Raw genomic sequence first — 288358 nt, 5'->3', positions numbered from 1 at the left:
GATAGTGATTGCTTGCAACTTTGGCCACACTCTCTCCCTGCTTGCACTCCCTACTGGACTTGCACCAGAGGAGGACCAAGAGGGGTTTAGACCAAGTGGGTTTAGAGGGGCTGAAGCTGTCAGTGCTACGTTTGACCTTGTATCTTAGAATGGCTATGCTGGCTCAGGTGTAGTGTAACTGGTAGTGCAGGTAGGGAGCCTGCCCCCAAACCTTCCAGGTGGAAGGTAAATCCCTATATGCTACAGTGTGTTTCCAAATGTGGGAACTCTGGTGGGGAGTAGTTTTATGTGGGTCCATTTTGGTCCATTTTTACTATTATTGTCATTAAGTATCTTTCTCTAAGTAGGAATTAAAGTTAACATTGCTGCAAATGGAGTGGTGTTTGTGCTATGACATGAGTGTAAGCTATGGGAGGACAGTAGGATGTAGGTTACCTCCTGGGGTTAAATTAGGCTTGAAAACATAACTAGAGAAGAAATCTTGGGAGAATAATGAAGAGGTTCCTGCTTTTAATTATCCTCAAATGGATCCTACCTCTAGGGGTCTTGAACTGCTGCAAGAAGAGCCTCTGCTGGTAGGACGCTTTGAAGGTCAGCCTTCCCCAGTGAAGGCTATCAAGAGGTAATTATTGGCCTCTGAGGCAGCTATAGAAGATACTTCAGGACTGCTGAGCAGCAGAATAGCAAGTCCCCCTGTTGGTATCAAGAACAAGTGAACAAAAATATTCTTATTTTTCCTATCATAATTTGATCAGTAAAAAGCAGGGTTTTGAGATGTTGACAACTTTTCATTGCTAGAATATTATTTTGATCAAATAAGCAGTATGAAATAAGGGGGGGGGGGTTGTCTTCTCTGTTCAGGAAATAGGAAACAAAAAGGTAGTGAGGGAGAGAAAGCATATAGACTTGCATTGTAAAACACTGAAAACACCTGGAACATAAGCTTTCTGTCTCCCCATGACTTCTTGCTATAATTCTTTTCCAGTTTAGTGGTTTACCTACAAACATGCATCCTGCAGGACTGTGCAGCTCCATAGGCAGGAGAGCTGGCACCAATTGTGTGTAGAGAAATCTGATTTTGTGTGGAAGAACTGATGGGACATGCTGTGCCATGAAAAGTTAAAGTGGAAAATCAAAACCTGACTTTCTTTAAACAGAAATATAATCAATTTGCTCTCGGCAAGAGCTCACTGGATTTCACAGGTGGACAGTGGTATTTCTTTGCTCATGTTCATTGCTGTAGTCTGCCATCCAACAAGAGCTGATCTAGTCCACACTAAACTTGGTATCACTGCAGCTTTCTAATAAACTACAGTGAAAATAAGCATATTATAAATCTCTTGAGTATCTCTTGCACTTGCTGCTGTATATAGACTTAAACTGTGTTCTTGATAGCTTCAGTCTACAGCAGATACTAGGCCAGAAAAGTTTAGAAGACAGCAACCTTCTCACCCACGTCAGTACCCATGATTATTTTTTGCTACAAACAAAATTTATTGTAAAATTAACATTTAACCAAATAACCAATAACATCTGGCTTCTCTTCTCACATAGGATCACAGAATTAGTTGCCTTAAAAAAGATCTCTGTAGGTCACCTGGTCCAATCTCCTGCCTAGAGCAGGGTAAACTCATGGAATCACATGATGCTCTGAATTGGAAGGGACCCAAAAGGATCATGACATCCAACTCTTAAGTGAACGGCCTGTACGTGGATTAAATCTACAACCTTGGTGTTACTAGCACTATGCACTATCCAACTGAGCTAGATGAGGCTACTAGCACATCATGAAAAGGCATAATTCACTCTCTGACCAGAAATTTTGAGTTTCCAGCTCTCAGCTGCTTTAGTGACAGTGTGCTAAATTAGTCACTGAATAGTAGCAGCAAGAAGCTGCTTTATAAAGTTGCAGGTAATATTTAAAAATAAAATACTCAAACAAAAGCCCTGGAAAATACTTTTGCTTTGTTTCCATGAATATGTGCTTTCCCTGAGGTGACAAAATACACAAGTGCAAGTAGTGCTGTGTAAGTAGAGCACTGTGGCAGCGCCTAACTGGCTGAGCTCTCTCTTGGACAAGAACGATGCCCCTACTGAATATGATGAACTATTTTCAAGCTCTTTCTGAAGCCAGTGTATGGAAAAAATTGCAGGCTTTATGTTGGAAAGCTTTTGATTTTTTTCCTTCTTGAATATGGGATCTTATTGTGAGTTTGGAAAGACATGCCTCTGCCACTAATTCCGATGGTCTGAAAGAAGGGAGACGCTGCCAATCTCTGTAAAGATGCTTTTCACTATGCCGAGTAGATGGCAGGGCATGGTACATTAAAAAAAAAACCAGAAAACCAAAAGAAAAAAAAACAAAAGGGCAAGCTTAGGAAATTGTTTAATTGAAGTAAGAGTTCCACTAATTATGTCTGAGGCTACACAGAAGGAGCCCAACACTGGATACATTTTTCAAACTGTTGGAAGGCAAAACCAGTAATTGCAGGCCCAGTCACCAGCTGAGGTCATTTATTTAAGGAGAACCTGTGCTATGGTGCTTCACAGTTTATATGGCTGGGTAACTTGTAACATGATATTTTTTATGTTCTTAAAAGAAGACTATACTCCAAAGAGTTAAAATTAAAATGCTCTTCTGGGAGGTGGTGGTGCTCTTCACTGAAAGCAAGTAATCTGGTTTCTTTTGCTGCTGTGCATCCTTTTGACACTTTGAAAGCTGTTCAGCTCAATAATATGGGTACTGCATGTAAGTTCCTCTTTTGGTCTAATGTGAAAGGCAGAACAAAATGTGGTTTGCTAGAAGTGCTGCAACTTGTGGAACAGTATAGACAGAAAGTTGAGCTGCTCTTTTTTTTGTGCAACACTGGCAAATTCTTCTTGTAATGACCGCAAGCAGAGAGGGAACCTGCCTTAACGTGGGGGTTAATGATCCATGCTGTCTTTTCTTGTTTAGGTCTCTCAGTCTTGGGGTGAATTGTAACACAGATGAAGCAACCAGCCATAGTTACACTGATCTTTGGTGAAGAAAGCAGCTTGTTTGAGGCAAACCATGTTTTTTGCTTGCCATATTCCACAGTTATAAAGCTTAGGCAGCACTTTATGTAAACTGGTGCAAAGTTTTTGGAATATAATGAAAATCAATTTTTGGTGTGCTGGTGTGAGAAGTCTTCATGGAAGGGACTACTTAAAACTCACCACTTGTACTGGAGTTGGAATGAATCAGGATTGTAGGTTATAAATTTGAACTGCAAACAGTAAATACAGACACTGTTACTGTGACCTCAACTGCTGGAGTCAGAGAGCTGTCAGGACTCTTTAGGGAAAGCCCTAAGACTCTTTATGGAAAGACAGGAGCAGGGCAGGAGTATCCTGTCCACTGTCAGAGCTTCCCTTCAGCAATGAGGTCACAGTCAGAATATATGTTTGTCACTATGTCTAGGGCTAGTGGATACTGGCTATTACAAAATCTTTACTGAAGTTGAGAAAGGAAAGAAGGATCCTGCAAAGTAGGGTATCACTTAAGTAGTACACCTTAAATAAGCATCTGGGAATGTGATGTGGCTATGTATTGAAGTTGGCTTCAAGTTTCTCATCTCTCATTCTGCAAACTGAATTTTGAAATAGAGAAGTTGCTGACAGCAATAAAATTTAGTTTTTATCTATGGTGTTTGGAGGATATATGGAGATGTTCTGACTTCTCAGCAGCTCAGAGGTGTGTATTTTATGGTAACAATTTGCTTACAGTATTCTGTGGCGGTGCAATGACAGAAACTGGTTGGTCCATCACTACAAGCCTTTTAGGACTGAGATCATATTCCACCTACTGACTTGCATGAAATTCAAATGTTAATGTATGTTTTTTGGAAAAGCACATGAAGCCAAAATTGCTATTTGCAATATCTGGAGAGAATATTTACTGCCCTTGGTTCAATCCATTCATCTGTTGGGACAGAGCACATTGAGCGGAAGGGAGAAGAAGGTGGAGGACAGCACAGGAACATTTCTTTTCCCCTCTGAACTTCATCTTCTCTGTTAAAGAAATTTCATATTTCAGTGTAGAGCTGATTAAATTATTCCCAGAGATTTAACATCTGTATCACTGAACCAACTCAAGTGACTGGAGCAAAGAGGCTGAACAAAAAACCCTAATGTAACTCTCTAGGGTTTATTTCACACAATCTGTTACTGGTAGACTGGGGAGAAAGTTATAGAAAGCTCTGTTGTCTGTTGTCTAATATTGTGAATATTGGACAATGTTTGTGCATAGAGAAATAGACAGTATTATGAGAAACTAATTAAAAAATTGTTTACTGATTGTTGTCCAGTGCAGGTGCTTTAAAATTACTGTGGGAAATGAGGGAGAAAAACTAAAATGTTCCTGTTCTGTTAAAAAAGGGTTTTTCAATACTTCATATTTTTATTTTCAAAGCAGTTATTGCCATTAATTTTCAAAATAAATAGTTTAACAAAAGGCTTTTTTCTGCGAACAGGAACTGAGATGGGCTGTTAATGATTGTTGAAAAATACATTTTCATAGAAGTCAAACAATAGACAAATTAAAAGCTTGGACTTAAAGAAACAAGCCTTGAAGCTACCAACCCTTTTATAAAAATTCAGACTATCTTATTTGAATGTTCCTGTATAATGAATGACTTTCCTGTTGTAAAATGCAACTGTAGAAGCATAGCTGGAAAGAAGGAGGTAATATATACAGACAGTTATCCAGATGGAATGGCAAAATTTGTTTATCACTTCATAAATGTATCAGATTTTAAACATATATTTTATGTTATCTACACCTGTGATGGCTCTGTGCTGATGTATCTGGGGAATGGAAACTCCTAATCCATCACAGTTGTTTGAGAGGTCCTCAACTACCATGGCAGGTATGAGACTCCAGGGAAAATGAAGATTTTTCTTTCCTCATTGATTCTGTATACTTTAGGGAGTAGAAAGCATTTCCTTTCCCTTTGATAAATCTCTTTAAGTATGACAAAGTAAGAAAATGAAACCTGAAAAGCAGAAATGAACAGAACATCAGGATAAATTATTTGTAACTGGATATTAAAATTCATAGATTTTGTGGTGGGTGTATGGCCGGTTTGGGTGTTCTTTGGTCTGGGAGTGGGTTTGTTCTCCTACTACAGAACTGGACACACTATTCTAGATGTGCTGTCACAAATAGGATATAGAAGGGAACAAACAATTCCATTATCCTGCTAGCATGCATTGTGGTGTGTAGGTGATTTCTTCCACTGCAAGAAAGGGCACACTGCTGACTGTTTTTGCTCTCTATCTCACCCAGACTTTCTATGTATAGATACTTTCTAGCTTATCAGCCTGTACTGTTGTGTAGGGTTATTTCATCCCATGTGCAGGGCTTGATACATCCATCTATTGGACTTCTCAAGCTTTCTTTCCAGCCCACTTTTCAGACCCACTTTTACAGGCTCCTGAGTAGAAACTTTCTCCAGTGTACTGAGTGACTCCAGTCTGGTATCTTATGTGCTGAGAGTGAACTCTGCCTCCCTCCTGGTCATTAATAATGACATCAATCACCGCTGACCATGTCATCCTTCTTTGAGGGATAGCGTTGCTATGTGGCTGCCCACTGGACTTTAGTTAAGGAGTCCTGTCAGGGAGTGGAGTTTGATTGACTGACCCATGGCTCTCAAGAGTCTTTAGATACCCACCTTTAAGGTGAATTCATAATTTGTCTTTTTATATTGAGAATATCCTCTGATCGCCATGACCTTCCTTTGAGTATCTATAAAGAATCATTGCATCAATACAAAGGTTTTAGGGTCCCCCTTGTCTGCAGAAATATAAATCAGCTTCTGCTACTGTTACACTGCTGAAGGGCGAAAAAAAAGATGGAGCAACTATTATTGGGTTGCCATTTCAATCAGGAAGAGATATCTGGCAGAAGTAGAAAATTCCAAAGGACTTTCTGGGTGGAAATACCAGTACAGAAAAGCCTAGCAGTCTAGCTCTGGTGTCATGGATAGTTAAAACAGAGTGTGCATGCCTGTGAAGAAAGATGAAGAAAACATTGTATGCTGATGAGATTCTTTGTGGGTGGGGTTTTTTAAAATTTTATTTTCTTTTTATTTTATTATTATTTGTTTATAAGCCCCTCAGTAGTTGCACTGAGTGTTTAAATAACTGACCAAGCACTTAAAAGCTGTTTTGGTTCCTTGAAATTCTAAGTGTGAAGGAGCCAAAGAATCTGTAGGATGCTTCTCTGTGCTCCTCTGCATAGAATGGCTGGATTGTAAAAGGTTCTGGGTGGCTTTTGGAGAATTTGCCTTGGAAAAATGTTGTGCACTGTCCTGTCTAGAAAAAGAGCATGTGGAGCTTTTAAACTACAGTAGGAACTGCACATTCCCCATGTGTGAATGTGGCTTAGCTTGGTTTGGCTTTGAAGGGTGTTTGATGCAATTTGATACTCCATTAACTTTCAGTAGCATATACTAGCTGTATTTCTCTCTGCCTTTGGATTCAGAACACATACAAAGAGACTTAACTCTGTATGTGTTGTAATGTTAAGTATTCAAGCAGTTATTTTACAAATGATGCTTGAACCATGCTATAGAGAGGTTGTGAGGACAGAAAAAGTAATTGTTAATATCTAAGTGCATTTTACTCTAGTTGATTTTACAAGAGGCAGCCATATTATGTTTCCATTGAAGTTTGAGAACTGAAAAGGCTTGCAAATAGATTTGGTTCTGCAAGGTACTAGAAAAATGTGGGGCATTGAACGCTTTAAGGAAAAACACAGGCAAGATTTTATTGCAGGCTGTCACTGTGGCTTACTAACGTCCTTCCTCAGAAGGGAAGTGTCTGAACTACACCAGCTGGCCATTGTGCTGGCATTTGTGAAGAAGATGCATTGAGTTAGAACAACTAACAAGTTGATAGACACTTTACTGATCAGCTTAAATTATGCTGCAGCCGAAATAACCTGTCCTTGAATATGTGAATCTAGGGAATGATTCTGTCCTGAATTGCTACAAGTGATCCAGTCCATCTCTTCAATTTTTAACTCCTGTGAGAAAAGATAAGCTAAAATGTGGCACGGAGCTGACTAAATCAACATACTGTGACATTATAATCAGTTGAAAATCTGATGTCACTCTGCTGGTAAATTTAAGCCAGCAGGATCTGGGCATGGTTTGTTGACAAATAGTATCATTTAGCCAAGGTGTATATCATGTTACAACATGGGATCTAGGTGCCTTGTGCCAAAATCAAAACTTTCAGGTACACAAAGCTACAAAACTGCTGCTTCCAAAGCACATGCTGGGAAGGCTCTCTGTAAGGATTAGGCATGTAATGAGGTGTTTATTCTCTTCATGGCTGGGGCAAAAATGTAGGACATGTACTTACCTTGAATAGAGCCAACTGGCTGCACATTTGTAGTGGGGTCTATCATGGCCCTTGTCACTGCCATAGAAAAACTCATGGAGCCTGTGCTTCTGCTCCTTTCATGCAGGTAACAGCAGTGAATCTCCTGCCTCTGTTTATTGTTCTTTTGGTGTTGTTTCTTGGCTTAAGCAACAGCAGAGGTTATGGTCCAGCCAGTTGATACAAGTAACACAAAGCTATGCTAGGACATTGTCCTTGCTATTCAAGGACAAGAGGAGCTGGCATAAGACTCCTCAGAGCCAGGAGCCACTAGTCTAATCATTAGGTATAGAATACATTTCTGATGTTTTTATTTCCCTTCCTAGGGAAGGCCTAAGGTATTTAGCTTTTAGATATGTCAGGAATACATCAGGTACTGTTTTACTCCTGATACATACACATGCTGTGCTCTTTGAGAAACTGCTCAGCCTTTTTGGCTGAGCTCTCTTGTTTTTGAGAAGGCCTAATTTCTGTTGTGAAGTCTTCTTGACTTGCACTGATGTCATCGAAGAAGATGAGCAATGCTGTTATGCATATGGTTTAGTTTTAGGCAGTCATGGGAGGAGCTGGGATTTGGATGATCGTGATCCTTAGAGTGCCTTCCAACTTGCAATTCTCTGATTCTAAATTCTATTGAATTCACTAAGGATACTTAATTTTGCTGTTACCAGTGTTTTTGTGCTTGCATCTTTTGTAGAGATATACATAACTCTGGCTGGTTTTGGGGTTGGAAAAGTAGATAAATCCTTAAATCCATTGTGCTGTATATAGCAATTGTACATGAAAAGACATTGCTTCTTGTATAAATTTTTTCTTAATATGTTTTGAAACTCCTTCTGTTTTGGGTGTCTGTCTTTATATTTTGGAGGGGCATGGGGGGAAAGTGAAATTCTTCAAGTGTTAATAAACATAAAAATGAATATTATTCCATTTTTTTAGGCTTTTGCTTTAAAAAAATTCCATGGAGCTGCCAAGGGAGACTGTCCCTGTGATGGAGACGTGGCTTGCCATCCCTATGTTTTGTGGGCATTCCTGTCATCTTGGTTAAATCCATAAGTTTATGTCCACTGGGCATGGCTCCAGTCTAGAATTTGTTAAGAATTTTTCCTTGTGCTTAGCTCCTGTAATAGTCCCATAAAGTGTGGCCTGTCCTGAGTTTACTTCTTCATTTGGTACTGCTCTCATATGGTCAAGGTTTTTTCTAAAATTATCATTCACTCTGGTTGCCAAAGACTGTGTGATGCTGAAAAAACCCCAGTGAGAAAAAGCCCAGGTGTTGCAGTACAGAAGTGTGTGTGTTGTCAGGAGCTGGAAGGCTTGGCTGCATCTGCTCTGAAATCTGCAGAACAAGCCAAAGACAGTGGCCTTTCAGTCCAGGAGATGCTGAGCTGTCTCAGGGGTTGAATGCAAAATCAGCCAGAGGACCAGTGTGGGTACCAATACTGAACAGCAACGAATATGATCGCTGATATTCTGAGCTGGAAGGAACCCACAAGGATCATTGAGTCCAACCCCTGGCCCTGCACAGAAGACTCACATCATGTGCCTGAGAGCACTGTCCAAACACTTCTTGAACTCTGCCAGGCTGGTGCTGTGACCACTTCCCTGAGGAGCCTGTTCTACTGCCCAACCACCCTCTGGGTAAAAAATCTTTTTCTAACATTCAACCTAAACCTCTCCTGACAGTTTCAGGCCATTCCCTCAGGTGATGTCACTGGACACCACAGAGAAGACATCAGTGCCTGCTCCCCCTCTTCCCCTCAAGAGGAAGTTGTAGGTGAGGTCTCCACTCAGTCTCCTGCTTACAGAGCGCTAGAATGGGATAATGTAATCTGCCTGTTTTTGGAGGGGCTGGGCCACCCAGGATCATCAGCTTTACCTAGGACACAGCTTCACTTGGATGATCCTTGTATTGCAATCCTTCATGCTCCTATGCCAGGGAAGCTAGTTATCTTCCAAGAAAGCCACCTCAGGACTACTGGAACTTCAGCTACCAAAATTATTTGGATCGCTTCAGCTGAAAAGATTAGATATGAGCTGACCTTTGGATTTGGGTAGCTGCTCACACGTGAGCTCACACAGCTAATGAGCTTGTAGGAACTCAAATTTGCTTTTCAGAGCACCAGTTTTGAATGGGCAGCTTCCAGGGAGAGTTGACAAGCAATGTCTGGTCACTGAACCTCTCTGCTTCCATGACGTTGCCTCACAAAACAGTTGATGCTTGGCCAACTTGTGTTTCTAAATTTAAAGTACTTAAATCACACAATTAGAACATTCTGTTGCATTTTACAGTCTTACAATGTCTAATGAAAATGGAGGTGGTGTGGATACCACACCATACAATACTGTTGGGATACATCTTAATTTTGTTTCAGTTAGAGGGTGCAAAAAGTGTTGAAAGTAATGAGTTGTTGTCACTGCTTGATGGAGTGCAAAGGTAAAGATGTAAAACCAAAAAAGCCCCAAAGCACGAAGTATCCCCTTTGGTGTTCAAAAATATGGAAGTTTTATCTTGTGATTGTATAACATGCAAAAAATGTATGGCTCAGTGTAATGGTTTTCTTTAAACTTGTTGAGAACTTGCTTTGATCGTCAAAGAATGGAGTCAAAAGGCATTTATGAAAAACTGAATGGTCCTTCTGTATTTGATTTGAGATTGTAGGTACATCTTCTCATGTCATGTATAAAGACAAGCTATCTTTGCAGAATGCAGCTGCTAAAGATTTACTGAACTGGACAATGGATGCCAATATTGCTCTGCAGAAACCAGCAGTGGAAAGTTGTTTGTCTGTTGGGTTTTTTTTAATTAATATTGCTATGGCTGCTCCAATGCCAGAAGTGTTTTATTAGTTGTTTTCTAAACTGTGATAAAGTGTGGGTAAAATACTAGAATGAAACATATGCTTGATTTTACTTACTTGAGAGGCTGAGTACAGAACAGTTGTTGATTTATATTTGACCTGTATTAAAGTACATGAGATTTTAGAATCACCCATAGCAGCATATTTTGTAATGGAAATAACATCATCATTCCAGCTGGCCCTTTTAAAAATTCATTAATCTGTTCTGCTGGTCTTTGTTACTTTGAAATATATCGCAGAAGGGAATTTTCTTTGCTAACTCTATATACTCAAAATCAGAACTGAAAATCCTGATACTGACTGAACAAATCCATGACATCTGTGGCAATTTTAAAAATCCTGTAGCTGTGGGCAGAATTCCAGGATGAGTAGGGCTGAATTTGAAGACAGTGGTTTATGTCCTCTGTCCTTTTGTCTAGGAGTTCATGACACAGTGGGGAGAGAACTTTATTCACTGTTAAAATACTTGTCAATGAGATGCTTCTAATCTTCAAAGGGCCGTCAGAGGCTTAATTGAGGGTTTGCATTCTTTGTTGTTTTGTTGAGTTTTTTGTTTTGTTTTGGTTTTTTTTTTTTTTTTCAAGAGGTATCTTGTTCTTCTGAAGGCCTAGAAATTATGAAGTTGCCAACTTGGTCACTAATACCACAAAAATTAGTGTGCAGAATTCTCAAGGAAACACACTATTGTTGAACCTCATGATTCATTCAACATGGAAACGCTGGATTTGGCAAACCTAACTTCCATACTGAAACACTTGAGTGGGAAAATATACTTTCTCTGTTTCATGTCAGTACAACATGCCATCTCATGTGCTGGAGCTAGCATGAGAAATCATTACACCCCAAAGATGCAGCCTCTGGGTAAAAGTAATCAATGGATGAAATGGTAATGTCACTGACTTAACTATTCAGCCTTAGCCTTTCCCCTTAAGTATGCCTTACAGATAATACTAACCTGGAAGGAGCTGATTTTAGTACTGTGAGAGAAGAAAATGACTTTTTCAAAGTTTTATTAGCTGATATGGAAAAATGTATGAGTTTCTCTAAGATTCATCAGTTGTAATGGAAGTGAGAAGTTGTTTGATAGTAGGGTCCATTTGATGTATTTTAAAGGAAGAGTTATAAAAAGAAGCTTGTGAGGCACTAGTCTGACTTTAATTAGGATTACTATGCTACTTAGCTGCCTGTGTGTATATTACAGATGGCTGGCAGGGATTCAGAGGTTAAAGAAACTGGGTGTCTCAAACATTGTCCTTCATCAGCCCCGTACTCTGACTTCTGTTCCTGTTAGTCTAAATGTGCAATGCTCATCATAACTCACTCACTCTGATGGGTCCTGAGGATGTTCCGCTCTGGAATGTGTAGTGGCTGAGGTTCATGGCAGCTCAGAGATTACTCCCTGGACATGATCCCCCCTTGTTCTTAACTGCAGCCCCGGCAGAAGGAGCCACAAGTTCCCACCAGCTGGGCTGTGGTCGCAGACTCCTGCTCACAACAAGAAGCTGAGCCCAGAGTTTGCAGGAACTGGGAGTGGTGCAGGCACAGTCCTGCCAGGGGAAAAGCAGTAGGAGAGCTCTAGAAACAGGATTTGAGGAGCAGTATTGATTATCCTAAGATAAATTACTTGTCAGTAGAATTGCCTTGTTTAAAGTCTGGGGCTTGGCACGCATCAAAGATCCCAGACCCAAGGGAAGATTAACAAAGCTCAGGAATAAGAGTGCTACTGATAGTGAACACAAGGACTTAGAGCAGAACTTAGAGCTTGGCAAGAACACCCAAAATAGGAAGGTGCTAACTCCACTAATTCATCAACTGTGTCAAACTCTGTTCCCACTGGACAAAGGGGGAGATCACAACCACTGAATGACCTGTGACTCAAATGAAAGACCCTGATCATGCATGGTAGCTAATAATGAATTAAGTAATATCTTTCACAATCAGCTTTTTTTATGAGCAACCAATAATAGAGCAATAAACATTGAATTTTTATTAGATAGGTGGAACACATTAGATTAACAGTGTATAAATAATAGTCATCTCTGCTCAGGGTGCCAGCTTCATGGATTTACCACCTGGTACGCATCTGTGCACAAATATAAAATAAGTATATATAAATAAACCTGGTGTTTTACTGCACACTGGGTGATGAATCCTGATTTTGGAAGAACAGTTTTCTGGTGGCCCAGATGGGACAACCCTAAAAGGCTTTTCCCAGTTCATCTGTGTACCTGAAGGGGTGTGGTTAAACAGATTCCAGGGCACACCAACTTTTGGTTTGGGGACACTGGACAACCTATCCTGTATACCATGTATAACCTATCATCATGCTAGGCCTGGACTAAAAAATGAGGGTTGTTTTCCCCTGTGGAACACAGAACATGGGCCTGATGTGTACAAGATAAATAGTAAGCTCTTGGTGTCCAGAAACATAAATTCTGTAAAAGCATTGTAATGATTTTCTGAAACCATATAAAATTCAGATTGGTTCCTAACCAATAACCATGAATTTGAGGCAAGGAGAATTCTCTAAGCAATGTATATCTCAGAAATTTGTGGCATTTTTACACATTTGCTTTCAAGTTTTAAGTTTTAGCAGTTTTCCTTGTTGTGTGTGATTTATTTATTTTAAGAGAACAGAGCAGTTAAAAATCTATTAAACAGAATGGAATGCATTGGAGAATACAGATATTCTTTTTTTTATTTTTTTCTCACTGTCATTTAAGACATAGGCAAAGCTAAACAACTGAAAGAAATATTACTTTAAACAAAATGCAGTCTCTTAGTTCTTGGTGTGTTTATTTTTCAAACAATTTCTGTTAAAATAATTCTGTCCTTGTCTGGCAACAGACAGAAATATACTCTTCTGAAGGAGCAGTCAAGAGCTAATCCATCCAGCCATCTCTGCTAAAACCAGAAACCCTTCAAATATGTCCCAGGTCCCCACAGTTAGCTCACAGAAACTAAAGACTCTCCTTGACCCTGTACCAGACTTCTTTTCCTTTGCAAGCATTTCCCCAGAGAATTGAGGCTCTGAGCAGACATTGCTGCTCAGCATCAGGATTTTTTGGCTGGGTTGACCACCACTTAAGCTAAAAATTTGTTCTGGCATCAGTCAAAACTTAGACAGTAACTAAACAAGCCATGGCAATCTTGCTTGGACAGTATATTCAGTCATATTCATTCTTTTGAAATGCTGGATGCAAAGACTGCTATATATGATCCTCTAAGCATCAGAGAGATTGGGAAATTTTGCAGCACTTAAAGGGCTTGGAGGTGGTGAACTGGTGGACAAAATGTATTCAAGGACTAGAGTTCACATGTATGACTGTTAGGTTTTGTGATACAATGATCATACTTGCACAGAGGGACAATGGCAATGTGGGCTTTCTCTCCAGAGAAGGTGACACCCTGCCAAGGCCCCTCCTAGGGCTGTCCCAGGAAAGTATTTTCCCCACTGGTCTGCTGTGAAACCCATCAAGAAAAGTCAGCAAGAGCTACTCTCCAGAGCACTGTTTTGATGGGCTGTTTATAACTTCCCAAAAGGAAGAAACCCAGGAAAGTCTTTTGTTGCCTTCTGTGGCAGCTTAACAGCACAGAGGCTGCTGCAGCTCCCAGCCCTGAGGTCCTGTCACTAGTGAGGCTGAGCGTGTATTCCCAATATGTGCACACACTCATGCACATGGCTGGCTGCACAGATCAGCACTAACACACACCCAGCACACACAGAAACATGAACAGCACTAATGTCCTCATCCTGCCTCTTTCTCTGGCAGCTCAGGGTGAAGGTCTATTAGTGGGATGTACATACCACCACCTGGGAGCTGTGTTTGCAGCACTCAAGCAGCTGTTGCCCACAGCTGCCCCGTGAGATGGACCATGTGAAAGGGAGGGACAGTGTAGGGGACACGTGCTCTCATGGCACAGCTGAGCACTCTGAGGAGGAACAGGAGGGCTAGGCTGAGTTAGTAATACACTATTGTCATGTCCAGTGTCTGACCACCAGTAAAAGCCCCAGCAGTGACCAGTAGTGGTGATTTCTTTGTTATGGTGCTAAAATGGTGCTAGATTTCCTGGTGAAAAGGAACAAGGACTGCTGGGCCAGCAGCTCCTGTTCCACTCAGGAGAAAATTAAAGCAAAATGTTGCTCTTTGCTTTCCTTGAAGGTCCTTCAGGGAATCCAAAGTACTTGTCAGTGGGTGGGTACTTCATTCTTGTGGCTGTGGGGTCCTGAAATCACAGAACTTGTAGTAAAAGCTGTAGAGAACAGGTGAAAGAGCAGTGAAGGTGGAAGAACAAAAAGGCAGGGGATGAAAATGTCTGCAAAGAAAACACACCGGTATACCTTGGATGCTGGCTGACAACATGAAAAGGTTACCAAGTCTGGCTTTAAAGTTACTAGAAAGAGACATCTCATCATGCTCAAGAGAAGCCTGTTTAATGGCCTCCACTTCAGCAAAGAAAATATGAAGAAAGAAAACAGGTTTCTTTTCAATAAATTCCCTCTTTCTATGTTTTTGTAGAAGTACTGTGTGTAACTATTGTTTTGTTGTCCATCTGTAGTGATTAGAACTCAGCCAGCAAAACTTTCAATTGTTCATCCTTTCTTAACACAGATGGTCTAGGTTTTGTTGCACCTGTGCAGTAAAATAAAACAGATTTCTTGGGAAGTTAGTTTGAATTTTCACTACAGTCATCTGAGATGTTTGGTTTTCCTTTAGAGGTTTGAGTACCTTTCTTCTTTTTGTACAAATCACTTTGTACAATTTTTTAAGAAATGAAAGCTAACTTGTATTACATTTCAGTAGGAGCACTTAGCTTTGTTTACACTTAAATGCTGAATGTTTTGTTCTTTTAAGCTTAAGGAAATTAAGTAGGCTGTATATTTGTGAGAAAACTGATGAACAGGTATGCTGATAAATTGCTTTATGATTAATTCCTAGATAATGTGCACCTATTACATATCTTTACTAGAGATCTTGGGTCTGTTTGTAGAATGCTCCAAAGGAGCCCTGGCAAGGCAGCAGAGGAAGGCACAACCACCCTGAGGCATTTTCTGGTCCATCATGTGGGTAAAAAAGCCTTCCTTCCCTCAGCTGCAGAGCACAAGAGGTGTCTTTGTGGCACATGAGCATTAGGCAGAAATGTTGCCAAAATGGATCAGAGGAGCCCTAAAAAGTGGTCATGCTCCATGCTGCCGAGGAAAGCAGAAAACATCTGGAGTTCAGTGTCAATCTGCCTCAGGGGAAAGTTCCTTCCTGACTCCAGGACTGGTGATCAGCATGTGAGCAAGACATGCCTCCTCATTCCACAGCCTTCTGGCCTTACCTCCCAGGAATACCCAAACCCTATTCTCTCTCAAGCTGAAGCTATCTCAGGGCCTTCCAATAGAGGCCAAATGCCATGGTCCTGATCAGCCTTAGGGAAAAGAATCCTTCCCAAGCATAGTGGGTTCTGCAAGGTGCTGAGACCCCTGGACAACACTTCTGGACTGCATTTCTTATGGCTACCGCCTGTGATTCCACGGGGGATAAGGACAACAAGCTCTGCAGAGCTCCTCAGGAAGAAGCATCCAAGAAGAGACATTCAAGAAGACATTTTCTTGGTCTTGCCATTGCTACCTAGCTGAAAAGGTGCCACAGCCCCAGGCAAATCCAGGGTTTGGTGGTTCTAATCTCTGTAAGGGCTTGCATCTGTTCTGTAAGGCTGAAGCAGGATTTCCATCCACCAGATGGGCCTTGAAATGGCCTCTCCAGGAGCTCGCTTTGCAGTGGAGAACCTCCAGCAGCCCCCTCTAGCCTCCTGTCTTCCTCCTTCAGCCCCCATCAAGTAATTCCACTAGCTCCTGAAGGACTTCTCTGATGTTTTTACAGTGCCCTCTGGCCTGCTGTGGCAGCATTGCATAGGAGAATGCTCCTTTTTATCCTCTCCCTATGGTTTAATAAGAGCTGCATCAATTGCCTCCTATTTTTTTGGATACTTAAATATTTATTCTTTTAGGAACAATAGACAATGCTTTTCTTTGTCTTTCAATGTCTTTCTTCTTTTTCTACATCAATTTAATTGCATATGTTTTCCAGGCAGTACCACTGCTAATTCAGCAGGGCATATGTGCATGTTACAAAAGCTCTTGTAAAAGAAAAATTATTGCAGTTTCACATTTCTACAGAAGACAAAGAAAATCAAATCTCTGCAATTGCCCTATGTTGCTCTCAAACTATAAGTGTTTTATGGAAACACTGGGATTTATATGTACATTCATCCTTTGAGGAGAAGAATAGGTCTCAATCTCCTGGGGATTTGGTTTACTAAAGATCTGAAGCCTCTGGCGTTTTTTGCTCCTGCAGTACATTGCTTTCTGCAGCATAGGACAACACCCACACCAGAGCTCCACTGAGCTCTGAGGCAGATGGACAGCTGATGGGTATTGTTTTGTCACTAAGTATTTTTATTTAAAAAATATCCATTCCTCATTCCAAAACCACATTCAGTAATGCCAAAGTAATGCCAAAAGAAGCAAAGAAGTGATCTTCCTAACATAGCAAAACCACAAGAAAACCTACTAGTGTTGAAAAATTAGTGTCCAAATTTTTGATACATATAAACTAATACAAATCTCCTCATTATGAGAAGACTGACCTATATGTCAAAGAATCCATTGGTAAGAATGAAATCCATACCATCTTTTAAGTGGCCTGATCATATTGTGCCTTCTGCTTAGGAAATATTGCAGTGGTTTGCCTTTTGGAGAGATTGTTTCCTTTTGCTTTTTGCAATTTTTTTCTCTCTTTGTTGAAAAGCCCTTGAAACAATTATTAAATGCAGGCAAACAGCTAACAGTCCTTTCATTCCATCAAAGCATGGAAAACCATATCCATCTGCCTTTCTGTGAATTGTAGGGGAAGGAGGTGAAAGCTATGCTAAATATCTGAGGAATGATGGTGTAGGGCAAACTGCACTCTGATTTTCTCTATCAGCTGGATAACTCATTCATCACTATTACAGTTTGCAGCTGGGGATATTGCAGGGCACTGACATGAACTGTACTGGGAGAGGGAAACCTATGTCTGCATAGTGTAGTTAAGAGGCCTCTGCTGTTGCTTCAAGTTGTAAATGCTTCTCTGTTGCTGTTCAGAAAACCAGTACTGTTTTAAACAAAAAGCTTGAGTCACTTCTGACTCTTTGAAAGGTCTAGACTGATGACCTGCAGTTTCGAATTTGGTTAGGTTTGATTTTTTAAAAGTTTTTGTAAGTGGCACATGCACTGTAACTCCGTTGCATCTTCCTAACCAATTTTTTTCAGCACACACACAGTGGGCTGTAAGTAGAATCTGAATTTTAGGAGAAAGGGATAATGCCTATTTGCTCTCCCTCACTAAAACTGTCACCAGCAGTTCAAATATTCCAGCACTTTAAGTTCTTCCTTGTTTTCCCCTTTTCTTCCCTTCTCTTTTGCATGTACTCACTGCTTTGACTGTTTGGTTTGGTTTTTTTTTTCCTGTTTGCTTTTGTTTCCTAAATATTTGCTTTTTGCTTAGTTTTATGCCCTGTCTGAACATTTAACTTTCCGTTTTGAATTCCAGCCTCTTCTGGTTTGTCCTGTCAGTATCCTCACCATACTGTCAGAAGAGCCTAGCTATTGTCAGCTGTGGATCTAGGAAGTGGTATGACCACATTGGAGGTAAGCCCCATCTCTTCAGAGAAAAGTGGAATGACTGGAATGTGGTGATGCCCCTTCAGGCCGCTAGTGTGCAGTAGCTTCATTGCAATCCCCCAGCAGTGTTTAGAATACATGATGTACGGTTTCAGTAGAGGGGGATACCCTGAAAGGAGGGATCTTGGAAGCCTTTCAAGTTAAGTTTTGAATTTCAGGTGTTTAGAAAAGTTTATAAATTCATTCCCTAAAATTCAGAGATTTAACATTGTAGTTTCAGATTGCATCATATATATTATGTTCCAGTAGCTGAGTTTTACTGAGAAAACTGCTACAATGGCTTTTCTATCCATGTGCTACAGCAAATAATTGCTGTCTGAATCAGACTGCTGTGTTTTCTCATGACTATCAAAGGATTCTAAGTAGGCTTCAGTGCAGTAATTTTATGATCTATAAGACAAGTTATTAATGCTGTTTTTAGTGTAACAGGTCCCTATTTTAATTGTAGGACTGACATGCCTTTAAGGGTCCTATTTTTTTTTTAACTTTTGGAATACAGACAGCATAGTATGTGTAGCTTTTGTCAATCAAATACAGGAAGTGTTTATTGCGATGGTCTCGCTGTACTAGCTAGTGAGTGGGAAAGGAAGAGAATTTTTTTCTGTCTTGGACATGGGGTGTGTGCTGTACTAAACAAACTGTGTATATTAAGTGGTTTGATATCTTTCAACTAAACCTTCTTCTAAGCCAATCTAGCAGTTGCATTACCAAGAGTATCCACTTTCCCCTTTTCCCAAGTCTTACAAGTAACCACAAATAGGCTGTTTGCTAGGGTGGTAAGTTCTTGAATTTGTCTTAGTTACTAGTGATAAATTATCTTTCCCATAAAGACATGAGGAGGAGGAGGTCAGTGTAAGTACTTCTGTGCTGTGCTTATGACCCTTGAGTGAGTTAGGTAGAAAGAAGGACCTGAAGGCTAAGAAGCCTCAGAGAAGGGCAGGTGGCAAACTTTACTATCAGCCATGATTTCTCGTTGCATGACATGACTTCCCCTTGACCAGGAAAGCCCAATTAATTTTAGAAATTTTTATTTTGCTCTCTTTTCTGTGAGTGTAAGAACAATGTTCCTTTTTTAGAAAGCTTTTAGTTTTATTTTTCTGGCTTAAATTAGAGGTTAGATTTACAAAAACAATAAGCTTCTCTGTTTTTACAATTGTTATAAATATAGAAATGACTATTCATAAATCTAAATAAGGTTGTAAAATTCAACCTGATTGTAAAAAAGAATGGAAGGGATTTTTAGTTTAGGCACATGAAATTTGTTCATACCCTAGTCCATAAAAAAGCTCATCTGAACCATTATAAATGATTTGAGTCCATAATTCCACATTTTTGCTTTAGATACCCTCAGTGTGACACACAGTGAAAAGCTCCCTACTTGGCAGTTACTGGGGATCAGGGTGTTCATGAGGAAGGCCCTGGTTTTGATTTAATGACTGCTGGCAGAAGGCATTATTAATACTTTTAGAAGTTTCCTGGTAGCTACTGAATGCATGCAAACAGGTTGAGATGGGTTCATTCAAGTCTGGTACTGGTGACATATCTATACCCACCACCATTCTGCTGAAGATAATTGGAAAGATAACTCATTGGCTGTGAAGTCTAAAGTGAGGGTTTCATACTTCTGCCTGCCTGCCTGAGAAAGGTGTTCTGTTGCCTTCTACTATTCCCAAAACACACTTTTCTCTAGCAAAAATGGGAAATAATAGACTTTATTTCCTTTGACAGTATTTGGTATATGGCATCTTATATGTTGCGGCCTGCCACCTCTCAAATGTATGACTTAATGCATTGCAATATTTTTTAATGATTTTAGAATACATCATTGGATATTAGTACATTATAGGTATAGAGTACATTATGGATACTAATAGTCAGTCTAGAGTTAAAGTTGCAAGTTGCTTTTCTTCGTTATAAAGTTCCATTTCATTGTCCCTGAAATACTAGTATGCTTTTAAAAAGAGCCTGAACTTGCTTGATGAATTCCACCCTGATTATTTGAGCAGCTACATAAAGCAGCTTCACAGACAGGGTGAGAAGAGTCTTTCAGGGCTGCAGCAGGTCTCACTAAATCCAGCTGCCTCCAAAAGAAAACAGACTGGAGGCTGCATACCCGGTTGTGTCTGTGTTTAAAGAGGATATTACCCCAACAGTTTAAAGATCAGATAGATAAGTTTCTCTCTTCTATTTATTATGATTACTTCATTCCTTTTAATGCACTTTTGTGATTCTGTGACTACCCAACCTTGGCAAAAGGCCATAGTGATGAGCCTTTGCTTACTGGCTGATAGACAGTGTGGAATTCCTAACTTAACACAATGGGATGCCTGCACCAAAACTTTTATCCCAGGTTTTTGTATCAACCTCTAAAAACACTTACATCCCAAAAGAAGACTGGTGTGGCTGACTCCTCTGTGTCAGAATTAGGCAGTGGGGGTGTTCACTCTGTAAAGAGATGCCTGAATAATGCCTCCTCCTGACTGTGTCCTCAACCCAAATCCAACATTGTGCTTTTATATTCAGGCTCTGCCTCTCTTCCAAGCACCCTAATTCTGAGTGTCTTGGATTTTCTAAGGTATGATGGCACAGTCACAAGAGGATACATGAAGTTTTATCTATGACCTGGTGGTCTGAACCTCTTTTTTGTGAAAACAAGTGTTGAAGTTGTCTATTTTGAGTGCACTGAGCTCAAGTCCTCCATCTAATGGAGGGTGCCTTATTCCACTCCTCATTTTTGTAGATGTCTGCTTATGAGACCATAGTGCAAGGAAAGGGACTTAACCTGTTGTTACAGGTCTTTGACACAGAAATAGTTTTGGGTGTGTGAACATATGGCATATACGAGCACATGATTTTGGGTTACAAGAGATTTTGCATGTAAAGCAGTCAACTAAAAATGTGAAGCATGCTGAGAAATCCCTTGACTTCCATTGCCATGTGCTTTTTTCCTGTGAATTTCTTTCCAAGGCATGTGAGGCATGACTGTTTTTCTGCTCTGGGAATCAGTCGTTTCAGAGGCATGATGAGTCCCTCCCTCTATTTTAAATCTTAGAACTGACTATACTGGCACATTGTTCTAGCATATACCTTGCCTCATATCCAGAAAATGTGCTTTTCTCTTTCACAAAAATATGTATTATTATTTTGGAGATATTCTCTGTACATTCCAAATCATACCATAAAGACTAAAGCAAAAACCTGTCAGCTTGAAACTCACTAAACCAGGACAATTTCTCTGTCAGGAAAGGACACGATAGTTTATGTACATCTCATAAAGATGATTTTACTAATCATTAATTTACTGTTGCTATAAAATATTTAAAACTTACTCCCCTTCATGTAGCATCAGCCCTTGGCTACAGGTTAATGCCAGGTAATACCTACAGTAATTATAAATTGTCCTGGAATTGGGTTTTTTACCTTTCACTGCAAAGTTTCCCCTAGTCTGCAATGCCCACCCACACATTCACATACTCATTTGGGGAGCTCAGCTGCAGGAACTGGGCCAAAACCTGTTTTTTTTTTTAATATGCACATGCAAACACACACATGGAGAATAATGAATATTTTGGTGAAGAAATGTTTAACAGTTAAAAATGTGGTTTGAATTACATAGTTTTCTGTTTCATATGAATGTGCATCATTCCCATCAGAATGGGCTCTTCTGTAAGCTGGTAAATTTGGAGTTTACAATTACTGCATTCATATAGCCAGAAATGCTGTTGTATGGTAAGGGAGAAAGATACCACAAATCTCCAATGTTCCAGAAAGGTTGTGGTGTTGCACTCAAAAGGCCTAAGATGGAGATGGTGAGAATCCCCAGCCCATCCCCAAAACTGGATCTCATCAGTACTGCTGAAAAAATTTGGCAGCAAACTCCTTTTTTTCAGGTTACTTTCCAGCCTTCTGGCAGCTGTGTACTCTGCTCATCAAAACCATGAAAAAGACTTGTAATTCATTGGCAAGGTTTAAAATCACATTTATATATGTAACTTTGAGTGTTTGAAAAGTAATGTTGTACACATGTCATTAGCCTAGGTGATAACATAATCCATAATGCTCAGTATTTCTCGTTGTAGGTTTTTTTCTAAATTTTATGTGCTATTTTTGCTAAGCTTTAACAGTTTGAACTGCAATTTTCCATTTTGGATATCTATCTCAAGCGGACCTGGGGGTGGGGAAATGAGCTAAAACTTCTTCAATGAAGACTAAACAATGTCAAAGAACAGAAGAGATTATATCCTCTCTTTTCTTAAAATTTAGCAGGTTCTTAGTGTGAAGAAATTACTTGATATTTAATAGGAGGCTACCTTCATGCTGCTCATCTAGGGAGGCTAAAAAAACCCAATTTGGCTAAGATATAAGACGTTTAAGAGTACTATGAACATGGCATCTGAATCAAGAGAAGAAACTTGCAAAATTTGAATGATGGTATTTCATATATTCACAACAATAGTTCACTAGGCTTTGAATTATTACACTGTATGAAGTACAATGGTGAGAATATGAGCCCTGAGAGTTAACTGCTGCTTACAATGTTGATATGGTTATATCTCATCTTCACCTGTGGAAGGTGGGGATAATTCCACTGTAGGGTATGGATACAATTTAGTTTTCATGAGCCACTTATATTCTAGTAATAGTATTAGTATTTGTTCTATTTCTCTTTTCTAGTAATACTATTTTATCCTGTTATTGAAAAAAAAATTAAATAATCTTACCCTGCAGTAAATATGCCCAAGGCAGTACACAGAGCAACAAGAAAAAGGCAAAATATTGAATAATTGTTTTGTAAAGAAATTCTGTTCACCCATGGCTGGTCTGGTGAGCATCCTGTGGAAAATACTTAGAGGACATAATTCAATGTAGTATCATATATATATATATGTATATATGTGTGTGTGTGTGTGTGTGTGTGTACGTGTGGAAAGACAGGAAAAAATAAAATTAAGATCAACTTTTCAACTACTTTGCCAAATGGAAGTATTTTTGCCTATGCCTATTTACTGTAGAAATGTAGGCACATAATGTTTTAAAGAGAAAGTAGAATATATTTTTTAAGCAATAGTAATGTTGTTTATATTTGCCTCTAAAACTACTGTGTTAAACTTGTAACAAAAGTCAACTGCAGGTTTATTTTGTTGTGGAAGTAAAACATGAATCAATTGTGCAGCTTCTGGTAGGGTTTGAATTTCCACTACTTGCCAACTGATTCTGGGACAGATGCTTCTGATAACAGTGAAGCGAGTGCTACGTTAACTAAACCACACACATGTGCCCTCAGTAGACAAGCAGTGCTCAAAACATTGCCACTGCTTTACTTAGTCATGCCTGTATGCTGGCTGCCAGCATTCATTAGCAATCTGCGTTAGAAGTAGGGCTCTGCTTTGGCTGTAAGAAATCTGAGCTGCTATTCCTGTGGTTTCTCTTCTGCCCAAGAATCATTCCAAGCCTAAATTTAGCAATTTTTTTTTTTTTTTAAATCTCATTTTAGTGTAACATTCAAACTGATAACACTAACCAAGAACATGTCTGATTTTAGAGCTGCAGCCTTGAAAATGTTTGTACTGGAAGAAAGCTTCTGTTACTATTTGCAGTGCTGGTCTCTGTTTTTCTCTTGGGGCTGGAACAAAAAATTCATGATCATAGTAAAGCTTGGGATCACCTGACTACTATCTATTTTTAAGAAAGAAACATTTTTAGATCAAGAAGTGTTGTTTTTATTTACACTGCTAATAACTCATCTAAAAATTTTAATTTTATCTTGTAGTTTCAATTTAAATTAATAGACATTTGTTAATGTTGCTTTGATCTTTGGGGGGAGTTATTTTTAGTGAGTAAAATAAACTGTAAAATGGTATTATAATTTTAGATACAACAGTGCATGTTCTCTTAATGAGAATTTTTTCTGTCTTGTAACATTGCTCAACCTTCAGTGTTTTACTAAAACAGCCTAACAGCAGGCACAGTTGGAACAGAAACTGATACCGGCCCTAATGCACTGATTTTAGTGTTTATCTACATAAGTATGCATACTAAATATAGCAGAACTTTTACGTATGTTTTCATTCAGACTTGAAATTTGAATTCTCAATAGGCAGCCCAACAGACACGGTAAACAGAGGATGAAGCATGGAATGTACCAGTGGGGCTCTAAATCTAGACAGGAAGCAGCTGTATGTCTCATTGTATCAAACTTTGCTGTAGTCAAAACACTTGACAATATGAGTCGTAGTTGTCAACATCTTCAAAATGTTTAAATGCTTCTCCTCTTTCTAAATCAGACTTTTCAAGGAAAAATAGGCAGCATATTAAGTTTCACGTACCTTGTCTCCCACCTTGGCACATTTGAACCATCTGCATGTCTGATAAGGTTTCAGATAACATATCAAGGTTTTATAATTTCTATGTAAGGAAGAGTTGAAGAATGTAAGAGCCTATTATGCAACTTGGAAACAAAGCAAATAGCAAATTTCTTCTTTCATAGATTTTTGTCCATGTCAAAATATTTTAAGGATAATTGTACTTCAGACAAGTCAATTGAGCCTGGCTGTATTAGAGAATAATAGGAAAGAGATATCAAAAATCTCAGAAGAACATTTCCCTATTGTGGCTGCAACTACAAGTTCCTTTACCCACTCACAGCTCTTGAATAACCCATCAAAGGAGGATAAAACCCCAAATAAAATAGTAGAGAGGATTTGCATTATTTAGGTTCAAAGTACTTATTTTACTTTTTCAAAAGCAGTTCCAATTGCACATGTATGTTGTTTTTTTTTCCTACAAGTTGGTCTTTCAATTCCTGTTTTCAGTTTATCTTTACCTCTTTACTCTTTTTTCACTTCTTTTGTTCTCTTGCTTCACCTCCAGGGGTCACAGCCCCTTGCTTAACTTTTCATCATCTGTCTTTCCCTAATGCAGAGAGTACTTCATATAGTCTGTACTTCATATAGTCTCTTCAAAGAAAAATAAAAAGTGAATTTTTATGTATTGTAATCTATAGGATCTCTTTCTTTGTTAACAAGTGAAGAGTTACCCAAATAAATCTGTGATTGATTTGAATATCTCCTGTTAAGCAGCTGGACATCTTGACAGGACCACCAGTTTTCCAGCCAGGTTATCCTTGTGCAGATGACTCCTGATATGCACAGTAAGATACTGCTCCAGTGCTTTTCTTGGCTGAAGAAAATATAGTTGTATGAAACAAAAAGCAGTAGTCCTTTTCAGGGCCTGTGTAGAGTAAGGAAGCATGAATTTTATTGTTTAATTAAATTTGGAATTCTTCTCAGTAAGTGCTTGGTCTGCTTTGATTTGTATGATAAAATGGAGGGATTCAATGTGTGCTTCCTGGTGCATTGTTTGAACAGCTAGTGCTTTTTTTTGTAAAGTCATGGCAAAAACAGCTTGTCTAATCTCATCCCATTAATACAAACAAAATGAACAATACCTCTGTCTGTTCTGCTGCTCATGCTCAGAGTGAGGTTTCTGTTGGAATTTCTTGATTCCTAAATTCAGTTGTAGGTGGAGATCTTGATATTAAATGGATTTATTTTTAAAAGTACCAGGATGTGGTGTGTCCAAAACTAATGAATGTTTGCCATCATCAGCAGTAGTGCAGATACCTTGCAAGACAGATGTTACGGTTCAGTGTGAAACGTGGGGTATTTCAAAGGCTGCAGCACACTGCCAGCTAACTGGATAAGAACCTGGAATTGTCCATTAGGTTAATATTAGGTTAATACTTGCTAAGACTTGCAGGGGTTTGCTGGAAAAGGGAGATTTGGGGAGGTGCATCTCCAAGATTCTGGCAAAACCCACTCGGAATTGGTAAATGAGAAGTGTGTGGAACCTTACTTAAGCTGGTGATGCTCAGTTAAAAACCAAATTGGCAGTGAAAAATATGGGGATTGTGTGTGTGGACACCACAAAGGTGGTGGCAAAGGTGCAAAGGGTAGAGAGCTATTAGAACAGCACGTTTAGATAAGAGGTTTGTCTTGCTCTTGTCTCAGCATTACTCTCTGCTCCCTCAGGACCATTCTCAGGGCTTTATCCCAGTACCTCCGGTGTCATCAGTGGAGGCCAGTGCCCTCATTGCAGTGATCTTGATATTATGCCTATAGATTTTTCTCCTATTAGACTGCTGTCCCTTCATCTTCCTGCAGTGTGCTGGAATATTTCTTATCTATGATATTTTCTACTTTTCTACTGTTGTCACTAATGTCTGTTTGGTCTAGTACCAGGACAGCTAAGCACCTGTAGCCATATAGTCATAAACCCTGTATTCACAAAATGGTTATTTTATTCTACACAGCAGCTGGTGGGAATTGATGTATCTCTGTTTCTTAGCTACCAGGAGCATTTTTTTCCTCCTCTATTTTAGTGCTGAGGAGCTGAGATTCCCATGCATAACCTTGTCATGGAATTCTGTGAAGGAGCAGTTTCTGGTTCCGGATGTCCGCAGACCTTAACTGAACTAAAAGTTCACAACAGAGTAAGTCAAGTTAAAAAACTGCACATCACAGATCTAAGTCTGCACTAGATTCAGAGTTTTGCATAATCTCGTCCTAACCTTTTCCTTCTGTTTTGGTTTTTTTTTTTTATTTTAACAGTCCAGGAAAAATGACATTTTAAGAGTTTAAAGTTCAAGAAATAGGTTGCTAATACGTAGCTTCCTGTTAATTAGTTGGGAATTTTTTGGAAATGCTGCAGTTTTAATATACTTTGATAGATCTCCTTTAAAACTTTTTACAAATCTTATAAACAGTGATGAGAAATTAATATTATTTGGTATCTTCTGGGAATGTGGTCAGTATCTGAATGAAAAAGGGAGGATTGAGAAAAGTTTCAATCAAAAGACTATTATCTGCCTTGAACGTAGCTTTCTACCACTGATCTGCTATACATAATTTGATAATAAAAAGTGAAAAGCTAGACTGACAATAAGATACACTGAAGAAAAAAAAATAGCTATGGGGTGAGGACAGAGTAAATGCTTAACTTCAGTGACAGGTTTCATGCTTTTATTGAATAGTTAGTTGAGGGTTTTTTTCTGAGATCAGTTTTGATTGAACTAAACCTACTATATTTAGATCAATTATTAATTTCTTGAGTGCACCAAAACACAGAGTCAATTTTATGTGTATTAGTACATACCTGTCCCATGAAAATTATTCAGAGGTACTCAAATAGTGGCAAGATCATTATAATTTTCGTTATTCTATGTTCTGGAGTTCTCCACAAAGATGGACACAAAAATCAGCACAAGGGTTCACTAGTCTTTCAACAGAAGAGTTTTGGTACTTAAATGATGCTGACCTCAGTATATTGGAAAGGAAATCAACCCTGCTGCTTTCTTCCAATAAAAGGAAGAACATAGGGGACATGCACATTCTGTGTGTTTCTTCTGCTAATTAGATGTTTGAAGGAACTGTGTATGAAAAACTCCCCACTGAGCTTATTGACTTTTATGTAACAGCCCTATTATCTGGTATTAGTGTTAAATGTCCATTTTCTCTCATGTCCCCATGCTGGTAGGTGAAAAATTACTGTTTGAGCTTTTTATGTTGGCTTGATTACACACAGTGCTAAGTGAACACAAAAGTCCTTTTAAATGAGCTCAGAGCAAGTCAAATCTGTTCCAGTAGGAAAAGTGGTTGTGGCTTTAGCAATAGTTAAGAAAAACTATCGTGTAATATTTTAGCTGCCTAAGGGACTCTTCAAGAAGCAAAATATATGATGTCATTCTTCCCATCATCCCTTTTGTTTTGGGGAAGGGAGGAAAGAAGTATGGAGTAAAATTATGAGAATAGCCTCCAAGATACAGTTTTATTAAAATTACAACTTGAAAATACTTGAGAATATCTTTGCTTGAATAAATAAGTCTATTTCTTTGTCTGTAACTTTTCACATGCTTGATGTTCCCCATTTATTTACATTGCTTTTGGTGGTTTTGTCTGTGGAAGTTGGTTGCTTTACCTATTTAATTGTCACAAAGCAGATAGTTTTCTTGGATTGTGATTTGCTAATTGAAATGTATGACCAGAATATGTAGCATGAGGTAATATAAATAGTCAGTGAAAGATGTGTGTAGCAATACGGTAGTGTCATGGGGTGGCTTTACCTTTAAGATAGCTTTGGGAGCTAGGGAAGTTGAAACTGCTGGTGGCTGATGGGAGTCTCCTCCTGACCAATTATCAGTCATTTCTAAGAATTGACAGCAGTTTTAACCATTAAAAAGTTAGATCAACTTGTAAACACCTCCTTAAGATGTAAAGTCAGGGCACTTTTGTGCTCTTTGTTTTCCTGGCTGTGAAAGGTAACAGAGCTCCAGCTGGCCTCCCGTTCCCTGCCCAGCCCGTGTGGCCCGGGCAGGGGCTGGGCTGGGCCTGCTGTGGCTCCCGGCTGGGAGATGGGGCCTGCGGGGCTTCCCCCGGGCTCTGGCCGGGCCAGGCCGGTTCCTGTCTCGGCTGCAGTTTTTGCTGTGACTGAATTCACCAGAGACTGCCGAGTAAAGAAAGGAAAAAAAGCTCTTGACCTGCGGCGGGCTGAGACAGTGACCACACTCTCCAGAGCAGCCATGAAGAATCTTCCATCGCAGACAACTTCAGCCGCTGCTCCGGCAGAGATCACAGAACCATCTACAAAGCCTGGGCAAGATTTTAACCTTTTCATTACCCAGATGAGACTTGCAGATTAATCCTTTTATCCAGAGAAAGAAAAAGAGAATAACCAACATGTAAAGAGACTTTATAAACTATCAGAGACAGTAAAGAAAAGAAGCTTCAGAAAAGGTAGAGAATAAGGAGATGCTTTATAAGCTGAAATATTTTTCTGTTAAAGCTATGGAGATGGACAATAGGGTTCTGAAAAAACTCCTTTAATTCATGATAGAGTATATAGGGAGGAGTGGAGTGTTCAAAGTGTGGATTTTGAGTAAAAAGTAGAGTGATTGTGATACAGTGAAGCGAAGATTTGAAGCCTTGAGGGGCAATGAGAAAACTCTTTTCTAGTGGAGCTCACAGAGACAGATGAAGACTTTTGCCTTTGAATAACTCCTTAAAATGACATCCCTAGACTCATTGGCCCATACACACCTCAGAGTGATGTGAAATGGGAGGAGTGAGCTCTGATGACAGGATTTTTGGGCAGCTGGCAGCAGGGAAATAGAGAACTATAACAGAAATAGTTTTCTTGTGAGACACTCCATAGATTAACAGAAAGAGTTTCTGTTTCTCTACAAAGACTGATGAAAAGACTGTAGCAGGAATTGGGACTGTTTTAACCACCAAAGTTCCAAAGTTTTTGTCTCTGTTGTCATGTGAACAAGGGAATGGTGGGTAGTAGGGGATACAAAGGGTTTTCTGGAAGTTTATTCTGGTGTTCTTATTCTTGTGGTTCGTTAATAAACTTTCTTTATTCCTTTTTAAGTTCTATGCTTGTTTTGCTCTTGCTCTAATCCATATATCACAGCAGGAAATAAGTAATTTTTTAGCTACTGGTCTAAAACCACAACAGATAGAAAGCCTGAAAAAGCTGTTGTTTCTCTTTCCGTACTTCCTCTGGATTCTAGTGGATTTTTTGGCATAAGTTTTTTTGTGTAACAGAAGATACAAACTATATCTCATAAATGGACCACAGAAAGCTAACTCTGACATCCTGCTGTGTTACTGCATTGTTGGCATATTTGTAATACAAAAAGTTAGTGTTTAGATACTACCTTTAAAGGAGAACCTGTGCTTGTTGTGAGCCCTTGCTTTGTTTTGCTAGCACTTATAATAAATATGGGATTTCTTACTATAGGAAAGTCAGGACCATTTTGCACTGTTCAGCTTTTACTACTTTTATTCCCAAAAATGGTTACAAGTTTTTTATTTGCCCCTAGGAATTGCCAGACTGGTTTGCTTGTGTACCACTGGCCATGAGATCTCCTGCAGAAGCACATATGTGTTCATCTTGGACTCATTTATTCTCTAAGCAGGCACTGTGTTGTACCTTAAGATTTTAATTGATTCAGGGTGTGAGTATAAGGCTGCATAGCATCAGTGCTTCCTAATGGCCTGAAAAAGTACAAATATATTTCTTTGTTCACTTGCCATCTATCTGTGTCTTGTCAAAGGCTTTTGACTGCCTTTGTGGCCCATAAAGACAACACTTCACACAGGCAATTCAGAGCCACTTCCTGCCAATGCTTCTCAGGCCTTTTCTGTTACATCTGCTGCTGCTGCTACTTTCTGAGGGAAATCTAAGACCCTAACAGGTTGGAAAGATTTTTAATTTCACTTTGAATCACTAGAAAGATGTTGCCGCCTGTTCGTTTGATGTTTGTTTGATGTTGTTAAGTTTAAGTTGGTTTGCCCCAGTTGCTCCCCTGTTTTCCCTGAATGGTTTGTCCCCAGTTCTCAATTATTGTAAGCCCTTCCCCTTTTTCCAGAGTGTTCCCCATCCATCACCTTTATCCTGCCCCCGAGCCCTATCAGTCAATGTAAACCCCACCTTTTGTTCTAGTCCCTTCCCTGCTCATCAGCCTTTCCTCGATGCCCCCTTGCTTGTACAATTGCCGCCCCTCCCCTGCGTCCCCACCATTGGTCCTTGATATTGTATTCCACTCCCCCCAACTTCTCCCTCGCGATCTTCCCATTGGTTGATGTTCTGACCGCCCATTGTCCTTATAACCCGACGCACAGAGGTGCTCGGGGAGTCTCGGCTCAGACCTCTTCCCTGCAGTCCAAGCCCTGTCCCTTGTCATCGCTCCCTTGCCCTTGTAATAAACTCGTTCCTGGGAATTTGGAAGAAACTGAGTCCCCTCAGATTCTTTCGCCACGACCGCTGACACCCTGAGAGCTACAGAGCCCGGTGTACGTAGAGCTATCTCTCTCGTAGGAGGTTCCGCACTGGGAGACATGGTCCCCACGTGGTTCCCCACTCCTGGCACTGCCATCGGCCAAGAGCTAGCCGGAACACCAGTGGCCGGAGAGCGGGCCACTGACACTTGCGGTGTCAGCAAGATTTCACCCATTTTGAGAGGTGGCATCCACTTCTAAAATATTTTCTCCCTATGTCTCATACAAGGCCTATATTGCCATCAATTGGTGTTTACTGCTGCATGCACTCAGCCTCTAGGTAAAGGAGTTAAAGCTATTCTTGATAATTTTCACTACTTGCTTCTACAAGTATTCCTTCAAATTGTCTCCATCTTTCTTCAAAAGCCTTTCTTTAATCTCACCAACTGTGATTACTTAGTCTCTTCACCTCTTCTTCTTTGACAGGTGAATTGCTTCACATATAGGATGTTTGCTTGTACGAACAGTTTTGTAAAATCATTCAGAGAAAGAAAGAAAATCAGTTAAACTGGTGAGGTAAGGTTGGGCAGAGCAATACCTCTGATGACAAACAGTGGAAAAGGTCCGTCTTTCCAGGTTATCCTAAATGCTGAGGGAAGGCTGTACTGCTGTTGTCAAGCTTGTGACATCTTTCAAAATTGTAACGAGTAGTTTAAACCCCTACTGGTATCCTTTGGAAGGAAAACTGTTCATGAAATATGAGCTACCAACCGAAAATAATAGTGTATTTTGAGCCTGGGAGTCAAGTTAAATTAATGTCACAACTAAAAGAAAAATATGATGATCTTTCCTGTTGCTCTTTTTTTCCCAGTTGAGGCATTTGTTGCTTAATTGTGACTGACTTTGTTCATATATAGCTTTGCAGGGTTAATACACTGCTTTGTAGCAAGTATCTGGATCCTTTCCCACTTAAGACTGGTCAGTGCTCTCCTGGTGCCTGTTTCCTCTCTCCCTTCTTCCCCCGTTCAAAATGCCCTAGGTTGTGTTCAAATGGAAAGGCATCAGTGTATCCACAGGCATCCACATTAAGCACAGAGCTCCCAGATTTAGAGCCCTGCAGTGGTGGTTCTTGAATGGTAAAGACAAAACTTCCAGTTTGGTATTTCAGCCCGGATGCAGGAGACACAGCTTTGCCTCGGTACAGTGTTATTGCAGCTTCTAACAGCTGTAATGGAGGAGCACTAATTTTAAAGATAGTCAGGATTTGGCACAGGGCCCAGCTGAGCCCCTCAGCCATGGGCGGGCGGGCGAGAGCCCCAGGGAAGGCCTGGCCAAGGGAGGGCAAAACGCTGCCCGGCAGCCAGGGCTGAGCCAGGGGAACCGAGCCACAAACAGCCCTGCGAGCCCCGGGGGGACAGCGGGAGCATGAGAAATTTCTGCTCCCCACTGTGTGTTTCTGTCTGTGTTTGGGGAAATATAATAAATAATTCACTTTTTTTTTTTTTTTAAGATCCACATAAGATCTCCTCAGCTGTAAACTCCACAGGTCCTTATTTTCTCTCTTCAGTGGCTATTTTGTCTAGAATATTGAATATTTAGCCTAAATATTACAGCTCAGGAGTAAGCTATGCCACTTGAATAGCTACAGCCAGTAATTCCCAGTTTTACCCTGTGGCCTATATTCCTATGCAGAAATGCATAGGAATGTCAGTGATTTATGTTCCGGGATGGCTGATCAGGCCAACCACACGATTTCTCATTGTTGTTTTAAATGATGGCTGTTTACATTTATACCATGCTGTTTGATTCTTTGCCTTTCCTGAGAAGTTAGCTGAAAACTGGAAACAATGGTAGCAGGTAACCTGTGGAGGTCAAAGGGCTTTTTGTTTAAAGATAGAGAATGTGAATGCTAATTTTGATCCCAAGATATGTTTCTGGAAGAGTAGATTAGCCCAAATGCTGTTTTGTTTTTCCTTAGTAAGGGTACCTAGACATCATAATTCTATCCTTCATACTGTCAGACAATATCTGGAAGAAGTCTAGTAAACATGGAAATGTTTCGATTTTTTTTTTATTTTTTTTTTAAATAACAGCATTAATTTCAGAAAACACTTTGGGCAAACTCTAGAGCAGGCACAGTTGTGACGAAATCAATATAATTTTTGTTCTGCAAGGGAAAAGAGACAAGAACATGAATTAGTTTATTTTTTAGTATGTATTGTCACTTCCAGATCACCTTTAACTGTTACAGATTAAAGAAAGAAGATAGCTGATTACTGCCAAAGCCTCTGTGAAAAAAGTCATTGGTTTCAGAAGGCTGTATTTCCACGATTTAATTGGGCATTTTGCACTTAAGTCATTGTGACGACTGTGTTTTTGTCAGTGCCCCATCTCCTGAACTTTAAGTATGTGAACTGAGCTGAGGCTGCCTTTCACATGGCTGTGATGTGGAAGCAGCTCCCTTTCTCCAGCTGCTGTGGCATGGAGCTGCAGTCAGGAGAATCACACCCTGGTTGGCTCCTGGGCAAATGTGCCATTTTTCTCCTGCAGCAAGGCTCACAGACAAAGTTGGCTGGTGGCCTGATCAGCTGCATTCAGCCTGTGTCTTTGAGGAGCTGAAGAGAATGTGTGCACTGTATTTTTTGGCATGAAATGCAACAGGTAAAGAATAATTTTTACAAAAAATGCTTAATTTCTTTTTTTTTGTTTTTGGGAATACTTGTATATATGACTTCTGCATCAAGTGGTTGGGGTCCTAGCCACCTGAGTGCTGGCACAGCGCCGACATCTCTGAACAAACAAACCCTTCCTAGCTTGACACCTACTTAGTGTAGCTCCTGCAGGTCCAGCCAGCTCTGTCTTGTGTCAGTGCAGGATTCATGACCAGAAGTCTAAAGTAAAACCTTGTAAAGATCACAAGACTTCTGCCCTGCTTTTTTAACTGTAATAGCCACACCAGCTTCCCACCGACGCAGACTCAGTGAACTGATAGAAACGGCTGAGTTTCAAAAATATGAACCCGCATACAATACTAAAAACAATAAAAGCTTTCAAAACAGAGTATTTCCAAAATCCTTCTCTTGGGGTGAGGTGGATGTGTGAAGTCCTTGGCACAGGGTTGGTGTTTTTGTGTCATGTCTCACATGACTTGATAGGCTCACTCAAGCAGTAAGGTAGGTGTAATCTAATAGCAGAGGTTGATTTCACTCCACATGATTCAAGCCCCTGATTAAAGACCTGAGAAAAACTGCATCCCATTCATGAGCTGAAATTCATGTCCTGCATTGCTTTTTGCTCAAGGGAAAGAACCTTTATAGTTTTCTAGTTGGTTCAAGTCTAATCCAGCTGCTACAGTCAAAAAATATCAGCATCTGGGTAAAGTAGAGGTAAATCTATCTCATGGTGACAGTCAAAGAAGATGAAATGAGAAGTTACTTTCTCCAATTGTTTTGGTTTTGGTTTTTCTTGTTTTTGTTTTTTTTTGTTTTGTTTTGTTTGTTTTTGTTTTCTACTAGTGAAAGATTCATTCTTTATTTTTCCCAAGAAAATTTCTTTGTAAATTGCTTTCCCCCATCTTTTGTTTTGTGAACTTGGCTGTGAGAGAGATGTAATTTTATGCTTGTCTCACTATCACTAATTTTTGCTGATAGTTTTGCTAATTCAAATGTTAGACTGTGTGATTACAAACAAGAAAATATCTCTTCAATACCTGTTTTATATCTCATGGAATCTGATGACCAGGTGTCTTCAGGTGTCTTCTTTCTGATGTTGTGGGGAAAGGACCCTGATCCTGCAGCTCTGCAGCAGTGTTGTATGACTACATAGCCTGACCTTGTGGCTCTGCTGAATCCTTTCTATTGGGAAGATTGAATAAGTTTTTTTGCCATTTCCTTCACTCCATTACAACATTGATGCTTTTGCCTGTGCTTACACCTTCTTGCCACTTTCCTCCTGCCAATTCCTTTTCGCCCTATTATCCCATTGCTCAACTCAGGTATTGTCCTTCTCTGTAGCCCTACCTCAAATGTCAGGCCTTTGTCCAGTTGTCTTCCAGCTCCTAACCATGAGCCTCACATATGTCAAATGGATTAGGTCTTATCCTTTTTTAAAAAAATAAAGGCTTTTTTAAAAAAAATTAAAACAACAAAGAAAAAGGCAGAAAAAGTGCCCGTTCTCAAACCAGATCACTTCTTTCCATTGCTATTCCCTTACTTCCAATGCTTACCCACCAAATATACTGCTGTTTTTATAGGTTCCCCCTCACTTCCCCCTCTCCTGCTGCCCTTTCCCATGCAGGATGCCAAGCACACAGTAAGGAAGGAGAAGAGGTAGTAGTAGTAATAACTATGATCCAAACAGAATAAGTCTCTGAGTAATGCTCTTTCAGTATCCTCAAGTGAGTCGGGCGAATGCTTTGCATAAGTGATCAAAGAAAAATCAAAGAGCATTAGATACATACATCTGAATTAACAAAATATCTTATTCTGTCTCAATTTTGCACCTGTAAAAAGTTGCAGAAAAGTTACAGGAACTGTTCATATGCACAAAACTTGGGTAAAGTTCACTTGCTGGATTAAAGGTCCAAGTTCTCTTCCCTGTTGTATAGTAGTTTTGAAGTAAAACAATACTCCCTTTAAATGATAAAATGAAAAAAACCCAAGAAGGAAACTCAGCAGGAACAATGAACACTTTATATCTTCCCCCTTTCTCCCCTCTCTTAGATTTGGCAGGATCCTTCAGGAATGGAAAACATACTTTAACATTAACCAGCATACAGAAATTTCTCAAAATTTCTGCTCTTATTTGAGCCAAAATTTGAAAGGGCCTTAAACCCGCTTCTGCATATGATGTTCACGTATGCCTTCCTGATGGTTATCTTTTAGTGTTTTAATGAGTCCCTAGCACAGACAAGATGCTGCTAGGAGAAGAAATAGTTGTACACAGGAATGGCTTGGATAACCACATGGTTGCAAAGCTTATTCTTTCTTATGTGCTTTTACCATGTTAAACTGAAGAACTTTAAAAATGTAGCTTAAAGGATCTTTTTAAAGCAGGTATTCAACTTGGATCCAGTTTTGTGTGCCTAATTTTTTGCATACAGGGCCTGATGGTTATCTGAACCAGGTTTTATAGCCAAGGGACACATTCCATTATTTGTAATACACACCAGTATAAGTCTACTATGCTTACCCTTGGATTTATGTTGCTGCAGTGCTTGAAAGCCCTTGTCATGGATGAGGAGTTTGTTGTGTTAGGCTCTGCACAAATGGAGGACAACTAGGTGTCCCCTGCTCCCAAGGGCAACCCTCCACAATCTATTTGGATGCTTGACAGGATTTTTTTTCTCAGCTACACCTCAGATTTTTCTAAACATCAGCAAAAGATAATGCTGTCATTTTACATTGATAACAGTACAGTGTTTAAGAAGGCTTCCTGATATTGTAACCCCAAACCTTGATCTCATTTGTAAAAGTCTTTCATAATATTTTAATCCCCATCATCAAGAAAACATTCAGGAAAATTCCAGCTGTGTGACATTGTTAAGTGGTGTTGCTGTTGTTTGTGTTAGTATGTGTAATAGTGTTGAATAAAGTATGGAGTGAATTTGTTTTTCTCTTGTGATTAGATTGTTAGAGCTTAAACTTGGTGGTTTCATGAAGCTTAAATTTGTTACAGGTGAGCATATGGATAGCAAAAAAGTGTTGCTGTTCATATTTAAAGTAAAAACGAGGAGTGAAGAGGCACTGTGACAATACTGGAAGTAAGGAAAGAAGGAAGGTGCATACAGGGACAGTAACTTACTTCTCTGACATGGTGAAGTTGGTGTCTTCACAGCCTCTACTACTCCTCCACTGTTGCCATAGAGAGGTCTCAGGTCTCATCTTTCAGTTTACTCCCATTGCTTTCCATCCTCCCCCTGTGCATCACTGTGAATGATGACATAAGATGCCCTTGTCCCCATCATCTCAGTGATCTCCTTGGATGTATTGGAAAAATGCCATGAGGTCTCTCCAGTGCCTTCAGTTCCCCAGGCCAGAAAAAGCCCTCGTTCCTCAGCCCTTCTCAGAGGACAATGTTCCAACCCCCAAACCCTGAACTCACTTCATTTTGTTGATGTCCATCCTGTATCAGGGGTCCAAAATTAGACACAGATGGTTGAAAATGAAATCTCACAAGTGCTGAGCAGATAGAATTCCTCCCCTCCATGTTCTGGCTGTGACCCTGTTCACAGTGCCTAGGACACTGTTGGCTGTCCCTGCTATATTTGAAGCTACAGACATGTTTTGGTGCCATAGTACTTAAGTGGTCATACTACTTATGTAAGTACTCACAGTACTTAAGTAGCACTATATTGTGCTATATAAGTAACATTGATCAGTCCTTAAAAGCTAAAAAATCAGATCCAAAGCTTAAAAAACCTCAGGTAGGAGGTGGGAAAGTGAGATAGTAGGGTGAGATTGAATTTTGAAATGCAGAATCATATTTGCAGCTGACTGTACCTGAGGTCCAGACAAATGCAAGCAACATATCTGAAAATGCTAAAGCAGGTGGGATTGCATTCTTGGCTCAGGTTCTCTTCTTCTTCATGTATTTTCAGGTGTTTTATTGAAGAGGCTGTCTCTGAACATCATCTATCAGTATGTATCAGTTTAATACTGTAGCCTAAGGTGTGTCAAACCACAGAAGAGCAATGGGCAGAGAGGGTGGAATTCCATAAAACCTGCTGTAGACATAAATCTAGCTTTTCCTCCTTGAAAACCTTGCCTGGGACTTTTTCTTTGACTTTTTTTTGTGGTTTTTTTTTTTTTGTGGGTTTTTTTTTCTCCTGCTTTAATCGTTCTCCAGACCCTATTAAACAGGAACAAAAAGAGGAAGAGGAAGCACACATTATCTGCTTTCTACAAAGCAGACTGTATTTATTTAAGTGAGAAAGAATCTCAATGTCTTCAGTGTTTCTTAAAAGCAGATTTAAGCAAATGAGCCAGGCAGCCAGCCAGGCAGAATGCATTTTTAGGCGCTGGCTCAAAGGCAGTGTCAAATCCTATTAAGCTGGGTGCCTAGAAATTATATATGTGAGATTAAAAAAGAGAATATTGGAAGATCATCTTGCCACAGTTGTGGATGATTATTTGATACAGGTTGAAGAGAAATTGCATTGTAAATCATAAAAGGGTGATGAAAAATGTTTTGAAATATTAAGCTAATAGAGTATCTAAGGCTGAATGCCACCTGGTTGCTACTTCTCAGACATTTAACTATGAATCACCTGAATATAGACAACAAAATAGCTGGTTCAAACCAGTCCTCTGGGTTTGACCACCTTCCCAGAAAAAAAATTGAGATATCTTAATTGTATACTTGTGTGAAAAACTTGCTTAAATGATTGTTTATTTCATTAGGAGATTTTTTTATATTACCAGGTTGAAACAGCTATGTTGATTCCCCCTTTTGTTTTTATATATTCAGCAGTACAAATTAAGCATCTCACCTACTAAGTATCATTTATATGATGAATAACCAATTTCGTTCTTAACCCTGGGTGCTGAATTGGGAACAGAGTTTTCCTCACCTTTGAGGACCGCAGAACCATTAGGGTTGGAAGGGACCTCTGGAGATCATCTCGTCCAACCCTCCTGCCAAGGTAGGGTCACCTAGAACAGGTTACACAGGAATGTGTCCAGTTGGGGTTTTCCCTTCAACAAGGGAATATCCATGAACTACCCCAGCGCCTGTTCCAGTGGTCTGTCACCCTCAATGCAAAGAAGTTCTTCCTCATGTTGGGGTGAAACTTCTTGTATTTTGATTTATGGACATTGCTCCCCATCCTGTTACTGGGCACCGCTGTAAAGAATCTGGCACCATCTTCTTGACACCTGCTTTTGAGATATTTGTATGTATTGATGAGATCTCTCAGTCTTCTCTTCTACAGAATAAACAGGCCAAAAAGCAACAATCATAAGTGAAGTTAAAGAGTTTTCATGGCAAGATTAAATAAGTTTCCTAGTTGTAACTAACAACAAGGTAATTAATTATACTATTTTTCTAACACACTTGGTAAGGCATGCTAGGATTTACAGAGGCTGATCTCGGTAGATGGTGCTGTTGTGTCTTAAACTACTTCCTGGGATGCGATGGAAACAGTGCCCGAGGCAATAGAGGCACAGTAAAGGTTCTGCCTCTAGAGCAATTACAGGCTGCATTAAGTAAGTTTGGTTTATTTTGAGTTGTTTGTTTTGTTGTTGTATTTTTTATTTGTTTGTTTGTTTTTTAAATTAAGAATTGACAGGATTGATTTGGTGAGGGTTTATGTGTCTGTAAAACCTGTACAAAAAAAAAGCCCAATCTTTGAAGTAGGTCATATGGTTAGAGTAAGGCAAAATGAGCTCTGTGTGGGATGAATGAGCTGCACTACTGAGTCAGGAAAGGAAGAAAAGCTTTAGGTATCTACTGAATTATTAGTGCTTATGGATGTTAGTTGTCTGTAAAAGGATATGACCATACCTTATCTAATCATGCTTTTCCTCAGACTGTTTGAATGACAACTCTGGCATAGGTTTGTTCCATAAAAAGAAAGTTGCACAGAAGGGTGCTGCTAGTATGTGCATGAAAAGAGCACTGTGCAGCTCTGAAGTGCTCTGCTCTTACTTCAGTACCTGACATGCAGAAATCAAAACAGCAGATTTGATTTCAGGCTGGGTAAAAAAGCCTGAAGGTATGTGAGCCTGCAAACAAGAGATTATTTCCCCTCCTCCCTTCCTTCCCACCCCACCCACCCCCCCTCTTAGTTTTTCTTAAAAGCTTTTCCTCACTGGATCTTGGGATTTCAACAGTGCAACAGACTAGTGATATGGTCTGAGAGCCACTCTGGTCATTTCTGTTATGTTCCCCAAAGCTTTTTTTGGCTTTTGCACAGCAGATAGCAATTCCTGGATCCCAGTTCTGCTGAGCCAGCTGGGCTCTTACAGCCTGTTTACAGTTGGGAGCTGTGCTGCTGAGAGACTGAGGACAGTAAGAAATATTGGCACTCTCAGGATAGTGGGAGGTAAGGCTTTAAGTCAGCAGAAAATTAGGGCAGCATGAACTTACAGTCTAGGTCTGGGCCAGTCTTAGCCATGTAAGTAGCCTTACAAGACGGATAAACTGGAGGGATCCAATCTGTTTAATGAGCAGCAGCATCTTTTTTTCCCTTTTTTTTCCTTTTAAATAGATATAATTAAAGTAGCAGACTGCTGCCCCACAGCATGCTCCCAGATGGCAGCACAATCTCTAGGCCAAGGTTTCTGTCTGATTTCTTGTAGGCAATCAATCCCTGGAGCAAAAGAAGTTGAATTAATATGGTGGCTTAATACAGGATGAGTGGATATCACAAACACAAGAGCATCCCATTTGTTGAGTATCTCCTGGATGCACCTTTTCCATTCTGAGGAGCTGATAAAATCTAGCTGAGCCAAGCTGTTTTGCTTAATTCCTCAAGAGCAAAAAGAAAATATTTATTTATATGTCACATCTGTCTGGTTGCCACTCCCTGTCATGAAATCCTCTCTTTGTTATATGCTATTAAGCACACTTGATCTCTTAATCAATTTTTAAGGCCAGAAGATGGCTGTGATTCAGAAAGAACACTTCACTGGAAACTGTACACCTAGCTTGTACCCTCATATTATGATCAGAATTTCCTCTTGTGATGCATAAGAATCTACATTAGAGAAATGATGACATGTGATGGTGTTTTGCTCTTACTACATATGTCATGTATCATTGAGACATCTTATAAAGCCACAAAAAAATGTATAGATTTTTGTGGGAGACATATGTAGACATGCAGACACGGTATTAACCTGAACACTCTATTTCTTAAGTAGCTTACATTTTTTTATGGAGAAAAGCTGCTTTACAACCCATTTAGATGAAGATTAACTTGTTTAATGTTTAGTTGCATTCCCAGTAGAGCAGTGATTGAAATCTATTTAGTCTGAGACAAATGCAACAGCAGTGTTTTGCCTTAATTTGAATATTGCTAAGGATAAGAGACAGACTCTTGAGAATGAGTCCAAACAGTCAACTGTTTACACAATTCTTGAGTCACTTGGTTGGATGGTCATCTTCTTACCTTTGCATGCACAAGACTATTCCAGTCTTCTCAAAATGGGTCTTAGGAGCTTGAATCACAGCTCTAAGCCCTATAGAAGACTGAGCATGCTTAATTATGTGGCTGTTGAAATGAGACTAGCCACAGACATTTCAGAATTTATAAATAAATGACTGAATCTGAGTCTGGTATAGGAAATCTCAAATCCTTAAAGTAGATTTTGTACTGTTTTACATCCACAAGTCTTGTAGGAATCTGGTAACATAAGACACAGTTTGCAAGTAAATCAAGCTTGCAAGGAATTAGTTATTGGTAAAGCCAGTAACTCTAATTTTTCAGGTCAATATAGTGCCTTCCTTGAAACTCAGTGCATCTCCAAATTGTCCATGACTGATCACCTCATATAGGGAACCAGAGTGTTCTACATTTAAGCAATTATTCTCTGTGCACAATACTGGTTTTCTAGAGGGGTGCTTGTCTCCCTGAGTTTTTGCACACTGCTCTAGCTCATGCCTATGCTTGTGATTGCTCTGTTTGCCCCTCTCATCCACAGAAACAGGAGCAGGACAAATAAAATAACTTGGACAAAGTAATTTTACAGTAGTTTATGATTTTTATAGTACTTTATTTTGGTTGCAAATCTTCCAAAATAAATCTTTTGAACTAAAAAAAAAAATAACCATAGAAGGTGACAGGAACAAAGGTGTCTCTCTCAAGGAGTTTGAATCTGTTGGGGCAGTGGATAAAGTCATCATTTACCTTCTGACTTCCTTTTGTGGTTACCACAGGGAGGCAGCTGTTGGGTCTGCTTAGCCCTGCCATCCCTACAGCATAAGCTGGCATGCTCAGGTGTCATCTTAGTTCCCAGCAGGTGATTCATTCTGGTGGCTGGTCCATGACCAGCTGATGGGCAGGTGAGATGATTTCAATCCTGCAAAGAAGGGAAGATATAATTGGGGCCATATGTCAGGCTGTAGAAGCAAGTGGGAGAGTGACCACAGTAGAAAGGAAGAAGTAAGTGATTGAGTCAGAAGCAGAGAGAACTGGAATTTATGCAAAATATATTGACTAAGATTTTGGTAGTGCCTCAATGGAGGCATTGCTGATGATGAGGCAGGGAGGTTTGGAGTTCCACGGATTGGGAGCTGCACCCTTAGAAAGGGAGGTGGGGAAACATTCTCATCTGTCAGAATCTGATTATTCGTGATGGAGTCTGACAGCTGTAAGGTTACATGTGTATAAATCAGCCAGGCAGAAAAGGAGTCAGACAGTAATTTTATTTTGCCTTGGCACAGTGTGAGAACTGTCATACTGGAGTCCGAGCAGCACAGCCGCTGCCATGTGCCAAGCAAGCCTGTATCACTCCCAAGACATTTATGCCCATGCTCCCACTCTCTGCTGTGGCCCTAGAGCCTTCCCCCTTGGAGCTTCCCTCCTTCTCCATCCTCTGATTTCTGAGAGAGGCAGAGGCAGTGAGCAATGTTTACCTGTCCTCTTTCTGAGCTGCATGGATTTGAGAACATGGCTGCATTTATTTTCTACACTTAGCCCTGGGGTTCATAAGGTGCCAGAGAAAATATGAAGTTTAGTAGCCTCTCTCCCTTTCCTTTTCTAATGTACAAATAGTGAGGGTTTCTGTGTCTGTGCATATCTGTGCAGCCCCATCCCATTGCTTTGGTTGGCTCTAACTATCTCCTTGGGACATCAGGGACTTAGCAAATGGAGCTGAGGCTATAGACATGGCCTCACCTGTCTGCCAGCCCTGCCTCTTCCCTGGTGTTTTTGTGCTTGTGCTCTTTCAGGCAAAGGAGAAGCCATGGATCCATTCAGCACTGCTGCCTTTATTAGCCTTTGTAAAAGAGACTGAGAAGACTTCCTTACAAGTGGGAGGAACAGGCACTAGTATGGATGCTAACTATGAAGCAGGGAGCACAGTGCCTGTGGAATAGCAGGCCGCATAACTTTCTCAGTCTCACCTAAGAAAGTGGCCAGGGAAATCATAAGGAGGAATTAAAACAATCCTCAAAGATAGAAAACAGCCTTGCAGGTGCTGTTTGTCAGTTTCTTGTTTTCTTGCAAGAGAAAGTCGAGGGGTGGTGTACCCCACTGACCAATGATAGTGATGTGTTAGTTTACTAACCAATAAGAGTTTTACCTTTCTGCACTTTCGTGTATTGGTCTATAAAAGAAAATCTGAGGTAATAAACCTTAAGAGAAAGAGAAGAGGAAGAACTCTCCTGTTCAACTCACAAGAGAGTCAGTGTCGTTCTTCTCACCATTCCCAATAGAGCAACACACTACGGCACTACACACACTAAGGGAATGGTGAAGAGGGGTAGGCAGAGCAAGGATGGCAGGAGACCAGGCTCTATGTATTGGGTTGTGCTGGGGTTGGTACTGTGACTCTCCAGGTACAGGGCTGTTTCAAGTACCACAAGCTGAAGCAGATGTGCAAGAACCACATGCAATGAGAATGCATCTCTTTCTGGGGAAAAAGTGCCAAGGGCCCAGCTCTTCCAAACTTCAGTCTAGCTTTGATTTCTCCCATCCAATTATCCAAGTTTTCTCAGTTCTCCTTGCTAGTGCACTGTGAATAGGCTTTCTCAGTACTTTGCTTGACTGGAACTCCTGACTTTCTCCAGCAAAAGAAAATGTGCATGTTCTCTTTTTGCTGTTTCTACTGCCCAACATCCTGCTGCCTGAAAACATGCATTTTGTGTATCTCCCCTTCCCAATTTCTCTCGTATATTCTCTTGTAGCTGTGGTCAAAGACCCATATCTCTTCATATAATCACTCTCTCTTCTCTGGAGGCATCTTCCATTTTTCTCAGGTTCTTGGGCTGAACACTGCTGTGGAGGACCCGGATGACTGCAGAAAATGTTATTTACATCATTTCTCACTGGGGAAAGCTGCAAGTTGTAAAGTGTATGTTTAAGCCTATTGGCTGAGGCCTAAAATGAAAATTAACCCCCTGCATTGCACTTACCCACCTTGCCCAAATAGCAGAGGGCAGAGAAACCTAAAAAATCATGAGTGTTCTGTTTACATCTCAGTGGGTGTGGGGAAGACAAGGAGGGCCAATGGGTGAACCTAAAATATATTAGATTTTAATGCATTAATAAGTTTGAGAGTACTTTCTGCTGAAAAGGGAGCAGAGTTTCAGGCCAATTAACCCTAATTGCCTGGGATAAACTCATCTCCTTGTGTGCAGGAGTTGCTTCCAGGGCTGGAGTAGAAAGATTAAGGTGGACAGGGGAGAAGAGAAGAGAAAGAGATGGTTTTCTGCAAGTGTTTGGCAAGCTCTGGCAGAGAAAAGATTTCTTAGGGGTTTCCTGAGTGCTGAAAAACAAAAGCACCTGCCAAAGAATCACCTTTAAGAGAGATTCCTAGTGGAATGCATTTAGCATTCTGTGTTATCCGTACTTTCTAAAAAGCTGAGATAACAAACTGAGCAAAGGCAGGGAAGTTATCACTGTTTTTAGAAAGGGGTGGATTGATGCCTGACTGGCTGGGGGAGGAAGAATTCATGGAAGGTAGGAGGGCCCACTTTAGGAAATCATCATGACTACAGATCCTCTGAGTTGACTCTGGACCTTGATATTTGTCCAAAAAGACAATGAGAAGGCTTTAGCATTTCTCTTCAGCAGAAAAATGCCTGCAAACAACAACGTAAATTGTCATTAGGGCTATACTTCAGGGACTTCCTCCTTCCCCAGAGGAGGGTCAAGGCAGTATTCTTTAAAAACACTTCTTTAAATGTAAACTATATCCTTGTTGCTGGCAGGAGGGCCACACACACATGTAACTTTGCAATAGTGTCCAAAGATTTTACATGTCAAAACCCTCTTGCTGTACAAGTGAAAGGGAGATGCTTGCAGAGCACATAAAGTCCATAATGAGAGACGTGTGTGTGCAGAGTGGGGGGCGTATTTGAGGAAATTACAAAATATTTCTTCAGTTAAATATGTTTATGAAACATTTCAGTCAGGACCAGTTATACTCCTGTGATTCCCAACCATGTTCAACCTTTTCCATAGCACTGCATGCTGTTTTCTTGTCTCCTATCTTGACAGGGACCCCCACAATACTGTTGCTGCCCCTGCCTTCCTCCACTGCTGTCAGTTTGAGAAGGTGCCAGTGGAAAGACTTAGATAATAAGCCAAGCAAAGCACATTAGTTTGCTCTCTCAACTCTAATGTTGGTGCTCAAGCCAGCGAGGTTATTTTAATTGGGACCCAGTATTAGAAAGAATTTTATTTTTTCCTAGAAAGTGATTTGTTAACTTTGAGATTAATGCTAAGACTGATTAAATTTAACTGATTTAAGTTTCAGTCACTCAATGGTGGCTTCCACAATACAGAAGAAAAAAAAAAATAAAGTAGACGAAGTTTGGGATATGTCAATCTCAGCTATTCATTTTTAGGATGTTACAGGAGGTGAATGTGTTTGGACAGGGAAACGAGAAGAATGGCCTGGCTTTAGAAGTGCTTTGTTTCCCAGAGAATTCCTGGTACACTTAAATTTTGGATGCTAAATCTTCCTGAACATCAGTCCTACAGAGTACAACTACATTACTTGCAGTATTGAACGAAAAGATCTAGAGCTCCTATTCTCATGCTGGTTTTTTGGTTGTTTTTTTTTTTTTTTCCCTTTTGCTTCATTGTAAGTGATTAAAACCAACTGACAATACCTTCTCTCCCTCCTTGTTTATTAATTCACGATGAATTCTGTTTGCTGGCTGACATCAGTTCACTGTCATGGTTCAAAACTTTTCCAGTGCTTGGATGGCTTGTTGCTTGCTTGCTGAAAAAAGTGTTTATATCAGGATTTTTGGAAAGAAACAAAATGTGATGTTGTAGGGAGGGAGGAGTTATTTTGTTTTGTTTCTACAGAAATTGAACTTTGAGATATTTACATTGTCTTATATGTGATTCCTATTAAGAAAAAATAATGTAAAGTGTTTTGGTGGCTTTTTTCTATTCATTCTTTTGTTATACTTTTGACAGAGTATTAATCTCAATAGGCATTCTGTGCACACAGTTAGGTGAGATGTCTGGCAGATTTTCCAGAGGGTATGACATCTTTGAAAAAAGTCTCAAGTGTTCCTGTGATCCATTTTTATTTCTTCACATGAGTTTCATGCCTGTGTCAGAGTCACCTGCTGCTGTATGCAAATCCGTTCTGATTATTAGGTTTGACCTTAAGAATGCCTTCTGTTAAATGCTCTGTGCTTGGAGTAGGCTCACTTGTCTCAGTCTGATCCCATAAGTGTCCTACATAAGGAGTGAGCTCTCACCAAGTGTCTAAATCTTGAAAATTCAAGTCCTTTGTCAGAAGTCTTTGTACTGGAACAAAGATGACACCTCTATATTGTGAATTCCATGAAAGCATTAAAAAATAAAGAATGCAACTACCTACGAAACCAAAGAGCATTCTGTCACCTTTGCCTACAACCTGATATATTTGTTTAAAGACATTAAATATTAAACTGGCAATGGTTTTGCATGCAAAACAATGGGATATAGCTATTGTTAGAGACAAGTGCAAAGTTTTAAGACATAAAATGATGATTTTCTCTTATTGTTCCCAGTGTCAAAGGGAAGGTTATTCTCTAAAAAAAAAACTTAGTTTCTGAAATGAAAAAGGTACAATAATGGGAAGTCCTGGCTAGTTTATAACACTGTTCTCCTTTCTGAGTATGTTCTCAAAATTCTCGAGTGTTCTAACTCCCAATGGATTTGATCTTGTTTGGTACCTAACTAAAAGCAACTTGTTTCTTGGATAGCCAAGCTAATTTAGAATGCATTGCCTACACTCAGATTATCTGCTAGAAATTGAGATTGATATCTGGCCACATGGGCAACCAGAAAATTCAGACATTTAAGTCTTTAGAGTGTCTCCAAGATGTCCTTGCAAACAACTGGTTTTTTTGGGGGTGGTTTCAAACTGAGGGTCAAATTTACTTCATTGAATATCTTTCTTTTCTTTCTTTGTTCAACAGAATGCTATCCATGTTTTTCTGTGTCCAGCTGGCACATCCTCAGCATGCTGATTTAATTTTAAAAATTACTACCCATTGTAGAAGCCAGATGTAGCTGAATAGCAGAGTTTTGCTCATAGTATAGCTCTGGTGCCTGAACTGTTCCAAGGACCATTACTGCAAACAGTGCTGTGAGCACTTCCAGAGTAGAGAGAGGAGGCAGGAAGTGCTACATCTGTGATGTGCCTGGGAGTGGGATTGTGCTTTGACAGGGTGGGCTGAGCCCATGGCTCTAAAATTTGAGATTGTTTTTTAGACATACTATTACTGGGATTCACTTAAGTTGTAGCAAATTGTACAGGCTTTCAGGGATCATCCCTGCCCAGTCCCAAACTTGCAGCTACATATTTGTACCTGGGGAGCAGGCAAAAGGGCTATGGACAGCTTGCTTTCAAAAACTACAGAGCAGCCATCAATACAGTGAAGATCGCCATAAGCTTATTTTGTAGTTTCACACTGCAATACTATCAACTCAGACCTGGTAGTAAAAATACAGTGAGAAAAGTACCATTTGCTTTAGATACACCACTGTGATTTTTGAGCATTGTTCATGCTGTCCAAGGAATTGAAAGCTGGAAGGATGCTTGTCAACCGATTACAGTAAACCTGACTGCTAGATCATTCTATTTATCCCTTACCTCCCTTGCCTTTTACAAATAGATTTTCTGGCTATTCATACTGCTGTTTGGTGGGAAAGAAATGAGATTTTAAAGACAGCTGGATGCACATAGATAGTAGAAATGAGGATAAGAACAACTGGTAAGGGTAAAGATAAAATAATCTCAGGTAAGACTTCCTCAGTAGAAACTTCGCTTTGGTATAAAATGACAGTCATTCCATACCTTCCGTTCAGAAAGAGCCTGTTGCCTAAACAGTATCTAGAAAATAATGGCTACAGGTGGGAGCATGGGACTGCTCATGAAAGGGCTTGAACTTTTCTGAGTTATTTTGGAGAAGTAACCTCCTCACTGTTTAAATCCCTCATTTGCATTTTAATAATATGTAAGCATCCAATGTTGCTGCCTATCTTGGTCAAATGTACCCTTTACATTTTGAAAATGGTTACATCTCATTCTTCACTGCCTAAACAATCCCGTGCCTTTGATTTTCCCTATTAGGTCCTATTTTCTAACTGCTTGATCAACCTCTTTGCCTTTCTCTGGATTCCTTCAACCCCTACATAAAAACCTGTAACTGTGGTGGGTATAAGAGGTCATGTTACCTCAGCTCATGCCATCTCCTTCTGAGGATAGAAGAGAACTTGCTAAGGATGCTGAACTGTCCCAACTAGGAAAAAAGGAGAGACTGGAAAGGTGCTCTTAGACATTACTATTTTCAATACCTTCTGTGGAAGTCTTGATCACGAGATGCTAATGCTAAATCATCAATTGTAAGCATTGCTTACAAAATACAAGAAAATACAAGATAATGAAATACAAGCTCATGAATCAAGCTAAGAGCAGGGAGATATCACTCTCCAATTATTGTCACAGCCAAAGCAGGCTTGACTTTGGGAAATCAGTTCAATTTATTATCAATCAAATTAAAGTACAATAATGAAAAATAAACTGAATCATAAAACACCTTCCCCTCACCCCTCCCTTCCTCCTGGGCTCAGCCTTACTCCTGGTTTTCAGTACCTTCTCTGCTCCAGCAGCACAAGGGGACAGGGAATGGGAGCTGTGATCAGCTCATCCCATGTTGTCTGGGCCAATCCTTCCTACTAAGAAGGAGGAGCCATCAGTCTTTCGCTGCTCCAGTGTGGGGTCCCTCCCATGGGGTGCAATCCTATGTGAGCTCCTCAAGGTGAGTCCTTCCCACGGGCTGCAGCTCTTCACAAACAGCACAAACAGTGTGAGTCTCTTCCAGGGGTATAATCCTTCAGGAAAAGGCTGCTCCAGTGTGTGTCCTGCACAGGATCACAAGTCCTGCCAGCAAACTACTTCAGCATCCTCACTCCATGGGGCCACATGTCCTGCCAGGAGTCTGCTCCAGCACAGGCCTCACCCAGGGCACAGCTTCCCTTGGGCACCCACTTACTCTGGCATGGGCCCCTCCAGGGGCTGCAGGTGGATCTCTGCTCCTCCATGGACCTCCATGGGCTGCAGGGGCACAGCCACCTCACTCACCATGGGCTGCACCACAGGCTGCAGGGGAATCTCTGCTGCAGTGACTGGAGCACCTCCTTCCTTCCTCCTGCTCTGACCTGGGTGTCTGCAGGGCTGCTCCCTTCACATATTCTCACTCCTCTCTCTGGCTGCTGTTGTGCAGTGTTTATTTTTTACCCATTCTTAAATACATTATCCCAGAGGAGCTACCAAGGTAGCCCCTGGGCTTGACCTTGGCCAGCAGCAGGTCCATCTTGGAGCCAGCTGGCATTGGCACTGCTGGACGTGGGGAAGCTTCTAGCAGCTTCCCACAGAAGCCACTCCTGCAGCCCCCCCACCTACCAATACCCTCAGCAAGCAGATGGGGAGTCAGGCCTCTTGGAAGGGATCTAGAAAAAACCTGGGCTACAGCTGAAGCAAAGAAAGGGGCTGGATGGTAGGGTGCACTGAGGAGGGAGAAGGAACTGAAGGAAGGTTTTATATGTACAGCAGAGATTTAGAATTAAAAAGAACACCAAAGTGCTCTTTCCTGCTCTTGTCCCTCCCTTTCCCATTTTCTTAAATTCATCACCTGAAAACTGAATTCTGCATCAGCTGGTGTGTGTTCTGGGCAAGTAGCATTCCTACATTTCCCTGAAATGCTTGGGGAAATGCCCTGAACTAAGTCTGTATCCAAGAGCATTAAGGGACAAATAAAGTTTGTATGTGAAGGCTGCTCTTTGTGTGAGATTCTTCATAAACAACAGCAACAAAACTTTCCATTGCTTTCCTTTCGCAGATTTAGTTCTAAGATATTTTAGTGCAGAGTAGCAAAACACCTATTTTCATGCTGTATTTATTTTTTTCAGTCAGGATAATTTTTATATCTATCATTCAAGTAAGATATTCTAGTCTTCAGTCCTTACCACGAGAATACAGAATTTCATGGTACAAAGAAGTATTGCGAGCTTAAGGTTTGTATTTTCAGGTTTAGTTTTACTGCAAAGTACTGTATATTCTTCATTCTGGAGTCTACATTCTTGTTCATGAATACAGTATGTAGCCTCTGTTTCATAAAAATAAATCTTAACCAGCTGTGATCGTGAGATAAACCCTGACATTTGAATTGCCTGACTTTGAAAATGATGGGCGAGCATATTTTGTACTTATAGGTATGGACCAGTGAAATAATGAAGAAGTTAAATGATAGCCCAGTTTAAAAATCATTGTTTGCTTTTTCACAGATTATCTGTGTTGGGAGAATGGCTGGGGAGTGGAGGAACTTCCTTCATCAGCAACCAATACAATCAAATGCCTCCCCAGCTAGACAGGGACAACAGTAGGCATGCCAGTTATGCTGCCTCAGGGGAGAGGGAATGTCATTTCAGAGAGAGTAGGGCAGAAGGACGTCAGCACATAACTATTCTAGCGGAAAATCGATATGTTTCTGAGCACAAAGCCATTTGTAACTTTTAATATTGAGGCCACCAAATAGAGTGGGAAGTTAGCTGCTTTTGATGCAGCAGTCAAAGGGTCAAATTCTTTTCCCTGCTGCTCCAGCAGAGCTCTGTGGCAGTCTGCTGGGCTCCGCCAGTGAAACTGAAGAGGAGGATTTGGCTTGCAGCCTGGTTTTAATCTGCACGTATGGTATCAATTTTGGAAGCATTTTCTGGTTGTCCTCACAGTTATAAAAGGGTAGAAAAATATATTTCTTCTCTTCCCCATTAAAAGCCAGGCTTTTGTTAACTCATTTGTGTTAATTCTCTACCTGAAAAGTGTACTGCTTAGCTTCATCTTCAGTTTTGCCGTAGGATTGGCCTGTCTATTAATAAGTAACTCTGCTGTCTGTCCTAAGGGAAAGGCTGCTCTGGAGAAATTAGGTTGCCCCAGCAGACTCCAGTTCTCTCCTGCACGCATAGCTGATGCTGAGTCCATGAGGACACTACTCTATAGATCCCCCTTTTGATCATGGGTACTGGAGTCTGCTGCCCATCAGTCTTCTTCCTCCTTTTTCTCTTAGCATGTTCATCCAGCTATTGTTTGCCTAGAGATGAGGAGTTCTGTGGTGTATGGGCTGTTGGCAACAATTGTGTACGTTTTCAAGGGGCTGCTGAAGAGGGAATGTCACCTGATGCTCGCCAAAATCTTCAGCTCTTTAGGTGAGTGCAGGAGCCACCCGCCACGGATAAATGTCTGGCCCCATTAATGAGCACTGACCGCTCCGAAGCTCCATCACAAGCACTGACATAACTTTCCTAACTGCTGTTTTACTATAAGGTTTCTCTTCATATTCCTGGACTGTGGTCCCTTCAATGTTTTATGTCAACTCTTTCTTTGGGGTAGAAACTACTTCCTCCCATTTCTGAAAAAGAGCAGCATCTCTCCCCAAGGCACAGGACTGTGCCTTGAGAAGCTGCCTGTAACAAGAACTCCAGTTTTCCTATGAAATTGCAGTGTTCATGTTTTCTTCAGAATCTGAGGATTCTTACATTTGAGAGGCAATGAAACCTTTACATTAATGTTTGCATTTTTTTTTCTGCTTTCTCATTTAATTACTGATTTTTCTTCCCTTACAATTGCTTTTTTACTTTGTGTGTCATTCCACTCTCTTTTTGCACTTTTCTTCTTTTTTTATCTCTTTAATCTATGTTGGCACTCAGCACCCAAAATCAAAATTCCCATGTAGCTGTGCCGACTTAATCACTTCTTGGCTCTTTTAATAGCTTTAAAAATCTTCCTTAGCATAAAGTACTTCAATAAATATCATAAGATATTCATGTAAGGGGCAACTGAGCAACAGTGGCAGGCTGAATGTGATGAACTTAGCTTTAGTAATGCTACTAAGAAATAAAATGACTGCAAAATATGGAAGGTGAGAAAACTGAAACAGGGAGACAAGTCAAGGTTGTTGGGTGCAGAGTGATAAGGGCAGCCCTATCATTAATGAGACAGCAGGTAGCACATCCCACCTGGAATTTCTGCTCATAGCTGCCCACATGTGCCAGTACTATTATTGTCGGTTAACAAATCAATGGAAGTTCTCATTATTTCCAGCAAATTAGAGCTGTAATTGCTTCTAACAATTTCCCTAGACTCCTTGACCTGTAACATCAGTAGTTTATAATGATTAAAATAGAAAGCAATGCAGCAAGTTCATCATGCTTTCTGCATGCACTGCTTTGGTACTTTAAACAGAATACATAACATCTGTGTTGTGCTGGTTTAGATTTATCTCTTATGAAATACAGATATCTATCTGCTGAAATAACTGAAATTACCTTCTAACATACTCATGAGGAAAACAAGCTTTAACACCCACAAATCACTATGGCTGTGTCTGTAGTTCAAGAACTGAGAATACCTGTCAGAGGTTCTCTTTTAATAAGACAAAAATAGATAACTATCCAAAACTATTAGCTGATTAGGATCATCATGGCCTTATCTTAATTTGGCTGTTTTGTATATTGAAGGTGAAAAATACCCTGTTTTGGAAATACATTCCCAGTATTCAGAATTACTATGGAAACAGCTCAGATTCTTCACTTTTTACCTTCAACATCAGTGTTTTAAATGATAAATCAATCTATCTGAAAGAATCTAGGTTTCTGAGTCTATCAGATGTGTTCTGGCTATCTACTACCAATTACTATGACAGTTCCAGTTCACTAAAATCTTTTGCTTCATGCAGTTGTTTGATCATGACTGTATGTATGGACGTGTTTCCATAATTTTCATGTTTAATTTTGGATACTGGTAGCAACAGTGGAAAATATTAGCTAATCAGGCCTTTGAACATAAGCCTTGTGTGTCTGGGGTTTATCATTGCACCATTAGAGAAGTTCTGGCCATTGCAAATTTACATCTGCGTGATCCAATTGAAAATAATTCTGAGTAACTCTCAAATAAGTTTATGACATGTCCAGAACCTCAGGTCTGAAGTACTGCACAACACGCTGTCAGTCTTTAAATACTGATTTTCTGAGTCTCTGTATAACTCTTGCTAGTGGATTTAACAAGGGTATTGAGAAGATTTTTCTGAGTTTTAAGGATTTTTATGCAAGAGATATTATGACAGCATATTTAAATTTTTTTTCCTGCAAAAGAAAAAGAGTTCCAGAGCCAATTAAAATGTAAGGAGACCCATAGAAAATAAAGTTAGGTAGTGCCTTCACACATTCAGGACTAGATCAATCAGGCAACGTAATTATTAGATTGGATTTTTCCAGTGAAAATGACATGCTTCTGTATTTTATGCTTTAACCTCTCTTTCACTTGCCCTGTTGAATAGTTTAGAAAAAAGCCCACAACTGTGCTAAACAAATACATTTGTTTGGTTGTGCCAAACTTTTGTTCCAGCAGTGGAATTCATTAAAGCAACATATTCTGTATATTGCAAGCAGGTCATCAATGCATGATGCAGTCAGATTCCTGACCTTTACTTCCACTTGCCAAGTCTGTTAGATTGCCTTGTCTTGGGGACTTTATCATTAATTATATACCTTGCCCTGTTTTTCTTGTGGCTGAAAATATCTTCACAGGTGTACTCATTGGTTTTCTCTGGTAATAATCAACTAATTTTTTTTTTGTAGAGTCAGATGCTTAACTCTAAATAGATGCTGAACAGTATGAAATAGAAATATTTTTCCCTCATCTAAATAAAATTTAAATTAAATTTGCAACCTATTTAGGATTTGAGGCAAGCTTTTTCCTTCAGTGGGATGGTTGGAGGTCATCTCAAGCAGCTACTCAACTGTATATATATTCCCACTGAATTATGTGGACTTGTCATTTTCTAATCAGGTGTTCTGGTTGCTTGTCTAGATGAAATTGAGGTTAAATTTTTCTACAGTGTTACCCCCCCAACATCTCTAATAAAATGTTCCTCTATGCTCTACGCAAATTGGGAAATGGTAATCAATCCATAGGGGTCCAACTCAGCATGCACCTAACCTCTGTGTTTAAGTGCTATATTTCACACCCTGTGTTCGTTTTGACACTGACCATGAGCACCTCAGTCCATACAGCTCTAAGTGTCAGGACAGCTCTGACATCAGGGTCCCTGTCTGGAATCAAGAAATTATGCCTCTGCCTCCCTAATTTTGTAGATGTTCTCAGAATGTTCTCAGTGCAGTTGAGTTGTATCAGACATATCTTGGGAACAAAGAAGGGGTATTTTTTTTTGTTTCCAAGTTGCAAATATTTTGTAGTTGACCAGAATTTGTAAGGATACTACATGTCTACATGTAAAACCTCACCATGTTCTTGTCTTCCCTTTCCACAGGAAAAAGTAATCCTGTCAAGAGACAAACTTCATTCAGAGGAATTGTGCACAAGAGCTGTGAATATATGCAAGGTGAAATGCCAAGATCTGTACCAGTGTGCCAACTCCACTGTTACTATGATCAGCAGACTTTTACAGCACCAGGATCCACAGTAATGTACACACCAGACTCCCCTGAATGAAAGTGTGGTATTGATTTTGCTGTATTCTGTTGCACTCTTATGGATCTTAATGACAGGCTGGTACTTCAAACAGCATGACAAAGACTCACTAAAATAAACTGTTTTTCCTCGGTAATTAAAGGCAAAGCAAAACAAAGATGATCACAGTTTCTGATGAAAGCCTCTCTTAATGTTCCTTTTGATCTCCAGCGCTGCTGCTCCAAAGTGAAGCGTCTAGGTAAAAATAAAATCATTTTAATACAGGATGTTAAATGGAAACATGTCCTTAAGAATGAAGCTATACAATTTAGTGTCTAGTTTTTTCTGGCATTTGTTAAAGCCCAGTGAATGCAGTTCATTTCAATGTGATTTTAAAAGCAGATAAGCAAGTATGTGCATTACAGGAATCATTCAAAAAAGATGCTTTGAGTTTGAGACCAATTACTTCACAAATGCTTCAAGAGTGCAGAATTCCATTTAATAATTTAAACTCTGCCTTAATAAGGATCTATGATATTGACATTTCTTAGAGATATCTTTTTTTCTTTTCATGTAAGAGAAACACATAAAATACAATTAGAATAATCAGATCTATCCATCACTGAGATCATGCCATGTCCTTGAGACCTGCAGCAGAATCATAGAATCACAGATTGTTTCGGGTTTGAAGGGACTTGTAAAAGTCATCTAGTCCAAGCCCCCTTCAATGAGCAGGAATGTCTTCAACTGGATCAAGTTGTTCAGAGCCCTGTCCAACCTCACCTTGAATGTTTGCAGAGTGATAAAAGTTGAGATGCAGTTCTTCAGTGTTTCTTCACTCTCCTATTTCTTCTGTTATGTGGTGTATTTCTGTAAGCCTGTGAGAGGAGTCAGTCACAGTCTACAGTTTCCATGCATAGATTTCATAATGATTATAGTAACTTTACTTTGAAAGATTGTGACTGGTGCCTTCCCTTTTCCAATGTACTTTTGTTATTTTCTCTTTGTCTGGTACAACTTTCCAAATAAATCTTTTCCCTTTCTTTTTTTGTCAGTCATCATGTAAAACATTGCTCTTCCATCCCTGAGAACCAATGTTAATCATATACAAGCTTTTCCACGCAGCTAAATTGTAAAGTGGCTAAGTAATATGCATGTCAGGGAGTGTGACCTGCTATGCAAGGTTACTGAATTTACCTAGATGTGATTAATGGTGCTAGTTACCTTATTAAAGGTAACTGAGGGAGTATCTGGTGGTACAGTTTTCAAGATCAACAGAAATACAGAAATTAAAGCAACTTCATCTGCAAGTCACTTTCAAATAAAAAAAAAAAAAGTTTTTATTTGTATACAGAATTATTTGGTTGTTTCTTTACTGGTCAAATAATTAGTCCTATCGGCCTTTGAAATTAAGTTGAGGGAACAACTTCATGAAAGTTTCAGGAGTTCAGTAACTACATGTGAGTGCTGGGCTCCAGATGTGTGTGGAGTTCCAGGAGAAACCACTCATACTGACTCTTCAGAATGAATATGGGCCATGTGGCCACCTAAGTCAAGGAGAGTTGCATGCTTTGCAGTTGCTGCAAACCTCTCATATGTCATGTCTGTGCACATGTTCTTGCTGTGCTGATTGAAATCTGCCATGACAAAGACTCCCAGTCTGCTGGGACTTGTGTTCCTCATGTGTTCTTGCTGATGAGCCATCCATATCCCCCAAGCTAATTGTACAGTATAGTACTCTAGTCATGGTGATCATATTTCTATTAAAAGCACCGTGTAAAAGAGCCAAGAAATATGAAACAGATGAAAAAGTTGTAAAACAAAGATGAGGTATAATGGCTGATCTCATGATAACTTTAGAAACTGTCAGTGCTGTACAGTGATGTGTTAGCCTGTGGCTTTAGGAGAAAACATAAATGCAAACCAGGTTTTTCTTTTTTTCCCTATTCAGCTAATGAGAACTTGACCAGGGTGTAAGCATTTCATGTTACCCTCTACCTTCACTCATTCTGGAAAAGAGTTGACACTTGAATATTTTGTGTAACAGCTTTGTAAACCAACACATACATCTAATTTAGCAACCTGCTGGACTATTGCATCCATCATGGCAATGTAGTCCCTCCTATGCACTGAAACAGGCTCTGCTCTGTCTTGTTTGGGCTGAGTTTCCTGCTTCAGACACACCATGTTCCCTCTGCCCTTGTGTCAACATTTTCTGTGCAGTATTCCCTCTAGTGGGTTGGATGACAGTGAAATCTGGTCAGTTGGTCTCTCCTGAGATCAGCCATTCTCTCCTTCCTCCTAAAGGTAAGGGCAAAGGCTGCTTTGCCTAAGAGGGCAGGAAACAGAGAGTAGTTTCATCCACCCTGTCTTCCTCTGTGTAGCCATGGGGCAGAAGGAGGATTCTAAATCTTTCAAGGTTCTGTGGGGGAGCTGTCGGCCTCAAATCTTTCTCTGCACATGCAAGAAAAGAACATTCAGCTGCAATGTGTGATGGTGAACCCTTTAATTCACAGTGTTAATGCCTTTTGTTCCTAGCATTATAATTTTCCCTTTCCTGCTTTACCTTATTTTATATCTCTCCCTCTGCAAGCTGTAAACCTGATCACTTCCCTCATGATTCTTGTCTCCCCCAAGCTTCCATGCAAGGAAGCTGTTCAGGCTGTGCATGGGAGGATTAGGAATGCTTGCAACTATTTCAGAATTTTGACTTTGTCATATTCTTTTGTCACACTGCAAACGCAGCTTGTCCCAAAATATCATTGCCTTACTTCCTGTGGCAAAGTGGCTAAAGCCTCATTAGGTCAAATAAGCTATTCAAGGTATCTGGGTACTACTTTGAATGAGTCAAGAGCAGTTATCAGAAAATACTCTGCAAAGGATTTGTCTTAAAAGTGGCATAGTAGCACCCAAACCGAAAAAGATGGGTTGTCAGGGGGAGCATCTTAAAATGGGAGGACTCAGAACTGAAAGATAATAAAATGGTTTAACAAAATATGATTCTGAAAGTGTATCACTTTCTGTAATGTTTTCTCCCAGCTCTCTCTTTTCTTGTAATGTACGGCATAACAAGAAATAAATATCCTGAAGCATAGGCCCATCTACAACCTCAAAAAAAGCAACAAATGTGAAAGAACAGTAACCCCAGCTCTGGGGGTTTTTGTGTTGTTTAAAGCCCTACATAAATCAAGAGGAGGCCCACAAAGGGAAGACTGTTTGGTTTCAGGAACTGGTCTTGATTTTCTGCTTAGGATAATCAAGATCAGGAATCCATCTCTAATTAAAGACAAGCAGAAAATATGAAGGATTTTCACATACATTCTTTTCATACTCATTGTTTAACGTGTTATGTATACAGTATTCTTTTCCTTTAATTCAACTTTCCCAGATTATGTGCGGACAGCTTCAGCAGCAGGGAAAGGTGGGAGTATTTAGGATATCTAGAATTTAACTCTTTCACTTCTACAGAAAGACCTGTTTATTTATCAGAGGTATTCAGTAAAATGTGGTTTCTAGTTTCAACAAAAAACCTCAGTGAATCTGTGTGATCCTGTTACATGGGGGCTTGGGGGAATATTTTGTTTAGTGGGGTTTTTTTCTTTTGGTGTTTTTTGTTGGGTGTTCAGGGGCTTTTTGTTTTTTGGTTGGCTTGGTTTGGTTTGTTGTTTTGTTTGTTCGGGTTTTTTGTTTGGGGGGGGTTTGTTTATTTGTTGTTTGTTTAGGGAGATTTTGTGTGTGCCCTTATATATATATATATATATATTTATTTTTTTTTAACTGAGTAGATTGTAGCAAACATACTGGCCTGGTTTCTTTGGAAAAAATACATGCTTTTAGTTTTAATACACATAGTGCTTTTTCCTGTCTGCTTCTCTTGTAGCTCTGATTTGCTTTGCAGTGATTTTCCATGGATATGTCATTCAAGTGAATGAAATTTAAGCAGGATGTGGGTTTTGTCACTTTGATGGTGATGTAGTTTCCCAGATGTAAGTTTTTCATTAGGAAATTAATATTGGCAGATCGGGTATTACAGTAAACTGAACAAGCTCGAGTATGTGGTAGGACCACATAATTTCGCGTGGTGATGTTCAAGTTTCCCTCTCTCCCCACACAGTGAAGTCTGGGGCTGATTTACATAAATTCTTAGTTTTCTAACAGCAACACCCCATCAGATGAACTATCCCCTATGCTTTTGGCTCCCTTTCTGGGATATATTTCTAACACTTCCATCACTGAATCAATATAACCGAATGAATCAATGTCTGATATCTAGTTTTCAATAGAGGGGAATATTTCTGATTATATATGTGGTTACATTTAAATCTGTGGCAATAAGATGGATGAAGATTAAAGTTTGGCTGAAACTGGTCTACCCTGAGATCCTCTTCACCTCATGCTTGGAGTAGACTTACTAACACAACTTGATTTTATCCATGAAACATATTTTTCCTTATTAAAGGAGCTTTGTATGTTGAACTAGATGCACTGACACAGCCTTCTGCTAGGCCAGTTGTCCAGAGTGGTTATATAACAAGCTTTTAAGAAAGACATTACTGCGGTAATTTCCAATCAAGGAAAGGATTTGATATCTTCAGCAAAACAGTTTTCTCAGGAAAAAAAAAATAATTTCCTTGAATGAAAGAGTGAATGCTTTCGTTCCTTGATATTAGAATAGTAATAGCAGTGCAAGGAATACTGGAACAGTCTTTTGTAATGGCTATTTATTTCTGTGGGCTATTGGTCTAGTAGTTAGAGGCTTCCTGTAAATCACTTACATTAATATGGGTATTTTTGGGGCATGCATTTTTTTTAAAGTTTATTTAAAATAATAGGAGCAAACATGAACTGCTCCTTGGTTAGTCACCAGTGCATCCTTGGTTCTATCTTTTCCTTTCTTATCTGTTCATATGCACTCCACTGCTTACTCCTCTGATAAAAAGGCTGAAAGTGGAGAGCAGGCAGCTAGGGCTAATATAATTGAAGAAGACATCACCGTAGAGGGAAGTTTAGCTTCAAAATGCAAGTGACCCATTCTTCCTGCTCTGTTGTCTGCCCAACTCCACTGTATAGATGATTTACCTTTTTGTAAAGCAGGTTCAGCATTGCCACAGGTAATAGCAGAGTAATACTTTAGTGGCATGAGAATGACTTCAAGAGCAGCTCAGCCTGCATGGGTGGTGGGTGTCAGCAACTGCCCTTTCAGGGCCAGCCTAAGCTGTGCTTGCACATCAAAAACCTCATGGCTAATGGAGGTGACCAAATACAACACTAGATTCAGTTAACAAAAATTCTAATTTTTTTTGGCTTTTTAAAAGTTGCATTATATGGCTAGTTTTTGGGGTTTTTTTTACTATAGTACTTGTCAATAAGAAATTAAATTGGCAAGCATGTACAATTCATAAGGTTTTTTACTTCTTAAATTTGACTCTAAACAAATTTCCGATTTACATACCTAAAAAAAGAAGTGTCTTCTAATAACTAACTTGTTTCATATACTTGTATATATAAGGAATCCTACTAATACCTCACTTTTTACAGATTTACCATAGTGAAAAGATTTAATGCTAAAATATGCAAGAAAACCTTTTTCTGTAACTTTAAAATTGGCAGTGAACAACTATTGTAATTTTAAAATAGATATTTTGCATTTTGGTAAAGATTGTTGCAGGTTTTCTCTTCCAGATGAAAGTCTTTTCTTGTTTTCAAAGAGTGTAGAATATTTGGAACAGTTCAATTTTTTTCTTGTTTATATATTACAAGAAATATTATCTTAATTATTAAAAGAATAACTTAAAAAATAAGCCTTATATTTTTGTAGTATCACTTGTTTTCAGATATATTTATTTTTTCCTTTACTTTCTTTCATAGTTTTTTGCTCTAAGAGGGTTTTTCAACCTTCCTAAAACCATTTCTGCCATACTTGTTCCTATCTACTGATCAGCTGTCAGTAGTTTCCTAGAAACTTTGTTGTCCAAAAGCTTTTCCTGTGCTAATTGCTGCGTTTGGGAATTTAAGCTCCAGATGTCTAAGTCTAAAGTCACTCAGTATGAGGCTGACCAACTTTTCCTCCAAGTCCTGAGTCTCCTACTACAGATTGCTTTGTGTGGCAAATTATCTTCATAACCAGATCCACCTGGTCTTTAGTAGCTGAACTCCTCATGAAATCCAAGACTGAGGAGTATTTCCAAATAAGAAATAGATATTTATGTATATTTATAAAATATATATTTTATATAGGTATTTATGTATAACTGTATATTCCTGAGGGAATGCAAACTGGTTTTTTTGAGCACGAGCACATGTAAGGATAAAAAATGTCCTGTACAAAGGACCCCCACTGCCTGACCTGCACTTTTCCAAGGTCCAAAAAGGAAAGAAAAGTTTGCGGAATTTATACACCCTGTGGAGTTTGAGTCTGTTGATAAAGTAAAGAAGAAATAAAAGCAAAGTCTGTGCAATTTTTAGTCATCTGCTCACTGACTATAAATCTACAGCAGTCTATTTATCACTTCTACTGAGGCTGCAGCAACTCAAACAGGCAAGAGAATACAGCTGCCTGTGCATGTACGCAGAGCCTGTAGATGGGTCAAAAGCTGAGCATAAATCAACAGCACAGAGCTGCTGCCTAGACAACAAAGCTCCCAATCCAAGGGAGAGATGGAGCGGTGGCTGTGTGAGAAGGAGCCCCAGCACTGTGCAGATCAGGCAGTTCTGGTAAGGTTTTAACTTGGATATTGTGCCTCGTTCTGGGTGCTGTGCTTAAAGACACTTGCAGCTTAGAGAGAGGAAATCTAAGACCACTTATCAGGATGATCAGGTCTCTTAACAGTATTTATCTCAATGGAGGGCATAATGAAGTGGCTTCTTTCACCTCAGAGACTGAGGAGGGAGGAGGTATGATACCTGTGTTCATATATATGAGCATTTTGTGTCCATGGCAGGTAGGGCAAAATCTAGTCAGGTGCAGCAAGGAAGATTGAAGTTGGATATTAGGAAAACGTCTCTCATGGCAAGCACGTGGAAGTACTGAAGAAATTATCTTCACCACAGAAGTCTTGCAACTGGATTGGATAAACATGGGCCCAGGACAGTTCACATAATCCCTGCTTTCCCAACTGACCTTCTGAGACTCTCACTAACCTTAAGATGTCTGTAGGAAAATTACCTAAGCTGCTTATTTCCAAACCTTGCAGTGGCATAGCCTAAAAGCAATGGTACCTACTTAAGCACCCAGTCCTACTGTAATTTGTTAAATATGTCAGGTATTTTTCTTCTGAGAGCTTCTAAATTTTACGAGAATTTCATAAATACCTTATGTAAAGATACACGGTTTCCAAAGTTTTAGCAACATATTTAGAAAAGCTTGAAGCAGGGACACCCATCCTGAATGTGAAAAAGTATATATATCTAGGTGTAGGTGTAGGAAGTCCTAAGATGACTTGTGAGACCAGTCACTTTGCTTCCAAAAACTCATCTGAAAGGATAAAGCACTTACAGAAAGCTCTTGAGTGTTATCTTTGATTATTTGTATTCCCTTGCCCTCTTCTGTTTGAATTCAGGCTTTTTCTTTTATTTTTGAAGGCAAAAGAGCACACATACTTCAAATTAATAATGATGCAATAATAAAGCTCAGTTGCACTATTCTGACAAGCACAGGGTATGAGTGTGCAGGGTTAGGAATCCTGGGGTGTTTGTGGCACTGCTTTACTAAACTGCAGGGGCCTTGCTCTGGGCTGTAAACTCACAGTGCCAGGTCAGTGGTGAGATATCTTCTTTAAGTGTTAGCCAGAATTTGTTGGCAGACAGCGGGGAAGTGGATAGAGGCCTTGAAGGTCAGATGTTCTTCCAAGTTTGTCACAAATATGCATTAGAGAACTGCAATGTGGGGGTGGATGGGTCTGAGATGCTAGATTTAAGCAGTAGACTGGTGCCTGACTCCACCATCATTGCAGACAGGAGCTGGATAAAAGAACACAAAACTACAATGCTGTTTTTCTTCAGACTTTTTAAATAATGAAATAATTCCAGGGCTGCCTGTTATATCAATGTTAACACAGCTTTATCCAGTATAGAAAACATGATCACAGACTTCAATAGTTTTGGGGCATGTCTGCTGAATGTCACACAGATTCCTGATGTAGTTGCAAACAGTACAGATTTTAAGTGCCTATGAAGAAGGACATAGATTCTCTAAATGCTCCACAGAATCAGACCAGCTGTGTTTCCCAGTATACTTCCTCTCCAGCAGCAAGGATAACTACAGTTGCCATTTAATGAGATTGTGCAACCTCGGTAATTTTTCCTGGTCCATTCCGATTAGCTTGCACTGGATCCATGGTTGGATTAGGGACGTTACAGGGTGCATTCCCTCCTGTTTCCTCTCTGTTTATGGACCTACTGTCCATAAATTTGCATGATCATTTCTGAATCTGACAATGCTCCACAAATATTTCACCATGTGTTAACAGAACTAGTTAAAGTATTAAGTAAACTGATACACTCTCATCTTTAGTCATTTGATGTTTACTATTTAAGCAACATGTTTTACATGTAGCCTATGGTTAATTTAGGTCAGGATCACATCTTTTGGCAGAAAGATGTGTGGTGTAAGAGTAGCTGTACAACAGGGAAGAAACTACGATGAGTACTCCTGGTATATCTGTACTTTTCAAAGAGGAATTATTTGATGCATAGGGGTTCACCATAAAGGTTGAGAATTATCCTCCATAGACATGTCCTTGGTCTCTCACCTATGGGTGAAACCAGTTTCATGGGGATACTGCCTCTACCACTGCCCTGATTTTCCACAGCATGTGTACAGTAGAACCTGTTGTTGAGACAGCCACTGGAACTTCCTGTGGCTCTCACAGATTTTCCTTTGAGAAGGGTTTGATAATGCAGAAGTTTCTATTGATAAAAGGCCCATATGGCCCAGGGCTTCCAGAGTTTTTCAGGTGGCTCTTGAGCATCCACAGGATGTCTCCATGTGCACAATGTTAAGTCAGTTTTTCCTCTCCTGTACTGCGTATTGCTCTGCAAAGGGATCTGGGCAGCTTGATTGATGGACTATTGTATAAAGGTTCAATAAGGCAAAGTGCTGGGTCCTGCACTTGGGTAGCTGGAAAGCTGCCCATTGGAGCAGGACCTGGGGGTGCTGGTTGAAAGAGAGCTGAACATGAGCCAGCATGTGCTCAGGTGGCCAAGAAGGTCAAGGGCATCCTGGATTGGATCAGCAGCAGTGTGGCCAGCAGGAGCAGGGCAGTGACCGTCCCCCTGTATCTGGCACTGGTGAGGTCACACCTTGAGTTCTGTGTCCAGTTCTGGGCCCCTCAATTCAGGAAGGACACTCAGGTGCTGGAGTGTGTCCAGAGAAGGGCACTAGAGCTGGTGAATGTTTTGGCAGACAAGTTCATTGAGGAGCAGCCAAGGGAGATGGGATGTTTAGCCTGGAGAAAAGGAAGCTTAAGGGGAACATTATCACTTTCTACAGCTGCATGAAGGGAGGGTGGTGTGGGGTGAGCACTGGTCTCTTCTTTCAGGTAACAAGTGATAGGACAAGATGAAATGGCCTCAAGTTGTACCAGGAGAGATTTAGATTGGACAGTAGAAAAAATTCTTCACAGAAAGAATTGTCCAGCATCAGAACAGGCTGCCCAGGGAAACTGTGTAGTCATCATCCCTGGAAATATTTAAAAGGCATGTGGTGCTTGGGAATGTGGTTTAGTGACAGACTTCATAGGTCTGGGTTAACAGCTGGACTTGATGGTCTTAGAGGTCTTTTCCAACCTAAATGATTCTATGATCCTATGACACAGAAATGCACTCTGGAGTTCTTCAGCAACATTGTAATTTGTGGCATGGGAGTAAAAGAAAAAGAAAAAGCCTTTGACCTTGCTAATTGAACAAATAGAATTTTCTGTGGCTGACAATATTACATCATCTTCATGTTATTTTTACAGGACCTTTCTGACTGTAACCATAATGTAAACTATGGCCATAATGTAAACTAGGTGCATTTTCAAAGCTCACTTCTGAAGGTTCTAAGTAATTACTTTCCTAAATTTTAGACTGATGATGGTAGCTTACCATGTATTACTGCAGCCGGTAAAAGATTAAATCTAGACAGTAGACAGACATAGGAAAACCCCTCAACATATGTGAATCTTCTGCAATAGTTTCTTTTTGACTAATCTGAACAGGTTCATGCCTGAACACCTAGGGTCAAGGAAGCAGGCTCTTTTTAAAAATTAATATTTTTTTATTTTATTTTATTTTATTTTATTTTATTTTATTTTATTTTATTTTATTTTATTTTATTTTATTTTATTTTATTTTATTTTATTTTATTTTATTTTATTTTATTTTATTTTATTTTATTTTATTTTATTTTATTTTATTTTATTTTATTTTATTCTTGCCAACCATTGCCAACCCTTCAACAGCTTCCAGGAAGGAAAAAACCAGAATGTTTAGAATGTTAATTAAAAAAAAAATATATCCCTGACCTTTCTGTATGGATTTATCTTTTTTCCCCCATGAAGGAAAATCTCTTGAAAGCCTGTAGGATAACATATCTTAATCCCTTCAGATGCAGGATGAGATATTTGAGGAATTTTTTTTAAAGTATTTTTTTAAAATGTTGAAAGATAGGTAGGTGGATTAATATTCTGAAAACACACATACCTTTAAACAGATACAGAAAAAATCTAAAAGGAGTGATTTTCTGTTTGCCGTATACATCCAGTTATGCATATATGCAAGCCCACATTTCATTTAACCTTTTATTGATAATTGCTGAAGGCCAAAATAGTAAAATCTTGATTTGCTGCACTTCAGAAAACAACTTTCTCCTTTCAGATGCCTCTGGCGAGAGAGAGCACAGTTAGTGAAACTGCTCTGGGTTGAAAATTCTGCCAGTGCAGTTGACAGCAGCACTTTGTTTCCATGGAAATGCTTTGTAGCTTGAGCCATGTCTTGCCCCTTTAGACATGCTCAGTACAGCTCCCCCTGTCCTCCACTGTCTTCTCACAACCTTCCTAAAATATCTTTTCTGCAAAAGGGAGGGATCCTATGCAGACTATAAACTTATAGCTCCACCCATTTCCCTTTTTCTTTTACTTAATTTCAGATTTTCAACATTGTTTAAGCATAACATAGAACATATTGCAGAACTGGCAATTCTTGCTACGCATCTTTAAAAGTTCAGATATTTAAAAGTAAACGTAGTGCTTTCTTTTGCTCATATTCCTACTACACAAGTCCACATAACATGAAGTAAGCTATAGTTGTTGGTGTCTTGAAATTTTTTAGTAAGATCATGTCAGGGGATTCCTTCTCCACTTCTCAAAGCCTCCTTTTTAAGAGCATCAGATAAAAGAAGAAAGTGTGTAATCCCATTTGGATTCCATATTTACAGGTTCATTGTTCTTCTATTGAGTTTTCTTTTCATTTTTACTTGCTCTCCCCTAGGTCCTTGCTGAAATAGCAGAAACATCTGCCTCTCTTCCTTCATCGAAGAGAATAATTTATAAGTCCCAGATTTACCAACAGTATCAGTTACTTCCAGCAAACCTCACTTCTGGTTTTCTTAATTACTTTCCATCTGCTTTTCCTTCACTCATCTTGGTTAGGAGAAAAATGCTGACAATCAACAGTAATGACTTCTTCAGTTGTTATTTATTAAGTCAATCTTTTTGCAGATAAAGTTTCAATACAATAAATACATGGTTTATTGGGGTTTTTTTTAGAGTTATCTTTGAATATGGCATAGTTGAAAAACAAAATGCAACAATTCCAGAAGCTGATGACTTCAGTATGAAGTCTCATCTTCAGTATGAGAGGGCAAAATGGTTCAACTTTTTTTTTCTACTTCTTGTATTTTTTGTGTTTTAAACTGACTGATGGTCTTAACCTCTGCTTTGATCTAAGGTGAAAGAAGAACAATTTGGATTTGATAGTTGTACACTCAGCTCTAGGAAAAAGTAGAGCTCCAAAAGTTGCTGCTAGAAGCAGCTACCGTGAACAGACAAGGATAGTCCTACTGGAGTTTGGGAGTTTTGCTCATGTATTTTGTTTTTTACTTTTGTTTTGTTGAAGTGAACATTTATATTCTTCTTTTCCCATGACTTTTCCCTCTTTTGGCTATGTTGTTCCCTTGGACTCCTACTGGGAAAGCAGCATTGAACTTGCAGCGCTGAAAAGATGATTAATGATAGGCAGAACTGTATACAACGTGCGCTTTATTTGGGGGGGAGGAGCCTGCAGTGAAATCCTGCATTGGAGAATTCTAGGCAAATGGTGTGTGAAATTGTTGACAAATTGCTCTCATTAAACTCACTAAATGAATGCTTTCATGAGAACACTGGCTTGATATCACCATGTATAATGTAACTTTTCTACTTGAAATTGTGTGTGCTGCTACTCTTATCTTTTAAAACCTTGTAACAGCTTTAATGTCCTGATAAAGCCAACCATTGTAGCTGTCTTCACTGCTCAGTATATGGGATGTGAAGGCAAAATGCTAAGGGTGACTTCCATAAGTGGTTTTAAATTATTCATTAATTTATTGCTACCATTTTGAACCCAGTCACCAGAGTTCATAAGTGCCAAGAAATGGATTTAGAAATGCCTTAAGTTCCTCGGACTATTTAACGTGATCCTTGCCAATGAAGGGCAGCAAAAGGACAAAAGTCACCAAAGCCTCTGTTTTAGAATGCAACTTTGTACTCTGTTTAACCTTGTTGATGGTAGAAAACTTCCAGAAAAATGGTGTCTTAAAGATAAAGGTGTTTGTTGATCCAGGACATTCACCAGCATTTTAGTAAGGTCAGTGTGCACTAGGCACTTGCCTTGCCAAGATGAATTCTGGCCATCAGCTTAAATATGCCCACTTGGGCAAAGAATGAAGTGTGAAGCCATCACAGGGAGAACTGCACAGACTGCTGAGACCTTCAGAGATGAAGGTCAGGCCATGGCCTAGTGCCCAGGCTTGTACCACACACAGTGTATGCTTGTTACCAGGTTTTAGAATACTAAAAGGGAAAGTATCCATGCAAAAAGATGTTTTGGTTGTTTACCTTTGATTAAGCAGTTGCTTTAGCTGCTTCAAAGGCATAGGAGACAACAGCCAATCCATATTGAAAAGTGATCCACTTGATGAAATGTTGAAAAATCTCTAAACCAAACGTATACCATGCAGAAAATTACATAAGTATAGATATAAAGCTGTCTTTGTGTTGAAGACTGATAGTAATTTTGTGGAGGAATTGTAGTATAAGAAAAGCATGGATATATTGTCAACCACTGATCTACTTGGGGTAAAACCAGATGTGTCTGGTCCTTAGAGCTTACTGCAAGGAGAACTGAGCACTATGCTGTCTAGTTTCCCACATTTAGGAAAACCTCAGATGAGGTCCATCACTTTGGAAAACTATTTCCCTGAATATGGTGTCTCCCTGATGTAAAAATGTAGAACCTAAAATCTATTCTGTGGCTGTGATATGCTGAAGCTAAAGCTTAGGTAGTAGGTTGCACTCTTTGCATTATCATCAGGTGTTACTCTGAGCAAAATTTAGTGATAACGAAATTGATAGATTCCTCTTGGAGCCATCAGGGAGTGGGAAGTGTGGTGAAGGACAGAATCTCATAAAATGGAAGTATTAATGAAAGTCAAATTGAAAAATAATGCTTCAGCTGTTGGCTCATTTTGTAGTAAGATCTCTGTAACAATCTCTTGACTGCAAAGGACATGCACAAGAGAATTAATATGTATGAGCAAAAATCTTTAGAATAGTAGATCTGAATGTTAAAAAGGAAGCAATGATACTTTGTTTTCTAGACATAGTTCACTGATTTAGTTGAGCCAGAAATTAGTCTGCTAGATTATGTCTCATAAAATTTCTGGTAATATTAAATGCATGCTAATTGTGCTGGCTTCGCGTGTGAACAATGTCCTTATTCCCAAATTAGTCATAGGCACATGTGTCTTGGCTCTGGCTAGGTAAGGGTCAATTTTTCCTGGCAGTAGCTTGTGGGGGGGACATGTCCAGGACACTGAGGTTATTCTATACCACCTGATGTCATCTTCAGGGCCTGTGGTGGGTAAGGGCCCCCCCTGGTCATGTAGAAGGAGGTGAGTTGTGGGGGTAGATTTGTGTTCCTTGTGGTGAGCTCTCGTGTGAATCACTCGCCTCTTGTACACAATGTTATTAATACTGTTGCTGTTATTGCTAGCTTCTCATCTCATTGTTTCCAGTAAACCGCTTTAATCTCAGCCCATGACCTTTACCTTTTGTATCTCTGGTTCTCCTTTCCAGCCCTTGATGGGGAGGGAGAAGAGAGAGTGAGGGAGCAGTGCACGGTTTGGAGTCTTCTAGTAGGAATGTTACATTGGGGAGTATCATTCCTAAACCACAACTATATGGGAGAAGGCAAGGTGTCTGTGGGGATGAAAACTGGAGAAAGCAGGGGACCTTTTCACTGGGCATGATGCACTGCATGCTAGAATCACTCCTCTGGGACATTTGTCATCCACTGGAACATTTCCCATAGGCAGAGAATCCTGGTCTCTTATGTGAAAAACCTAGCAGAGCATGCAAACAAGGCTGTCCTGTTGTGAGAGGGGAAGTATATGTGCTCTTCCAGGGCTGATGCTTGAGCTGTTTCTTTGCATCCACACATCAGGTTCATGGCTGATGTTCACGCCTTAGCTTTGTTTCAATATGTAAGTGCTGATGATTACATTGACGTGCACTTTTCCATCGCTGTGGCACAGTAGTCCAGCCTGCAGTTGGACTGTGCATGCTTCTTCATGCACCTGTTTTTATCAGCATACCACACAGCTGTTTACAAACCAAGTTCTGGTTCTTGGTTAAGAATGCAGGATGTGCTGACAGTGGGATTAGTGTTAGTAACAGCAGAGTCACTATTTGCTGGCTTTGCCTTTGGGAGAAGGCACACACAACTTGCTCTCAGTGGGTGCAAGATGCTTCAGAAGAAACCTAGTCGGATCCATCTGTGAGTTGAGTGACCCAGTGACTGGGCAAGGTATGATTCTGCCAGGCCTGTGAGGAGGTCTAGGGTGAACAGAAAGACATTTTCTCCCTCACTAAACCTTGTACAGACTTGTCTGTGAATTTTTCACTCAAAGTCAATCCAAGCTTGGAAGAAAATCCAGGCTGGCTGTGCAGAGAATGACACCACCAAGGGAAAATAAGGCATTTTGGCTGCAGGCTGGACAACTTAGGTGTGATGTCTGAGAATGTTCTAAAACACAACAAAACCTCCTGATTGAAATTTGGTGAAACTCCCTTTCACGTAGCTAAATTTCCCTGCCTCTCCTTATGAAAAGAAGTAAGAACTGGGAGGGAGCTCATCAGGGCTGAACAATTCAAGAGCCACTGTGAATTTTCTTAGAATGTTTTGCATTATCATCAGTCTGAGGCAGAAACATGGAACTGGCAGTGGCAAGACACTAGAAGCAAATTGGTTCAGGGAATGCTCACAAAGACTGCATACAGAAGGAAGTAAGTGGAGATAAGTGTTGTGTAGGAAAATTCTATGGAAATGCAAGAGTATACTGGTTATCAGCTTGGGAGGTAAGACTGTAGAAGAGGGAAGAAGGGACACAAGGCCAAAGGGTGAGAGGGAGATTTGTTGAGTGATGTGTCTGGCCTATATGGGGCATGAGAAGCTGAGACTACAACTAGCCAGATGGGAAGAAAGCATGTGAAATGAGGCTTTGGTGTGGATGTGGTATAGCACTGTTTGTGGGGTTATGGTCAAAGCAGAAGAAACAGCACTTACAGAGATGCCATGGTCAGAAGAAGCTCGGGCTAATGCAGTGTCCTTGGTCCAGCACCCTGTGATCCTGCAACACCTGCTGCTTCTTGAGAAGATACACAGCAGTGAAAAAACACTTTGTCTTTCCCCAGTGTTGATTCCTGCAGGCTGTTTCTAGACAGGAGTTTCCAGAGTTTGTCCAGATCCCTGTGTAAGGAGTGTCCACAGTGTGAAGTTCTACCATGAACAACCCAGGCACAACCCTCACCCTGCCCTGTTTGTGACTGGAAAGAAACCTGGCCAAGCTAGGAAAGAAGGCCACAACTTCTTTCTGAGAAGAAGCATAGACACAACCATGGTGCTTGGAAAGTCTTATGTTTTCATCATTATTTCTCTTAGTCCAACTAACAGCAGCCTATTTAGCAGAGTTCAGGCTTCCAACCCTGAAAATCATTGCTAGAGATGTCAATGCGATGAGGCAATGCATCGTAAGTTCATTCTTTGCTCAGTTTTTGGAGAATGCACCAGCCAACACTGTTTTTTAAATCCCATGAAAAAACTCTGTTTTAAAATTGCAAGGTCAGACATAAGTTGTGAAATGCCAGAATTAATTTTGCTTCTACAGACTTACTATGTCTCATTGTGCCTATGCACTAAAATACCACAATTTACATAATTGCGAAGTGCTCCTGGGACTGAAGTGGTTTTGCAGTGTTGGCTGAAGGCCTCGGGTTTATCTGTGATGGAAGGTGTTCTGCAAAGAAGGCAGGGGAATTCAGGATGGTGGTTCTGGAGCTATACACAGTCTCCATTCCTGTGTTTTCTAAGACTTGAGACTTAGGAGCTTGGCTTTTCAAACTCACTATTCTTTTCAGCAGATTTTGCATGTAATGTAAAACATGTTTCAACACAGTCTGAACTTTATTTATTGCTTTTGTTGTTGGAAGAACTCATACATGAGTGAGGATTTTCTCCTGTAAAACTGAAAGAAAAATCAGCAAAAATGTCTTAAGTCTCAGTTTGGTTAAAAACTTTTAAAGGTTTGAATTAGTTGAAGTTCTGAAAGAAGTTTAAAATAAAGCTGGATCTTTATTTTATAGAATTCCCACTACTTCATCTGGTCTGTGATCCCATCAGACAAACCTATCAGAACATAAACCCATATTATCCAAAATGTCCTGGAAGTTGAGCACCACCTTGATTCAGTGCCTTTCAACCAGACCTACTGAAGTCATTGTGGGACCAGAGCCTTTGCTTGGCTGGAGCAGCCTGACCTCATGCAAGTAAATGCTAAGAGAGTTTTCAGCCAGGAGAACAGGCTCTACTAAAAGCTATCCCTTAAAATACAATCTGAGCTATCATTAGATCCTTCAGCTTTTTATCCATGTAGATCAAGTCACTCATAATGATACTAAGGCTACTAATGGGAAAATGGCTCATACTCTCAGGTCACAGGGAAATGAGGCCATAATTTTTATCTATAATGATGAAGATAATCTAGACTTTTTCTTTCTTTAGGAGGTACATAGCATTAATGGATCATTTTCTAGTTAATGAAACAATATGCTTTTGATAATGGCTTTAAGTTGCCAGCAACATAATAGTCAAATTTCTTTTGGATTCTTTTTCCCTTTACAATGCCCAAAAGCAGTCAACACAGATATTATCATGAAACATTCACAAAATATATGCAGCCCTATGAACATGGTGATGTAAAAGTAGACTTAATTAAAAAAATCTCACTTGGCTTCTGCTGTCATTAAAAGGATACTGGATTTTTTAACATTTTATTTAAATTCAAAAAAGGGGAAGGGGAAGGGGAAGGGGAAGGGGAAGGGGAAGGGGAAGGGGAAGGGGAAGGGGAAGGGGAAGGGGAGGGGGAAGGGGAAGGGGAAGGGGAAGGGGAAGGGGAAGGGGAAGGGGAAGGGGAAGAGGAGGGGGAAGGGGAAGGGGAAGGGGAAGGGGAGGGGGAGGGGAGGGGAGGGGAAGGGGAGGGGAGGGGAGGGGAGGCGAGGCGAGGCGAGGCGAGGCGAGGCGAGGCGAGGCGAGGAAAGGAGGAAAAATCAAAGCTTCCTTCACCAAACAGAAAACTAATCTTAGATTTGTTGCTAGAATTTTAAGACCTGCAATACAAATGGCTTTTAAACTGAACTTTGATATAAGGCTACTTGGAAGTAGCTGGAAGATTTTGGTATTTGTTTATTCTTTCTTTCAAAGAGGAGAGCTTAGACTAAAACTGAAGGGAAAAAGCTCTACCAAAACAACTGTGGCAAAAATTTCAAAGCCAAGTTATTTAGTCCTGGAATTTCTGTGATGATACCTTACGGAAATAGTTCTGCTGCTTTCAATTTTTAAAATTTTATTTTATGCATCCAGATCCCTTTATTTGGCTACTTCTTCAAAAATTGCTGTGGTTTTGTTCATGAAAAAGAAAATGGTGCATCATGAGACATGTAATGTACCGCAGAGGGAGGCCCTTAATGAATACAGATGTAATATAAACATTCTGAGAAATTACTGTAGCAACGCATCCAAATAGAAACATTTTGGCCCATAGCTTTCTTATTTTTCCTCAGCTCTAATAATTTCTGAGTTCCTCTTGCTGGAATGGGATACAAGTCTGAGAAAAATGCATTGATACCTCCTCATGAAGAAGGAAAGCATAGGAAGATGCATCTTATATGGAACAACAAATCTTTCTGTCTTGCAAAACCAGTATTTGATAGTACTCCATCTCATCCCGTCTGAAGTGGGCCTGTACTGTTGGATTAAGAGGCAAAACCACCAAAAGTTGTCCTTTCAGAGAGCACTTTATCTCCTTTGGATCATTGAAAAGATGGCAGAACTGATGTGCTTTTGGATTCTTTGCACCATTTTGAAGGTGAGAGTGTCTTAAAGGGTTATTGTAAACTGCTTTACATAGGAGTTATATGATATGGTTCAGATAGCTTAATTCAGTCACAGCCAAGAGACTCTTACTTGTCCTTTGTATTTATATAGAAATCTACTATGTAGTTCAAGATGAATAATCACAATGTATAAGGTATGGACCAACTAGAAGACAAGGAGAAAAAAAAGGAAAAAAAAATGCTACCTAATTTTGCCAAGAATGAGTGAAACATCTCTGTTGAAAGAGAATATCTAAAGTCTCATGTGCAGGGACTGTAAGGGTACTAAGCCCCAAACTGTATGTATGAACATAATAGGCCTCCCAGGGTGCCACAGCATATCCCACAATGTGTTTGGTAAATATTGAAGAGCTTGGTAAATACTGAAGGGCTATAAGATGACTCAGTCCTAGTCAGAACTTGTAGAGCCTCTTTGAACTAGCATTTCCCAACTTCTCTGCTCATGTTGATGCTTTTGGGCTTATGTAGCTCCAAGTTCGAGTGTCCTACATGCCTTGCATGAAACCCATTGTCAGCAGTACTCTGATGGATACATTTCTGGTGAGAGTTTTATGTGTTTGTAACAAAATGAGTTTGGTACTTTACTGTTTGTCCCATCTCATTCTCCTACAGAAAAATGTAACACAATGTGCAGCAGCAATACTCAGTCCTTCATCAGAGAGCTGTGTTCAAATTTCCTAGAGCTTCTATCCTCTCTAGACTTTTTTTTCCCTAGGTGTTTTTTGTTTGTTTGCTTGTGTATTTTCTTTTGTTTGTCTGAGGTTGTTTTGTTTGTTATTGGGGTGGTTTTTGTTTTATTATTTTTGGTTTTTTTGCCTTTTAGTTCTGGTCATGGTGGAATATTCCTGGGCTATATGTCATAAACTTAACAGAGTGGTAACATGTCTGTCTAATACCTTTATTCTTTACAAGAATACAAGAATTTGTTCCCTCAGCAGCTGAGCTTCCTGTCCCACAAAGCACCAGTCTATGCTAGTTTTGATAAGCAAAACTACCCCTTGGCAAAGGGAGTAATTTCAGTTGTGGTGCATCAGATGTTGAATTTGGAGGTAGGGGTCTATGTGAGGTGATGTTTCCAGCCAGCCTGAGAAATTTCTCTCCTATATGTCAAAAAGGTTGCACAGCTTTCTAGGAGTTAGAAGTGGGATCATCAGTCTTCCTGGTTGTATGACCCACATAGGAAAACGTTCAGGTGATTGACTGCCATGGGATGCAGAGTACACAGTGTGACATGAGGAGTTGAGAGGCTGCCTCAGGAGTTGTTCGCAGTGGGTACTCCAATTGCTGTGTTTCAGGCTAGGATTAAGCACAGCTGTGCAGCACATGGAGCAGGGACACGTGTTGTTTTCAGCCTGCATGTGCTGTCCCACAGCTGGGGACTAGCACTGCCCCGCTACACTGCTGGGGAGGATGGTGTGGCTGGGTGTGCTGGTGAACAGCCGAGTTGGGTGTGAGGGTTTGAGTCACAAAGGTAGGCTGCTGTGCATTAGAAAGCTCTATATTTTTTCTTTAACATCCTACTCTGCCTAGGTGAGTTCCTAACAAGTGTTTGGGGTGTGTTTTTCAAACCCCACAAGCAACACTGCAGGAAAAAAAATACTTGGATGTATGTGTTCGTTGGCAGTCTATGTGCTCATATGTGAGCAGATATTAACCTTGCCCCACAACATTTTACTGTCTTACAGAAGGCAAATTGTTCCCCCCGTCCCCTGCCCTGCCCCTGAACAGGTAACTCTTGAAAAGAGAGGATGTTCAAAGCAGACACCTATGTCAAGGCCTATCTGCTTTGGCACAGTACTAAGTTTGTTTCATATTGGTGCTTAGAAATTAACCTTTGATTACAGAAACCTACATTTTTAGACTGATTCATATTTTGTTTCAAAGGACTAAGGCTGGTCATTTGATGAGTCTGATCCCAGAAGGCACTATTTTCTTAGACCTCATTGATTTTTGAGAACTGAAGAATGTGTGTAGCATTGTATGTTAGTGTTCAGTATTGAATCAGGACCAAAACTTTTTTACAAGGAGAAAGTTGATTATGGGCATCTGATGGGATTAGAGACTCATGAACATTGCCCGATTACTTCTCAGTCATCTGTGCTGTTGGTACCTATTTCAGCTTCTGGTAACAAGCCCACCTCTTAATGAAAATACACTTTAAAAAAAAAAAGTTTATCCCTGATCCCTGAAACTTCAGGTTTTAGACACCTTTTCTGTAATCTTGTCAGTGTTGATACTTTTGCCTCTGCCTTTTCATATACCATTTGTATAAGTTAACAAAGATATAATTAGCTCAGAATTATCTGTACATGCAGTAACTGTCTTGTGGGTGTTGTGATATGTTTAGGAAGACAGGCTTTTTCATATGTAAGATCATAGTGTGGTGCAGGGAAAAAACTGCTCAACTCATGATTTTAATCAAATCAGAATTAAAGTGGTTTTGTCTTTTTAACAAGGACATGTTGACCTATCAATCAGGGAGCTCTATGCTGAGGCCAGTACGAGTAGTACAACACATAAACACCAACCATAGATACTTGCAAAATGTTAATAAAGGACTTTGAAACTAACCCTAAAAATTCCTAGTCTCAAACTAGGAATTGCTTTGGGCATGCCACTCCCTAGGTTGTATGGGCTACAAGCTGACATTCCTCTTCTGAAAGTGTGGCTCCCTCTATTGCCCCACATCCTGCAGGTATCTGTGTAACCACATTTCAGGTACACTCACCTGTGCTGCTCCCCGTGCTAACATATGTGCCACAAGACCTCCTGCACACTTGGGGTGGGGATCCCTGCTTGTGGCAGCCTGACCTGCCATCAGAGTGCCAGTGCCATCAGGCCAAGCCAGAGGTGAGGTACCAGCACCAAACCAGGACTGTCTGCTCTGGTGTCTCTCTCTACCTATAGCAAACTTCCATCCTTCCTTCTCGCTTCTTTTAAACCTGATTCTTTTCCCAAAAAGCCTTTGGTAACACCCGATTACCACTTAATCTGGGTAACACTTGTGTGGAGCAAACTTAATTGATACTCTTAGCTAGCCCATTGAGGGCAAGTACCCTTTTGGGGCTGGCAGTTTTTGTATTAGCCTGATCACACGCAGTATATCCTCACTCACATTTGACAGTATCTCTTGTTGTCCAGCCCCTTTTGCCAAGCAGAAGTGGTCTGGGCTCTCATGCAGAAGTGAACCCCTTGCTTCCCAATGCCGTTGTGTGGGCTGCACTCGGGAAAAGCTCTTACCCCATTAACGATGTCCACTGTCCCTGACAATCCCAGTGGTCTAAGAGTCTGGCTTTTGGGGTGAAAGAAGCAGAAACTATGTTTTTTAAGACAGCCGAATAAAATAGAAACATCTCATCCCAAGGGATGAGATGTATCCCTATAGGATATCTGAAGAACTAATTTGGGGGACGTTCAACAGTTGGATATTTTTATTTCGATATGGCAGTAAAGGCCGGCAGTGATTCACTGGAACTGAGTGACTGTGGGAATACTATTTGCAAGGAGAAAACAGCTCGAACTCCGGAGCAGCGGGAGGGAACGAGAGTAAAGTCTTTGCTGCGCGGCTTCCTCCTACTTTCTGTCAGCCCCCCGTGAGTTGCACGGGGTCGGGTGTGCCGCAAAGGTGCAGAACGCAGAGCTCCTGTCCTGCCCGTCGGAAGGACACCCGGGCAGGGCCGTCCTGTGGGGGACTCTGCGAGCAGCCCCCGCAGCCATCCCGGCCGGGCGGCTCTGCTGGGACAGCGGGGGAGGCCGGGGCACAGCGGCCGGGCATCCCCCGTGCCGGGCGCTGTGTCTTTAAGGGCCGGGGCCGGGCTCCATCCCGTCCCCGTCCCCATCCCGTCCCTCCCCCGGCCCGGCGGCGCTGGGCGCCGGGAGGAGGCGCCTGCCGCTAACAAAAGTCTGCGGCCGAGGCTCCCTTTCCTCCCGCCCCGGGCAACAAGTGGCTGGCCTGGCCTCCCGGGGGAGGCGGCAGCGGCGGCAGGGCTGCGAGGAGGAGGAGGAGGAAGGCGGAGCGGCGCTGAAATATCGGAGGAGCCGAGCGCCAGCCGCGGGGCGGTGGAGCCAGAGCCCGGAGGCCGTCCCGCCCGTCCTGCTTGTGGATTATAACTGGAGCCGCCTTCCTGGCCCGGACACCCCGGCTGGAAACCGGGGCGGGGAGGGAGCTCCGATACATCGCATTTTTGATTCTGTTTTAAAGCTTTTTTTTTTGTTTTGGTGTGGTGTTTTTTTGGTTTTGGTTTTTGGGTTTTTTTTTATGTGAGGTGGGGAAGAGAGGGTGTCGGCCGCCCGAGAAGAAGCGGAGGAAGTTGCAAGGCTGCTTTGGACATGTCGCCGTGAAAACTTTTGGGGGCTGTTCCCCCAGCGCTGGCCCAGGGCTGCAGTCGCTGAGCCGGGGCCGCTCGGCGCCCCGCGGCAGAGATGCTGAGCGGCGGCGTGGGAAAGCGGCGACGAGCATGAAGGCGGCAGGATGGGCGCGAACAATGGCAAGCAGTACGGCAGCGAGGGTGAGCTGGGGGGCGGCGAGAGGGGCGCTGGAGCAGCGCCGGGGGTCGTCCCGGCCGGGGAGGGGACACAGCGGCAAGAGGGGTGCTCCTCTCCCCGGCCGGGACGACCCCGCCCGGATCCGCGACACAGTCCTTGGGCTCCCGCTGCGCCCCGTAAAAACACCCTTAATTTTTAATTGTTTTTTTCACTAGATAGGAGTCTAAGTGCTGTCTCAGCTCATGGTGTCGCGGCGCGGCTTGCTGCTCGAAGGCAGCTCGGGGGTTATGGCAGGGTTAACTTTGCTAAAAACTTGTAGAGAGCTCTTTGTAATCCTTTCTACTCCTCTTTATATCCCAGGATCCTTATATTATACAGTATGCTATATGACTGCTTCCTGTCTGAACAGAAAGAAAAAAATTAGCCCCGGCAAGGGTTGGGGGGAGAGTTAATGTTCTCCAGCTGTTATCCATAGATTGTACTCCTGAAATTTCGCTTCAGTGAAACTTTAGTGGGCTTGCTTTTAGATATACGGGGTCTGATTCGTTCTTGTGGAAACCTATTAGTCTCGCTGGAGTTGCATCAGGGATGAATTTCAGCTGCTTTGCTTCTGGTGTGAACGACTACTGGAGCAGTCAGCTGCTGCCAGGCAAGCCAATGGCAAGTACAGCAAATTTGTCTTCCTGCAAGCTAGTTTTAAGCTTTCTTTAACTTGTAGCTGACTTGTACATGTATTGACCTCCAAGTAGTTAGGCGGCTCTGTAGGATGCGTGCCTTCCCCTTGGTGTATTGGGCAACCGTATAGGATCACCACCATCACCCCCTTTTTTTGTTGCTGAGGGTTTGGAGGTGGAGCGAGGGAGATGATCTTGTGGTCTGCTCCATTCTTTGGGAGTTCAGACGGCAACTGCCAAAGAATACACCTCTTGCATCCAAAATATGCATGAAGATTGTGTAAAGGAAAGAGGAAAGACGACACTTCTTGAGCAGATTCTGCAGTTCCTTTCATTTATTGCCAAATGAGCTCTGCTTTCTGAAGAGTTGATGAAGTCAGGCGCTTTAAGCTAAAGATGTTCTTCCTGTCCTGGGGTTTCAGTCAATACCATCACTGGAAAAACTCCTGTATAAATGGGGTGAACCTGGAAGTTGCTATCAAAGCCTCTTAGGATTCCTCCTAAAAGGGGAAATCTTAGTTTTTCCACCAGAGTTGAAAGGGTCATTGTTGATCTGCTCATGCTGATGGGGGGTGGTTACCTCAAGGTGTGGAAGCATGCCTGAACTTTTTTGTGAATTCCGAGGGCTGATTGCTTCAATAAGTGTACAGTTTTTGGGGAGGAATATGACTGACATGGAATGTTTTGCAGCCCTCAGTGAAGGGGAGATTAACTGTTTCAGAAGGACCTGATAGGCACTGTGAGGAAGAGGAGGATTAATACTACCAGGGTGTTCTAAGTTAGTTCACCTCTCTCCTCCATTCAGAGTGGAGATTGGATCCTATGAGTGTAGACTACATGTGGCAAATTAATCTTTGCAGTGCAGACTGTTACCTGTCTTGAGAATTAGGTAGAACAGTGGTTTCAAGTTAAAATAAACTTAAAAAACCCCCAAGCCCCCTGACCAAAACTTCATCATTTATGAGCCTCATAGATCGTGTTTCCTGGTAACTTTTCTGCATCATCAGTTACTGAGAAAGGGAAGCCTTTCTTTTTTTTTTTTTTTTTTTCTCCTCAATAAACCACTGGGGCTTCCGGTGCCTTTGGCAAATGAACCACTTAATTACTGTAAAAAGTTGCTTTTTAGTAGGATGTGATTATGCTCCCGAGTGGAGGAGTAACACCATTTTCTGTGTACCTTAAAAGCAATCTGAATATCCATTTGGAAGTTCATGGAGTGGTGTCTGTGGTACACAGTTTTCAGCCTATTGGGCTTTGTAGGCTGATGCTGCACTATGATATGTCATTTAAGGGGTGGAGAAAAGTACCTTCGATAGCTGAGCTTCTTGAAGGCTGTTTTCCCATATACTGCTTGCTGATATCTTAGTTTTTTCACACAGCTTTCCTTTCTACATGCTGTGGAACTGCAAAACTTTATGAATTTGCCCAGGTTGGTTCTTATCTCAATGTTGAACAGATACATTAGGGCAAGGATAACTCATGCTCCAGATACCACTTCTAAAATAGAGAGCTTTTTTGACCAGGAAATTGGGTGTTACATGGATTGTTACAGTTACCAGTAAGAAACTTTTTTTGAAATTCACATCTGTGCTGTGTATGTGATAATCTCAGGCAGCTAAGCGTTTGATCACTTAAACTACACTGGACTGCCTTTATTTATGTGGTTGGCCAAGGCTTTATTGAATGTGATTTTTTTGGAAGCTACAATTATCATGTTAACATGCATAGGACAGTTGGATGTTTGAGGAGTCTAAATCAGTATATAGAGTCTGGTGTATAATTGATGGTGCTTTGAATGTGTTTGTTTTCTATTAATTTAATTTTCTAAGGCTAAAACTTGCTCTGAATGAAGCTTAAATGTAAATAAAATTGCTTACCTGAGCAATCATGTCATGCAGATGGGATATGAACACAATGCTCATTTAAGGAATTATAATAAATTAATATATAAACAAAACTTTGTTTACAGGAATTTACCTATTTTTAAATGTAAAATATTAAGTACAAGTTTACTTTCTCAGTTTTCATTTGGAATTTTAAAATAATTGTTATAAGGCAGATTATGCCTGGAAATCTTTTCACCTGAAAAATGTGTGGAACTTGAGATTTCAGGCTTGTTGTAGTATGCAGTAGATTCAGACTGAAGTGCTAAAGTTTGAGATGAGTCTTTGTGAACGTGTTCCAGCAGTTGTGTTTGAACAGTGCTACTGATGCTAATAGGTCACTGGAGCAAGAAATCCCCTTCATCATGGAGCAGAACTTGTAGGGCTTTTGCCTATGCAGATAAACTGAGGGAAATTATCAGTTACCTTAGCAAGAGTCTTACTGCTGTCTTTCTTGCCAAGGAGCTAAATCATTCTACTTTCTCTCATTTATTTAGCTGCTTGCTTGGTTTTTGAATAAGAGGAGGCCTTGTGTCTGATAGTGGACAGAGCAGTCTTTTGTTTTAGAAGCTATCAAAAGTCAGGTGTTCTGTTTAAGGACCTGTCTTAAAATGTAATGCGGTTGCAGCTGACCAAACAAGACACTACTCCTCATCACAGATGAGGGGACTGAGTTGAAGCATGTTGCCCTTTAACTATTGCCGAGTTGATCAGACACCTTGGCAGTGTTTCTGTAATGTTTCTGCCCAGAAAAACCTGTGCTGGGCATGAAAGCTGGGTGGGTGCTGACTGTAGCACCAGCTGTTTGCTTTGGGAGAAGGTTAACTGGATGCTGTCCCTCTTACCATCTCATCCTCTAGGGAAGGACTTTAAAACTGCAGGCTTCTGTAGTACAAGCAAATTGGCTTTGTGATATGAGTTGGGGGAATAGTCTGTGTTCTTACATATGAAAGGAAGCTCTGGCATTGAGGTGAAATTGCTGCTTAGCAAAATAACTTTTCAATGCTGCTTCTTCACTTCCTCATTAAACTGAGACTTGAGAACCAGTCAAGTTTGAGAGGAGCTAAATAATGGTACAAAATTTTGACAATATCACAGTGTTTAGGCCATATGAAGGAACACCTTTTTAGTAAGTTGACTGTCCAGAATCCTGCAGTTGTGGAAGAAGCTTTCTTGGGGAATCTCCTGCACCTTTCTCCTTCCAGAATCTGGTCTAGTGGTGACAAAAAGCAGCAGCTCCAGTTGATCCGCTAAAATATATCATGAAAGACTTGATGTACAGGAGCCTGGTGCTGCAGAGAACAGAGGATGGCAGGGGAACAATGGATGAAAATGTGGGAGAAATAGGTGAAACAACACCTTAGACAAGGAAATCAACATCCTTTCTGAATCATAAGCCTTGCTGACAAACTTTTTCTTTTTGAATCTAAATATTTAATTTGGGAAGATTTTAATGCCAACTTTTTAGGAATAACTTTTACTCTGTTCTTAGTTTGAAAATGTTGCTTCTTCAGACTTTTATTTTTGGTGTTTTCTATTCACAAACCACTTGGAGGGAGAAATCCTGTGTAGATCCCAGTGTTCTGCTAAAGTAAGCACCAGCACAAAAACCTGCCTCATGACCTGCCTGCCATGAGGTACAGCTGCTCCAAAGCACAGGCAACATGGTTCCACAAAGGTGGCATTAATTATGATGTGTGACCTAGTATAGAGTAGCTAAAACTTCCTAGGAATTGCCAGCATGTAGCATTGTGGAGAAATGAGTCAGTCTGTGTTCATTTTAAAGCAGGTTACTCTCTCAAATTTGTCCCTTCAGGGGTGAAGGGTCAAGGTCTGCACTACAGAGCCAGGCTTTCAGACTTGTCCTTCTTCTTGAAGTTACTGTTGGGCACTAACTCATTGTGAATGCTGCCTTTCATTTCAAAGTAGATGTGTGCTAATTAAGTGATGGCAGGTGTTCTGACACACCTGATGTTGTGTATGGAAACCTTTTTAATCCAAAAGTTCTGGTATTCATGACCTATAGATTTTGCCATATGTTAGGATTTGTTTCTGCACAAAGTGTTGCTGGATTTACTTCACATGCAGTGCTTATGTCAACTGTGAAAAACAGTATACCATGGTAGTCTTGCACTCTTTTGTTGAAAGAGTTGAATCATAATAATTTACTAATTATTTGTATGGGTAGTTAGAATCTGTGAAGCCTCATGGGAAATTTTAATGAGGGTGGAAGGGTGGGAAAGGCAATAAAATAGCTTTTACTGAATTATTTAATTACAAAATTGTGATATCCTCCTGAGGTATCTTCCTGCGTACTGCATCTTCAGAAGCAAGGGTGGTTTTTCTTTCTGGTATTTATTATTTTCTGCCCTAAGAGGTTCCCAGAGTCAAGTGAAGAGTCTCATCAAGTTGAGTGCTAAAAGGCTTCTAGACTGTGCATTTTTTTCCTCACGTTGTTTTGATGTCTGAGATGTAATATGTAAAATTTACATATTACTATTCGACCTGTTGAACATGAAGTTTTGTATATCATACTTACTGCTGTCTGACTTTACTGTTCTGGTGAGTTTTTTAATTTCTTAACTTTGACATCTGTGCCATTACTGTAAATATTAGGGTGTTGCTTAATAGTGCTTTTTGGTTTTGCACTTACTTACGTGATTGCATTCTGCTTTTTGGTACTTTTCCAGTATCAGTTCTTGCATTTTACCTGTGGCCAAGTTTCACTCGGCTACCTTCAGAGAGATGAGACTTGCCTCTGAACAGCAAAATTGGGACTGGAAGTATAGCAGTATTCCAAATGTCAATCCTTCAGGCAGTGTTGTTTTTTTAAAAGTGAATTTGCAGTCTGACAGTGGCCAACTGCTCTGAACAAAAGTAATCTTCAAAAATGCTGCTTATGATGTTCATTTATTATGTAACTGTCAACTGAGCAATGCAAAAATGATTGTGTGTATGTGTGTTTACTTAGTTTGTCTCCAAAAAGTAAATTTGCTCTAAGCTCAGTGCTTATGTTGCATGTTGTTGTCTGAATCACACAGCAGGGGCAGGAGGAGGGTCAGACACAGCACTTAAATGAGCTGCTGTGCTGCTGTCAGTTTTTCATAAAGCAGAATTTTCTTTTCTAAAAAAACGACCAGCCTGTGTGTCATTCAAATGTATGTTTATACTACAGCTACAGATTTGTGGGAGATTTAGGCTTTTAAAAGTTGCTAATTTTATCAATAGCTTTTTAGAAAGTAATTAAGTGACAAGCATCCATGTTCTTTCATAAAATGTTATTCTTTCATAAAATGCTTCTGGGGAAGACAGGGTCTCTTTTTTTAAAATAGATATTAGCCAACTAACTGTACTCTAGGGAGTTATCTTTTACTTGGTTGGTAGCTTTGCATGGTGCACAATTTACTGGATGCTCTTCTGTTTAATTTTAAAAAAATTGTTGACTGGGTGCCAGTCAGAGGCCTGAATAAACTGTGAAGCTGGGGTGGATGCATGACATGGAAAGCTTCCAGCAGACCTGTCTCAGCTAAGGTAGTAGGAGTCCAGGACTTGCACATCCTCATCCTTCTTTTGCCCTCTCCCCAAAGACATAGAGATGATGTTGCTTTGGTAACTTTTCTAAGCTGAATTTGAACATCCTTCTACCAAACTGGACTTCATAAAATCCAAATTGAAGTTGATACTATATCATTCCTTTTGAGGGGGGGGAAAAATCAACATGTACTCAGAATTGGGTGAACAGTTTTAAGTGTTAACTGCTAACCTCAAAAAACTCCACAGAGAACGTAGTTTTCTGGCAGTTTCAGTCCTTTGGCCACTTCTGGATTCCTTACTTCTGTGAACAATTCCTAACTAGGAATTGGCTTGCTCCTTCTTGTGTCTTGTTTGTGTTAGGAAAGTGATTGGCAGAAGGCAGTGGATGACATTTGAAGGCTGAAATGCACAAGTGGTTTATTTCTGCTCTTCATTTTATAGTTAGCTATGTCCTATTTTTTAATATAGGACATGTGCTTTGCTAAATTAGGACAACTATTTCATTAAGGAGTAGAGATGTTCAAAGCTGAAAAACAGGTGGTGGGCTCCCTGTAAAATCTGTTCCTTCTTGATGAGAAGAAGAAATATGCAACACTTTGTATGTGTATAGATGTGCAGCTTGTGACGGGATAGATGAGTGCCAGGACTTTTATTATTCAGGCACTATTTAGCATGAGAACTCATAATGTTATATCTGACCTTGATGGGAAAAAGCTCCTAGTTCTGACTGATCATAGCCCACATTTTAGTTCCAAATGTACTTGCATGCTTTCTATCACCAAGATGGCATTTAGGATAGGTTTATGTGAGACCGTCCTTAAAGGAGCTGAAACATAAAGGAGATGTTACCATCTTGATGTGCTTGAGTTGGCTGTGTCCAAACAGGTATTTAAGGTAAAGGTTACAAAGGGCAGTATCCAAACTCAACAAATGTAATCTTTTGGCAAAATAGGTCTCCTTACCCTATATACTTTTCTGACCTCTGCTTTAAGTGGACAGGGGAAAATTGTTGTCTTTTGGGGATTTTTTTTTCACTCTTGAAGTCAAGTGAGCAACAGGAAGCTCTTTTTCATGCCCATGTTTTGAATCAGGAAATTCCTGTCTGCAATACATAAATTTGTCAAATCAACATCTGAAATCATGTGGCTTTTTTTCTCAAGGACTTGTGTACGAATGTGTATAATAGCTGCAGTAATGCTATACTAAAGTCTTTTCAAGGAGCATTAGTTGGAGGGAGGTGTTTTAATACTGCTTTTGGTGAATCTATTTTAAAAATTATCTTCCTCAGTTTCCTTCTTTGTTCCTGTAAAAAGAAAACCAAATGAAATTTGCAGATGCTATTATAGAAGGAGCAGTTATGAGGTTGGTGTGTCTTTTTGTTTGTTTGTTTTCTTTAAGAAAGAAAGAGGACTCCAAACACTGGCATAACATCAATGATAGTTAACTAGGAAGAACTTCTTTTGATCAAGAGTCACACAACCTTCTTTCACAGTAAAAATAGAGTTGTAACAAGTTTTGTTGTCACATGACAAGTGTAGTCTTGTCAGTTCATGGGGAGTCCAGACTTTTATTGCTTGTATGACTATATGAATAGTGGAGAAGCATGCCATCTATTTAAAGCTCAGATGCTATTTTATTGCCAGATTGCACAAAATCCTCTTTCTGTGTAAGCTGCTGCACGGAGAAGAGAAACTTGGAAATTTTTCTTAAATTGTGTAATAATTACTTAGGGTGAGTCCTTGAGAGATAGTAATGCTGTTGTGGGAACTGATGAAGACAAAATGCACTTATCTGGAAGTTTCCTATGGTGCTTGTGGATTTTATATTGTTTTGCCTCTGATGCAATGATGGCAGTACTTGACCTTGTTTGTCACTGGAGGGCAAGACAAAAGAGAACAGCTGGTTACCAACAGATGTACTCAACAGATGTTTTTGGAGTTTCTCTGTAGTACCTAGTAAAACATATTTCTATTCCAGTTTTTCATTTGCCTTTCCTTTGATGCTTTACATGGAAGTTGCTTCTGGCATCAACGTGGAGTCATAGAGTAGTTTGGATTGGAAGGGACCTTTTTAAATGACATCTAGTTCAATTGCCTTGCAATGAGCTTCAGGTTGCTTACAGTCTCTTCCAACCTGACCATTTATGTTTCCAGGGATGAGGTATCCACCACCTCACTGTACAACCTATTTCAGTGTTTCACCACCCTAATTGTAAAATAATTTTTCCTTGTATCTGGTCTAAATATTTTAGTTTAAAACTGATGCTACTTGTGCTATTGCAACAGGCTTACTAGAAAGTCCGTCCCTATCTTACAAGCCCTCTTTAAGTACTTGTTGGAGTCTGAGATACAGACTGCGTGCCCTTGTTTTTAATATTTAGTTCTAAGATTCAAGAAAACACTGAATTTCATATAATATGAAATTCATGAGCATGTTTTCATAGTGATACATGAAAACAAATGCTAAAGTTAGATAAGAAAGGTAGGTGTGTAGATTAGAAAGTTTCTTAAATCACTGGGTGAAAAAGTAGTTTAGAGAACAGGAGGCAATATGGAGGATTTAGGGTGTTGTCCCTTGTCCCTTCTTCTTTCTTCTTCATGTTCTTCTCCTAGGGGTGTTTGGGTAGTAGTAAGTGATTGGATAGAAAATGCCGCAGTGCATCACAGAGGTGATGGGTCATTGGGTCATTAAGAAAAATAATATACGTGTCTATTGTTAATTGGGTAAAAATAGGTATAAAGATAAAAGAACTGTGTAGTTCGGGGCCATTTTGTGCATCAGACACGGAGTGTGCCACAAGGCCTTGTTTGTACCATCAGAAGAAAGAAATGTGCCAAATTGCAAAGATTAACCTTGTAACCAGCCTGAAGAGACCTGTTAAGTTTTGTAAGGATCCTTCAATAAACACGAGAAACAAGATTCTAACGAGCTCGGGAGTTTTCTTCGAATCATAAAGACTGAGAAAAGTGGAACTCCCCACGAGGGAGGATCCCAGAAGAATTCAGCCCAAAGGAGGCTGAGAGACTAGAGAAAAGTTGTATCCACAGAGAATTGAGCCCAAAGGAGGCAAGGAAAGGGAAATTACAGTATTGAAAGATTGCAATAAGGAGTCGTCTTCCCCAGGTAGAACAAACCCAACTTTCTCAGCCTGTCCTCATAGATGTACTCCAGCACCCTGATAATTTTTGTGGTTCTCCTCTGGACTTGCTCCAACAGGTCCATGTCCTTCCTGTGCTATGGTCTCCAGAACTGGACACAGAACTCCAAGTCTTGCATACCTTTTTATAAAATAAGGTTGCAGAAATAATAAGCTCTTGCTTATTATGTGATGAAAATTGTTGATATACTATTACAACTTGAGCTTTTAGAATTTTTGAAACTTCAGGATATACTAAGAGGTATAAGAAAAGTCTTGTAGCAGGAGGATTTCAATTCCAGTTAGCCATGCTAGCATTAAGTTGAAGCTAACTGTATGCTCTTCTATGTCAAGAATATCTAGTAGTTTACCTACCTCTTGGCATTCATTTATGACTATCGTCATTTGCAGCCAACAAGACTGAAGGTCCTAATCTATTTTTAGCATGGTTTGAGGGCATGGGTGCTCTTACTCCAGATCATCTAGCTGTGGAGTTTTTCTTATTTTGGTGTACTAGACTGCCAGTGGCGTTCTGTGCAGACAGAAATATTACATTACAACATTTTCCAATCAACTTTTGGCTATATTTTAATGTCTATAGAGCCTGAAGTACACAAACCTGAAGATTGGAAATTTCACCTCTGGAGATCTCTAATCCAACCTGCTGCTCAAAATGAAGCCAACTAGAGCAGGTTGCACAGAATATTGTGCCATCAGATTTCTTAGCACCTCCAAAAATGAAGATATTACAATGTCCCTGAGCAATCTGTCCAAGTGCTCAGTCACCTGCAAGTTTTAAAAGAAAAAGAAGCTTTAATGTTTAAACGGAAATGCATATATATCAATTTTTGACCATTCCCTCTTGTCTGTTCACTGGCTGTCACTGAGAAGATTCTGTCTGCTTTACTCCACTCTTTCTCCAGGTATTTATACACAATGATAAGATTCTGTCCAAGTCCCCTCTTCTCCATAGTAAAGTGTCCTAGCTCACTAAGTATCTTTCTGCCTGGCAGGTTAGTCAGGTTTCAGTTTTGTCTCACTGTCCACTTAGCTAGTCTCTGCTTCATCCATTTGTCTGTGAAGAAGATATGAAAAACAAAAGTTGGGAAGCCTTACTGAAGTCGGGATAAACCACTTGTGTACTCCCTTTGTGCCAGTCGTTTCTTTATTGATGTCTGTCAGGCTGGCCAGTCATGACTTCCACTTATCCACAAATCCCTGATAATGACTTCCCATCACCTTCTTGGCTTGGAAGTGTTTTCCAGAAAGCCCTGTCATTTTTCCTCGGATGAGGTGAGGCTGACCAACCTGTGGCTCCTTAGACTGTCCTCCAAGCTGTTCTAGAGACAGGAGCATGTTTTGCTTTTGTCCAGTTCTCAGCAAACTCTCCTGATCACCATGACCTTTCTGCAGTAATTGGGGAACCTTGCCATGATGCTGGCCAGATCCCACAGCCATTACCAGTTCACTCCCTTAGGTCTCATGGATTTGTGTCTGCCCAATTTGGTTAAATATTCCCATACTCGATCCTCCTGTATTTCTACTGGTTACTTATGTTTAGAAAAGCTACTACCAGGCTTTCAGAAGCAATAGAGTTCAGCTATAGCAAGTTCTGGCAAGTGTGTAGGCTGTATTACAGTAGTTGAGTATCTCTGAACAGTACTCTGTAAATTTGTGTCTACAGCTGGTTTGGAGTTTTTCAGCTATAATTTACTTTTACCTTATATTATTAATGCTAAAAGTCTTCATTTTTACTGGATAAACTCACGCTTTTTCAATGACTATGCTTTCTCTTGGCAGAGAACAGATAAAGTAGAGGAACCCTAAGAGTTGTGGCAGAATCTGGCTCAGTGGTTTCTTGTTGCTGTTTCTGGCAGCAGCAATGATCCATCCGTACTTTTCATAAGAACTTCTTCAGTGGAGTTTTGCTTGCTTCAGGAAGAACAACTAGCCCAGGATGACATATTTTTGCTCTCCTAGAAAATCAAGATTGTTACTTTAATTAATAAAGTGGCATTAATAATAATAAGGAATCATTTGTGCCGTGTTCAACTTGATGTAGCTGTGACTAGTAAAAATACTTTATATTATATAATAATACAGTAATCCTTATTCTACTTGTGTAAGGCTTGCTTCTTTCCATGTATTCTAGTGTTGAAACAGAGATTTTAAATCCCCCATTTAAGTTACGGAAGATTAATATTCAAGTTTAGAAGAAATGCCAGTTGTTTTAAATTTTCTTCTGAAAGCAATCACTACCAGACAACATGGTTAATTTTAATCCTCTAAAGTGCTAGTAGATGCTTCTCAGTTTAGAGTCTTCTATTTAAAACTAAAGTTGTGTACAATACAGTGGGTTTTGGGTATTGCTGTGTCTGATGGTACTTGGTGGTTGAATTTGCATTTTGATTTTAGTAACAAAAAGCTGCCTCTAGGGTAATTCACCTGTTAATGATATCTATTCCTTGAACATTTGTTCTGTATGGGAGAGGGGGTAACTTTCTAGAAAGGTGAAAGGTTAAGTGTTCTGTGGCATCAGAACTATTGCTACAGTGCATAAATTAAAATGTTCCAAGGTAAGATTTTAGGGGCGACTTTTAAAAACTGTTTTTCTTTCCATTTGTATGTATGGACTAGACAGCACAGTCCAGTCTAAAGTTTTCTTTGGCACTCAGGCATGAGCAGAATATTTTGCTTATGTCTTCATTTCTCTTGGGAAATTACTGCTCTTTACTCCCCTGTGGGTGTACCTTTTGTTGCCCTACATGGTTGTCTTTATGGAAAAACACAAATGCTTGTGGTGAGTATTTATTTCTCTTGCCAGGAACTAGTGGAACAAAGGTGACTGTGAGACTTCCGCTCCCTCAAACAATTACTAATTTTTCCTGCTTTAACTCTGGTTTTAAAAGGCTCCATGTGAGAGCCTTCTGTATCTGAGAAACAGTCCTACTGTGAATTTCCTTACAGTTTATCAAGAGGTTGCACAGAAACTGTGGATAAGGCGAAGGGCTAGTTTCTCTTTTGTTGTCCAGGAATTTAATTGATTCAAATATTGTTTTGATTTGGGTCTTTGATAGTGGTGTAATTTGCTTCTCGTCATGAAAGCATGTAGTATGGCAAGTTGTATTTGTCTCTGCAAGAGCAGAACTATGATGAGTGTCCAGCATCTTTAAAATGGAACATGTTTCCATAGTGTGTGTCAGGTAATGAAGTGGTAGCTAACAACCTTATCACTTACCTTTTTTTTGAGCACAGGATCTGGCAGCAGAAGTAGGACACAGTGGATCCTTTCTGGGTTTCCTGCCTTCATTTTGCCAGGCCTCATTTTCTACAGAAAACAAATTCCTGCCTGTCTGTGGATAAGATGTCCTCCTGCCCTTTGCCTTGCCATGTCTGTCACTGAAGTGTAGGGTTTCTTCATTAAGTCTCTACATGAGCAATAACATTCCTAGAAAGTGAAGTTTAGCTTCCCCAGGATTAGAGTCTAAACCAGAACAAGTCTAGTCAGACACAGGAGCCTTTCACACAGCAGTTGGCTGTCAGTGGCAGTGTGGTTTGTGCCTTTTAAGCACCGATTAATCCTACCCATATTTTCCTCAGTTTTCTTCCTAATTGAGATATTGGCACTTGACTGAAAGCAATGTGGTAGGTAGGACACAGAGCCAGGGCTTTTTGTTAATTGAGTCATATTGATAACAGCCTTATTGCTAATGCTAGCCATCCATGGTTTTGAAAAAATATAAGACAAGTTGTGAAGGATTCTGTTGATTCAGGGTGTATTTTCAAGCCAAGGTCAAGTCTCTAACTATGCTCTTGGGAGAAGAATCATTGTCACATAATCTTGCTTTAACCCTGTAGATGCCAGCTAATGAGTGTGAAGTGTGAACAAAATCCCTGTAAAATCAGTAGAACTTGTATAAAACTTTCTTTTCTGTAGATTTGACCACAGATAGTTTCAGGGAAAAAAAAAAAAAACCAACAAACCCAGTGTAAACTCTATTACGTATTCTAGAGTCTTGAGTCTTACAGCTTTGAAAGTACAAAGAGGTGGAGCTAGCTGCAGTGGAAAGATGGGTGTTTTTTCCTGGACGCTACAAGAGATGTCCATCAGGTACCCAGCAGAAGCTTTGCTTAAGTTAAAAAAAATGAATTAATTCTCTAGGGCTAATAAGTTAATCTGCATCACTAGTGAGTCATCTGGTGAACTAGATGTTCCTAGTGGTGTGTTTTTGGATGGTGGAAAATGGTGGAGGAATAGTGAATTGCATGAAGTGTTCTCTGCTATTCTCATCTACAGCAATATCAACATTTAGTTTGCTTCAGTTTTGAGAAAAGAAACTTATCTTGTGGTGCAGCTGAGCTTCTTTCTATGGGAACAAGAACTACTGCTTTTTAAAAAGGGATTTTTGATAAGGACTTATTATTTTTAAAAATCCTCCTTCATGATGAAGCCATGAGAAGTTTAAAAACAAAATCTTAATATACTAATTCTTGCATGTTGGCTTTGCATGTGTCTAGTTACTCCTGGACTGCACGACTGCGTACAAGTAATACAGCTTTGCAGAAATAAAAAATGTATGTTGAGAAGAGAATTAGCTGAACAAAATTCTTCAGGCAACTGGCCTTAATTTTAATTTCTGTACATATATTGGAAATGTTGTATATTCATACTACATGGTGTTAATACTTTGACCTTTCTGTTTACCTGTGTGGTGTATCTTAAAAAAAAAAATGATATCCACAACTTTCTTCGAGCCTCTAGTTCTTCTGAGTATATGTGCTAGGTTAATGGAATTTCTAGTCTTAAACTCTAGAATTCCAATAAGGATCCTCAAAGAGGTTTTCAATCTAGTTCTAGTGAAATGGCTTTGAAGAGCTAAGGCTAAGAATATGATTTTCAGTGTTGTGTGACCAACACACAGATTTTTGTGATCTAAAAAGGATGGCTTATTTCTGAAATATTTCATTTGAGGAATTGAACTGTTGTTTTGTTACTCTTTTAAATTTAAAATGCAATATTCAGGTAAGGACAATGTACTGTTGTGCTTTTAGAAAAAGATGCAAGAAAACAAGCACAAGTAATGCAAGAGTGAAATGTGCTAAGGAGATTGGAAACCAGACCACTGTACTTTCCTTGAGACTGTCTGGCCACATTAGTTATATAGGAAGGTCATTAAATTCTGGCAATCTTATGAAATGCATCAGCTGAGCCCTGATAATTCTGGTTGCCAGAAGACCAGAAAACAACTCATTGTATTTTTTATAAAAAATTTAGCATAACAGTAATGCTTTGTGTCAATATCTAATCTATATATCTATATCTATTGTGTCAATATCTATCTAGTGCATTGAATTGACCCAGTGAAATGTGACAACCTTACCCTTCAGTAGGGCTATGCCCTTTGAAAAGCTGGTGAGTTAACATTTTTTTTTTAATGTAATGTATTCTTAGTTTGCTGCTTGCCAGCTGCAATAAGCTGGCTATTCCCCTAGGATTTTTTGGTGGAATGTTCTGTGGGGGAGGAGACAGGGATGCTGCATCTGAGCAGTGACAGAATAACTCCTTTAAAGTGGAGCTGTGCAGTTACAGCTTTGATGAACTTTAACAGATTTGTTGCTGTCTTCTGTTTACTAAAGGACTGACTTTGATCTTTCTCTTGTGCCATGGGTAAAAAGATGTACAGTACCTTAATGCTATCTTTCCTGTTTGGCAATAGTCCAAGGCATCTCAAGGGCCTGGCATATCAGGTGCTCCTTTAGTTCTTGCCAGCAAAGTTGGAAAGAGTATCACTGTTGCTTTTTTTTTTTCTTGAAGATTGACTCTTTATACTAGGCATAAGAAAGCTTCTGTGCAGGGATTGCATCAATTGTGAAGAGTAAATGGAAAACTCTCCCTATCTTATGATTTGTCATTGCTTTGCCACTTAAACAAGGATTTATTCTGAAGGGTAATGGATATATGATTTGGTAGCACTGCGTAGATAGATAACACCATTTAGATTAGCGGCACAAATGTTTTCAAAGGTATTTTAAAGAGAGTTTGCCACTTGAGTTACTTCTTGTGCTGTCTTGCTGTGTGAACTACTATGATGCTCTGTGACCGTGTTGGAAATTACAGCTAGGTAAGAAAGATGTTACCGTTTTTCCAGGTAGGGGTTTGAATGTTTGAATAAACTTAGAACTGGTAGGAAATCCATCCTGAGTCTGCCAAAGGAATTTGTTTGTTATTTTGGGTGAAATCTGGTATTTCCCCTTCAAGACCTGCCTCTCAAATTGTTTCTCTGCAGCTGAAAGCAAACTCTGTTCTAAGATTAGTCTGGATTAACCTTAATGTGTTCTGAGAGATGAACATCAGTTGTTTCTGATTCTCTGATCCTTAGATCCTTACAGTCAGTAAATCCAGTTTACTGCTACCCTCTTGTAAAATCCAACAACAGTTCCCTATAGTTCAGTAAGTGTATGTAAAGCCTTGGGTATGTTCCCATGTGCAGATGGTTGGTTGGCAGCAACAGCTGCTTAACTCTGTGCAGCTCAGGTAGTGCTTCTTTTGGCATTGGTGTCATTCAGAGTGGCCAGAAATTTTTAACATCCTGAAGACTTTTCTGTTACACCTCCTAATCACTTTTGAGTAAATTATGAAGTGGCTAAGAGGTTATCCTTCCTTTGCTTAATGGCATGGTTGTCCCTTGGGTATTTCTCTTCTGCTGCATGGTTTTGAGGAGAAGTGTGCGATAGTGGGTACTGCAAGCACTTGTGTTGTTTTGAAAATGCTTCTTGGGATCCAGACAAAAAGTAATGTCTGGAATATTTCAGTTTATTGTCTATGAGACACGGGAAACAGGAAAGGCCAACTAAATTATAGCAGCCAGCAAACTCCTCAGAAGCAAAGGAAAATTTAGGAGTGACAGAACTGGGCCTTGCTGCCCACTGGGTCTGTGGTGCACATTCCTCATAAATCTAGTGACAGAACTGGATTGAGGCTCCTTCATTTTAGAACAGCAGAGAGGAAATGAAATTAGGGCTTCAGAGCCAGTTTATCAACTAGAAAAGGGACACAGACATTTACTTCTCTCCACCCAAATCTCCATAACCTGTAGGTGAGTTCTCAAGAAGGTACCAGAGCTGCAGGAAAACTTGGAGGCAGAATTTTCTCCCACTTTCACAATAATGGTCATTATTTTCTTTTGCTAGTTAGAGTTGCAGATGAAAGTGGATGATGCTAAGGACAGATATTCTAAGTGAGGAAATGGCTGTAAAATACTAGAAAATCCTGTAGTGAGCCAAATGGGAATCTAAAGTCTTGGCAAAAGTTATCCTATGTTGCTGTAAACGTAAGTGGCCTACTGAGTTTGCAAGTCCTCTCACCTCAAGGCAAAGATGTTTGCATTTTCAGTCTTTGGTCTTGTTGCTGCCTAAGCTGTCCCATTTTTAGGTTGAACACATCTGTGAAAAAAAAACAAACAACCAAATCTGGGCATTTGGCCATAGTAAACAAACTAGAATTGCTGTTTCTTTGAATGTTTAATGACAACAAGATAAATTGTACTTTAAAGATAAAAAGATAAAAGTACTTTATGCCTCATTCATAGCAAAGTACTACCCTTTATCTTAAAATGTTGTTCCCACATGTGTAATGTAAAAATGTTATTTAGAGTTGAACATCTTTATTTTTGGTCACTTAAATGGTGATTGATTCCTTGGGATTCATTGTCATGCTTTCTGCTAACCCAAGACCTGTTCTTGACCTGTGAGTGTGCTTCTGTAGGACTTCTTGCCTTCCTCTGTAACATGGCATCTGAGGGTTTGTCCTTCAGAGCAGTACTTTTTTGTATGGGTTCTCATCACAAAGGGACTCTTCATGTTGTGCTGTTGTGTTTATGTCATGGAGTTAAATCCTAATGCTTTGCTTTTATCCTAAGAAATGTTGTGCATTGTTTGAGTAGGTGATGATCATCTCTCCAGGCTGACAACTCAGGGTATGCACAGTAGTTCTGTGTGTTCCCCATGATTTAAATTAAAATCTCTATGGCAGTTGTCAGCCGTGGCAGAAGTAGGAATTGGAAGAAAAGGGTTGTATGGGCAAGATTGCTTTCTCTAAAGACACCCCTTGGAGTACCTTTGCATAAAGCCTAAAATACATGAACTGGCTGAAATGAGATCCCTGTAGCCTGGTGTCCTGTCCTTTGCAGTGACCCTTCATGCCTTATGAACAAAGAACAGTTTGATGGAGTCATGTGAAGAGTCAACAGACAGAACCTGTAAGCTAGAATTGTATATTCTAGAAGTGAACTGGTATCTGAAGCAAGAATGAGATCTAAGTGGGTGCTCTTTTCTTGTTAGGTCTTCACTGCTCCCTGTTTGAAATACTACAATTCTCTTGACTACAGGAGTCAGTAGAAGTGAAAAGCTGCAGGCATGTTTTGTGAAATCCTGCAAATTGTGATCATTCATCACTATAGTTTAGCTAAAAACATTTGTTTCTGACACCTTGTGGCTGAGCCTTGGAGCAGCAGCAACATGAGAAGTTTCATTAGAGAGATTTGATCTATTTTTTCCTTGCTGTTTAGTCACAGAATGGCCTGGGTTGGAAGAGATCTTAAAGATCACCTAGTTCCAGCCCCATTGCCATGGACAGGGACACCTTTCACTAGACCAGCTTGCTCACAGCTCCATCCAACCTGTCCTTGAACACTTAAAGGGACAGGGCATCCGCAGCTCCTCTGGGCAGCCTCACCACCCACACAAGAAAGAATTTCTTCCTAATATCTAACCTAAACTTATCAGTCTGAAGTTATTCACCCTTGTCCTGTTATTACATCCCTAAAGATCCCTCTCCATCTTTCTTGGGGGCTCTCTTCAGCTACTGAAAGGCCACACCTAGATCACCCCAAAGCCTTCTCTTTTCCAGTCACAACAAACCCTATTGTCTTAGCCTTTTGATTTGATGTGTGTACGGTTAGATAGATAAAGCTGCTTTTCTCACCCTGTTCCAGTAGTGCAACCTTGCTGAGTGACAATGTATTAACCTACTTGTGTGATCTACTCCTCTCATAATAATAAAATTAATTGAAGCTCCATGAATTTGCAATGAACTATGAAGGAAAGCCATTCTAGGCTTTCGCAAATGGAGTTTTGTCACATATATAGTACACCTCTAACTATTGGATTTATGGACCGTAAGAAATAAAGCTGCATTTTTCCAAGCTTTTTATTTTTCCTGCAAAGGCATTTTTATTTTTCATCTGTTTTCAATAGCTCCCAATAAGGGATGGGTTTTATAAATGTTTTTACAGTAAAAGCTTTGTAGCATATTGTTTTTTGAATTTGTCTTACCCTGAAATAGCATTTTCTGAAATACTTCGCTTGTATCACACTGTACTGTAGCTCCAAGCCCTGACTTGGACTTGGTGGGTCCAACTGGGGCAACTCTCACTGAGAATGACTGTGAGTCTAAGCATCTGTTTGCATGTAGATGGTATCCTTGTTCTTCTGGAAGTCTCTATTTCAGAACAGTGGGACTACCTTTTAAACTAAGGGTGAACCTAGATTGAAAGACAATCTATCTGGTGGGTGTAGCTGTAAGCTCCCTTAGTTTTAGTTGGTTTATACAGAGGAAAGGGCATTTTCAAATTAGTCTGTTCCCTCAGATCAGGTAAGGTACCATTGGAGAATCCAGTTGTTGCTAGTATAAATGTCTAAACTGGGATCCTCATCCATGTAGAAGCTTTGCACAGGAAGAAATTCCATTGCTAATGGACACTGCTTCTTCAGCAAATTTCTAATGTTGGCCTGGTCTGTGAATTTCAAATAACTTGTGCAGAATTCCTTTATGGACTTGAAGCCATTCCAGGGGTTTAAAAAAAAGAATAGAATTGTGGTGTCTGTTTCCTCCTTGGTGAGGATAGAAGGCAGGCAAATGGACACATTTACTGTCTGTGATTATTGGCAGAATCCTGCAAAAAGCAGATTTTGTAGCTTTACAACAGCTGTGACTCAAAGCTGCCTAACTTGCTTGTCTCTGTTTGTAATTATCTAATCCTGCTTAGGCTTTCTTTTCCTGAATACTGGTTGTGAGCATTCCTGAATACTGCATGGGGAGCATTTCCTACAGTAGAGGACTAATACAGACTAAGGGCCTTTCCCATCACAAGGTAGGATGCTCCAAGTCTAAACAGATATCTATCTGGTATTAATGGCTTGATTTCTTCTGACTTGTTCTTTAGGTCGTATTTCTCCTTAGGCCTAATGAGGACTGTTGCTGTCTTCTGGTCTATGTTCTTAAAAGAAGAATGCTAAATGCTCTAAATATTTTAGTTACTTTACTGAAAGCTGAATACTGTCAGCATCTGCTGCTCTTTCTCAAGAAGAATTCTTTTTGCCAGCCCATTTGTTCATGTTTTGTGTCTCCTGGCATTAACAGCTTCTGGTGGCTGGATGTCTGATACCTGCAGGCATGTCAACATGGCTCTGCTTCCCATGTCAGGGAATCTGCGTAATGCTCTGGGTTAAATGGAGCAGCTTCGACCTGGAAACACTGACTGTTCATCTTAAATTGGCAAACCGCTCTAAAGGTGATTCAAATTGAGGGAAACCTACTTCAGGGAAACTTGTTCAGTGTAAGCAGAGAGGAAACTTAGGCCTGAGAAGTTTTTCATCTACATGCAATGAATTTAAGGTATACTATTGATTTTGTAATTCTGGAAATACAGAAGCAATCCAACTACTTTTTAATTAAATGTCATGTCTTTATTAAAAGCTAAAGTACTTGCATGACTTACCAATCACTGATTGATTCATACAGAAAATAAAGTTTTAATAAAAGCTGTTATGAGAATTGCCAGGGTTAGTTCCAAAAGGTAATAGTAAGATGCGGTTCTCACTTCATCTATAAATCCAAAATTATCAAGAAACAATTAGAGGAGTGACTGAGGTCACTTAGTTTGTTCCGTCCTAGAGGAGGGTGAGGGGAGATCTTGCTGCTGTCTGCAGCATCCTCGTGGGGGGAAGAGGAGGGGCAGACACTGATCTCTTCTCTGTGGTGACAGTGACAGGACCTGAGGGGATGATTTGAAGCTGTGTCAGAGGAGGTTTAGGCTGGATATTAGGAAAGGGCTCTTCACTTAGAGGGTTCTTGGGCACTGGAACAGGCTCACCAAGGAAGTGTTCACAGCATCTTGACAGATTCAAGAAGCATTTGGACAATAGTCAAGCACATGGTGTGATTCTTGGTATGTCTTGAGTCCCTTTCAACCTAGGATATTCTGTGATTCTATGGAACATGGAAAATGATGGCCTAAAGTAGATGTAGCAGTGTGGTTAGGTCTTCAGAAGTTTTTCCAAGCAGGCATTCAGACTCCCTGCTATGAGAAAAACAAGGTAAATATTTTGCTAGTTTTAAAAGTAAAACATTTAATTTTTTTGGATTTGTTTTCTGCTTAGTTATGGCTTCTGTTAGAGGGTCCATGCTTGGAGGCTTGCTTTTGTTATGAGTTTTCTGTTTCTGTTGATACTCTTGTCCAAATCATCTATAGCAGGCACAGGACCCAGAAGCTTAAGCAGTCTTTCTAGGAATTTTAAGACTTCTGCTATTCAAGTTGACAGCAGTCTGTGTCAAGTCCTGATAGTAATTTGTTGTCATTCCTAGAGATTTGTTTATTTAGTTGTGCAACTGACCAACACATCAAATGTTATCTAGTTATCATGGCTGCCTCTTGTTTTAATATGGTTTTGCCTCAAGGTGGCCTGTGTCATCAATAGAGTGACCTTGAATCCTGTGTCAAATTTTGGGTCCCTCACAACAAGAAGGACATTGGGGTGTTGGGGAGGTTCCAGAGAAGGAAAACAGAGCTGTTGAAAGGCCTGGAGCACAAGTTTTATGAAGAGCAGCTGAGGGAGCTGGGGTCTTTTAGTCTCAAGAAAAGGAGGCTCAGGGGGGACCTTACCACTCTCTACAACTGCCTGAAAGGAGGGTGGAGGAAGGTGTGTGTTGGTCTCCTCTCCCAGGTAACAAGTGATAGGATGAGAGCAAATTACCTCAAGTTGTACCAGGGGAGATTTAGATTGGATATTAGGCAAAATTTCTTCACAGAATTGTCAAGCCCTAGAATAGGCTACCCAGGGAAGTGGTTGAGTCTCCATCCCTGGAGGTATTTAAAAAATGTGTGGATGTCTTACCTGGGGATATGGTTTAGTGCTAGGCTTGGCTGTGTTAGGTTCACGGTTGGAGCTGATGATCTTAAAGGTCTTTTCCAATCTAAATGATTATATGATTCTGTGGTGATATGGATAACTGCATGGACCCCAGTATTTACAAATACGAGCTGCATATTAGGAGTGTGTTTTTCTGGAGGTGGTCAGAACACTTACAGGGAACATTTAGCATTAATTGTAACAGTTTTCATTTCTATGAGGGTGTCCTTGGGTAGCTTTTAATGCAAATAGTGTTTCTGGGCTCCTAAGGATATGTAGACTGTAAAGTGTTGGTAAAACTAATTCTCACAATAATTTGTGTATAGTAACCCAATTAAAAAGGTCTGGTTAAAAGATGCTATCCTTTAAAGAAACTATTAAATCTTTGAAATGAAAGAAATATAAGCATATATATTCTTAATCTTAAAAATATTGGCATTGGAATGCAGACAGTCATTGTGACTGGTTCTTAGTGAGTTTGTAATCCAGCTGGGTGTCATTTGACATTAAGCATACTGTAACTCATTGTGAAGTCAGATTGTAGTTAGAACTTTTCATGGTTCTTTAAGAAATCTGATTCAGCCGTAAGTAAAAATCCAAAGATTTTATCTGGTAGCCAAACAATGCGGATGATTCATCAGAGCATACATGGTTAAATAATTTTTTGATGGAAGGAGATTGAGAGGAGGAACTTTCTGAGATAAGATCTGACACCTCTGCCTTGCTGGCCCTGAGTGGTGCAGGTTTTTTTTAAGCAAGAGTGGTTCTCTGTTCAATTCAAGTGTTTCCTGTCTTGCCTGACACAGTACTTCTCTATACTATGGACACTGCTACGTGTAGCAGGTTAGCAGTGGTCTTTGGTGGAAACACTTTCCAGAAGCCTCATCTAAAATGTGGTGTACAGAAACAAGTGTTTGCTGAAGGTCATTAGGGCACTCTTTGCCTCTTGCTTAGGTAGGATGGAAATAACTGGCCTGATGACCTAGGAACATATTAATTGTGACACAAGTAGTTGCATTCATAATACATACCAGTTTCCAAGGTGTCCAGTTCAGCTGTGTTTTGAAATCATTACAGTCATATTAATTTTGGCAGCCTGGAGATAGTAGGATTTTTGTGGATAACTTTAGCATATACTTGTTAAAAATGTCTGTTCAGAGTTAAAATGACTACAAATATAAAAACTTAAAATGAGGTGTCACATCAGATTAAACTTGAAATTTAGTGTTTGCTACCATGTTTTAGAAAAATAACTCCTTGGCATGACAACAACTCATGCTGCAGATATTGTGTACAATACAGAAATTCTTAAATGCTTCTGAATTCCCATAAAATTTTGTTTTTTGAGCATGCAGTGTACTTGACAGTCCAACCTCACATCTTCCCTGTAAGGTGCTTTGGAAACTGCTCAATTTAATGGGTTCTTTTGGCCAAACATACAAAGTTTTTGGTATAATTGGGGCACTGCAGGGCTTGTATACTATGATCAGGTATTTATAAAAATGTGGGTTAGCCTTGAAGCAAGTAGCTTGAATTTCATAGCATGTCAATTATTTTAGCTGCAGGTGTTATTCTTATTATTGGCTTGTGTGTTTTCATTATTGGGATTTGTTTGGAGTTTTTTTTGGTGTGGTTTATTTTTTTTTTTTTTGGATGCTTAGCTTTCAATTTTTACATGTGCAAGTATAAAAGTTAGTTGACTAATTTAGAAGTTTAAGTCCAATTTATGGAGTTGGACAATAAATCAGCCTTATGAGTCTTCACTTTACCTTTTGGTCTTGGTGGCAACTCTTCTTTTTTTTTTAAAATAAATTTTTAAAGGAGAAGAGACTTTTGAAAATGGATTTGTCATGTGTTTGTCTTACTTTTCTTGCCAAATACTATCAAAAAAAGTTTAATGTTTGACAGTTCACAGATAGCAGGCTAAGATTGTGTGATGATTGTGGTAATAGTTGTCATTGAACATGATGCTTCTAGGTTAGGTTTTCAAATTTTCTCAAGCTGAATTTTAGTGTAAAACTATTAAAGCCAAGCATACATCAGTTTTAGCTCCTAACAAAAAGCAGCTCTGCCTTGTGTTGATTGTTTCATGTTTCAGAAAGCAAGTGCTTCTTCCAGGGGTCATTGTCTTCTACTGGACAGTACCTGCAGGCTCACTGCAGCTCTTGGCTGCCCCACCTCCTTTTCCCCTACTGCCAGTAGTCCTGTCTTCTGAAATGAGATGTCTTTAGGTGAACAAAACCTTGGTTGATGTGAAGAGCACATAGGTGTTTTCAAGAGGGAATTGCAACAATGGTGATGTTACTGGTATTGTTCCCTAAGAGACCTTTTGTCTAATATTTTCATTATTGACTTTGAACTAGATGAGCCAGCAATGTGTGTAAGGACAGGAAACATCCTTGCTGCAAAAGGACCATAACAGAATATGCTGCCAGAACTTCGTGAGGTGCTAAAAACAAAAATTGCATGAGCTCACTGGTGCAAAATACTGAATAGTGCAGGGAGGAGACCATAATAGTAAAACTTTTATTAGGCATCTCATTAATTGGAGGCAGCTGAGGAGAAGGGATCAAGAGTCTGTTACTAAACTGACCATGCATTGTCATGGTCATGACCTGAGAAACAGAGGGAAAGTCCACTGTACCTCAGGGAAAGTATTTTCAATGAAAGGATCTGCATAAAAAATCCTATTTAGAGGGCCTGAATGGCAATATTGACCTAAACCAGAACATGTGCAGGAAATTGCTAGTAGAGTGCTTGGAGAAATTGGGAATGATATCTTGCATGCTAGGCTACCTTTAAGATTGTTCCGTTCAGGACTGTGAAACTAGGAATGGGTCTTGTTTCCCAGAGGTAGAAAAGATGTTCTGGGTGGATGTGCTTACTACATGCTTCTGGAGAGTCATCCTTGGTTCTTCTTCAAATGTTCAGACCATTATAAATCCCTGAGAGGTTAAAAAAAAAATTAAAAACTACTGAAACTAGAAGGTAGAGTGCTTGATCCCAGGAATGTAGTTTTAAAGTTATCTTTTGGACCTGGCAGTAGAGGAGGGGATCCTATTTTAAAGCAGAAGTTCTTCAAACTGTTAAAATGGCCCTGGCCTTTTCTCTGTAACATCAAGAAAAAGTTACTTTCTAGGTAAAAATACCTAAAAAATGCTGACCATCATGCTTGCTATTTCTTTATCTTCCTGTTGGGCCTTATGTTTCTAAGTGTCTGGGGAAATATGGTGGCACGGCTCCTCTGTGGACCTTTCTTCATGGGAGAAAGCCATTAGGAAGAGCCCAAATCATCTTTTCCTAGTATTGGCTATACAGCTTTTATGTGCCTGAATTCAGTCTACTATGGTTTTCAGTGTTCTTGGAAAATGTGAGTGGTTTTCATACTCCTGGGTGTAGACCACCCCATTTAGCCTGATTTTAGGCATCTGGTGATGTGAAATGTTGTACTCCTGGTAGATTGGGACTGCTTACAGAGTAGGCACTGGGCCATAGGGGAAGTGCTGCTATGAAGCACATCATCAGGCCTCTGTGTCTCTTTGTCTGCTCTGCTGTGAGCTTTGCTTCAGAAAACGGCTGTTTAATTAAATGCCAGGACTCTTGCCAAATTCCAGCATGATGTAATTAAAACATTCCCCACAGGCAAGCTCTGACCCGGCATTCAGTGTGGATCAGAAACCTGATGCACCCTGGGGATCACGCTCTCCAAAGGGTATTCTTCCAGTTTGAACAGAGACCAAAAGGGCATGAACAGATGGGGAGCAATCAAGCTCATCTGCAGAACTGTAAGGTTTTCAGTGAGCTGTATCTTTTCCTCCTGCCTGTGCAGAAGGAGCAAGTAGCCACTTTCAAGCACAGCTCAGTCATCCATCAGGTACTGATACTTGTGTGGGTTTTTACAGTGTTGTGAAAGTTTGTCTACTTGAGTACAGTGTATCAGTGCAGACTTGTTGGATGAAGAGTGACATGACCACCTACTTCATCTGCTGATTTTTACAGCTTTTTGAAAAGAATAAATAATCTGTGGAAGATCGTGTGTGTCGTGACCCTGCATTCCGTTGCAGGGATCCTGTTATATGTCACTTGGCAGTTTGTTTTACCCACTGTGGTGGGTACTTGATCAGCTTGCAGAGTTTTTGTTCTCAGCTGTTCTTTTCAGTGAAAATTAGAAGATTAACTGCTTGCTCTTTCCAAGAATAGGAGAAATAGCTTTCCCTGCAGTTTTCCAGAACTGAAATGTTGGTTGTTCCTGCTGCTGGACTGCAGCAATAGAATAAAATTCCAGTCCTCCAGAACTTATCTTCTTTGTTGAAAGAGTCAGATGGATAAAGAGAAGCAGATTTGAGGAAACAACTAGTATTTAATACTAGTTGTCTTGATGGATATTTGCCGACCTACCAATAGACTGCTTAAATCATGGAGAGTTTAATCTGAGAGACTGAAAGAGGGCAGTATACATAAAGAGCTTTAATAAGCTTGAAGAGAACCTTGGGAAAGTGCTTTCAGATGTTGCTAGGTAGTAGATGGAGTGGAAGGCTGTGAAAGAGGAGATGTTTGGCTGTTTTGTTTTAAGTTAGCAGGACAGGATATGGTAAATAGTGAATAAATATCAAGCCAATGGTACCTCCCTTATGGCAGGTACTGCCTGTGGGTAGTTTTCATTGTCTTGATTTTTAAAGAGAGCAGTGCACACAATCCAAGTTCTTGCCCTAAGGCGTTGTGTATCAGTGATGCCTGTTTTGGAAAGGGTGACTGGGAAAGTACTTAAGAAAGGTTATTCTGCACAGTTGCAGACTAGTGGAATGGGATAATGACAACTGAGGCTGTGATTTATCCCTTTGAAATAGTGAGTCTTATGTAGTGAAAGGTCACCATGAGGACAGATCAAGCTTTTTGTTTCCTCAAAGAAAAAAGTACCTTTTCAAACAGGTATTTACTAATGGTTGCTACACACTTTTAAGGTAATAGAAAATGAAAAGGGTGTGACAGTAGTCCTTTTTGAGAGGTGTGCTTTTCTTCAGAGTCAGATGTGATAACTGTGCCAAAAAGACATCTGCTGTTGGGCATTGACAGCAGAGCTTGGAGATGGATCAACCTTTCTGTCTGACTTAGAACAGTGGACACATGCTTAGTATCCATCTCTTCCTTTGTGTGCCAAAACCACTTTGGCAGATATTCTTCTATAGTTATGTATATTTTAAAATGCTTCGGATAGAAGTTTCAAAATGCATTTTGTTATTTGTGAGTGGACTGACTTAGTAAAGATATTTGTTATTAATAGATGCCTCTGTCTACAGCTTCAGATTTTGTAGTGATGCTAGTGATGCTTTATGAAGCTGGGTTTCAGCTCAAATAAGTATTTTTTACTTCAAAGAAAAGTGTGCTGTATTGCAAAGGAAAAACTCAGAACACTGCAGATTAAGAAGTAACCATTGAGAAAGCTTGCCTTGAGGTGTTTGCTGACATCTGAAATCCAGAATATGAATTTCAAAATAGTAGTAATACTGCTGCACTTGTTGCATTGTACAACTTGGATTTCTGAAATCATCTTAAAAGTGGACACACTCTTGCATTTCTTGACTGTATGCACCTCAGTGTGTGCATTTATATGCAGAAATCAGGTTCCTCTCTGAGTTTTCAAGACAGCATGGGTGTTCAAATGGCCCTTATTCTTTTGGTTAAATTATGAATTAGTAGTAGTGCTATGCTGGAATTGCAGCAGGAATCTGTCTAAAACTCTTACTTTTCTATAGCAACTTTGTTTTGGGCGTTACTGATTTTTATTTCAGATGTGTAGTATAACCATTCAATAGTATGAATATCTGTTCTCCACTGCTGGAAGCATAGGAGGGTTTTTAGAAAATATTTATACAGACTCACCTCTGCTACCCAACATTTCAGATGCTTTCCTACTTGTTTTCTGACATAGACATAGAACAAGTTTCTCTTGTGTTCTTCACTTCTGTCCTTCTGTCTTTCCATCTCGTACACACTGCCACTGCTTATGTTTTGAGCAAGAGCCTTCTAATGATTTCTTTTGTCAGAGGTTATGACAAGCAATGAGAAAGAGATTATGATTTTAAGCATTCCTGCCTTCTCTCAGGCTCTCTGGTAATGGATGAATGTGCACTTATTGGCACAAGTGGAAAAAATCAGCCTGTTTGGTTTAAAATGCTGCTGATGTGTGGTCCCTGGACAGAGTTATTTGGCTTGCTTGTTCCAGGCTGCTGTAGGGCTGTGATGGTCTTCCTGCTGCTGTAGGGTTTGTACCTATGTTTAAAAAATGTTAACCTTAGATTTCCTTTAATGAAGGTAAGGAGTACCCAAGGAAATAACACATGATAATTAATCACATGAGAAATCAGTGTGTCAGAATTAGTTTCAGTATGTTGTTTTAGTTTTGGAGAAGTCAGTTTCAGTAGAGTGATTTGGTTTCAGTACTAATTAACAAAAATTCCCTGAAATGTTGAATTACTTTTGCATTTCAATTACATTTTGCACTATGTACTAATGAACTGGTAGAAGAGTATCTCGACCTTCTGAAGGCCCTTTCTATGTTAGAACAATGATTTAGCTCACAGACTTTACCCTGGATAGCATAGTGGAGAATGAGATAAATCAGCAAAACTTCTAGCTGGGTTGGACAAGCAGTTTTGCTCCTGCTGAATTGGTACAGATAGTTTATGAAGACTAAATTTTAAGAGGGGTGAATAAGGGTCTTGGAATGGCATGGTGCATTTCTCAAACTGCAGTTTTACAGTGGCATTTAGTTAAAACTTGTGTCTGAAAAAGAATCTCATGAGTTGTTAGCAGCTCTCTAAAGTGTAGTTAGCAAAGGTAAGCTGTCCTTTAATAGGATATTGTGGAAATGAGCACTGGAGCAAGCTTCCTGCACCTGTGGCTCTTTGACATCAACTGCGTTTTGATCTGATATGCAGCCGTAGGCCTGCCAACACTGCAGAGGTGCAGGTGTTTCCCTCTGGCTCATGTAAACTATATGCTTCCCTGGAAGTAAAATGCAGTTTGCTATTGCCTACAACTACAAAAGTAGATGCTTAGTAGTCAAGGAAGTGCTTGGGTATGAAAGGTGCCAAATGGCACTCAACAGAGGTTTTCAAAGAGGAGGGAGTGGGAGGAAATGCACAACTGTTGTCAGTTCCCAAGACATAACTACTCTACTCCATGCTCTACTTCTGCATGTAAAAGTTCAGACTTGCTCTGTCTGCTAGCAAAAATGGACTAATGTGATTGTAAATTTTATTAGACTTATTAGAAGTCATCAGACAGGTTGAAGCAAATGCAGGAAGATGCAAACTGAATCCCAGATGACTAAATTTTTGAACATCTCTACACTTGAAAGACACGTGTTTCTTGTCAGACAGATTGTGGTCAAGGAGTTGGAACAGTTCTCACAGAAATGAGTTAATGGTGGTGACTGCTTTCAGCAATATGAAGCTAACCAGAGAGACTGAAAGAACTGGGAAAAGTTGAGTTGTATTGTTTAATGTCAAAGCTATTCACTTATGTTTGGCTACTCTTGCCTAACAGGTCTGCCAAAAAATGCTGCTGTCCTGGGCGTTGCTCAGTTTGGCTTGGTTCATCAGGCACATCTTTCAAAGTAAAGAGGAGTAAGGGGCTGATCCTTAAGTAGAGCCAGTTGGGCCATCTTCACATTACGTTGCATAGGTAGCTTAGCTGGTTTCAGGATGATACAAAAGCATGAAAATGTATAGTTGAGTGGAAGTTTATTCAAGGAGAGAACAGAAGTATCTCATAGATTGCGTGCTTGGACCTTACCCATTGACCACAGAGCCTGGTGCGTTTGCCATCAGCCTCAGCTCATCTGACATCCCCTTTTGGATTTCTAGTTTCCTTCTCAAGTTACCAACCAAGCAATTTTTGTACAATAAGCTGTTTCTTCTGTAATAATTACTGTTGCATTGTACCACTTTACGTGATTTCTCCCAACTTTTGAGTTGCCTCAGTTATTACAAATCTTAATAATGGTTGAATGGTTGTTTGGTTGTGGATTTTGTGGTGTTTTTTTGTTTGTTTTTTTTGTGTTTTTAATTTTTGGGTCTGTGTTGTTTGTTTGGTTTGGGTATTTTGTTGCTTTGGGATTTGTGCTTTTTTTTTTTTTGGTGGTGTTTATTTGGGATTTTTGTTTTGTTTTCTTTTTCTTTGGGAAAAGTTCTCTAAAATGGTCCATGTTTCTTTGGGTGTGGCTTCTGTTAGTTTTTTACCAGTACTGATTAATTAAAAAATAAGTGCAAAAGTGTGATCAAGAAGAGATGATTCCCTGAGTGTTTTAAGAGTGCTCACATGACATTGGAGTAAGTGTGGTGAAGATTTGGTGTCAAATAACAGAATATTAATGCAAGCTGCATGTCCTCTGTCCTCTCTTCTGTACAGGTAGTGGGTTGGCTCAGATAAAGAAACTTAGCATGAGTTAAAGAAAATTGCAAGAGTCAGTGTGATGCTGGGCAGGATGCTTGGGAGCTGGAGTCTGGCCCTGCTGCACCACTGCTGGTTCCCAGAAACCATCTCAACAAGAACATCAGGAGCAAGAGATGTTTTTTGAAACTGTCATGTGTAGTGGTCACTGACATACCCCTCTGACATAACACTCTGTTTCTGTTGTTTCTGCTCTCTTTTTGTCTGATGGGGATGTACCCTAGTTTTAGTATTCTTTCTTTCCTGTAATGAGATGCTAATACTGAGTGCTACAAGAATGAGTTATACCAAAGAGCAGAACTAATTGTTGGTTCTGCTGGAAAGAAAAGGGGATGAAAAATGTCTTTTCACAGACATTAGATAAAATTATTAGAAATATATAATTAGAAAGTAGTTCCATTTTAATTTTTTTTTTAGAATTTCAGAATTCAGTTTCATTTGAGCTTTATGGATGTTTTTCAGAAGGAATTTTATAATTCTACAAACTGTAACAAATCAACTTTTATTACAGTGGCATGCATACTAATAAATAGTAAGAATGAAAAACATTTCAAAATTAAATACTGAATTATCAGCAGGGTGGATATTAGTTTATTACTTACTTTTTTTTCCCCGCTAAAAACCTGTGTGAGTTGTAAATAACATGGCCCTGGTGAAGGTTGTAGGTCAAGCTAAAATAGTGTGTTTTGTCTTTTTGTTGCTGGTTTGTTGGGATATCTTGGAGTATGCTGTGATTAAAACAGATGAAGAAATTGTAATGCCTTGAGGGAGATACTTTTATATTTAACTCTTTTGAGTTTCCATGTCATGTTTTCTGACAGGAAGGTTTTTTTGTGAAAGACAGCTGAAATATAGATAATGGTACAGAACGAATAAAAATTCTGAATTGGCACTGAAAGCACATTGTATGGAGAATTACTATACTACTCATATTCTGGGGATAGATGAACCTCTGTGTTATTTTTGATAAATTTTACTCTCAGTGTTCAGACTGTGACTGCAGTGGCAAATTACAGTAGTGTGCACAGTCTATGTACAGAGCTGAGGCTAGAAGATTAATTTACATAATTGAAACTACAGAGTGTTCAGTAGGAATAATAGAATTTTCTATTATATTAAAATGATCTGTTAAAACTGTGTTTTTTAAAAAAATCAGACAGGTACTGGGTCTTTTTGTTCTTGTTTTGTGGTTTGTTTCTTTTTTAGTTTTCAGTGCAATCGTTGCCAGACATCTGTGGTTAGTGCAACATTAGAACTTTGTATTTAATAGAATTCAGAGAAAAAGGAAGAGGAAATCTAAAGCTGATTGCCAAATGTATTGTGTGAAGCCTTAGTTTGATTTCTTTTGTAAGTATGGCTTCTTTCATACTCTTAATTGTTTTTAACTCAGTTATTATGTGCTGATGAGTTTCATTTCTGAACCTGCTAGTATGAGGCTTGTCATTTTGCCAAGCTTGATTGTCAGTTAAGAAGCATAGGGATATGTTTCAAGTATGTAGTTTAGTTGCCTTTAAGATATCACTCTCTATCACTATATGCCTTTTTTCACCAATATGTTTCATTTAGTTTTTGTAATCCCACTATTTTTCGAAGTCTCCTTCTACTTGCATCCTTGAGTCAGCCACTTCCCTTTCCCCCTCCTCCCCTCCCTTTATCCATCAGTAAAGAAAAGCTGGAAGTGACTGTGCTTATCTAAAAGAGTAGAATGATCCTTGTCTGCTTTTCCTTAGCTGTCAGGTTCTTTTGTTCTTCTTTAAGTAAAGAAGTCATCTTAGGCTGTCAGATCTGTATTCTCATGTGAGAGATTTTTGTATCACTTTTCAAAGTGTACACTGATAGCAGAGTACTTTGTATGATGTCTTGATAAAGATTTTTCACTTTCTCAACTCTTTACCTTTAACTCTGACTTAAACAGCTCTCAAACTGCAAAATTTGGGAGATATTGTGAGGTTGGTTTTTGCAGTGTTACTATACACTACACCAAAAAAAGCTGCTTCCCCAGCACTGCCACAGCAGCCACTTCCAGCTGAAGGTTTCTTCTGCTTCCACTCTACCTGATTGAGCAGTGAAATTGATAGTGTTAAGTTTAATATTAATCTTTTTGTTTAGATCTTGGAACTAGTTGTTTATGAAAATCTAAATACAGAACTTAAGTGTTAATGGTATTATTGTGGAAGACAAACATGTATTTGGTGGGTTTGATTTTGTACTACTAAACTGTATAATAAAATTCAGACCTACACTGAATGTCTGATGTGTTCCAGTGCAATAACAGGTTGCAGCCACTTCAGAATCTATACTGGAGTTCATCCTCGCAGGCTACCTCCACTCTTCGGCATGTTTCATGCAATAAAGTGCAAATGAAGTCTCTACCAATTTATATTTGGTATTGAACTAGATAGCCATTGCCTTTTCTGAATGGAAAAGATTAGCATTTTTTTTTTAAATTACAGTAGATCTGGGAAAAAACCAAAATTGAAGTAGCCATTAGTGGTGAATTTGTCAATGAAGTGACTTCTGAGAGAAAGTATAAAGCTAGAAAAAGGGTTTTGTTTTGACTTAATTGTTTTTATTAATTTCTTGTGTTGGTTTAATAATTATTTTTGTCTGTTGGATTAAAATATTAGCGTTAAGATTAGGTAATAAATTTGAGAACACTGTATCTTGAGTAAATGCCCATCTTAAAACATGGTGGTGATTGGATGACAACTTGTAATGGAAAGTCCTATATTGAATGAATGGACATTTTCTAAGAAAATTCTGATTGATAGGAAGGCCAAAGTTTTATTTCCCTGTTTCCTTGGCAAAGTAGAAGGCTAGAGAGTAGCAACAATTTTTGGTACGCAGGCTGAGCCATTTCAGTGAAAGATAGTATTTTAATACTTAGTTAATGCTAGTCCTGCTAAGTAATAAAAAAGGATGTTAAAGATTTCTCATCTTGTTTTCTCACTGAGTTCAAATAAGCGAAGTAGTTGCATTCTTTCTTTCTCAGGCAGCCTAGACTAAACATTTCATGGGCTTTTATCAGTGTGTGTTTGAAAAGTAGAGCTTAACACTTGGAGTGGGTGCAAATTCTGGCATGCCAGCCACTTAGCAGGTGTGAAGAAAGGCCTCAAAGTAGTTTGATGCATTGTTGAATGTTTATAAACCTAGCAGTGGTGTGTGTTGTCACTTTGTATCATAAAATCCTTTGATAAAGGATTAAAAAATTGGGTGTGACCTTCATAGTCTCATATAAAGGCTCTTGGTTAACAAGCCTCATCAGTGAATGCTGAAGTTCTCTAGAAAAGGGATAATATCTAGAAAAGATACTATCATCTGTTACATAGAGGAGACAATGTGCTCTGCCTCTGTTTAGTCATTAGATTATATGAGTCCACCTGAAGACTTCATTAAATAAACCCTTCAGCTATTCTAAACTCATAGTGAGTTATTTAGCACCAAGATGAGAGTTAAAGATGTCCTGACTACAAACCCAATAGGCTTCTAGCACAGCAATTAGAATGTATGACTATGCAAACAATTTTATTTAAGCTTCCTGATTTTTATTCAGACATTCTGAAGTCTTGCCTTGCTGGTAATAAACATCATTCTGCTAAACCGTTCTGAAAAATTCAATTCCCCACCTGTACTTTAATATATATTTTTAAAGCCTTTTGCAGTGTAGTGGATAAACTATTGTGTCTTGCTAGCTGCAGAACTTCTACAGCCATATTTACATCAGAATTAAATGATGCTTATTGCCTTTGTTGTTACAGCTTCACCTTTCAAGTAGCTTCTTATGTCTGGTTTTAATACTGCCTCAAAAAGGTGACACCAAGGAGCTGGGCCTTCCCTGCTCCGAGGTGCTCACCCACCTGTGGCTGAGGGGCTCAGCCATGCCCTGTGGTGGGGCCAGTGGAGCTGGCTGGTACCTGCACCTGGAAAAAGTTCCTAAAAGTTATAAAAAACGTAAGGCGACTTACTCCCTACCAGAGATTTATTAGTGCAGCTTGTTGGCATTTGCAGGAGGTTTTGTCGTGTGCTGTGGTACTTGAGAAAGTGAGGCACGCACTGACTGGAAGAACAAAACTGGCCAAATTGGCCTGTGGGACCTGAATTGAAATTTAGCTTAAAACTTACAGAAATGCTGCAGAACTAAGTGTAGTATTTCATAGCTAAGTAATGCCAGATTTCACAGCCAAATTTCACAATCCTGGAAGCTGGAGCTATGGTTTAAAAATAATAAAAAAAAAAGTAATGTAAAATGCTTGTAGAGATTCCACTTGTGAAAGTTTTAAAATATATTGTACCAAAGTACCAGTGCTAGCACATATCAGCAAACTCTTCAAACTTCAGCATACTTCCTGTGAAACATTCAGTTTATTTCATTGGGATTGGAGTTTGTGCAGATTACTGTTTGTTTTATCATATTCTGACAAATGTTGGATGGAATAAAATTTGGAGCCTGCTTGCTATATTGACATGTTTTAATTTGGAAAAAATAACAGCAAGCTTAAGAGCCATACTCCTAGGATTTTAGGGCAGAAGGTCAATGTGAATTTATAAATGAATATATTTCATCCTGAAAGCAGTTCGGTGAGTAAAAATGCTTGCAGGTAGGTAACTTCAGTGTTGAAACAGTGGTAGTTTGCTCAGCAGTTAAGAATTAATAAATGGAAACCAATTTTATGATATATAATTTCAACTGGTACAAATATAAAGTTCAAGGAGACTGATTGTAATCCAAATATTCATGTACTTTGGATAAATGAATTGATAATATTGCATCTTTAAAGGATATTATATATCGGCAAAGCTCAAGTACTGCACTAGGCTGCTGATTTCCATGGGAATACTTGGAAACATACTGGGAGTCTGCAATCTTTGGAGGTGCAGATTGTAAAGGGATACACTTGAGGTTTTGCTGTCTTGGACCAGCAATAATGTATGTCATGGAAACAAGAGAAGGAAGAGATTTTTCTTTCCTCTTGAATGATCCCTGATGTTTTGAGGTTTGGATTGGTTTTCTTTTTTTTTTTTTCTGGATCTCTTTTTGATGTGGTTGGCATCTATTTGATTTTAAAAGAACTTGTCTGAAGATATAAAAGAGAAAGTAATGATCATCTGGTAGGAAAACTGTGCACATATGCACTTTCATGTTGAGAAGTTTAATTTGAAAAATGTCATTTGGATAAGAATTGATGGCTTAAGTAAACAAAATTTTCAATTTTTTTATATCAAATTGATTGTTATATAACACTTCTGGACAGTTAAAGAGATTAATGGATATTCTGAACTTAATTGCTTTCTGCTCTCTTTTCCTAAATTACTATTTTGTTTTTCTGTTTCGGCATTTTGTCTAACGTTTCAGTTCAGAATGGCAAGCAGTGGATTTGGGATTTGGCCCTACTATCCATTGAATTCCTGAGGTACCTGTCATTGCCTGCTGAAGAAAGGTGTCATCACATAAGAACTTGATGTCAAGAGAAATGCACTTGTTACTTTCCAGGGTGGCACATAAGAAACAATGTTCAGGTCAGCCTGTCTTTATAAGATCTTAGAAGGACATATAAAATAAGGCATGCAAATGCATATACACCAGAATCCAATGCAAATGTGCTGTAAAAAAAACCAAAACCCTAGTAAAATTGTTTCAGATGAAGTGAAGGGGATTCACTGCTCTTTAGACTAGGCCAGGATTTGCCTATGTGGTTCCAAAAATAGTTTTTCAGTGTCAAACAGTGCTTTCCCAGGGAAGTTTAAATTGCATTGATTCTATCCTGACTGATTTGTGATGTCTTTGACGCTTCTCAGCAGTGACTGTGACTGGCAGAATCCAAAGTTTGCAAAACTGAAGGTAGCAAAGACTTCTATAAAACAAACATAATATCATAGTCAATATAGCCATCTGTGACAATAAAAAGAAAATTAAACACCTTATTTTAATAGTTATGATTCAAAAAGAGACAAAGTAAATTTAATAAGGTTGTAGGGCTATGGAGAAGAAAGACGTCTGTCTGAAAAACTTCCATGGGCTGCAAAGACCTGAAGACAGAGACAATGTTCAGGAGAAGTATCTGTTATATTATAGGCTTACCTGATTCTGGTTCCTCTCCATCAGGATCAAAATGTAATCTGTAGGAAATGGGATACTAGTTTAGATGGATGGAATCTTGTTCCTATGACTGTTGTAAGATTTTGGCACTAGTAGGCGGAAAAAAACCCAACAAACTGTACTTTTGCTTCTCCAGAAGCAGGTCAGAGACATGATTTGAATCACAACTGTGTAGCTGTGTGATTCTTTGCAGGTGTTGGGAAGTACATGTTACCTTTGCTCCCAATGCTAATTATGTTGTATTCTAGGAAAATAGGTTTCTTCTACCTTACCTATCTACTACCATAGTGCAGTTTCCTTTCTTTTGGATTGCAGCTTCTGCTTTAGAAATAAAGAACTGTTGACTGTATGAAGAAAGCTCTGGATGATTGCAAGTCATGTTAGGGAAGCTTTTGGCAGGCCTTTAATTTGCTTATGCAGAGGAACAAATGCCGTAATTACTCCTGTAGTCTGCAATATTGCCCTCTGTTTCATCGTTCTAGTTGTCATTGCATTAGAACTCTTGTCAGGGTATATTTACATGCAATGACTTTCTCAGGGCACTTTTTGAATTGGAGAGGAACTGGTCTCTGGAAACCAGTGTTATACTGTGCTTTAACTTTTCCCTATGGCATTAGGGAAATCACCACTCTTTGAATTTCTGTGATTCTAATATTCCATGTAATCATTTAGGTTGGAAAAGACCCTTACAATTGAGTCTAACTGTGAACCCAGCTCTGGCAAGTCCATTGCTAAACCATGTCTCTAGACACCACATCTACATATCTTTTCAGTACCACCAGGGATGGTGACTCCACCACTTCTCTGAGCAGCCTGTTCCAATGCCTGAACACCCTTTCAGTGCAGAAATTTTTCCTGGTGTTGAACCTAAACTTCCCCTGGCACAACATGATGCTATTTCCTCTTGTCTGTCACTTGGGAGAAGAGGCCAACTGCAATCTCCAGGCAGAACAGCTGCTGCTCTCCTAGTCTTTCCCATTTGGAGAATACTTAAATACTGTTATGTTTTAGCTCTGGCATGTGTACTTGTGTCGTGGTTTTAAACCAGTAATTAACAAAAGGAAAAAAAAAATAAAAAAATTACTTATTTCTTGCTGTGAGATATGGATTAAAACAAGAGGAAAACAGGCATAAAACTTAAAAGGAATAAAGAAAGTTTATTTACAAACTACAATAATAAGAACACCAGAATAAACTTCCAGAAAAACCTTTTCATTTCTTACTGCCCACCATTCCTTTGTTCACATGACAACAGAGACAAAATCTTTAGAACTTTGATGGTTTAAACAGTCCCAATTCCTTCTACAGTCTTTTCACCAGTCTCTGTAGAGAAACAGAAATTTCTTTCTGTTAATTTATGGAGTTTCTCACAAGAAAACTATTTTTGTTATAGTTTTCCGTTTCCCTGATATCAGCTGCCCAGAGCTGCTGTTATCAGAGCTCATTCCTCCCATTTCACATCACTCTGAGGTGTGTTAAGGGCCATGAGTCTAGGGATACCATTTTTAAGGATGAGTTATTCAAAAGCAAAAGTTTTCTTCATCTGTTTTCTGTGAGCTTCACCAGAAAACAGTTTTTCTCATTGCCCTCCCAAGGCTTCAAATTTTTGCTTTACTGTTTCTAGCACTTCACTCTATACCATAATCACTCTACTTTTTACTCAAATTTTACTTTGAACACTCTATTCCTCCCCATACTCCGTCATGAATTAAAGGAGTTCTTTTCAGGACTTCATTGTCCATCCCCATAGTTTTAACAGAAAGATATTTCAGTTTAATTAAAGCATCTTCTTAATTCTCTACCTTTCTTGAAGCTTCTTTTCTTTCTTGTCACTGGTAGTTTATAAAGTCTCTTTTCATGTTGATCACTCTCCTTTTCTCTCTCTGGATAAAAAGATTAATCCGCAAGTCTCATCTGGATAAGAAAGAGTTAAAATCCTGCCCAAGCTTTTGTAGATGGTTCGGTGATCTCTGCTGAACAGGAGCTGGAGCTATCTGTGATGGAAAGTTCTTCATAGCTGCTCTAGAGAAGTGTGGTTGGTGTCTCTGCTTGCAGCAGGCTTAGAGCTCTTCTCCTTCTTCACTCGGCAGTTTTCTGGTAAATTCCATCACGGCAAAACCTGCAGCCAAGCCAGGAACCGGCCTGGCCCAGCTTGGCCCGGGGCAAGCCCCCGCAGGCCCCATCTCCCGGCCGGGAGAACGGCAGGCCCAGCCCGGCCCCCGCCTGGCCACGTGGCCGGGCAGAGACCGAGAGGCCGGAGCTCTGCTACCTTTCACAGCCAGAAAACAAAGAGGGCAAGAGAGCTCTGGTTTTACACTTTAAGGTGGGGTTCACAAGTTGATCCCCCTTTTCAATGGCTAAAACTGCTGTCAATTCTCAGCAATGACCGATAACTGGTCAGGAGAAAAGACTCCAGGCAGCCCCCAGCAACTTTAACCTTCTTAAAGGTAAAGTAACCCCATGACAACTTGGGTCTGCAGGAGCCAAATATAGTGTACTGGAAGCTTTGTTTTGCACTGAAAAAAAGCAAAAGAAAAGGTACATAGTGTCAGCTAGTCTATTTGAAACACATTGAAAATTATTAGAAAGTATCTCCTGCTTTCCCCTCATCTGAGTGGAGAGTTTCAGAGTAGGCAATAAGGAAAAGGACTAGTTTTGGGGCTGTATACGGTAAGAGAACTTAATCTAAAAATATAATTACAGGTAGAAATGTACCCAACCAAAGCAGTAACTATGGGGTTTTTTTTTTCTTCTAGTTTTAAATTCTTGCAAGGTATTAAAATGTCTTGAAGTTCAAGTAGATTTAAATAATAAACATCTACACTTACATCAGGCATTTCACAATTTCTACAGAAGTGTGCAATTGTAAATATGTTGCTACTATGTGTACTGACAGTAGCTTACAGTGGGTAAAATATTTTGGTTATGCTTTTTGAGGTGGGCTTGTATTTGGGCTAAATAGAACTGCTATTGTTAATGGAGAGGTATGGAGCCTGGGAAACATTCACTTTATGAAAACAAACCATGCCATATATGACTACCTTACAACTTTGCTTTTATTTGGTATCACTGACTTCCTTTCCCTCTTTCCCCTCCTCCCCCTCAACCTTAAAAAAAAAGAGAAATTATTTTTTTAGAGGAAATCCTGTTTATTTGCTTTGAGGAAACATTTTTTTTTTTTAGTTAGTCTGTTTAGTTTTGTTTTCTTTCCATAAATCTGTTAAGGAGTGCTGATACCCCTTGGAAGTTTATTTTCTGCCTCTGCAGTTGCAGTTTTTGATACATAAGGAGTTGCTGGTAGTGACAATACCACATAAATACCTTTCCTGTCAGCAGTGATTTGATTATCAGCTGCTGCAGGTGTTTCTTGTTTGGCCTCTTTCTGGGAAAGAGCATTTAACATCTACCCTTCCCTGTTATCTTCTGCCTTTCTTCTACCACAAACCTTGTTGCCTTAGCCGTAGAGTTATTTTGAGGCAGTAATTTCTATAAAGACCACAGTCTATTACTCCAACTCATGTCACAGCTTGAGAGCAATTGAAGTGATATTCTGGAAGTGCTGCTTCTTGGTTTTGCTTAACTTAAAGGAATGTAAAAAACAGTGAATCACTGGAAATACACTTTTTTCTTTCTCTTTATCAACTACTAGCTTTAGGTATTTATTTTTTTATTTTCTTCTGACTATTCTAATATCCTTTCACTAAAGTTCAATTCATAATTATCTCTCAAATCTAAGCATGTTAACTAAAGCAACTTCCTGTGGAGAATGATTCTCTAGGGCTGGCTGATGGATTAAGTGGCAGGACCTTGGTTGTGAAGCAACCTACATTTGCACTTTCTCCAGTCGTTTCCCATTAAAATTTAAATCCTTGTTCTGTTGTAGCACCTTTAAAAAGCACACCTCTCTTACATCTAAATGTTATGGAAACCAGGCATGCTGTAATCCAGAACCCCAAGGAATGCTTGATTGAAATAACAGATCAGAAAAGTCTCTTGCTAACATTCCTGTGATTGTAAGTTTACCCAAGTGACAGAAACTTGGTGTCAGCTAGCTTTCTGCATACAGCCTAATTTTGGTCAAAAAAAAAAATAACACAGGTCTTAAAAGCTTCAGTGATGCAGTGTTTGTGGGGATTCACTATATTTCCTCTCTCTAGAATTATCTCACTTTTACTGCTCATTGGGTGGTTGGTTTTGTTCCTGCTGCAAAGTAGAGCAGTATTCCCTGTTAGTAATTACTGAGATTGAGTAGAATGAGTGAAGGGCAACAGAAGTGACTCCTTCTTAGATCCTCACAGATAAATAAAAATACAGCTTTGGTTTAGCCAGCTCTATTCTTCTGTAGTATCGGTCTGGGTTAATTTTTAGTATGTATTTGGATTTCTTTTGTTTGCAACTTGTATCTAGAGTTTGACATTCTGCATATAGGTCTGAAGAGACTGATTAGGAAATTCAGGAAAAGCTTTTAAGAGAGAAAATGAGAGAAGGAACATTCATAGGTTATGATTTACAGTTAGAAACCCTCCACCATTAGTGAAATGTTAGTTTTGAAATGGTGTATTACATCATGCAGTGAGCATGGTGAAGGAGAAAACATACTTTGCTTTCATTTTCACATGACCAAGTGGCTTGAATACATGATGTGAGCACATAAGGCAGAAATCCAAACTCACTTAACATATTTTAAACACAACCATTTATCCTGATCTGTGTTAGAGGTATTTGAATGAGTAAACTGAACATTTAAGCTCCCCTAATGTTGTTAATCACAAACATTTAATTTTCAATAGAGCTTAGCAAATATGTAGTGAGAGGCTCTGTGGCAGAGGAGACTATTTGCAGCCTTAATACAGTGCACATGCTAGAAGTTACAGTGCAGTGAATTTCTATCCTGGTGTGTACAAAATAAGCATCAGCTGTTTTAAACTTACTTTAAAGCCTTTTTGGAATTGTTCCAGGTTCAGATATTGAAGGTCTTTCCATTTCAGAGTTGATACTCACATTTGTTCTCTCTCTCTCTCTCTACCTCTTTCTCCTTTTGCAGGCAAGGGCAGCTCAAGCATCTCATCCGACGTGAGTTCAAGTACAGATCACACACCCACCAAAGCCCAGAAGAATGCAGCTACCAGTGAAGGTAGGCAGCTGGTATTCATTACCAGGGTCAGGCACCCCAGCAGAATCCTAGCAGTTTTCAGAAGAGGAACCCCTTCTTCTCATTCCTTCTGTGTACAGTAGCATTGGCCTGCTAGAAATTCAAAAACAGTTCTTCCTTTAAGCAGTATTCACTTCTACTTGTAGTAGTTTCTGTTTTAAGTTTGTGACAAAGGATTTAGGATACTTCTGCAGAGCCCAAACTTAGAGAGTTAGGAGTAATTTTGTGTGCCACTTTTTTAGCAAAGGCTTTTTGAATTAAGATTTTATATGATCTGATTTTGCAGTTACATTTGAAGTATATGCTTGATGGAAGCTTTTTGACATACATCTTAGGTCAAATATCACCCTCTTTCTTTTCATAATGTGAACACCATGAAAATGTGAGTTGTTTGAGATGAGTTTTCAAAAGTGTAGCTTGCGACATGAAGACCTGACACAGATGTAATTAGGTCAGTACACCCCACCTACAATTACTGGAGTATGTCATCACCCAGGGCTAGATATTTAATGTCCAGGGCAAGAAGATGTATCTGTCAGTATCAGTACAATGTTGTACTAATGGGCCTATGAACACAGAAATGCTGATACTTTCTTTCTGACTTCTTAGGTGTGAGTAGGTGTGCCCTGTTAAATGGAAATGTATTTGCCCTAGTTTTTACAGTTGTCTTTTAAGGCGGAGAGGAAATAAGTGTATATAGTTTAATGAGGTAACTCTGTCATAATGATTTGATAATGCTTGGTATACTTGGTAGTAATCAAGTTATAATTCTGATTTCTTACACTGTCACATTCTTATATTCGTCACTACAAATTAAGTTACAAGGTCTGATTGCTTTCAGTCTAGCTTTATTTCTTATGGTTAAAGAAAATCAGACTTTTGAATAGTCTGACTATGACTGTAGAATCTGTTCAGTAAAAGCAGTTCATGTAAGTAATAGATGACCACGTAAATCACAAGAGTTCTGTTGCTGGGCATGCATAATCCCATACCAAGAATGAATATCTGGCACCTATGAATCATGAGAGGTACTGGTTTAGAATCTGTGCTTTTTAGTCCAGCCAATAAATCTAACAAGAAACAAATAAATGGTTAATAATATTAAGTTGAATAGTAGACTTCATGTTTCTCTAAACCTTAGACTCAAAAGTTTTGAGGTACCTGAAAGATGTGAATTACCAAGACACAAAATAGATTTAGGAAATGTATTCTCTTTATGACAGCCAGGAATGAAAAACAAAAGAAACCACAAAAGAATAGTGGAAACTCTGAAGTCAGTACTTAATAACTGCTCTGAATTTCTTTTTTACTTTAGTCTGTAAAGCATTTTTTCCTTGGATAAAATAAGATTATGCATTATCTCTATGATTTATGTTCTTAATTTAGTCCATTATTGAGACAGTGAATACAAATGTTGATCTTGAAATCTTCACCACTAGTTAGCAGGTGATTAATTTGTTAGTGAGGAAGGCTTACATGCAGGCCAGCAATTGCTGTAGTAAAAATATGTTTTTGAGTTCACATGCAAAATCAGAGTTCAGAGAAGTTAATTATGTATCTATATTTGGAGGCAATTTCAGTTTCTAGCCTAATTTTTCTGTGCCCTGGAATAGTGTAATTTGACAAATACTTACTTTGACAACAGATTCAGAAGTTGCTTCTTCCTCAGCCTGTGTTATTACTACTTTCTTACTATTTCTTTCTCCTGAAGAATTACTAATGTGGAGCAGTTCAGTATAAATTACCTTAATGTGGATTGCTGAATATTCTGGCAGATATTTTGACTGTCATAACCAGGGAGCATAAGAGTTCTGTGAAGGCAAGTGAGACTAGTGATATGGAAGTAGTTGGGGAAAATCAGGCACTGTTGCTGGAAGACACATTTATCAGTTCTGTGTCTGGGTTTTTTACTAATGCAGCCTCTTTTCCCCATGAACAGTAAACTGATGCTGAAGGAAGATTCAGCTGATAATAAAGACTCATACCTTCCACAAGATGACTTGAGTTCTGTTTTTACAGAAGGCTGAAGTTTTTATCCTGTTCAGTTACAATGTCTAGGGATCAGCTAAGAACAGGAGTCTGATTGTGTTAGATGCTGTACAAGCAGTGGAACTTGCATGTTTTGGGGTTTTGCACCCCATTTTAACCTATTTTTAACTGTTAGTTAAATTTACCTACTCCGCTGTAGTATTTGCTTGCCATGGTACAGTAGTATCTGCCCAGCACAGAGGTTGGTACATATATCTTTCTTTTCACCAGAGACTGTTTACTGCAGGGACAGAATGCTCCAGTTCTGCCAATATTGTAAATTCACAGCACTGTGTGTTGTTCTATGAAGGAGCTTTGTGTTGTGCAGTGAGCTGCATGCAGCTGTATGCAGGTTTGGTGTGGGAAGGAGTAGGAAACATTGCAGGTGAACCCTTCTCTGCCATGGGAAAAGATCCTGATTGGGCAAGTGGCAGACAGCTTTGCATCCTCTGAATTTCTGTTGCCAGCTGCATTCCTGAGTGCTCAGCTCTGTGAAGAGCATAATTTTTGTTTGGGGCTGAAGGGTTTTCGTATCTTCTGCTTTCCAGCTTTTTAAACAGACCTAATTCTTTGCAGTTTTGTACAGCTTGTCTTCTGTTTCTGTAAGACAGGTGACACAACACTTGTTGAAGCTGAATCAATGGAATTAATTGAAACAAGGGAAGGGAAATTTATGGGACTGATCCAGCTTTGCTCTGGTACTCTTCAGCAGAGAAGCAGTCATGTAAAGTATTACTTAGGCAGCTACATATGCCCAAGAACTGCAAAAAACATGTCAAGCAGGACTCTTGCTTGGAAGGGCAAACCACCTCAGGAAGTATCTGACAGCAGATGTTGCCATCAGTTTAAGAAATCAAGCCACGTTCTTCATCCTGATGACTGCAACCAAGTTATATGTCAAGTTTCATAACTGTGATGTTTCTCTACAGAATGGGTACCAGAAATAGGTAACAAGATGCTTGAAATGGCTTTTGTCATTCCACTCCTAGATATCCTATTAAGGCGACATCATTTAACTCTCTTGATGAGCATGGGTTGTGCAGTTACGGCCAAAATAATGGTACCCTCTTTCACATTGTGGAGATACTCTGTAGAGTATCTGTAGAGTTGTGGAATATTTTATGTTTCAAGGAGACAAAATGTTGGCTGTGCTATTAAGTGTATCTGAGTAAAGGGCACATCTTCCCCAGACAAGGACAGTGTGTGTTGGTATCCTTAGCTGAACAAGCTTCTCTCAGTGATCTGTTTTTGTTGCATAGAGGAAAGCAGACTGTACCTGGCAGACTGTGCAGCTTCCTAAATTCAGGCTTTGACATACCAGTGATGCACTTGAGAGGGATGCAAAGGTGCTGAAACTAGAGTCCAGTGGCTCTCACTTTGTGTATGTCATTGAAGGAAAGGTGGCAAAACCCAGATGTCTGGTCTTCTGTGGCTTCACAGGCTGGAGAGACCTGTTTGCTTGGCTACAGCTTAGCTCAGAAGGAAGCATGGCAGCCTGTGGGTGTGCATGCACACTAATGCCTCCACACTGTCTCCTCTTCTGAGGATACAGTTTTCTTTAGCTTTGAATATACACTGCCTTTTACTTCTTTTCAATCTCTGACATTGTCTGCAATTCTTTACCCTATCAATCAGTTACAGTTGGAAACGTGAGAACGCATGAGTTTTTACTACCCCCTGTTGCTCTCTGGCAAGTGAAAGACTAAATGGATTTTTGTGGGCCATTTAAATGCAATTTGCTAGATACAGTCTCAGCTGGAATATTATTGTCTGAAACTTGATTTAGAAGATTAGACTGAATGACTGCTTTTGTACCGGCTTACCTTGATCAGAGAGTTTTCTTCTAACACTTACCTGCAAAGAGTGGAATGTTGTGTCCAAGCTTTGTATTAACTTGACTGACTGTTTTTCAAATAAAAAATCAATACTGTTTGCACTTCGTGTATAGCACCATTAAGATGTAATCCAGAGACAATTTTAAATTGAGAGCTCATGTATGAGCTCAGTGTAGAAGTTCCAGTTTATTTCTCAGCTCCTGTAAAATCAAATTGAAGGATTAGGTATGAAGTAAAACACTATTGTAGCAGTAAGGCTCAATGCTGAAGTACTTCTGAATATATCCCATTAAATCTTAGTATTTTGAGTTTTGCAAAAACACGATGAAGCCAGCTGCTGTATTTTGAAGAAGTTAAAATTTTATCTGCTTTTAGTTGATTTCTAGGGACCTTCAAAGACTAAGTATTTTACTTTGTTTTTCCTTTTACAGTCCTCTGACAATTCTAGAGTACACTGCAATGTATGTTTAGCATGGAAATCAAATGAATTTGTTTTGGCAGTAGCTGCTTGTATGCATCTCAACACATGAGGTATTTCTTCTGCAGTTTTAGTGTGTACTAGAAAAGCCCTCCCTTTCATAGTTGTATCCTCCTTGTTTTATTTGGGTTTCCTAGTGGTTCTGCTGGACTTGACAGTGCTGCGTTTATGGCTGGACTTGATCCCAAGGGTCTTTTCTAACCTAAATGATTCTATGACTCTCAGAGCAGTGTGGTGGGAACAATTACAATAATTTACAATCATTAGAAGCTGTTCCTTCCATTAAATCATCTTGGGGGGGGGGGGGGAACTGTGTGAAAATGTAGCATTTTGCAAACATGTTTAATTATTCATGTAAAAGGTCTTCCGTACCCTGTGCACGACGGCTTGGTTGATGAGGCTGTGTTTGTGGCTGTTTGCCATCCTTTTATTGTGGGGCCTGGCCGCTGAAGCTTCTATATATAATTTCTTTTTTTCCCCAGAAAAAATCGACCTCAGTGTCAGAAAACATTTATCACTGCTCTACATGGGAATATATTAAGTGACATTTCTTGAACACAAATTTATTTGAGTTGTGTGCCTCCCATTTCACCTTACAAGTGAGGGAACAAAGTACTTGTTATAGGATACTTTCAGGGAGGTTGTAATTAGTTTAATTTCTTTTGTCTTCATGATCACATTTTTTTCAAAACACATGGTATCTTTTGGATCTCTGAGTAATTCCTAATTTATTTAATTAATGTGTCTTGGTTCTAGAAGACAGGTGTCTGTTAGGGAGGGCAGGAGCCTCCCTTGGAATGAAAAAATGTTGACTCCCTCCCCCCAAATTATTCTAGTTTTGAAATCAAGGGCTCGCAGGCAGAGATCTGGGGATAGGAATAACAGTTCTTTACTAACATTTATAACCAGGCAAACAAACAACAATAACTACAGCATTAGCAAGAAAACAGAACCAGGGACCCCGTGACAGCTTTCTCGGCTGAAGGGAAGGGAAGGGATGGAGGAGAGGCTTTGTTTTCACAAACCCCCTCGGGCGGGCAGTCCCGGTGCTCCTGCAGGGCTCCGAGGAACAGTCGGCTGGAACAGCAGGGATGAGCTGAGATCCTGGGCTGGTGGATGAGGTGGATCAGCAGCTCTGTGGCGGTGCCTGGCACTGCCACACATCCCGGCAGGACAGGGGGTGTGAGACCCAAAGATGGAGGAAAAGAAGAAGAAGCAGCAGCAGCAGCTCTGTCTGGGTTATGGTGAATTCCTTTCTCCAAGCAACCACAGCTCTGAACGTGCTCTGAAGCTGGAGAAAACCAACCAGCCCCCAGCTGCCCTCACCTCCCTTTTACCTGCCCCACTTCCCCCTGGGCCCAGCCTCACTCTTTCTGCTCTCGAGCACTCAATAAGTACCAGCAGTCAGATTTCCCCACCAATAATGAGGAAAAATTCTATAGGTGAGAAGGAACAAAAGGAAGGACACCTAACCCCCAACAGAATTTAAGAGAAGTGCTTGCATTGTGGACTGTGATGGAAGAATTGGGAAGATGGAGGAAGTTCTTTGCTACTGAATGCTTTTTGTATTTTAAATGGTTCCTGATAGAGAATCAGCTCAAACTGAGATTCAGGTGAGTATAATCCTGATCTTTTTTTCAGAGGGAGATAAAAATCTCAGAGAACCAGTTTACAAATAGACATCCTTTCGGTGTATTATGGTTCACATAAATAAGTGGGTAGCTATGTTTGGTGTATCAGAGTTCCAGAAGCTTTTGAGTCATTTGTGTAGCCTCTTGGGGTGCTGAGCTCCATGTCCTGGCAAAAGGCTATTGCTGAAAAGAGATGCAGTTTTTTTACCTAGATTTTCAGGATGATCCCTTTGGCAAAAAGAGCTCTTCACCTCCCTTATTTCATGTGATACCTGTTAAGAAATCTTTCCTTACCTCAGTTTTTTTCCTATTTTTCTTTTCATTTTCTCTTTAACATTAGAACCATTTAACATTAACCCAGTGTCATATATGAAGACCTTTAGGTATTCTTTCTGGATGAATGCAAATATATGCATAATTCCTATTATTTTAATGCCAATTCTCTTCACCTCTGTCCTCATGTCTTTGCAGCCTCCTATTGGGTATTTGGACTCTTGGTTCTGCTGTTGAAGTTCTATCAAAGCAGGCTTTTTCTGTACACCACAGTGTGTCAGAAGTTTGTATCAATGGCTGAACTTGCCCCTGCTTGCTTGGAACTGGGCAGAGATTCAGTTGGCTTTGAGTGAACTGGGGCTGTTTTGAGTTGGTAGTGAAACTGGAGACTAGGTAAGTTTCCTGGGGGTTTTGTGTTACTTTTCTAGCAGGGGAGTTTTCTAGAAAAGTGAAATGTTGCATTGCAGAATGTGCCAAAACAGAATCATTTTAAGCCAAAAAGATTGAGGAGGAGTAAGAGGGGGCTGAGAGGCGTAACAGCTAATAAATCCAAAACCATAAACAATTTGTCTGAATAAACAGAGCTCACTATTGAAATTCCTTTAACCAACATATCTGAATGCATACACAAATACAATCACCTCAAGCAGCATGTGAAGGTACAAAGTAGTCTAGAGCTTGCTCTTAAGCACAGTATTTTTGTGCTTAACCACATTGATGCTTTTGCTATCTAATAGGCAGCATTCCTGCAGAACTGTTCTGCTAATTGCAACAATACCATTACAATCAGCATTTAAATTAGAGTTCAAATATAAGGCAAAAGTAGCTGAGACATTGGCAAGGTTAAACCTGCAAATTGAAACCTTACATTTTTCTGGCTAATTTGTACTGAAATGCTATAGCCAAATGTTTAAAACTTGCCCAAACAATACCAAGAACAAATTGGAAAGGTACATGAAACTACAGTCTTATTTGATCTGCTGCCTGAAATGTGAGACCCACCAGAGCAAATGCACTTACAGTACAGTTAAAGAGAAATGATCCAAATTTAAAAACCTGGCATTAGCTTTTCCAAGTAAGGTCTGATGCTTGGTAGGAGTGATTACAGTTTATTCAATTACCTGTAAATCTGATTTTAAGGAATCCAAGATCCCAAATGTAATTCTTTAAGTGACATGCTGTACCAAGCTACTTAAATACTGTTATCACAGGGAGGTTCTGACACTTAACTGTTCTTCCAGTTATTGCCTATGATAGCTGTCTAAAGTAGTTTACTTCTCTGAAAAGTGAAGTCATCTCAAAGGATATGAAGAATGCCTAGCATTTGTTATTTAAAACCCCATCCTTCTTGAATGCTAGACTGTCTCCTAAGACTTCTTGAAGAATATATACAACCTGATAATGCATATTTAAATATGTCAGGTTTATCCATTTTTCAGAATTTATGAACTGAGACGAGCGAGTTCTTTCAGATTAGTTCTAGTTCTTGATTGAAATAATGAAATAAAATTGGAAGAGCAAATTTTTTTACTATAACATTGTGATCCCTGTTAAGATGCTGTAGTTGAAATTTATTGCACAAAATATCCTGCCTTATGTTCCTGTATCTTATCTTTTAATGTCAGCTTGTCAAATGACTGTGCAATTTTTAAGACTGATACCACCAACAGTGCCAAAAGTAGCAGCATGCTAGAGAAATATCAGCTTAGAGTTGCTGAGCCATTCTGTAGTTCACTTCTAGCTATTGTACCACAGTCCCTGCTACTGTGTTTTTCTCAAGGTTGGCATCATCTCCTTGTTTCTGCCAGCATTCCCAGATTTCCCTTGAGAAGTATATACTAGGATTGGCTGATGAAAATGGCAGTTCAAGAGTGGGTAATGATAATTCTTATGCTCCTGTTAATTCTGACTGCTCATTGGTTTAGGCAGTTACATCAGACTAGGATGAAAGTACAAGAAGTTGTTCTGAACATTAACATAATATGAGGATTTGCCATTTGTGTGTTCCTCTAGCCTTAATCAGCCACATCTGAACATATAACTTGTGGTGTAACAGTGTACCTGGTCACTAACTGACCACTGTGGTATTTCTTTCTTATTTAAGGATAGTTTTCATCTTGAGCTGTGATGATGGATTTGGGAGTTTGTAACTCTTGAACCTCAAAGTAAAATTGTGGTATTAACAGTTCAAATAAAAGTTTTTTGTTGTTGTTTTGATTTGGTTTTTTTGGTAGGGAAAAACAAGTGCCCATAGCAACCAGTCATCTGTACTGGGCTAGGAGGTTTTTACTTCCTTACTCTGTCCTCTTGGGGGTACACAGGTTTTCCAGAAGGCAGGCAGGATCACTTTAGACATGCACTATAAATTCTTGTTTGCAAGATTGTGTAGTCAATTTAGATTAGCTAGTTTGAGTTACCCTCCCACAAAGTGAAGTATGGAGACTTTTCATAGGCATGTCACCTACTTGTGGTATGTTTGTGGTGCCTTGGACATGTGAATATGTCGGTGGGAAGAAGCATGATGGCTCTATTGGATGACTGTAACCAGGCATGCTGCTTGCAGTGACTTGGATACGTCATGTATCTCCCTTGTAAATTTTTGTCACAGTTATCATAACAAGTTTTGGAGTTTACCAGTGCCTAATCTAATCTATAGTGCTTTTAGTTTTCCCTAACATTTTGTATCGTTTTCTCATTTCCATCGTGTATATCAATGAGAATGAAATTTTACAGCACTGTGAGGTATTCATTGTTTGTGGGAAGTTCTTTACCTTGTTCATTGTAGGTAAATAATGCTGTGTGGGAATCTCTGAAAGACAAACAGTAAGAAATCTCAAGGATGTGGACAGTTGGAGGAAATTATTTTTTCCAGCTGTGATGCTTGCTTAACATGAATATTTGTATGTCCATTTAGGCTTATGTAAACATTGATTATTTCTTTGTTTATTAGACACACCCACATTTCCCACCTCCACCCTGTAAGATAAACATTTGTAAGCCTTGTCAGGTAGAGTTTGAGCTTCCATTTGAACAATAAAAACTTAGTGTGGCACCCAGAAGTTCAGAAACTGTTCACTGTTCAGAGCAGTCATTTACCTTGGTCAAAGAAAGACTTCTGTGGTAGTTTTCCTTATAGAACCAGCACAAGTGTAGTTTAAATGATAAAATTATAATAGGACTGCATGTTATGAGCTCGATCTTGGAAAAGTATTGACCCTTTGTTATTGTGGACTGAAATAAACCATTAGCTTGAACTCTGCTTTCCGAAAATGCTCTTATTCTTGCTTTTCTTTCACTTTAAAAACAAGACTTTAGTAATTTGTTGTAATCTGAGGCAAAATTACAGCTCAATCTGATTTTAGTTGTGAGTGTATTTTCCCTTTGCTGTTCCTGTAGAGTTAACTTTCTCAAATTTCTTTAAATGCCCTTGTACCTCAGATTCAGTTGTATTATGGATTTTCTGTCCATCCTTGGGTTTGTCTTTTGAAAGCTTTTTCCATGTAAAACATGTGAAGCTGATAAAGAAACTGATTGTGAAGCTGATGAATCTGGTTATAATGGGAGATTATTCTGGACCTGGCTAAAATTCACAATATTCTGAATATGCTTTGTTTTGTTCCAGTAAAAAAAGCTGACATCAGTGGGTGTCAGTTTGTGCTGGTAATTTGGCAGACTACTTAACAAATTTGTTTTTGAAAAAGAAAAATCTATCAAGGAATATTTATTTTTCTTTCTTCTGAAATTTAGATGAATGATAAATCTGCTTCTATCCATCAGTGTTTCCTAATGATCACTTCTGCCACTGTCTAATTAATCCCATAGCATTTAGTGAAATGTGAATGTTTTTTGGACTATGCTGACAATGTCAATCTCAATGAAAGTGTATCCAATTCAAAATAGCAGCACTGTCATTTAGTCACTGGGCTCAGAATTTACCAATCATATTAAATAGCTATGTGGAATGAAGGAGAATTGGTATCTTCTCACCTTGATGTGTTAATGCTTTCACATATTTTTAATTCTGTTCACATATGTGCTTGTATATGGCAAAAAAAAAAAAAAAAAAGCCCAAAACCACACACAAAATATCCCCACCTAATGTGTTTTTTTGTTGTTGTGATGATACTAGTTTTTTTTAAAATATTGTTCATAAGAAGACTGAAGATTCTGAAGCAAACATGAGATTTGTTTGTTAGAAACTATGTAATGATTATTAATAGATGTCCATTTTCAGTTAGCTGGCACATGCTGTGAACTGAAAAAACAAGGCTCAGAACTGATGTAATTTATCTCAAGTCCTGATTTGTTATTGGTTATTGCAATTTTGATATGAACAGAACACTAAAGCAAAAAGAATGATGGGTTATCCTCTTGAATTTGATATTAAGTTAATGCCCAGACTGTTAGAGTAACTTATTATCCTTCATTTGTGCTTTAACTCAGAACTGTAATTGCTTCAATGCTGCTTAAGTTTCAAACCTGCAAATTTCACAAAAATCAGAACATGAGATATTAGATCAGCTCCTTATCTATCCTCATCTGAGAAAAAGATATTTTCTCATGTATCTTGGAAATAAGATAAATGTAGAAGGACAATATGCCATGAACTTTTACTGTTGAACATTTCCTGTTTCTAAATTGAAGCAACCATGTTTAAATATGTGATATTCTGAACTGTTTTTGAAGGAAGAATAATAAAACCATAACTAAATAAAAACGTAACTATTTGCCTGATAGGAGAAAAAAAGGAATAAAGTTGGAACTGCAAGCAGCAAAACTAGGTAAAACAAACTGAAAAATAGTGTCTGGTAAGTCATTTAAAAAAAAAAAAACTTAACAGTATGAGTGACTACACCTTTTTGTTCTACTGTCTGTTGCTCAATATGATATATTATGCTTATAAAGTTAGCAGGCTCAGATGCTAAAGAAAGGACAGAGTATTTCCTTTGGGCCCCTTTGTGGAAATTGTGACTTTTGCTTGAATAGCTAGCCAGTGCATGGCAGAGAAACAAGCATTTTGTAGTAGATGATTTAGTTAACAGCAAATGTAATCACAGTGAATCTTTGGAATCTGATTTTACTTTTGTAACCAGATAACTTCCTTAATTCAAAAGATAAATCATAAACTCTACGTAAAATTTAATGACATTTATCTTGGGATTGTGAGTGTGGTTCTACAAAATTGTTGACATACCAGTCTGAAAACATTGCTTATTTTCTTGGACGGAATTATACTTTTATGCTAAATTTAAGAGTAATTGTCTCTAATTTCGAAGTCCTAAGAGAGGCCATATTTCTTCAAAGCTTTGAAGGAGTTCAGTTGATGTCTGAGCTTCATTGAACCTATGGATTTGTCCCATCAAGAAGTTGTCCATGAAAAATAGCATGAGCTGTTCTTAAAAAGACTCAAACTGGAATAGTGAGATAAACTGGAGCTAGTGATCAATCATTACACAAAGCCTCTATGAAAAGAAAATAGTTGACACTTAAGTGAAAATCTGAGGCATGTTTGTCAGCTTCCTTTAACCTGAGGACAAGATCATCTTTGATGTAGAGTGCATGGCTGTTAATGATACTAGTCTCCATTCATGTCTTGATACATTTCTCTGTAGCAAGAAAAATATGTGTATTTTAGGTGCTAGGGTGCTATTTTTGTGTTGGAGGGTTATTTATTTCTGTTTGTGTTAATTTACTAGTGTCCAGGAAACTAAATTCAAGATTTGGATGAGCTTCAAGTCTTCCCATCTGTGTGTGTATTGGAATTTTCAAGAAATTTGGCATGGGAGGATGCTAAACTGTGAACACATTGTCAGTCCTCACCTCATTAACACTGTATTGCTGTAGTTTGTGGTGTGTGCATGTTTACTCAGAAGCTAGAAAGGTTTTGTTACCTTGGTTGCTTCTACAAAATTAAACAAGTAATATCAATTTTGTTCTGACTTTGAGTATTTTTCAGTACTAATGTGGTTCAAATATCAACAGAAAAAATTTGCTTCTCCTTGGACTTGATCTTTTCAATTCTGACCCGGTTTTGTGGGCAAGGTTTGTGGTCTGGTAATGGTGTGCTCAGTTCAGAATTAGATCTTCTACTGGACTTGGAAATTTGTAGACTCCTGTGCTGTTTTATTGACATGCTGGCTTAAAATCTTCTTTTGTACATCATGTCTGTGTTAATTTCATCCAAATGAAGGACACTTCTGCCCCCAGTTTAAGGCCTATGCAGAGCTCTCAAAGTGTTACATGATGCCTTTGCTTACCATGCCAGATGCACTTAATTTGATTCTGCTTAATGTGGATGTACAAGTTAGCTGGAGCTTTTGAAGCTTCAGGTATCCTGGTCAGAGCCATTGCCATTTAACATCTGGAAGTACTTGAAAAACCATCATTTTCTCTTTTTCCTCCAAGAAAGAATTGTAGGCTGACAGAACAAGGCCAGGGAAAACCAGGTGTTTAACTATGTTGCACCATCTTGTAAATGATGTTGTCTTACACATCCAGAGTGTGATAGTCTTCAGATAGCTGTATTCAAACCATTAATCACTTGATGGCAAAGGCTTAAAAGTAAAAAATAAAAGCTTATATATAGGTGTTGAAATACATGGTCTTATTCTTGGTATTTGAACATTGCATGCTGAATCTTGGATCTTGGGCCTGGATGAAGTACTGTGTAGGAAACTGATTTTAAACAGGTTTTATTCTGCCCTCCCCCCCCCTTTTTTTTTTTTTTGTGAACTTTTGACTGTAGAGTTGATCCTGATAACTCATATTCATCTGTGTCTAATGTTTTAGTTTTAATGGAACAGTGATACTTAGCTCTGGTACTGAGCTTCTGACTGAGTCTGAATGGACTATGTTTTTATTTTATTTTTTTTTCAATTTCTGCACAAGTTATTTTGGTTCTATATCACAGAAACACCAAACTGAATTTTGGGGAGGGAAGGGACTGCTCAAGCTAAAGGCCCAGAATTTAGATTGGGAAAAGGAAGCAGTGATGCTAAAAGATAGCAAAGGTAGTAAAGCTAAAGTTGAAAATTCTTCTTCTATGGTATACAATATTGAAAAGGTAGGTTTAGGTTTCCTCTGTAGGGATAACAGACGGCTAAGCAGTGAAAACAGGACATTAAGGAAAATGTAGACCATTGCATTCCAGCACTTGTGTCTCTTTACAGAAAGCTTCTGGTGGAAGCAACAACATAATCTTGATAGACTAATTGAGAAGTCTGATGAAAGGAACCTATCAATTCTAGGTGCATGGAAATCTAAGTGCTACGAGACTAGTACACTATTGAAACAGTAATAAGTTGTGATGTTGGATAACTTTGAGTTTGTACACAGTGAAGAACCCTTATGTGCTAGAAAATCCCTGAAACAAGGTCTGTATTAGGACAGATGGATTATTTTGCTCCAGGCAATAATGCCTTCTTCACTTCACTCACTGCTTATCACTGCAGGGAGGTACCAGAGAACTCAGCTGAGCAAATGTAGTTCAGCTATACAGAAACAGCATGAATAAGCTAAAAAGAAAGTCCTTGCATTTAGCTGGAATGTAGCTGTTGTGCACAGAATGTGTTTTACAGGTTGGGAGGTATTATCATAGAAGCATGATTTTATGACTTCATGGAATAGAATATTATGTATCTAGAATAGGATCTTATTCTATGCCTTTAACTTTTGTGATGGACAGTTGTTGGAATAAAAGCTGAGACAAATTTGTAATGTTTAAGTGACACTTAAATTGGAAATGGTACAGTTCATAGTTCATTACTATTCCTCTCATTGGAAAATATTATCGAAAATACTTATTGTTTTCGTCAATCTAGCATTATGCTCAGACATGCAAACTGGCCCAGCAAAATTCTTAGTTTTCTGTTGGCTATCTTGTGGCAGAAATACCTCTTTGAACGGCCCTGGCAAGTTTACCACTGCTCTGGCAAGCTTCAGAAGGTACCAGTAACCGTCACACTGGAAACCTCTTGGATGATGGAAAGGCCTTTAAAAATCTGTATGCCTGCCACCTCCTCTGTCATGATCAAAGCTTGTTTTGCTGAGCACTGTGTTTCCTCAGTCATGTGGATGATATCAGACTCCATCCATCTTAAATTTACCTCCTGGAAATGTATTGCCTTTCCTTATTCCTACACCAGTCTTCCACTTTCTGAATGTGAGATGAAGCTGTCCTCACTGCCAGTTTATTTTTCTGAATATGCTTGCCAGGCTGAAATGATATACATCATAGTTACGGGCTTCTTGCTGCCAAACTTTGGTCATATATATATTGCTTAAGCTGCAAACTTCCAAAGCAAACACAGAGAGGAAATCAAACTTAAATTAATCCTCTCCAATGACATATAAAGTATGGCTGCACTGAGGTTTACATGTTGAGGGTGAGTGGGACTGTTGGTTGAATGGGAGGCAGAAGCCACTTGGTATTCACAGCCCTGTTCTGTTGCATCGCTTGTCTGGGCTGGAGTTGCTTAGTGTTAATTCCTTAACTTTTTTTCATGATAGCTAGACAAATGACTTTGCTAAGCCATGGTTGACTGTAGAACCATAGGGCATTCATGGCAGTTTGCATTCATAGGACTAAAGGCAAACGAGTTACTAATTTCTGTGGAGCCCTCAGAGTTCTGCATGTGCTTCATTTAATGTCATCAAAACTTCTTTGCTGAGACCAAACAGAGCTTTGGAGCCTTCAGTTTTGGACAGTGTGAAGGTTGGGTTTGGAGACCTGCGCTCTGTTTACCTCAGCTGAGAGGACTGGTTTAGGACAATGCTCAGTTCTGTTGTACTGCTGGATTTCAGCTAGCCAGCAGGAGAAATCATCAGTAATCTTGAAGGCTTTGATGCTCTCTCAGATGACCTGAGGGTTGGAGGTATATATAGTGGCTGATGGCTTTCTCGAAAACATCCCCACATACTGGCTATACATAGTCCATTTTCAAATGGAAAACATGGCTGAAAGTACTGCCTGCAGGAGATGAAAATGAAATGGAATTGTTTGGCAGAACTTGGTGCAATTGCAAAGTAGACTTGAATGCTATTTAATTAAAAAAAAAAAAAAAAGGTAGGTTTTCTTCCTTTTCCAGGTTTTGAGTTTTCTGTTTCCTGGGTTTGTTTTTTTTTTTTTTTTTTTTGTTTTAGTTGGTTTGTTGGGTTTTTTTGTTTTGTTTTGGGGGTAGGTTTGTTTGCTTGTTTTTTGTCTGTTTATTTTTCTTTTTTTTTTTCTCCTGGAAAAGGGCTTTGCATTTTCATAGTCTCCTCTGAAATTAAATAATATCCCATATTGTACAGTTATTCAGAAAGAAATTCCTTAGTGAACAACGGCAGTCATAAACTAATTAATCTACTTCTACAAGTAGAAAAATAGGCTTTATTGCTGGAGTAACAATCATAACTATGCTTCACCAAATATTGTCCATGGGAAGAAGGAAATACAAACCTTGTCTGTTTTTCCCATACGCCTAAAAGGGCTTCAGCATCATAAATCTAATATAGAATGCCATCAGTGATCATCTTGGTCTACCTTTTGCTTTGCTCTGAAGCTTAATAAATGTTTAGGAGCAGTTAAATTTTTGTCTTGGATAATTGAAATTGTTTTGAGAAATAAAGCTGTAACTGAATGGCTTAATATTGAATTGTTCTGGGTGAAAAACTTTGACTACACCAGAAGTAGACAAGTTCAGGTGTTAAAATGTGCTCTGTCTATCCTGCTAACATAGGGAAAAGTATCTTCTTGCAGTCTTCCTATACTATGTGTTACTGAGACCTTGCCACTACTCCCTGTTGTCCAAGATAGACTTCTGGAGATAGTAGCTCTTCTACAGAAGACCTCCTGTGATGGGAAGTTACTGGTGTGCTGTTTTGCTGCAAATTATCTGTCCCATCTTTCATAAGCCTGATTATTGTACAAATCCTATGTTTAATTTCTACATTAGTAGAAATTAACAATTTTCCATGGCTTCCCTGCTAAATATGTTGATTTATGTTACTGGAAAAACTTGTCAGTCATAAATCAAGAACATAGTGTGGACCTAGAAGGGAAAGGGTAATAATTATTGTCTATTCTTCTCGATGACTGTACAAGGACTGACTCCTTGCCAACAGAGCTGAAGTAATGTACTGTGAATGTCAACTCATTGATCTGCAGATCTTGAAACTTCTCCATGAAGTAGAGAGTCCAATCATGAACTTAACCTTGCTTACAATCGGTTTTGTTTTGGTCGTTTTTTTTTTTTTTGCATTTTGTTTTGACTTTTTTTATATTGACAGTAAAAGTTCTGAACCTCCAGGTAGAAACTGCTGATGTAATGACATCTCCACTGAAAGAAGGCACTGTTTTGGGGAGAATCAAGGAACTTGTAAGTCTTAGAAACCACTCCTGTCATTTATCATTTCAGTCCATTTCCTCACCCAGGAATGATGTAGGATGGCTGCCTGCCATGAAGGAAAACTGTAACAAGATGTAAAATGGTGAGGGTTGTTTTCGTTTGTTTAAATGGTGTATGTTAAATTGTGTTATTAATGACTCATCTATACTTTAGTTTGTTCTATATGTAAAAAACTTATTCATAATTTGAACAAACAAGTATCCATCAGTTTAATACTCTGAATCAAGTTAAGGCTCTGACTTAAATTATATTAGTTTTCAAAAGCTTGGAGCACAAGACTGACTTTGAGCATGTGCTCTATTTGATACCTATGTAACACGCAGAAATACAGCAGGAAGGATGGCATGTATCTTGCAGTAGTACTTAAAAATGCTCAACCGAGTTGCTTCGGGAATTTCATGTTGTTAAGAATACAATTTCTTCCTTAAAGGTTTATAAATTACACAATTAATTGCAGTCATGTTATATTTATAGTCAAGATATATTTATTAGTAGAGACAATTTTTAAGACCTTGGGTGTCATTCCAGTGGCAATGTTTTCTCATTGTTTTTTTATTCTTGCTTTTGCCATTTGGTAGGTGTGTCTGCTAAACTAAAGCAGATTTTAGAAGCCAAATGCAGGCCCTAGTAAAAAGGGTTTGTGTGGTTTTAGGTAGTTATTTTTCATAATCCATTAACTTAATTAAAACTGATCATAACTTGGTTAGGATTTACTGAAATGCCTGAGAATAAAATGGAAGATGAATTTTGTCGAAGTTAAATTCCAAAACAGAGTAAGGATGTTGCTTTCATTTTTCAAGTTCAATGCGTGATAGTGGCTAGCCAAAATTTTTTCATTTTTCTTAAAGTTGCTGTAGAGGTTCAGCAATTGGGAAACTTATCTTACGTGAATAGATGCCCAAGTGTACATATTTAGTAACTCTTTCCTGGTAGTATCTAATGGTATCTAATGTGAGTATTGGTATTGCAAAAATATAGCTTCCCTTGAAAGACAGTGTAAAGGGAAGTGTAGCTTTTATTTGACACACAGAGTAATTTTATATTTCCATCAGCAGATGTGTGCTGGATATATGATATATGTGTAATTATAGCCATTCCATTAATATATAAAAATATAATGTGCATAACTGGAAGCTTGTCAGTCTTACATGAAGCACTACCAACTGTCTTTAGACTACAGAAGTAAGTATTTTCTAGCTTAATCAAAAATTATTCTGAGATATTATAATGACTTTTTGCACAGGAGTAGGTTTTCATATTTGGTTAACTTTGCCTTATGCCAAGTAGCATGACTTGAAAAGTAGTCTTTTGTATCTTCAGATTTCATGTGATTGTTTTCCCCTGTCTACCTTACTTTTTTTTGTCCTGCATACATAAACCTATACTGAGAAAATTGTTACCAGTATTGAATTCTGTTACTTTTCCCTTTTGTCCCTGTCTTATTTTAGAGGCCAACTTAATGCTCCATCTAGGTAGACTTGATAAATGGAATTGTTCCAAGTCTTGTGTGTGAATACAAGGCAAGGATAGACTAGAGTTGAAAACCTGCCAAAACAAACTTGAGTGAAATAGCTTCGTTTGTCTGCTGCTGCACTTTCTAACACCATGGAGCTTTTTAAAGGTATTTCCTTTCTCAGATGTATGTGGTCTATCGGGTATCAGAAGAGGCAGTTGCCTTTGTAATCCATGAAGTCCATGTCCTGCAGCACTTAGGTGGCATTTCAGTCATCCTGGTAAGCAAGAAGGGACCCAACTTGGCACAGCCATCCCGGCTGACGCTATAAAACTTGTGGTATTTAAAGTAAGGATGCTATTTTGTATAGAGGTGACAAAAAGTACTACAGTGTCTTAAAAAGGCAACTTCATATAAATGAAGTTATTTCAGAGTTGATTCTTGGCATTTCAAATGCCTTCCTTTAGTTTGCAAAGCATTAAAATATGATATACGAGCTCCTTGCTAGATTGAATTTCAAGTACTTTGTATTTTAAGCTGTGTTTATCTTTAAGAAGCATCTTGGTAGCTGTTTTGAGGGTTTATGAATGTATTTCATTACAAGTGTAATGATTTGAGTGATTTCAAGGCAATACAAGATTGAACCTGACCTGTAAAGGAAATAACTGAAATAGCTTTATTTCCTTAATCTAGTATAAGGTTGGGAAAGGAAGAGGACATAAGTGTGTCTTGGAATACAAGAACAAAATTACTGCAAAGAGAAATGTTTAAGATCTTGCCTATGCTTGGTGTGGATGAGAGAATTAGATTTTAATAATAAATCAAATTTTACTATGAGCATTGAACTAGGCTGTGCTAAATTCTGGTGCCTCTGCTGAGTCATGAAGGAAAGAACGATTGGCCTAGATATTTGTAGGACTGATACTTACGTCTTGTACATACACTTGTAACTAGCAGCTAACAGTGCTGTGAAATAGAACTAAAAATGAAACGGTACTATTTATGACCTTTTGTAAATCTGTTCCTTGTCTGCTCTCATGTTGGACTTGTCCCCAAGTATTTTTCCTAGTGCTGGTTTTAATCTGTAAACTGGAAATAGGTTGTCATTCAGGAGCTGAGTGTATTCACCCTGTGTACAGACTCTGCCTGCTAAAGCAAAAGATAAAATCTTTCCAGTTTTACTACAGAATACTGGATTTTTCCCTTTGGAGAATAGTAGCCTAAAGAGGACCAGGATTTGAATTGTATCACAGGGCGGAAAAACATCTCGTATGATGCAACTGCCAAGATAGTATTTTTGAAGTGTCCAAGAGGTTTTGTAAAGTGTCTCCAGCAAGCCTTCTTTTAATGGTTCAATTCCACAGGTTCAACCTGTTCTGTTGTAGGGTCAATTTTTATAGGTATTAAAACAATAAAAAAATCTAGCAAAAGGACATATGGGGAAACATGTTGAATAGTCTTTGTAGGAGCATGTAAGATAAAACAGAGCTTAGACTTTCTCCTGTACATGGGAATTAGGTGAAGCATATGAAAACTTGTTCAGGGATTTTGTTGAAAGTGTGATCCATAATAAATCAATAAACTATTTTGCTAGAGCAAATATCTGTATATAAAAAGGTATCACTATTTGCTATAGATGTGAAAGTCAGGAGGTACCCTTGTGCTGGTTTTGCATTAATTGATATTTAGTAAGAAGGAAAAAAACACCCATGGAAATTATTTTTCAAAGAGAAGCTGCTGAGAGCTTCTTCTGTGCCTGGAAAAAACCAGTAGCTGGCTATCTCTGAGAATTGACAATCTATTAAACCATTTAGAAGCTGGGTCTGCCTCTGTGAATTCCACATTTTAAAAACAGACAAGACCAGGAAAGCTCTCTCTTGCTTCTGGCTTTAAACAGGTAACTGGGGGCCGGCCCCTGCTCGGCCCACGGGGCCTGGTGGGGACGGGCCAGGCTCTGCTGCGGCGCTGGGCCTTCCCAGGAAGCCCTCCAGGTCCCGTTCTGGCTGGGTAGCTGGGGCCCCTTCCCAGGGGAACGAAGCCCTTCCCGGGGAACCCATCAAGCCCTTTCCAGCAGCACGGCTGGGCCAGGCTGGCCTCGGCTCAGCTGAAATTCTGCTGCTGCTGAGTTTCAGCAGAAACTGCCGGGCAGGGGGAGGGGGAGCCGTCGGCCCGTGGCAGGCTGCCTCTGAGTGCTGGCCTGGCTGCTGAGATCCCAGTGCAGCCACCAAAAAATCATCCAGCATAAACAGCTCCAGCCTCTGCCCCTGGCACAGATCTCAGGACCGTCTCCAGGCCCGGGCGAGATATTAACCCTTTCACTACACAGATGAGACCTGCAAACCTCAATCCTCTCTCAAGGGAGAGAAAAAAAGTGATGACACATAGAAAGACAACATGAAGACACCAAGGTCAGTAAAGAAGGAGTCAAGCTTCAGATGGAAGGAGAATGAGGAGATGCCCTAATGGGGCTGAAAGTTTTCTTGATAGGGCCGTGGAGATGGACAGTGATACACTGAAATATCTTCTTTAATTCATGAGAGAGTATGGGGGGATGAAGTGTTCAAACTGTAGATCTGAGCAGAGGTATCCATGGTGAAGCAGAATAGATGCTGAAGATCCCATGAGAAGCTTGAACAGGGAGAGAGTGATAAAGACCCTTTGCCTCCAGGGAGAGAAGAAGACCTGTTCCCAGAGATAAAGATGATCGTGAATACAGATGAAGAGAACCTTTGCTTTTGAACGACTCATCCTTAAAATAATACTCCATAATTTGACATGGCCTGTAAACACAGCTGTAGGAGGGCTGTGAAAATGGGAGGGTTTCACGATTGCTGATTTCTCCCCAGGCAGCTGCTATATTTGTGGAAATGAAAAGCTGTTTCTTTTGGAGAAGTCTCCATGGCATGGCAGGAGGAGCTTTAAGAGAAAGCTTCTCTCCCTACAAGAACTGATGAAAGACTACTGTAAAGTTGGGAACTGATTTAAAAATTCCAGGTTTTGTCTCTACTTTGCGAAAGAGGTCAGGCAGGGGGAGGAAAAAGGTTCTGAAGGTTTTATTCTGATGCTTCTTATTCTTTTAGTCCTGTTAATAAAGTTTCTTTATACCTTTTAAGTTTTGAGTCTTTTTTGCCCTTCTCCTCATCCATATCTCACAGCAAGAAATGAGTAAGTGCACTGGTGATTTTAGCCAGTGCTAAACCCACCACATTGGTACATTGGCTGAGAAACTCAAATTGGCAAATCTAAAGCACTACAACCCTGTTAGAGTCTCCACCTCAGTTAATAAAATGTGTTTAGTTGCTGTATCAGAGTTTATAGTCTCTGACTAAAATAGTGTATATCTCGGGGTGTTAACCTTGCTGTGAAGTTTGATGGAGTTAGAATTAACTTCCAAATTCTAGATGCTGAATGACATTTTCAAAACATCTGTTTTCTCAGCGAACTACTAAGAATTGTAGACTTAGGGTATTTTCCAGATACGGTTTTTCCCTTTTGGGTTTACATTGATGCTATAGGCATATAGCAACATGTTTGCCAGGAAAAAGTAAAAACAAACAAATGGCAACAACAAAAGCTGAGAACTTTATTTCCTGAAAGTGAAACTGGTCATTAATGCAGATTATGCATAATGAGTATTAAAGATCCCTGAAGTTATTTTGAAGAAGGAGATAATGAATACCATAAGATGTCCTTCCATTTTTCAGTCTAGAGAAATATTTAACAATTTTAGTAAGATTACTGCCTGAAAAAGTATAGCTGTTATCTAGTTTTTAAATTACTGGGCATGCTAGTAACCAAGACAAAGCTAGATATGAAAAAGTAATGAGATTAAATTATGCCCCCCCACCCCCTCCCACCCCAAAATATGTGGCAATCTTATAATATTATGAAATATAATTTTGGACCTTTAAGAGGAACAAATGAGTTTCTCACAGTCTGAAGCAGTGCTCCTAAATGTGTGTGTTGAAGCTGCCCAACCATAAAGAAAACTTCCACAACACCTGCACAAAAGAATCACAGAAGTTTAATTACATCACTTCTTGGTGTGTCTGTAGCATGTGCTGTTGATATTTAACTTTTTTTAACCTTTGTCATTGCAACATGTTAACTATTTCTACACAAACTGAGAAAATTATTTTGTAGCCATATTATAATTTTTACTGATGTTCTATTGTTTGTTTCTCCAGCTGTGGAATACAGAGTCCCTGGTTTGAGTCAGGCTAATTTTTGCCAGAATCCTGTAGCCTTGTGGTGCTTGATCCAAATTATGTTGAGTTGTAAACCCTGAAACATTCAGCTCATCTGTGTTTAATGAGAGTTGTGTCTTTAAAACTTTTGGTGTCACCATTAACACAACTTAGGATCATGTGCAGGAGTACTAGAGCTCATCAAGAAACTGTTTCCTAGTTTCCCAGTGCCATCCCTCTACTGCTTGCACATATTTAGACTGAGGTTTAGACTGTACTGTGGTTTAGACTGAGAAAGTGGAGAAAATAAGCAAGCCAGGAACAACCTGTGAAGAAGGAAAAAAAAAACCCCTGACGCAAAGATCCCACTCTTTGCACATTCACATTCCAAACCTCCAAATGCTAAAAAGTTAGAAGCAGACACTGGATGATGAAGTATTTGTCTCTTATGGCCATCTGTAAGAATGAAAAGGAAGCCAGACAGGTGTGTGAAGGGGGAAGGAAGATAAAAGTCTGAGTGGTGAAAGACCTTGCTTGGTCAGGAAGCGTAGGACAGGGTAGGAGATCTCCCAGGTTCATGGCTAGTGCCTTCTGTTTGTAATTGCCTATGCAACCCCTCATTCCAGTCTGCTCCCTCCACTTCTGTTTTTTAACTCTGCTTGCTTGAATAGCAGAGGTGTGTGTAGTGGATCACAAGGTGGTGAATAGCTGTTGAAACAAACAGGTTTCAATGCAAGAACATTGTCTAAAATTTTATTTTAGGTTTAATTTCTTTTCAATAAACTTACAACTGGTATATGACTGGAGCTGAAACAATAGTAATAGTTTTGAGCCCAAGCATTATATAATTAAGAAAGCCTGTAAAACTTTAGCTTGCCTTTGCCATGATTATGAATTCTAAAAAAATCTTCTTTTTTGACCTTTTCTGCCTCAGTTGATATTAAGATCAGACAATGCTTGTTCAAAGACCTACTATTTTCTGTGGTCACCCTAATTGTGGTACCGACATTTCAGATGTAGTGCTTACAGCATATTTTGCATGGAGTGGCATTTACCTGTCTTTCTGTCATGTCAAGACAGCTTTGGGGCAGTTTGAATGTAAAAACTTCAGCTGCCTAAGGGTTGTTGGAGGGGAAGTGATGACCTAAGAGCTATGTAATTATGGCATTGTTGGGTGTCCTATGTTTAACCTGAAGTTTTATCTTAAATCAGGTGTGAAAACACATTATGTGCATGCAGATAGATGGCCCATAGTTTTAGGGACTTTGGTAGGGGATGTCTAGGCTCCTGTTATAAGAATACTGAACATCACAACTGCAAACTCCTATTGTGGATTTTGACATGATTAAACTACCCCATTAATGATCTCATCACACAGCTCTCTTTGGACAATGGGCCTCATGCATGTTATTTTTACTTGTCTCTCTTGAATGATGAGTTAAAAAACAGTATTTTGTCTTGTTTAGGCTGCTGTTCAGTATAGTCCAGCCTGGGAGAAAGACTGATAAGGCTCTGATGTTTATTTTCCAACTCTGACAGGCTTGAATTACGGTTGAATCATACATATTCTTAAATATAAAAACAAGGGTGTGGTTCCAATATTGCACAGGCAACTGACCAGAAAAGTTAATTCCAGACTTCTCGTATCTGGATTCAGTTCCTAGCTTTGTTTCAGACTAATTCATGCTGCTTAATTTCTGTGACTCTTTCCAGTTTTCATGTGGCTGTAGGCTTAGATTTTTGAGCTAACTCTTAGCATACTTTAAAAAAAGATATATATATATATATATACACTCTGGGTTTCTTTAATGCCACATTTAAAAATATTTTGACTGTCTGAATCTCTGTGTCTCCTGTAAATCATATGACTTCCTATGGCCATTAGATGATTGTATGTGTGAATGCATTTTTTTTGCTGCTGACAACAGGAAACAAAGTGTATCTGTAAGCTTCACAGCCATCTTCCTTCCAGTTAGTGATGATTTCCGTAAACCTAGGCTCCCATTTACTGTGACCTCTCTAGGTAAGAGAAAGGGAATGGGGTTTGTAGTTTGCCTTACTACTGAACTCAGGCCAAATAGTGACTAATGAACATACCAGATGTTTCTGCTTTTGAAGGCTTTTTTTGGAAAGAACTATATTAACCAATTTATCCTTCCTCCCAGGAGATAATAGGACAGCAGTGTAGCTGAGCTCTGACAATTCATTACATGAGAAGAAAATATTAATGTTGACCCTTGCTATGTTGACAGTAGGATTAGAATCTAACCTTCTGCTCTTTTTTCTCAGAAAAATGCATGCAAGTAGTTTTCTTCAAATCTTTCAGCTACCGTGTTATGATGTTAACCACATTTTTAGCAATTTGGAATACAATAAACCAGATTTTTTGTGCAAAACTAGGGTACCTCCATTGACTTAATAGTGTTACTTCAGGTATTTATTCATCTTACCATGAAATTGTAATCTGACCTTCGGTTTGAAGAATAAACATCCCATGTTTGATTTGGGATAGTGGAACTATGGAGCTGAAAGGTTATAACAAGTTTCTTCTCTGTCTTTGTTGATGAGCTCTCAAAGGCATTCATCTGTGGTTAATTATGTTAAGTATGAGAGAGAATGGCTCTGTTGAAGTTTCTTATCAGAAAGTATTTGCAGGCAACCTAATATCTAAAGTTTTTGTGATTCAGTGGATGTTGTACCTTTTCTCCCTGGCGGGAAGGTAAAGGTAGCATCTGTGAGGACCTCTCTGTGGGACAGCCAATGAATAGGAAGGAGATGACTGTAGTGACTTTAGTTTTAGTAATAGTGTTAAGTTCTGCAAGAAAATAATGAAAAAGAGAATACAAGCATGAAGGTGCCTTCACAGGCATTGTTCTTTACCGCTCTTCCCAGGGAAGAGACGGACTTGCTCTCTGGGTGATAGCCTATTTTCTTGGTACCTTGTCCTGCTAGACTCAGGGGAAGGGGAGGCTACTGCAGGCAGAGCAAGGTTTTCCATAGCTCCTCTCCCTCCCTTTCTCTTATTATGTCCTTCCATTTCCCCAAAGTCCAGCACCCAGCTCTTACTCCAAACGCTTCCATTGCCTCATCCTGCCCTTGAGTTCAGGATGCAAAGACAATTTGAGCACCTCATGCAGGTGGTCTGTGTGTCAAAAACTTACGACCTTGAAAATTGATTTCCTTTGATTACCCTCTGTTCCATTGTTCATGAAATATGCTTAACTACAAGGGATGAAGTCAAGAATGATGTAATAGTTATGGAGCCATTAATCTGTGCAGTCACTGTGAATATCCAGGTGGAAAATTGTAACAACAGTTTATGCTCACATCTGCATAGAATATGTGCAATAAATTATGCACAAAATCAAGCATCTTTTAAGTGAACAGCGTTATTTAAGGCATACTTCCAGAAATCAGAAGAACCTAACCCCTTTGATAAGCAGGTAGTTGCATCATTTTTACTGATTGCTTGCACATTTCTGCTTGAGGCAGAATGGAACAAAAAGAATGGAGTGATTTGGGTTCACAAAACAGCTTGTTGTCATGAGCCACCCAGTTAATGTGGGAATAATCTCCTTAGGAAACTTTTTTCTGTACACATGTACATCACCATTTCTGTAGCTTGTTCATTTCATCTATAAGATTCAGGAAATATGAAGTTTAAAGGTCAGTAATTTTTCAGTTCTGGTTTCTCTGTGGTGGCAAATCCCTGTCTGACTGTAGACATTATATGTGAGAATGTGCTACGCTTAAATTTCTTTTGAACATGACATTTTAAACAATAGGCTGACACTCTTAAAGGGTGGTTTGAGACCAAACAGAGGCTGTTCTTGATGTTCAGATAAATCTGATTTAGTCCATAAATGTATCTGTATCTTTCTGAAGCACTGAGGATTTCATGTCCATTGGAAAAACTTAATTTCTAAGCAGCAGGGTTGCTTTGCTTTTGTAACTGGACATGTGTTCTCCTGTAATAACATCCCTGTAATGATTTTTGTGTGTGCTGGCTGCTCTCATATACAGTGTGGGCTGGAGTCCTTTCTAGCTGAAAATTCAGGAGTTTCCAATGTACATCCTTGTTCTTCCTTGCAACATAGCTTCTTATAGAGCTGTGTTGATAATGTGCCCTGCAGAGGAGTGTGAAAGGGCAGAGAGTGTCCTGTTTCCGTGGCAGGATGCTCTGGCTCCAAGTTGGAGGAGGGAAAAACGGAACCAGACCTGACAAGAAACTGAATCTGGTTTTTCAGAATGTGGTTATCATAAATAGAGGCTGTTTCAGTTTAATACCCTATGTGCCGAGAGGGGTGGACATAATTGGACAGCGTATCTAAATCTAGGAATTTTCTTCCCTCACTCTTAAGCTTGATGTATTACAGAACGTGGTGGCTGCTTATAGGTGGGCCAAATAATGAGATTTAACTGTATTTCTTCATTCTTCTTGCTCACATGTTGAACTGAGTGTTTATATCAGATTACTAAGTGTCATTCTGAGCACCCCCAGTCTGATCTGGGCCTTATTTTGTGAGCTGATATACATATGGGCCATATAGTGATAACTTATCATAACGAGCTTCTGAGCTCCCTGCTGTTCTTGTGTGGTTTTTGTTTGTTTCATGTGACTTGAGGTTGAAAGGAGGCTCTTGACCTAAATACTATATTAATGTTTCACTGTCTTCTCATTAGATGTTTTCATGAGGTTGCAAATGTACTGGGAGACAAGAGAAGGGTTATAGATGAGTTCTGAAGTTGTTTAGCTGAACTTGGAATATCTTTCTTGGAGTGAGACGGAGAAGGAAAGAATAGTGGAAAAAAGGCAGCAACTGAAGGGGGGAAAAAGTTGGATGTGTTTTATAACCATAAATGGTAAAAGTAACCTTGCTCCACTGCCAGCAAGCAGAAAGATGGAATAAGGTTTTGATTTACAAGAACAGCTCAGCAAGGGCCTTGTAGAGTGCTTCATGCCTGCTATATAAATGTGATTAGCTATAAAATGGGAGAGATTTAACAAGAGTTTAAGCATCGGCAACAGCTCTGTTTCATACAGAATGTGGATGCCTGCTTTTAGAGTTCTGTCAATACAAGCTAGTTTGTAAAACATTACATCTTTCAAGAGAGAATGTGGATTATTTTTACATAATACCTGAACATCTTACTTTTTGGTTCTTTGCCCATCCATCATCTGGTCTCTAAAGTTAAGCAACATTTATCCTTATAATTGTTCCTTTAGATAATTGGAGAGGGCGTAGGCTTTTACAGTAAGCTGCCTAAGGATATAGAGGCATATGAGATAGAGATATGAGGTGCTTTCCCTTAGACAGTATTCTGTCTTGTTATATAACCTTTGTGGTCTCTCCCTTCCTGTATATTACCATTTTACTCAGGAAGGTAAATTTGTCAGCTTTAAGCTCCAGTGGTCAGTCCAGTAAAGTTCCATAGTTGTGGGTAGCAAAAGCCTTTCCCCAGTTTACTGTTCCCTCTCTTCCAGCCCTGGGGGGATGGAAGCTCACAGTTTAAATTTTCTTAACAAGAAGATTATGAGCAAATGACTTATCAGCAAACATGCCAAGTAGGGTTTGGGGAGTGAAGGAAGGGCAACAGCAGCATTTTTTGGGTGCCTAGTGTCATTCCTAGTGTCATTCCTTGTGAAGATTCTGCTGGAGGGAAGTGGAAGAGAGGGTATGGGGATTTCTTTCTGAAAAGTGAAATATCAAGTTGACTGTGAAGTTTTAGCTGTTCTTGTTAAAATTTGAGGCCAAATATTTCTTTTAAAGGACTCAGTCAAAGGCAGAAGGGGAGACTCGTTTGGATAGCATCATATGATTTATGCTTAAGCTGAATGTTGAGATTATCTATTACTCTTAATTAGGCAAAGGTGAGATACCTTCATTTGGTTTAATTGCACTATGATAATATTACTGACACTTCAATTAGTTCACAAACAACTCTTAAGAATGAACAGATTCCTGAAAATGAGAAGCAAATAATAAATAAATAAGAAGCAAACTTAAATTATTAATGCCAGTTATTTTCTTTTCATTAAATTGTGAAGCAACTGAAAGATTGTGGGACACCAGTGTAATAGAATGCATAGTTACATATAAACTTGTGAGCATCTTAAGGTACTATTTTTGTTTCTTTTGAAATGAAAGTCACTATCCATGATATGTAAATGTTTCAAATAATAATGTTATTTTAGCAAGTATAAAAAATAAATGCAGAGACCTTGAATATGATATGACACTTTTTATTAATTTGACTTGAAGGTATTTGCTCAATAAACCCAAAATGGTTTAAAACTTACTTTTCAGTGTATTTTCACTCAAGGATCAATAAGCAACAGTTTCAAACTGCTAAGAAACCTCTTTAATTTAAGAGAGTAACTGAGGGGATCCATACAGGCAAAGTTTTGATATTCTGTGATATTGTAATTAATGTAAAATCACTTTGTGAGAAAGTATTGCTAAAATCTCTCAAGGAAAAAATAATTTCTTTTTTCTTCACTGAAGATAATGTGTTATTCATTAGTACCATGATACAGTGAGGAACTGCTGCACTGTAACAGTTTTATTGGTGTCTAAATATGCTTACATCAGGTTTATGGTACAGATGCAGAATGCAGAATTGAATTTTCTATATATATATATATATATAGTGTATTTTCTATAGTGAAATGCAAAGGAAGCTTTCTTCCCCATATTATGTACTCTTTAAATATTGGAGGTTTCAAAACTTAAAATTAGGTCCAAAGATACAAAATTGGTTGTTAAGTAATTATTAAATGTGAAAAAGCCATTTTGCATAGGCTCTGCATACAAGTCTGGTTTTAATAAAGGAAAAAAAATGGTAATTTAATACGGTGCGCTCACTGTCAAAGGAGTATTTAAGAGGTTAAATTTTCAAGGTAATTGAATTTTCTTGGTAGTTCAGAAGCAGAAAAAGATGAACAATTTAAATAGTTGTACTAACACTGAAGACTTAAATTATTGATGACTGAGTTTAATTACTGGCTTTTGCACATAATCAGCTAGCTACTCATTGAGGAAATTGATTCTTGGAAACTGAAAAAGAAAACAAAACTGGTTGCTACATACATCGAAACTTGAAGATATAACTAAAGCAGATCTAGGATCCCATGGCTGTATATGATGTGATTAACCCAGCCAGCAATCTGTATGTGCTCTGTTGATGTGTGTTAGCTGAAATCCCCCTGTATGTCCTGTATGCTGTATGGGGCTGTATGCAGATCTTAAGTGAGGATGCATTCCTCCAAGCAACATACTTAGGGAAAGGAATGCATAACTGTTCCTTTGTTGCTGGGTTTTGAAGTTCATCCCCTTTCCCTCACAGGCATTAAGTTGTGGTGGGAAAATGCCACTATTCATTTTGCCTTTAAATCATAGAATTGTTTAGTTTGAAAAAGACCTTTAAAATCACTCAGTCCAACCATTTAACCCAGCACTTCCAAGTCCACCACTAAACTGTGTCCTTAGGCACCTAAGTCTTTCAAGTCTTTTAAGATACCTCCTGGGATGGTTAATCCATAACTTTATTGGGCAACCTGTTCCGGTGCTTCATAATTACCTTGAAAATGATGATCACAAAGTCCCCGTATGTAGTCACATGCTAAGTGACTTCTTGCTGTGTTGTGGGTATCTTGTGTAAAACCATGAGTTTGATCTGCTGTGTTCTTTTTCTGGTCTCTCATTTCCTAGCTGCAATGTGAAATTTTTTTCTCCAATATTAATTACTTTACAGTAATTTCTTTCTTTTGTCAAGCTACAGACCTTAGGTAGGATGAGATCAGACTCCAGGCTAAGGAAGTAGCTGCTAAATCACTGTTGCCTTATCCAAATTTGGGAGTACATAGAGATGCAAAAAAATGCAGAAAATGCAATTCCTGAACTATGATTAAAATCTTCTTGCTTTAATTCCTGCCCTCCACCCTGCAAAAGAAAAACTGCTAAGCAATTCAAAGCTTGACACCTGTACTTCAAATATTCTGTTGCTGTCAGTTAGCTTTCTGCATTTTGATCTTCAGGGCTGGCTGTTGAGAGAAATATAGTTTAGTGTAGCATCTAAAAATGACATCTCACTGTAAAGTAAAAAGATTTTGTATCTTCTTAGTTGTATAAGTAGTTTTTCTGATCCTCGCCTACATGAAATGCAGTTATTAGTATCAGAACTGATTCTTGCAGCATGGATAATCAGTTAAGGTTATAAGCCATGCTAGCACTTTCTTAACACTGGTGCAGGGTTTTCTTTCTTTCCATTAACATATGATTCAATCTCAGTCATAGTCAATGCAGAAGAAATTGCTTGGTCAATGTTAAGATGGGTGGTCATTTGCAGAAAAGAAGGTGCTTCTGTCTGTTCCGATTACCTTACTTGCCTTACCAAGTCCTAAAGCATGATTTATACTATTCCCTAATTTTAGCGAACTTACCTCTCTCTTTGCACCTATATAGGCATTTTGTCAAATGTTTTGGGGCTGCTTTTTCAGCTGTAAACTGAATATTGCTGTGACTAATCCCTTTCAACACAAGTATCAGTACACCTGTGTTCAGCAAGTTCACAAGTTACTCTACTGCAGTGATGCTTTAGATGACACTGACTCCTTTTTAGGTGATGTTGGTTACTTATGTAGACAAAACCAGTTAGATGTTTCTGGTAAACACAAAAGTGTCTGTTTGGCATGGCAGCATTAATCTTAATGTCTTTATTCTTATATTAAGTAACCTGCAACATAAAAGTGTGAATTTATGTCAGACAAAAGAAGTGTTTGTAAACTTTTATATCGAAGGCTTAAATGTAGTAGTTTTTTCTGGACACTGGAAAATACAATTGCCAAATCACAATAATGTGGCATAAATACATAGCATTAGGGCTTAGTCTTGTGCACCTTTTTTCATAATTTTTTCTTGTTTGTTGATGTATTTAGCATTAATGCTTTTGCACTGAACATAGCAAACTGCTTCACTATGCACATTAATATTTAAAATTCTTTGTGAGCAATACCACATACTTGACATTTCATATTAATCAAGTAATGAAGTGTACTAAGAGCATGGGTAGCATTAACTCATCACTTCTCTTTAACCCCTGAGGAAAAAATGAGAGCATCTCTTTCTGCACCAAGAGGAGTGTTTCATGCTTCCCTTGCTACCTTTCTGTATCTGAAAAAGTCTGAAGGACTTTTCACCACTTGAACCTTGAATAGCTGCAATGTATTATTTGAACAGACAAACATGTTGACAGAAGCAGTACTTTTTTATTGAATAACTGTAATAAAACCTGACCAGTGGTGTTTAGCTGTGTTACTCTCATTTAAATTTTTTCCACTGTTGACATGTATCCTAACTTTGACATTACTGTATGCTCATATTTTAATTCCAGTAGTATCTGAAGAAATGAACTGAAGATGCTTTTATGTTTGAGAAAGAGAGGGTATGGTGTGTGTGTGTACACACATGTATGTGTGTAGTCTTTTTAAACAATTGTGCCCTCTACTAATTTTCTAGCTTGAAGGAGGTCCCATTGGTAGTGAGTAGTAGGTAAGCAGTAAATAGTAAACTCAGGTCCTCATTTACAGCTGGAGGACTTGTCCTTCTTGGAAAAATGTTCCTTACTTTGTTACACAGGCTCATGAGGAAGTTAGAAAGGCACTGGTACCAATTTATTCACAGAGAGCTGGGCAAATACCAACCGTATGAAGTTTAAGAAGGGCAAGTGCTGGATTCTGCATCTGGGGTAGGGCTGTGTGTATAGACTGGGGAAGGAGAGGCTGGAGAGCAGCACTGTGGGAAGGGACCTGGGGATCCTGGTCAGTTGCAAGTCAAATATGAGCCAGCAGTGCCCTGGCAGCCAGGAGGGCCAAGTGTGTTCTGGGGCGCATCAGGCACAGCATGGCCAGCTGGGCAAGGGAGGGGATTGTCCTGCTCTGCTCTGCACTGGGGCAGCCTCACCTTGAGTGCAGGTTTGGATGACAATATAAGAAGGATATAAAGCCATTAGGAAGTATCCAAAGGAGCATCACAAGGATGGTGGAAGATCTGGAGGGGAAGCAGCATGAGGAGCAGCTGAAGTCACTTGGTCTGTCCAGCCTGCAGAAAAGGAGACTGAGGGGAGACCTCACTGTGGTCTTCAACATCCTCACAGAGAAGAGGAGGGGGAAACACTGATCTCTTCTCTGTGATGACCAGTAAGAGGACGTAAGGAAATGGCCTGAAACTGAGTCAGGGGAAGCTTAGATTTGTACAGGAAAAGATTTTTCACCCAGAGGGTGATTGAGCACTGGAACAGGCTCCCCAGGGAAATGGTTACAGCACCAAGCCTGGCACAGTTCAAGAAGCATTTGGAAAATGCTGTCAGACGTGGTCTGATTGTTTGGGTGTCCTGTGTGGGGCCAGGAATTGAATTCAATGATCTTGATGGTCCCTTCCAACTCAGCATATTCTAGGTTCTATGATAGGTAGACATCTCTTGGCTCAGTGTAAAGTATGGAATTGCTGTCATAGGTTTAATCAAACCTGGTCAGTTGATACAAGGGTCAACCTTGTGTGGGAGCATCCCATTTAATGGTTATGTCTCCAAGTGGGCTGTTGTGGATCAGCAGCCTTATCTGCAGAAGGGTGTTTCTTTGCTCGTGTGTAAGTGTACCACTATGATTGTGCCACAAAAGGTATACCTAGGTAGCCACTGGCAACCCTCTTTGCCTGCTTAGTATGCGGTGAAAGAAAAGGAGTGATGGACTCCTTCAGGACTCAGGAGTATGACACTGAAGAGAATGGAGCTACTCCTGCTGAGCACCAAAACCCTACAGAGAATTTGTTATAGGGTGTACTGGAGGAGATTTGCTTGTAATTCTCTCAAAGTCTAGCTTTTATCCTAACCCAGTTAGGATATGTCCTCTGGCTAGTAACCTGCTTGTAAATGTGCTCAAATTAATTCTGCTGGTTCTCTGCGGAGCACTGAGGGTGGGAAAGACAGTAACTGTGTAAAAACTATTGAGTGGTTCCACATGTTGAATTTCCTTCCCCTTGCCATTCAGATCACCAACAAATATTCTCTCTGGCAAGCACATCCCTGCTTTCAGGTATATAGGCTTGGTGTTGAGAAATAGAACATAACATTCTTTGTTCTGTCTTCATGTCCTTGCCTCTGTTTTCCCCCTCCTATAAAGCTTGCATGTTTACTGTACTCAGTTGTGCCCTTTTGGATCCTTAAAACTCCAAACTTCATTTGTTCTTGTCTACATTCCATCTTACAGCTACAGAAATTAATTTTATTTCTTGTGTTTACCCAACTCACCCATGTTTTTTTCTGCCTTCAGTCTGCAAATTTATGCTCTTTTTCATTATCCTGTGTTGTGAGGCTTTGAGAAAATTTATGAAGTAGAAGGCGTTTAATCCCTGTGTTAGTTTCCGTCACCCAACTCCCTCTACCCCTGAAAAACAGCCACTTTTAACAGTCAGTTAACTGTGATCTAACATTCTAGGACAAAGATTACTTTTTAACTTTTAAAGTCGAGACTGGTTCTTGATCAGTCTTTCCTCTGTGGTGTTCCCGCTCCATGCTTCTCCTCCTTCATCCATTTCTTTGTGCAGGAGTTTGTGAAGCTATGTAGAGCCAAATTTCTTGGAGAAAGGACAAGCATAGCATTACCTCACAACCATGGTTTTACTTGGATTCTTTTGGCAGTTGTATGGGATTCCATAGGGTACCTCTGGGCTAAACTGTTGTCTCAATTGTCCAGACAGCTTCTACAGTATAAGTTGATTTTTTTTTTGTTTCTTCATTTTTCTGGTAGACTTAAGCATACTCCACATAAATGCATAACACTTTTCCAGCCACAATGAAACTTCAAATGCCTGTAGATGTTGAAAAATAGAATGTTCTCTCTCCAGTGGTGAGGTGTCCTTGTGCCAGCTGCAGAGAGAATTCACATCCAGTGTGAATCTATCTTTTCTTTGAGGCTAATTGTCAGGAGTATAAATTTGAAATGCTTGTACTTCAGAATGAAGGGTCACCAGGCTTTTCTTCCTAATAGAGGTCTTGAGGAGAAGTGATTGTCCTTAAGCTTTTGAAATACCCTCTTTTGTCTGTAGAACTGAAGCCAAGAACCAACAATGCCTAGAAATGTGTGCTGGTGTCCTAAAAATATGGTTTGTCAAATTTCATTCTGGGTGGATTTGTTTTGGGTAAAGCTGAGAAAAGAGACTTTCTCTATAATAGCAACTCTTGAGTTATTGTCAACTCTCTTTGGACAGTTTTCTTTGTGAAGGCTGTACTTGTAGGAAGGGGCTTCTGATTTGACAAGGAATGTATTATGGATATTAGTCTAGAGACATTACTTTACTTACTGTTAACATGAAGTTATGTATACCCTTGTACAATAACTATTTCTTGACAATGAGGGAAAAGGGGTAAAAACACTGAAAGGCTTCAGCCAGGCATGACTTGTACATGTTAATGTTACTCATAAAATTGAGCTGACAGAAAAATAGGCAGCTGCATTTTCTGCTACTGCGTGTTTTTAGTCAGAGTCAATTATGCCAGTTTTGAGGACTTTATGTCCTCTAGGACTTAAACACAAAGATCTAGTCTATGAACTTGCCATGATGTTTTTGGGAGAGGGGAGTGGGGGAGGAATATTTCCACTATTTTCATATCTTTCTTCTGGAAAGAAAGAGGTAACAGCCTAGTCCATTCTGATTTTCTGTCTGGCTGCATCTGTAAACATCTGTAATCTGCCTGGAAAGTCTTTTGTGAAAATGGAGTTATGTTCTTCTCTGACATCTGGTGAAAAAGCAACAGTTCAAGATTATATAGTCTCTTCATTTACTTTGCTATCATTTTGGTCAATTTAGGAAAATCTAGTACAAGTCCTACTAGCAGCTGAAAAAGTAGTTATTGTATTGTGGTGAAATGTCAAGCAGAGAAAAGGGCTGTAATTAATGTAACCTCCTGATTATTTTCTGGACAGCTGTATGTATTCTGGTTTTCCCATGATACTAATGGATCTACATTTTATCACATTCTGTGCTCTATCAAATTTGCTTCCTTCCTTCAAGCCTTTGCCTCTGATACATCTTGTCCAAGTTTTCAAGCATTTCAGTAATAGACTACTGCAGGAATCATTTGCCATTGCTCTGATATGAATGGGCTTCAGAATATTTACATCTGTGTAGGCACAAGATTGTGAGAAGAGATTTGGTTTATTCTAGGTGATCTTTAGCTGTATGATTACTGCTTGATGGTTACTTATAAGAACAGCCTTGGGACTGGCAGAGGAGAGAAGAGGCCATGTAAAACTAATGTTAATCTTTCCAGTTAGCAGAATTCGGCCTTTAAGAGCATTTAGGGGAAAGATGGTTCCTGCAGAAACTAACCTCTGATTAGTGTCTTTTATGTTGCCTCAGAATGAGGCGTAGCGACCCAGTTCTTGAGTGACACGATGGCTAAACTTACAGGCCTGTCGGGCTAATCACACACGAACACCAATGTGGTGGACGGTGAAGAGCGTTTATTTCCGGTGTGCAAGGTTTTATATGACCGAGTTATGATGACGTAATCACTGTGATATTATGGGTAATAGAACATTGGAGAAAGAGGGACCCTACCTTCATGTACATCGCGAGATCTTCCGATCGGCTTTCCCTATCTATCCACATCACTTTTATGAAGAAGAATATGATCATTGCTAGGACCCAGTGGGTAATACTTTGAAAGATGTTCACATTCCTCTCCCAAATGCTAAGAGAAAAGTACTTTTCCTCTCCTAAGCACACATGGCCAAATGTGAACTGTATTAATCATGTTTTTTAGGGAAACCATACATGCTTTGAAGAGCATTATTGCCTGTAAATGTGTGTTCTTACATACTTAAATTCCACCCTCTTTGCAGATGGTTGTTTGTGGAAGAGTGAAACAAAAAACCCGAACAAAATAACAATTGAGCAGCTTGGTGATAATCAGAAGTTTCTTGTTTGGAAATATTTTCCCATTTAGAAATTATTGCTTTCAGCTGTAAAAATAACAGGCTTTTCCTGCAGAGAAAAAGAGGGAGGATGCATTTAAGTATTTAAAATAAATATCAATTCTCTTTTGTAAGTATGGAAAAATAATGACTCTTGTTTTAAGATCGCATAGGGATTCTACAAATATTGCTTGCATTTGTGGATAAGTTATTTTATTAGGTCAGGTCAGAGAAGCCCTGCTTGAAAATGTGTCTCTTAATGCTGAAGCTGTGCTGACACCATTTTTGAACAACGTCTTCAAGATGAGAATACCTTAGGGGTTGTATGTAAACAGAAGCTTCAAATAAACTTCTTTTATTGGTTGCACTGATGTAATCTGGCAGTGATAGTTATCTCGGGCTGGACAACTGCAGAGTGCTTGGAGGCACTTGCTGTGTTTGACTCAAGAACTGCCAGTCTAGCAGGTGATGGGGTATTTCAGACACTCCTAATCAAGCTCATTTCATATCTGCCACTTTTTAGGAAAAGCAGCCTGACATTTATTCATTGTCAGTTTCCCCAAGACTGCTCTTAAGGCTTTTTTTACCAAGTATAGTGAAATATTTTACAGAAACATATTGTGACCCAACTAAGCACAACAAGATAATCTGAGAGGAAGCCTCCAGGGAGTGTGCAGTGTCGGATAGCTGGACAATAAAACTTCTTTCTTGCATGTTGCTTTCTCTGACTGCTCAGGCATTACTGAAGGAGAAAAACAAAGCTTTGCATAAAGGGTCTACATGTGCCACCCAGTGAGTTTCAGGCTTTTGGGCTTTTTCTGCTTGTTTTAAGAGCAAAGGTCAAATACCATTTGCCTGGTTTCTTCAAATCCTCCCACTCTCCGCAGAAGTGGGTCCATTTCAGACTGAGACTTCCACTGAGAGCCTTACTCCAAAAACAGTATCTTTCGTCTCTTACACTGAAGCCTGGAATTCCTCTGTCCCTCCTGGGAGAAGGAATTTGAAGTGAGAAGGTCCAGTGCTACATTGTTTTTGTAATTGTTTCAGGCAGCAAAGATGGAAATGTCTTGATGTAGGGGCTGCTTTGGAACAGAACACAGGACAAGTAGGTATTATGCCATGTGCATGTTGCTGGGTGGTGTTGGTGGTAGAACTGCTTTAAAGAAAGAGGACAGTGTTTTTCAAAAATTATTTAATTCTCATGCTGAAGTATCACTGAGTTAAGGTATTGTGTGAGAGATATATTGTCATGTCCTACAATTAATTTTTTTATTATACTAGTAAAATAATGAGTTTTTGGCAGAAATGTATTTAATAGGCAGACATTGGTTATGGCTTTCAAAGGAATTACACAGGTACTGCTTGGAGAATAATGTTAACTTACTCAGCCTTTCCTGACGGTTCTACAATGAAAAGCAAACGCAGCTTCCCATTCAGACTAGTTCAGTTTGCAGAAATTTGAAATGCTTAAACCTATGTGTGTGATAAGAGAATGGACAATTACTCAGCATGCTGCTTCTTTTTAGAAACTCCAATTAAATGTTAAATGAGAATGAATCTGCAAACAGCAGCATTTGTAAAGAATATTATTGTAAGTAATTCTCTCCACATCATGAGAGGAGATACAAGCAAGACACATGTGTGGAGTAATCCTGCACATTAAAGCATAAAGAGTTCAGGGCTTTCCTTTCTTGCTTAACATCAATTGAAGAAAAAGGAAAATCAACCGTGTTTTGGGTGGTTTTATCTCTGTCTTTAAAACAGCGGTTCATACTTAGCTCAGACTGCTACTGGCCAAAAATGGTGAGTCGCTAGAGTGTGTTCTCCCTGAAGCACCTAGCACAAAAGAATTGTATTCCCATTTGGCCCTCAGTGGGCAGTATTGGTCGAATGGAGATTCTCTTTGAGGATGGAACTAAAGATGCTGCTCCTGATATGTCCTGGTACAGTCAAAGTCTTCTAGAAGGCCAGTAGTGACTATTATAGCCATACTCAGGTTGCCTAGGAGTAAACTTTCATTCATACCATTAGTTTTAAAGAGTATACATCTCTGCTTGCTAAACTTTTACCAGATACACATTGCCATAGAGTAAGATGGGGGAGGGAGGGTAGCAGAAGACATGAGCACAAACTAAATGCTAATATGAAAGTTTTCTTTAAGCTTTTTATGAATTCTGTGGCACTGGTACTAGAAAAATATATTTTGACCATTATCCTATTTGTTTTTTTCCACTGTTCTCAATGCTCTGGCTCATGAGATGCAATCAGTTGCTTTCTATTTTGTTCTGATTTCTTTTGGATTAGTTTGTTTTGGAAGGTAAGCAGGCTGCAATAATTAAACAATTACATTGTCCACATGAATTTTGCTTCCTATTCAGAATAGATTCAGTAAGGAGGAAACATGCATGGCAGGAGAAGTAAAAATTTTGATCATCTCTGACCTGGAACAATAAACTATTCTGCTGTTGCCTCTTTCTTAAGTGATACTAAGAGACCACAGAACTTGGAAGTCAAGTTCTTTGTAGTCTGGATGTCATCAGTTCTCTCTCAAATCTCTCTCCAGACAACATGCTTAATGAAAACGATGAGACTCTTACACTAGATTATACCTGGAGTTTGCCTTTGGGGCTTTAGCTCAATTCAGAGAGAAAATCTGAAGATCTTCTGATCAGACCTGATGATTCTGATCTGAGACTTCGTAAAAATTCTTTTAAGAATATAAGTTATTAATTAGTGGGGGCTTCTAACAGGCCTTTGCTCATGCAAAGAGGGGATATTTTATTAAGGAGTTCTCTTTTAAGATTTGAAATACTGAAGTAATGTTGTGTCATCATTTGGGTGCACTTTTAAATTATATTTGATAGTTCCAGTTCTTGAACCACTGAAAACTCATGTTTCACTAGAATCTGACAGAGTAGTGGAAATGGTCATATTCATCAGATTTAATACAACTGTCAATGAGTGTAGGATGAAAAAATTATTTCAGTGATGCAAAACTACATGGCAAAAATGCCTTGTGACAAATTTTATTTATCAGCACTCATCTCATACCAGATTTCAAAACAAACCATGTAGATGAAAGCTCCCAACTCACTCCGGGTTTCTGCATGAGTTTTGAAGAAATGTCTTAGTTGTACAACTAGTAAATTATTTAAATTAACAATATTGTTTTAGTAGATGAAATACTTTATGTAAAATTTTTGCTGTGTGTCTTAGCTTGGAACCTATCTTTATCCTTTCTGATGGGAAGTTAGCAGCATATGTTTTCTAAAAGCATGTAGCAACCTGTGTGGGTAGAAAAAATGCTGTTTGGATTATTATCATTGATGCAGTTCTCCTGTGGTGCATCACACAACGGATGGGTTTTCAGAACATGACAGCAGAGACCAAAGCAGTATCAGGTCTGTAAGAAATGAAATCTGCATGTGCTTTGAACAGAATAAATAAGAAATAATTTTATAAGAATAAGAAAATTTTGTGTATTAGTAATCTAAAGTCTTATTTTGGATAAAGAAGAAAACAAATGATTGGTATTACTTTGGCAGGATTAGCTAGAAACAATGAAAAGTTCAGTGTCTCATGCTGTTGTTTTTTCTCTTAAGTTCACCTGGAAGTTGTTAACTCCTTTCTTACCTGCTGCTTGCAGAGCAGTGTTCAGTGTTTTGTAGAAATGTTGCATCAGGCACTAACCTCACAAAAACCTCTGATGTAGGGTTCACTCCTGCTTGGAATGAAATGTGCCCCTAAATTATTAGTTTTGGTTAGTGCTGCTTCTAACAAAAACTTGTCTTGTCTTAATGTGGAGACCTACATTACTAAATGTGCATCAGCCAGATAATGCTCCCTGACCATATATAGTCTGCCTGAGAAAATGTACTTTAGTGTAAGTAGTATAGAAGCTATCTAAACATAATCCTCTGGCTTCAAAAGCCTTGGTTCTTTCTGTGGAGAGCACATATCTGCTCAGGAATTGGCAGGATAAATTACTTTTCTCCAGTAGCACAGCTGGCAGACTGGCTGATAACCAATGTATGAAGCTAATTGGTTCAGTTTTGCTCATATTATCTCAGTTTAACTCGGAGCTTCCAAGGCATGGCTTTGATGTGACAGCAAAATTTGACCTTTACACTCAGAGTGATGGCACTCACTCTGCAGGAATTAAGATGTACCTATGCATTTGCTAGGAATGTAATGAGTGTATGAAATAAGTATTAGAGGGGAATCTCTAGAAGTAAGAAGAAAGGTAATGTTAGACACAGAGAATTACTCTTAATAGTACATGACATTTTTGTTATTTCTCATGAAGGTGAATTATATGACTTGGTAATGAGCTGTGATTTATTTAACAATGATATACAGTTTATTCTCAGAGGCATTACAGGCAGAAGAAGGAGTCTGTGTGCATTGCTTTCTTAACTCAGGAATTTCCCTGATATCAGTCTGTGCTCAGCAGCTGATGCAGTTTGTTTTGCTGTGTTTTGAGGTGGCTTAGCAGTGCATTGCTAGCATATTTCTGTGTGTGTAAGCTATGTAGTGACTGATGAGCCTCATTTCACTCACACACACATGTGCGCCATTTATCTAATGGACTTATTTACATTTATATGAAGTGGATATAGCATAATGATGTAGGCTACTTGTTTTAGTCACATTGAGGTAGTAAAATAATGGAAAAAACCCTCATTTTTTGTTTGCTTTTTTATTTTTGGTTTTGGTTTGTTTTTGTTTATTATTAAGACTCGAATATTGACTGAACTTGAAGTAGTTTAAATTTGGAGCATATTTTGGTTAACTTTTTAGTAGCTACTAGGGCTAGCATACTAGCAAGAAACTGAGGAGTAAAATAAGTATGCCTATTTGTAATGTGAATGGCATGAATCTTAAGGGAATTGTTTGGAAAAATGGTACAATTCACATTTAAGCTGTGTGATCAGATGAGTGGTATGTATATGAGAAGCTAAGACTGGTCCATTTAAAGGCTAACCACACATTGTGCTTGGGGGAGGATTGTATGGGGGTTTAGACATTCAAGCAAATTGAATGGATATGTTAACACCATAGCTTGCTCGTGTCTGAGAGTGCTAAAATGGCACCAGTCTACACTTTCATATTTTTATTTTCTGGCTTTTTTTACATTTTGTGATCATTCCAACCATGAAAGATTTAAGAGGGATCCCTCCTGAAATATTGTGCGATCGGTGGACTTTTACAGTTATAGCTCAAATCCACCTATCACATCTTCAAGTGATGAAGCATATATGCAAGGCAAAGTATTTATTATATTAATAGAATATCCATCTTAATTTTGTCTTACACTAAATATGAAACTTAAATGGAAGAAAACAGGCAATAGAAATTATTGTAAATTAAAAAAAAGTTTATTTAAAAGCAACTGTTCCACCTGCAGCATGTCTTTGGCAAACTAAAAGATAGTGGCACTGCAGGGAACTAACACCTGAATTTGAAGCAATAGTTAGATATTCAGGACAGATTAGTGAAGAACTCCACAGGAAACAGCATAAAAATATTGGAGGAAAGAGAGTAGTGATTCTATCAGGGTTGTTCGGGGGTTTTTTGTCTCTTTGTAGAACCTGTGATGTACACATGAACATTTAAATGTTGCTCTTTCAATCTTCTCCTGTGTGATAGCCAGTCAAGACATCACTACCAGAGTCCCTTTTCAGTGCTACATAAAGGTGGTAATATTTCAGATTGTATTTGTTTAGCAGTGTTAAAGAGCAGTCTTTCTGGTTCGTGGAGACTCACAGATCTGCAGAGTGATGCTTAGCCTTCTGAGAGCCTTCTGTAAAAGCCTTGGCTCTATATTGGGAAAAATGGATGTTTTTTCAGTGTTAACATGGATGCAAATAACATATTCTAATTTAGTCTGTCAGGTTGAGTGTGCATTGTGTTTCCCAGTTCTTCCTGGCTCTAGGAGGAATAGAATTTGCAAAGCTGCCTTAAGGCAGGAGATACTTAGTGTAAGGTGGGGGGAAATGTGAGGGAATGCAGATGTATAACCTGGATTCCAGGTATTGTCCAACAGATGTGAGATTTCAAGGAGATGATTAGGACTGCATGACTAGGCATGACTAAATGTTGCAATTTCAAAAAAAGTCTTGCAATGGCTCCTGGGAAGGACGTAAAATTGGACGCCCAGTTGGTGCCAGCCTGCATGCTGGCAAGGTGCTTCGTACAGATAATGCAGAGCTCAGTTTTGGGGTGAAATAAAACTTGGGTCAGAAGTTGCTTGCTGATGAGAACGTGAGTCAATGATAGGAATGCTGAGAGGGCATTGTAAATCCACAACTTTATTGAAACAACTGATGGATGATCTGGAAGTGGCTGAGCTGGAGGGGTTTAAGAATTGTAGGAACTGAGCCTTGGAAGAAAAAATAAAACTGTAAATCATCTGAGGAGGAAAACATTCAAAATGAGTATAAACAAAGTAGATCATAATTCTCAGTGAGTATGTTTGCTTCATAAACAGTATTAAACCCCAACACTTAGTGTTGATTTAGAACAGACTTGTTGCAGTATAATCATTATTTTTATGACCTAGCAAATATTATTATGATCAATGATTTCCTTATGCTGAGATATTTCTCCTCAGTTTTGTCTACTTAGCCATAAGTTCAGGTGAATGAAGTCCAGAGTGCCTTTACAGTTAAATTGGTCAGCTGTTATGCTTGACATTTAGTTTCAAAGTACTTGGTTCACTTATCTGTGCCAAAAGTTGAGTCCTTGACATATATTTGTAAACTGAAACATCCAAGCATCACTTAAAATTTTTGCCCCTGTTTCTTAAATGTTATCAAAACATCTTTAGATGTGTTAAGCTTGCAATTACTCTCCTTAAAGGTCAGATGATGACAATAACTCACCTGAGGCCTTGGTTCATTGCAGGATTTTGTTGTTTAATGACTTTAGATTGCTTTGAAAATTCTAACCTAATTGCATTGCTTCTGTAACTCATGGCTTAAAAAGCACCTAATGTTCTCAGGTTTTTCCAACCCCCAGCACCCCCACTTTTATTTATCCTAGAAGAAACTCCCTTGTTTTAACCCATCAAAAGCTAAATCTGTTTGGTACATCCAGGAAGAGCATCGTAGAAATACAGGAAGGAATAACTGGAAGGAAGGATTCCCACTCATATTTTTGACCTTCATGGCCTTTTAAGGGAGCTTCTCTGATTTCTGTTTGAGGTGTTCTGGTTCTGTTCTGTTGCCTGTAATTTTTTAATTGTCCTGTGCTTGAGGAGGTTTCAGGAAGGTGCTCTCCAAGTATGTTGCAGCTAGTTAGAATTCAGCACTGTGTTTCCTCTTGCAGAGTTGTTGAATATAGTAAGGGAAGAGGGGAAGAAACAAGGGCTGAATTTGTTTAATTGGCAATGACTTTTTCTGGCACACTAGCATGCTCTTGATGATGCTATTTATGGATGCCTATTGCCAGCAATAACATTCATGTCAAATTACACTTCATGGTTGACAAAAACTTATCTCTCCAGCATGTTACCATATTTAAGCCATTTGTTCACTCTCTGCTATTATTGATTATTTTAAACCCTGTTGGTGAATCTTTAAAATCTTTTGCCATTTTTGTATTTTCTTTTGCTCCTTAGAAGAAAAAAGTAGATCTATAATTCAGTATTGGAGAGTGGTTTGGGCAAATATAGAGTAAAAAGTCTCACAGTAAATTTGCAGCAGTTTGGTTTCTATAGCTAAACTGCTTTCTTTCTCACACATGAATATCTAACTCTTCCACTAGTTAGCTACTGTTCCTTTTCTTAGATAGGAACATTTTTTTGATGAGTTGCATGTTTTTCATGGAAAAAGAGGAGTTCTTTGTTGTCCAAAACAAATGCAAAATTCAGGTCTTAAAGCACAGATTTTTAATCTGAATTCAAATTATCAGGTTTCTTGTCGGGTGGCAGTATTCAGCTGGCATCTGCTTTGAGCAGCATGTTCTTCATGTTCTTCAGTATTGTTTGAGTGGCCAATATCTAGTCCCAAGATGCTATAAATCACACATGATTATCACTTTTTTATTCGAAGCTTATAGTTGAATTTTGATGGGGAATCCCATGGTGGACTGCTTTTTGTTGTTTGTTTTTTTTGTCAGAATGAGCATCTGTTACAGATAAGCTGAATTATGATGGAATTTTGTTTCTAAAGGAAATTAAGATCCCTCTGTGACTTTCCAGATGTCTTCCTGGGGATATATATTACAAATATGTTAAATTTTTAAGGATAACTAGTTTTCTAACAGTCAACACTACCAACTGGAAGCAGCTGTCTCACGTTTTCTATGTCTGCAGCTGCCTGTCTTGAGTAACCAGATGATTTTGTGTTCTCACCTGTTGTTTGTGCATTTAAAAGTTCTGGCTGCCATGCTAACTTCAGCATTCTTTTTCCCTCAGGGTTTGACCATATGTGGCCATCAAATCATAGTGGTCAGCTTCTGAGACTGATTAAGTCATTTAGCTGTTCAGGTCTGAAATAAATTAAGCAGCATGAAATAAGTTGTCAGACTTGCATCTCTTTCCAGAAGAAAGACATGTTATTTGCTTACATAGCGCATCAAATGGCAAATATGCTTGGGTTTTTGTGCTTGCCTTGGAAGGGCTGCTGTCCTGGAAGGGTTGGAAGAGCAGTGGGAGCCAAGTGAATTACCCAGATCTTCATGGGACTAATTTTTGCAATTCATCTAGGAACTGGAAATCAAATCTGTAAGGCAAGAGAAATTTGCATTGCAAGGCAAGACTCTCAAAGAACAATGCTATGCTGTGCCAATAAAGTTACCTGTAGAATTTTTTTTATTTAAAAGAGGAATTTGAAAGTTTGGGGTTTGGTGACCTGGTATTTTTTGGTTTCTCTGTGTGTGGAGTTCTTCTGTTATTAGGGTTGGTTTTGTTTGTTGGGGAGTGGAGGGTTTTTTTGTAGATTTGGCGGGTTTTTTCTTTTTTTTTTTTTTTTTCCCCTTTTTTCCCCCTTTTCCCCCCTTTGTTTCCTAGTATAATAGGAGACAAACCTAGTTCATTAGTATATACAGATATAGGTACTGCATGCCAGATTACCCCTATCTAGCCAAGATACTGATAGAAAGCTTTCATATCCTGAGGCAGACCTTGTCTGTTTGTTTGAAACAGAACAGCTGTCTGGAAATGTGCAACTCATTGAAATCTGAAGTGAGGTATGATTCTTCTTGTTTCATTGCATGTCAGACCCTTTGTATTTTTTTTTTTTTTATTTTTTTTTTTCCTTCTGTTTTGGTAGGTAAAGTGGGGAGCTGCTCGTAAACTTCTCTCTTTTGTCTATTTAATAATGTTTTTGTGGCTTTTTACTAGATAGGTTTTTGTTATTTTTTTCCAGAAAAATGACATTTTTTTATATAGTAGTAATATCCTCTTATCCTTTGCTCCTTTCTGCAAGGGAAAAATTACCATATTCCTGGTGTTTCAATGTGTCAATAATTCCATCCACTAATGGGTAGGTCAAATGGTCATAAGGAAAGAAAGATACCTTATGTGTCCCAGGAAATTTGGTACAGAACATGCCAAGATATGCATTTTGTGTTAGGAAAGAACATCAGTGTTTAAGTGTCATAAATGATTTGGATAATTAACATCTCACTAGCATTTAATCTTTGCCCATCATGATGTAACCTGCAGGGATAAAATAAAATAGTGTGATTTGAGATCTGGTGGAGTTGAAATATCTGTCTGCTTTTAATTCCTTTCCAAATTTGCCCTCTCATTTCTGGCAGCAGTAATTTAAACAAGCAGCATGCTGTACTAATACCTGCACCTTATTGGTGGCCACTGATTAAAGATCAGTGTCATTTGCTATCTAACTTATTTTAAATTCAAAGTGAAACAACAGTGGCTCCACGAATCTGATAAAATCCTGTAGGAAAGCAGACTGGGTTGTAAGTGGATAAATGAAGAATTTAAATTTGCTAAACAATTTGCAGATGTGAGAAGCACAGGGGATTAAGATGAGAACAGCAAACTTAAGACTAACAAGTATGCACGCTGTGGGCCAAGTTTGCAGAGGCCTCTACTTGGCATCTTGCATGCTATTTGGTTACTTCCACCCACAATTGACTTGTTGAAGCAAAATTGGAGCCACAAAAAACAAATGTGAAGTCCTTCTACCATAATATGTAGAGGCAAACAGTGCCTGTACACATAAATCAGGTGTTTAACTATCTGCAGTAACTTGAATCTGCAAATGATTGAAAGCTTCCTTCTCCCTCCCATGTGATGGAAGTACTGCTTTTTGAATTTTTTTGTGCATAGAGTAGGCAGCTCTGAAGTAAAGACATGTTGTCACCTTACAAAATAGCAAAATGTTACTTTAGACCTTCAGCTATAGAGTATTGACCTCCACAAATGCAGTCATGGCAGAAGAAGTTTTTTACCACTTGCGCTTTGAAGTGCAGTTCCAGTCCTTTTGCAGAATAAAAGTCTGGATACTGGCTTTCAGAACCCTGATTCCAAAAGTGTTGTTGGGGTTCTAGAAAGTACCAGTGGCAACGTGCTCACTGTAATGTTGAGTCATGTCAGCTGTTTGAATTTCTATTAATTTAATTAATATTTTTAGGTATGGCAAGTTGAAGTCTTCTCAAAAATTGAGATATATTGATTCTTTGAGCCAAGGGACAAAGTCCATTTACATTAGCAGTATCTTGACACTTACAATAAAACTGAATTACTAGTGTGAGATTTTCTGGCTGCAGATGAACTTGCTAAAGCATTTTCCTTTGTTCAGACATCTTTCTGGGAGATCAGTAACAGCTGGAATACTCCAGAAGTGAGTCATTTATCTAGATAGCTCCCAAATTGTAGTGACTGCTCAAACATTGCAAATGATGGAAATGGAAAATCTGTGGATTTAAGAAACTTTTAGAAGTCATTGGTTTGAATGTTCTTCCCTCCCCCATATCCAGTAAAATTTATTTCTGTCCCCAAAAGACAACGCTTTCATTGTGACAGTAGGAAATGGTGTCCTACATTTGGTATTGCACAATATAGCAACAAATGCCATAGAATAGGTCTGTTGCTAAATGCTATAGGATTCAAAGAAGGATATAGTAGTATAGTAAGAAGATAACTGAAAAAAATGGTACAGCCTGTTTTAGTGTCTTCCTCATTAAAATCCAGAGAGTAGACTTGTCCTTAATGACTTTGTACTTAAATGTTGTGTGTACATTTCATTAATGGATGCTTTATCCCTTGTAGTATGAAGTTTGTTACTGGGAATATCTTGGGGACCTCAATATTCAGTAGGGGCAGAAGTAGAGTCTACTGCTGCATGCATGAGGTAGCAGTTGTCTGGTCCTGACTTTAGCTAATAAAAGCAGGTGAGAGGGATATTATCATAATTACCTCTGCTGGTAAAAAGCCTTTGGATAAATGAGCTAATGCAGCCTAAATGGTAGAATCCAGGGGGTCATACAGACCTCAGTCATGTTTCTTGATCCCACAGCATGATTAGGATGCTTTGTTCATATGAAATAATTTATTTTTTTTTAATATGGGGAAATAGTATGAATGGTTTAATGTCATGAGGCACTCTTGAGTTTTATTTCTAGTTCCTTCTGGGAAATTTAGCTGGTATTTTTTTCATTTAGCTTGCTACAGGTTGTCCATGCTGGGAAGAGCTGCTTTAGAAAAGTTTGTGTACATATAATAGTGAAGGTCTACTAGCAAATCTGTCACATCTCTGAATATAAAGTCCTACAGTGTTGTTTTCCTGTAAAAGAAAACAAATAGTATTTTCCAAAATTATCGAATAATTCAGGTTGGAAGACAACTTTGGTGGAGAAGTCCAGCTGCCTGCTGTATCACACCAGATTCACAGGTTTGTCTGGTTGGGTTTTGTAAACTTCCAAGGCCAGTGGCTGAAATCCTCTTCCACTGGCTTTCCTTAGAGTAAAAAAGACCTTCCCTTTCATAGCATCTGGATGCCTCATTTCAACTTACATTCGTTGCTTCTTGTCTTCACATCTTCACTACTGTGAAGACCCTGCTTCTCTTTTCTTGACAACTTTCTTTGTAAGATTGGGAAACTGCTTTTAGCCCTTTTCTCCTGCCACTTCCTCAGTTGTTTTTTTGTCCAGGCTGCAGCCCAGATCCCTCAGCCTATTCTCACAGGTCAGTGCTCCAGTAGCCTGATGACTTTGGGGGCCTCCTGATGGACTTACTAAAATTTTTCAATGTCAGTCTGCTATCAGGGAGTCCAGAACTTGGAAGTAAGGCAGATGTGGTCACATGAATCTCCAGGATTTACTCCTCTGGTGCTTGTAACTAGCCTGGGTAGAGTACAACTAAGTAATCACTACCCTTTGGGAATGGACCAACCATCCAAATTTTTTTTTGCCACTCTGGTTTTCCAGCCATCCAGACCGTGGTATACCAGTTGGGTTGCAAAAATATTGAAGAGGATAGCAAAAAAAGGCTTAAAAAAGTCAATGTCACTGAATCACCGAAGGCAGTCAGGTAGGTCAGACACGATTTCCTCTTGGTTAAGCTTTGCTGATTGTTCTAATTCTTATGTGTGTTGATTGTTCTCATGCTTATGTGTGATCAAAAATGGGTTGCAAGATGGGACCCACCCGATTCAAGAAGTTGTTAATTGCAGGATGATTATTTTATTGCAGTTTCTCATATGAAGGACTTTGCCATGTCCTTTTAATATGCATTTTAATATGCATCAACAGAGCTGAGAACTCCATGAATTTTCCTGCTTCCCACAGCTAATACAGATTAACAGCACAGTAGGACTGAGTACTGAACGGGCAAATTGATTTGACACAAAGCATCCTCCAGTACCGGACCCTGGGCTAATGGAGGAGTTCAGTGGAGTGACACATGAGAAGATGCTTTATGTGGTGCAAGAAATGATCTTTTGATGCACTTTCAAAACAACCATTGAATTACTTTCCTAACAGCTAAGTAGGTGTTAAATGTCTGGGAGTTTTCCTGTGTTTCTCCTACAGTTCTCCTACAGAAGCATGAAGAATTTCCTTAGCAATCCAATGTTATTACTTAAAGTTAGTGCTTGGCTTTGTCAGCTTTGTTCACCCCCTCCCCACCGCTTGCCTGCCTTTCTGCAAAGGCATCTAGGCTCACTGCTGCTTCTGCCTTAGACCTTTCTCAATGGTCCTCTATGGTTCTGTCCCAGCAGCACTTAGAAAGGGGTAATATTCACCCTGCTGTTGCTATCCATCCGTTTTAAATGCAGCACAAAGTTCTGGAAACAATAGATTTTGGCTACTCAGAAGCTCATTCCTCAGACCCATACTCCCCAGTTGCCCGTGCACAAGCTTTGTGCCATCATGGGGTGTCCTCCCAGTTCAGCTGGGGCACCTGGCAGCTCCTCAAGAGTGTAAGCCTCCCCCAAAGCCAATGTCCTGGAAGCCCACAACAGTGTTCCTGCCTCTTTCCCATCTGCTTAGCCAATCAGAACTCAAGGCTGATGCCAGTTTACACCATGGTGCTTATGTGCCCAAAATCGGACTTAATATTTCCAGCAGAGTGATTTACTTAATTTGACTCCTCTACAGGCCTTATAAAGTCTGTTGTTCTTTTAAAACATGCATGCAGGAGAAAATTGGTTTTTTCTATGCTTTTGATTGCTGTTGGCTGGGTATATGCAGCTGCCTAGACACCACAGTTTTAACAATTCTTGCTGTGGTTTATATAGATTGACGTATCCCGGCAAGGAATGTAAGCCACAGAAAGCTGAAGATGAAACCAAGGAGGTACTATTAAACTGGTAGCAGGGAACAATTTAATTGCAGTTTAGAATAGTGTTTAATTTATGGAGTCTTCAGTTATGTTGTTATGTTTTTTCACTTAACGCCCCAGCAGTTGCAAGGAAAACCCTGAACTTATATGTTGCAAATCCCTAAACCCAGCTTTTCCTGCCACTAAACTTGCATTGTAGCTACATACACTTTGTAGCATAGAAAAAGTGATATATTCCTGAAGACTTACTGGATTTCTGCTTTTTTTTTCTAAACTCTGTATTGAGTCTGTGCCTAAGAGAGTAAAATTTATTCTTTTACTGAGGGGAGAGGTCTTCCCTTTGTTTAATTTATATTCCCATTCTAATACATCTAGTATGCTCTTTTATAAAAGCAAACTTCTAACTTTCTGCAAAGAGATGAGGCATAATGCAAGTTTAGAAAATTTATTAAGTCTGGAAATATAGATGGTAGAGTGAGACAGAGATCAACATTTGCTGTAAATAAAAAGATAGTTTACATTAGAAGACTACTCCAAACGAAAATATTTTCATTTGATCGTCAGAGTTTTCAGTTGTTTCTATGATTTGAAACTTTGTTTTCACTTTTAATACTGTTTTCCTATTACTTGATGCAAGAGAAAGCATTAATTTCACAATTTAAAAAAGTGACATTTATTTCTGAAAATCTTCAACTATTGTGATGATTTCTTCTTAAAATTGGGTAAATGATTGGCCTTTATACAGGTTTCTGAAAGATACTTATTTCAAGAGAAGGACATATTGATGAAATACTTTCACTGAAGCTTTTGTAGACATTTTTATCTAAAACTGAGTTAACATTGATGCACTTTAACAAGAATGCCCTGAAGACATCTCAGTACTGGGACCAAAGTCATTAGGCATGGAGGAAATGCTTTCAGCGTCTCTTTACTTGTATAGTAATTTTGGAATTTAGATCCTTGATTTATTCCCATACAGTTCAGTCCATTTTTGGAGATGGATTAATTATATTTGGAAGAGACAAGGCTTTGTAGAACAGTGCTTTAAGGCTTTTATTCTTTAGCACCAACACATTTCTTCAGCTGGATTTTTTTTTCTTTCACTTAGTGATGAATGACTCTTAAAAGGTTAAAAAAGCTTGCAAAGTATTACAGTGTGTGAATGTTACACTGACTCTTGTAATAAAGGTGGGCAAGGATTTTATGGACTTTTTCTGAAGGACAAGAAAAGAATTGAAGGGATGTCTGAGGACACTGGGACCAGCTGCTCTGCTCTGGGAGCAACTGCCTCATGCAACCCTTTCATTAATTTGCTGAGCCCTTTTGTAAGCACTTTGTCCCATCCCCTTCATTTCTGTGGGAAATTATTTTGAAGCTTTATTTCTCTAAGGAACCATAATATTTCTTTCAGTCAAAGCCTAAAAGTATTCTAGGTCTATTTGTTCTTCAGCAACACCCTGCCATTAGAACAGCTCTTCTTTATTGTTGTATCTTAATTGTCAGACTGCTCTCAAATGATCTTCATCTACATTTATTCCTGGATAATTCCTCTACTACTTACTTGTGATATTATTTTTTCGTGGGTTTTTTTTTTTTATTATTTTTAATATAGCTTTAGAACTTCTTGCTGGATGCTTTAACCTTTCAGTGTCTAGTTATACTTGATTTTGGGCAGTTTCTGTCTGATTCCTGTGCTTCTAGACCAGCATTTTCTCCTTTGATGTTTCATTTCTTAACAGCACCCTTCTGTATTCCAAGCAGATGACTAGATGTCATCTTTCAAGGAAATCTGTGGATCTTTCTTAGAGGCTTCCTTCCCTCCAGTGCACTCCTCATGTGGGATAACTTCCTGAGTTTAAGCACTTCTGTAATGGAGCCAACCCTCCTGCTCCATTTACTGTCTTTAAGTAGTTCTCTTACTGTGTCACTGTTAGTGCCTTTTCAAAATGAGCACTCTCCTTCCAGGTTGACTGATCCTCTCTCACTTGTCCTTGGGTGGCTGTAGGAGCTTCTTGGCTCTAGTGCAGATAGAGTGTCACTTTTCCAGGTATCTCTACTGCCAGAGAGCTTTGTGAGCAGGGCAGATTCACTGGGGTTTTCAGCAGTCTTACCATAGACTGGAAATGAGTTTCAAGCTCAGCCGGCCATAGGGTGTCCAGAATTTATGAAGAAAGGTGACTGAATATATAGTCATATTTACATACCAAATACAGATGTTCAATTCTTCCAAACTTGGCTAGAGCTGGGCCTTGACCAGCACCACCATAAGGCAGATGAACACCCATCATCCAAGTCTTTAGTGAAGACATTGAACAGAACTGGTCTTAGTATTAACCCTTGAGAGTTTTAATCTTAATTTTTGTGGCTGGTTTAAGATGAGAAATTGATATGTTCCACATAAGTAAAGATGGAGCATGGGATAAATATAAATTTAGCAATTAAGCTGTATGATGCCATCAGTCAGACAGAGCCAACTATTTTCCAAAATATTATGACATTTTCAGTGACGCTGCAGAAATAAGTGTTTATAAGGAGTGAAGAAAAGATACTTCTGCCTGTGCAAGGCTTAGAGGAATCACTTAAAGTGTGACAGGTACTGTTTCATATTTGCTGTTATGTCAGATGAATGGACACCTTCCTTACTAGAAAAACGTGAAATTTTATTTGATAAGGCACCATTCTTCAGTTTTTTCTGGGGAAACAAAGGAATTTGTTCATCCCCACCCTGCCCAGCCATTTTTCTTTCTCTTGGAAAGCACATAGTCCTTTCAGATGTTAGGCATAAGGTACCAGGGTGAGTCATTCAAAGTTACCTTGAGGCTTGAAATGATACTGTTCTAAACACACACAAACACAAACAATAATTAAAGGCTTTAAAAATGCAATTGTTTTAAGCAAATACTCTTGTTCTCTGTAAAATTCTCTACTAGAAAATCCCTCCACCTATTTCCATCAATTATTTATAAGAGCAACAGGCATGATATTTAGCTTTGGACACAAATGCAGCTGCAACTGTTCTCACAACCTTTCCTCAAGGGATGCTGCTGGTTAAGCCCCGTCCAACCTCAGTGCCCATTCTGCCTATAAGAAAAATCCCTCCTGTAAAATCTTAGTGAAATCTAGGGAATTTTGTTGTGATTTAGGATGAGCTAAATGAGTTCACTGTGGCCTATCTAAGGTTTTGGTATGTTGTTCCCTGGTGATAGGCTTGGTTTGCCACCAAACAACCCTGTGCTGAGTAAACTTTGTTGCACTACCAGCACCAGTGGTCATGCCTACAGAAGCCCAAGATAAAATAACTACCCAGCTGTTCACCCATTCTTGTGGGCGAGTTTTGCCACCAACAAGGAAAATGTACGTAGTTAATTTTTAAGTGGCAGATTCTCCTTTACCTGCTTATGTACAGATGGTTTTTTTTTTGTGGTGGTGAAGTAGTAATGTGTCTTTTTAGCTTAGAAGAAGAATGGGGTAAGTCTATGGCTCAAACTGTCATGGGCTGGCCAGAAAAGAAGGAATCAAAAGGTCAGCAATGAAAGGAAATAACGAAAAGCAAAGAAGTTGATAGAAATCCTGCAGGTAATATTTTTTGGTTTTTTTTTTTTCACTAATAACTTGGGATTTTTACCAATCTGCTCCTGAGATTATCAAAATGTGAAAAACAATTCCTATACAGTTTAGGATTGCAAAGGATTCTTTTGTCTAGAGGGAAATACTCAATGCTGAGTAAAACTGTGGGTACATTTTTCTTGCATACATGCAGGATTGCTCTGGTGTGTGATTGAAAGAATGTAGGTTGCCATATCTCAGTGAGAATATGCCTGCATTTGTAGTGATGGAAAAATGGTCTATGGAAGGTGCTCTGTCTGGTTTATGTATCCACAATACTTCCAGGTATTATAAACACATGTAACAATTGCAATGAGATTTTTATTATTTTTTAATACTACTTTAGCTGCAATTTCATGTGATAAAAAAAGCTTACTTAAAAGTCTGTTATTGATTAATTACATCAGTTGGTGCAAGAGAAATGCAGTGGTGCATATCTAACCTGAACTCTAAGTTGGTAATACATGGGATTTAGTTCTCTTCATTTGCATTGCCTCAGCAATAGCCACACCTTACTATAAAACTTCTTCTGATCTTTGCCAGGCTGGATTATCACACTGCTCTGAATGATAATTATATAGGTCTTGGAATTCACACAGTATGTCAGGGATGCATTTTAGGAACAACTAAACATACTGTGTAGCACGTCCAGTACTCTTCAGTTCTCTTGTATAAATATAAAACATCTCAGTGCACAAGAGTTGTAAGCAAGTGACTTCTGGTACTTAGCAAGGCGGGGGCTGTCAAACTTTGTGGCAGTTTAAAAGCAGCCCTAATGATTTGGTAACCTGATGAATCAAACAACCTTTAATAAACCAAAGAGTTCAATGTTTAAAATTCACATGTATTCATTTAATTTCTCTGCTAACTTGTTTATTAAATATTTGCTAAAAACATCTCACCTGTTTCCAGAATGTTAGCTATGTCTTAAAACAATAGACCACAATTAATGGCTTGTTTGGGAATACTGTGAAGATACACCAAGTGGTCTCAAATCCTGTTCCAGATTTGGCATTGTCCGAGGAGCTGCCTGTGGTTGGCTTAATGAGAAGTAACCTGGTGTCCTGGGGTGACTTTATGATGCTTTTATCCTCAGTTGTCTGTCCTGTTTATGCAGGATGTTAAGTTCTGCACTTTTAAGACTGGTTCTGAGAGTGAAGGTAAAGAGAGGAGAAGCCACAGTTTGTGTTGAGAAAGAGCCCTCACTGCCCCACATCCAGCTCCTGGACTGTGTTGTCTGCAGCACGGACAGACAGCGGGACAGAGCTCTCCTTTGCTGTTAGTTAGTTTTTAGCTGGCTGAGGCAGAGAGGTTCCCTGGACTGTGTTTTTTATTTTTCTTGGAACTGTTCAAACCTATTCTGGACTGAAGACCCAGAAAAACATCGGGAGCTCAAACCTGTAGCCCACCAGGATCTGGGATGCTGCATTCCAGTGCTGGAGGGACTGATAAGAGACTAAGAGAGCTGAGCTACTTCCCATGACAAGGACCTTCTGAATTTGCCTTCTCTTCTGAACTGTGAGAATTTTTATTGTTTAATATTATTCATTCTTTATGTTAAATAAAAATAGTTAAATTTTTAAATTAATTTGATAAATAAACATTTTTTTTTTCACTTTTTTCCAAGGAAATCTTTTCCTGAACCAGGTGGGGGAGGGGATGCTTGAATTTGCTTTTCTAGAGGGGGACCCCATTTGGAGGTTTCCTCCCAAAATTAGCCCTAAACCAGGATATCCAGACAATGGTAAAAATGGAACTTGTAACTTTCTGTTACTTATTCCCCCCATTATTTTTTTTTTTCCCCAAGGAAGTGAGAAGATATGCAGAGATGTCAAAGAAAATGTAAAATACATAACTGCAAATGATGCAGCAAGGAAATAGAGTCAGTTTGTGTGTAGCTATAGATCTTCAAAATTATGGAACTGAAAACTTTCCCACTTTGCATATTGTTTTGGGCAGGAACAGCAGAAGGTGCACATGGAGGGAGTGTTATGACAAGGTAGCATTTTGCAGCAGTGTTGGAAGGAACATGATTCTTCAATTTCCTCTCCTTTGTTCCAGTGTGCTGCTGAGTAATGTGCAGCATTAATTTCTTATGTAGGTAATTTTCTTTTCTCTCCTTTAAAAATAATTGTAACAGAGTGTGCACCAGAAGTATTTCTGCTTTCTGTCTAGGTTTGAGATGGAAAATGGCAATGATATACTATAGCTGTCCAGCACGGGGGCAGCAAAAATTACTTCAATTGTGTGTAAATGAGACTTGGGTAATACAGGAACTGTTTTCTACATTGGAAATAGCTCATATTTTCTGGAATGCACATGCAAACATTCATTTTTCTAGACGGTGAACCCAGTTGACTTTGTAGTAAATCAGTAGCCTACTCAGTGTTGTATCTAGGTATGACTTTGGCCCTCTGCCTGAGTGGGAGTCCTGGAAGGCTTCACTTTATGTGTGCTCTGAGCATTGTGAGCTCCTGTTGTTTCTCTCATCTTTGTGAGACTACATAAAGCTTCATGAAATAATGTTGCCCTCATGATTCAAGCCCAGTGAGCTTACAGACTATTAAAAGTCATTTCAAGTAAGGAATCAGTCTGCATCAGTCTCCTCAAGTAACATGGTTTTTTCATGTCTGTTTAAAGGAAATGGATATTTTTCTTAATTCTATTGAAATTCCAGGTGGTTTTCCTCATGTTAATGAGGACCAGAAATTTTTTCCCTTTTTTTGCCACTGATTTTCCTAAGCAGGAAGGGAGACTATTATCAGACCTAAAGGAGTAAGATAATTACTTTAAAAATGAATAATTAGATGTCTTACTTGGGGTTTTGTTTTCAGCTTTTTTTCTCACCAAATAGATTGCAGTATGAAGACAAGAACTCCAGATGTTAGGAGCTTGAGTTCTCAGTACACTGGGGAAATTAGGACGAGTGATCAAGAAACTGATGAAAATAAGGGCTCCTTGTAGCACTGTCAGAGAAGATGAACTTGTCTGGTCACACGTAATGTATGTTGTTGGGGAATAAAATAATTTTTTCCTAATTTTGAAAGTTCTTTCTGTCTTGAAATTTGGTGAATCTTTTTTCTACCATGATTGGTAAGTATGCAGGCCTCTGTGAAAGATCACTTAAGTTATTTCTGTTCCCAAAACCACTCTGCATTTCTTCATCAAAAGGCCACATAAGTAAGCCTCTCCCCAATCAAGAGTGGCTGAAGGGCTGAGGTAGCAGATTAGTGTTATTATAAATACCTTTGTTTATGCATGGATTTATGCTTGTATGTGCTCCAAAAGAAGATTAAAAAAAAAGTAATTATTTTTGTTCTTTCCCATGTTCCTAGGGTCACACACCTCTTGTGTGGGTTTTCTGCTTATCAAATGCGTCTAGAGGATGTTGCTTTCTGCTGCCAGGGCAACTGTGACAATATTCTGTATTTCAGGCAGAAAAGGATAAGTGTCCCTTCAGGGAGACAAATTGATGTTCCACTATGTAGGGGGATCCCAGAAAAACTACCAAAGACCCCTGTTGCTATATTTCTGAATGTAGTAGAGAAACTTCGTGGGGGTGGAAAGAATTATGGTTTAGAGGAAAACTTGTGTGGACAGCACTGTAATTTTGGGGTGGCTTATCAACTCTGATCACATGTCAAATTTCACTGTCCTCTTTAAGGGAATTATTTGGGAAAGGTGGAGTAGCATGGAGGTGAAGATAAGCTCTTCATGCCAAGGCGCAGTTGGTAGCTGGCCACCTTTTTTAATGTTTTATTTCCTTCATGACCTATTGTTGTCTGACCTGACCTCTGTTTCAGATCTTAGGCCCTGGCAACAGAGAGATCAGATTACGTCAACTACTATATTGTTTAAAAACCGGTAGACTAATAAGTACAGCAGTCTTCCATGTAGCTTTCTAACAAGATTTTCAACCAAAAACCAACCTGAAACATGATCTTGACCAAAAGTACTTCATTGTTTCACTCCTCACTGCTACCATAGCATAAAACTATCACTGGATTTTGGATTTATTTTTTGAGGTTAAAAATCTCTGATTAGTGCTAAGCGCCACTTGTTAATGTCAAGGATTTAGTACACTCTATCTTTATTTGTTGATTGCTGGAAAAGAATATGGTCCTTTTTAAGAAAGTACCATAAATTACTAACTTGCTTGGAATACAAGTGTAATTCTTTATTAAGCCTCCCAAAATATATTGACAAATTTTGCTTTGTTACTCCATGTAGATGTTAGCTCTGGAGCAGGCAGCAGAGTGCCTGTGGAATTGCAGGCCACGTAGCTTTCTCAAGTCTAGCCTGAGAAAGTGGCCTAGGAAGTTTTAAGGAGGATTCAAAACAATCCTCAGAGACAGAAAACAGCCTTGCAGGTGCTGTTTGTCTGTCCCTTGTTTTCTTTGCAGGAGGAAGTCAGGGGGTAGTGTGCCCCACTGACCAATGATGGTGATGTAGTAATTTGCTAACCAATAAGTTTCCTTTCTGTACTTTCCACGTATCAGTCTATAAAACAGAGTTGGAGTAATAAACTAAGAGAAATTCTCCTGAGTAACTCCTAGAGAGTCTGTGTCGTCTCTTCCCAGCCATTCCTAATAGAGCGACAATTCCAGTGCAGTTACAGGGTTCTGTTGCTTCACACAGCTAAGTAGCAGCTGCTGTTGATGCTCTCTATTTCTAGCAGCATTTTGAAAAAGTTAGTCAGCAACTAATTGTAAATTAATGAAATCTTGAATGTACTTTCTATTGCAGTTGAGACTGCTATGAAATTCCTTCACTGTTAGGCAGTGCCTTTTAATTGATTCACAATAGATTCAGCATCTGAAGTGATGGAAAGTCTATTGCTGATTTCTCCCACTCATCATGGGCTAGAGTGGTGGACTGAGTGATCTGACTTAGTGAACTGACATTGCTGAGATGTAGGGTTTTGTAACTTTTTTCAATATTAAAACCAGGACAGAACTAAATTAAGTCTAAATTCTGTGAAGTGATTACTCCCTGTACTGGGTTTGTGTAGCCAGGTTTTGGTATTGGGGCTATTGGGGTGGCTTCTTTGAGAACCACCAGAAGCTTTGGCCATGTCTGACAGAGCCAATGCCGGCTGGCTTCAAAACAAACCCACCACTGGCCAAGGCTGAGCACATCAGTGGCAGTGGAAGAACCTCTGGGATAACGTATTTACAAAGGGGACAAAGGTACAGTACAACATCAGCCAGGAGAAAGAAATGAGAAGATGTGAGATAAACAGCCCTGCAGATACCAGTAAAGGAGAGGGAGAAAGTGTTCCAAAAGTTTGTGGAGGATGTTTCCCATGGAAGGGAGCCAACAGTGAAGCAGAGGAGGAGTGTGAGGAGTCCTCCCACTGAGGAGAAAGCAGTGACAGAGACAGTGGATGATGAAATTACTGAAAACCCCATTACCCAGCCCCCTGTGCTGCTGGAGATCTGGAGGTAGAAAAATCAGGAGTGAAGTTGAGCCCAGGAAAAGGAGGGCTCTGGGTGAAGGCGTTTTTTAAGATTTGGTTTCATTTCACATTATCCTATTCTGATTGGTAATTAATGAAGCTAATTTCTCCAAGTCAAGTCTGTTTTGCCCATGACAGTAGTTGGTGAGTGGGCCATTCTCCCTGCCCTTTTCTTAACCCCTAAACCTTTCATTAGATTTTCTCTCCCTTGCCCTGTAAGGGACAAGTGATAGAGTGGCTTTAGTGGGCATTTGGCACACAACCAGGGTCAACTCACTAATTCCTTATGAGATTGAACAATGCCAGGTCTTGCTCCTGCAGGACGGAGGAATGAGGTGGAGCACACCTGCTCCATCTTTTACTTCCTTGTTGGGTATCAGCACCTCCTGTTTTCTTGGTGTCGTGCTGCAGTTTCTTGGTGGTCGTCACCACAGCGTACTAAGCCAGTTCTGGTTGGGGGCTGAATTCGGTAAGCTTTCCCAACAATTTACAAAACCCACGAGTGTACAAAGTACACCAATCAAAGAGCTAATCTGTGCAACCTTATTAAAGAATGGTGCACTGTCTAGGTACACTGGCATTCTCTGCTCTTCCCCTTGGAATGCTCTACTGTATCAGGAAATCTCCCTTCTGAAATCATGCTAAATGCACTGGCTGTCAAAGTATGTGGTTGAAGAGGATGAAGTTGCAAGAGAATTTTATCTCGGGTTTTAGAGAAATATGATCAGACACAGGCTAAATCAGGCCACTGCACAGGCGCTTGAGGCCCGGAGAGATTTTATGTAAAAAACAGCACAATGAAGCTTGCTGTTTCTGTCAAAAGCCATCCTTGCACAGTCACGGCTGGTTATGTGGTAACTTGGCAGCATCAGTGTGGTCCTGGTTTGCCTTGCGCTGTTAAACTGTTTAAAGGCTGTACAGTTCCTTATTGTTGGTTAGAACTTTTTACATTATATTATTCTTGTTCATCCTTCTTGATTTCTCATGGTACACCTCTTGTTTTTATAGTTCTTTAGTGGAGAGGTACTGTGTCTTCTAGACTGTTTCTATAGAAACACCCGATTAGAAGAGTAATTTGAAGAGATTGAGACACAGTTGCCAAAGCTCTTAAAGGGGGAGAGAGGTGGAGGGAAAGGGGAGAAGATTTGGGCTGGCAAAATTCAAGCAACTTTGCTTGTCCTCTGCCAGCTATTTCTTAAAACTTGTCCGTAAATTCGGATCTTGCATCTATTTGGTTTAAGCTTGCATCTATTTGGTAAAATCTATTTGGTTTAAGCTACATCTGTAATGAATTTTAAAACTATAATTGAGTCTGGTGCTCAGCATATGTGATGTTAATGGTTGGAATGTGAAAATTTTTTCTTGCTGCACTGCCTCTTTCATATGTTTTTTATCAGGCAGTGGCCAAGACATTGAGACCAAAAAGGGAGGGGAGAGGAATTAGAGCATCTCTGTCTTGCCAATGTCTCATGTAAACACACATGTTGAAAAGACAGTTTTCTGTCATTTCTTTGACACAGAACAGGGTAACCCAGGTATCTGTGATTCAGTGGTTCTCAAACCATTTATAAAGGAAAATAAGCCAAAGCCAAACATTCCACTGAGATAGTTTTCTGGTAGTCACATAATTAACATTATCTTTTAACATTACCTTGTCTTCTTTTGACTCAGTGGAGGCAGTCAGGAGTTGATTCATATGAGAACAGGAGAAAAGAAGGAAAAACTAATGAAGCAAAAATTGAGTACTGTGTGTGTGCTTTTCCATAGGTGAAAAATCTATTAATTGCATATATAAAAATATACCTGTACCCCAAGAATGATCTCTGTACTTAAAAGGAAAGCTTTGCCACTGCCTTTCACATTGGAAAGAGGATGAAAATTTAGATTTGTCATAGAATGTTAGGTTTCATTCATATCCACAGAAATGTGTGCTGTGATGACAGCTTGCAACACCACTTTAATTTCTGTTTTCTCACAAAATAATGGGGTTTCCTCAGTATTTTTTTATGAAGTACTATATAGATTGACCCAAAGACTCCTTACTTTCCTTCCTAACTATAGGTCTGTCTTCCAAGACTCACAAGAACAGCAAAGAAATCCCCACCAAATCTACTAAAGGAGCTGAAAACAAAAAGTCCCCCTCTCCCTGAAAAAAAAACCAATCCAAATAAGCAAAAAACTCACCTATAAAGCCCACCCTCAAACCCCTACATTTATAAGAGAAGCTTTGGCACAGGAGTATGCTAGAAATCTGGTGTTCTTTAAGGAAGGCAATTGCGGAAGCCAGCTAATATTCATGGGTAATTCCTACTCTGATCTTCAGTGAGATAACCAGGACAGACACTCCGAGCCTCTTAGCTGACAGATTTCAGCTAAAACGCTTTGGGTGTTTTTCCCATTTTCACTGCCTCCACTGCCTTTTGTGCAGCTAAAGGAATAGATTTGTGCTGTCCTTCCTTCCTCTTCTGTGACCTCGCCTTCTGTTTGTATCCTTACAGCAAAGTGGGAACTAGGTTGCCTAAGAGCATCACCTTCCCATGGCATTGTGAGTAATACTTTTAGGACCTTAGGACTTGGCAGAGCGACTGCTGTAGTGCCTCCTGGACATGTAATCACTCACTTTGCCACACTGTCAAACTGCAGTGTTCATGAATATTTTAGATCTGACAGATCTCATAATTGATAAAGCTTCAGTGTTTTGGGCCTTTGGAAAGTGCTTTGTGGGTTACAGAAACTTTCCGACTTTCATTACAATAAGTAAAGGCAACACAGTTTAGCATTTTAAATTCAGTTAGTTAAAATGAAAATCTTACAGGAATCTCCTCTGACTATATTTTGCGAACCAGGTACAAGTTACATTTAACCTCAAGGGAAGCAAGGATGCTCTAATAGTTCATGCAATGCAGTATTGCAGAAGAACAAATACTTTGTGTTTCTCATTAAAGATTAGAATAGAAAACAATCATTCAGGCTGAGTAACAGGTGATTTGTGATTAAGCTGTTGCTGCCTTTTTGCTGTAGAATAGATGGGAGATTAGTGTCTTTCTCTTTAGGGTGTTATGCATATTTTCCACAGAACAAAGTTTCTCAACAGTATCTTGATGGAATGAACAGTCTTAAAAAACAAAACAACCACCCCTACAAAAGAAGGTCCCCCCAACAATATGGTAGAAACCATTTATTCAAAGACATCTGCAAGAAACATGGAGTGAACCGACAAACTTAAACTCTTCTCCTAAAGGAGACTGACAGTATCATATTTAACACCACATGTTTATATAATTGTGGATATATATGCATATAGGACCTTATTAGCCAGAAACTCAGATTAATAGTGAGTGCTTGAGCGAAGTGTTGACTAGTGTGTGTAGTTAATTAGATGTAAGTATCTAACGAACCCTGTCACCAGTTGCTTCCTATTAAATCATTATCTGTTACAGAAACATGTTGATACAGTTTTCTTTCAATAGTAGAGTTAGAATACATGTATGAAAACCACATTTGTTGAGTAAATTTCAGGTCTATGTTGCTGAATGCTACCTCGTTAGAGAGAAGTGGATGGTATTAAATTTGTTTTAGTTGCTTCTAATAATGGCCATAGCAATTGCCATTGGGGGTTTTGGCAAATGGTAATATTTTTCCTAATGTATCAAAGTCTAGACTGAACATGGAGAGACTGAAATGCCTAAGCAAGTAACATCATCTTTTTAATATTCCTCCCTAAATTTAGTATGGACAGTCAATGTGGCTTGGCATTAGAACAGCTTTTTACAGGAATTACCTTGTAATACTTACCATTTTTAATGGCCTTCTTTAAGTGCTTCTAGGTTTACTAGAAAAATGTAGTTTCCCATCTTGATTGTGCACCTGTAGTGAAGCAGGCGATGTGAAATAGTTTCTTGTAGTTCAAGCCAGAATTAGCAAAAACATGCATTCCACAGAAACAACCAACTAAATCACAGAACCCCCAAAATACTTGTTGTGACCAAGCCCTTCTATAAATGCTATTTTTCTTGTGTGATGTATCTTCCTCATACTAACTTTTCTGCTTGTAGATCTTTAAGACTTTGCAGATGTATGACTTAAGCCGTATCTCATGAGCTGTCTGCTTCCTGCTTCTTCCTTTTTATCAGCAAGGGTTGTGCCAGTGTCAGTCTTCCAAGTTTGCTTTTTTCCCTTCCTGGTATTCTGATTAACTACAGCTTTGCTAAGTTTTCTTGAGAGGGATTTTTTATAGCATTTGTTACTGATGGTTTTGTAATGGAAAGTTTATGGTCTAAAATTAATTGTTAGCCAGTTTTATTTGGTAGCAGTGATTTTCTGCAACTTCCCAGACAATTTTGGGAGACCCCCAAAAACTTGGTTGTGCTGCATTTATTAACTCCATCTCTACATGTATGGCTGCAGCATTCTTTTATGGTTTCTTTATTACAAAATAATAAAGTGTTCTTTTTTATGAAATTTGTTTGTGGGGGTTTTTTTGTTGCTTTTTGGGTTTTTTGTTGTTTTTTTTTTTTGCTTTTTTTGTAATAACATTGTACTTTAACAAAAAGACTGCTTTATGCAATACTCTCTATTAATGATTTTTAGTCATCACTCCTAATGACAAGTGAGAAAAGTAGCAGAAGCCAGACTCTGAGTTTGAACTCTGAACTCTTTTTCAGCATTTGGTTTTGGGATTTAATCCCAGTGAAAATTCATGTTGTCCTGCTTCCAAGGCTGCTTTTCAGATACACCTTGTGTTGGCTTCCTTCTATTCCCACTGACATGACTGAAAGTATCCTTAAGCCTTCTCTGAATCCTGATTGGTATGAAGAAATAAATTATGAATGAGGCTTGTAGGACAAGAGTCTTAAACTTGCTGTTAGTCATTTTTACATCATATGTACACCAAGTTTATCTCTAGGATGATCTTACCTACATGCCCACTGTTTGCTTAACTGAAAAAAATTAAGAAATAGCAAAATATGTGTGAGTAATCAGCAAATCTACAATAGGTCCTTGCAGTGGCAGATCCTACAAATATACAATAAACCAGAATTATAGTAGTGAAAAACATGAGGTTTAAAACAGCCTAGAAGGGCTTTTTGAAGGGCAGTTTGTAGTTTGTCAGTTTTTGAAATCTATTCTTTGTCCTTAAAGCATTTTTGCAGGTGCTGGAAAACACATTGAGCTTATCTGATGAGTGACAGTTGTTATTTAAAAAAGTCACGTGTTAGAAAAGCAGGCGCCACTAAACAAGAAGATCTGACAGTTCCATCTGTAATGTTTTTGCTGGCAAAGTAAATGAGATACTGTTCCAAAGTCTGTACAAAGCATGCTGCAAACCTCTAACACTGGAAAGAACTTAAGAGTTTAATGTGTTCTGGCTTCACGTTACATAAACAGGGGTCCCTATGGTCCTGTATTGATTGGGCTTGTGTTCCACCACTGTTTTTGTGGGTATATGCTAGCCCATAAAATCACATTTTTGTTTTTGCCTGCCAACTCCCTTCTATTGCTTTGTCTGTTAGGCTACAGCGGTAAGTGCTACAGCTGGTGTGCTCAGGGATCCAATGCAGAACAGTCAAACCACTAAATTTTAGGCTGATAAGCCTGAGAGAAACTCTTGAAATTTGATAATACAGTTAAAAGTATGTAATGAATTGTCAAAACTGCCTTATGCTGTTTGGAAGATGATGGTGTAACCTCTGGTATCAGCAGGTACCAGCACAGACAAACGTCACAAGCACTACAAATACTTTGCAGCACATCTCTAGCAGTCACAGCCTCATAAAATGACTACTGTTTGTAACCCAGGGGTAATCAGATGGGGAGAAGACCCTAAAGTGAAAGATCATGTTTAGTATTCTCTGGGGTTTTTTTAATCTATTCCTTCTCTAACCACACAACTTTTGGGTTTTGGTAAACCTTTCTATCATCCTTGCATATGAGAGTGGAACATGAAGTTTTGGTGAAATTGGGAAGCCTTTCTAGCTTTTTTTAACAGGTTGACATTTGGCTTATACAGGAAGATATAAGGAATCTAAATTTTTTCTTTAGCAGGCAGCAGTTAAACTGACTTAATTGAGCCAATTTGAGTTTCCCGGCCAATGTACCAAATAATGTGGTGGATTTCAGTGCTGGCCAAAAATCACCAGTGTACTGACTCATTTCTTGCTGTGAGATATGGATTAGGAGAAGGGCAAAACAGGCTCAAAACTTAAAAGATATAAAGAAACTTTATTAACAGGACTACAAGAATAAGAAGCATCAGAATAAAACTTCCAGAACTCTTTTCCTCCCCCTGCCCAACTTCTTTCCTTCCCCAGCTGACAACGTAGAGACAAAGGCTGGGATGTTAAATCAGATACCAACTATACAATATCAGTTCATTAGTTCTTGTAGGGAAAGGGGTTTTCTCTTGTCATGCCGTGGAGGTTTCTCCACAAGAATCAGTTTTCTCATGGCTTTTCATTTCCACTAATAGCAGTTGCCTGGGAAAAGTTCTGCAATAGTGAAATCCCTCCCATTTTCACAGCACAGCTGTGTCCATGGGCCATGAACTCATGGACTGTTATTTTAAGGATGAGCTGTTCAAAGGCAAAGGTTCTCTTCATCTGTTTCTGTGATCATCTCTGGGAACAGGTTTTCTTCTTCTCTCCCTGGGGGCAAAGGGTCTTGATCACATCTCTCCCTCTGTTCAAGCTTCTCATGGGATCACAGCTACTTCATTATGGATGCCTCTGCTCAGATCTACAGCTTGAATACTTCATCCCCCCCATACTCTCTCATGAATTAAAGGGGATATTTCAGAATACCATTGTCCATCTCCTTGGCCCTACCGAAAGAATTTTCAGCCCCATTAGGGTATTTCCTCATTCTCCTTCCATCTGAGGCTTGACTCATTCTTTTACTGACCTTGGTGTCTTCATGTTGTCTTTCTACGTGTGGGCACTCTCTCCTTTTCTCTCCCTGGAGAGAGGCACAAGGTCTTCAGGTCTCATCTGTGTAGTGAAAGCATTAATATCTTGCCCAGTGCCACAGCAGTCATGGTGTTGGATTTCAGGCTGTACTGGGCACTTCCCTCCACCCAGCAGTCGCTGTTGGGGGAGGTCCTGGCTCGGCCTGGAGCCATCAGTGTGGGCCGGGGCAGGGGGGTTTAGTGTGGGTGAGATGTCAGCAGCCGTGGCCCAGCCCAGCCTGGGGCCAGGACCCCACAGCCTCCGTTCCCCACTCGGGAGCTCCTGGGGTCCGGCCTGGCCTCCCTCAGGCTGCACAGGCCATGAGGGAACAGGGCCGTCCCACCAGAGCTCAGCTACCTTTAGAGGCTGGAAGCCAAGAGGGAGATTTCCTGGGCTTGCTGTTTTTAAAATGTAGCTCTCATAGAGGGGGATCCAATTTCTAAATGGTTCAAAATGTTGTCAGCTCTCAGATCTAGCCAACTATTGGCCTTTTCCAGGCACAGAGGAAGTTCTTAGCAGATTCTCTCAGAAAACTCATTTCTGTGGGTGGTTTCTGACTTCTTCCCCAAATGTCAATCAATGCAAAGCCAGCATAGTAAAGATGTCTAATACCTCTGTGGTGAGTGAAGGACTCTGCAAACTGACCTCCTTAGGCTTAGGATGTTCATGGGGCCACCTCCTGCTTCCTGTCACATCCATCTCTACATCCATGTGTACATCTTCTCTCTGATGGGAACAGACTTTCTAGAAGAGTCTGTTGTGTTAGGACAAGGAGTTATGGTTTCAAGCTAAAGGTGGGTAGATTTAGACTTGATGGAACACATTGTTTAATGTGAGGGTGGTGAAACTGTCATAGATTTCCCAAAGAGCTCATGGATGCCCCATCCCTGGAAACATTAAAGGTCAGGTTGGATGGGGCTCTGGAGAAAAATTGGATGTTAAATTTTAAAACCAAGGTGTTTTACAATTTCCTTATCATCCTGATATATCACTATGTTATCACAATATCTATTATTCTGGCTCACTAAAATATATTATGTAGTATTCTAGAATAACTTGGAATACATTATATTTCTATTTTTTCTTTAACAATATTTGGGTGTTTTTTTCTGTTTGTTAGTTTTGCCAGGTGGGTCAAAGTCTATTTTTAGTTGGGTAAATGCATAACAGAACACCTTCTATCATTTTATTTAATCTGAAAAAAAATTAAGGAACTCCTTCTGAATATGGAATGAGTTTTTTACCTCAAGTGTTTCTGCCAATGTCTTGCAGGGCAGGAATATTGCAATGTAAAGAAGTTAGTTGTGAAGGAAATACTAGATTACCAGATGGTTCCTACTTTTTTGGTTTTTTTTTTGTTTTTTTTTTTTTTCCCCAAGAATGATAAACCGCTGCCCTCAGCCCCCCAGAAATTATGAATCCAGTATGGAGTTCAAAGGACAGTGAGACTGAGATTGGGTGAGAGCTGTACTCGGTTTAGGATGAATCTTCTCTTCTCCAGCATTTGATTTAGAGACTACTTTGGATACCAAGGACCTGAGCCATCAAGTTTTAGTAGCGTGAGTTGAAGCAAGCCACTTCTTTTCATAGTATATTTCAGTTTCTCACTGGCCATTTAATCTGTATGGCTTTGCTGAATGGAATATGCAAAGTTTAGCATGATTGGTAGCCATGTGCATGACAGACCATGACTAAATAATGGAATTATCTCTAAGTAACAGATGCACTTTCTGGATAAGGCTTGTAATTGTGGTCAAGAGTTTTACCACTAAGCGTGGCAAGGAGGTTACTCTTGCAAAGTGGAGGAGTAGAGCTCCTAGTGGCACTTTGCAGCCCTGCTCCTACATCTCCTCAATTAGTTGCAGAATTGTGGAGATAGTGAAAAGTTGTCTAAGGGTGGACATCATCATCTGGTTCTCCCTTTACTCTTTGCCAGGTGGAACAATTTTCTCTTATGAATGAACACAATGAAAATTTCCTACTTGCCTGTGTGTCTCTGACCCACTGGAAACACAAAACACAAGCACAGCATATAACCATTGTATCTGCTAGTGCAGCGGGGTGAGACAGCAAACTGAAATTCTTTGATGCTGCAGACAAGAGGCACAGCTGTAAAGCAGATGAAAATCTGCACAGCCACTATTGCTGTGCATCCAGAAGGCTCTAGTTATAATGTAACCAGGCAAAAAGACTTCCAGACAAGTGTCTCCATTTCTGGAGATACTTCTGTCCTGGCTTGTAGAGTAGTTTCGTTACGCAGGTGTCTTGCATGAGGACTACATGATCTGGAGCTGGGCTTTTGTATGTTGGACCTACCTCAGAGATGCCAAACAGGGCAGCATCTGAGTTTTGGAGCCTTGGGAATAAACTGCTCAGTGTCTCAGACCCTCCTTCATGTTCAGGGACACAAAGTTACGATTATTATGGCAAATAAATGTTCCAGGTCTAGGTCACTGTTCTCATTTCTCTTAAGAATATTTATGGTCAGAGTAATTAATCATTTAAGTGGTCAAAACTGACAGTAGTTATTTGATGTAGGAAATTGCACAAGGAAAGAAAAATTGGCAAGAAGTTGTGGGAATACTGAAGTGGCCTTCTGCATTGTTGGAAGTGACAATTTTGTTCATTGTGTCCCTTGGATCTTCTCATTAGTCAGCTGGATAGCTTTGTCCCTGCCGCGTTTCACAAAGGTTGGGACACGGGGCCATGCGATGATCACACAATGTGCACGGAGCTTCGGCTCCTGTAGTCTTGCCATAGAACAAAAAGGCCATTGTTTCCAGCATAATACTAAAGCAGGAAAATAATCACAAAGGTCTTTCCTCTAGATAGAGGGCTTAGCAGCAGGCAGGAGAGAGCTACCAAGGAGTTTATCTGCTGGAAATGGCTTCTACAGTTTGCATTTTTGTTTCATCTTGTTTTACTGATGGCTGGAGTAGATACTTAATGCTGAAACTGCAAAATCAGTTGGGGTAGATATCTGACTGGAAGCTGATGATGTGAGTAATCTAGCACTGGAAACTGTTTTGTTTTTTTTTTTTCTGGCTGTGTTACAGTGTAGTTTTTAGAACCATTAAATACTAGGGGAGCAGCAACTGTGCCTTTCTTTGTGTGTGTACATTCTTCTGGCAGACTGAGAGCCCTTTAGTCACTTGTTAGGAACAGAATACATTGTTAGAAAATACTTAATGACTTGCCAAAGTAGACTAAATAATACACATTAGTCCTTTATGGGAGGTAGTTTCTTCTTAAGTAAATTAACTTATGAGGCCTCTTTGTGGAAAATCCACTCTTGAAAGGTATCGATGGAACAAAATACTTCAAATGTCAGATCTAATTTTATTGGTTCAGCACAACTCAGAAAAGGAGCAGCCAGACACCATTTTATTTATTTATTTATTTATTTAAATTCTACTTTATATCAGACTTAGCACACCTCCCTTACCCCATCTCTGTGCAAAGGAGTCTGTAGCAGGCTTGACCAATGCTATGTGGAGAGATGTAATTTGTGTTATGGTGACTTCTAGGATCGCCTCCAGGCAGTGGAATTGCAACTTCACTATTGATCTACATGTTGGAGGAAGCATTTACAGAAACTACTTTCCTACATCTGACCTCTTAACATTGCCAGTTTGGACTCTTACTGTGTCTTATTCTGCTGTCAGTAGCATTGTCTGGTGTTGAGCCAGAGCTTGGATCAGCAAAATCTATATTACCCTTAATATACATATTGATGGGTACATAAACACACATCTATAACATATGATATAAATTATGAAATATTTTTTCTGTAATTTCTTGTGCAAACACTTGTAGTATTTGCATATTGACACTTCCCCCTCTAGATCAGATAACTTGTGGCTTTAACCAACTGCCCAAAAGGTAATACAGTCTTCAATAGAGACTGTATTTAAAAGCTGTTAGGAGTCTGCTTTCTGGCACAAACTAAATTTTATTGAATGGTTTGCACTAGCTTGGTAAGAGGTGTCTTGTTCCTGGAGATGTACTGCATTAAAAGCATGAGAAAAATATTATTTCATGGGTGTCGTGGTTTTGAATCAGTAATTAACAAACAAGGGGGAAAAAGAATTATTTATTTCTTGCTGTGAGATATGGATTAAAATAAGAGCAAACCAGGCATAAAACTTAAAAGGAATAAAGAAAGGTTTATTGACAAACTACATAAGAATAAGAATAAGAACACCAGAATAAACTTTTAGAAAAACCTTTTCATTTCTCACTGCTCACTATTCTTTTGTTCACATGACAACAGAGACAAAAACTTTATAATTTTGATGGTTTAAACAGTTCTAATTTTTCCTATAGTCTTTTCCTCAGTTTCTGTAGAGAAACAGAAGTTCCTTTCTGTTAATTTATGGAGTTTCTCACAAGAAAGCTATTTTGTTATAGTTTTCTGTCTCCTTGATATTAGCTGCTCAGAGCTGCTGCTATCAAAGCTCACTCCTCCCATTCCACATCACTCTGAAATGTGTTATGGGTCATAAGTTTGGGGATAGCATTTTTAAGGATAAGTTAGTCAAAGGCAAACAGTATTTTTTATCTGTTTCTATGCGCTTCACTAGAAAACAGTTTTCTCATTGCCTCTCAAGGCTTCAAATCTCTCAGCACTTCACTATACCACAATTACTCTGCTTTTTACTCAAATTTACACTTTGAACACTCTATTCCTCCCCATACTCTATCATGAATTAAAGGAGTTCTTTTCAGGACTTCATTGTCCATCCCCATAGTTTTAACAGAAAGATATTTCAGCTTAATTAAAGCATCTTCTTAATTCTCTACCTTTCTTGAAGTTTCTTTTCTTTCTTGCCACTAGTAGTTTATAAAGTCTCTTTTCATGTTGATCACTCTCCTTTTCTCTCTCTGGATGAAAAGATTAATCCGCAAGTCTCATCTGGATAAGAAAAAGTTAAAATCTTGCCCAAGCTTTTGTAGATGGTTCGGTGATTTCTGCTGAACAGGAGCTGGAGCTGTCTGCGATGAAAAGTTCCTCATAGCTGCTCTAGAAAAGCATAGTCACTGTCTCTGCTTGCAGCAGGCTTAGAGCTCTTCTTCTTCTTTACTCGGCAGTTTTCTAGTAAATTCCATCACAGCAAAACCTGCAGCTAAGCCAGGAACCGGCCTGGCCCGGCTTAGCCCAGGGCAAGCCCCCCAGGCCCCCATCTCCCGGCCGGGAGAGCGGCAGGCCCAGCCCGGCCCCCCACCCAGGCCGCATGGCCTGGGCAGGGAACCGGAGGCCAGCCGGAGCTCTGCCACCCTTCACAGTCAGGAAAACAAAGAGAACCACAGACTTTTGGTTGTACACTTTAAGGTAGGGTTCACAAGTTGATTCTACTTTTCAGTGGCTAAAACTGCTGTCAATTCTCAGCAATGACCGATAATTGGTCAGGAGAAAAGACTCCCAGGAGTCCCCAGCAACTGTAACTTTCTTAAAGGTAAACTAACCCCATGACAATGGGGAATAATAACAATTTTATGGGCAGTCTGCAGTCATCATTTATTTCTTAATGAAACTGGACTTTACCACTTCTACAGTGACAGAAATGACGAATATTTAATTACCAGATAGAAAATATCGATTTGGTGGGTTTAGGAAATAAGGGTGACTTCATTTTTTCTTGTAAATGTTATCAAACATACTGAATATTGCAAGTGGTCTTACATTGCCAAGTAAGCTAGAAACAAGCTTATTATTTCACCTTGTTAGTTTCTCTAACTGTAAAAATAGAAAATATTCATTTTAATGGTGGGTAAATGAGAATCATATCCACAAGACCCAGAAATGGTTTTAATAGACATAATAGAGTCAATGTTATAATGGCATAATGATGGAGACATTTGAATTTCTGGAGGAAAACCTGACAAATGGATATACCTCATTACATATAGTGATGGTGGTGGTAATACCTCATCAAAGAAGGACCTTATTGAGAGCATCAATAACTTAGCCCATTGTATGTAAAAATGTTTTACCAACACACTTTGTTCTAGTGTCACAAACAGTTCCTGCCATTGCAGAGGGAGAAAGTCTTTGGAAATTGAAACAGTAACTAGAGAATAACTTTTGGCAGCACTGCATTTTATAGGAGCTGCAGCTGATGAGTGCTATGCCTTGAAATAGAGTTGCATTGCTTGACATGCCTGCTGCACTAAAAAATTTAACTTTTTTAAATGTGAAACCTTTCAGAACAATTTTTCCAATGTTCCAATTCCCCTGACTTCAATTTTCTCTTTCCCCCCCATACCAGTTTAGGTAAGTTCTTCTTCCTAGTTTTTGGAGAAGTGGGCTTGGACTCCCTAATCTTCAGATGCTGCCCCACCTGAATATTCCTGGCAAATGAAAAGGCTGGGAGTCTTTTTAGGTAATTGATAGCAGGCTCCAGAAGGAAACATAATAGCCAAGACGGAGAAAATTTGTGCTCAAATTTGTATTTAAGCACTGTGAACTTTTGGAACAGTTGGACCCCTTCTAGGAAGCAGTCTGAAATCCCAAAAGGAATTTTTTTCAATTTTTTTTTTTTTTTATTTTTTTTTTTTTATTTTTTTTTCAAAAGGAATTTGAGGTAGACATGCACAAATCTATCCTTGGGATAGTGAAGTGAGAAAAGGAAAGGTCTTCTGAAATAAAACATGTATCAGAAGGAAGAGTAGGAACCAGGATGGCTTCTCATCTTGCTGTGTTGTAATCTGCAGCCCAGATGGCAAGCAGCAAGCACTGTAGAGGCTAATGAAGGGGCTGTGACTGGCCCAGACTGCCAGAGTCTGGCACTCCCTCTTGGGTTGTGATAAGCAAAGTGATGATGGATATACCTGTTGATGCTGTTTTCCGAAAGTGGAAGTAATGAGGTATTGATTAACTTCCCTTCAAAAGCAGGAGGCCAGATTGTCTGATATCTTCATATGTCAGCTGTTGCTTTGCTGGACTGCTGGAGATGCAGATAAATAGAAAGTTCTGATGTCACTTCCCCCTTAGTTTAAGAGTGGCTGGTCCATGCCATTAGCCCTGCTGACTGTTCGAGGGAGGCAGAGTCACACTGTGGTTAGAATTCTTGGCAGTTTCCCTATAGACTGGAGGAGACAACAGGACAGTCATCCCTTTGTCTAGCTCTGTTACTGTCTGGGGCAACCCTTCAGTGATGTTGAATTCCTTTTTAAAACAGGAATGTGAATTTAGGTGACTTAATTTGATATTGTCCTGGTTTCAGATGGGGTAGAGTCCATTATTTTTCTTAGTAGCTGGTACAGTGTTGTGTTTCAGATTTAGAATGAGAAAAATGTTGATAACCCTGATCTTATCAGTGATAAGTGATAAGATCAGTGTTACCACTAACATCACTGATGTTTTAGTTGTTGCTGACCAGTGCTTACTTAAAGTCAAGGATTTTTCAGTGTCTCAGGCTCTGCCCGTGAGCAGGTGCACAAAAAGTTGTGAAAGATCATGGCCAGGACAGCTGACCCAAACTGGCTGAAGAGATATTCCATGCCACAGAACATTATGCCCATTATATAAACTGGGAGGCTGGCCAGGAGGGACCAAGGCTTTCCAATGTTAATTTTTAATCTGGTCCAGAAACACCTTTGGCATGGATTATGCAATGGGAACATGAGGCCAATCATGCAGCATGTGTATGTTCTCCTGAAGTGGTTGGTAAGAAAAGTGATACACAAAACAGCAGGTCCCTCAGCAGGGCTACATATGTGGCTGCTGTCTTGGCAAAAGCATGGGAAGTGACTGAGACTTGACAGGGCGGCCATAGGCACGCGTGAATTCAACTCCAGCACAGACAAGCACTGTCGTTTTCATGAGAGGTCCAGATGTCTAGAAGAGATGCACAGAGAGAGGAGAGAATGGTCCTCAGGACACAATCCAAAAAACCCAGCCTAGTTAATCTAAGAGCAGTGAACCAGCTGTTAAATATCACTGCTATTTGTTTCCATATTTTCAAAGTTGTTCTTTTTCTTTTAACTTTCACTTTTGATCCTTTACTTCTCCAGCCACAGTTAAATTTCATTTCAAGGATAGTAAAGTTTGGTGAGTCATCAGAGGTTATCTTACCTGCTGAAGGTAAGATGCTGAAACTCAGATGTGACAGGCAGTTGCAGCCTTGTTTGGGTAAGAGAAAAAAGTTGTTATAACACAAGCAAACTCTCTACATTTTCTAGTAATTCTGAAAGAATATCTCCTACAGTTAAGTTTCTTGGGAGGGGCTTTGTTGCTGATTTTATTGGTTTTGATTCGGTTTCTGACAACTGACGAGTCTGAGCAGTAGTTGGAAAGAATAGTTGTTTGGATCATTCTGTGCTGCTTTATGGCAAAGATTTTACTTCCAACTCTCTTAGAAATGAAAAAGAGCAAGATGCTGATATTTTGTCCTGCCAAGTTCTTTTAGTTTGAATGTGGACTAATGAACCTTGTCTGTAGGCTGAACTGGCCTTGAGATTTTTTTGTTAGTGGTTTTCAGAAGACCATTAACATTTCTTGACTGAGTGAACTGCACATGGATGCTGATCTTCTGCCCCTCTTCTGACCATATCATGCTCCTAATCAGCAATTTAACAAGGTTATAGTGGTTTAGCTGACTGCAGAAGGTACCTATTTTTCTGCTTTGTGTGTATTAATGGAAAAGTTCATCTGCTTTCACTTGAACTGTGATACAGTCATGGATAGGTAAGGGGTGGTATTTTGTTCCTCTTAAGCTAGCAGTACCTCCAGGCATTTTTATTTTTCCAATTTTTAGTATTTTCAAGTCATCCTGTAAAGCTTGCCCATGTGGAAACAAACAGATCATACTTAATCTAGGAGTTTGTGGCTTGTAAAATGATAACCGAAGCAAGCCAATGAAGTTGATGAGCTTCTAGATTTGAAGTTTCCTTTTTAGCACACTTCGAGTGTTACTGTGGAACTCTTTACTTCAGTTTTGGGTTGGTTATTATGTTGCTAGAAACCATGTTATTTTCTTTCTACTTGTAACACAGTAACTGTTTTGACAAGTGATTGTGTGATTAAAGGCTGTGGAGTGACATAGTAATGACTGAAACCCTGTGGGTTTCTGTATGCCTATAACAGACCTATTTATCAGATATTTATCAGAGTAATTTTCAATAACTCAGCAGGCAGTTGTTCTGCAATGCAAAAGTGAAGCAAGTGTTTGAACAAAACCCTGCTGTCATTTGGCAACGCTATTGTGAGCAAAACCTGTAGCTATGTAGAAGACCACTAATGTTCGGTATGTTGCTGGCAAAGTGCTCATTTTATTTTTGATGGCAGATCCCCAAGTGCCTGTACACTGCAGCACACGGCAGTAGATGTAGCAAGAATCCACATGCACACACTTCTGCCTTAAAGCACTTTCTCTCTTTTCACAGAAGGACAGTTTAGGATAGGAGCTTCTCAGTTTTATGATTCTTTTCATCCTATCATATTCCCTTCCTAGCCCTGTTTATAGTTCCCTCTTCTTTTGCATGCAGATGACAAACTTTGAGATATCTGAAATGATTAATCTCAATCAAGTACTGTTGTTTTTATTTGGGGGGCAGTTTTTGTTGTTTCTTAATGTTTTCCCAGCATCTCAGCTTCCTCAGAAAGTTTTAAGAGCATTTAGTGACCTGTGATAGGAGTGGTTCTGTAAAATGCTGACTGTAATTTTATATTCCTTTTTCTTTATTCAATTTCTTTGGTTTGGTAGAGTTTTGAAGGTCACGCAACAGCACTGAAAGTTTACAAGTGTAAGAACTGAAATCCTGTATTTATCTTTGTCCTGAGTCTCTTCCAACTCAGAATACTGTGTGAAAGAAGAAACAGTTCTGTGAAATCAGAAAATGAAATGTGATGGGGGAAAAAAAGAACAATAATAAAGAAAGCTTTTTCCATTTCTAGCTTTATTTCATAAGCTATAAACACTAAAGACCCAAATTCTGCTAAGGTTACTTAAATGTGGTAGTTCTGGGTGTTTCTGTCTCTCCTTGCACTGGAAAGGAATTGCAGTCAGGGGACTGAATACAAACTTCAGTCTGGTATCCAATCCTAACCTGAAACTTGGCCTAGGAACAGAAGATCCCCATTTCTCCAAAATGATTTTACAAGATCTGTGTCTCACTCAGTCAGGCTCTGGTTTCCGCCTTAGCCATACAAAATTGTGATTTTCACATCTTTGTGACCCTTAAGTCAAAATTAGGCATTTCTGACTACTTTAGTGTTTTAATGCAGGCGAGAAAGCAACAAAATTCTGGAAGTGGCAAGCTTGTGAAGGTAAATGCTGCCAAGTTCCTCACAGCCTTGGTTTGAGCTGCATATGTACACTGGTGATTGAGATAAGTACAAGCTGTCCTGGGATGCTTGCAGGAGAGGAGTGAGTTGCTTCTTGGAACATGTAATGTAATGGCAAGATTCTTTTTTCATGACTTGTTGCATTAAAAGTCTCACCCTAGAAGAGAAAGGAAAACAAACATAATCATAAATCTGTGTTATAGGAAAGGAGTAAAGCAATCTGATTTTCAATAACCATATGCTGAAGATCATGAAAAGCAATTGCATGTAAAAATCCTTCATTAGGCACTGCTCTGAAGTTGTATGTAATCCATTTTCTTGACAGTTCATAGAAACTTAGAATGCATCTTTGCATGGCAGTGATTTAACTGCATAGCTTCACTCAAGCTAGGATTTTCTCTTTGTTTAGATCCATAAAGTCAAGTCACTGTAATCCAGCTAAATAATGTAAATTGCCTGTTTCTTATGTGTGGTATACCCAAAGGGTGGTCATCTTTTCAATCGAGATTATCACAGTATGTTGTGTAAAGCAGCATTCTTCTCCAAATTCTTTGCCAGTCTTCCTTCTACCATTCATGACCTTACTCCTTTTCATAATCATATAGCTTCATTTTCACATTCCCAGTTATTCTTCCTCCTCTCCCTTCATAGTGTATTGACTAATATAAGAGGATAAATTCTCTGGGACAGAGTCTGTGTTAATCTACTGCACTAAGAGGTGCTATAAAGTAACATAAATACCTGAAAGGTAGGTATGGATGGATGACTTATGGGACAAAGGAGACTTCAATAAAGGAATGTGTTTAATTCCTTGCTTGGATTTTAGTGGTATCAGAATGAGTTGCGAGCTCTTCTGAAAAAAATGTCTGATCTTAATACAATATATCTTGACTTCTGTAGGTAGCTAGTAATTTATTGCTTCTTTGTTTGGGAGGCTGAAACTACTGGAAATAATTATTTGTGACTTTAGAAAGAGCTGGTCCTCTGAAAATACGTGGAAGTTGGTTGGGTGAACTTACAGCACACGAAGGACTATTGCCAGCTCACTGGCAAATGAGCAGGTCTTCCAGCAGCCAAGATCTATAGTTTTAACTTGAGTAGCAGAAATTGGTGCTCAAATAGATTAGCAGTGCTTTACATAGCCTTATCTTTCATCAGTCCAGGAGAGACTCATTGTCATATTAACAAATTCTTTTAGGACACTGTTTTGTTATTTAACACAAACTTGGCAGAGCATCACACAAAACAGTTCTTCTGTTCACCCTAAGCTATTATTGTTCTTTCCTTCTAATCTTTTGTAAAGTCTGTTACAGGATCCTGCTTCTCTTCTGCAGCTTCTGTCAATAGTTTCTAAGAAAAATCTTCAACATCCCAAAATGAAAGCAAAGCACCCTGACCCCTAGCCTGCTACGTCTCTTAATTTTTTGGTTATGGTGTGCTGTTACCATGCTGCATTCCCTGAGATACAGTCAGCTCTGAATATGCCTGTGGTGTGGTCATCTGCTTTACTGGATTACTGATCTTGGATAGCACATAGGAGTGTGTGTTTTGTGTGGCTATAATTTGCACCCATGTGCAGATTTATGTAGAAAAGCCACATGTATTTTCTTGCTGCGACATCCTTCTGTTAGTGGTGCTGGATGTGCCCTTTCCATTCCTAGATCCTCACAGGGTCTTTTCCCTACCTCAGGTCTAGAGACATCTCAGCATGCAAAACTACTGCAGCTCCTTCTCTTGTGTGAAGGAATAGAAAAGAATGTGATATGACCTTCAGAGGAAAGAAAACAGTAATTAACAGCTCAAAGCTGTTTATAGATGAGGAATAATTTCTCTCCATGGAAAGAGCATTTCTCAGTAACCCCATTATATAAAACCTTGTTAAGCTCTTTAAAAGTCTGGAGCCTGTGAGATGCATGATGCTGTGCATTGCTGTGGAAGTCATGGGGAATCACGGCAGGTGTCGCTTGCTTGCCGGAGACAATAAGGATCTGAGGAGATGAAGGAATTAGACACTGGTGTATTTATTAAATCAGTTAACAATGTTTGTGTGACTGTTGCATGCTAAGTGCATATTTTAAGCAAAGCAAAAAATTGATTCTCTTTCATTAGAAATCTGGTACACAAGGGAGGGAAGATTCTTCCATTGAGCAGCAGCAAGATGTGCTGTTAGTGTAATTTATAATAGAAGCGTGGGATTTAAATCTCCCAGATAATGAAAGGAATTTCTTGACCCCTTTTCTGTGAGTGCAGAAACATGGTCATACCTCCTTCAGAACTAGCAAACTTCTGTTAGCTAAATGTGTAGTAAATAGGTTTATCAACTAGTGCATTTCAAGTGTCATCTACCAGCAGGTAGAATGAAAATAAAGGAATTAATAAAAAGTGCTTGCGGTGAAAGATATGAACTTAAAGTAGTGTTAGGTGAGTGTAAGAACACTTGCCTATAAGATAGTCATGAGTGAGAAGAGAAAGTAGGACTATATCTAAAACTGATCCTTAATGCTTGCCTCTTTCCCCAGCATTTTGGGCGCTGCTGGTGAGAAGCATTTATTGCTTTGTCTTCCCTTTGGCTTCACAACACATGTAATGTATCTGCTCCTACAACTGAACATCTCCAGTTTGCATGAGTTCTCTCGGAAGTTTGGGCTGGTGTTTATTCTTGGCCCAGGTCTTCCTATAGTGCTTCAGAGGTGTGGAGCTTTTATATTTTTAACTTTATTTTAATTTTTTCTAAGTTCTATTTTTTCTGTCAATCACTATTTTTATGGAAGTCAGGTTGTTGCCACAGTCCATCTGTTTGTATCAGGCAGTGGGCTCAAACTTCTTGCACATAGTGTTTCTATTGCCTTTTCCACATCTGCCGTGGCACAGTCTGACACAGGTAATGAATTCAAAGTCTTCTGTATAATCCAGTCTCACACTGCTTGAGTCCATGCCCTTTAAAAATGTTGTGTATTCTGTTTTCCTCTCTTCCTGTTTCTGCAGTGATTTTTTTTAACGGTGCAAATATGTAAGTATGTTTAAAATAAATACTACATGCACACACGTTGTATATGTTAATTGCCTATGCTATGAAATTTCATCAGTAAGACTCGTCAGTGATATACTGTGGAACTGGAGATGAGAGAGAGCAGATGGTTCACACTGAAATGACATTTGCCTTCTGGATGGCTTAACAATACAAGATTTGGATGCAAAGCTATGGTGCTTGATCCTAGGGCTTAACTCAAAGGCATGGATGAAGATAAAGTTGAACACCTTGCTTCCAGAGAGAATGTCTGGAGAGACATGTCAGCAAGCTGGACCCAGGTTCTAGTTTTTCCATTCCCTTTAATCACTTGAAGCTTCATGAGGGATGATAGTGCACTTAAATAGCCGAATATTTTCAGAGATGGATGTCAAAGGCACTATTCTGTCTGTTGAAACTGAGCTTCTTTCTGATCAGTTTTTTCCTTTGAAAAATGCTGACTTGTTGGAATCAAAACTTTTAATAGATATGCATGTGTCTGGGGAAGCAGAGGTATGGCAGAGCAGCTGTTTTTGAAATGGCCAGAAATTCAGTTACTAAGGTTTGTCTGAGACATGGGAGAGAGACAGGAACCCAAATCCAGTCTCTCCTTGAGGAAGGCCAGTCTGGGTTTTAAGGGAAACTTCCTTAAAGAGATGTGTTTTTATCCCAGTGTGAAGAGGAATATTCTGCTGATTAAACAAGTTTTCTGTGACTACTCAGTACCCAAAACAGAAGGAGCAGCTTGCAAGAAAGACACCTGTAAGTGCATGGTGTGCAGCAGGGGCATGTTGTGTTTGACATTCAGGGGGTTTGCAGTGGGGCTGCAGACATAGAGCCACAGCAGAGCTGAACCATTGTGATTTGTGGTGCCCAGGAGCTGCGGCACTGCACAGTAAAGCTGAGCCTTGAGCTGTTTCAGTGCCACCATGAGCTTTGGTGGTGCCCACACCCATTTTACAGATCAAAACAATGGTTGCTGACTGCCAAAAAGTGACAGACTCTCCAGGGACAGCTGTCTTCCTTGCAGCTTCCTTTTCTGCCATTTCATAGCCCTCAGAACCACAAAGACAAACACATTTCATGTGCTCCTGCTGCTGGAGGCACAGGCCTCTTAAAGAAGGCCTGCAAAGAAGTTGTCCTTTGCACTTTGAAGCAGTGTTTGCTAATAGCACAAATTCTGAAACTAATGTTGTTTGTACATGGTCGAAGTGTATTTCTGTAGAAACATCCACTACAAATAATAATCAAAGTTAATAGCTTTTGATCCCATCAAGAAGCTCTCAAGCAGGAGAAGTATATGAAGGGTTAGATTAGAAAATTTAATTTAATGCTGAAGTTGAATGGCTTTGCATTCTAACCAGGAAATTCATAAGCTCTCTCTACTCCCTGCAGGCATGGTCTGTCAATTTTTGAAGATTAAAACTCAAGCATTATTAAATCAGTTTATTCTCAGGAAGAACTCTCATACTTGACATCACTTACAGGTCTCTCAAGCAAAGTTCCATGACAGAACTGAGAGCAAAATTCTGCATATACAGCATTCTGCTTGTAGAGAAAAAGCAAGCTTCAGTTGGGAATCTGGACAGTCAGGATCCCTGTCTTATGTACTCCAATGATTTTCAGGGATGACTGTGAAGCTGTTGTCTGGTTTAACCCCAGAGAGGAGCTAGGTACCACATGGCTCCTCACAACACTCCCCATCCTCCATGATGGTCTGAGGAAGAGAATTAGAAAAAGGTAAAACCTGTGGGTTAAGAACAGTTTAATAATTGAAGTAAAAAAAAAAAAAAAAAAAAGTAATAAAACCAGAGAAAGACAAGTGATGCAGAATACCATTGCTCACTTCCCATGGACAGATTCCTATCCCACAGCAGGCCAAATTCCCCCAGTTTATACACTGGACACGATGTTCTATGGTATGGAATATCCGTCTGACCAGCTCAGGTCAACTGTCCTGGCCACGCTCCCTCCTGGCTTCTTGTGCATCTGCTCACTGGCAGAGCCTGAGACACTGAGAAGCCCTTGACTCAGGGTAAGGAGTACTCAGCAACAACTGAAACATCAGTGTGCTATCAGTATTATTCTCATCCTTATCCAAAACATGCCATTTTATCAGCTACCTAGAAGAAAATGAACTCTATCCTAGCTGAAACTAGGACAGGCTGTCCATCTCTCTGTGGTAAGCTTGATGGAATGTCCCAAAACTTGCACTTCTGACAAAGCAGCTCCAAGCAGCTTTTGGTATATGTGGATGCTAACTCTGAAACAGAGAACATGTGAAACTGCAGGCCACATAGCTTTCTCAGTCTTGCCTGAGAAAGCTGCCTGGGAATACATAAGGAGGATGTAAAACAATCCTCAGAGACAGAAAACAGCCTTGCAGGTGCTGTTTGTCTGTTCCTTGTTTTCTTTGCAGGAGAAGGTCGGGGAGTGGTGTGCCCCACTGACCAATGATGGTGATGTAGTAGTTTGCTAACCAATAAGAGTTTCCTTTCTATACTTTTCACGTATTGGTCTATAAAAAAGACCTGAAGTAATAAACTAAGAGAAATTCTCCTGATTGACTCCTAGAGAGTCTGTGTCGTTCATTCTCGCCGTTCCTAATAGAGCGACAGGTATAAATATTTCCCTGAACTGTGGCATCACTTAGAGTATGAAGGTGCTTCCTGGTACAGCAACATGAAGTCCTGAACTCATGCCACATGGACTTGTACTTCAAGCCTCTGAGGATAAATACTGGGAAGTGTTTCCATAAAGAAGGTTTTTAATTAACTTTTAAAAAAATTATTTCACACTATAAAATGCATTTCAGAAGTGAGATTATTGGTTACAATATGAATCAGTAGGTTAACAGCTGCACAAATTTCAGCTAGTAGCCAATTACTATTGGTACCCCTCAGGCACTGATACTGGGCCAACACTCTTTAAGATCCAAATTAATAATGCAGGTGGATAGTATAGAGTGTGTTCTCAGCAAGTTTATGGGTAATACCAAGTAAGTGGAATGACTGATCTACTTGATGGCAGGGGGAATATCAACTGGCTGGAAAAAATGGCCTATGGCTGGGCTGTATTAGTAAAAGTGTGGTCAACAAGCTGAGGGAAGTAGTCCTTTCTTTTTGGCACCTGTGAAACCACACCCTTTCTACTGTTTTTGGTTTGAGCTCCCCAGAGCATGAAAGTCATTGGCCTAATGAAGTCAGTCAAATGAAACATCATTAAAGAAGGTTGAGGACTCAAGCGCTTATCTGTAACCAAAAGCTGAGAGGACAGGGTTTGTTTTGCTTGCAGAACAGTCCGGGGGAGATCATATTGCTGCCTACAGCTATTTTAATGGAAGAGTAGAGATGGGATAGAGATGGACTCTTCTGGCCATATTGAGTAAGGTGGGTTAACCTCATTTTGTGCCTTTGAACTGGCTGTTTGATGAGCATGCTGGGCCCTGCTGCTGTTTCCTCAGTAGCAGAAGTTAAGTCCTACTACCTAACTTTTCATTGCTATTTCTAATACTTGCATAGTACAGACTATCCCAGAAGTACTTTGAGCTCTACCAAAAGGTGCATTCTGTGACATAGTCATAAAAGTAGCTGCAATTTAGCATCATCTGATATTTTCACACAATTGGAAATTTGCAGATTCAGTTGATGGTCTAGATAATTCCTAGTAAACTTTCAGCTCTTTGAAGTTAAGTGAAAAAAAGTTTTACACTTGTGTATTTGTGGCATGAAAGGATAGCTCTAATGTAAAATCTTGGTTGGAAACAGAAGTCCTCTGAAAAAAAAATTTCAGAAAACACCGAAATAAATTGTAATTGATCTGTCCTTATTCTTGTTGAGGTTAGGTTTAATGAATAGAGGAAAATAATTGGGCTATTTGCATACAGCTTGCATTCTTGTAGTCCAGCTTGCTGAAGCCAGCAGATTTGCTGGGACGCGAAGTCATACCGTTTGTTAATGAAGGGAGAACAGAAGGTCTTATCCAGCAATGCACTGAGGGTACAGCGACCATTCAGGGAAAATCTGACGTCCTTCATCGCTTCACAGAAGGGACTTGGCATCTCGTGGCTTGTGCTTTTCAATGCAGTCAGCAGCCATTAAATTGCAGGCTTTGAATCTCTGGAAGCAATAGTATGACCCAAGTACTTGTATATCAGGCTGTACAAAATTACAGAGAGAAAATTTCTGGCTAAAATTTAATCAAAATACTAGCTTGTCTCTGCTGTCATTCAGATCAGTAAATTTCTTTGTGAAATATGCTTTTAGTTCCTGTCACCTATAGCTTATGTGCTTTGATTCTGATTCAGTATTTACTGCAGTAACTGTCTGAGTGGGTGGCAGGGGAGAGGGAGGGGCTTGTGAGATTTTTGGTTGGAGGGGTTGTGTTTGTTGGGTTTGGGATGAACTGGGGGTTTTCTAGATTTCAATGAAGGAGACTGGAGGCAATAAAAAACATATAAATACAAATATTTGGAGGATCTTCAAGCAGAACAGCTTTTTATCCAGCCATTGGTAAAACTGCAGAAACTTGTAGAGAAAAATTGAATGCTAAAGGAGCAGCCAGAGTAGGGCTGAAAACAGTTTTAGTAGCAGACTGATCATTCACTTCCCAAGAATGAATCTTGTTATCTAAGGCTCCCCAAACAACATACAACTCTCAGCTTCTTTTTCAGTCACAGTGATAGCACTGGGTGTTATTAACCCTGCCAAGTAAATTGATTATATGTACTCAGTTAAGCAGTGGTTGCTTTGGGTAGGAGCAAAACTCGAGCAGGAGACTTGAAGGCAGGTCTGGACTTCCTCTTCCATATGAGGAAGAGGAGTGTGAAGAGTCATGTGGATAGTGTCATTTCCAATATCTTAAAAGTGTTTAATTTTAAACCTGTTTACATTTGACTTATTAGGTTGAAGACATTCCTTTTTCATTAGTCTTGGCTTGAAAAGATAAGCTTCTCTATTTAGAGATTAAATGGGCTGGAACAAATTTGACCAAGTTGCTTTTCCCAAATGCTTATAGGCTGTAATGGCACATACTGATCTAGAGAACATCACCTGCACGTTTCTTAAGTTGGAGTTTGCTTTCTCTTAAGGGTTTATTAGTACCTTGAAAGTGAGGGGTTTGTTCTTGTTCTTAATGTTTTTAGTGCCAGGACTCTAAGTAATATTTTTCACAGTGTTTTGCTCCCAGTTGTCCTTAAAACCCCTTCTATTTTTATTATTTTCTTATTCCCATCTCTGAAAAGCATTGTGAAAGCATTGCATTCTAGCAATTTTGATCAATTCTTCTGTTTTAACACTTTGCCACTTTCATGTCTCTTCTGATATCCATCCACTTCATTGCATATCTGTTGCTTTCCAACTGGAAGGCCTCTTTTTGAAGAATGTGTGTGCTGGAAATTTTGTGGTCAACTCTGCCCGTGGAAGGTCCTTCCCAGATTTCTGTTGTTTCTTTTTTTCAAGCTAATCAATCAGCCAGGAAGCAGCTGCTGTAGGAATGCTGTTGAAACATGGAGCCTTTTGCATTTTAGGCTGGCAGTCATGACTTTCACCACAACCAGCAGGGACGATTAGTGTTACGTGTTGCCTACTGTATTAGTTGGTTGTGCTGTCTCCTGTCTGATTTCTGCTGGAAATATGACCAGAGGCTGGAAAAAGATGGAGGAGTATTTTGCTTGACATGAAAACCATGGGGACAGAGATCTAATGTTTGTTGGATGGCTCAACAATGAAATTACCATATAAATACCTTTGAACACTATTAAGTTAAACTCTTGTGAGCTGTCCTCTGATTCCTTGCTAAGTCAGATTACCTGAGGTTATGGTTGATTTATAGAGGCTTCTTGACTGATTTGGTCTTAGAAGTTCTTGAGTAATTTTTAATACACTGTCCTTGTTTCTCTTGTATTCTCTGTTATTAAAGTTGTTGCTGTTAGTTAGTGTACATTTCTTATGTCATTGCTGTTTCCAGGAAATTGTTCTTATCTCACCCCACGATCTTTATCTTTTGTGCTTCCAGCTCTCCTCTCCTTCCTGCCATAGTGGGACAGGGAAGGGGAAGCAAAAAAACAAGCAAACAACATGTGCTTTAGAGCGTTTCAGTGGGAACACTAAATTGGGGAGTACCACTCCTAAACCACAACATATGCACAGTATAGAAAACTGACTCTGGAGAACGTTCCTCTATTTTCCAGTTTATTAAGAAAATCTGTCACTCCCTCTGCTAACTGGAAGCCTAATTGCCCTTTCATACACCTTACTCCTTAGCATTTTCCTCTGGACAATGTAAAACTGGAATGATCATGCAACTAGAGTAGGTAACAAAGAATTGCAACATAGTGTTTGAGTATGTATTTTCTGTCATGAATTGTCTGAAATGTGTTAAGTAGCTGCTAGATGTGATGCCATTTCTTCCTAAGCTGCTTTTTTGAAGCGCTGAACACCACCCTAAAATGACTGGACACCTTGAATCATCATGTAGGAACAAAGAGCTACAAAGTTAATCTCTCTGCCGGGATGTGTTTTCTAGATAACTTCCAAACTCTCACAGGTGTGTTTTGTCATGCACCAGTCAGGGTTTGGCTGGGAGTTGTTTGCACCTGAGATACCTACAGATGGTGTCTTTTGCTGCATTTAAATTTTTTCTCTTGCTGATGGTCATTAGGGTTGTATATGTTGGTGGCCTCCAGTGAGCCATCACATGAATTACTAGGAAATGGCTCAGCTGCTAAACTGCACAAGCATCATGAGGAACAGCAAGAGCTTTCAGTTGAGTTACTGCTCCTGACTTAGGGAAAACATAGCTTGCTCCTCCTGGCTGTGTCTTTGGCTTTCAATGTTGCCAAAGCCTTGCCAAGGTTCTTTTGCTTGGTCATTGGTTGCTCCCCTTATCCAAATTCAGTTATCAAAGTGGAGGACCATTAGCCATAGAATTGTAAAGTCAGTTGCAAACTCCTGGAAGTTCAGATTTCTTGACCGGGCTTTTGGTTCAGCTCTGCTAATTTGTTAAGGTATACTTTTGCTTTAGGAAAAAGGTTCCCAGAATATATGAAAACACATTACACGAGGAAACAATGGCAGGAATAAAATTTTTCCACTAGCAAATGAGCATGTTGGCTAGTCTTGTCATACACATAGGTTTAAACACAAACCAGTTTTAAGTTGCACTAATTCTCTATATATGAACTATAATGAAACTTAAGTGAAAACAAACCCTGCTGCTGTTTGTTTTGTTTGGATATTGGCAAAGTTTGAGGCATGTTTCTTCTTCCTCCTTTCATAACTGTTTCAATAAAATGCAGACAAAATTAACAAAGAATTACCCTGTCCCTGTTTGTAAGTGAAAACAGGCATCTCGGAACTCTATTGTTGAGGTATGCTCAGTATTTGCATAGTATAAAGTATTTTATTCCTGCTGTAGAACTACTTTTTGTAACCTCATTTTGGGGGAGATTAATATGGAAAACTGGGTTTCGGTTTTTCTTTAGGAGAAAGAATATTGCTTTCTTAAGAATTAAAGTAAGTGCAGAAAGGCTTTAAAGATATTATCAGACATCAATCTGACCTCTGAAGAACTCTAGAGTTAGAGTGTCTTGTCCGACACTGAAGTCACTGTTCTGGCTGAAGGGCAAAAATCAGTCTATGCTACATGCTGACAGAAATGACAGTCCATCAAACAAAATATTTAAAAACTTCAAGTGTTCAAAAGACTTCCTTCGTTACTTGGCCTGTGGAATGGTGTCTTCATGGTAATTTTCATTTGCCTTCATAGTCTCAATGTCAGATTACTCTGAGCCCTCTGAGAAGGGTGTGTACTGCTCTAGCGGCATGTTAGAAGTGCTGCTTTGTACATCAGATAAGTGTTTCAACTTCTTCCAGAGCTGTGGATTGGCAGTGGAGGTATGTAATTGCTTAAATTTTTTGAGGATTAAGTTCTTGGTTAAATTACCAAATTAATTAAGAAGCCATTGAGCCTTACCTTAATGGTGTATCTTCATATGTGTCTCAAGGCAATGGATGAGCTCACAAGCTCAAAGATGCTGTCTTTTATACTGCTAGAGTCTTGTTTCAACACTTCTGATATATTTTGAATTTCTGGCTTTATTTTTTCTGATTTTTCTCTTGCTATTTTACTTCTTTACTCATCTTCTTCATGTCTGTCACTTTATATTTTTGCTTCTTTTCAAGCTGCAAGTAAATTTTTTCACAAATGGTTTATTTTCATTGTTGTAGTAAGAGGATATAAAAGCAAGGTACATTCACTGCAAGTTCAGGAGCCTGGTTTTAAACCAGATGCTTTGCTGGAATGGTGAGATGGAGAATCAAGCCCAAAATAATGATTGATTTTAATTTATTGTAAACTTGGGGTTTTTTTTCCAAGGAGCAATTTTTGGATGAAAAGTACCCAGAATATCTGAACTGACTCTAGCATTACAGCCATCCAAAACATCCATAATAAAATCCAAACCAACTCAAATGTACTTGTGTTTTAGTGTTTCATTATAAACCCTTAACTCAGCCAAGGTTAGCAACCCTCTGAAAACCTGGCCAGAACTGTGAGGGAATCTAAGAATGAGAGAATCTAGGTCAGTTTTTTTCTTTGTGGATGGAAGCATGTAAAACTTGATGGGTTTATGTGGTTTCAGCTTTTTAGCCATGCAAAAATTGAGTTGAACTGAGTTGAGCTCCAAGTGAGCTGGGCAGCTAAAATGAGTGGCCTGCTTCCTGCATTGGGCCTACATGGTCCTACCCCTTGTCTAAGCTGAGTTAGGATCTACTGCCTTGCATTGGGTCCCTGAAGACAAGGACAATGCTCATCACTTACCTTCTTTATGGCCCACAAAGACATCTGTAATTGTAGTCTTTTGGGGCATTATTTCAGATCACAGGGAAAATGGGAGAGAGAAAACTCAAGGGCAGATTTTCCAGGGGAGGACAGTGAGTTGACTCTCCCACTGCTTGTGCTGTCTGTTGCAGTATGTGTTCTTCAGGATCCCACTATATGGGAAAGGAATTGTCTTTCAGCCGTAATGACTGTATAAGCATAGAGCACTATCCAGGCACATGAGGAAAAGGATTTTCTGTCCCCAACAAGGAGTGCTTGTTTATCCCCAGCCTTGATATGTTCCAGTAGCTCTGAGGAAGAGGGAGAATGTGATCTGTGCCAGTATGTGATCTGGGGTGAAAGCTGTTCCTAGCTGAGGTAGTGGAACATTTGATATCATCAAGCATAAGACTTAGTAGTATTTCTTGTAGTCTTTACATTTAAGCATTAGGAATACATTAATGGGTAGGTAAGTTTGTTCCCAGAAGGGCTAAACTCTGGTGATAGAGAACCCCTTTAGTGCTGGTAGCCTGTTTCCCAGTTCAAATGCTAATCAAATCTGAAACAAGCCTAGTGGGAAAAATGTAGGTGGAAAGGGTGCTGCCTGCATCTTGCCTCATAGCTGTTTGGTCCTCTCATGTTCGAATAGGATATCACAGACTTTCTAAATGCAGGGGATGCTCCAATGTGGGTTCCCAGCTGTACTTCTCTCTTCACTGGCCTCCTAAGGCTTGCTGTGGGCTTTGTTGTGTGGCCTTCTATTCAGAGGGAAGATCTTCTGTGGCAACTTTTTAGTGATGATAAATTTTTACTTTTTAAAGGTTTCTGTTATAGCCTCATTGTAGCTGGGAGAACTTGGGAAATTTCACAACAAAAATCATGATTATGGAAGCAATCTTTCAATGGGATCTGGACTTAAAAGCACCTGATATCCTAAATCACCAGGCTAGTAGACAATTCAAAGTGCCAATTATGTCCAGAATTATTTTGGGTACTATGAACATTATTAGTGATGAAATTCCTCTATTGCCTCAGCCAACGGAAACTCTCAGCAGGTTTTTGTTTGTTTTGTGTGCATAAGAGGTTGTTTAGTTTCTCTGTATTTTTTTGGTACATTTAAAGCAAACTCGTCTTCAGGGCTTGTGTTAGTAGTAGTCATTTGCATACTCATAGGACAGAATGAACATCTGAATAGAAATGCAGAACATGAACATGAAAAGAGATTACAAGACATCCTGAGAAAGCAGATTTTTCTATCAGATGCATATAAATACACTTCATATGAAGAGTGGTGGGTTTTTTTTACCTGTCTCACAAATGTGTAGTGGGGGAGATGCAATATGGGAAAAGCAAAGTGTAAGAAATGAAGGGTCACTGAAACAAAGGCTGGTATTTCTGATTTGGTTCTCTGTTTTATGAGCTCCTAAGCAAATGTAGGAATGGACAGAACAAATCTTTGTTTATGTATGCAAATTATGAAGAGAAGAATATGCTGTATCTTTGAGCTTTGTTTGAGTATTGTTTCCAGCTTAAAGCAGCTGTTTACAGAATTTAATTCTTTTTACTGAGGATTAAAATTATTTAAATAAGGTAAATTACATCTAATTAGGAATGATTTATAAGGCGAAATACAAGAAAAATAGGTGGAAAAGAGACTAAAAAGTCAAGTACTTCTGTCCTGACCTTATCTGCAGAAAAAGGAACAGATCTGATTTTCATTCAGACTCTTCAATTAATTTTATCTTAATTTCTTCCAACATATTGCTATTTTATGGAGGTAGATACTGGATCTACATCTTGCTGTCAGCCTCCAGGTTGCTCAGGCTGTGAAGGTGTAGAGACAATAGACTGTAAAGTTTTTTGAGGTCCCCGCCTGCCTTTTCGAGAGGCCCCCTGCTCTTTATGCAATTCAAAAAGCCGAATTTCCTGCTTGGGCCTGCCTGCGTGGTCATGCCCAGACAAGCAGACGGAGCTTTTACATGGCAGGGGCAGAGCAAAAGCGAGTTACTCCGTGCCAGGTACGCGGTGTCGCACAGGGCAGGGATGGCTCTTGTGTGCACAGGTTCTGGGAGTCAGTGGAAGAGGCCACGAGGGCTCAGGGCGGGGTAATTCAAATCTTTGGTACCACTGCTGAAGGCTGTGAGTGGGACTGTGCTGTGGAGGGCCTGAAACATCCCATCAAGTGCCGTCTGGATCATTGTGTTATGCATTGAAAACATTCTTTTCACCCTCAAACTGATGTATGAATAAGTGAATATGAATTCGCATATGAAGCAACTGAAGCTTCCCATTTACACTCTAGCTACTGCTCCTAATTTCCCTGAAGTGCATAAAAAATATCTCACCGGGACCATTAGAATGTGTTTTATATTAACCATTTTTAAAAACCCTGTCTTGGTTTTGTTTGGGGGGGGAGGGTGTGGTGCTGGCATTCAAGTACTATTGACTCCCTCTTGTGGCTAACTTGAAAAAAAAAAGGAAGTAAAAACTACCTCAGTGATAATTCTAGTGTTGGGGGGCAATTTTACTGTCGCGGTTTAAATGCTTGTTGGACACAGTGATTTTTCTGTATATGAAACCCTTTTAAGTGCTTCCCTTGGATGTCCTTTAAATATTTAACACGGACAGGGGAAGCAGAATATAATAAAAGGCTGCAATTAGATGGTAACAGTTTACTTCAGGTACAGGTGGTCATTTGTGTTTAGACAGGTTTCAACGCAGGAAACTAGTCTTCTGGGGAATGCTGGCTCTTTGCAAGAAAATGGCTCTGACCCCTGCTTCGGCATCAAAATATTTCTGTATTTCAGTGTTTTCACATTTACCAAACATAAATATCTGTATGTGTGAGTTATAGAACGTAGCTGCTTACATTTCTGATCATATTTTTAGTACATCACCAAAATTTTCACTTCCTCGCTCACTCAACTGCAATAGAAAGTGTAAATGCATGGTCAGCGATTAGAAAATTTCCTTCAGATTTTTCTAATTAAATAGGAGTTTCACCTCTGGTTCAGTGGCCAGTACCTACTTTCTTTGTTTTCTTGCTCACATTTTTTGCTATCCAAATATTATATAATACACTATTTCTGAATTGAGCCTCTAGGTACCGCTCTGTGTATTAGGCTAACAATAATTTTTTTTCCCCATATATCTTCATTAACTTCAGTTAACACTAAATTGGAGGGAGAGGTCTGTGAGATTGCTGTGCATTTATGATGTACCTTTGCCTTGTTTTAACTTAACACAAATGTTATTATTGCTAAAGTAGATTTTGTAATTTAGGATATCCAGCTATCTGATGTGTGTTGCTAAAGGCTTAATTTTTGCAAGTGCCTTAGTGGCCTGGCATGGCTTTTATTTCCATCAGAGCAACATGGGAGTCTGTGCTCTTGCTAGCACATGTTCCCCAGCCTTTGCCAAGGCATTTCTTCACATGTCATTAAACTACATCATCAGATATTTAATGACTAGATTACTTTGCCTTTGTTCTTAAAATAAAGGATTAAACTCCCTTTGTTCATCTGGTTTTAGAAGAAGTTGTCCCCAGGACTAGAGAATTTTGTTAAATGAAAAGTTGTGCTGGTTGTTACAAGGCTTTTAACTTTTTTTTCTGGATGCCATTAAAATTGTATTTAATGTTAAGTATGAAAAGAACAGGATTTTTCCTGTTGTCTTGAGGACTTGCTTAAAATGCAGTAGACAAAAAATATTTAATAGAACTCTTAACTGGAGTAACTGCATTTAGCATAGTTTAACTGCAGGCTTGATCATGGAAATATTGAAAACACGGAGATCTTGGTCTTCATTCATCAGAGATCTGATGGTGAACAGACATACAAATCTTTCTTATGGCTGCTCATTATTTCAGTTTGTCTGGGGCCTTCCAGCTGAAGTTCCTTTGTTTTGTTCCATCAGAGCACCCTTCCTCTGCAGCAGTGCCCATACAGAGGAAGATGGTTACATTTGATCCAGCTGCTGACTGCTACTCATCACACTGGTTCTGAAATTTGTTTGAAGAACCTGGTCTCTCAAAACACATCCAAAACTGGTGGGAGCCGCTGAGCTGAGCGGAGCTGGGAGCAGACATTTACTCTACTTATATACTTGGCTATACTGCTGCACTGCACCAAATGCATCATTCCACCATATGGCTTGAACAGCCCCTGGGTCAAATCTGTAGTTACCAACATCAAAAAGTGCACATCAGCAGCAGGGCACAAAAATACAGCTTTTACTTTGTTCTTGATTTTGTTGTTGTTTTGTTTTTGGTTTTTTTTTTGCCACTCAGTAGTAGCACCAAGGATAGAATATCACCTCAGTTGCTCTAACACTTTGGGTTGTGCTTCCCTGCCAGCTGAATTAGGGATCCAGATGAAAATCTTAAATCTTCCATCTCATTCCAGCTGACCAGAGTCTACCTGGACCAGAACCACAGGTCTGTTGATTGACTGACTTCAGCAACTTACTGATTCTCCAGGGGCTGTAGAAGACAATTGCTTAATGATTTTAAAGGATTTTAGGTGTGCCTTTATGTGCAAAAGTCTCAGCTGCTTCTGCCCTAGAACCCCCAGTCAGGCATCTTTGAATGGCTGATAATGCCCATCTATGTGGTGTGAGTGTGAGCAGCGCACTGAGGTGAACAGCAATGCTGCTGCTGCTTCATGAGCCCTGAGGCCTCCTTATCCTGCCCAAGTGTGAACCACATGTTCCTCTAAAATGCTGCTCCCACTGATATACCCCTTCTCTGCTGGAGAATGCTGCTCCCTTTGAACTGAGGGGCAGCACAAAGGGATGATGCTTCCCCACCTCTCACTTTAATTTGGGAAGCAAATGTAAATAAGTTTCTAACCACACTGGAAAATTTTTTTAACAATACTTACAACACACAAAATTTGTTTTGTTCTGAAAAATCTATATAGCTTTTGTTGCTCTGTGCTCTAATGCATTATCAAAATTATAAAATATAAAAACTCTTTTCAAACCACTATATTTAGGGAATGTTTTTGCATCTTATTAAAATATGAAAAAAGCTGAAGTTTAAACTCGCAAAAACTTGTCTTTCTTTTACCACATATTTCTTAGAGACTTAGAGTTTCAATATTTTACAGTATTTTAAAAGTCAATGGGATAAAAAAAAATAAGCCTATTATATATTCAAAGACTAGGTGTTTATGCCTGACTTCTAAGGCAAATCTAGATATACATGAGGTATCACCCAGGCTTTAGATAATATAAGACTAAACAAGCCATTTAAATGCCAAGCCAAGTCATAAAGTGGGCTTTGTCAGATCTGGGATTAGAATAAATGTTTCTGGCTTTTTGCTGATTATCACATCAAAGTAGGTTCTGATGCATTTGACCTTGGTCAGTAATTTCTTTAAAACAGCAGTCTCTTAGGCAGTAATAGGGAAACATCTATTGTTGTCATATTTTTGGGTTTGGTGGCACAATTTTTTTTCCTTGCATGGCTCAACAGTATCACATACTTTCTCACATTGTGGCACATGGAAGTTCTGTGGCACAGGAACAGTGCTAGGCTTTAACAGCATGTGTATTTTTATATTATGAGCTGCAATGTCTTAATTTCATTAATCGGGCTGTGTGGTTTTTTTGGTTTTTTTTCTTACTTCTTTGTAAAACTCTTACGTCATTCTAAAAGTGGTCAATTAAAGACCTGCCCTCCCTTTTGCAAACAGGCTTGTGCTGTACAGATTTGTTTGATACAGAACACAGCTTTTGGAGCATTAAGCACATAATCAGCAGGGATATGTTTCTCCCAGCACTTTCCTGAGCAGAAAGTTGCCTGATTATTTCACAGTCTTCTTTCTTTCTTTCTTTTTTTTTTTTTTTTTTTTTTTAAGTTTGGATTCTTCAATCTGTACACTGAATTCTGAATAGATGAAGTAATTTCCACATGCAGATGGTTCATGCCTTTATACACGAGCCTGCTTTTCCCTTCTGGATTCCTACAAGTAAATTAACAAGTGGAACTGTAAGCCAGTGACTAGCCAGCAGTATGCTCAGTCTCTCTAGTCTCTTCCAGACTCCTGCTTTGCTCAGTCAGTGGTGTTGGGTTGTGCTCCACGTTGTGCTGGCAGGGAGCTGGCTTCACACGGCTCCTGGCTTTGCACGGCATGAGTGGAGTCTCCTTTTAGTTCATATAACTGTGTGTGCCTTCAAACACAGCCCAGCCTCACTGAGTGATGCTGTCCTTTCTTGTGCTTGAACAAAGCTCCCCAGAGTGGAAAGGGATGCCAAGCTGGGTGCTTTCCCCAGGTGTTGGGAAGAATGGAAGTAGCAGCTGGAGCCTATCAGGGAACATGCATAGTGCAAAGCATTTTCACTTTTCTTCCCCGTGCTCCTTTCTGTCATAATTAGATTTCAAAATTTTCATTGGGTTAGTTTGATATCTTGGGTACTGTAATTAATAAATTTATTACTATAAAGGGAGTCCCATGGATATTATTTTTATATTTTATAAGGAATATGTTTTATATAATACTGAAACTATAATATTTAATATGTTTAATATATATAATTTTATCATGCATTATATGATATAAATATAATTTATAATCAAATTTCACACTTGATTTGACCCAGCAAAACCTCATGCAATCTAGATTTAAAGGCCAACTAGTTCAAGAGCTAGGAGGTAGTTAGGTATTTTTCTATTCCATTTCAGTAACTTTTGTGATAATAATTACTGAAACATGTTTTACAGTCATGTAATAATGTATTTATGTATTTAATAATTTAACAATATAAATACATACAAATAAATATATTAAAAGTCAGCTCTCCAGGCTGTTGGTGACCCCTCTGGGTTTTGCCAGGATATTTTGTTAAGATCTGACATGAGACTGATGAGGTACCATATGACAACAGCTTTCTTTCAGCAGTCACTAGCTGGAGGGGCTGGAGTTGCTGCATTTGCTCAGGGATTTATGCTGTAGCAGGGGCAGCAGGCTGCCTCTCGAGAGCTGCTGGATCACAGCCCCTCAGTCCCTAGGCAACCTCTTTTAGCAGCAGCATGATTGCCTTCCCTGCCAGAGGCTGTGGTGAGCTGGCTCCTGTGCCGCACATGCAGTGAGATTTCAGGCCATGGAGGAGCGAGGCCTGTTGGCAGGTAGTGGTGTGGTTGAAGGAGTACAATCCAGAAGACCAGCCTCCTTTTCTGTGTGAGAGTCATGGCACTGGGTGAGTGCAGGGTGTGTGAGCAGCCACAGCTCTTCAGATACTCCAGAATGACAACTTTGCACTCACAGGGGAAGGCAGAGCTCTGCATGATGAGATGAGAGGATGCATATTGACTGAAGAGCACCTGCTGTATTCTTCACTAGGTAAAAAACTGGCTGGATGGCTGGGCTCAGAGAGTTGGGAGAATGGTTTTAATTCCATATAAATGGAATTATATCCAGTTGGTGGTCACTAGAGGTGCTCCCCACTTCTGGGGCCAGTTGTGTCTAGTAACTTTATCTATGATCTAGACAAGGGTATAGAGTTGCGCCTTCAGTAAGTTCACAGACAATACCAAGTTGGATGGGAGTGTTGATCTGCTGGAGGGCAGGAAGGCCCTGCAGAGAGATCTGAACAGGCTGGAGTGATGGGCTGAGGCCAATGGTATGAGGTTGAACAAGGTGAAGTGCTGGTTTCTGTCGCAGCAGCCCCAGGCAGTGCTACAGGCTGGGGAAGAATGGCAGGAAAGTGGCCCAGTGAAAAAAGGACCTGGGTGCTGGTGACAGCAGCTGAACATGATCCCTCTGTGCACAGTTTGCCAAGAAGGCCAAGGGCATCCTGGCCTGTATCAGCAGTAATGTGGCAGCAGGACCAGGACAGTGACTGTCCCCCTGTATTTGGCACTAGTGGGGTCACACCTCAAATCCTTCATTCATTTCTGGGCTCCTCCATGCAAGACAGACCTTGAGGTGCTGGAGCCAGAGAAGGGCAACAGAGCTGGCGAAGGGTCTGGAATGTAAGTCCTGTGAAGGGCACCTGAAGGCAGTAGTGTTGTTCTATCTGCAGAAACGGAGTCTCAGGGGAAGTATTATTGCCTTCTACAAGTACCTGACTAGAAATTGTGGTGAGGTGGGGGTCAGTCTCTTCTCTGAGGAAGCTAAGTAATAGGACAAGGGGAAATGGCCTCAGACTGTGCCAGGGGAATTTTAGATTGAATATTCTGAAAAATTTCTTCACTGAAAATATGGTTAAGCAGTGGAACAGGCTACCGAGGGAAGGGATGAAGTCACCATCCCCCAAAGTGTTCAGAAAACAGACATTGCATTCCATAATATGGTTTGGTGTGCATGGTAGTATCAGGTCAAAGGTTGGACTTTTGATGATCTTGAAGGCCTTTTCCAGCCTAAATGATTCTATGATTCTATGAACTGTGCTGGGAATGTTTTGGTTCCTGAAACCAAATGCTCCAAATATTACTGAATTATAATGCAAATTAAATAGCACTCATTTTTTTTTTTTAAAGCTAGCAAATTAAAGGATTTAATGGGAGATGCCCTCTTTGTATGCTAGCTCTTGCATTTGGCAGTTGAATAATAAGGTAATAAATTACTTTCTTTTCCCCTCTCAGTCATTCCTCTTTCATTCTTTGTAGCTACTCAGGGACGTTGCTGAAGTGGTTGCAAAGATGGTGGCAGAATAATTTTTCTTAAAAAGTTGAAATGAAATATCAGCATAATGTTAATTACTTCCAGACCTAACTGGTAGTGATTCTAAAAGAGGAATAAAGTCTTTGAAGGGTTGCAAAGTATATTTCAAGTTTCACGAATTTAGTTATTTCTCACTGCAGAAGGGTCTGTAATCAGTGCATATTGCATGTACAGGAAACACAGACCTTTACTTCCTTATGTAACAGCATATAGTTTTTAGAACTCTTAAAATCAGCTCAAAGAAATGGGTAGAGGGAATCAATGTCTTAAGTTGCTCCAGAGCTTCATTGGATTTTAGGGAGCTTTTACATAAAAATAATTTTTTTTCCAACAAGAATTTCTACTGCAATTTCCGACTGTTTTTTGGACAACATAATGATATGTTTTATATCCAAAGTTGAGTGGTCCTCTGTCAAATCTATCTTTTCCCACTGGCACTTACAAACAGTTATCCTGGACCTCCTCTGTAAGATAAGTATCCTCAGCTGTTTGAATTTCCTAGTCTGCTGAAATATGTTTTACTTATTCTTGCAGCTCTTACTGATCTCTCTCCAGTTTTTCCATACAATTTGTGTCATACACTGCAGAACAGAGTGGTGTCCTAGTCAGGCTTATGTTAGTGCCAATAGAGACAGTGTTTTCTTCCTGCCTGGTATTTCCTTATCCACATACCAAACCACAACTCTGTTGTGGTTATTCATGGAAGATGGTAATATTGGACTATATACTTTCCCCCCCACAAAACAGGGATAAGAATCTAGTACCCTTGCAATTGCCTTCTGGTTGAACAGCAGATTCCCTGAATTTGTGTATGTAAAATATGCTTGTCTTGTATGTGTCATGTAAGGATATTTGTAGGGCTTCTTTACTGGATTGTATTCCATGGGCATCCCAAGAAGGGTGTTACAATATATGAGAGGTAATGTATCTTGAATCCTTATGAGGCTTCTTCCAGTAACTGCTACCTTGTGTGATGACAGAGATGGAGAACTTTCAGAATTAAAATCAGTGTTTTTTCCTACATATCAGAGAGTATGCTGGTATGTGATATTTTTATATCTATGTGAAGGCAACTGCAGGCAGCACTTAGCGTCATTTACACCTTTTAGAAACACCTTTTTGGTTTTGACCAGCTGGAACAGACAATTACATTCACTTGTGTCTGCATTTGACAGCCTCCAGGACAGAGGTGAGCAAAGATCAGATCACAGGTTCTTGTGCTGGATCCCAGTTTTACCTCACTTGGGCCTGGAAGGACTTGCAGCACCTGAGAAATGGGTTATATGAGCTTTACCAGGTGGGAACTACCTCACTTGCTGTCACAGTACAATTCACTCTCTCCTGGTATATGTGGGTACTACCTCAGTACATAGGCATAGGCATCTAAAAACACAGAAATTCTGAGCTTAATTTTTAATAAGTGAAATTAATTATTGGAGCACAATAGAACAAAGAAATAGATGAATGAGAGAGAATTGGCGGAATACATCAGTTTTTCTTTCCTTAAACCACCAAATAGTTTTTTAAAAAGGTTAAGTGAAACTAAGCAACCATGTAATACATTTTTAAAAAATAAAAAATAAAAACCCATATTTATTGCATTTTTTGGATAAGCTGTATCTCCCAACAGGATTTAAAAATCTTTCTTACCACTGACTTATTTGACAGTTCAGTCACAGTTTGGCCATGGTCTGATCAGTATGGTTAGCAAAGAGCATCACCAGCCTGGAGGACACTGATGATATTTGATGCCTTAATAAACAGTCTGGGGGTCTGTGAAAGGAAATAAAATTGAGAAATTTTTGATGTCAATATAAGCATGAAAAATAACCCGCATTACTTAAAGACCTTGTTCAGGATGAATCATAGCACTGCTTAACTAAATTACACAGAGATGAGGAGGGCCTCCCTGGCATCATTAAGCCGTCAGGGATGGAGAACAATTAGAAGTGACTGTCAGCATATAGATGTGAGGCTGCTGCTGGCTTGGAGGGCAACACTGAGCAGTGTCTTCCTGATGCAGCTTTGCAACAACCACTTTTACATGGGCATTGTCCTCGAAGTTTTACAGGAGGGATTTGTGATGAGAGGTAATTTATTTTTTGAGCAAATAATAATAATAATAATGGGTGGGAGGAATACATGTTTCTGGATGCACAAGCTGTTCTGTAGATCCAAAATAGCCTGTAGCAGTCTTCACAGTTTCTTAACAGTTTGACAACTGTTTGGAATGTAGATAGAGCTTGTTGGTTCAGCCTCCTGACAGCAGGAGTAATGGGTGACTATAAAGTAGGAGGAGAGGTGGACAAATACAGAGCTTTATGTAAAACAGCAGGACCTGAAACTTATACTGTCTGTGGATTGTGGAGAGGCTTCCTGGGAGGGGGAGAGGGAATTAGAAATATCTTAAGATCATTATTCCTCTTGAGTCTGTATTTTTTTTTTTTTTTTACTTTTTGTTTTGGTGACCAGTGGAACATATAGGAATTTTTATTTCCAGCTTCTCTTGGGACTGAGCAATCACTGGGTTGTTTGGGTTTTCTTCCCTCTGGATGTTATTGGCCTTTATCAGCTATGTGTTCATTCAGGCATCTACTAAACTACCCCAGTTTCCCAGAGGGCATTTTGCCCAGCAGATGACATGCAGTGCTTATTGGGAGGTGCAAGCCTCTGCTTCTGTCATTTTTCTGATTGTGTTGCAAGTGGGATTTACCATCATGGTTGTGAAAGTGTTTTGGAAAATATATTAGCCCAAGAAGTGTTTAGTTCCTTTTTGACACATAGAGTTTAAAAACTTTAATACATTTCTGATGTTGTATGAATTTAGCAAACCAAAGGCTTGATTCAAAGTGTTGTTGGAGTTGGGGAAAGGTTTGAGGTCAGGATGGTTTGTTGTAGTTGGACTTAGCTGAAGTGAACCAGTGGTACATCATTCCTTTGCCAGTCAGGGTTCAAATGTCCAATCTGCTTCGGTTTGGCTGCCACCTCCTTTGGGCTTTGCAGGGACTGTGCCAGTACTTGGAGGAGAAAATTAAGCCATTTTTTAGCAATGCGATGCTACATAGTTGCTTTTCTGTCTTCTTCTGTGGAACAGGAAGGTAAAATGTCGCTCTTCGTGATAAAAAAGCAAGCTGGGTACTTTGGTTTATGAAGGACCATTTCAGGTACCCCTTAGCAGAGATCAAGCATGTGACTTACTTCTCATAAAGGATGGGAACTAATCTGGCCCAGGTGGGTTGTGCCTTGCACCATACTCTAGGCAGAAGACTGACTGAGCACTTGAATGACACGGTTGTAGGCCCCCATTTTTGTACACAAGTAGTTAAATTTTTTGATGGACTTGAAGGTGGCATATCCACTTTTTGCTTTCTTCTTTTTGACCTGATGATGCTGTACATAAAATTAGTTGGTCTTATTGACCAAGAGAAGGACAAGAAGAGTGGATGCAACGTAGCCTTCTTCACAGCATCACACACGCAGAACTGTTTGGAACAGCTGCTGCATTATTCTGCAGCATCTTTAAGAAAGGCTGGTGAGATGACCTGCCAGTGGCAGGACAAAATGTGATTTCATGTCTTGAAGTCCCACTCAGAGTTGGAGGAATTGGTGTTGAAATATAATTTGGTACATCTTATCCTATACCCCCTTGCAGGGTGGGAGCCTTCAGATCTAGTTTCCCAGGATTCCCAATATTTTGCCCAATTTTCTCATTTCATTGACCTAGGCATTTGTAAATCCTCTATCCTTGGGGTAAGTTTTATACTGAATATATGCCTGTTTCTGTTACAGCATTAAATAAATGTGTCTGTGTTATCTGCTTATGGGTCCAATCCAAAAATTTCATACGGTGGACTGCTTTATAGGACAGTAAAGATTATTTGGAAATAATGTGAAGCATCATTCTGGAACCCATTCAACAATGTAGAACATGTACTTGCTAAATAAGACTGGATTTAAGCATTTTGTGCTAAGCATTTTATGTACATTTTCCCTTTTAATTTTGAGAAGCATTTGGGATTTTATATACCAAGTTTAAAGAAACAATTTAAAGATTATGAGTGCAACTTGAATTCTGTTGTAAATAATGTAATTTTCTTTGCAGTCACATTTAACATGGGAACATATTTTATGCTAAAATCAGAAGGAGGCAAGAGGGGAAAAGACTTTATTAAGATTAAGAAAAAGATGGCAGAAATTATTCCTTCTAGCAGTCATTTAAACGCACTAAACAATTGAAATTTTTTGTGAGTAGCAAGGAGTCTGGAGTAGATACATGGCAATGGAATGAATAGGTATTTTTCCCTGTGGATAGTTTGCAGTGGTTCTGCACTATTCATTTTAAAGACATTTGCTGGGGAACAAAAATATATTATTTCATATATCTAACAAGCCTGCAGAGGCTGAGAGTGGTTCAAAACATATACCTTCATCCCTTTCCCAGTGTCTGCATATTCTGTTTTTGAAAGCAGAGGTTAAGCACAGGAAATCCTTTGCCAGATGACTGTAAGTACCCTCATGTTAACAGTTTCATTGTCATAAGTTGGCTTTCCAAAGGTCTCTTTAGGTACTTGATTTGTGTATTGTGTCCTTTCTTATTCTTCCTTCATATATCCCACCTGCAACATGTCTCACTAGTGAGGAAAGCACAGTGGCTGTCACAGCTTACTTGAGCTCATGGCAGCAGAGTTACCAATCACATCTTTCTGAAGCAAACCTTGGGTTTCATTGTGATACATGACAGAAAACTCTGTGACATGATGCAGAGTATTATATCTATTGACACTTCAAAGGGCTGCTTTTGGCTTCTTAAAACTGGCCTCATTTTGGCTGCTGCACAGCACATCCCACCTGGAGTTCACTGATCCATTTCTTCTGGCATGCAAGAGAAGAGACCGTGGTACTGCCTTTCCCAGGCGTGAGCAAAACCAGACCGTGGAGAGGCCGGGTGCAGCTGTGTGAGCCATGCAGTGCTGTGACACAATGGGATGCTCTAACAACTGCAGCATTTCAGCAGTCCAGGGAAAGATGCAGTTACATGTGGAGTCAAATCAACCCAGTGGAACCTGCTGCATCTGGCTGGGCACTGAAGGAAATACATCTTGTAAATCTGTCCTGTGGTGTGACAGGTTTGCAGCATCTACAAGAGCAGAAACATGCTGTCCTTCAAGTAATTAAGTGTTCTGCAAATAACGAGAAATCTCCTGGAACATTTCACCTCATCTGTCCCTTGGGGCTTGCATTGAATCGTACAGAGTTGCTTTCTCTTTCCGTTCCTTAATGCTCCTGTTTCTGGAGAGCCTTTCTGTTCCCATGTGTGCCAAAGCAATGCTGTTGTAGTTCCTTCAACTTGTCATATAGATTCCGTAATCTTATAAGAATGTAGAAACCTGGAAGCCTGGGAAGTTATTGGACTCACTGGAAACATGTCTGAGTCATCCAGAAACTCAGGGAATGGAGGAATTTCATGTTTTTCGTTCCAGAGGATGTCCAAGGACTTGGTTTGTGTCTGTGCATGATGCAGTATGCTTGGGAGATAAGCCCATCAACACAATACTTTGTGCACAGGTTTTGTCTGCTTTTAGAACTGTTTAGCTTTTAGAGAAGGAGGATGCAATTGCTTTGGATTTTCCCCTTTTATATGTACAAAATTCTTTATAGTAATTAAAAATTTTCCACAGTTTTTGTGCTTGCGTGAAATGTACATGAAAGGATAATTTTATGACATTACAAAAATGTACATATTTTATAGCCACCATGAGTCTTTGCATATAGATTATATTTTCCATAGGATAGGTACAAAATTTAGGGCAGGCTCATGGGTGCAGCTACACCAAGGTCAGTCTGTAAGACTCTCTTTCAACACTTTTAGAACAAGTATTGAGACAGAAGTGCAGAAGTTTCAGTAACAAAATTATGTTTCCTGTGAATTTCTTGTCCACCATTATTTAATGACAATCCATAGAACTGCAAAGATTAACCTCGCATATAAATGACAGCTTTTACTTCCCTTCCAATATTTATGTATTTTGGCAAAATCTTAACCATACAAAACTGGAACACCTCTTTTCTCTTGTGCTGTATACATAGTGCTCATGATCAGCCTGGACTCTGCAGGGGCAGGGAAGTTCTTTTTGCTTTTGCAGCAAAGTTGTCTTTGAACAGCACTTGCAGACCATAAGTTGCTGTCTTTCATTATGCTCTTTAGCCACACAAAGTTGCAGTTGAAAGTCAATATTTATATTTTTTCACACTTTGGTGGAAACATTACAATGTCAGAGGAGATTATGGATGCAGTGTCATTCTCCTCCGTGTGCCCCCCCTGCAGAAGATGAAGCAACTTATGGTTTATTGCAGGTCTGGGTGTAATCACTCAAACTGAGCATGCAGAGCTGGAGGCTTCCAGAAACCTGAGAGCTTCCACTAAGTGTGGAAAGCTTGGCTCCATACTGAATTTCCAAATGGGCAAAAGCTCTTCCATGTGTTCTTAGGAAAGAGATGTAAATAGCATCCCTGAAAAAGTTAATGATGCGCTAGCCTAGCATATAAAGTTTGTGGAGTTGCCTTTAAATATGCTAAAGACATTATGGCTTGAGAAAGAAATTAGTGTCTGGAAAATTATATGTTTGCATGTAAAGAACAATAGTGTCTTAAAACAGAAAGTATACTTAAGGGACAAGCCAGGCTGTGCATATTTGTGTGCTGCAAATGCTGTGATGAGGGCAGGGAGGAAAATGCCTCAGAGCATTTCTGGAAATTTCAATGGAAATACTAGGAATAAGTGTTGAGGGTGATAGTGTGTAGGAGAACAGTATAGAGTGCTATGGAGACTTAAAGCAACCAAAGAAATATAAAGGTCTGTGACTAGCTTGTATCATAATTGTTTCCTTTTCACCATTGGACGTAATTTGCACCATCATCTCAGAGCAGTATGACTCTGAAATTGCAATTAACCCAAGTTTTAGAATAGCATTCTGGACAAATTTTAGTATTTTATCTCTTATATTCAGATATGGAATCTTGCAGTAGCCAAAGAGGAATACTTTCCTTGGTCAAGCAAAAATTTCCTGGAACTGAGGAGAGTGAAGGCATCAGTCCAGTTTCCAGCAGAATCTGACATTTTCATTGGCATTTTCTATCTTATTTAGGGCATGAAATCTTCCAAGAAGCAATTGAACAAACATTAAAAATTGAAAATGAAACACCTGATTTTGGTGCTAGGATCTGATTAAGTTGTTGGTCTTATAATAAAGTTTACTGTTTGAAAGATGCTGTTAAAGGTAAAATTGAATTTTCACTGCAAAGTTTATATGATCATGTTTATTAATGTTGCTTTCCCTAGAGTCACTTATATTTTGTTTAAGTAAAATATGTAAGAAGTTAAATGCTGGTTTGGCTGGATTAAGGCAGTTACTTGTTAGAGTCCTTTCCCCTTCTCAATTGCATTTTTATGAAGATGAAAAGTTCCTGTATTAGAGCAAAGGCCTAAGTTCAGGCACACTTCACAGTCATATCAAAACAGAGTGAAAATGGAATAGTTTTTCCGCTCTTTAGTACAAGCAATGCTTTGAGAATGCTCTGCAGTATGGATGTAAATAACAGAATTTGAAGAATTTGCAATCAATAAATATTGAGATCCAGATTAAAGCATGTTTACATTGACATTCAGTGGCTCTTGTGCAAATATATAAAAATTTTAAAAACTTATTAAATCATTCTATATAATTTTAGGTTATCACATAAAGCTTAAGTCTGAATTATTTGAAGATACATCATATAAAGCAACACAGTGTCTACATTTTGAGCTGTTGATAAGTTTGTGAGCTTGTCCTTCTAAGTCCCTGGCTTTTGTTTTAAAAAATTAGATTTTTAGCTTCTCTCAATCTTAAACTCTTGATTCTTTTATATTCTCCATCTTTAATATAACACGACTTGTTAAAATAAAAAATCTTTTGATGCTGACAACTAAAACTCTAAGCATGCCTCTTTAAAGATGTTATTTTAATAAGAATAGCGCTGACTAGAGCTGGTGTATATCACCATCTCTTACTGCTGAGAGGTAACGCAGAAGAGTCAAACTCCAAGAGCTTGTATGGTATTGTGTGGAGTGTTTTGGGTAGATACAGGTTTTGAATTTGAATCCAAATTTTTGATTCAGATCACACACCTTTTGGCTTCATTTTCCTTCTTTTTTTGTCTGACAAGGAAAATGTTTTCCAGACTGAGCATGTTTTAGGGTGGCTTTCTTCCCCCTTTTAATTTTTTTTTCATTTTTCATTCATTATGAAAACTGGTTCGTAATTTGACTCAAGCTATTCCAGGGTTTGTAGAGCTGTTAAAAATGTTTACTGCATAAGCTGGGGAAGCATCTGCTTTTTTCTTCAATAATTTTGTTTCTCCAGCCTGCTATGCACTGTTTCCTTCCTGAATGCGCAAAGGTGATGGAGGTTATAAAAAGCCTATTAGAGTGTAAAGAAGGCAGAATATAGCAGTACAGATCTCCTTTTGATCCGAGGGATTTCTAAGGATGGAGAGTAACATGTTTCCCTGAACTGGTTAGTCTCTCTGATCTAGGCCTGGGTTCAGAGCAGAATTAAAATTATAAATGCTGAAAAGAGGACAGGATTTTACATGGGGTAGTAGAAACTACCTCAGAAATTGGGTGAGCACATGAGAGAAGCTTGATGACCTACCTGCTACACAAAGAAAGAGTTGTGTCAGGGATAAGACTGCAGCTGTAACAATGGCATTCAGTATCTGTAGCTCTCAAAAGAAAGACAGTGCTGGTTACTATGCCACAATCCATTCCCAACCAAGAACTAAAGATATGGTAAGCATCTCACATACATGTTCTGAAGTAGAGATCTTAGTGGTGCTATGAAAAGTGAGGGATATTGTGGAAAACACAAAAGAAGATTAAGACAATGGGCAAGAACTGCTTAGTGTGAGATCTTTCAAAAGATGTACTTGAGAAGAAGGGATGGTCATGGAGAAGGGATGGAAACCAAATGGTACTGAGCAGAGTTTTATTAATAAGCACACCATTAGGGCACTGTCTTGCACAGGAATTTATACTGGGTGGTAAAGTGGACAACAGTCTTTCAGAACTGCCAGAAGTAGCATGAAGCTCAAAAATGAAACTAGTCAAATGAAGCAAGCCTCCATAAATAGACTAAATGGGAAACTATTTATAAACAGCTATTCAGAATGAGGATGACCAGTGTCTTAAACTGAAAGGGTGAGGCTAAAGGAATAGAGTGATTCAGAGATGAGAGGGAACTTAGCAGTATTGATTTATTTTTTTGTAATTAATTAGTGGCAGGTAAACTTGTGATGTTCTTCCCTGAGGTAGGTACAGATATATGCTTGATCCTTTATTGCTTATACTTCTGGTGCGTTGGCAGTGATCTTGGCTATCGCATGTAGGACTGCATGGATTATGCAGGGCCAATCTACAGGATGGGCCTGGCCAGGTTCTGCCTGCTCTACTAGGCAGCTGAATGCCTCTTCAGGCTGGCCACCACAGCTCTTAAAATCATGGTGGATAAGAGAAAAAATGAGGATTTTTTTGCGTGAGAAAAAATGAGGATTCAGTAAAGCTACTTTTATCTTTTACTGCAGATAGGTTGATTAATATTTTCATGCTCAATATACCTCCCCTAACAGCAGCATAGGTTTTACTTCAGTGTACAGCTGTTCTTTGAGTGTTGATAATACTGCAGTTGTCAGCCCAGCCATGGTGATTTGCCTCACTGATAATTTATTATACAAATAATTGATGGGAGTGAGTTCTGGGGTTGTTTTTTTCCCCATGTTGTGGCAGTATGCCTGCTTACTACACATATGGTGTATCTAGTAATTCAGACTGAGAATTCAAACATATTTGGAATTCCTGTCCTGATACTATCATGAATGTCTTTGTTCCTGCTTAGTTACCTGTTTCTTAGTACTCTTGCTGTTCCCTGCAAGTGTTTATTAAACTTAAAAACCTGTAATAAAGTTGTCAGATGTTACCCGTTCCTCTTCAAATAGCCTAAGGGAACCTAGCTCTTAGCTTATTTATATGCACCTTCATTGTTCCTTGAAGTGCAGTGGACTATTTTAAAAAGGAGCAATAATGTTGAAAAAAATGTATTCAATATATAAAAACTGAACTCCAGTGAACCCTCTGCATTATATCTTTTGTTTTGCTGCTTTTTCATTAAGTTGCTTTCATTAAGAAGTTACCTTCTTCCTCTAACCAAACCCTTTAAAAACACCTTGGTGGAGTTTCCTTGTTTTATTAATTACAGACCCTCTGTGTTCTCAGCACTACTGTTAAAATAATGTTTTTGATAGGGTTGCTCGTTGTTGTGAAGGTGACCTTTCTGTGCTGGCAAAATTAGGGCAGTCTGGAAGGTCAGCAGGAACAATTCACTGAAGCTTCACTTCAAGTTGACCTCTTCTTCCTTCCTGGGATTAAAGCATTTGTGCAGGCATGCACTCCCCTGGCTTTCGGCACACCCTGAGCCACTTATGCTGCTTTATTAGCAATCCAGCTCTAATCCAAAGCAGCACTCGCAGCTGTGAAGCAGAAAAAGCTGCTTGCTGCTGCACTTGGGCCCTGCTTAGGGCTGCTCGATGTTGTAACTACATGTGAATAAAGGACCCAGTGACAGAAGAATACTCAAGGAAGATTAATCACGATTTGGCTGGACACTGTTTGGTGTGTGCTATACAGATCACTTCAAGCCACAGAACGGCCTGGGAGCTTTCTGTGGTATTCTGGGCCTTGCAGGGGTGTCTCTAATTACTGCAGAAGTTCAGGTGTGTGCATGAGTGGAGAGGTGCTGAAGAGAGAAAAAATATATTTAGGGAAAATGGTACTGCATGGGTATCTGTAAACTCTGCACAAACACTGAGGATCACTCTTCCTTCCCACACCAGTACCCTACTCCATTTCCCTGAGGAGAAAACAGAAGCTTTTGCTGCTTCATTCAGTGAAAATGAATTGCTTTTGATGAATGATGCTCCACATCAGGCATTCCCAGGGTGGGATTTCTGTACATGAGCTACTTGAGTGAGCCTGTTTCTCAGCTTGCCTTTCATGCCCCAAAGAGACAGGAATATTAATAGACAGAATATTTCTTTTGTATTACTTTTTTATCTCTGACAAAAACAAGCAATAACTTTCAGATCCTGATAGTATTAAACTTTGTCTTTTCTTGACATATGCCTTACTGTGGTTCTGTTTACTCATCTTGAGATTTGGATACCTGGGAAAGTATCCTCCTTTCTTCCTTGACTAGATTTTAATAGAAGTATTGCCAAATACCAACGATTTTCTGGATGTTTTTGTCCTGCAGGACATCCTGGGGAAATAATTTTTTTTCTTTTTATTGCCAGAATTCATGTGTAATACTGCAGGTGGTCAGACATAGATCACAGCTCTTCTCTGTAAGTTTTTACAGGTGGTATTTGACTGAAATGTAAAAAAACCTGATGAGGAAACTGTCAAACTTCGCAAAACTCAACATTTACTTGCAGTAATGCTAGCTTGAGCCATTGGCCATTGTATGGGAACTGGGAAGGTTGTTTTCAACATTTCAAAAATTAGACTAAGAATTATTCTTATGGTTCTCTGAACTGCAGGAAGTGAGTTATCACAGAGTCATTAAGAATGATCTCTGAGATCATCAGGTCTTATCAGGGAGTTGTGGAGAGACTTGTTGAGTGTAATGGTATTAGCAAGCTGAGGGGCTTGCTTATGCACTGTACCCACGGGTCTTTTGCGCTAAATTGCTGATCCCATGTGTGTTACCTAGGTCTACCTTACCTTTGCAAGGCTGTTGATGGAAAATGCTCATCTGCTGCTATGTTTTTTCTTTCCCTTATATTCAGACATGTTTATTTGGAAGCCTAATATTTACACACTTAAGCAGTTGGCCGCACATTAATTTTTTTAGTCCTTAGTGCGAGATTGCTTGTTTACAACTTAACCTTTTCTTGACCTAGTTCACAGCTTACTTTCTTGACTTATGGCCCTCACCAGTTTTTCACAACCATTTGGCTCCAGCTGTTCTTATAAAAGGAGGCATTTAATTGCATCTTCCAGTCAGCCTTAGGGCTTGAAAACACTCATCAGTTTCAATCATGTTTGCAATACTCTATATGGAAGAGACAGCGGCTCTTAACGCTTTGCAGTATAATGTGTTTCCAGTCTTATATTTGTTGGAAGTGCTTATACAGCATTCTTACAGGATTTAAAAATCCACATGGGAGAGGAAGGAGTGAGATTTTAAATGCTGATGGAGCTGGATAAAAACTATAAGCATTATGAATATGATAGGAGGTGATTTCTGCAAATGCTGCTGTCCTCCAGCTACAGATTGTTGCCCTCTCATGTCTGTTTGGCTTGAGCCTGTCAATGGTTGGTTTGATTTCTATCATCTGTTCTCTAGTGCATAAAAATAAGTGAGGTATAGTTTTTTAATGCCTGTTGTAACTGTACAGGTCTCCATCATATTCTTTTTCAATTCTCTCTTCTTCTGACTGAAGAATGTCAATCTAAAGCTCTTCCTTTTTTTGCTTGTCCTTAGCATCCTCCTCTGAACTGCTTCTGCTTATACTAAAGTGTTTTGAGAGGAGAGGACCAGGACTGCATGCAGAACCTGAGTTGTTTTTTATCTCTGTAGTGATGATTGCTCTTTTCCTGTTCTTTATTCCTTTGTGAGAGGATATTATTCCTTTGATTTTATCCTTGTGTTTTTGTTCAAGACTATGTATACTTGGAACTATGGCGTGTCTATTGCAATCCCAAGATCTCACTTGTCAATAGCAATGGTCAGCTCAAACTGTTTCGCTTTATGTGGAAATTACCTATTTTTGTGTGCGTGCCTGAAAGTTTATTCAAATGAGTGTTCATTCATTCATACCCACATTAAATTATTTGACAATATAATGTCCAGTAACAGAGTACGATTAAGACTTTTCTGCAGCTCTCCAGACCAAGAACTCATCTTCACCTCCTTGAATAATTTAATCCATCAACCATCATACTTACTGTTTTCCTGTTAAACACATTGTGTCGATTTCATGTGATCCTATCAAACTGTCTGGATCCTTGCCTGTATGACAAGTAACTGAAAACTCCTACTTTGTTTCCTGTTCTCAAAAAATAAGGAGTTCACCTTTGAGACCTTCCCGCTTGTTTTGGCTGCAGGGTTTCTTTCAAGACCTTCAGTGTAGATATTAATTGCATATCTTCTAGAAACATGAGTGAACTGTAGCCACCAGATCTTCCTCTGTCCTTTGGTACTTTTCTTTTTGGTTGAGACTTGCTTGCAGTGGTTTTTGTTTGCCAGCTAACAAGTAACCTTAGGTTTTTCCATAGCTTGGCCCTCTATTCTAAGCTCTATAAGTGTGCAATGCTGGGCCATGTGATAGGGTTTAGAGGCTTTCTGACCAAAAGGCCAAGTTTTACAGCTCAGTAATCAGGTGGTTTCTCTTCATCTGTATCTGGTGGAACTTGAGTAAATTCCCTTCTCCAGCTGGAGAGCTTAAAACCTGCAGAAGGAGATGCTGGTATCCACATTTTGCAGTCCAGAAGGATTGTTTAAAGCAATATCAGTGGGAACAATTCCAGGTTAGTCTCTGCAGCACAAAAGACCTACTGTGAGCCAGATCTGTATCCAAGATGTATTCACATTATACAAGTATTTCCTGTTCAAGATGACTATTAATCAAACCAGACAACTCTTTTACAGCAAAAGCTTTCTATAAAATTCATATTTAGGACATGGCATAAACTTCCTCCTTAAAAATGTTTGATGATGGTTTAAAATAATAACAACAACAAAAACAAAAATTAAAAAACAAAAAACAAAAAAATAATTGTAGAGAAAAAATCTGCTTCTGAAAAGTAGAATGGCATTTAGCTCTTGCATGAGCTCATATTTATGCCTTTTATGATTAAGAAAATGGGTCTTAGGAGTGGCTGAGGGAGCTGGGCTATTTAGCCTGGAGAAAGGAAGTCTTACTGCTCTCTTGCTGCTCTCTACAACTGCCTGAAAGCCAGGTGGGTATTGGTCTCTTCTCTCAGGCAACCAGATGGACAAGAGGAAATGGTGTGAAGTTGCAGCAGGGGAGGTTTAGAAAAAAATTTCTTCATCAAAAGGGAGGGTTGTCAGGACCTGGAACAGGCTGCACAGGGAAGTGAAGTCCCCATCCCTGGAGGATTTAAAAGACATTGTACAGGTGGTACTTGGAGACATGGTTTACTAGTGGACTTGACAGTGTTAGATTTGTCCTTGAACTTGACAATCCTGTAAGTCTTCTCCAACCAAAATGGTTCTTTGATTCTACAGTACTTCATATTTCTGCCTAAAGATAACTGTGTTCATTTAACTTTGAAAGCACATTCTACAAGAAGAGAAACTTGTGACTTTATTTCAGAGCTGCATTGTTGAGAGTGTAATACATCCTGCAATATGAAAGATAACCTTCAGTTGTAACTTTGTATATGTCAGTGAGTCCCATTAAAAGATCCCTTCTAATCATATCTGGACATGGAAGCTGTGTTAGAATCTGGATATGGAAGCTGTTAGTGACAGAGAGTGTTAGTGACTTTGGCATATAAACAGAAAAATGTACTTTCAGCCTGCAAGTGTCTGGTGCTTCTGCTTTCTGCACTGAAACATTGAATTTCAGTTAATAAAAGGGGTATGGGTGCCTAGTACCTGTAGAGCAGGAAAACCACTGAACTTTAGTCAGTGTTTTTCCTGTCAGAGAGTTAAGAATCCCTAATTTAGAAAATGCATTTCACTTCTGAAGTATCTTTTGATCAGCTTTGTTGAACAAAGCAACAGCCACTTTTCTGGAAGGTTTTTCTGTGTTGTACTTCTGTTCTGTAGTGGCTGTTAGTTGTGCGATGACTCTGCCCATCTGCATCCTTCCTTGCACTTGCCAGCCCTGTGTTCTCTTCTGTTGACAGTTCTGCAGCACTTGTTTCAAAAGTATCTTCCTTTTCAATTTTTTTAAAAAATAGTTTCCCAAGATGAAGCTCAGCTACTCTAGATCTGTCCCATCCTCATGTCTCAGAAGGACATGTATGGTTTCACACTTGAAAGGACACTGGAGGATTTCCCCTACTTGGGGCATTTCTTAAAACAGAACAGTTTCAGTGTTACTCACTGTGTGGAGGTGTGTGCTTGAGGAAAGGGGGAGCTACATCATGTGCCTGTTTCCTTTCCCTCCGGCTGCTGTGGTTTTCCAAGCAAGAAAGCTTCCTTTTCCATGATTTCAAATGCTCAGTCTGGGTGTTGCCTTTCGTATCAGAGGGCACATATTGAAAATTCTGGAGAGGAAGGAAGAACAGAGGTCTTCAGGGTAATAGATGCCTGGCTGCAGGCCACAGGACTGTTCAGGTCTTAGATTCTTGTTGGAGTTATAGGAATGACAGAGCTGATATGTGGGATCATTTTTCTGAAACTGTTAAAGGAAGTCCATCTATGCTTGGTACTTGACACCTCTCTGGAAAGCACTGTCAGATAGCCAAGTGTGCTCACTTGCAGAGCTCAAATGTGTCTTATGTTGGGAGTATTAATGATGAATAGAGCAGTCTTACAAAGACATATTTTAGTATTTTGGAAGATATCGTTTAATCCATTTTCCAGAGATAGCATGGTCTTCTTAAAGCCCCAGCAGTGTGTTTTTACTTTCCATCTCATCTGAACAGACTGCAGAAGCGCCAGTCCAGTGTTCAAACCCTGCCCTGCACTAATGCACAGTGACAGCGAAGTACTTACTGTATGATGTGAACAGTAATTTTTACATTATTTTTTTTAAAGCCAAGCCACCTCAACTTTATAATTAATTTTATAGATGTATAAAAGCAAAAATATTATCTATTCCTCCAGACAATTCCCTTCCCTGACTTTCATCTGAATTGAAGCAAGGCTTGATCTCCTCCTCTAGCTCCTCCCATCCAATGATTATAGCAGAGATTTCCTCTCATTAAGTGAACTTCAGATGGAGCCCACCCTCAAATAAAAATCCAAACATTTTGCTTTGTTTTGGGCAAAGGAGGCAGGGAGTCATGTAAAAGACAGGAGAAAGACAAATAGCCTTTCTAAACAAACAAAGGATAATTGCTCTCATAAATGTGGGTCCTCATAATTTAAGAGCAATAGTTTATCTACTTGGTTAGCCTTATAAACAGAGAGAGGAGACAAGGGCCAGAGTTGTGTTCAATAAAAGGTCCAACTCAACAAGGCCCTTGATTGTTAAATTGCGTATTTTGTGAGCCTCTGCCAAGTTTCCTTGCTAGCAGGGCTGTGCTGAGGTCTGGTATCTGCACAGGATAGCAAGCTCCGGGAGTTCCTCTGCAGTGTCCTGGGAGTGTGCCGTGACTGAGAGCAGTTAGAGGCAGAACCAAACCATCCTGTGGATGGCAACTCCCGTTGTGGTGGGCAACATGATATTTTGGGGTTGGAAAGTAGAAGGTTCATGTAAAAAGCCTAAATCTAGAGTGTGTTTAAAGTGCAGTATATAGAAAACTTAAATGTATTGCCCAGGTTGTAGAAACCAGTGATAGAGGCTTTAACCTCACCACAGCCTCTAACAGTGGTTATCTCTGTAGCCTAAGGAAGGCTGGTTAATTTACCTGCTTTGATTTCTCTCTATCTTTTTTTTTTTTTTTTTACATTTTTTCATAAGATTTCAAAGCAGTTAATGAATGAATGTGAAACAGTATCCCTGTTAAACAGACTTTTGTTGTGATTATTGACTTACTAGGAGAATCCTCACAGCATGTCTCAGCTTGGATATAATCCGTCATACAGGTAAATGAAACTTGAACTGAAAATTTAAACTGTTTCAAATAATGAACTTGCCAGGTTTTTCACTGTTGCATGCAAGAATTTGGTGATTCCACACTGTGCGTGGTAGTGTGTGCAGAGGGTTGTATTTCAAGTCTGCCACCTCCTCTAACTTAAGGTGTTAATCAAGTTTTTGTTGTATGATGCATTATCTTCTTTCCTGAGCACCTGTAATCTGCTTGCTTTTGCTTTACTTTTTTTCCCATTAAACCAGAGCAATTTGTATCTGTGTATACCAATTTTGTCTGCTGCAACTACTGCCTGTGATGGTGAAGAAGTTATACCTGGCTCTGGCTGTATGGGCTTTACTACTGGTATGGGGAAACAAACAACAGGTTGCATTTCAGCAACTGTATCTGAATGCTCAGAGTAGTAGAGGGACCTCGGGCCAAAGAAAGATGCATGTCTGGGTGAGCACGAATATTAAAAATGTTGCAGTATGTCATAATTCTGCATGATTTTTATGGGATGCCTAACACAGGTTGGTGGCACCATGTGCGCATGCCAATGAGTGAAAAAAGAAATTTTCTGAGTTTCTGTGAACCTCACTTGCCTTTAACGCTCAGATGCCAAAATATGCAATTGCAGGGAAGCAGACCTGTTCTGTGACCAGGCTGGGCTTGCTCTCGGGCTGCTAAATGACTCCTGGTGACTAATTAGATGGGATAGAAGTAAGCTGCCAGTGCTTTGGTGAGGGGCACAGGGGACAGGTGGCATGCTCACAAATGACTGATGTAGTTTAGATGCATCATTTGAGAGCATGGATGTCTCAAGGTGCCCTGAAGCTCCTTCAGAGGTCCATCCATGTCACCAGGAACACCTCAGTGCCAGATGCACAGGAGGCTGCTCAGCCCTGCTGCATGCCTGGATGACCATGTGCTGAAGCTGGAGAGCTTGGAGGGTATTGATGGGGAGCATGAAGCCAAGCGCCTGAGGTCTCCTGTTCAACTGTCAAAAGAAGACAGGCAATTTACTTTCTCCCAGTAGTGAATCTGTCAGATGCAGCAGTGTCAGGTCTGTTTCTTGAGCTTCTCAGCACCCTGACTCATAAGATTTGCCTTGATGTCAAAACATGTGCTGAGGAAAGTCTCAACAATACATTTGATGCAGTGTTTCTTTTGGATGCAGTCTTTTAAAAGAAGCAGAATATGAATTTACATCAAGGTTGCCAAGACATCCAACAGCTTCTGAGTTCCTTGTATGTTAGTGCAACAGTTATTATGGCTTATTTTAAAATACACAACTAAATATAAACTTAATTTCCTAATCCAGTTTATATTGGTTACAACACAAGAATAAATGTCTGGCTTCATCCTCTGGCTCCACTCATCATTATCTGTATGATATTTTTGACACCATATTGTGCAGTAGAATTATGGGTTTTAACAGAGGGTGCAAGAAAGGGAAAAGAGTTAAATGGCAGCACTTTTTACACCATCATAGCTGACAACAGCTCAGTGCTTGTATCCTCTGAAACCACAGTGCTTCCCATGATTTGGGAAAGCATCCCATTTCCCTAGCATGTCTCCCACAGCTGCAGCTGTCCCCAGTTTGGGTCGTGCTCCATGTTTTCCACAGTTGGGAGTTCTGGTCCTGCGCTGGTTCATCCCCAGGGTGCATTGTCTCATGGGCTGCACTGGAGCTCGCCTGAAGGCCTGGTATAACCCAGAGTCATTCTTATGATCTGTTGTGTCTATTCTTTTGCCACTCTGTTGAAAGGGGAGAATAAGAGTTTAATAAGGGAGAATTTGATTAAAAAATCGGTATAGGTTTGAAAAAAGCTATAGTACTGCAGTTGTGTCTCTCATAAATTACTACAGCTCAAGGTAGCATTACTCCCAGGAAAGTGAGAAGGGCCATTGCCTGGTTGAGTTCCAAGGATGTGCTGGACACATGCTAAAAGCAGTTTTCCTTGCAGTGTAAACTTAACATAAAGTTATAATATCTAGGTGGCTAGTATTAAAGTTTACAGGTCGTGTCCATCTGTTTTCTGAGCAGTGCTATCATGAAGTGTCTCCATTTTAAGCAAAGCAGATGAAGCCTCTGCAAGTGCCCCTTATTGTAGAGCTATTTTCTGTGGCTTGCCTGATGAATTTTTAATTAATTTTAATAAGCTAAATTTAACCCAGCTGAAGAATGGTCCTTACCACTGTGCCACTGGGTGCTTGGCTTCTTTTCATACTCGTCTATTGTAATATGCCAATTCCTGATTTCACATACTTTAACACAAAAAAGTAGAAAAAAAGAGAAAGTTAATAGGGTAAAATTTGGAATTTGATACCTTTTCCTAGAAAAATATTTTCAATTATTTAAATGCCTTTAATTTGGTTCCCTAATTATATTAGGTGTATATTATTAAGTTTTCCCTGGCACACACTTTTATAAATGAAAGGTGAGCTTTTTATTCAATCATAGCACTTCTGCAGTTTTCATTACTTTCCATACTTAGTAAGAAAATTCAAAGCCACTGTTTCATTTCTGGCCGTCTGTAATTATAGTAAACTGCCTATAGGTACAGCCAAATTTAGCTATATATGGAAATAATCCACACATCTGTATGGAGAGATAATTAGATTATATCACAGTTGTGATTCCCTGCAGGAGAAACCGGAGTATGAATCAGCTGCAGTCCTTGCCAAGGCAGAACATGATCCCTCATTGCAGGTGTTCAGCATCTCCCTGTTGCTCCACTATGCAATGCTACCAGTGCTCCACAAATCCACAGTGACATCTAGGTTGCTTTTGGAGTTTGTCCACACCTTTCCAGAGCAATGGCTTGTTGCAGCTGGTTAAACAACACTCTTTAATCCCTAGCTTTATTTTGAAATTCTTGTCAACACCTGATATAAATCAGTTTTCTCATCCGTAAAAGTATAACAGAAACAAACAGCAGTGAGTGATGAGTCACATGTGCTGCAGTGGAGTGCTATTCAGTTCACATAGTTTGAACTAAAATTAGGATCAAAGCAGTTTAATAATGGCATGAATTTAATCAGTAGTCAATGAGCTGCTCATTTGGGATCAGTACCAGTAATGCCACAGATAAATTACAACCCTGAACGCTGAATTAATGTTAATAAGCACTTACAGAAAACAGATTTAACTAATCCCCAAAAGTTATAGTCTCTGTTCTGCATACTCTGTTCTCACATACTCTACCAGCATGTGTGGGTTACAGTCTCCCCTCTTTCCCTGTCTGAAGTGCACCCATATCCTGCAGGAGATGTGGGTGCTCTCACCTCCTGGGACCCAGTGTTGCTCCCTGCAGCTGGTGAGGCAGCATCCATGAGCATCCATGGGTGCACCCCATGAGCTGTGGGTCTGCCTGCAGCAGCCTGCCTGAACGCAGGCAGCTCCTGGCCTCTGACTAGGAAACTGCTCAGACTGGTGATGATGATTTTCTTCATTATTAAGGTGACTGGTTAGAGATGACTGTTTTTTTGCATTTTAACATGATCAGTATTGGGAAGCACACTCTGATTTTATGTGTTTTATACACCTGCACTCCACCAATGATTCACTCACATTTGTCTTAAAAGGTGGCATCCCTAACCATTTGCCAGGGTTGAGCCATGCCATCACCAGCTGTTCCTAGATCTCACTTTGTTATCCTCAGTAATCTTCTGCTGCATTGGCAGGGCATAGAAGCACACCCTCCACCCGTACATTTGTGTACAAGCAAGGCTGCTAAATGCAGTTCAAATGTGATGAGATTGCTTTTTGCTTTTGAGAGTTTGAAACTTTTCTATAAACAAAAATCTGAATTCCCTTCAAGGAGCAGGTATCTGTCCATAGAAAGGCTGGCAAGCTTGCTGCAATGTACTGCAGGCAGATGAGACTTTGTTGTGTTACAAGGCAATTTGCCTAAGGGGCAGGCTCTGCCAGCTGTAGTCTCAGTTAAAATAGCTTATTCTGCCTGAATTGTTCCCCAGATATGGCTTCACTTGCATGAAACTCATTATAGTCAGTAAAAGAGACTCAGTAACATCATTGGTGAGTGCTGTAGATAAAGAGCAGTGACTGCTTCACTGAGGTGTGCAGGAACCATGGTTCGTATAAAAGCCTTGCACGTCAAATATCACTTCAGCAGCAAATGTGTTTGTTACATGATTTCAATAAACTCAAAGCTTTGTAAGGTCTTTCCTTTAAAACGTGGGATGGTGAAGGCCAGGGTTTGTTCAATAAGAGGTGATGCTCTATGTGAACTGTACAGTCTGTCCTTGTGCTCTGCTCGTCAGCCCTTGTGAACAGACACCTTTCTGCAAGGTATGTGCCAGGTATACTTTTGTATACCTGTGATGAGTTAAATCACAGCCTGACTCTGCAGTGGCAGAATCCAAGTACTGTAAAAGTCACGGGAAGCAGCTTGGTGGAGAGTTTCTTTTTCATCTCCAGGCTGATGTACAGACAACTCATTTTGTCAGGTAGTGAACAAAAGACCCATTCCATGTGTTACAGAGATGGTCCTAGGGAGGATTTTAATTCCTGAGATTCAGATGGAAGGACTTCAGTGCCCTTGCATAAAGATACCTCTGTAGACATAAGCAGCCACATGCACTCATGTCACTGAAAATGTTCTACTTCAGTGCTTTTGCCACTTCTGTTTCCTTCCTTGTACCATGTCAAAACAGTCCAAACTGAACAAGAGGGATGTCTTGTGATAGACTTCTATTCCCACAAACTACAGGGTGATCAGGAATTGGTAACTGATTTTGCTGTCTCCCAGATTGGATAAAATATTAAATAGAAAAAAATTCAACATTTTTATTAGTTTTTTAATCACCCTCAGGGCTACAGAAGTATTTTCCTGAATTGTGTGTAATACCAGTAATATCAGTGCCTTGTGCACAGTTCATGTGTTCTGTAGATGGAATTAAAATGATGGAGCAAGTAAATGTATAACTGGATTATAGCAGGTTAGTGCCTCCGTGTTTGTAATCTCATCTCACCTCTTACTTTAGCATTTCTCATAGTGACACTTTTGCAGTGTCATGTTCCTATACTTGGTTTGTGCTAAGTCATGAATACAGCATGAGTAGCATGATGAAATGAGGGCAATACTTTCCAGCTAATTACTGATGTTATAAAAGTCTCTTTGCGACAAATAGAAGAGAGAGATTGAACTAACCTGGCAGTGTTTCAGATTTAGTGTGTAGTGAGAGGAATTGTGATCCTGTGAGATGCTGGCTGCTCTGAATTTACAGTAGCCTCTGGTACTCTGCACATCCTAGGAACTACTTGGTACTATAGCATCAGCCTCTTCGCTTGTAACTTCAGTGAGCTGGAAAATGTGAAGTCACTATGTGCTTCTAAATGTTTCCTAATTAAAACTCTTTTTACCTTCTCATTAAAAGCTTTTAAATTTGACTTTGTGATCTCTCCTTATTGGCTGTGTTCCATGTTTCCAAATTATACTGAAGAATGCTAGGAATACATTTTTATAATTTATTTTTTTGTTTGCATTAGTGTGCTGCTTGAAGTCTTGTGGAGCTAGGAGGGAGATGATGAAGTAAGGCATTACTATAATTTCTCCACCTGAAACCTCAGTACCTGGTGGAACTATAGCACAGTGTTAAATGTCTTTTCTACAACCCAAGCCTCATTACATCTACCTTAATTTACATCACACATCCTGTAAACACAACATTGTCATCACTCCTTAAATATAATGGTAGTAGAGCAGCTGGACAGTGCTTTTCTTTTTCTGAAAGATAATAACTTTCCCTTTTGCTTTGTGTCCATCAGCCTCACTTGTGAAGCAGCTCTTATGAGGATAAACGTCAGTTCAACTGGAAGTGGTCTGAGGGTGGATTCACTAGGATTTCAGTACCGATTCAGTAGTTCTGGTAGTTCTTGTCTCCAAGCTTAGCACAGGGCATCCCACCAAGAAATCTGTAGCCTCAACTCTATCAAAAGGAGAGCACATGCTAATTTTTCTACAGCAAAGAGGAAGACTGGCAGTGGTGTGTGCTGGTCAGGAGTCTCAGAACTGAGGCTGGTGAATGCTGAGTCTCAAACTCAAGTTGTAAGTTACAAGGTTCTTTGGTATATTCACTGTATTGTGAGGGGAAAAAAAAAATCTTGAGGAATTTCACTGAAGGACATTTCAGTCCTTCAGTTCCTTCAGCTGAAGGAATTTCACTAATGGACACTTATCAGAGTCCATTACCAGAGTGTGTAGAGTAGTATGCTACTGTGAATTGCAGTGCACTTCATCCTCTTTCCTCTCAGAATGGAGAATGGTCTGTATTTTATGGATAGAGTACAAAATCTGTAAAAGTGTGTGCTAAAGCAACTTTGAAAAAGCTGTTGCAAGGGCATTGCTTCTCAGCCCCAAATGTGTATCCATACCAATGATGAAAATAAGCATCATTTAACTCCTTTTTTTTTCACTCTTCTGGCAAATTCTTTCAATAACAGTTTTACTTCTCTGTTTTAGAAAGACCAGGATGGCTAACAAATCAGGGCTGGCTGATGATAAAGGGTGAGAAAGTTCTTGGGTCATCCTGTGTAAACAACATGTTAAAGCAAAATTTTCTTCATAGATAATTCCTCTATTGTTATGTTTTGTTTTGTTTTTAATTTTGCTGCTTCCTAGAAAGCTCTAGATGTCAATGCTAACCCACTCAGCATATGCCTTGACCTATTTGTCTACTGTGTCATAATTTTTAACCCCCAACGACAATGTTGTCTCTTGTCAAACTTGGCTCCTGCTCCTTCTTGCATAGCTCTGCAAGTACAGTAACCTTTCCATCACCTCTGTGCTCTCTACATGCATCAGAGATCATGGTACATATTAGCATATCCTTTTTGATCTTCAGCTGCACAGATCAAGATCACTTAACCTTTTCAAGCGGAGTTTGGGAATTAGCACATATATTATGGCTTTTTCACAAGGGCTTGATTTGCTTTAATTAGGCACAATTTGTTCTTTTGCGCAAGGCCTCAAAAAGAGGAATGTTGTTAAGTTCAATTGAGTTGATAAACACAGAATAATTATATTTAGAAGCGACTCCTGTACACCTATACAGGTGTATATACATATTCATGAGACCACCCTGACAAGTTCCCATTTTCCTTGGGCTTTGTGGAGATAAGGGCCTTTCTCTTCATCTTCCTCTTACACTGTCAAGATGTCTAATATTTCTTGATTCCAAATGCTGCTTTTGCTGCTATCCTGCCTTTAAGTCTACTCCCTGAGATACTGCCATAAACTGGTGATAAAATCTGATGATAAATGTAAAATCCCATATAGAGCTTGTGATGATGTTTTAAATAATTAGCTTGTTAACATGAAACAGGATGAAAGATTTAGATAGTTGCAGAGTTCTTGCTTTGAATAATAACTCAGCAATTGCGTAGACATAAACATCACATTTTCTCTTTTTGCACATTGATTTTGAGTTAATGAAATCAAAGTGACATTGAAAGAGTCAGTGAATGATTTTGTTTATCTCATTGCAGTAAATTGAAATCACAATGAATTGAAAAGGAATAACTGCAGTCAGTTCATATTTTATGCACAATAAACCAGTTATTTATTGTGGCGTTCAGTAGATTGGGAAGTTACTGAAGTTGCCATAAGTACTGAGTGCTGAATTCCTGATTTACTTGCATGTATGTACATCTGATACTCCTCAAATGTCAGAGTACCATATGCTGCTGCGTATAAAGAGCAATCTGCAATTTATACAGCACAAATCACAGGCACAACTATTGGGACCTCAGACGGCAGGACTGGGTTTCAGAGGGTGGCTAATGCCCTCTGAATGCTTTTGCAGTCGTAAGTACCATCTGTTTTGACACAGTCTGGGGCTGCTTCACACTGGTGGTCAGGAATCCATGTAACTTAGTGCTGTTGGGCTTGAGCCAGTTACATTCTTCTAGGAGATGAAAGCTGCCAGTGGCCACGTCTCTTTCACAGCTTAACTCCCAAATTTCCCATAAACAAAATTTTAATCCTTGTGGTTCTGAATAAGCACTGTGTGCTTGCTCAGTGAGTTGTTGTGTGTATTATTGTGTGGTTTTGTAACAAGAGGGGGCTGCTCACTGTCACTGCAATGCTCTCATAATGTGACGTGTTTATTATGAAAAAGCCTCGTTTTATGTATCTTTGTTTGAGAGATGCTGGCTAAGTTAGATTGAGCTGGTGTTGTGGGTTTCTGCTTTGGAGGCCTATGTTTCTTTTCTTTCATCCTCTCCAGAGTGTTCCTCTCACCTAGGTCCAAAGGTGATTTACTGAGGAATTGCCTTTGGCCAGCTCTTTGCTGAATGATTCCTTTGTCTGTGCATGTAGTGGCAACACTGTGAGTTTGTAAGAAATGCAAAAATCCAGATGAAATGCAGTTTTCTACCATTACTTTAAAAAGCCCTGGAGACCAGCTTTGTTTTTCTCAGTTTGGCCATGGGTGAGAAGGGAGGAGGGATGCAACCCTAGAAACGAGGTATTTGCCCTCAACACATGAGAGTGCTTGCCAGGATACTAGCAGGTACCTTTGAAGGAATCTCATTCCTGGAAAAGAAAATAAACTTTGAAAACCGAGGTGTAAATGTATCTGAGCCCATCAGGAGCAGGTGTTGCAGGTCAGCCTTTAGTTACACTTTGCACAGTTCTACTGATTTTCTGTAATCCATGGGCATCCTACAGATGGATGCAGGCAAGGCTCCTGGTCTGCAAAAGCATTAGTTTGGTGGTAAACACATATCATTTATAAAGTCAGGAAAACTGTTACTGCCTCACTGGAATTATCCTACAGGACTGAAAAGAGCTCACCAAACTCACCCTGGAGTGAGCAGTGGCTTATTAAGCACTGGTAACTTACTAAGCAGGTTTTTTTAGATGAAGGTTATGTTCTCTTGTCTGTTGGCAGAACTTTTTATTGCTGTTTCATTATCACTTACTTACTGGTAGTTTAGCTGGTGGGGGATGTGTCTACTGCTCTGACACACAGCTTGTCAGCTGGGGTGCCCAGGGGGCACTTGCAAATATCTCATGGACAATCCATAACAACTTGAGCTGAACCAAGCTGAGCTGGGATTGGATTTACCAGCTGGGTTTTGAGTTTGTTTTCTTATTTTTAATCTAGAGGCCTCTTCTTGTGCTCTGTACAACTCTGTCCTATAATTTGCAGGTTTACCTTTTCCAAATTATCAGCAAAGAACTATGTTTTCAAAGCCTGATTTTGTTTTAAGAAGGATATTTGTACTATTCTAAATTGCATTGATTTAATGCATCATTAGCATCTGGAGAAATACTGTTTACAAGATCCTGTAGAGACAGGACAAGAGGAAATGGCTTCAAAGTGAAAAAAGATTAGGTTTAGATTACATATATGGAAGAAATTCTTTATTGTGAGGGTAATGAGGCAATGGAACAGGTTGCCCAGAGAAGCTGTAGATGTCCCATCCCTGGAAGTGGTCAAAGCCAGGTTGGATGGCAATCTATTCTAGTAGAAGTTGTCCGTTCCACAGCAGGAGGATTTGATCTAGATAATCTTTAAGGTCCCTTTCAACCAATCAGCATTCTATGTTTCTGTGATCTAAACTTGACTGATAGGAGAGAAGCACAATTTTATGGTTTTAAATCTCTCATTACTGTTTATTCTTCTGTTTAGCGTACTGCTTACCATTTGTTTCTCCAATTTTGAAGGTCAGATTCTGGATCCCCTGTTAATTTGAAAGTCAGTAATTTCTTAGAGCTGCATGTTTTTAAAATGCCAACAGTTGATTATGAAAAACAATGTTCTTTTACACAAATAATTTGTTTATGGTGAATATGCTGGAAACAGCAATTCTTGGGGGAATTATTTGTCTACTGCAGCATTTGCTACCAACTAGATGCAAGTCCTCTTGATTACACAACAAAGTGATTATATTGTCAGCTTTTTCCAGAGGCAAACATTCCTCTGCTTTATATATTATTTTCCATTTAGAGTCACGCACATCTGCCAGAAATACACTTCAGAGTTCTGCAGGTCCCTGTGGTTTTGATCCTCGTGAACTGGGGATTTTGAAAATATTTCTCTTCCATAAATTTATTCCTGCAACTTGTCTTGAAGTTTTGTAATAATGTAAACTGATACAAATTTTATTCCAAATTCTTCCATTTTGGAAAGGTGAAATAGCGGAACAACTACAGTTGTCTGGAACAGCTGACTGGATTTCTGCATTTTGAAGCTGGGAGCCATTAAGCAGTTGTTCCAGTTTTCTGTATAAATTGCAAAGATACAGTTGCATCAACATAAACAGAATGTTTATCCTTCAAATATAGAGTAGGATCTGTTTGTTCCATCTCAGTGTTATTTATTCTAAGTGACTGGTTCTGGCCATGTATATGTAGCTTGAGAGGCACTATCAAGCAGTGTGCACACATCTTCTCTATATTTATGTAACCTTGGTATTAAATGAAAAATAAAGAACAATAGATTTAAAAATTGGAACACAGTAATGTAGATGTTATCCAATCATGTGGAAAAATGTTCTACCTGAAAAAAATTTGACCTTGGAGCATGTTGGAGTATTGAAAGACCCCCGAGCTGTTCACCAATCTTCACAGAAGTAATTGTGAATGCCACTTTATTTCTATCTTTAGCACACTTTTATAGGGTTCTACAGGGTCTGCAGGCAGAGCAAGTTACTATTGGCTAACACACACAGTTTACATTTTTTCTCTTACACACAGGGATATTGTTTTGCTTTACTCTCTCTTCTGCATGAAGGTTTCAAGGACTTTAGCCCTTAATATCACGACTTAGTTCAAAGGCTGGTTTGTGCATACAGGCCTTTACTAATATATAAAATATAGCAACAATTCCCCCTTTCTCTTTTTGCACAAACCAGGCTTTGGATAAGATAACATACAACTTAGACTGTCATCTCAATTAACACTATAAGTCCATCCCCCTTCTAGCACAAGAGACTTCAACCATCCAGTGATGCCTCAGCTGACGAACCAACTTCCAATGGGATCGCTATCTTCTTTCAGGGCATGTAACCCATCCTGTAGCTGTTGTAGTTGCTCATGGATGGAAGCTGAATGATCAGTAAGATCCAAGCAGCACATGCCTTCAAACTCTCCACAACCATGTCCTTGTGCTAAGAGCAAAAAGTCTATACTAACATAGCAATTACTACACAGGCTAAACACTTTATCTTAAACTATTATCTAACTACTTTTAACACACGTGCTCTGGTATATATGTAGTCTAGGCGTGAAAGCAATTTGCTAAAAGGGTAAACACACAACTACACTTTGCTTTATATACAATTAGATAGAGTCTCTACACTTTTCTTAGGTCTTCTACAGAATTTCTCCAGCACGATTCAGTCCTGGAACGTTCACTGCTCCTGTGATGTCAGCTGGCAGCTGATCGGTGACTGAGGGCTTTGATGTTCAAGTTGTTCTTCAAATCCTTCTAAGTCTTAAAACAAAGGATACCTGAAAAATTGGTAGAGACACAACATCATAATAACATAGAATTTCTGCTGGCAACTGTCTATATAGTGTTCAGACACAACTGTGTCCTGACAGGTCCACTTCTGATCCATGTCTGGAGTACCAAGGCTGTGTGATGACTTCTCTGTTCACTGGATCTCGTGTGTTCAGAGGCAGACAGTCTGGTCAGATGGACAGGTGACCTTTTTGAACCTGCCATCAAAACACAGACACTTCTCCTTTTGAAGTTAATAAATTATGCTAATTAAATGCTTTTAGGGCATCAATCTCCCCCGTCTTCTTAAAAAAAAATAAAAATGAGATGTACTTCTGTTATAAGCAACAACATCAACACAAAACCATATACACAATTAATAAGAACTTATACTAGTTAAAAATAAATTAAATCTTAAACATTATTAATAGGGTATATAATATAAAACTGCTATTAATTACTAAAACACTGCACTAGCATCCCATAGTTAGCAAACAAACAGAAACAAAAAAAAAAAAATCAGTGAAGGATTGGATCATCACCTCCGGAAATGATTCTCCAAGCCCACTTCAAAATTGATCCAGCTGTCATATTAATAGCGTCAAATTGCTGAGTCAAAAAGTGACTCAAATACTGATTTGGGACAGAAAATACCTGGATCTGTTGGCAAACATTCTGTCCAGGTAAAGTCAAGGCTTGGCCAGGGCCTGGCTTTAAACTGGAAAGATGCCTCTTAACTCATTTCTAAAACAAGGTTCTCAATAGTAGCAGCTATGAGATGCTTACAGCACAGCAAACTGTTAAAATGCATTTGTACAAAGCAAATGATCAGGAGCCTTAGGTACCAGACCAATTAAACCATGCAGCAGTTGGTTTAATCTGAAGCCTCTCCCATGGGAGCTGATCTTCAACAATGGTACATCTTCTTAAAATTCTGGAAACACTGAAAAATAAGAAAACTATAACAAACAAAACTGCAGAAATTGCAACAACCAATAGAACTCCTGATGAAGTCAAGGGTGTCACAAACTGCATTCACTTCTATCCACAAGCAGGTGTTCACCAGTGTTCCATCACAGCTGTCTCAGCTGTGGCCGTCCTCTTCACTCTAGGAAAACAACTATACTTTGCAGTTTAAACAAGTGTCTCCAATAAAACACAAAACAATTTAAATTAAACAATATCTAAACCCAACAATAATTACATATGACAAAAGGAAATAATAAACTTAACCTTAAAAGAATATCTAAGTTAGAAAACTTAACTTAAAAGCATTCAAGCTTAAACATTATAAAACTTGACTATCCTTAATTCTATTAGCACTTAATCTATATTAAATGAAAACATAACTTAATCTTATTCTGTTACTACAAAAAGGCAGCTAAAAGTTTAATATATACCTTTTAAACACAATATAACAATAACATGGATTCACTATAAGGATTATAAAAATGTAGCAAACACATCACAATTCTATGTCATCTAGCTTTGAAAATAACCCACAATAACTGCAAATGTTACTAAAAATACTTATTCATAATAGAAATTTGCCTAATATATGCTTAAATTGGTTAGGATGTTAAAGTGCAGTTTTTCTGGGGAAAAACCACCACAACATGGGATTTGGCAAGTTGCCATCCAGCTTTTGTAGCACTTTTCAAAAACATTAAGTCCAATTTTTAAACTAAAACCCAAAATCCAAATTGGTATATATGCAGTTATATGTGTTTTATATAACAAAAGGACTCACATTGAAATTACCTTATTAAAATTGTGGAAAAAACGAGCAAATAGATAATATATACTTTAACTTAACTTTGTCTTGTACAGTAAAGTTCTCTTAACTAATTATTTTTTAAACCACAAATCTCTTCTGTAGATAACATTAATTGGAAGGTTTTCCTAGAAGCTGTAAATCACACCATATTTTAACCTTGGGTTCTAAAACCAATTATTGCAAGGCAACTTCTGTTAATATTCACCTTAAACACCTTTTCTTTTTTTTTTTTTTTCTTAACTTTTAAAGAACCACAATAATTTCTGTAGTAAAATCCTAAAAACTGCAATTGCATAAACTCATAATTACTTAAAACACAAAATTAACTCTACAATGGTATATAAAAACATTTTGAAAACCCAGTAAATCATGACCCTGCAACAAACCAGGCACCATCCCAGTGCCCCCCCCGAGAGAGGGAGCGGGGGGGTGGACTGCCCACTCTGCTGCTGCTGCAGCTCTGCTCTTATCTTTCTTCACATTCTCTACATACTCTCGCAGCGAGGAAAAACGGAGAGAAAGAAAAAAAAAGCCTCACAAAGTTAACTTTAACAAATGCAGTTTTTTCTCTCAATCTCTCTTGTTGTTCGCTGATAGAGGAAAAAAAAAAAAAGCATGATTTTGCAAAAGCAGGCGATTTTACACGAAAAGTCTCTCACGGCCAGGTACTAACAACGGCGATCATTGCGGTTTATCAGCTTCTAATTACAAGGATGGATTTTGAACTAGATACCATATAGTTTGAGATTTTTTGACTAGTTTGTCTCTCTTTGAAGCTGTCTGAGCCACCTGTTTCTGCTCAGTTGTTTCTGTAATTGTTCAGAGTGGCCTTGGAACTTTCCTTGCGCTGCTTCTACCCCCAGGGTGCCTTTGTTCTCTGCGCCCACCTCGCTGCCCCCTGTCCCCCTGGTTCGGGTGGAAACCGGTCCAAATCCGGCTTCTTTTCTTCCAGGGTGGTAAAGATGGAACTTAAATAAGATTGTAGTGCTAAAAGTGACTCCAAAAATGAAGCAAATAGTTCTGGATGTATCACATCCTGCCATAACTGAACAGATTCTGTTCGTTGTTTCAGCGTTCCCTGTGGAACTTTTTTTCTCATTATTTTCTTCTCCCTGACTCTCCCTCCCTCTCTCCAAGGGCAGCATGATAGGAGTGCTTCCCCAGCAGTGGGAGGTAAAGGCATCTGCCGCTGTGACGCAGGTAGAATTACGGGGCTCACAGCTTCAGCATATCAATTACAATTTGCCAAGTTCGACCGAGAAACACAGTGTCCTTGCTCTTTTCCGTAATTGCCGTTTCCCATATCAGAGCCGATTTATCAGTCCGTTCTTGCACCGCAAAAAGCAGTGAGCACTGCAAATGCTCAAGACAATTAGCCCATATAATGAGCATATCCAGGTCCTTTTCCCTGGCTGCTCCGCCTCGTTTAACGAGGATGCTGAGAAGCAGTTTATTTACTGCCGCAAATTCCACATCCATGCTGACGGCACCCGCAAGAGGGAAGGTTGCGACCCTTCTACACACGCCCTTGCCTCTGGGCCCCCCCCCCAGCAGCCCTACTTCCACGTCTAACCGCTCCGTGTCTCACCGCGCTCAGGCTGCCTATCTGGTGCCGATCCAAGCCCACGACGTAGCGCCCAGATCCACTCCGATGACTCCAAAGCCCCTCTGCCCGCAGGGGTGTCTCTGGTCGGAGCGCCAAATATTGAAAGACCCCCGAGCTGTTCACCACTCTTCACAGAAGTAATCGTGAATGCCAGTTTATTTCTATCTTTAGCACACCTTTTATAGGGTTCTACAGGGTCTGCAGGCAGAACAAGCTACTATTGGCTAACACACACAGTTTACATTTTTTCTCTTACACACAGGGATATTGTTTTGCTTTACTCTCTCTTCTGCATGAAGGTTTCAAGGACTTTAGCCCTTAATATCACGACTTAGTTCAAAGGCTGGTTTGTGCATACAGGCCTTTACTAGTATATAAAATATAGCAACATTGGAGTAACTCAAAGAAAAGGTGGGTTTTAGTTGTAAGCCAGTTTCTCTGAAACAAGTCATTCTGTGGATAAACTGGGAAGGGTTTTTTGTATTCACCAGGATGGTCACCCTGCATTAATTAAGGCTGTCAAACTTATCAGGAGAAGAGAGAGAGATGATGACAGGATTTTTAGTATGATTTGAAATTAAGCAATCTTCCTATCTTTTTGTTGTCTTAAACCTTTATGTAGAAGTATGTTGAAGATGCTTATTTATAAGCACCTTGTAAAATTATTATTTTCATTTTAACTCCATTTGGTTTTCACATTTCAGAGCGGTGCATTAAACAGCATGGATCCCCATAGGTGTGATAATCCTGAGAATAGGGGATGATGAAATGCAACGTGTCTGGTCCATTGATAATCCAGCCCTGAAAATCCATCAGGGTACAGGACATACCTCAAAGTGGTATGAAGCAGGTTGGGAGATGATAGCTCATGATTTGGAGGAGGTAGACAGGGGCTTCTTCTGACGAGTTGGTTTATATACGTTCACATTTTTGTTCAAGTCCAAAGTCACTTTTGAAATGCTTCTCCTTATTGCTCTGTTTTAGTAACCACCACAAGGTATATGAACCCAGCTATACTCCAGCAAAACTAAAGCAAAAAAAAAAAATGTTCCGGCAATACAGCTAAAGCACCAAAGGCAACTCCTACTGAACATTCAGGGTTGGGGATTAAATTAAATATTGGCAAAAAAATAACACCCACTTCCCAGGCCTGTGGATGTTGGGTTTTCAGCAATATTAGTTTTGCTCCACAGAACTCCTCTTTCTGGGCTGCACTCCTTGCTAACGTAAATATAAACGAGCTCAGCTGGAGGAGCTCCCTGGCATACCATTAAGAGGTGGGTGGAGCATCTGACCTGAAGGATTTAAATAGAACTTGTAGTTAAGCATGTGTGGAATTCATTTTGGGATACATGTTTACTGAACATGGAAAAAAAATGCACCTTCCAATCCCCTATGTAATTCCCTGCACTGTGAAACCCTTTCCTCAAAGCTGATATGCTAGTATTGTCAGTGGTACTGAAGACTAAATTAAGATGCTTTGACTTCCTAAACTAAGAGTGAATTACTTTTTAACTTTTTCTTGGTCTTTGTATTTTTAGCTCTGTTCAAAAATATGGGGATAAAATGAATTCCTGTCAAGTGGCAGGGGACAAAGTCAGTAGGGGAGAAATTAGTTCCAGCTTTTGACAAATATATTATAAGGAAGAATTATTTGCTTAATAAAACTGTAATGATTACTTCACTTGCAATGCTGTTTGACTTTAACCATCTATTGTGAGTATGCCAGGAATGCAAGATCAGGTCTCCAAATGTATGTAGACGAGTTTATAGGCTAAAGAAAACTGGAGCTCAATATCACAGGGAAGTTACAACAGTATAATCCAAGGTAAAGTGTCACACAGAAACTACTGTGAAATGGCTACAGATTTTAGTTAACATATCCCTCTTCCACAATGCTTCTAGTCTTATACAATAGGTATTTAGTTTCAATAGTTTCAATACAATAGTTTCTTATTACATTCTAAAGGAGGTTTTTAAAAACCATAAAAGGTTATTTCAAGTTCTGTAGAACTGTTCCTTCCAAGACCATGTGGATGCGATTACTTTGTGAGCTCCAAGGTTGCTTATTCTTACACTGACAAATCGAGCTCTGCTGCAGGTCTTCCCTCTCAAAATGAGAATTGCATTACTGACAAGATCTCAAAAGATAAAAAATTGTTTTTCACCTTTGCCAAAGTGTTTTTGTTCTTTTTGACCTCAGTTTTCCATGTAATTTTCTGTTTTGGCAAAAGTAAATTGTCTGGTGAGAGGGAAGCAGTTGCTGTAACCCATCTCAGGTTTATTTGGACTTTTGCATGTGTGTATTGGAAACAAGCTGGTGAAATACGGAGTAAACAAAATCATTATACGTTAAGGTGGGCACTGAAGGGAAATAGTATTTTGTGTAGTTATCACTCTGAGTATATGTCAGCTGTGATGATGTTTCAGGAAGAACCCTTTAGAAATCACAGAATATGCTGATTTTGAAGGGACCCACAAGGACCATTGAGTCCTGCTCTTGAGTGAGTGGCCCATAGAGTGATTAAATCTACAGCCTTGGTGTTACCAGCACCATGCTCTGACCAGCTGAGCTGGTCTCATCTGTGATGGCTTACAAGATTTGCTAGCAGGTCACCAGACTTTACATTTCTCTCTAGGAACCATCTTTTTCAATTGAAGACACAAAATTACCAATATCTAGAGAAATGGGCTAAAGTTTATGACCCTGGAGCTACAAGGTATTTGAAAAACTGAAAACTAACACACTTTGAGAAGGTTGCTCGGTAGTCAAAATACCCTTGAAAAAGTAGATTAAGGAGAGAGAAAACATAGCATTCTCTAAGGAGACAGCTATAGGGAAGATGAATGGATTCCATAAATACAGATGAGAAGAATATATCTCTAGGTGCTGTATGGCACGTGGGAATCCCAGCTTAATTCCCAATTATCTTGAGTCACATAGTGAAAATACATCAGCCTTCTGAGACTGTTGAAATCTGTGAATTTTCATGGAAAAATTTGTTTCCATGAAATATGGGTGCAAAGGATTCCACTTTCACCACTGCTGATGAGGTTGGGTGGTGCATGGTGCTCAGTTCGGAGCATTGCGCTTTAAGAGAAAAACACACAGATAGGAGAAAATGTGAAGGAAAAGATAGAATAAACTGGGAATATTAGTGACATGACTAATAAAAAGAAAGGCATAGGAATGTAAGAAATCCTTACAGGGAGAGTGAAGACCTCTTACTCTTCACAATAACAAGGAGAGAGGCAAGAAACAGACAAATAAGAGGAAAAACTTAGAAACTTGATACAGTGACAACTGTATCACCTCAGTGAGATGAGTAATAACTGTCCCTAGCAGTTAAAAACAGGGCAGACATGCACATCAGAGGTGTGCTTAGTGTTCCTGGAGAGAGGTGAGAGAGCTCATCCAACTCATTCTGTATGTTCTTCATTGTAAAAGGCTGCAAAATCATGTAGGTATCTCCACTGGGCAACCCTTTCCTTCTGGCATTCTTGACCACTGCAGCCCCACACAAGTTTGCATGTGAGTTTTGTTCCAGCTGCCTCTTTGCTATCTCAGACTCTCCAGTTCCTCCCAGCCTCTTGGGACTGGGAGGAACCGAGGTCAGTAGGGTAACTTATCCTGAGAGAAATGCCTGAGGATGTTTGCAATTTGGAAGGCGCTTCATTTGTTTGTTTGTTTGTAGGTATCCCTTTTTCTGGAACTTTGTCCATACCCAGGGCCTTGAAAAGAAAATGGCTGTGTTGTAGCCTACTGTCCTAGCTAAGTCCTTTTCCTACTCTCAGCTAAGGGCACACAGCCATATTTGAAATCTATCAAATTCACAAGTCTCTCCTTGAATCAGCCCACGTTGTATCCCCTGTAGAAGCCTCTGTTCCCCTTTGCACCATTGATTGTAGCTGCTACAACCATTAAGTTCCCATTTTTCCCAGTTCCTGTGAAAGGAGAACTTACTTGGCATGCCTGAGGTTGGTGGTATTGTGGTAAAAATGTGAAGTCTATACCCACATTGCACTTAGTAAAATATGTGATATGTACAAACACTTATTGAAGACATGCTAAGCCTTAGTGAGGTTTTGGCACTCTGTGTAAATGCTTCTTGAGCACATTACTCTGCAGCTAACATTTACAAAAATGACAATTGCTTTTTATTTTTCTCAGCTGTACTGGCTTTTTCAGAGCTTGAACAGGGTTTGGTTTATTTCTTGCATTAGTTTTGCTAAAAATGTCAGTGGTGACAGGAGATCAACAGGGAGGATCCTTTTCAGTTGTGGGATAAGAATCTGAAGTTTGATTGATATTTGCAAAATTTTCGTTTTAATTTCCTTAGCTTGAAGAACTCAGTATAGTATTCATTTGAAAAAAGACTCATTCACAATACCATAGTGGAAGGTGTGAATGAATGGAGCCGTGACTTAAGCATGGAAAATGGTTCAACGTTAAAAAGTCCATGCTGGGATCTGGACATTGAGTGTCCCGTGTTAGTGTGCATTGCTGGAGTAATGGAAATAAAACATTGTTTTCTCTTCTCTGGTTCAGAAATCAGAGACTGCATATTATTGTCTATGCCAGAAGGAATGGAGACTAGATCTTGGCTTAAATCTTATATATTTAAAGGTTTTTTGTTCCCAGATGTATGTATTAATTGGGAAACAAACTGGGGAGAAAGAATCCTTTGAAATAAACCAGATTCCTAGTGGAATAAGAAAACTCCATCTAGTCCATTTTCTCCTTCTGTGTCAGCTTTTATGGTTCTGTTTCTGGCACTCATCTTTTCAGATTTCTTTAAAGATTGTTAAGAAATTTTGTCTTTCATCAACAAACAACTTTCAGAGCTTGATCAAAGCTTTAATAAAAGGCATCATGCACAGATGATTGGAGGTAAAGGGGCAAAAGAGGTTGTAGGAAGGGAAGTAGAGGGCTGCTTTCTAATTTGCTTTTACTTTCTAAGATCACAAAAATTAAAGTTGCATTTCTGGCTTGTAAACAAATGAGTTTACAAGAGAAATGCTTGTATAGGGCATTTGTGTGTATGAAGATGTGTATTGAGAACTGTAATCAGCAACTTCATTTGTACTTGCAGGGTTGTGTTTATTAATGTTACGCTGTCATTAAGTTGATCTTTCTCAGACTGCCCTGGCCTGTTGGCTAGCACTCAGTAAATGGTGAAGAACAAAATTTGAAACAAACTCCTAGAGGCTGAGATAGTGCCATAGGAAGCCCCTCCCAACAACATTAGAAAACTCTGGAAAATGTGCAGCAGACCAAGTGTTTTGCTAAAGTTTTAAATGCTAGCAAAAAACTTTCCAAGTTTTTCCTGGCAATAAGGCTCCTGGACTCACCTGCTATTTTTTTTTTTTTTTCATTTCCCCTTAGGGGTGTACAGTAAACAGTAAGCAGGAATACCTCCATGTGGAGTTCAGCTGAGCTACCAGCAAAATTCCTGTCTGGGAGCATATTGCATTATGGGCTCAGCAGAGCAGAAATGTGCTCACAACTCCTTTTTTTAAACACAATGACAACACTATGGTCTTTTTTCACAATACTTTGTGGACTGGAGACAGGGGGCATGTGCACGTGTCTGTATGGAAGTCCATGCCCCGAGGATGGAGGGAGCAAGTTTCACATGATGCACCTTCAGGACTGAAGGGAAAGGAAATACAGGATGCACATCTGGAACTGCTATACTAATGAGAGAATTAAGAGAGCACAAAGCACGGAGCATACACATAAAACAGAAGGTCAGGCCTTTTTTAGCTCCAAGTCTAAGTTAAAAAACACGTAATAGTAATTCATTACGCACCCAGAATGTCTAAGGTATTGATTATTCACAGTGCCCAGGAGTGACGAAGGAATGCCACTTCTGATCCAAAAGCAGTGGAGATTAGCCGTATTAGCTTGGAGCATTGCTCACCAGGGGAAGGGGGGGAGAATCATGGAATATAAAAAGCTTTTTTATGCTTAAGTAGAAATGGAAACTAATGAAGAATGTAGCCCGACAGAAATTTTAAGGTGTTTTTAACGATAACTGACTAAAAATGTATGTTTTCCAAATATGCTGTGTCTTACAGAAGGTACTCATTCCCACAGGACTAAAAATTGTTTAAAACAGGTGTTAATAATTAAAATTTTTTGCTTTTGATTTTAATTCTATTTTGTGGACTAGAAACACATATTTGTTCTGTGGTTTTTTATTTAAATCATTTTGTTTTCCTTTTTGTTCTGGTTTGTGTAAAACAAACAACCAACAATCAACCAAGGAAAAAGCCAAAAGCAAAGGAAAAAGTAAAAAGAAAGGAATTGACAATATCAAATACATGTACTAGTAGAAGATGCATCCAGCACTTGGAGAAAAAGTGTATATTCTTTTATATTAGAAACATTCTTGTATTAAAATCTCAAAAAAGCAGCAAAAAGTAAAGGCTCTGCCACATATTCCACACATGTTTAGTTTCAGGCACTGTCATTGGTTTTGGTGATAATGTGAGGGAGGTCAAACATATGGTAAGTCCTGGCAAAAATTAATCTCAGGGACTGTTGCCTAAGATGCCTGTGGAGTCTTTGCTTGTCTGCAGGAGCCTGGCTGCTGCTGCTTGTTTTTTTCTCTCCAGCTGTAAATCTCATTTTTAAAATACCAGCATATACCAGATGCTTACCAAATAACACTCCTCAATGCAATTATTTGCAATAGCTGCCAGGGGGGTATTAAGAACTCTCAAAGGGAGCAGGGTGTCTGCAAAGCCCACTCAGCATGAAGATACTCTTCTTGCTCATAAATACACAAATCCCTGTGCTAGGACCACATAGCAATAGCACGGACTGAGAAGCCTTGGGGAAAATATTTCCTTTCATTTGCTGAAACAGTGAGTTTCAAAGAAAAACAAGATGCAGAAGAGGAAGAGGGAAGGAACTGGTTTTTTCTCCTCAATGTGAGAGGATGATTTTGATCTCTCTGCAACTCAGCTAGGTGATCTTGAGCAATTGGACTTTGTGTCTTGAGTTCTTCAGCTAAATATTTGTGCCTCTTTCCCTTGCAGGCACACTGTGAAAATGCAAGGCCAATGGTTGCTGTTGTTGTGGATAGTGAGATCAGAGCAGGCCTGTGCTGGGCTAAATAAAAGCTTGACGGGGAAGTTTATGTGTAACCACGAAGTTCACCAAAAATGTATTTAATTCAAAAACTCTGCCCAGATCCAGGTGTGGACATGCTTGCTGAATGCATTTCTGACGGTATCTTGCTGAGCCCTTACCTGTGCTGTCACAGTCACACAGCTGCAGAGTCAGTGTCACTTAAGGGGCTGCCTTTGTACACAAAATCCTTTGTTCCCTGAAAGGAATGAACATTGATGTGACAGCAGGAGATGTGATGTGGAGAAAAGCTTAGTATTCCAAAAACGTTGTCTGTCTGTGAAACTTGTTATTCTACTGGTCACTAAATTGTGGTTACTGTATTCATTTGTGGGTCGTGCTTTCCTTTATGAAGAATATCTATTGAGATCAGTAGTGAGGTGGAGGGAGCATGCTCAGCAGCAGCATGCATCTCTCATACACTGGTTGTATCTTGTGTAGCATGCTACTAAAAAATCCTTAGAGTATTTTAGTACTCTAAAATACTATTATTTTAGTATTTTAGAGTACTAAAATACTAAACGTATTGCCCATGGCATTTGCTTGACTATCTAAGTTATATCTTAGTTGTCTTCCAGTATTTTACTTGGTTTGCTTCCAGTGTGACAAACAGCCCTAGCAATAAGTGTGTAAATACTGTACAACAATTCTCCAGCAAGTTTCCAGGCATGCTGTGTCTTCATGAGTTACTTTTCTGGGCTGGTTTTTTTTTTTTTTCCCAATCCAACTGAGGTTCATTTTAGTCCATTGGAAAGAAGTGTTTTCTGTGTGCACATGATGAACTAGTCACTGGGCTCTTGGTTGAACTTAAGAGTTTCAGTTTGCGTGACTGAAAAATTAACTTCTCTGATGACACATTGAAAATGGTGTTGGGCTTTTCCCATCTACCCAAATCTGTTGAAGGAAGCAGCATTTGCCTTGTCAGCTCTTTTTTGGCCTCCTGCTGAATGGCTGAAAGAGCTGAGAGATGAAGGACCGCAGCATCCTCTGCCCCTAAGAGCTGTGCCATGAACAGTTGCTTTCTGTCAAGAAAAAGTCTGAGACTCAAACGTAATAATTCCTTACAGCATTTAATTAAGAGAATAAAGAATTCTAATCCTTGGATTTTAAAAAATCATTCCACTGCTGTCTTCTATTCAGGACTCAGAACTGCATCATCTCCTTCACTAACATGGCTTTTGAAATACGTTTTTTCACTCTGACTGGCAGAAGTGACTGCTTAACCCCACAACAAACCTCCAAAGTCCATCTTATGCCATTAGCAAATGGGCCAGCAGGGTGCTATGCTGTGCAGAGAGCTCTGTGCCTGTCCAATGCTCATTAAAATTGTGTGTTCTATCTTCCAGATTCCGACCTGAGCATGCGCACACTCAGCACACCCAGTCCAGCATTAATATTTCCACCAAATTCCCCTGGGTTCCAAAATGGCAGAGGTTCGTCGACGTCTTCATCCTCAGTCACTGGGGAAACTGTTGCCATGGTCCATTCGCCGCCTCCAACCCGTCTCACCCATCCTCTCATCCGGCTGGCATCCAAGCACCAGAAGGAGCAGGCCAACATAGACCGGCTGCCCGACCACTCCATGATCCAGATCTTCTCCTTCCTGCCCACTAACCAGCTGTGCCGCTGTGCCCGCGTGTGCCGCCGCTGGTACAACCTGGCCTGGGACCCGCGGCTTTGGAGGACTATTCGCCTGACTGGTGAGACAATCAACGTAGACAGGGCTCTCAAAGTGCTGACCCGGAGGCTTTGCCAGGATACTCCCAACGTATGTCTCATGTTGGAGACGGTAATTGTTAGTGGCTGCAGGCGGCTCACAGACAGAGGACTCTACACCATTGCCCAGTGCTGTCCAGAACTGCGGAGGCTGGAGGTGTCCGGCTGTTACAACATCTCCAATGAGGCGGTCTTTGATGTTGTGTCACTGTGCCCAAACCTGGAACATCTGGATGTGTCAGGTAACAGGGAACACAGATGCTTCTGATGTTTGTCAACCTCCATAAGTGCACACTTATTCTTTCTATGTTGTTTTTCTGTCTCCTAACAGAACACCTGTGAGACAGGCACCACTAAAATCTCAGTGCCCCCAATGCCAGCAGCACCTCTGGAGTGGCCAGGCTGCTTCCAAAGGAATTGAGATAACAGAGACAACCTGTTCAAATGGCACGAGGATTTATTACAGGATTTTGCACAAAGCACCCATAGAAGGGCCCATGCTGCAGTCAGTGCTACATCATGTGGTGAATCCTAGATACTTCAGCAAAATTTGTTTTCTCTTTTTCACACACATGTATATGTAGATTTTCTATAGGTAATGAATACATCTGTATTCTGGTGACTTGAGGAGGAGCTCAGAATAAGTGCTAGGCTTTTTTTCTGGGGATTAATATCAGTTGTCATCCCTAGCTAAACTTCAAGGTCCCCTTATTTCCACTGCTATTTTAACAAGATTTAGCCAGCTTGAACTTTTTTCTCTTTTCTTCCCTTTTTTTTCTTTTTTTTTTTTTTTTAAAGCAGCAATTGCAGATGTTTAGACCAGCAGAAATATTTTAGACAATTTTCTTCAAGCATACTCTGGGGAAACAAGATATTTTTTCCCAAGGTCAGTTGCACAGAATTTCCTCTCTGCAAATAGGTTGGCACTTAATGGAAAGGATGCAGCCAAGCAGAGCACTGAAGTAAATTTGCTGCTTAACATTTACTTTGTGATCTCATCTGTTATCACTCTAATGCCATCATAAATCAGCTGAATCAGATTTGCCATTGCAGAGGTACCAGTGGTAACAAGCAGGATGAAGATGGGGATTAAACAACAGGGGATAGAAAGTGATGCTATTGAGTCTCTGGTATCACATACTTTTTCCAAGGCTACCTATCTGGTGTACACTGATTTGCATTATTTTCTCTGCCTTTTTTTTTTTTTTTTTTTTTTAAGCAGATTTATCCAACTCTCTCACCCCATTCCTAGGATGGCAGAATGTCATGGAAGGCATCAAAACAAATATCAATAAATCAGAATTATGCCCTTTTTGTGATTGCTTTCTGAAACCACAAGGGTAATAAGGAGTCTGTGGAACTCCACAGGAGTCTATTCACAGTGACCTTGGATATGAATTACTTGTTGTTGGTACACACATTCAGGTTGAAGCATCTCCAGTGCCAGGGGAAAATGTATATACCTGTGTGATTTGGACCTAGAGCTTAGAAGCTCACACTCTGAGTGTACCTTGGGGCTTATGGGTGGTTAAAAATGCTTTGGTCCACAGCTCTTATTTAGGGATGTGCTATAGAACAAAGGTGATTTTTTTCAAGGGCAAGGAAAAGGAAAAAATTATGCCAGATCTTGAAATAGCTTCTTTTGGGGTCTATCTTCATTTGTGGTTTTTCTAACCTTCTTACTCTCAGACCCAGAAGGTGTCATCTGTCCTTAAGAGCTCATCAGTTTGGTATAAAGTGTGCAGGGGGAAAATAAAATACCTGTCTTCCTTCATTTTGTCTCATCAATGAGATAGGAAAGTAATTTTAATTTATTTTTTTCCTAAGTTGTTCTTTCTATTTGGAGCATGTGAGGGAAAAATTCTGCTTTTGAACATGCTCAGAAGTCAGGGTTTGGGTATAGCTTTTGCTGCATGTACCATATGAATTGAGGATAATCAGTCTCCAGGCTCTTGTTTTGAGTCCACTTTTTTCATTCTGATGTGGGTAATTTTGGAGCATGTTTTGGAAAGAGGATTCCATTTTTCCCTGCTTCTCTCTGTAGTTATGAGGACAAGGCTTGCGCCTCCATACTCAAGGAATTCTCAGGACTGAAATGTTTCACTGGTTTGGTTCTATACTGAGCAAGAGGACGTGGGGGTGTATGTTGGGGGGTGATGCTAGTTGCTAGTTAATTAAATCCCAGTTCAAAGTTGTACATTTAGTTGAATCCTTTTCCCCCTTGGATGGCTACTTGGCAGCAAAAACTTACCAAAATCTTTAATGTCAAAACCAGATGTTTGTGTTAACTTTAGGAGCTTTCCACAATGTAAGTTCTGTCACTGTCAGCAACTACTTTGTGGGCAGGTCTGAGATATTGCTAGAAGTTGTTTGAGCTTGACTGCAAGTTATTATCTAACATTCTAGCCAATGCTTTTTGGTCTGTTTGGATGTTTCTCCTCATTTTTAGAAATCTGTTATACCTACTTTATGAAAAATCCCGTTACAAGAGCTTTATTTTTACATTTTGTATTATTTAGGACAGAAAAATTGTTGTGGACCCTGGAACCTGTCATTTTGCCTAAAAATCAGTCTGTGCTATACCAGCATGGACTCTCTTTTCTGGTGAAACCATTTTGAATATCCTTCCCATGAAATGTTTTACAGTGTAGCCAAAGTAACTAGAGATGGCAATGCTGAGCTTGACAAAGCAGTGGTCGCACAGGTGATGTATGTGACTCCAGCCCTGCTGTGAGACTTGTGACCCATTTACTTTCAGTTATGGTCATTAAACCTTCTTGAACTCTCAGCACACAGAATGTTCTCCTTGGCCTCATGGATGCACCATTCTCAACAAGCTGGATTTAAAACTGAATTCTGGTCAGAATATAAAATATCCAGACTGACTTCCTAATCCAGCAACCTCCTCAGCCAAATGCAACAGCAGCAGCTACATCAGGTGCAACAGAACTCTGCCTAGGTGCCAGCTTCTACTGTGAAACTCCTTTAATGAATTTTGTGTCACCTACTTCAAAGAATATACTAGAGGTGAATTTTTTACAGCATTAGTATTGTACTGCTTCCCTTTAGAAAAATCCTTTATTTTGCTGAGTGTGTATATAGTACTTACCTGAAGGCACAAGTATTCCCAGAGACTGCTCCAGAGCATGGATGGATCTGAAACAGCCTGAAGAGAAAAGAGCATTCAGTTTTAAGATGTTTATTGGACAGTGTTTTACTTCAAGGTCTTGCTCCTGCATGACCTGTAGGCAATTTGCCCATTTAATGTGTGTGAGGCCTAAGGTAAACTTCACATTTGAATTTGACTCACTTTAATTTGAAACCCAAATTAAAGAATCAGCATGAATTTAAATGATGAATGTAGAAATCTAGTTGCAAAGTAGTAGAAATCTAGGTGGCAAAGTGTTTCAAGTCCATATTGCACACTTCTTAGAGCATTTGTGTGAGTCCACATGGTTGTGTCAAATGATTTTTTTCCTTTTTGCTTTTAAGAGCTGAAGCATATTCAAACCTTCAACTAAGCCTCTGAATGACAGCTTTTAATAACAAGTGGTATAGCTTTGGGTCATGTAAGTTTTTGAGGCAGTCTCCATACATCACCATGCTCTTTAATTCCACACTACAGTATTTCTGTAGGGTTTCTGATACATGGAGCTCTAGGTCATCACTTTTTATTAATCACTTCATATTGCTTGGCCAGTGTTCCAGCAATACAGAAAAGGTCTTTTTATTTCTACCTGGAGGCACCTCTTCAGGCATAACCTGCAGAACTTCTCTGAGTAGCCATTTATGGCTAAAACTGTTGAGCCTTAATTACTAATGAGTAGACTCTCCCTTTTTTCTTGCAGCTGTTTCTAGCTATGCTAATGCAAAGTACCCAGCTGAACTTGGCACAGCTTAGGAATTTCCCTGAGAAGCCTAAGACTGCCAGTTTGCAGTACAGCAGAAACCACACTTTCCAAAAAAAGCTTTCACTCTCCACTGTGCAATGAGTGGAGGTTAAAAAAGGGGAAAGTCTGTGTGTGTTTTTCCCTTTAATCTAGTTCTGTGTCTCTCCTTGCAAGGTCTGGTGTTTCTCCTCTAGTCTAGTTACCTCCATTCATGGCCAGACTTTCTTGTTGGACACAATCCTTTCCTCTGTCTCTCTGTGTCCTTGCATGCCCTTAATAGTCTGTTGGCTCTTACTAATTCTCCCCATTCTCCTTAGGTTATCCAAATCTCCACCCTTCTGCAAGTACACAGTTGTGCCATACTTTTGCATCCTTCCCAATGCAGGCTTGGGGCTGGATTCACATCTGTTCTCCAAATGCTTGGGGCAGAAGGGGTGGGTGGGGGGGAAAGGGAGCAGGGTTGTGTTTTCTATAATGAGTTTGGATGGTGAAAGAGCCTCTGATGTTGGTTTGCAAATTCAGCCAGTCAGCAATGAGACTGATCAAAAAACTGCATTGGTTGTCACGTAGTATCCTTTTCTCTGACTGTCACTGGGTTCATATTGCAGTAACAGATCATAGGCTGTCCCCTGATAGACCCAGGACCACCATTTTACATTTGGGATATGGACAAAATCAGTCCATTGCCTTCCAGGGCTCACAATCTCAAAGCAACTTCACTGACTCCAGTGGAGTTTATTGTTTCCTCTGGTGTGGGGACTCAGCACAACAAATCAGAGGAGTCAGGCAGGGTGATTCCACTCTTGCAACATGAGGATCCCTTTATCACGTCCAGCACGCCATTCCACACCTGCCTTTCTGGTCCTGCTGTGTGATTTGTTTTTACTGCTTGCTTAAACTCTCTGTGTTTTTCCACTTAGGCTGCTCCAAAGTAACGTGCATCAGTTTGACTCGCGAAGCCTCCATCAAGCTGTCTCCCTTGCACGGGAAGCAAATCTCCATCCGCTACCTGGACATGACAGACTGCTTCGTCCTGGAGGACGAAGGACTGCACACCATTGCCGCCCACTGCACTCAGCTGACCCACCTGTACCTGCGCCGCTGCGTCCGCATCACCGACGAGGGGCTGCGCTACCTGATGATTTACTGCACATCCATCAAGGAACTGAGCGTCAGCGACTGCCGCTTCGTCAGCGACTTCGGCATGCGGGAGATCGCCAAGCTGGAGTCGCGTCTCCGATACCTGAGCATCGCTCACTGCGGCCGCATCACGGACGTGGGCATCCGATACATAGCCAAATACTGCAGCAAGCTGCGCTACCTCAACGCGCGGGGCTGCGAGGGCATCACGGACCACGGCGTGGAGTACCTCGCCAAAAATTGCACAAAACTCAAATCGCTGGACATCGGCAAGTGCCCGCTGGTCTCAGACACCGGCCTGGAGTTTCTAGCCCTCAACTGCTTCAACCTAAAGCGCCTGAGCCTGAAATCCTGCGAGAGCATCACTGGGCAGGGCCTGCAGATTGTGGCTGCCAACTGTTTTGACCTGCAGATGTTGAACGTGCAGGACTGCGAAGTCTCTGTGGATGCTCTGCGATTTGTTAAACGACATTGCAAGCGCTGTATTATAGAGCACACCAACCCTGCTTTCTTCTGAGGGGACACCCTACACCTGTCATTGCAATGCAGTATTAAAAACACTGATGTATAAACACACGCTCCCATATTCAGTAATGCTCTCTTTTCTGTCGCTCACGGGAGTCCATTTTTCTTGTACCTTATGGGTGAGGGGGTGTTTCTAGAGGACTATTTCGTTCGCTTTTTGTATGATCACTTTTTAAGGTGCTGTGGGTCTCTGTGGAGAGGCTGCCTTAATGCAAAAGCAATGAGTGCTCAACATCCCCGGTGGGGTGTCATTTCCATAAGAGCCATGATCTTGTCCCAGGCTACAGTAGCTGCCTCCAAAGGAAATAGCACATAATCCCTCCTTTGGAGATTCTACTAAGCTGTGTCAAATACATCTGAATTCTAGCTGTGCTCATAAAGCTGACTATGCAATATTGTGTCTGTGTTCCCCAAGTCTTTCCAATATGGCTGATAAATCATCCTCTTGTCTCCAAGAAGTATCTTTTTGGTAGTCATCCATCGTAATCCCTCAGGAAATACTGGGTAATATTCTTAAACATACTCATTTGAGGCAGAGTAAGACCTTCTGGCCATCGCTGAGCACTTCTGTGGAGTGAATCTGGAGATTGTGCCCATGCATGGATTCTCTTGGGAAGCCAACCTCCAGGTTACTTGTGCATCATCACTACTTGCCTTCATTTCTAAATTTGTCCTCTCCTGCATATGTAGTACCACCCTCTGGTAGTAGATAGGGACTTCTGTCTCTGATAAGCAGGGATGTATTCACCTGAGTGAAGGAGAACAAATGAGATCTTGGTGGCCTAGAAAAAGGAAAAGCCAGCAAGCCAGCCTGAGAAGCTGCTGTAATTCTGCAACAAGCTGAGATAGTACTGTAGGACAGCAGAGAGGCTCTGAGGCATTGTGGAGCAACTTGCACAGGGCAGTCCAAATAGCTGTGTGGCGTGGCTGAAACCAGAAAGTCTGGTTTTATCCCTTTGCTGTAGCTCTTCAGCAGCTGTGGCACCACTGTAGTGAATGCTCCCTGAGCAAACTAGGCTTGCATTTGAGGTGAAGTTAGTATGTGCCTTAATACACTTGGAAACCTGACCCTTTTCTGTGGCCTTCCAGTTCAAAGGATAGATGGCTGATCTCAAGATTTCAAAGACATTAGCCTCATGTTAGATAACACCCCTGGGGACAGAGGGGATTGGGGTGTTATTCACATTAGATTTAATTTTTTTGAGACTTTGGCTCTGTGTCTTCCCTTAGGCTAGAGATTCAGCTGCGTTCAACAAAGAATTAAACAGCACAGTTGCCCCGTGACACTGGGAGCTCCTGGTACTCTCAAGGTCAGTCTTGCTCTTGCATGAGCAGGGGTGTTTTGGAAGTCCCTCATCTCATTGGCTCCTTCCCCAGAGTGTGTGGTTGATTCATGGTTACTTTCTTAATAATTTTTTGGCAGCTGTTCCTCTGCATTTTCACATGTAATGCTCAGATCTGAAAGCCAGACACGTGAGGGGTGATGAGATTTTCAGGCAGGCCCCCTGTGCCTGACTGACAGGTGAATTCATATGTTCAGCTCAAATCCTATAAGTGTCTCATAAGAAGGGAAGCACTGTGTCTGGTTTTCATAAGCAGTAGTTCCATCATCTCCAGACAACACTAATAAAATCAGTGGTATGAAGTGAAAATCAATATGCTCAAGAAAAACACGTAACTGCTGAGGAAATACTTATAACAATGCTCTCTCAAATTGCAGGAAAAAAAGGGGGAAAAAAAGGGCAATATGGTTTATGTCCCTGGAGAGGGAACTTGTTGTACTGCTGCAAAAATTCCTGTAACTCATGTATATTCCTCCAATTTTGGATTTTTTAATATACAGGATGGCATCAGTTCTGAATTATAAATTAAGCTGTACTGAAGTTAAGAGGGCCAGGGAAAATGAACTTGACATTGCTACTGTTACTGATCAGTGACTAACATGAAATGATACCATCCCTTGGATGGTTAATTTCATTTTGGTTTTCCTTTCCATATTTCTAAAATTAGAGATTCTTCTCCAGCAAGTAATACAATATATTTTATCCGAGCCAGCTATACTCTCTGTTTATCCTTTATCTAAAAATGGCCTCAAAGAATTTAAATGTTGAGCCCTGAGAATGGTGGGATTTTGAGCCATTTGCACTCATGAAATATAAGGCCTCACTAGTAACATTTAATTGTTTATAAAAAAAAAAAAAGCGCTACTTTTCTGGCTATGTTAAATTGAGTGAATAGTGCTACATGGTTTTAAAAGTTTCTAATGTTTAAATTGGCCTGTACTGTACAAATCTCACTATAAAGCCTTAATTTGCTACCAAGAAATAAAGCAATATACTGGTAACTGATGAGCATGCAGCGTCATTTGCACTAACTGATCAACTGCTAGTGAAAAAGTAAAGTTTAAATTCTTGTAAAACTCAAAAAATTAGGTGGGTGATTGAGCGTATCAACCCATCAGGAAGGTGAATGACTATTAAAAGAGGGAAAAAAATTATTATGGATTATGACCTCACCTATCTCTCTCTAAAATTTGATTTTCCTCATGTGGTTCTTTTTGACCCTGAAGCATAATCAGAAACTGGAAGTGTAGGTAAAAGAAAATAAAACACATTAATAAAAGTTGTATAAAAATTTCAGGAGGGCCTCTGCATTGGTTTAAAGGCATGTTAACATATTCGATAAGTAAAATGGAACGACTGAAAGGGTAGAGCACTTGCTGGAGCAGTGTTATCTTTTGAATGCTCTAGAAAGCCTTTTCTGGGGGGCACTGTTGGAAAGTTAATAAAGGTAATTTTTCTAAGCCAAATGTTTTTAAGTACATAGTCTTACGTGATCTGAGTTGGTACTCTGAGACTGCTACTTATTTCAAGAAAATTTGAACTTAACTTATTGATGCAGCTTGCCTGATTTGACTTTTAACCTTTTTTCCTATGTCTACTTCCAAAATGACAGAACCAGAAAATAATGGAAAAAGCTGCACTGGAAAAAACTGAAATAGTGCATGTGGAGTTGAATTTTCTGGAAAGATTGCAATGTGTGACTGATGTGTCTTCTAGTTTAGGGTTAGCAAAGACTAAATTTCCTGAGTGAAAACATAGGTGATTCTTGAACCATAAAATTCATGCTCAAGTGCTGAGGCTTCCTCTGCTCTGCAATAGCATATGGTGATCTCATCAAAGAAAGGCAGCAATGAATCACATCAGTCAGGCTGGCATGTTGTTTATGTCTTTGGAATCATTTGTGTCCTCTAGAGAGGGGTCTCTTAGAAAAGGCACATCTAAACTACCATGCGCTGTGATTATAGCCAAAACTCTGTGTCTAGGTATTCATCCTTCCCTTGGCTTTTGTAAAAAGTAGAACTGTATTTTTCCTATTAGCAGCATGAAACTGATGCGAAGTGCAACACTTTTGCCTCCTTGAGCTGTGCTCGTCTGGCTTCCTACAGAATGCAAAACAGCTTCTGTTGGATGTCCTGAACTCAGAACCATGGTTCAGATGGAAAACTTCAGTAGTGGCTTATGCGGTTTCTCAAAACTTCTAGACTTTGAACTGAAAAATTAAAAAGCTAGTAAAATATCTAATTTTAGCACTAGGCTTGAAGCAGGTCCAAACTCTTACTAAAAAGAAACACAGTGATTATTTGGACTGCAGGCAGGCTGCCCCTCAGCTGCCAGTGTTAGTTTAGAGGGGAAAAGTTCTCTGACAGAGTTGGTGCATGGCTCTTCTTCCCCCAGCATTCCCCAGGAAAGTAACCTACCTTCAGTTTTTTGGTAATTTTGTCAGTTTAGCTATTCATGCTGAAACTTCCCATGCTGGGCTTTGAAAATGTTAGTTGAAATGGTTCATCTGGTTCTGTAAATAAAGCTGGAGGAAATGTCATCTTGTTCATGTTAAACTCCAGGTGACCTTTCCTTTGAGAATGGTCCATTGCTCTTCATCTCTAAGGCCTTCAGAGTGAAAGTGTGAGCCTTGCCAGGAGGTCAATTTTGGGACAAGGATGTGTCTTCCTGATCTCCCAGTAAGTTTCACCTAAATTTAGCTGCATTACATGTCTTTGAACATCTCAAACTCTGTAACCAGGGAGAAAAGGAACATGCTCAGATCTTTTGGAGCTTGTAGTCTGGGAAGGCTGAGGTTTGGCAAAGCTAAGAGGCGTTTATCACTCTGGCAGTGTGAAGGAGGAAATGACCTGAATTATATGGAAGCTGCCTGGAAAGTCAAGGCAGGGTTGAAAGATGGGGTTTTGAGAACTGGAACAAGAAGGACAAGGAGATTTCCTGGGCAGGGGGGACTGGGACTGAGATGACAAGAATTTGAATGATTTTCAGCAAAGAAACTGGGACTGGGGATTAAGAGAGATGGGTTTGTATGACTGGTTTAGCAGGGAGAGTTGGGCCAAAGGAAGTAAACAGTAAAGAATGAAGTTTAGGGTAGGAAAAGAAACATGAAGAAAGTTAATTGAACTTCATTTAAATACAGTACACTCCCTTGGCACAGGCTCTACAAGCTGTTTAGCTCTTTCAGTGAGGATGTGTCAAGTTTGAAACTAAAAATAAAGTAGTAATTTTGCATCTACTGCATCCAGTATTTACATATATATATATATAGATATATATAGATATATAGATATGTAGATATATAGATATATAGATATCTAGTGAGGCCAGAAAGTCTTTACCAGCAGAAGTATATAGCTTTACCAGTATATGAAGGTCTGAGAGATTGTTAGCCTCAGTGTCTTTTTCCTGCCTTTCTGTCTTTGTGTGAGAAGAGCAAGGAAGTCAGGTTTATAAGGTCTGTTCTTCTTTGGAACTGCATTTCAGCAACACCAGCTGCTCAGCTTTGCTAAGGTGCAGCCACCAGTGTGAACCCAGACTCATGCCATTTTTGAGGACTGTTAAAGGGCATAATAATCACATGTTAAAATTACTTCCAGGCAGTAGACATCAGAATTCAAACTTAGCCTAACAAATATACATTTGACTGAAAGCATTACTGCATGCTATTAAACAGATTAAATCCATTTTCTCTGTAAAAGCTGAGGGATGTTTATTTTCATGCACACTGCTGCACAGATTCAGAGCAGGTTTTTCCTCCATCTTTGTCTTCTGTGAAAACTGGATAGAAACATCAGGTCATTTTTTCCCTTGTCCTCTGGATGATCACAGAGGCACAAGTGAGATTTAAACTAGTCAATAGAAATCTTTTCCAAGTAGGCTCTGCTAATGCAAATTTTAAAAATACTATGTGTTCAATAATCTAGTTGGCCACAGATATGTCAGAATAAGCCAATATAGAAGTTACTAAATAGGCATCAGAGGAAGAACCAAAGGAACCAGAAGGAGGGATCTTTTAAAACAAATGACCCCCCAAGCTTTTATAAATTACTCTGGTACTTGTAATGCAGAACAGAAATCTTAGCCATTCCTTCTAGCACTAAAGCTACTGTGTTCTTTGGGTTAGAGTAGATTAGTTTTCCTTTGTTTTTTAAAAAAACATTGCATGCTGTAGCCTCAAGCTCACACAAACAGTAGAAATGGAAAAAGTCATCTTGCAAAGTGGAGAAAGAATGCAGAGAGGGATCTGTGCCAAAAGGAATGAATGTTTTTAACAGTTTCATGTTTCATTGTCTATCTTTGATGGCTTTTAAAACATGTTTTTTTAAAACAAGTAAAAGGCCATTCTTGAGATGTTTTGTTGCTTCTTCAATATACTCCATTCACACAGTTGCCTCAGCAGACACATCAGAGCTTTGGAAAAATTGAAATTCTAGCTATGAAAAATAAGTGTAGCTAATGTATAGTTTGTAATTCAATTTAATTTAAGCTTTATCAATTTTTTTCACATCTTAATCACTTGTCCTATAAAGGATATATCCCAAGCCTTTATCAGGACAACTGCAAAAATATTTCAAAATAGTTAGAACAAATTCTGTTTTTCTGACACCCCAATTTTGCCCTCATCGTCTGTTCCTGGTCTGTTGTATGCTGTGAAGATCCTTTCAAGAACAGGGTTTATTTCTGGACTTAAATTTCATTCTATTTGATTGCTTTATGGTCATGTATCTCATGTGGTATTAAAATTGTTGATGGGTCTTTTGTGACATGACACTGCAGAGTGACTGCCTGCATTTCAGCATGGAAATGCAATGGACTAACACATGATGTGATGTAACAGTTGGCTGAGCCTGCATTTCATGCTGTGGGTCTTAAAATACCCACCCATAGCAGTGTTGGTACTTTTGTGGTGATTTATTCCTTAACTGCATGAAGCATCTTCTGTTTCATTTGGCATCAGTGACAGGACCAAACTCTAACTACACCTGCTTTGGGCAAGGTAGTAGAGTCATGACCTTTCCTCTATGCTGTCCTTTTTTTCTTCTGCCCTCAGAGTTATGTAAGTTCCTGTGACAGACTGAGGTATTCCACCTCCACAGTCCTGGATAATTCAAATGATGGATGCCTCAGTATTAATAGGATGAGTAAGGCCATTTACTTGGCAGGCAATCCAGGAGATTAACTGAGGGGACTGACTAAAAGTTACTCAGTGGCCATCTTGCTGATGCTTCTCAATGGACGTGGTTAGTCCATGCACAAATGTCAGTAAATATGATGCTTTCTGATGCTTTTTCTTAAGGAGACATGTGGAACTGCAAGGTGAATCAACTGGGGGAAAGTGGTCTGCATAATCAAGCCAATGAAAACCTCTTTGTTAAAGTGGTGTAGTAGAAAATCAGGTATACATCTCTCATGATGTATATGGTCAGGTCATACCTCGGTGACACTGCTGGGCCAACACCACAGGGGATTTTTTCTCTCTGCCATTGTATTCCGATACCTGAACAACAGAGAAATTATCCAGACTTTCTTTATATGTGCCCCAAGTGACTCTGAATTTCTGGTGTTTTGCTTTTTAATCTCCAACAACGTCCTGTCCTCCCTCTCTCTCTCAGCAGCTGCTGTGCTGGGAAGCCATCCCAAGGGCCACGGAACTGGCCAAGAGTGTCATCTCTGCTGCTGCCACCTCCCCAGCTGGGCTGACAGATTCTCTTAGTGCTGAAACCTGAATCCCTGCTGCTGTTCCCTCTGAAATGTGGTTGCCTCTCCCTTTTCCTTTCCTTGAGACTTGCTCACCACAAATAGCTCTCTCTTCACACGGGCGGGAGAGCAGTGGTGCCACCATGGTGGGACCTGCTGCATTTTCCAGAGAACCAGGAGGAAAGAACTGTTCAAGCAAGCGCCTGGCATTTGGCAGTAATCGCAGAGCCATGAAGGGTCACTTGATCTCTCAGAAGGGAGAAGAATATCCCAGAAATATATCTGCTTGAAACAGCCTGGTGTGCAATGGAAAACCTGGCAAATGTTTAGCGGCAGTATGTTCTTGCTGCTGGGGCATTCACAGCATTTGCATGTTTATGTGTGCAGGGGTACCTGCAGTCTTAAAGACAACAATTCCACTGCCAACATCCAGTGAAACATTCCACTGTCATCATGTCAGTGAAAAGGGAAAAGAAATGCCATCCTTTCCTGTGGATCCAGGCTGGAGAGTTACGGAAGCTCTGGCCAGTCGGGAGGGACTCTGGAGTGCCCTGAGGCGTGCCGGGCCTCATGTCAGGTGTTTGGCACTCCAGTGCCATTCCTTAAATGCTGGAGTTACAAGAGAAAAGTCTGCTTGGTGGGGTATCCATCCTGCAGGAACTGTTGGAGGCCTGTCATAAACCCAGGACAGAAACAGGAGAAAGGGGTCAGGAGCTCCTAGAAATGTGCATTTTGCAGAAGTTTTCTTGGCATCTATCCCAGACAGATTTTTCTCCAAAGAGTTTAGACAGAGCAGGGACAGCTCAGAACAGCAAAGGGACCTGTGACAAGGCCGAGGTGACCATATCCTGATAAGCTAAGGGGAAGTTGTTGAAAATGCAACACAGAGACATGTTAAGAGAGACTCCAAGCTCTTAAATTTATTTTTGAAAAATGAGGGGAGGGTGTTTTTTTGTTGGTTTGGGTTTTTTTAAGTAATGACCTTTTAGAGTTGCTTGGTATTTACCCTTTGTAGGGGAAACCTCATCCAAAAGAACTGAGACTGGCTTATCTTCAGATCAGAGGGGTGTCTGATTTCTTAACATTGGTCTATGTTTTTGGAAAGCAAATTTTGATGAAGACACAAGATGGCCTTGCAGTCTGAACTTTGGAGTTCATAAATCTCTGGCAGGTTAGATTTGAAAGCATGACAAAGCAGCCCCTTTCCCTGCCAAAAAGTAAGAAAAAGCAAGGGATAATTGCATCAAAATTCCCCATAAAGAGAGCGAAGGAATTTGGGGCTGAAGGCTGAACTGCAAGTGGTAATGTGCAATCTTTTGCTTATAAAATGTTTTCTCCTGTGGGGGTCAAATGTGGTACTGTGAAGTTGAAGGGTAAATTGAAGTTACAAAGATTACATGAAGTGAGCACATGGATAAATGAGGCTGTAGGGAAGAACCATCACAGCTTTTCTACAAGAAATCCAAAGGGTTAATAAATACAATGAGGACTTGTCAGGCTGTAGAGTGAGGGTCACCCAAAAAGTTTTAAGAATGGTTTCTGCGTCTGTGTCATCACAGTGTGGGCTAGGATGCTTTGTCTGGAAAAGAGTTAATTATGGCGAGATGTGACACACATGACAAAAGTCATGTAATCATGGATGGCTGAAGGGATGAAGGGACTGAGTGTTTACCATGAATAATAGTGGGGAAAAGAAGAAGTTTGGGGCATCGAGTGAAGCCAGTAGGTAAGAGATCCATAGCAAATTAGAGTAGTTCTTTGTTTGCCATTTGTTAAAGCCTTAGACCTCTGCCATGGGGTGTTGTGGATGCTAAATGTTCACATCATTTAAGAAGAGACTGGACAAGTTTCTGGAGCAAAAGTGTGTGTGCAGCTGTTAAATACAACAGACAACCTCTGGCTCAGGAAATGCCTGAGGCACCAAGTCTTGGAGCCTGGCAGGCTATGCTGGGAAAATAGGCTTGCTCTATTCTTGTGCTTCTCTAGGCGTCTGGTTTTGGCTACAGTCAGCCAGACTGTTCAGCTACATGGGCCTTTTTGTCAGCAGCTGTTTTTGTATTTTGGTATCTGTCTCAGCAGATCCGTGACACAGAGCACATACTCATTTGTTGTTTGCAATGCCCTTATTCAGAGTTGCTCAAGGTTCTCCAAATCAAATGTTTTCATCACCATCTTTTCTGAAATCCTTGTACTTCAGACTGGAAAACCCAATCCACTCAGGAGCTAAGATTCTCGTCTGTTGACTCTCATGAAAGTAAGCTCTTGAAATTTTGCTGAGGGCTTGGTACTCTGCATATTTAAGCCATTTTGCTGCAGGCTGCAATGACAGCATATCTACATTTTGAAGAGAGAGCAGGGGAAGGAGAGTATTTTATGCTCCTTCCACCTCCTGAAATTTGGGATGCTAGTCACAGAGATACAGATTTTCCAGGTCTCTCTTACTTCTCTCATCTACAGCTAAAATTCTGGAAATCAAGAAACCTCCTGATTTCTGTAAGATTGCATCTTTGTAATCAAGACCAGAATTTGCCCAGAGCCTCTGCTCAGTCGAAGTTTAAGCATCTCTGCTTTCCTTTATTAATTTTTAGCAATGCCTGCCATGTGTCAGCACAAGCAGCTGTATCAGGTCAGTTGACCACTCAGTCAGGTCAAACTGGCTGTGATGTTTGCTGGATGATCAGAATTAAATCTTCCCCAGATGCCTGGAAGGCAGGACACAACCAAAGAATATACACATGACAGAAACTGTACTGTCACCAAGTGCCAGCTCATATGTTTCCCAGACTTCTCTGGAGGAGGCAGAAATTATCTCCAAATCAGCAACACAGAGTCCCTTCTCTGCTCCTTCAAATCCTTTGCCTGCTTCTGGCCCTGGGCCCACACAAATACCCAAACACAGCAAGGAATATAAATTTGAAAGGGTCTCAGCTTTCATAATAAGACTAAGTTGTTTTGATTTAAGTGTGCTCGTCTTGCCAAGATTGGAAAAAATTAGTCCATTCTCCTTATGGCTGAATGTCAAGGTACACTCAGGTTTTCAGACAAATACCCCAAATGTGCCCATGTAAATGCACAACTGAACCAAGAGCATTGGAGAACTTAACTCTTTCTTTGATAATTTTTTTAGGGAAACATGGAGAAAAATAGGAAACTCTCTCAGTATGAGAGGATGAAGTCCTTGCATTGAACAAGGACTGAGGTCACACATGATATATCAAGAAAATGAAAAAAAAGTGCATACAGAATTACTGTGCTGACCTTGGAGTACTGAGACACTTATTTGAAACTCTCCTGGGCTTCATTTAATTTTCTCCACAGAATTTGCTTACAGGGTGGCTATATTTTGTGTGTTTAAGAACTTTGCTTAATTTGCTCATTTAGTGCATGAAGAAAAGGTAGAAAAAATGCCACTAATATTTAACTATATTCTGATTCTTCTCTAGGGTCATAAATAGCTACTTCTTGTTGCATAGTCTCAGCCTGCCTTTGTTTTTTTAATGAGGTGTTCTGCCAGTAATACCCTTACAGATTAATGTAACTGTAGATTCATATTGGGGAAAATCATATCAGTGCAGAGCAGCTGTTTGCAGGGAGACTTGTCACCATGAAGCCATCTACACATTTTAGAATCTGTGACACATTTGCAGGTTTACATTCATTTCTTATTTACATTAATGAAGGCCAGAGTTTTGGGAAAAGTGTTACACCAAAGGCTCAATTTAGTTGACAAAACAGAGGTACTGGATTCCATCAGAGATGTACGTGGGTGTCTGAGACATCCACAGAAGGCTGGTTGGGATGACAGTCCCCAAGGAAGATTTGTGTCCTCTTACATTGGCAGAGGGAGGCCAGGCAGATGCCATCAGGCATCTCAAATGCCTTCAATTGTCCTTCCTTGGGCAAAGATGCTTCCGAAACTTACCGGGAAAATGTTCGTGGTTAAGGTCAGACAGGGTGGGCCACAAACACACAAAAAATAAACCACAAATGATTGACTATGCAGGCAAGCATGGAAATTACTGTCATGTGAGGGTATGATCATTTGCTATTGCTGCCTGCCATAATTTTTGTGCAAATATTTATTCTTGAAGAAAGGACAGTTTGGGCTTCCTTTTCAAAACCAAAATGTTTCTGATGTTTAAAAGTAAAAGCAAAAAAGAAAATATTTGAGACATCTGAGCTCTTATGTCATTGCTTTGATGGGGATTCGAGGGATTTTCCAGGTCTTAAGGAGACACGAGCAGTTGATGGTTGCTAGTAGGTATTTATTGTATAAAAGCATCAGTCTCAAAGGCAAAGAGTTTAGAAAGTTACAGTCCTTACTTATGCAGCTTTGGCATAAAGTCCTGAGTTCTGAGCAGCAGCTCTCTGGTATAAGGTCCCGATGTTCAGGGCAGCAGCTTCTCAGCATGGAGTTCTGTCGTCCTGGGCCGCAAAAGCAGTTGGTGATGATGATGGAGCTGCTGTCCTTCTTCTTCTTTGGGTGTCTGTGTGTGTGATCCCCAGTACAGGGGATTAAATTAGTAAATCATCCAATCAGCTAAAAACACACTTCTAAAACAATACTTTCTACAACAATCTGAACTTAATTCTAACATGCAAAAGCAATGTTCTTTTTACCTAAATCTTAGTACAGGGTATTATCTGTTTACATGAATAATCCTATCTGTTCTTATCTAAGAATGCAAACTATATTTTCATCATGTCTAGAGCTAAGCTGAATCTGTGAAGGGTATTATCACTGAACTTTAAACTGGGTAATAAGGCTTTTCACTAGCTAACACAGACTCTTAGGGCACTTAAGTTATATTTTTACCTACTGAAGACTAAAACCTACCTATGGTTTAGTATATTTTAATTATTTTCTTTCTCTGAGGAGCTCAAAGAGGCTTTTATTTTGTATTCCAGCACTCTTACTGCCTGGGCTTTGCTGAAGGTCTCTGGGATTTGAAAGGTGAAGTCATCTCAAGCTGTGGCACTGGTTTCATCCCCAGCTGAAGGAGCAGGGATGTAGAGTCACAGTCTAGAAGTCACTGAGAGCATCCTAATCCCTAAAATAGCAGTGAGGATATAACCCTGCTCTTCTCTTGAGTCTGCCCTTTAGCTGCTGAAGAAGGAGCTCCATGTGCTGGAAGAGCCAGCTGCACATCATGGTTACAGCCCTGCTCAAGGGATGGTGTGCAGCTCGGTGTGCCCTGCCGCAGGTGCTGTGAGGGATGGGTGTCAGGCAACACCTGCAGGGCTTGTCCCAGAGCCTGGTGTAGGACAGCCCCACCTCAGCCCATAGCTGGGGACATCCACACGGCAAACTGCGGGAGGTCTTTGTGTCCCCTCCTTCCTCTCTTTGTTCTTCTGCGCATCCCAGGTGAGTGGAGATCACAGGGGGGGAGGGAGGGATGAAAACCTGAAGCCCAACTGAGTTCTTGAAGTCAGGACTGCAGCACAGGTTCCAGAAGCTGCATAACATCTGTTTGCAGCACACTCAGACATGAGCTTACTTTTAAGGGGTTGCAAGTGTTATCTTGGGTTTCCATTCTTGCACAATGTTCTACAAGGTAATGGCAATTTACACTGCTGCCTGTTCTTCAGTACTATATAATTTGCTATTAAATAGTTCTTTGTTCTGTCTGCTGCTTATTCCCTAGGTATTTTTCCTTGTTGGATTTTTTCCTACCTCATTTTCCCTGCTTCTGTGGTGGCTTTTACACCCTTCCTGCTTCATTTTGATTTAAAATTTTGTCTCCATCTAGGAGATGCCCTGAAGGTCTCTCAGAAATCTTCCTTCTTTTCTTTTTTTTTTTTTTTTTAAATTTTTGAGTCAAAAGGCCTAACTAGGAAGATTTTACTATAAAGCAAAGCATTAACTGCATATATAAAAGAGAAGTTAGAGCCTTGCTTTCCAGGATTTCAGACTATTAAATTCTGAAAGCTATCCCCCAGATGTTATCCCCCAAATGCTGGTTTTTTTTTTCTGGTAGCTAAAACAGTTGATAGATCCTTTGCAAGTAAAGGCTGGTACGTGTGGAAAAATCTGGCAGCTGATGACAGCATGAACTTAATTTACTTTTGTGCATGAATGTTTTACTGCAGAAGAGTCATCCTGGATCATTACCCAAGTAGAAGGATTCATGTGAAAATTATAAATGTTTCTGCTGGCTTGCAGTGTTTGGGATACTCATTGAAAGCAGTATCAGCTCTCGTTGCTAACCAACACTGCCTATTAATGTAAGAGGTAGGAATGCCTTTTCTATCTTCATACCATGCAGAAAGATTATCCTAGTTTATTTTGTAGGAAGAAGGTGTTAATTTGCAGAGCAAATTTCCCATCTTTCCTTCTTCATCCTTTCTAATAAGATTAAATTCTCTTAATGAACAATGCAATTAAATTTATATTTCACTTAAGTAATAGATATTACCCTGAATAAAGCCACACATTGTCACAACAGTGTTAGGTTAAAAGCTATGGTACATATAAGAGTCAATTCTCATAAATCACAAGGAAAAATAATATCAACTATGAAAAGATACTTTATATTTAAAATACTGAATTATACAAGTGCCAAATAGCAAATATAATAGATATAAGAAGTATTCTGGTTGTATGGTGCCTAAGCACTCACGTCAATTTTGACTATTAGACTCTTCATATTTCTTTTGTCTTGCAAATTTGGTATGAGGACTGAGTTCTGCTGCCTTTGTCTTGCTGAGAAAAGCAGTGCCTCTGAGGGCAAGGAAGACTTCTTCCAAAGACCTGCTGTCTGGAGACAGTGGTCCTTGAGCAGATCCTTGCAGTCCGAACAACTTTCTTCTGCTGCAGAGGGCATACAGTGGTTCACTGGAATTCTTTGCCTTTTCAAGGAAGGGAAAACCTGTGTTTTGTCAGATTCACTCAAGACAAGTTTTGGGTGAAAACCTGGGAGGCTCAGTTTCAAATTGATGAAATTTGTGGTTCTGTAGCACAAATAATTAATCATTTTTGAAGCATCATACAAAGTTTTACAGTTGTAGGGGCTTGTACTTCATTGCTCACCCAGTGTGAAAGCAGTGCATTCAGTACATACATTTAACTTCATCATGTTCTCTGAGTGGTGACATTACCTAATGTCACTGCTCTGGATTTCTCTGGAATGTTCTTGTGTTCCCTCATAGCCTGATGAGATTCAGAATACTGAGGACTCTCTCATACTGAGACGTAGTTACTTCTTGGCCTATACTGTTATTGATAACATCTGTCTCAGTACTATAATCTAGTTCTCTGCTGCACTGGCAGCCAAGAAATGTGGTGTTCCGGGATCAAAAATATTGCTGGGTTTGTTCTTGAAATTTTTTTTTCAGATGAAACTATTTAATTCCCCATGAATTGTGAAATTAGATCAGTTTCACTGACACAGAACCAAAATATTTTCAAAATTATTTTAAAACTTCTTTTAAATGCTGAAGTTTTCATTTTGGCTTGGATAAAACCTGTGTTATGTTCCCTTTCTTCCAAGTCTGACCTGTCTCCTGACCAGCCTGACCAGCTTCCCTCCAAAAAATGTCTCCATTCACTCTTCGAACAAAACCACTTAAGAACAATTCAATGAAATTATATCAGCTTCCAAATAAAACATTTGGAGTTCATCAGCATGAATCACTTTTACTGGGTTTAGTGGGATTCACTTGGATGTATAGCTTTACTCTGAGCACTTTTAAAAGTTGTTTTTTCCTAGTTGAGGATAAAACAAAATTTGAAACCTGGAGTGTTTTAGGGAAAAATTAATTTGCAGATTTGTGTTGGCTTTTTCCAGGAATCATGGCTTGCTGGGCTCAACCCCTTGGTTTTCCCTCTTGCATGAATAGCATACACACCCCACTCCTCTCACCTGGGCAAGTACAGAGTTATTCATAAATGAACCTTGCAGGATGGTTAAGGGCTAATGACAGGCAACAATAGGAAAAGGGATCAAACCATCAAATTTTACAAGTTCCTGCAGAACTGTAGAGTTGTTTTTTTTCCTGGGGGAAAAAAACAACAAACAAACAAGCAAAAAGCCCCAACAAACAGAGTTACTTGACAACTCTGCATTCATACTTCTTTTCAATTCCCCCTGTGATCCTGATCCCCTGTTAGGCTGGTACTGAGCTGCCCTCCCTGCAGTTCCCCACCATCCTGGCTTCTCCTGGAACTGGCTAATAAAAGCAGCTTATTTAATGCAAATGTCTCGGAGTGAAAATAAAATCCCAGTCTGATAAAACCGAGAGCAGGAGCAGCTGAAACCCGCCTGTGCTGCAGCCCGGAATTCCCCGGGCTGCGCTCAGCCAAGGAGCGGCTGCTCGCTGGGACGAGGGCTCCATCTGCGGGAAAGGACCCGCATCCATCCCCAGAAGGTAAGGGCATCTTACCTTCTGCAACAAAGAGGAAAGCCCTCAGGGTTTCTCCTCCTCCAAATGCAGTGTGAATTACTATTGAGCTGAGACGTATTGCCTACAAATCCCACACAGGAAAACTAACTCTGAGTGCATGTTCCAGTAGTGAGCAGTGCAAGCCTGACTGCCGCACTGATGCTGGTAAGTAACCACATCTTTGGGGTTTGCCTGGAAACTTACGCAGATTATCTGAGCATTTCCTGTGTGAGAGCAAACCAGGAATGCTTCTGTTCTTGTTCTTCCTTGCCATCTGCATTCCTACTCTTCTTTGCCGTACACGCAAAGCACAGCATTTGGTGTCGTACCTGTGAGAAGGAACATGCTTTCTGTACATGACCCCTGCCATGGCTGAATCTGTTCCAACACCACTTAGCAAAGGTGGCAGCTGGCATTCCTAAATAATTTTACAGTGGGAGAGCAGCTGAATGTTGATGCTTCTGGAAATGCCTGGCAGGATGAACATTTTCTCACAGCAATTCTTCATAACAATCCAGCAGGCAGTTCCCTGTTACTGTGTCTTTGTAACTACCTCATGCAATTTTTCTATGAGCTGTCATCTTCTGAGTTAACATATGGCTAAGTGCAAACACTCTGTTCAGAAAAGGAGAAATGTAACTCACTGGTAGCTGGGGTATCTTCTGCCATTATGAAAACTATATTGGTTTATTTTTGGGGAGAGAGATTTCCATGCCATAGCTGTTACCTGTTGTTTCTCTCATGTGCTAATGAAGACTCCCATCCATTACCATTATTGTTGCATATTTATTTTTTTCTGTAGAATACCCAAGCTCAGTTCCTTGCTGATAAAATAGAGAACATTTTGTTCAAGGTCACCACACACATCCTGCATTTTGCAGTCTAAGCTTTACAGGATATCCACCTGGCTTGTAAAAATTATTCCTTTGGGCCTTAGAGGCTATGAATCCAGTGATCTCTTCACATGGAAATCTTCCTATACCTTGGCAAATGGTCTAGTAAGAGCCTGAAGTCCACTGACTTTGGGTGAAACATGAAACAGTCCTGTAATTTCTTTGTCTCAGTCTGTGTAATTTTTTGTCAGAAAAACAACAAACCTTTTAGGTCAGAGTCCACACAGCCAAAGGCAGCAAAATCCAGAGCTAGCACAACTGTTTACACAGTGTCCAGTTTTCAAACCACATCCTCTCCTAGCCAATGCTGTGCCAGCTGAGTAGAGCCAGCCCTCAACACTCAGGCAGACTCCCTGTCCTTGCCCCTTTTCTAGAAGGTCATGCTGCTCCTCCTTCTCATCCAGTTCTTGGGGTGGGGTTCCACATGTATGTGGAGGAACCAAGCCAGGCTTTGCTCTGGGGGCTGTGTGAAGGGCTGGAGCACGTCTATTCTGCTGAGCTCATTTGGTGACTTACTCAAGAGAGGGATACTGATGAAAGGATTTCCAGGCTTTATTTCAACAATATTTTTATTCCTTAAAGTAGATAACGTATTTCTACCAAAATTAAAAATGAAATCCTGGTAAGCAGCCATGGTAAATGTGATAGCTTTTTTACCTGAAGTATTGGGAGGAATGTCTTGTGTCTTTACAGCAATCCTTTTAACTCCATGGATTATTGCATCTGATGAAAAGGTGTCTCCTAATTATTAACCACATGCAATTCACTCTGACTGTAATAGGAGAAGGTCTTTCCTTGCTAGAGCAGGTCAGTTTCTGAGTTATACTGTGTATTCTTTTCTGGTTTAAGTTTTCTTATGAGACCCATCACAGAGAAGGTAGGAAATCCTTTTGCTGGTGTCCCTCTGTAGCGATAACTGCTGGCTTCCCTTGTGAAACCTCAAGGCTATCACCATCAGCAGCATCACTGCACCATTTCCCCCTCAGCCTTACTGAAGTAAACATTTCCATAATAGGTATCCTGAAAGCTCTCTAGGGAAGAAAAGTATGTATTGTAACGTGGGAAGATTTCCTCTGCTTGCTTTCAGCACTGTTAAGGGGCATGTCCTTGCTGTGCTCTGATTAATTACCCTGCTTTTATTGTGATTAGCACATTCAGCATTAGGCTGGCCAGCTGTCAAGCTAAGCTCTGTCATAGCAGACAAGTGCTCACTGCCTTTGTGATTTTTCATCTCTAACTGATCATCCCAAGAAGATATAAGGCCCAAATCTTCCAGCCCTGCTTATTCAGGGCACAAAATATCTCATCCCTGTGCAACTAATGGTACTGGCTTAATTAACCTAATGTGAAGAGGGCATTGCCCAACAGCAGAATTCAATTTTTATTTTAAAGAACAAACTCCATGCAATTTAAATGGGGCTTTCTTATACATCCAAATTCATTTGTGTCCAGCTCTAGAGGAGAAAACACCCACTGGACAAATTGATTGTCACTTTGCCTACTTCAGAAATGCAACAGAAATTGGGAATGCAGGGGAGAGGGGAGATGTCTTGTTACAGGTCTTTGCATCATTATTTATTGCTTCATTCTTACAATGGAGAGAGCAGACACTGCTGCCATCCAGAAGCATCACCTAGGAAAAAATTAAAATGTATCCTTCTCTTTTCTTGATTATGGGGAATTTATTCTATGTCTTAACTGAGACAACCCTGCTGTGATTTGAGAAAGTTTAAATCTACATTAAATTCCAGCCCCTTTATTATGCAGCTACTTGGCACACATATGCCTTCCTTTACATTATGGACCACCTCACCTGGTGCTGCTTCTCTTTGCTGCTCTATGGTTTTTGTCACTGCCAATAATGCTAGAATTCTTCTTTTCAGACAACATATCTGTGGCATGTGTCAGATATTGTGGTTTATCAAGGTTAGTTTCTTTTTCAGATTTCAGGGATAAACAAATGTGGGTATGTACACTGGGAATCCAGTCCAGATTTCATGGGGAACCCCTTAGTCATCAGGTAACCTGAGCTGCTTGCAGACTGCAAAGCTTGATCTTTGATTCAGAAATAACATTACTGAAGGGAGCTCCTTTGTGCTCCTGTCATTCTCCTGTCATTGTCCTGTCATCTGTAGCAAAACTCTTCTCTACACTACCTGGAGTTCAACTCTGTTTGGAACAGTTTATGGCGGTAGGGAAGGAAGGTCACAGCACGTTGCTTTTGCTGCCTGCTAGTTTGTCTCTACTGAAATGTGACTTCCATCAGGATGAATCAGTCTCTGACCACTGTGCAAGAAAAAAGAATAGACTTTCAGTACCAGAACAGCAATTACAGTCTATGTCTAATTATGTTGACTTCTAGAGATTTAATGTAGGTAAATTCAAACAACCTAAAAAGCATAGCATAGTTGATGTAGCCCAAGTATTTCACTATCCCAAAGCAGCTGGTATATGGGTGGTTGGATTTTTTGCAGTTGTTTCTTGGTAAATGTTATTAAGATCCAAGTTCATTGCAGCAAGGTCAATTGATGCTGTCTCTGACATTTACATGTTTTTTTCTAAGCCTCATAGGAGGCTTTTCTGGGTTAAGTAAGACCTGCCTGTCACTACTGAAATTCACTTTTTCCCTTTTTGGTACACACCACCATTTAGGCTTTTCAATCTTTTAGCTTCCTTCAAAACAATAGCCAGCTGGTGGATTTGCAGTATGCACACGGAGAAATTCTCTCGACATGCTTTTGTTCTTTTCTCATAATCATGGTCTGGCTCTGGGCTCAGGGTCCTAGAGGTGTGTTTCTGTATTTCTTTTTCCAGATACCATCAAGGCTGGCTTATCTAACTGGCAGATGAGACCAAGGAAAGGTTTGACTGTAAGCATCAATGGATTTCCCAGTAAAGTCACAGTTGCCCCATCCCTGGGAATGTTCAAGGCCAGGATGGATGGGGTTCTGAGCAACCTAATGAAAAGTGTCCCTGTCCATGGCAGTGGGATTGGAACTAGATGATCTTTAAGGTCCCCTTCAGCCCAACAGAGTATATTTTTTTTTAATATGAATGGAAAAAAATATGTAATCATGGTATACTTTTGCTGTGTGTGCTGTAGCATTCTCAGTGTTCTAGGTTAAATAGCATTATTGATTGCTTTTTTATAACAGCAGCATCTCTGGCTTTAACTTTGCTGAGGAAACTTCTCCATCACTGCTGATGCTGGGACAGTAGGTACATTAGTCCAAGATTGATAGCCCAGAGCAAGTGTGACTTCAGAGAAACCAAAGCAGAGGAAGAAAGGTTGCATAGAGGAGCCAAAGTGCTAATAATAATCACCTACTGCCTGTTCCACTTTACCAAATGCTACTGAAAATAATGATGTACCTTCAGCATAATGAATTTCCCCCAGCTCATCTGAAAATCTCTTCATCTGGGTATTTTGGCTGTCTTCCACTTTGGCTGAGTAGAACTGTTCCGTCATTGTGAAACCACTTGAGAATTTGAATTGAACAGGACAAAAGGAAAAAAAAAATCAGAAAGAGCAAATGGAAGCTCAGTCTGAAGAAAAACTTCATGTAAGCAGAGAGGTCCAAGCTAGCCAAAGCTAAAATGCTGCAGGGTCTAAAGTTTCCTTGTAACATCTGGATGATAATTTTTTCAGAAATATGCCTTCCTTTTTATAACGAAAGGCTCTATAAAAATATTTGGGGTTTTCTCCTTTCTAAATCAATCCCCAAAATCTCAATCACTGGTTTTATACTTTCTTTTTAAATTCCCTCTCAATCGAAGTGATGGCAGTTGAATGTATGCATTAGAACCAGAGCTTCACTAGATACATGTGTTACTGTAAATTTTTCCCTCAAAACTGTAAATCTGTATTACTGATTACCTGTATTTACTGAATCTGCATATATTTTTCTACACTGTATATTTATTGAATTAGTTGTATTCAAGCCAGCATAAAATTCTGGATTCATATTTAGTACAAGTTTAGTATGATCCTGAAGGTCTTGAGTGAGAATACTGTCACATTACACATAATGTTCCTTTTAGGTAGGCTTTAAAAGGGCTTTAAAAAGCCCTGCTGAAGAGCAGAGGCTCCTTGTGATGTGATATGCTATGTGTGCAGAAAGAGGAAGCTGTATATGAAAATAAAAAGATCTAAGAATCTAAAGATCTAACTACACAAAGGTTGGGGGAAATCCAGGCACAGAGGAGCAGAGTGAGTGAAAAGTTCTCACTGGAGCCGGGGTGAAAACCTAAGTTCCTGTTTGCCTCTGTCCCTTTCCATCAATAACTTTGTTTTTACTGTGCTACCTTGGCCACTTACCAACTCAGCTGAAGAGCCTTTGGCCTTCATGTGTGATTTCTTCAACCAGTTGATTCACATTGTCAGCTTGCTGGCCTGTGCATGGAGGGGGTGAGGGAATATTTGGGCATCCTCAAAGTCCCTAATGGCATAAGAAAGCAATCTGTCCACTGCCAGGGAGCTCAGTCTGTCCTTCCTTGCAGAGCATGCCTGTCTGTGGCTGGTGGCAGTGGCTCAGTCAGATGCAGCAACACCTGGAGGACTGGGCTTTGCATGCAGCCCCTGTCCCGAGGGGAGGGCTGGTTTTGAGTTCACAGAGTGTAGCAGTGAAGGGATGCAGCACTGCAGCCATCACGGCTCCTCACCGCTGCTGCTGCTGCAGCTGAAGGGCTGCACAAGACAATGGGCCTGGCAAAGGAGAGTACAACTTCTATCTCCAAGAAATCTGATCACAGATAACTTTCCTTTTTCCTTCTAGTGGGCTATTACATTTATCCATGCCTGGGGCAAGATGAACAAGGTGTGCTGATGAGAAGGTAAAAGCAGAGCAGAGAGATGTAGCAAAAGAATGAAGCCTGTTCTGCTGAATTGTGCAGTGTGTGATTGTGTTTTCAGTGCACATGAGGGGACAGCTGCTGGCCTCTGATGGGTTTTGTAGAGCACAATGTGTCTCAGTTCTTGAGGTTGCTGTGGTATGAGTTGAATTCATATCAGCTGGGGAAGCAGGCAAATGCTGACACACAGCTCCCTAACTACAGCATTTAACCCATCTTGGAGGTGCTTGGGAAGAGACTGACCCCTACAGTTTCCACTGACTGGGTGACAGAGCAGAGCTGAATGCTAGCTTGACCTAAACGGTGAGTTTAGGGCTGTCCTGTCATGTGAAGAATACACCTTGCCGTGTGTGAGGCATGGGGTGCCTGGGGCTTTGCTTGAGTGACAGGTTAGAAACTGTCAGAGAAAGCATGAGAATTTGGGAAGAGGACAGGAAAACTGATTTATCCTTATGAATTACTGTAATTATGGATAGGTCATTGGGGGCTGCTACTTAACGAAACTGTGTTTGCATTTTTTAAAAAGTGTTTTAATTGATAAACAAAATTAAGTACACTTTTCTCCATTGGAGTAAATGGGGGGTTTGCTTAATATGTAATACCCAAATTAATATCCTACAAAGGTGATAAACAGTTGATCTGAGGATAAATATTGCTTTTCATTGCAACCAAATTGTTCTAAAATCAACATATATATATATATATATATATATATATATATTTATAAACACTGAGCACTCAGTGTCATGTCACACTAATCTGCCCCAAGGGATCTATTAAAAAGAACTTGAGTTACTCTCACCTTCTGGTAGCAGGTTGTAACAGGGGAGAAGTACTCTTTCCTCAAGAACTAGTGCTGATCAGGCCTAAAAACCAGCATATTTAGATAAATCATTCAACATAATTTTTGCTTTCAGAAGTTTGGCTGTTCTTTTTCCAGCTTCATGTGTAAGACAAAGCAAGGTTTCAGGCTAGGAAGGAGCAGTGGACACTGAAGAAAGCCTTGTGGGTCACTATTCCATCACTGTCCAAGTCCCTTTCATTTACCTTAACTCTCCCTCCTCTGGTGGCCTTGGTGCCATTTCTACTCTCTGCCCATGACTCATCTCAAGTTCTGGCATTCAGACAGACTTGCAAGCATAGATCTAGTTCAGTAGAGTTTGCTTGGTCTGGTGTTAAGTTCTGTGGTTGAATCCAGCCCACTGCTTTCTGCTGAAAATCATTTTATGAGGCTTTTACGCATTTTTGGCCAGCTGAGAGGTCTTCTGTTGTTCATAGCCCACTGCTTCTAAAGTAAGGGAGCAAATAGTGACATGTCAGGGTGAAATTCAGATAAAGTTTGTACATGAGGAGGCTCCAGGAGAAAGCACAGCTTTGGTCTATCAGGAGAGAACTCATTCAGCAGGAGGATGTTCATGGTTTCTACAAGCCTGCAGGATAGCTGACTGGCCACAGCAGGAGGAAATTATGCTAATGATTGCTTTTTTCCTGTTATCTGCAGGTGATCTTTGAAAGGTGTTATGCTTTTCAGAGGTCTGTTTCCTAGTGCTTCCTTTTTATTTTTTGCCATGTGACTGCTTTTAATGTATGCATCACCTTTAATACAGACTGTGGTTGCACTCTATAGAGCTTTATAAATATCTCTGCTTAAATCTAGGAGGAATGTTAGTACCACCTGACAAATTTCTGAATATGTAAAGAAGCAAAACCTCTTTTCTAATTTTACTACATAAAATCCAAACATTATTGTTTTTTAAATATTTTTGGTGTCCTCTTTAAAGTAGTCAATTCATCCCTGAGCACTACTTTATCTCCTCTTATACAAGAGGTATGTCGAGAAACTGATAACTCACTAGGGTTTTTTAAAAGAGCTGTGAGGCTTATTGAAATTATTTTTTTATTTAAGGCAAACAAGAAAGATGAAATGTTTTAAAGAGCATCTTCATTTTCTTTCACAAAACCTGTTCAAAGTTCATATTTTTCAGTCATTAGAATATGTTCGTATTCCTTGGTACACAATTTACAGACTTGCAGATCTGACAGATAATTAATTATTTTCAAATTCCATCCACAAGAAATCTTCAGTTCTTTTTAAAGCACCGGTAGAGTTTTCAGAGGGAGAGCTATGCTTTGCAGTATGGTAGCATCCACTTGTATTGTCCTATGCTCTGCTGGACACAGACTGGAGTTAGATTTCAGTACTGGTAATTATTCCACTGATATGTCATTTACAGAACAGAAACACAAGAAACACAAGAGACATTCTGTAGTTAAAAACCACCCAAATATCATGAAGCAACTAGTATGAAAGCCAACAGCAGATCAAATATACCTGTTCCTCAAAGTTGCTGTAGCACTGGAGACCAAGTTGCAAATGAATTCCTGAGGAGCCATTGGCGGTTTGCTTTGCATTCATGACGGCTTCCATGGTACCTTATGAATGGAGTAAAAAAATTCCTGTCAAACCACTGTGGCTTTGTCTGGAGTATCATCAGAGTGGCAGAGCTCAGTTAACAAACACAGGAGCCCTCTGTAACTACATTTGGAAGGGAGATAGAAATTATTTAAGCATTGGTGCTTAAAAGTTCCTTGTGTATTCATAAACATTAATCCAATGAACTCTACACAGAGCCAAGCATTCTGTGTTACAGTTTCACAAGCTCGAAGTTACATTTACTAAATCTACAGATGCCTTAGTGCTCTCTAACAAATTCATGAGAAAGGCAGAATATAAGCCAAGAACAACAAAATGCTGTCTCAAAAAACCCAATTTATCTCCTGCATGGCAAATTACCAGTGTACAACAGGCAATCTTCTTGAGAAACTGTGAGAATTCACTTCTAGGTTATCTTTAAACAATTTCCCAAAGGAGGAATTTGGGGAGAAATAAAAGATGAAACTATAACTTGGGAAACGTGCTCTATCACTGGGAAATACTTGTTCTTAATTACTACTTTAATGAAGGCTGCTTTCCCAGAAGGACCACAGCTCCACCTGACCAAACTGAGATCACAGTCAGTATCCCAAAAAGCGCTTGCAATACCAGCATAATAAAGTATGCTGTGATAAATACACTTATGTTTCACACCTTTTAGGTGAAATACTGTGATTAATATACTTACGTTTCACACCTTTTAGGTATTTGTGATCTCTGTGATTTAAAGAATATTTAAGTGGTCTTTTACAGGATCCTAAAAACAAAATTGAGAACTATATGAAAACATTTCATTGTAAAGAAATCTTTTTGATTCACATCCAAATGAGTAAGTCACTGGGGGAAAACAATACTCACCAAAAAAAAAAAAAATTCAATAGATGTCATTTAAGAGAGAACAAGATTTCTGTGCATAAATATTTGAAAGACAATTTTAATGGTAGGAGAACTCAACATTAATTTCTGTGGCATAATAATTTTGCATAAGACTGCATTTATGTATTTCCATATGTAGAAAACAAGAATAGGAAATTATAAACAGCAACAGGATTAGTACAGGTATGATACAGGTGTTAAAAAATAATGGAACTCTGTTGTCCTGCAAAATATTTTCAGTGGTAAGAGTGCCTAGTGCAGGATACGAACATTTTTTCATTGACCTTGTATTTGGATTTGTACAGTACTTGCAATGCTGTAATCACCTACACACCAGAAGATGAATTAAAATGAGAACAGGTGCATAGAGAGGATATTAGGATGAGAAAGGAGCAGGGACTCTATTCCAGTCACTACGGGGAGGGGAGGAGGGGTGTGCACAGAATTAGAAGAGCCTGGCTTGTTCTGCTTATGAAAAGTTGAGAGCAAATGTTATTGTTCTTAGTTAATACATTGCAGAATAAAATTTATTTTAGGCAAAGGACAAGCCTAAGACTGCAGAAGAACTCAAGGACGTAAATAGATCAGAAATAAATTTAGCTAGAAGTTCAAGGTACTTCTAAAATATTCATGGAATGAATCACAGACAACAATTCAAGCTGGAAGGACCCACGGGAGGACATCTAATGCAAGCTGCAGTCAGCTCTGAGGTCAGACCAGGTTGCTCAGGGCTTTAAGACATCAGATCTTAAAAATATTCAAGGATGGAAGTTGCACAGTCTCTATGGGCAACCAGCTCCAGCTCTTGACTGTTCCCAGAGTAGTATTTCCTTCTATCCCACCTTTTCTCCTGTTAGAGCTTACACTTGCTGTCTCTCATTCTCCTGTAAAGCCCCACTGGGAAGTGGGTGGCTCTGCTTTCTTGATAACCCCTCTCTGGATCCTGGCTGGCTGCTGTTGGGCCTCAGCCTTTGCTCAGTTGCTTCATGTCTTTCCTCTACGGGGCTGCTCAGGGCTCTGCAAAGCATTAGAAGATGAAAGAGCTCAGTGGTGAAGACAAAGGCAAAGAAGGCATTAGGGACATTGGTCTTCTCTGTGTCCACTGCCATAAAATCACTTTCCCCATTGAGCAGTGAGCACACAGATACTTGTTTGGCCTTCTACTGCTCACACAGAGGATTAAGTTCTTTGTCTTGCCTTTGATGTCCCCTCCTGTTCCAGCTGAGCTTGGCTTTCCTAACCCCACCCTTGAAAGCCCGGCCAATATTTCTAAGGCCCTCCTCTGTAGCCTGTCCCTGTTTCTGCCTCATTTTTGTGGTCATTTTCTAGAGTTCTCTTGTGAGTTCTTGGCTTAGCTGAGTGGGGCTGCTGATAAACCTGCTTGTTTTCCCAGGTATCATGATGAACCATTCTCATGTGTTCCATATAGTCATGGCAGTTTCTCTCAATTCTTTCACCCTACAGTGCTGTTACGTGATCTCAGCTTCCTCTACATCCTGAACATCAGTTTTAACCTGCCATGGTGTGTAAATCAAATTCAGTAATTCAAAAAGCACTGCAAAGATATAAGCAGGCTGTTAACTGAGCTCTGCCACTCTGATGATACTCCAGACAAAGCCACAGTGGTTTGACAGGAATTTTTTTACTCCATTCATAAGGTACCATGGAAGCCGTCATGAATGCAAAGCAAACCGCCAATGGCTCCTCAGGAATTCATTTGCAACTTGGTCTCCAGTGCTACAGCAACTTTGAGGAACAGGTATATTTGATCTGCTGTTGGCTTTCATACTAGTTGCTTCATGATATTTGGGTGGTTTTTAACTACAGAATGTCTCTTGTGTTTCTTGTGTTTCTGTTCTGTAAATGACATATCAGTGGAATAATTACCAGTACTGAAATCTAACTCCAGTCTGTGTCCAGCAGAGCATAGGACAATACAAGTGGATGCTACCATACTGCAAAGCATAGCTCTCCCTCTGAAAACTCTACCGGTGCTTTAAAAAGAACTGAAGATTTCTTGTGGATGGAATTTGAAAATAATTATCTGTCAGATCTGCAAGTCTGTAAATTATGTACCAAGGAATACGAACATTTTCTAATGATTAAAAAATATGAATGTAAGCCTCTTATGAAAGGAAAGCATGTATTGAATTCAGCACCATGTTGTTTATTTGTGAGAATTTTCCAGCCTCAGTACTCCATTTCCTGCACAAAATAAAAATTTTCAGCCACTGGATGAACTTATTTTGAAACATAAAAATGTTTATCTGTGTGCTGGGTACAGGTGCCCAGGAGGCAGGTTGTCACCCTGAAAACTCAGCTTCT

At 39.6% G+C, this 288358-nt stretch overlaps 1 protein-coding gene across 5 annotated transcripts; it reads left to right on the top strand.

Moving 5' to 3' along the window:
- Positions 1-76955: 76955 nt before the first annotated feature.
- FBXL7 (F-box and leucine rich repeat protein 7) lies at positions 76956-266123 on the top strand. 5 transcript variants are annotated; one of them, XM_058832907.1, is made up of 5 exons: positions 77573-77597; positions 118586-118675; positions 232254-232300; positions 255633-256244; positions 260813-266123. In XM_058832907.1, exons 4-5 carry the CDS (start codon positions 255647-255649, stop codon positions 261547-261549), a joined length of 1335 nt encoding a protein of 444 aa, XP_058688890.1. In that variant the 5' UTR covers positions 77573-77597; positions 118586-118675; positions 232254-232300; positions 255633-255646; the 3' UTR covers positions 261550-266123. The 5 variants fall into 5 exon arrangements, with proteins under 5 accessions (XP_058688888.1, XP_058688887.1, XP_058688890.1 ...); XM_058832905.1 differs by lacking the exon at positions 232254-232300 and having other exon boundaries at positions 76956-77576; positions 260813-266122; XM_058832904.1 differs by lacking the exon at positions 232254-232300 and having other exon boundaries at positions 76956-77597; positions 260813-266122.
- Positions 266124-288358: the final 22235 nt, after the last annotated feature.

Source organism: Poecile atricapillus, chromosome 2 (genome assembly GCF_030490865.1).
Source record: "Poecile atricapillus isolate bPoeAtr1 chromosome 2, bPoeAtr1.hap1, whole genome shotgun sequence".
Lineage (NCBI taxonomy): Eukaryota > Metazoa > Chordata > Aves > Passeriformes > Paridae > Poecile > Poecile atricapillus.
The sequence above is the reverse complement of the archived record's forward strand: the minus strand, read 5'-3'. Positions and strand labels throughout refer to the sequence as shown.

Coding starts and splice junctions, on each gene's coding strand:
- FBXL7 (XM_058832904.1), top strand. CDS start 77,561: ATGGGCGCGAACAATGGCAAGCAGTACGGCAGCGAGG. Junction 118,676..255,632: donor GAATGCAGCTACCAGTGAAG/GTAGGCAGCTGG, acceptor TCTATCTTCCAG/ATTCCGACCTGAGCATGCGC. Junction 256,245..260,812: donor GGAACATCTGGATGTGTCAG/GTAACAGGGAAC, acceptor TTTTCCACTTAG/GCTGCTCCAAAGTAACGTGC.